At 36.0% G+C, this 288,358-nt stretch overlaps 2 protein-coding genes across 3 annotated transcripts; both read right to left on the bottom strand.

The window, feature by feature from the left end:
• Positions 1-74,736: 74,736 nt before the first annotated feature.
• Positions 74,737-264,460, bottom strand: LOC149560537 (LisH/CRA/RING-U-box domains-containing protein). Of its 2 annotated transcripts, XM_089824723.1 has the most exons (9): positions 264,196-264,308; positions 263,200-263,438; positions 205,847-206,253; positions 204,674-204,868; positions 189,444-189,566; positions 137,291-137,476; positions 75,777-75,910; positions 75,455-75,641; positions 74,737-75,192 (listed from the first exon to the last, which is right to left on the bottom strand). In XM_089824723.1, the coding sequence occupies exons 3-9, from the start codon at positions 206,135-206,137 to the stop codon at positions 75,091-75,093; spliced, it is 1,218 nt and encodes a 405-aa protein (XP_089680849.1). In that variant the 5' UTR covers positions 206,138-206,253; positions 263,200-263,438; positions 264,196-264,308; the 3' UTR covers positions 74,737-75,090. The 2 variants fall into 2 exon arrangements, with proteins under 2 accessions (XP_089680849.1, XP_089680848.1); XM_089824722.1 differs by lacking the exon at positions 263,200-263,438 and having other exon boundaries at positions 264,196-264,460.
• LOC149560538 (uncharacterized) lies at positions 242,595-242,951 on the bottom strand. Its single transcript, XM_089827632.1, has one exon. It carries the CDS (start codon positions 242,949-242,951, stop codon positions 242,595-242,597), a length of 357 nt encoding a protein of 118 aa, XP_089683758.1.
• Positions 264,461-288,358: the final 23,898 nt, after the last annotated feature.

Genomic DNA, 288,358 nt, shown 5'->3' with positions numbered 1-288,358 from the left:
ATGCAACACATAGATTAACAATGGAGTTAGAAGATGATTTCTTGGTCACAGGGAAATGGAGACGAGAAATGCAATAGCCTCAAAATTAGACATCCACTGCTGGTTCAAACAACCCTTTAGTTTAGAGATTGTTAAATGACATTTCAAAAATGAAGAGGAAAATTCTTGGATGACTTATCATGATATCCCCATAAACAATAATCATCCAGGGATGAAAGAAAGACAACCACATATGTTTCCCAGAAATTAGAGACTAGCAATTAAAGGAGCTTCCCCAAAGAAGGAAAGCATGTGTATATTTCATCTAATTGATGAACATGACAGATTTCCCTATCCAAAAATGCCACATTATAGAGAAATGGGAATGAAAAAAGAGGTCATTAAAGAAATACATGCTAGTGAGGAATCCTCTTGAGGACTTGACAACTCTAGAAATTATTACTTGGAATACAAATCTAACTTAGAATGAGGTGGTAATGTATGTACCCCTCTAGAAGACCCTTCCTACATAGTGCTCACTAGAAATAATCATAATGAAAATGCTCCTATCGCTTTTGTTGGAATTAAAGATAGAGTAACTAAGGGAGGGTGGGGGGTGAATCAGTTACTAACAAAATTAATTCACAATTCCCTTAGATGTCTTAAAGATTTAGTTACTACTTTTACTCAGTAAACAAATGTTGTAACTCAGTAAGATTAAACTATTACTTTTTCAAGCATTCATGCATGTAACTAAAAATAAAGTGAACACAAGAGACACCAGATTTAACGTGGAAACCCAATATGGGAAAAAACACCAAGTAACTAGTCACCAATTTTTCACTCTTCTGAAGTGAGCCCTATTAGGAGCCAACTCTATTAAAGGTTACAATACACATTATTAGGTGTGATCCTGTTAGAGGATTTAATCACCCTGTTAGGAGTGGCCTTGCTAGAGGTCTTTAGAACAATTCAAGTAAATTTTCACCTTGTTAGAGGATTTAAAAAATGGTTGTTAAACAAGCTCTATTAAGAGATTTGAAATCACTTCTACAATGGTTAGAAAGCAACAATGAATTGACCTGAACAAGATGCAACTAAATTTGTTGGTTATAGGTCTCTGTTCAGCATCATTAGATCCTCCTTGATCAAATATGGATCTGCTACTCCTCAATGATCTCTGATCATCTTTCAAATTTGCTTCCACAACAATCAGTCTTCATATCACATTAATTCCACATTCTTCCACTTCATACCATTTAAAATTCGCAACTTGAATTCTTACTTATACCATTCAAATTGTCAAGTTGGCCTATTTACATGTTGCATTTACCAATAAATTGTACATTAGTTAGCTATGAATATTACTCTAAACAAATAAACTTTATTTCATAAGACAATGAAATCCTTTACTAGCCGACCCTGCTCGATAAATACTACTTCTAGAAATTTCCGAAGTTAACCATCTTGACTTGGTTAACATTGTAATATCCTTAAAATCCTTTGGCTGCTAAGTTTTCTTAGTAAGAACTGAATCCTTCAGTAAGAATTGCTTCTTCCAAATTACCTTAAATGACTGAGTGAACTCAGTAAGAGCTACTTCTTCCAAATTACCTTTGATGACCGAGTGAACTCGATAAGAACTATTTCTTCCAAATTACCTTTGATGACCAAGTGAACTTGGTAAGAACTATTTCTATCACATTTTCTTCGATTACGAGTGAGCTCGGTAAGAACTAAATTTTTTTTATTACCTTGAAAGCTCGGTAAATATTATCCTTTGTCTATCTAACCTTCTAAGCTCGATAGACACTATCCTTTTCCTTGCTGACCTTCTGAGCTCGGTAGAAACTATCCTTTGCCTTGCTGACCTTCTGAGCTTGGTAGACACTATCCTTTGCCTTGCTGACCTTCTGAGCTTGATAGACACTATTTGATGACTGAGATGACATTTGTGTGACATCAAAGACAACACACAATTGAACAATTGTATCCAACAATCTCCCTCTTTGGCATTGATGGCAAAACAACATGTCATAGCAGAATGAAATTTAAAACCAAGTCTTTTAATGACATAAAGAAAACTCCCTCTTTCATAATAATCTCTCCCTTTTACACAAACTCTTATTATTTTGCAAATTTCAGAAAGATATGATAGTCTATTCTCCCTCTTTGACAAAATATGCCCAAAAAAACTCAAAACAACTGAATAACATTGTACCTGGTGTTCTGATTCATATGCAATATCTTTATTGGTTTGCTACATCAACTGATAGATTTCTAATTTTGTTCCTATTGATGTATCACTAAAACTATATTTTAGTGAGCTTCAGATAGGGGAGTGACCCCTAACTTACCTCTTAGATACAAGAAAGCATCCTTAGGTAAAGGCTTTGTGAATATGTCAGCAATTTGTTCCTTTGTATGCATATATTCCAATCTGATTTCCTTTTCTTACACCAGTTCTCTAATAAAGTAATATTTTATGGCAATATGCTTGGTTTTTGAATGCATCACTGGATTCTTGGAGATGTTAATTGCACTAGTATTATCACAAAACATAACAACTAGTTCTTTGATATCTTGCTTCATACCTTTCAATAGTTGTTTAAACCACACAATGTTTGAGCAATTTACTACTACTGTAACATATTCAGCTTCTGCTATGGATTGAGATTTACAATTCTACTTTTTGCTTGTCCAAGAAACCAACCTTTTTTTGAGAAAGAAAGCTCCTCCACTTGTGCTCTTTCTGTTATCAATATTTCTTGCCCAATCTGCATTAGTGAACACCTTTAAATCTAATTTTCCTCCAAGTTTATACCATAATCCATAATCTTCAATTTCTTTTAAGTATCTCATGATCCTTTTGATTGCCATCATCTGATTTTCTTTTGGTTTTGCTAAGAATCTTGCTACAATCCCTACTACAAGGGAAATGTTAGGTCTTGTGTGCACTACATATTGCAACTTTCCAATCATAGATCTATACAATGTCTGATCCACTTCCTTTGATTCATCATCCTTGGTGATTTTAAATCAAGTACACATAGGAGTCCCAACTGGTTTGCAATCTTCGATACCAAAAAAATTTAGTATCTCCTTGATGTATTTAGATTGAGTGATGTAGATGTCATTCTTATTCTATTGAATTTGAAGACCAACAAAGAATTTGATTTCACCAAACATTGACATTTCTAATTCCTTGTTCATTTGTTTTGAAAATTCTATGCGAAGATTATCATTTCCTATGAACAAAGTATCATCTACAAATATTTTTGCCAAAAAAATCTTATTATCTAGTCCTTCCTTTATGTACAAACTACTGTTGTCATTATTTCTTTGAAAACCAATCTGAATAAGATAGTTATGCAATCTTTCATACCATGCTCTAGGGGCTTGTTTCAGACCATATAATGCTTTATGCAATTTGCAGACCATGTTCTTCTTTTTTGGATCAGAAAAACCTTTAGGCTACTCAATGTAAACCTCTTCCTCCAATATGCCATTGAGAAATGCTGACTTGACATCCATCTGATAAAATTTGTATCATTTGAATATAGCATATGCAAGTAAGGTTCTGACACCTTCCAATCTTACAATAGGAGCAAAATTTTCTCCATAGTCTACACCTTCTTCTTGAGAGTATCCTTTGCATACTAGTCTAGCTTTTTTCCTTGATACCTTACCATCTTCATTTAGTTTGTTTATGAATACTCACTTTTTTCCAATCACATTCTTGTCTTTGGGTCTAGGTACAAGAGTCCATGTTTTGTTTTTCTCTATCTATTCTATTTCTTCATTCATAGCTTCAATCCAACTTTCATTGTCTAGTGCATCTTTGACATTTCTAGGTTCAAAATTAGCAAGTAAACAAGTGCCTTTCAACTTACTTATTTTCATTGTTTCTTCTAATTTATCACCAATGCTCTAATCTGGTGCATGATGCTTTCTAACATACTTGGCTAACACGAGCTCCTTTCCTTTTGTATGACTTGCATTGTTATCCTTCTATGTCTCAACTTCAGGTTCTAATTCTGGTTGCTTGGGCTCAGTAGATGCTAACTCGGTAGCTTATATTTGCAACTCGATTTCTTGCAGGTCAAGAGGCATTAGCTCAGTTTGAACTTCCTATGACTCGGTAACTGAAGACTCTGGAGTTGAGGATTCTTGAATAATAAGTATACTTGGCATTGTATCAAGTTCAATGTAAACAAATCTTCTGTAGTCTTCAGGTTCCCTTTTGCTTTCTTCTTCTATTCTTTTTGCAAACTCATCAACTTGCACATGTGCATTTTCTATAACTTTGCGAGTGGATAAGTTCAAACATCTATATGCTTTCCTTTTGCAAGAGTATCCCAAAAATATTCCTTCATCACTTTTTACATCAAATTTACCTTTTCTAGATTCTTTCACAATGTAACATTTGCTTCCAAATACTAATAGATAACTTGCATTGGGTTTGTAGCCATAGCACAACTCATAGGATGTTTTGAATGAGTCCTTTTTCAGCTGTACTTAGTTCAAGGTATGAACTACAGTGCTGATAGGTTCCTTTTAGTATTTGATAGCAATACCTTTCTCAATCATTAAGGTTCTTGCACAATCTATTATAGATCTATTCCTTCTTTCTGCTATTCCATTTTGTTCTAGAGTTCTAGGTGCTGAAACCTGTCTTTTGATTCTCCTTTCAATGCAAAAGTTATTGAAATCATGTGAAATGAATTCACCACCTCTGTCAGATCTTAAGCATTTCATTCTTTTGCTTGTTTCCTTTTCTACTCTGGCCAAATACCATTTGAACTTTTCAAATTCTTCTGATTTCTCTCTAAGATACATGACAGTCATCATTCTTGAATAATCATCAACAAAAATAATGAAGAGTTTTTCACAAGTATAACTTTCAATACTAATAGGTCCACACAAATAAGTATGCATAATTTCTAAAACTTCTTCAGTTTGATAGTTCTTGCTTTTAAAATTAGTCTTTCCCATTTTACCAATTTGACAATTCTTGCATAGACCAACCTCAGGTTTCTTTATGTTAGGAATACCTCTTACTTTCTTGAATTTAATGATTTTTATTAAATTGTCAAAGTTTACATGACACAACCTCCTATGCCATAACCAGCTTTCTTCAATTTGAACAATGAAACATGAACAATCACCAAGTTCAAGATAAAATAAGTTACCTTTTGTTTGAGTGCTTGATCCTCTTATACAACAAGGTTCATTGTTATCAAATCTTACACTGCCACCATCATAGTCTTCAAAATATTCAAACTTAGTTTTATCACCAGTCATGTGATGAAAACAACCACTATCTATGATCCATGTATCACTTCTGCTCATATGAGAGATTAGTGCCATTTCCTCATCATTATTAAATTCATCTTTTACAGAAATGTAGACAATTTCATCTTCTTCTTCATCATCAGAATCATTAGAATCTTTTTCCATAAAACATGTTTTCTTACCTTTATCCTTGAATGATTTGAAGTCTTTCTTTCCATTGTACTTGTGACCTTTCTTCTCATCTTTTTTTTGTTTATTTGGGCACCTAGCAGCAATATGTCCAATTTCTTCACAAGAGAAATAGATTAGAGTAACCTTACCTTTGTATTTCCTTTTGCCTCTTGAATATTTTCTTGCTAGTAGAGCTTCAACCACTTCAAGATCACTGTCTGAACTTTGTTCTGATTCTTGATCACTGTTTGATTGTGGATCCTTCATCTTTTTCCCTTTTTCTTTGAGTGAAAGCTTGGCTTCAAATGTTGTTTCAACGTTCTTGGAAGCTGGAACATAATTTTCATAGTTGTCTAGCTCAAATACAGTCAATATTCTAACTATGGCCTCTAAATTTATTTTATGATTTGCCTCACATCTCCTTTCTTGAATTGCAGAGACTCTAATTGCATAAATGGGAAGTAGAGTTGTAAGAACTTTGGTTATAACTGTCTCCTCACTGATATCTCCCCCAGATGCTTTGATTGCACTAACACATGCTTTAACTCTTTCAACATACTTTGCAATATTTTCATCCTCTCTCATCCTCATTTGATCAAATTTTCCTCTCAAAATTTTTGCTTTGGCTCTTCTCACATTATCATCTCGTCCATAGATTTCTTTCATCTTATTCCACATTTCAAAGGTAGTTTTGCAATCCTTGATGTCATCAAATTCTTCATAAGTCAGAGCAGATGCTATATCTATCATCATGTTATTGTGAGTCTTCTTTTCAGCAATATCATTAACAAATAATGTACCAAAAGGTTCTTCATATTTTTCATCAAGGTACTTTAACCCTGTATCACCAATAGAAGCCAGATGAAGCCTCGTCAATCCTTGCCATGCTGAGAAGTTGTCCCTGTTAAGTCTTGGAATTTCCCTTTTGTAAGACATCCTAATCTTTAGCTTAGATCCTTGAAATCTTTTCCTATAAGCACCAATAGCTCTGATACCAATTGTTGGAATTAAAGATAGAGTAACTAAGAGGGGAGGGTGTGGGGGGTGTGAGTCAGTTACTAAAAAAATTAATTCACAATTCCCTTAGATGTCTTAAAGATTTAGTTACTACTTTTACTCGGTAAATAAATGTTGTAACTTGGTTAGATTAAACTATTACTTTTTCAAGCATTCATGCATGTAACTAAAAATAAAGTGAACACAAGATACACCAGATTTAATGTGGAAACCCAATATGGGAAAAACCACCAAGTAACTAGTCACCAATTTTTCACTTTTCTAAAGTGAGCCCTATTAGGAGCCAACCTTGTTAAAGGTTACAATACACACTATTAGGTGTGACCCTATTAGAGGATTTAATCACCCTATTAAGAGTGGCCTTACTAGAGGTCTTTAGAACAATTCAACTGAATTGTCACCTTGTTAAAGGATTTACAAAATGGGTGCTAAACCAACTTTGTTAAGAGATTTGAAATCACTGCTACAATGGTTAGAAAGCAACAATGAATTGACCTGAACAAGATGCAACTGAATTTTCTAGTTACAGGTCTCTGCTCAACATCATTAGATCCTCCTTGATCAAATATGGCTTTGCTGCTCCTCAATGATCTCTAATCATCCTTCAAATCTACTTCCACAACAATCAGTCTTCATATCACATTAATTCTACATTCTTCCACTTCATACCATTTAAAATTTGCAACTTGTCTTCTTAGTTATATCATTCAGATTGTCAAGTTGGCCTATTTACAAGTTGCATTTACCAATAAATCATACATCAGTCGACTACAAATATTACTCTGAACAAATAAATGTTATTTCATAAGATAATGAAATCCTTTACTAGCTGACCCTACTCAGTAAATACTACTTTTGAAAATTTCCTGAGTTAACCATCTTGACTCTTTTAACATTGCAATATCCTTAAAATCCTTTGGCTTTCGAGTTTGCTCGGTAAGAACTGAATCCTTCGGTAAGAACTGCTTCTTCCAAATTACCTTAAATGACCGAGTGAGCTCGATAAGAACTACTTCTTCCAAATTACCTTTGATGACCAAGTGAACTCGGTAAGAACTATTTCTTCCAAATTACCTTTGATAACTAAGTGAACTCGGTAAGAACTATTTCTTCACATTTTCTTCAATTATCGAGTGAGCTCAGTAAGAACTAAATTTATTTGATGACCTTGAAAGCTCGGTAAACATTTTCCTTTGTCTAGTTGACCTTTTGAGCTTGGTAGACACTATCCTTTGCCTTGCTAACCTTCTGAGCTTGGTAGAGACTAACATTTGCCTTGCTGACCTTCTGAGCTTGGTAGACACTATTTGATGACTGAGATGAAATTTGTGTGACATCAAAGACAACACACAAGTGAACAATTGTATCCAACACACTTCATCTTCCTCCATATGTACGAATAAATGGCATGACTAGTCTAGATGATACAAAGGTGAATTCAAAATCCAAAAGAATCCAATGCATGAAGAAAATATGCTTAAGGAAATTGGTCCCAAGTTTGGTTTTGACATTGTGGAATTCTATAAGTCCTCTAAATTCAAGTTTTTCCTTTCAATTACTTGAGATCCAATCCTGATGAACTAACTAGATTAGTTGAATGTGTTAAAAGTCTAATTCAATCAAGCAAAGTGGGTAATAATTTCAAGGCCAATGTTAATGTTGATATTGAGCTTAATAAATTGGTAAAACATCTAATCATGCAAAAACCTCTAAAATTTATGTCAATGCTAAGAAACCCAACCCATTTTATGTATCTGTATTTGTTCATGGACATAAACTAAGCAACTGCATTTATTATTTGGGAGCATCTGATAATATTATGCATACTATAGTAGCTAAAGCACCAGGCATTCCCTTGACTAAAATCTTTGGTAAATAATATGCCATGGACTCTAAAAATATTCCCCTCATAGGAAAAATAAAAGATACCCAAGTATCTTTAGTCGAGTTTCCTAAAAAAAGGCTTAAGTTGACCATACTAGTTACAGATATCCCTACTAGCTATGGAATGCTCTTGAGAAAAGCATCTTGTAAGGACTTGGGTGGAGAGGTAAAATTAGATTGGTCTCAGGATACTATCTCAATTGGAAACAAGAAAGTTGTACTGAAGCCTAAATATAAATCCAAATACATGGTCTTAACTTCTAAGGACCCTAGATCTCATATCTTATACATAGAAGTTGATTTCACTAACTATTTCATTTCATCTAAAGATTTAGCAGGTTCTAGAGAAATGTCTGAAGATGGTCTATGGATTTTAGAGTTTGACAAAAGTTTTGATTCTATTAGCTCAGGTGTAAGGGTGGTTCTAATTTCACCCTCAGGTGAGATTATTCCTAAGGCATTCAAATTGGAGTTCAAGAATACCAACAATGCAGCAAAATATGAAGCTCTACTTCTAGCTTTGGAGGAAGCTAAGAGGAGAGTGATTAAGTTTTTAAGGGCTAAGGGTGATGCTAAAATTTTGGTCAAACAAGCACAAAATATCTTTGTTATAAAGAATCCTAGATTAAAACATTATAGAAATAGAGCCTAGGATGAGATCGAAGGTTTTGAGGCATTCTTCATAGAAGCCATGCCTAGCGTGTTGGAATGTTCAAATGGGAAGTGTACTTCTGGGGGGGGTGAATCAGAAGCACCTAATCTTTATCCTTTTTAAATCCTCTTTAACACATTAATGAAAGTAAAGTGCATGCATTTGAACATATAAGAAAACATTAAATAAAGACATGCATCAACACATAACACAAGGAATTTGGTAACCTAGAAATCCTCTAGGAATAAGAAGGTAAACCTGGGTGGGGATAACACCCACAAAATTACTGTAGCAATATTTATTCAACCACTTCTAATGGTCTGCCCTATTAAAGGCATTACACTGTGTCAATAGTGACCTAGTTAAAGAATTTACAAACACTTTACAAGAAGTTTCACCTTGTCAAAGGATTTACAATAGGATGTTAGACCAACCTAATTCAATAGGATTTTCATCACCTTCTCCAAAGGTTCTCCCACCTAGCTATTAAGTTATCCTATCAATATAGGATTCTCAACATCTAATACAATGGTAAGAAAGTATTAGAACAATTGACCTAATGAAATGCAATCTTCAATTGCTGGATTTAGGTACTAGATCTGCTCTTTCTATTCTAATCCTTGCTTGATCTAATCTTTGTATGTGACCCTTGTTTTGTTCTAATCAACTAGATATGTAATTGTTGCTCAATTCACTAAGTCCTTGACATCCTTTATGATTGCTCTATTATGCAACAATCTTTTTACAACTCAATAACTTCAACATCAAATTCAATAACTTTTTATTATGGTGTCCATGTCTCCTTATAAAGGCATTGTGGACTTAGGGTTTACAATAAAATGACGAACTTAAAATTCTTGCTCAAATCCTTAGATTTTGCCTATTGGTTGCATGCTATTTCCAATTTTTTGATTGGCTACATGTTGATATCATAGGTAAATGTAAATATTTGATCTTATCTTCTAATCCCTTCATGAATCATGCAAAAATAGTTGTGCATCTTAGTTTGTTAAGGCACAAACTACTATGTTGATTCTATGTTACTTGGCACATATTACACTATTGGTGCTCGATACATGTATATTCTCGGATTGCTCGACACCTATTACATTCTATGTTTCTCAGCACATGAATGTTGTTGGATCACTCGGCACATACTACATTCTATCTTGCTTGGCATGAACTATGACTCAGCACCTATATACTGCTCAACATCTATTAATTACTGAGCATTTGAAATCACTTGACACCTATTTAGATTTTGACTCGGCATACATAGTGTACTTGGCATATATGATAGAATTGGCTAAGCATGTTGACACTCGAATGTCAAAACCATTCTAAGACCAGCAATCTTCCCCTTTGACATGAGTGTCAAAAACACTTAACTATGCATTAATGAACTGACCTTATTGAGTACATTCTTTATTCTACTCAGCATGCATGCAAAATTTCAAAAAAAATTCAAAAGTTTGTAAGTAACAATATACCTTATGACTCCTCCTAAGCTGATTGTGCCTTGTCCACTCTTGAAACCAAAATCCTATCCTATTCTTGCATCCTATGCCTATATTTTGTGTCTGATCTATATAGGCTCCCTGTTTTAGATCTATTTTCCATATGATTTTCAAAATTCTGCATCTCTCCCTCACTTTGTCTTATTACTTGTCTTCCCCTTTTTGGCTATCTATAGGCTTTCCTTTTATTCTCAAAATGAATAAAAGAATGTAATCAAAATTATCAAAATTTGGTATTCTTCCCCAAACCATATATATCTCATATATTCATATTCTCCCCCTAATATATATATCTCCCCCTTTTTGACACTAATTTCAAAGGTTCCTCGGGAATAATACCATACTTGGCCAAAAATTTGTTGTTTACCTCCAAAAGTACCTTGATAGCTACATCCCGATTCTCCAATGCAATGTCAAGTGACTTGTGCTAGATGGCAGTCTCTACAACAAGGTGTACTAATCCATCAAGTGTAGAAAGATTTGAATCCTTCTTTAGGAGTTTCTCTGCATGTGCTTGCTCCTTGTGGAGGACCTCTAGGTGTGGGGTTATTAAGGATTGGATTTGCATCAATTTTTCCTTTATGTTGGCCTCCTCTACTGTTAGTACAACTAACTCTCTTTGTATGTGAAGAAACAATGCAAAATGCTTCTAACTTTGAGCTATATCTATAGGAGGTTGCATGCTAGAAATCTTAATATTTCTCTCCAAGTTCATTATCCATTAGCTAGTTTCTTGTGTGAAGTTGGAAAAATCACATAGTTTTTTGTATAGTGAGAAAATGTTTCGAAGTATAATTTTCATTCTTTTAAGTTTCTTAGCCAACTCTACTTGTGATAGTGCTATATTACTAGATATCTTTTCATTTGATTTGCCCTAAAACTTTCTTTTTGACCATTCCATTAGTTTGACATTAGTATCATGGTCTTGATTAGTCACTTGGTCAACTATGTCTGACAATTGCTCCATTATGGGCTTTCATTCATCTGGTGACTGCAAGCTGAAAGCATCCATGAAGATTTTTTTGATGTCATTTAGTGCCTTCTTGTGTTTAAACTCTTTTCTCAGTACCTCCTACCTCTTTCTTCTATCTAGTGCACCTTGTATTTCATTTATCTTTTCAATTGTGAGGGTGTTGGATTCATAGGAGGGAATAACAATCTCTTCATCAAGCTTAGGATCTCCATAGTGAAGTATCCTAGCTACTTTTGTGGAGCTCGAGCCTATTGTTTGCACTTGCAGTGATATCATGTCAGTGCTCGGCTTTTGAAGGGTCTATGTAGGAGTGCCTATTTTTGGTAATTCAATCAAGGTCTAAATTGCAGCTTGTTCCTCATCTTTGGTTTCCTCCTTTTCTTCTTCTAATTTCCCTTCATTAGTCACAATTTCTAGGGGTGGACTTGTTATCTATTTTGGTTTCCTTGTACCTTCCTCTATTTCTGCAGTCAGCATCTATAGTGCATCACTTACTATACTTGGTGGAGGTGGTGGTGGAAGTAGTAGGAGTTTAGTAACTTTAATGAATGAAGGTGGTTATTATGTTTTCACCTTGACTCTTCTTGGATCTACTACTACCTTATGTATCTCATCAACACTGACCAACATAGGGTTTGTGCATAACTAAGCTTGTTGTGTGGATTGGTCAAGGATCTTTGAGAGATCATTTATAGTCAAGGGATTGATGTTTTGACATGTTGTTTCAATGACATAATTCACTATTATGGTCTCTATAGGTGTGATGGTGGCATGAGGAGGGCTAGGAGGTGGCATTGGTGTGTCTTGCACACTTTTTTCTTCCTATTGTTCCTCCTGTTAGTTGGTGCCTTTTCCTCTCCTTTATCTAATTTCTCCTCTTCTTTCCTTTTATTCTCTTCCTCTACTTTTTCTTCCTCACCTTTCTTCTCCTCTTCACCTTTCTCTTCTTCCTCTTTCTCTTTATTTCTTTTACTTCTTTTCTCTACTTTTTCTTCCTCACCTTTCTTCTCCTCTTCACCTTTCTCTTCTTCCTCTTTCTCTTTGTTTCTTTTCTCTTGGTGCTAGCCTCTACCTTATATTCCTCTTCATATACATCATTAGTTGTTTTGTATATTGACTTCCACAATTGTGTGGATTTATTTACTACATCCTCAATATTATTTTGAAGGATGAAAAATTCTTTGTATTTAGATGAAAATTTTCTATTATGCCTTTTATTTGCCTTTTTTATTTGACCTTTAGCCAGGTCAGGTAGCACTCTAGCTAAGGTAGATTCTTTGATCTCCTTTTCCATTTCCAAATAAAAATGCCACTTATTCTCTACTATCTTATATAGTTCTTTAGGCATTGTATTGTCTAATTCTAGACGAGTGTTCTTGTATTCAGCCATCATAGCATACATCAATTCCTCTATTTTATTTTGCTCTTCTTTATTGAGCTTATTGAAATCTAGAGTCTTTAAATCATTTAAGTCTACTTTTCTAATACTCTTCACATAACTTATCAATGGCATACTTAGGAGGATGACTTACCACTCTAAACTAGCTATTTTCATTTGTCTCTATCCTTTCTTCATAAAAATCTAGTTGAGCAACGTATTTTCTTCTTTTCCTTTGCCCTTAACTAGTTTGTTTTGTGGCCTTCTTTTTCCTTTTAGCCTCTTCTTTTTCCCTTTTAGTTGTAGCCCTGGTGATAACCCTTTTAGTAGGTTTATTTGGTTTAACTTCAATGGGCATTGCCACCTTATTTTCCTTTGGCTGAGTTGTAGGTTGCTTCCTCGGCTTGAGTAGGTGCTTCCTCGGCTTCTTCTTCCTCAGCACCTTCCTCCTTGTCTTCTCCTAGGCCTTGTGTTAACTCTATTGGCCCTTGCTTTGGTTCTTCTTCTTCTTCACTCTCATCTTCTTCTTCTCCTGCTTCTTCTTCCTCTACTGCAATCCCTACTAATTCTATGCTAGCTCCAAAATTCTTCTTGATTTTCTTAATCAATTTGTCTTTCCTCTTTAATACAAAGGCTATCTTCAAATTTATCACTACCCTAGACTTGACCACATCATAAGTGCCAAAGAGTTTGGCAACCTTGTCTATCTCTTCTACAAGTAAGGAAGTGATTGCAATGAAAGCTTGATCAACATCTAACTCATATCCAAGTGGCCTAAGCCATCTTACTCTTGGTACAATAGCTTGAATGTATGTATAATCAATATATACCAAGAAGCAAATGCCATGAACATGTTGTTCAACTAGTGATACTAGTATCCTTATTCTTTGTTTCATTGACTTCTTAAAGTCCTCAAAGTAACTTGTCATCTAAGCCTCAAAATTTTCACCCATTTGCTCAATATATTCATTAATTTGTGTGACTATTGTCTTGTTAGAATCCCAATTCGCCTTTCCAAATGAAGGAAATTTTCTCATCACATAGAAAAATATACAGACCAACACTTATCCAAATTTTCATTGAGCTCCTTTTGATCTCCTTATAGCTCCCAATTTTTCATTAATTTGTTGAAGCATGAGCTCTACTAGATCATAGGTGTGATCCTTCTTTACTATCTTATAGGCAACATCAATAGCTATGCATGGCACATTGTTCAGTCTACTTGATTGGTAAAATTTGTGAGATATAACTCTGACAACAAAATTAAGTAGGGGTTCAGTGATGGTGTTAATAGTCATTCCCCTATTGTTCCATCTGGCACCTATGTTTCTTTCAATTTCCTCCCTTTTGTCACTTCTCAATGTTTTTGATTGATCTAGGATTGGGAATCTAGTAACCATATGAACTATCTTCATTGGCCTAGTTTCTAGCCACAAGGCTCTATCATGAATTCAACTTAAGACAATATGAATCCATTCTACCTTGAATACTATGGGGAAAACTAGGGCATTTGTTAAACCCTTCTTCTTCTCAACCACTGAGAACTTGTCCTTCAATACACCATTGTCAATAGCTTGTGAAAGGCTTGGAAAATTTCTAAGTCACCTATGGCTCCAATTTTATAGTTGTAACATTTTTTGACATCTTGGACCATAACTACTTTGGCTGGGATAACTGACAAAGCACCAGTTGGGTCATTCTTATATGAGACCTCAAGGATAGGTTTGAATTTAGGTTGCTTTACCTCATAACTGACCAGTTGAACTTTGTGACTCTCCTTTCCCTTGGTGCTTTTAGAGCTAGATGCCATCTTAACCAAACTAGGGTTTAATTTTCAAATGAACTTTCAAATACTATATAGCTTGGAACTTGACACAATACCTTTGAATTGAAGAGTTTTTTTTGAATTATTGTTGAGATCTATGAAAATCATTGTTAAATTTCTACTTTATTGCCTCTTCACTCTTCTCATCTTTTCTTTGTGTTTGATTGTCATGAAAATGAGTGAAATTTGACCTTATATGGTTCAAAACCTAGCATTTATTACATAATTCTTAAAGCTGTAAACTCGACATCTAAAGGTTTCACCACAACTCAGCATTCACTAATTTCTATTTACTTGGAAACCACATAGTATTTCCACTCAGCATCAACTAGACTTTCCAACTTCACATATACTAGAGTTTTACTCAGCATCCAAGGGTAACTCAACAACTTCTACAAAAATTTTAAGTTTAACTTGGCTTCTTTTCTCATCTAGATTTTTTTCTTTGCAGTACTTCTTTTTTCTTTAGGTGGATCTACGATACATCTTTATATATATCAGCCCCATATTCCTCTCTTGTGCTTTAATTGGACAAGAAGATCACTTGACCTCTTAGGTGAAGTGAACCCTCCATTGACTGTGCTTGATCCATCTGTTCTTTGCCATGTCCTTTTCATTTTTTCCCTAATGTGTTCCACATCAACCTTGTCTTTACCCTTATTGACTTCTAACTTGGGTGCCTTGGCCCTTGTTGGGAAATACCTACTAATAAGTCTAGTTTTCAAGCAACCGAAACATGTGGTTTGGCTTAACCATCTACTGTAGTTTCCTTTGAAGTGTGTTCTTATGCAATTCTCAAGAACATGACCATATTCCTGATAGTAATGAAAACTTTTCCTATTGTAGTCCCAATTGTAGTGGTGTGTATGGTTGTTTCTCCTTGCAGGCTGATTAGGTGTCCACATAAGCTTTGATCTAAACTCAAAGGTTCTATGTCCATAATTTTTTTAGTTGTAGTAGTGACCATCAAATCTTGGTGTCATCATGACTTTGGTTCTACAATCTTGTGTTAGGTGTCCTTGCTTGTTACACTTGTGACAATAACCTTTGTTTTTGGGTATGTCCTACTAATTGGTCTTCCTACTCTTGCATACATTAGCAATGTGCCCCTTTTTACCACAAAAATTACTAGTGGGTTTAGAGTTCTTACCTTTGTCACTCCTTTGCTCAGAACTCTTTGATGTTTCACCTTCTTTACTACTAGTGAATCCTAGTCCTGAAGTGTCATTGTTGGATCTTGGTGATTTTAGCAACTGCTCAAAGTGCTTGATGGCTTCACTTGATTTGTTGAAGTTCTATGCTATCTATTTTTCTCTCTTCAACTCATTCTATAATTGATCATTCTGCATTTTCAAAGTGTAGATCTTAATGTCCTTCATGTTTAGTTCATGGTGAGCATTCATCATTTGGCTAAGTGTATCCAATTTCATGTTGGAGATCTTTGTAAGTTCTATGGACTTCTCCTCAAGTATATTTTTAAGGTTTCTTTTTTCATCCTCAAGCATGGTTCTATCCTCAATTTTTCTTTTCTTTTGTTCAGTTATTTAACATAGCATCATGGCTTGTGACTCTTGTTCCATTTTAAGAGATATTATCTCTTCTACTTGGGCTCTATTTTTCTCCATCAATTTTGCTATTGCTATATCAAATTCCTTGGAATCTCCATTGGAAAACCCTTGTGTGGTGTCAATCTCCTTGTAGTGTATGTCATTCTTAGCCATGGCTATGTCCTTCCTTCTTTTCAAGGATTTTCTCAGTTCCTCTCTTGCTTCCTCCAACTTGTGTAGAGTGAAGTGCACATCAATTACCTGATTGTCAATAATCTTCCCAAGTTTGAAGACTTTCATCTTCTAATATTTTTCTCTAAGCTATTATGCTTCTCCTTTTGAGATCTAATGCTCTAATACTAATTGTTGGAATGTTCAAATGGGAAGTGTAATTCTAAGAGAGGGGTTGAATCAGAATTACCTAATCTTTATCCTTTTTAAATCCTCTTTAACACATAATTGAAAGTAAAGTGCATGCATTTAAACATATAAAAAAACATGAAATAAAGACATGAATCAATACATAACACAAGGAATTTGGTAACCCAAAAACCCTCTAGGAATAAGAAGGTAAAACTAGGGTGGAGATGATGCCCACAAAATCATTGCAGCAATATTTGTTCAACCACTTCTGATGGTCTACCCTGTTAAAGGCATTACACTATGTCATTAGTGACCTGGTTAAAAGATTTACAAACACTTTACAAGAAGTGTCACCCTATCAAAGGATTTACAATAGGTTGTTAGACCCACCTAATTCAATAGGATTTTCATCACCTTCTCCAAAGGCTCTCCCACTTAGCTATTAAGATAACCTATCAACATAGGATTTTTGACATCTAGTACAATAGTAAGAAAGTATTAAAAAAATTGACCTAATGAAATGCAATCTTCAATTTTTTGATTCAGGTACTAGATCTACTCTTTCTATTCTGATCCTTGCTTGATCTGATCTCTATATGTGACCCTTGTTCTATTATGATCAACTAGATATGTAATTGTTGTTCAATTCATTAAGTCCTTGACACCCCTACTAATTTCTCTATTATGCAACAATATTTTTGCAACTCAATAACTCAAAAAATTTGTATTATGGTGTCCAAGTCTCCTTATAAAGGTGTTGTGGACTTAAGGTTTACAACGAAATCAAGAACTTAAAATTCCCAATCAAATCCTTAGATTTCACCTATTGGTTGCATGTTTTTTCCAATTTTCTGATTGGTTGCATGCTGATATCATAAGTAAATGTAAAGTTTTGATCTTATCTTCTTATCCTTCATGAATCATGCAAAAATAGTTTTGCATCTTAGTTTGTTAAGGCACAAACTACTATGTTGATTCTGTGTTACTTAGCACATATTACATTACTGGTGGTCAGCACATGTATATTCCTAGATTGCTAAGCACCTATTACATTCTTTGTTGCTTAGAACATGAATGTTCCTGGATCACTTGGCACCTGTTACATTCTGTGTTGTTTGGCACATGAATGTTCCTAGATCACTCAGCACATACTACGTTCTATCTTTCTCGGCATGAACTATGGCTCAACACTTATGTATTGCTTGGCATCTATTACATACTTGGCACTTGAAGTCACTCGGCACCTATTGAGATTCTGACTCAGCACATACTATGACTTGACATACATAGTGTACTTGGCATATATGGTAGAATTGGTTAAGTGTGTTGACACTCAAATGTCAAAACCATTATAAGACCAGCATAGAGAATTCAATACCAAAGCTTATTCACTAGCTAGGTCCACATCTTTGGTGATTCCCCATCCAAATTTCATAAATGATGCATATATGATAGAATTGGTTCATCAACCGAGTGTGTTTGATAATGTAAACTCTTGGAGGATTTTTGATAATGATGCTCACATTAATACTTTTCTCCAAGGATCTGTGCCATTTCAATTTTGACAATCTAAAGGATCTGACTCTAAGGATCCTGAACTCCACATAAAGCTTGAAGTTGAATCTAAAGAAGGTATTATTCAATTGAAAGACAATCACATCCCTAAAGGCTTGGTTACATTGGAGTCACTTTTTAATCAAAAATATTGTTGCTTCAATAAAAATATGGATAGAATAAAAGAGGTTTTAGGGGAATGTGAGAAAGTGAACATTAGGTCGAAGGATAATCCTAAGTGGTTCAATTTGGGAAAAATTTGCAAAGAATCAAAGAAGGATAGATTCTTGAATTTGCTAAAGGAATTCAGAGATGTATTCGCCTGCTCCTATAAAGATTTGAAAAACTTTTGCCAAGGGAAATTTAAACATGAGATCCTCTTAAAACCAAACGCTTGTCCTTTCTAGCAAAAGCTCAAAACTTATAACCCAAGGGTAGCTAATGCAATCTTTAGAGAATTGGATAAGATGCTAAAGGCATGCATAATTTTCCCTACTTATCATTTAACATGGGTGGAAAATATAGTGTTGGTCAAAAAGAAGAGTGGGGAGATTAGAATTTGTGTTGACTTTAAGAATCTAAATCAAGTTAGCTTGAAGGATAATTCTACCCTCCCATAGATGGACCACATCCTATAGATGGTAGTAGGCTCAGAAATGATGTCTATGCTTAACAATTTTTTTGGATATAACTAGATTAGTGTGGCTCCTAAAGACCAACACAAAACCACTTTCACCACACCATGGGGAGCCTTCACATATAACCAGATGCCTTTTGGTCTCATCAATGAAGGCACTACCTTTCAAAGGATGATGAATTCATCATTCAGGCACCTATTGAACAAGATAATTTTCATCTACCTAGATGACATGACAGTTTTCTCTAGGAGAAGGAAGAAGCATTTGCTTGATCTAAAGTTGGTTCTCTAGAGGTGCAGAGAACACAATATCTCCTTGAACCCCACAAAGTTTTTGTTTTGTGTTACTAAAGGGAAACTATTGGGTCACTCACTATCAAGAGATGGGATTTGGATAGTCCTAGAGTGATTCAAATCTATTCAATAGTTGTCCCTCCCTTCTAATAGAAATAGAATTTGCTCTTTCTTTGGCTAGATTAACTTCTTGAGGAATTTTAGCCCAGAATTTGTTGTAACAACATGACCCTTCACCAATCTACTTAGTGAGAAATTGGTTTTTAAATGGAGTGAAGAGGCCATGAAATTGTTTGATGAGGTCAATATTGTACTAGCTAAAGTGCATGTCCTTGCTCACCTAGATTAAAAGAAGTATTTTCTCATCCACTAGTATGCCAGTGAACACACCATGTCTCTGGTCCTACTACAAGAAGATGTGATAGGCTCTGAAGTGTCCATATCCTTTATTAGTGTTCCCTTAAAGAACCATGAATTAAGGTATTCATTGGCAAAGAAACAAGCCTTCTTAGTCATAAAAATAAACCCCTTCTGCAACTCATGAACTTGGCTATTTATCTCTTCACTTTCTATTAGTGTCATTCTATGCACTACCTTGTTCGAAAAATAGGCTGTTAGAATCAAATCCATTTGGTGACTAATCCTCCTCATTGGGTTCAATCCATCAGGTACCTTATCTGATACAATATTAGAAAACTCTCCCAACATATCTACAACTTCTGCAAGTTCCTACTCTACTTCTTCTTTACTGTCTTTTGGAATTATATAAAAAAACATATGCTCATGCTTCATACCTTTGAGAAAATATTTTCCATCAACAAAACATATTTTGGCAACACTACATACCTTTTCTTCTTTCTTCTTCAATAGCTTCAACATATGCTTTACTCCATCCTTGGTCAGAGTGTAGGTATTTTCTTGCCCATCGTGTACAACATGCCTATCAAACTACCATGGCCTACCCAAAAACATATGACATATGTCCATAGGTATGATATCACACAATATCTCATCCTGGTAGCTTTCAGTCTTGAACTTCATTGAGCATTGACCTTATGGTCATCTTGCACCCAAGTAATATGGTATGGACATGGGTGTTTCTTCCTCTTTAGTTTCAACTTTATGACCATCTTTTTTGACACCATATTTTTAGTACTTCCACCATCAATGATCTCATCACAACACTTATCTTCACATTTGTACCTTGTGTAAAATAAGCTCCTCCTTTGATTAGGTTCATTCTCACCACTTAGTAGGACTCTTCTACCAACTAGGACTTCTCCTCTCTTAGAATCTTTAAAATGTAATGATTCGGCATGTTCATTGACATGTGCAACTCTGGTCTATCCTTTAGTCCTTTGATCCATCCTTCCTTGGTGTTGGGGATATTCAAATGCTCTATGCCCTTCTTCTCCATAGTGAAATCATTCCCCCAGAAGCCTCCTCTTCTAGATCCTTGTCCTCTGCCTCTTGCTCTTTGATCTCTATTATTCTAATCATGGAAATGATTGAAATTTTTTCCCCTCTAGTTCTGACTACTACTTCCAGCCTCATCCTTGTTCTTTTGATCATCATTTCGGCCTCCATAAGATCATTCACTAGATCTTCCACTATGACCTCATCCACTATTCTTGTTGTCATATTTCTTACTCAACTTATCCCCAACTCTTAGGGAAAACTAGTATGCCTCCTCAATACTACTCATTTGAACTAGACTTAGCTCATCTTGAATACTTATCCTTAAACCAATAAGATAATGTGACACATTATCCTTATCAACTTCATTATGACCAATTCTAATGAGAACTTGGTAGAACTCTTCGATATACTCTTGAACAAATTTTCTTGCTTGCTTCAACCCTTGCATCTTCTTCAAAAAATCAAGCTCATAATACATATAAATGAATTGTCACTTCATTTTAGCTATCATCTAATCCCATCTGGTGATTTTTTCCTCTCCCTTTCTATTTCTCTCCAACTGAACCTCTTGCCACTAGATCTTTGCATGTCCCTTTAATTTCACCTTTATAAAATTGACCCTATTAGGAACCTCAATATCTTCATACTCAAAGTATTCCTTTAGTTCATTGATCCAAATGATCAGCCCTTTTGGGTGAAGATTTCCCAAAAATGTAGGAACTTCAAACTTAAGTCTTTTTCCAATCTTGGAGATGGCCCTAAAAATCCTCTCTTCCTCTTGGTTTAGAACTGCCTCACTTCATAATTTTCTTCTACTTTGTCCTCATCCTCAATTTCATTTCTTAAGGGAAGATTTATTCCTCTATACATTTGTTCTTCCAATGCTTGCATTTTTCTTTGGAGGGCTCTAAAACCCTTAGGTGTAACACCTACAGCTCTTCCACTAGGCTCTCTTCGTGGAGGCATTTTCATGCTTTCACTGAAATCCTAGTGCAAACTACCTCACAACCAGTGATCTATCTACATGCTCATTCCAAACCACAATCCTAATGTGAACTATCCCATAGTCAGTGATCTTTCCACACACTCAAGAACTCTAGCTCTGATGCCACTTGATGAAGGGTGCTCCCCTTAATACTACAAACACATAACAAAAAGTAAAGAAACAACAATAATTTGTGAGAAAAAAATATAAGCTTTCTATTATCATCACAAATGAAAAATTACAAAATTCAACATTAAAATATGCCAACCTACATGGGCACCTTCATTATAGAACTCTGCAAGATAAAACTACAAACTAACACCCAAAGCTATCCAGAACTGTCCTAAACAATCCTACGGGCTTTTCTTAAATAGGAAATTTTATGCCACTTAGGAAGGTTATAGAAATTAACCATTAAGGCCAACAAACTCTAAATTAAATTTATTACATTAGAGTCAGCTTAAAAGAATTATAAACTTAATTTTTATGACCATGAGTAAGGTAACTAAACTTCTGGAGACCATAACTCACAAACCTATCTTTGATTTACTATTATGACCACTTTTCAAAAATGGTGGATCCTAAACTACAACACTTGAGATGTGAAGTGTTACTAATCTAACATCTGACCCCTTTTTAGGGCCTCTAAATCCTTCAAATATGAGCTCAAAGATATTTCTACAAAATTTTCCACCAAAGATCTGCAATAACTTATCTGATATTGAAGCTAGAGCCATGAGATTTTTATAGTAGGTTTATAATTCTAAAAAAACCTTCTTGAAAAAAATAAGAACATTCTGATCTCATATGAAAATTTTGCTAAAAATAACAAGTTCCCAAAAATAGTAATCCCCCTATCTACTAGACCAGATTAAAATAGAAAAGCCTGAAACTAAAAAGATACAAGCCAAAATTAAAATATTTTTTGGTGATGAAAGATTGCCTTCACACCTAGGATGCTCATGCATTACATTGTAAAAAGGAATTAATTTTATCTTGATCAAGATATGTAGTTGGAAGAGTAGCTAAAGATTTTTTTTCAAGGCTACATGATATGTAGGATATGTTTGAAGAAGTTCACAAAGATAAATCTTGGTAGGGGTATTACATAACTGTGATGCCACATCATAACCCAGCCCAATATTTTGAGAAAGTTGAGGTGGAGTAATAAAAGTATGAGAAGGTGTAAGAGTAGTAGGATTTTGAGGAGTAAGCCTTGTATGATAGGTGTGAGACACCACATGATTATTTTTAGAATCACTAGATTCCCCTTTAAAAGTTATGGAAGGAAAACCCTTAAGGGTGATGAGGGGTTTATTTGATGAAGAATAACCCTTGAGAGTGAGAATAGGTTGAGAAACATTAATTTGATTAAGATCTTTCTTCTCCATACACTCGTCACCGAAAGAGGGAGGATTAAGGAGATTACCATAAAATTATTTTTTGCAAGGAAGTTTTAGAATATGAATAATGGGTATCCATGAATGGTTCCTCTCTACTAGGAGAATCAAATGAATGCAAGGTCACATCAACAAAAGTATTTATTATTTCTTTCTCTTTATCTAAATTATCACTAAGAGAAGGATATATATTAGGAAAAGAAGAAACTACAAGCTTGTTCTAGTCAAAGGAGAAGGTATCAATTATGTTAACACTTTCGTGAGGAATAGAATAGTCAATATTAGAATCAAGAGGTTCATCCCAAATAATGGTATAACTATAAATAAAGCACATCATAGAGGAATGATCATGCATTGAACTGAGATCCATTAAGGAGGGAGGATTAAAAGAAGGTATAGGACTATCCTTAATCAATGCATTCCCATAGCCAATTTATATATTAGGAGAAGGGAAAATATCAATCCACCACTCATCTCTATATGGAAAATCTAAGTTAATAGAAGGGTGATGTTTAATGTCAAAGATAAGGGAATATTTTTTAGAAAATTCTTACAAATACTTGTACAATATGAGAAAAAAATAAGTGCATATAGAGTAGATCCTGCTAATCATTATTTCATTAAAATGTATAAAAGATTCCATAAAAAATTGAATAACAAAGCATGAAAAGTACATACTCGATGCTGAAAAATCCATGAAAAGGAATTCTAGATACAAAGAGGGAAATAAGGGAGATCCATGTTGCAAAAGAAGATTGTTGAAGCATAGAAACCTATCATAGAACTATCATTATTTTGTCACTGATATTAAACATGCTACTTGCTAGTAATATTATTTCTAACTTTGGTTAGAATGCTATCATTTGATTGATTGATGAAGAGGATTTGAAACGAAAGGATAACAAGAGTACCTAGAGAAATGTTGAGTTATATGGTGTATAAATGGAGCACTAAGACCAAGACTTTGATGATATAGTGTATTGTTTATCTACTTAAGGATACAATTAAAGGATACTTAAGCAAAGACAAGAAGAAGACTAAGAAAAAAGAATGTGTTTGCCAAGCCTAACCGAACAAAAAGCATAAGCCAATCATTTAGTTTAGGCTGAGAAAAAAGATGTTTATGACTAAGAAAATTTAGTATGTGTCGAGAAAAGAAAATTTTAGTGTATGTCAAGAAAATAAAATTTAGTATGTGTTGAGAAAAGAAAAGTTTAGTCTATGTTGAGTGCTAGCAAAATATAGTATGTGTCGAGCATTAGAAAAATGGAAGTATTGACCTAGTGTTAGAAGATTTAGTTTATGTCAAGAAACCTAGTGTTGACCGAGCATCAAAAGCATATTATTGCTAAGTGATAGCATATTATTCCCGAGTGAGACCAAAAAGAGTTTAAATGAAGATTTGATGAATCTAAGCTAACAAAGCTAATTTCTTCAATTATGTGAAGCATGTTGAAGATAGTATGATGAGCTAGTGGCACAAAATTCAAGATAAACCATTTTGAGACATATTTAATGAGGATTATAAGAGAAGTTTCTAGAGAGAACATAAAGGCAAGAAAGGAGGATTCAATGAATATAACCTAACCCTAAGATAGACAATCGTGATTAAGTAGCAGAAGATTAAAATTCTCTATATAAGGAGATACAAGGCCAAAAGAAAAATGCCAAAGTGTGAGCCATAGATAGACAAGAAGTCTAGAGGTTTTGCTTCATATGGTGGCTGAAGGAATGAATCTGCAGTTGGCATACTAAGCAAGAACACTTAAGGAGGTGAAAGCTTGAAAAGTGAACAAGAAATAAAAGATGAAGGGGAATGAATGCCAAGTAGTATGGAGAGATGAATGAGAGATCTAAAAAATTGAAGTGAGTTGTTTTGTTCCCCAATCAAGTCCTACTATTACTTTCTAACAACTATATTAGTGTGGCTAAATCCTTTGGATTAAGGTTGACCTAACAATCATGAGTAAATGCTTTAATCAGGTGAAATTCTAATGGAATATTCTAAAGTTCTCTAACAAAGCTCATTTTTAATAGGGTGACTGAAATAATTTAATCAAGGTTGCATTTAACAATGTGTATTGTAAACATTAACAAGGTTGGCTTTGCATAGAGCTCACTCGAGAAGAGTGAAAATTGGTAGCATGTTATTGGTGGTTTTTTACCAAAGTAGGTTTCCACATTAAATCCTTATATCAAAATTGTGTGGTTGAATTTTTCTTAACTCGTGTTTATATTTATGTAAATTTATTTTGACTTAGGGTAGCAATATATAGAGGTTTGAGATATTTGATGATCTAATAAATGTATGTGCATATATTTGTTGAATACTGAAAAGTTTTATTTGTAGATTTGGACCTTGGATAACTGATTCACCCCCACCCCCTCTTAGTTTTTCTAAATTATTCCAACAATTGGTATTAGAACATTTTCGTGCTTGTGAGGAAACAATTTGAAGGTATTTGAAGCTAAAGATCAAGATGTATAGAAAGGAGGTGCCTAAGCTAAACAAGGAAAATTTCCCTACATGGAAAAGTTTGATGAAGTTGTATCTACATGGACTTGGAGACTTTTCAAAATCAATAATAGCTGCTAAGTATGTAGAATTTATTGGAGCCCTTACTACTCAACAACTTAAAGAAAAGATGGAACACAATTAGGCAATGTTGGAAATTTCATTTTCCGTAATCTATTCAGATTTTGAAGACATCAATGCTTGCACTAATGCTAAAGAAATGTAGGATTCTCTACATAAAATCCATGGAAGAGACAAGAATGTGCCGAGAGCCAAGGAAGAAAGTCTAAGTGATTGGGTCAAGCCAAATAACAGAATGGACACAACAGGAAAGGGAAACTTTATTAACTATGAAAATATGCTATTACACTCAGTAAAGAGAAAAAAAATAGTCTTCAAAACATGTGCTATGGGCTTAGAATAATAAAATCTGGAGATAATTTCTCCTTCTAGTACCTCCTCTCAAACTCCTCTCTGAACTACCTTTTACAATGCTAGAAATGTTCTTAAATAGACCCCGAAGGGTTAAGGATTAGGAAAACATTCTAGAAAGTGCCAATTGGCATCCGCCGCCAAAATAGAAGGCTCCAAAAGTCACATTATAATTCAGTGCAAAATTAGAAGAATCTAGAAACAGTAGCCAAATTTCCAGAAGGCATAACTTTTGAACCGTAGCTCTGATTGATGAATTGTTTACATTTCTGAAAAGCTCTCAAAGTGCTCTATAGCCCTATGGACCAGCTTCACTTGTCCCCTATTTTTTGGTCATATTTGAGGTCATTTAATGCACCTAACCTAACCTTGAAGCATTCTAAGGAGGTCCCCCAGAAGCTGAAAAATTGCAATAACTTTCAAACCGTGGGGCCTTTTTACCTGATTCTTTTTTCTAGAATGTTCTAAATTACAATTATAATCACTCAACCAATTTGTACCTTCTAACTCACTAAAATTATGGCTCAATTACATACTCTTATTTTTTTGACATTTACACGTATCCCAAGGTGCTTTAAAACTCTAACCCAGAACACTAATAGTGGAGCTATGAGAGTTGGAACCTTTATTTGACCCAAGTGGGTATCCAAAAACAAAAACACATGAAACAAAAACTATATTTAGGTATTTTTTTTGGGTGACACAGGATCGCCCTTATACATCTGGATGCTCCTGCATCACTAAGAGGAAAATTCAATGATATGAAAATGCAAGAAGGTGAAAATATAGTTCAGTATTGTGGAAGAATGAAAGATGTAAATGAAATTAGAATATCAAATGGAAACATTGAAGATGAGACTATGATAAGAAAACTATTAAGAACCTTGTTACATATCTATGCTATTAGAGTCTATATTATACAAGAATTGAGGTGTACTCCTGGTAATAATCTTACCCTTGAAGGATCGGTTGGTAGACTTATAGCTTTTAAACTTTCAAATTTTAATAATTTTAAATATGAGAATATTGACTCTACTTTCAAATCTAAACTAACACTCAAAGAACCTAAAGATAAGAGAAAGAAAAAGGTCAAACGTATTGCTAGTGATAGTGAAATAGATGATAAGGATCTAGAAAAACTAGAAGCAATATTGGCTAGGAAATTTCACAAAGGAAAAGGAAAATACAAACGTAAGTTATGCATCATATATTTTAATTGTAATGAAGTTGATCATATTGCAGAAAGATGTCTTGAGAAGACAAACAATAGAAATGAAGGCAAATACAAAAGTAGAAAATATGAGAGTAACAAAGGCTATAAAGATAAGGGAAATAAATCTTGGTACATTTCTAAAGAAGAATATAATGATGAATCAGATGATCATGATGATGATGTTTTCTATGTTTCTATGAAAGTTGATTCTAATAAAGATGAGACAACTAAATTGATATCTTATATAACCAAAAGTGACAAATGGATCATTGACAATGGATGTTCTCATTACATGACTAGTGATAAAAACAAGTCAATAACCCTTGAGAATTATAATGGAAATAATGTTAGATTTGGTAATGATGCACCCTATCTAGTGAAAGGTAAAGGATCAATAAGATTGACAAACAAGATCATGTGTGACAATGCTTACTATGTGGAAGGACTTAACTATAATCTATTGAGTGTGTCATAATTGAATAGTTTAGGATACAAAGTTGAATTTGGAAATAGGAAGGCCAAGATCTATGACACTAATGGAAAAATCATTGGAAGTGGTGATCAAACAAGAGGCAATCTATTTTATCTTGACATGAATGAAGAAACATGTCTTTTTATACAATTTGATGATCTATAGCTATGGCAAAAAAGGTTATGTCATGTAAATCTTGACAACTTGGTTAGTATCACTAAGATCAAAAAGAGTCTGAGGTTTCTCAAAACTAAAGAAACTTGGTAATGTGATTTGCAAACAATGTTATTTAGGTAAGATGAAAAAATTTACTTGTAAGAGTAAGACTCATACCTCAAATGAAATTCTAGAATTAGTTCATACTAATCTATGTGGACAAATTAATATGCAAAGTTACTAAGGTGACAAGTATTTTATTCTATTTTTTGATGATTACTCTAGAATGATGACAATGATGTTTTTGAGAGAGAAGTCTGATGCTTTTCCAAAAAAATAGTTGTATCTACCAAGAGTTGAAAAAGAAACTGGTAAATTCTTAAAATGTCTAAGAATTGACAAAGGTGGAGAGTTTACATCAAATGAATTCAACAATTTCTACAATGACTAAGGAATCAAAAAATTAAAAATTGTACCAAGGACCCCTCCACAAAATTGGATAGTTGAAAGGACAAATAGATATGTGATAGATTGTGTTAGAACACTAATAATGGAAAAGAATATTGCTATGAAATACTAGAGAGAAGTTATCAATATAGCTATCTATACCTTGAACTGAGTACAAGTCAAGAAAAGTACAAATTTTACACCTTTTAAATTAGGGTATGTATAATCACCCAATTTCAAATACTTTAAAATATTTGGAAGAAAGTGTTACATTTTAATGTACAACAGAAATGGAAAACTTGATGCAAAAAGTGATGAAGGCATATTCCTAGGATACTCCACAACAAGTAAAGCTTATAGGTGTTTAAATACTAACACTAACAAAATTGTGGAAAGTGCAAATGTGAAAGTTGATGAATATACAAAAATACATGAAGATGAACAAAAGAAAGAACCCAAAAATTACAAAACCTTTATGTACTACTATGAAAGCATGTTTGTTAATACCGATGATTTTAAGAAACAAGTTGCTAATAAAAAAGAATTAGTGACTATCAAGTCACATAATGGATGTCAAGTTGCACTCAGGAGCAGAGTTACAATCAGAAGCTGAGGTACATTATGACATTGAGATCAATTTACAAGAAAAGAATACTTAGTTACCTGATAGAGAGGCACACAATGAACCTAAGATTGAACTTCATGAATGATTTATTGTTGAATAAATAATAATAGAGCCAATATTATTAAAATATGTCAGAAGATATCATCCTACTAAAGAAATCATTAGAGGAAAAGAGGATGGACCAATGAAAAGCAATAGGTTAAGAAATGAAATGTGTTTTTTAAGCATTCATGAACCTAAAAAAATGAAGGGTGCACTAGAGAGTGAAGATTGGATTCAAGCCAAGCCAATAGTGGCATGTTGTGATGGTTAAGTTGTTGTGTTGTTATCCTTGCCATCAAGGTTCAAATCTCATGGAGATGAGGTCCCCCGTTTGTGGCCTCACTGGTTCATAGCTCCAGGTCAAAGCGTTTACTCCTTTAAAAAAAAAAGATTTGATTCAAGCGATGAATGAAGAAATTGATCAAATTGAGAAGAACAAAACATAGACACTGGTATCTAGACTAGAAAATAAGAATGTTATTAGAAAAAAGTGGGTATATAAAAACAAACTAGATGAAAATGGTGAAGTAAGAAGGAATAAGGAAAGATTAGTTTGCAAAGGATATGCACAAAAAGAGGGAATTGATTATGGAGAGACATTTTCTCCAATTGCAAGATTGGAAGGAGTAAGAACTCTGCTTGCTTATTCTTCTTAATAAGGATTCAAAGTTTATCAAATGGATGTTGAGTGTAGTGCCTACCCCTAGTTTTCATTTTATTATTATTGCCAAAATATTTTAGGCCAGTTTATGCTTATTTATTAGTAGCACTATCTTGTAGATTATCAAATATTATTTCATATTTAGTTGATTTTATGATGAGATTACTTGGTACTCTATACTTTATGTATGCATGATGATTATTACAGTGATTTTAGTTATTAATTATTATTAGTTAGATGGATTATCATGTGTTTTCTTATGGATACTTGCCCCATACTGCATATGTATGGTGTGTGTGTGTATATTTTCTTTATGTATGGCATTTTTGATGTGGTTAAGGAAGGGAGTCATAGTTACCTGCTAGTCAGGATCTACACAATTCACCACTTTCTGACATTACATGTTTAGCTTAGTATATATGTGTTTGTACATGCATGGATTTTATGTAGATTGTAGCTACTGGGTATCGACTTCCCTAAATTTCCATGATGATCATACCCTATCGCATTATCTCAATGGTAATAGAGGGGAGATAAATTCTTAAGTCCAAATCCTAACCTTTAAAACATTTTCTCCTAGAAAATTAGGACAAGTGTCTGAGTTGATGACCTTCCAAATGTGTTGTATGATGTAAATTCATGATTATAGCCCTTCAGTTTGATCTTTTATGTGTTTTTCTATGATGGGTTTTTGTATTTCATCCTATAGGTATTTGGTAATTTTTCTATTAATTAAGTTAGATTAAAAAATTAAAGGGTAAAAGCACAAACCTGTGTCACCTTTTATAAAGGAGAAGTGATATCAGAATTTAAAGTCTTCAACTTTAACGAAATAAAAGTGGCATTTGTGCTTAGAATTTGAAGATGATGTAAACTAATGAAATGTGTAAAATTGGATGAAGTTTATGTCTATAATTTTTTTTAAAAAAATTGAGTGAAAATTTTATTTATTTTTGAATTTTTAAAGTGTATTTTTTAATTTTTTTAAAATACTAAAAATATAGAGTTTTTTTCCCGTCAAACAAATATATGCAAATGTTCATATTTTGGTTTGATTTTGGAATATGTTAGAGTTAACATGTATACCTGGTGCACCAAAAAAGAAAAATTGAAATTTGGCTAATATTTTTGAAGTTATAACTGGTCAAAGTCAAAGTTATCAGAAATAGATTTTTTTTTTCTCCCGTCAAACTTTTTCCATCAAATCTACATTTTTTTTTGTTTTAATTACATATTCTTGAAGAAGACTCTCTCCTCTAGTGTACCATAAAAAAAATTTTAAAAATTTAACATGATTTACTATTTTTTTCTTATTTTTGAATAGACATCTTCCTAAATCTTAAGATACCTACTTGTAATATTTTTAAATTATAACATATTATTCATAATCAAAACTTTAAAAAAATTATACAATCATAATCGTGACTCCGAGAACTACAAAAGTATATTTTTAGTTTTAAAAAATACTTCAATTTAGTAGGTCAAATTGGCCTTCAAAGTGAGATGTTTACAGAAGTTCTAATTTTTGCTTGTTTGGCTACCACATAGACCGTTACGGCCGAAACTGTTTCGGTCGTAACAGTCTCGACTGGAACAGTTCCAGCCAAAACCCCCAGTCGGCTTGAGAAACTGCTAGCGGTTAGTGTAACTTTTTGATATAAAAAAATATTGTTTTATCTTTTTTAAATAATTAAATATACAAGGACAGCAAAAATTGGAAGAAGATTTGCAAAAAACAATTAATTTTGAAGCAATTTTCAACAACTGTTTTGCGGATTTAATCAATATTGCAAAGGATCGAATATTTTAAAGGTGCTTTTTTTCTCTTCTAATTATTTTTATTTTTATGTATTATATATTGAACCATTAGCTGATATTTAGTGAAATCTAAATTTTTATTTTTATTTTTTCTATAGGTTGAATTATTCAATGGGTAGTAAAAGGAAAAGATCAAGGAAATATGATAGAAAAAGAGATGACAAAATGAAAGGCCATACAAAACATGCTCAAAACCAACCTACTGAAATTCTTGAACATGATGAGATTCATGAAGAAAATGAAAGTAATGAAGAGGAAGAAATTGGCAGTTCTATTGATAGAGACAAATTAGAAAGCATAAAAAATTTGATGGATTTGGATGAAGAACTACTTTTTAACCAAATTCCATCTAAAGATATGATAAATGATAACACTATCAAAAAGCATTGTCAGAACATGTGGGATGAATATTTCAAGGATAAAAGTATATTTGGACCGGCACAATCATTTGTCAAGTTATTTAGGAGAAGAGATATGAGACCTGTCTTAGAGTTGTTGGGTGTTGATAATAGGAAAAGCCATGCTCATAATATTAATAAAACAATAGTTAAAAATTTGCAAAATTCTTATAACAAAATTGACAACACAACTCGAGGAGATGATTTGAGTAATGCACATATAGCATTGATGACTACTATATCTAGTGGAAAATTGACACATAGAAAATAGGTACGTGCAATTTTTGATGTACTACATATATCTAGAAGAACTGTCCAGAGATACATCAAGAGGAGAAATATGCTAGATGATAACATTGAGAATAACTGGGTGAATATTTGTAGAGTTCCTCAAAAAGAAAGGATTTTTGAAGAATTAAAAAGACAAGTTATTGAATTTTGGACCACACATTCTCGTGTTTCTTCCAACAGGCATGATACTATACAAATTAAAGATCAAGAAACAGGGGCCAAAATTGAACATCCAAAACATTTCATAGATATAACTCAAAGTGAACTTTTTGAAGCATTCAAACAAGAATTTTCAAATGTCAAAATATGCCAGAGAATGTTTGAGAGTTTACGTCCTTCCTTTGTACACATAAATAAGATGCGAGAAACTTGTTGCTGTAGAAATCATGTTGAATTTGCTCTACACTTGTAATCATTTAAAAAAGTTATGGCAGTACTTGATCCTAATTTGGTCATCCCTAGTAGTACAACACAATTTGTGAGGTCCATATTATGTGATAAATTAGAAGATTTAGATGAATTCAAAGTGCAATGCATCAAAAATCAGTGTGAAGTTTGTGCAGATTTACACAAATTTTCTCAAATTATGCAAGTTGAGAATATTAATGAATCCACACCAGTTTCATGGATGAGATATGAATATGAGACATACCAAAATAGTAGAGGGGATGAATCCAAAAAAATTGTATTGAAGGAGAGTGAATTGCATTATGATGAGTTTATGGCCAATTTCCATCCATTGATATATCCACATATCCAACATTTTCATGGTGCACGATGGCAAGCTAAACAGTTTCGTGATTCCAAAAATTGTTTTCCACCTAGTTGTATACTTTCAATTGTAGATTTTTCTGAGAATTATACATTTGCACCTCATACAGAGCTCCAAAGCCAATATTATCATTCTAAACAAGTTGCAATATTTGTGCAAGTGACCTATAGACATGCACAATTTGAGGTGGATCAGATAGAAAGATTGGATGAAAATGAACGCATCATCATCAAAGAGGTTCATTTCTATATTAGTGATGATAAAGTTCATGACAGGAGTTATGTGACTCATTGTTTTGCAATGTTCTCTGAAGATCTCAAAAATCGTCGAATAAATGTTTCAGAGCACTGGATTTGGTCTGATGGATGTGTAGGTTAGTATACATGAAATAGTAACACATTTATTTAACTTTATTTTAACTTGTATTTATTTGGACATGTCTATTTCTATTTAATATATGTACTTGGATAATTGTAGATACTTATAATGTTTCACGTTCACAGGACAATTCAAATCTGCAAAAGCATTTAATTGGTTAGCAATGCAACATGCTAGAACCAATGTTAAGTTTTTATGGAATTTCTTTGAAAGTGGACATGGAAAAGGGGAGCATGATGGAGCAGGAGCATGTATAAAATGTGTGCTTTGACAACATGAACTTGCAGGTAAATATATGCATTTTTTAAATGTACATGTTTAATACTCTAATAGCATATATTTTAAATTTTATATATGCATGCATATTTTATGTACATACAGGGAATAGGATAGAGAGCACAAATCAAATTGTTGAATGGTGCAAAGTTCATTTTTCTACTCGAGATACTGAATACAATAAGCGTTACTTTTGGGAGGTGAAAGGTGAACTAAGTTATATTTATTTTTAATGTCTTTTTCAAATCAAGTTGATTTTTTAATTAAATATTTATTTTGAAATATGACAATTAGTTTTTGTATTTGTAATAGATATAGATCGATCTAATCCTTACAATTGTCAAACAATTCCTGAAATTAGAAGTTTACATCAAGTGATGACTACAGGAAACCATAAACCTCCAGTACTTAAAGTAAGAGAGAAAACATGTTTTTGTGATGATTGTATTAAGGACAATGTAGTGAGTGCATGTGAAAATATTGAGAATGGATATGTTTCACATTGGGATTTGAAGGAGATAGTTAGAAAGCCTCCTTTTGAAGATGTTGACATTGACATTGACATTCATGATCATGTATATTCAGTTGATTATGAGCGCATTTCTAATTTAGTTGTGGCAGGTTTGTGTGCATATATACATATATATAAATTAATATACATGTATATTTGTTTTAAAATTAATTTATATTTCTTTTTTTATATACATGCAGGAGATATTTTTGCAGTTCAAGCCTTACCAGATAATGTAGAAAATGTGGACTATTATCTTTTAAGATGCACAAAAGAAAAACACAAGTTGCTAGAAGGAACTATAGATGCTAATGAACAGTCATATCCAATTGGATCAATTGTTATTGAAGGAACATATTATCAACAAACAAGGGTAATTGGTAGTGGTATTGAATTTATTGAATACAAGCTTGGAGAAAAGCTTTTACACTATAGTAACCATGTTATAGCAACCAAATTACAATTTGAAGCAGTACAAAGAAAAGGACATCGTGGAAATCAAAAGTGAAAATTGCCTATTGAAGAACATGAAAAAATTCTAGAGATAATAAAAAGTAGAGAGGATCCTAACAATACATTGTTTGTGGAGCTCTAGTTTACCTATGTACTTATTGTGGAGCTCTAGTTGAGTTATGCCTGTATAGCTCTTATACTTTCATATTTAATATTGATAGGATATTTGTTTTATATAAATTTTTGTACATTGGATCATTTATCTTGCATATGCAAAATTAGACATGTATTGTTATTTTTATTTAAATTCGACATGGATATCTCATTTAAGACCGGGTCTCTTAGGACCTCCCCTTAAGACAACCTTTTTAGTATTTGTATGTATTTGTATGTACATATAATCTTTATATGTTCTTATATGATACATTCTTTATGTTTGTATATAATCGTTATGTTAAGATTACATGTATATATTATATGAACTATGTTACATATAATTACATGTACATTATATTTTATTAATTAAATGTTGTTAATTATAGTTAATTAAGAATGTATGTCTTTAAATACAGTTAATTAAGTCATTAAATATAGTTAATTATTAAGACATTAAATATAATTAGATTAAATATAGTTAATTAAGGCATGTCATTTTATAGAGTTAATTAAGTCATTAAATAGAGTTAATTAAGTCATTAAATAGAGTTAATTAGTAAAACATTAAATATAATTAGATTAAATATAGTTAGTTATAGTTAATTAGGTTAAATATAGTTAATTATAGTTAATTAAAGCATGTCATTAAATAGAGTTAATTAAGTCATTAAATAGACTTAATTATTAAGAAATTAAATATAATTAGATTTAATATAGTTAATTATAGTTAATTAAGGCATGTTATTAAATATAGTTAATACATGATCTACATTAAATATAATTAGACTAAATATAGTTAATTATACAGTTAATTAAGACATGTCATTAAATATATGTTATATTGTTATGTACATCGACCATTAAAATTATATAGTTAATTACACTTAGATTAAGGCATTAAGATGAATAACTATACATATACATGTAAACTTGAATATTGAAAATATGAATAACATATAGAAACATGTGCATAACACATACATAAGTTACATAAAAGATGAAGACATCAAAAGATCAATAAAATAGACGTCTACATTAAAAGATCAATAACATACATGTGCATATATCTAGAGAATATAATGTACCCATATTAAATGTATAAAAATAGATCATGTAGATCAAATGTCTGGAAATAACATATATAAAACATCAAAATCTCCATATAAGCATGTATCTCGAAATAACATATATAAAACATCAAAATCTCCGTATAAGCATGTATCTCAAAATAACATATAAAACATCATTTAGTGTCCATGATATAAACACGTATCTAGAATTAACATATAAAACATTAAAGTGTCCATATAAATCATGTATCTAAAAATAACATATAAGACATCAAAGTGTCTGGATATAAAATGTATGCATATGGAAATAACATATAAAACATCAAACTGTCCATATAAATATGTATCTAGACATAACATGTGTGTAATAAAATAAAAGGCCACATATGATCTAATTAGCTACATCCCCCCTCCTAATCCTGGGCCTTGTCCCCAAAAGGGTCTATCAACTACATCTGAACCCTGTGTCAAATGATAACAAGTGAGCCATTTAATTATGTGTACAGACAAATTATATCAAGATCGACATGTATATAAATCAAAAAGTATATATAAATTGTAACATACCTGGGACTCATGACGTGTAGAATCTGTCGGTGTCTGCAGATCAGCAAAACGTAACATACTATCACTCAAACCCTATAGCACATACACAAACACACACATATACATCAATTTAAACATATAGACATATTATTTACTATAATAAAAATAAATCTAAACATCTAGAGATATTTACCGTAGCATTATGTAATGCTCTACCGATCTAACTGATATCTGAATCATGTAATGAAAAAATAGTATCAGCATCCAAGTCAATAGTACAACCCTGATCTGAAAGCATGGAAGTAAATAGACTAGGTTGTATGGTGCCACTGAGATCCTGAGTAGGGGGGGGGGGTGTTGTAGGGTCCTGAGTAGCTGGGGCTAGTGCTGTAGCCTGGGCCTGTGTAGCAGTAGGGGTAGTAGAAGGTGTAGGAATGTCCTCCTACCTCTATGAATCCTCTGGGACTATTGTACGTGACAAAATATGTCTAATCTGAGAGCTCATGTCACGAAGTGGAATCCCTGAGAGTGTAGATAATGCTCGATATGCATCTAAAAGATCAGATGCTAAATATGATGCCAAATGATGCAATGTATCCACCTCTAAGACTGCAAAAATGTCTACAGGAGAAGGTATGTCTGCAACTCCATAATCATCATCAATAGGTGTGCTAGATGATGCAGCTATGGGATTGGTACCTCAAGACCGTAGCATATATCAACTGCATCGATCAGAAGAAATCTCATGTAACTGTGTGGTGATGGTGGCAATGCTCAAAAAAATCTGTGTCCTAATTGTGTCATTAGGAACACTCTCACCTGCAGTAGCCATCTGTGGACCTCTCGGCATAACCAAAAGGTTTGGACCCACCATTGCCCATTTGTTAACGGGCGTAGGAGTGTTCGCGGGTCTAAATCTATCAGAAAGTCTCCCCTAACCCTGCCCAACATGCCCTGGATAATCTATATATTCAACATCATAGTGTAAATGAAATTATGCAAACAATTATTTGCAGAAATATAGGGGGAACTCATCCTTCTGTGGCCATCTATGATGAGTAGCCAACCAACAAGGATACATCAATGGTGCGATGAGTGGATCAGTACACTTTGTCGCAGAGTAGCCTCTGACTCTGCGATGATCTGCATAAGATGGAAACATGGTTTTCACCATGCCGATGGAAACCTCAGTATCAATCTATGTGTACTTTACAGTGCTAGTGACACTATGAGATAAAGAAGAATAAAATGTCTCAATGCTCATATCATCAAAAGGGTTGTATGATTAAACTATTTGAATCATACAAAATAACTCCTCTCGCATTGCTATGACCTTCTCCCTATTAGGGAGGGTGGTAGAAGAGGAAAGCCAGCTATCCAAAACCTACATAGCACGAGATAATCTCGCCACTGTATCTCTAAATAACTACTGTCTATCATGGGTGGAGGTCGATCTACGTGTTGTACCAGACTCGGCACTTTGACCCCCACCATGAACACTGGCATCCCCTGAGGATGCGGGAGCACGATCCCTAGAACTAGATGCCATAATGTATATATGAAAATAAATATGACAATATGAATGTGAAGCTACAATTTGAGTGATAAATATCTAGAGATCTGCACATGCATATATATACAAATATAAACATACAAGTCTATTTAAATTAAAATAATTAAAAGTTAAATTTAATTTGAAACACATGTACATATAAATACACAACATTAAATGTATGGTGCTAAATGAATAATCATGTAACATACATATGTATTTTAAAACAAATTATCTTAGAGACCATATCTAATGTACATTGTAATGTGCTCATGCAAATGTGAAAAATAAATATTCGTACATGTACATGTATATGCAATAAAAATAAAATAAAATTTCTTGATTAAATGATAACTAAGTGCACACATGTACATACATGCAATAAAAAAATATAATTCTTGACTAAAATCTAAATTTTGATGTAAATGCTTTGATGACTATGGGGAGTGTAGATGAGAGTTAGGACATAGGGATAGAAAAATTTGTTACTAGATAAGTAAATGAGTTTAGTTAGCAAATGTTAATTTACAATTTAGAACTCATGACTTAATTTAGTAGTTTGAATTAGAGTTAAGAATGTTCATAAAGTAAATGGGATATAGTTTTATTAAGGTTGATAGTAAGGTTAGTCTATTATGTGCTAGTTTAAACATATGAATACCTATTACAACCTATAACAGGCGTAATGACCTAGTAGGAGTCCCTAGGTCCCCTTAACATATATATGGATAAAAATACCTAAAAATGTATCATAAGGTCGTTATGTGTCATTTGGTAATGTAAGAATCATCATTACCTAATAAGACCTATTATATCCTAATAATACATATTAAGATTTATTAGAACCTATAAAAAATAGTATGACCTATTACAACTCCTATGTCCCCTTAAGACACACATGTATGGATAATGTATTGAAAAATGCAATTGACATAAGTGATCAAGTAATGTGTTGTTTGGTAATGTAAGACTCATTATTACCTCACAATACCTATTATGTGCTAGTAAACATATGAATACCTATTACAACCTATAACAGATGTAATGATCTAGTAGGAGTCCCTAGGTCCCCTTAACATATATATGGATAAAAATACCTAAAAATGTATCATGAGGTCGTTATGTGTCATATGGTAATGTAAGAATCATCATTACCTAATAAGACCTATTATATCCTAATAATACATATTAAGATTTATTAGAACCTATAAAAAATAGTATGACCTATTAGAACTCCTATGTCCCCTTAAGACACACATGTATGGATAACGTATTGAAAAATGCAATTGACATAAGTGATCAAATAATGTGTTGCTTGGTAATGTAAGACTCATTATTACCTGACAATACCTATTATGTGCTAGTAAACATATGAATACCTATTACAAACTATAACAGACGTAATGACCTAGTAGGAGTCCCTAGGTCCCCTTAACATATATATGGATAAAAATACCTAAAAATGTATCATGAGGTCATTATGTGTCATATGGTAATGTAAGAATCATCATTAACTAATAAGACCTATTATATCCTAATAATACATATTAAGATTTATTAGAACCTATAAAAAATAGTATGACTTATTACGACTCCTATGTCCCCTTAAGACACACATATATGGATAATGTATTGAAAAATGCAGTTGACATAAGTGATCAAATAATGTGTTGTTTGGTAATGTAAGACTCATTATTACCTCACAATACCTATTATGTGCTAGTAAACATATGAATACTTATTACAACCTATAACAGACGTAATGACCTAGTAGGAGTCCCTAGGTCCCCTTAACATATATATGGATAAAAGTACCTAAAAATGTATCATGAGGTTGTTATGTGTCATTTGGTAATGTAAGAATCATCATTACCTAATAAGACCTATTATATCCTAATAATACATATTAAGATTTATTAGAACCTATAAAAAATAGTATGACCTATTACGACTCCTATGTCCCCTTAAGACACACATGTATGGATAACGTATTGAAAAACGCAGTTGACATAAGTTATCAAGTAATGTGTTGTTTGGTAATGTAAGACTCATTATTACTTGACAATACCTATTATGTGCTAGTAAACATATGAATACCTATTACAACCTATAACAGACGTAATGACCTAGTAGGAGTCCCTAGGTCCCCTTAACATATGTATGGATAAAAATACCTAAAAATGTATCATGAGGTCGTTATGTGTCATATGGTAATGTAAGAATCATCATTACCTAATAAGACCTATTATATCCTAATAATACATATTAAGATTTATTAGAACCTATAAAAAATAGTATGACCTATTATGACTCCTATGTCTCCTTAAGACACACATGTATGGATAACGTATTGAAAAATGAAGTTGACATAAGTGATCAAGTAATGTGTTGTTTGGTAATGTAAGACTCATTATTACCTGACAATACCTATTATGTGCTAGTAAACATATGAATACCTATTACAACCTATAACAGACGTAATGACCTAGTAGGAGTCCCTAGGTCCCCTTAACATATATATGGATAAAAATACCTAGAAATGTATCATGAGGTCATTATGTGTCATTTGGTAATGTAAGAATCATTATTACCTAACAATAACTAGTTGTTAAAATGAACATCATCAATATCTAAGTGTGGTTCATTCGGTTAGTAGAGGGCCTAGGTTATGGTTAGAATGTGGTATGGGTTATGGTTGTAATTAATATAAGGTTATGTTAGAAGGTGTATTTAATGTCAAAATTAATTCCACCATAAGATATTATTGTTTCAACTCTAGATCCATCAGGTTATGTTAGAAACTAAATAATGTTCCCTAAAAGTTTGCTACATTTTTTACTAATATTTTTTTACATGTTTACTTCATAACCTAGTATTTTTCTATATTTTAACCTAATGTTTTTCCTAATGTTTTTCTATATTTTAACCTAATTTTTTTCTATATTTTAACCTAATGTTTTTCTACACTTTTAATTAATGTTTTTCTATATTTAACCCTAATGTTTTTCCTAATATTTTTCTACACTTTTAATTAATGTTTTTCTACCTTTTTATCTCATGTTTAACTACATTTTTGCTAACAAATTAATTTAAATACCATTCTAAAATAATCTAAAATAATTAAAATAATTTAAACATATTAAAAAATAAACAATTTAAAGCATTTCACTCACAAAATATGTAAAAAACAACTATTTTAAGTACGATTAACATCTATTAATCAAAAAATACGTTTAAAAACTATTAAAAAATAGGGAGGAAAAAATCACCAACCAGTTACGGCCGAAACCCTTAACCCCCTCTCCAAACATTCAGGAACCGCAACAGTAACAATGATAGCCGCTAGAGGTTTGCACCAGGTTTTATTCCGCCTCGGGGTTTCGACCGGAACCCTTTCGGCCGAACCTGTTTCGGCCAAAATAGTACGTGCCACGTAGACCCACGAAACTGCCACATGTGTACGGTCGAATCTGTTACGGCCGAAAGGGTTCCGGCCGAAATGGTACAAGATATCACAAAAGGTGACACAAGTTTGTGCTTTTACCCTAAATTAATGATTTAATTTAATGGAAAATTATTTATGATATTTTAATATTTAATTATATTTAATTAATTTGGAGAATCAATTAAATTTAAAAATAAAATGATAAGTTTAATTTTTGAACGTGATAATATTTATTTAATTTAATAATAATATATTTAAGAGTCCATTTTAAATAAATGCTAAATATTATTATTTAAGTTGATAACTATTTTAATAAATTAATTAAAAAGAGAAGTCAAGTAAAATTAAATAAAGTTATTTTATATTTCAATAAATGTGCATGAAAAAAGATAAAGAAAAGATAATAAAGAGTTAAAGATTGGTAAGCAAGGAGTCCTCTTTGGTGATCACACAATTAGTGCCCTGATTTTAGGAGAGAATTTCATATCACAATTGAGGGTTCATTTTCAAAGGACCATGAATTTTGGAGAGGAATTTTTGGAAGAGAGAAGGTTTTGAGAGAAAAAATTTCTCTCACAAATCTTTTTGGACATTGCGATTTTAGCATCAGAATCTAGGTAGATTCTTGTGTTTTGAATTGCACATTAATTACGTCATTTATCAATCCTATCTTCTTTGTGCTTGTTTATTGTTTATCTAATTTTTCATTGTGATGAATCTTTTATATTTCATTTTGAGATTACTGGTATGCATGTTGATTTCATTTGTATATGGGAAGATTAATATCAGTTGAATCCTGTTTTTAGCAATTTTACAAATTGGAATTTAATTGAGAAGGGTTTTGAGTTTAAAAAGGAAACTTTCTTTTAGAAAAGCCAATTGGTTCACTATATTTTTCTTATCAGAGTTTTGGTCAAAATTTTGTTATAAATATAATGGGGGGATATTGTTTTGAACAAATTTTTATAAAATTTAAATTTAAAAAAAATATTTAAAAAAATAATAATAAGTGGGGAGGTGCGGGGAAACCCCACCCCCCCTGTTGTTTGCACCTTTAAAGGGTTGTAGTAGTAGGTACACTACTACTCATAGTAGTAGTAGTATTGTTGTCTACGGTAGTAGTATAACTTGTCATCGTAGGGTTTAAGGCTGGCAAGCCTTCAAAACTACGCCGATTTTTTTGTATTAAATTTTTTATTATTATTTTTTAAAAAGTTAAATTTAAATTATATTAAATTTAATAATTATTAATTATTAATTTAATTAATAAATTTTATTTAGTAATTTAATTTAAATTATTAATTATTAATTAAATTTTATTCATATATTTAATTAATAAATAATTAATGAATGTTAGTATAGTTAATGTATATAATTATTAAATAATATATTTAAATATAATTTAATTAAGTTTAATTAATAACAAAAGTTCATTAATGATGTTTTAAAATTTATTTAAATTATTAATTTTAATAATACTGATTTTAATAGAATTGTAAAATATTTTACTTGAAAATCAATAGTATTATTTTAATAAAAAAAAATTAAAAATCCCCTTAGATTATTTTAGAAAATTGACTTAAAATCGAATTAGGGTAATTGTACTTTTACTCGAATATGAGGATGGGTTGATTTGTAAGGGTAATCTATAAGCTATATCTACCTGAAACATACATTAAACAAAAATTGAAAACCTTACTGTTAACTCAACCAAGTGCTTCAAAATCAAACCAAACTATGAAAATGACATTGTTGCCTATATGTTGTCTATGTTTTGGGTTTGGGTTAACTAGGGTGTTGACTAGTTGTAGGACGTCTACCAGAGGATTGGGGGTTCTTTGATTGTGATGTTATGAGGAATTGATCTTGATCTTTTAAAATCGACCATGGTAATATGTCTGGTATGCTCTATGATGAGTTTGTATTTATTGTTTGTTATTACTTTCTAGTGTTCTTGTGTGAAGCTGAGGTGGATGTATCACATATTTGACTTAACTTTTTTGAGTCTTTAATTAGTTATATTTGGATTATTTTTTAGTTTCTTTTATAGGACTAAGGTGTTTGTATGATTTATTTTCATTGATGTCATATTATGCCATATTTGACTTAACCATTTTGAGTCTTTGATTAGTATTTGGGATGCTTTCTAGTTGCTCATAGAGAACTAATGTGTTATTGTGAATTATCTTTTGATGCTTTCCAATCACTTGTATAGGGCTGAGGTGAAATCTATGATTCTTTGATTTGTACTTTTATGAGCCTAGGGTAGGTGATATGTATGTTAAGTTGGGAAGTAGTTTGCAATGGAGGTCAGGGCCCAAAGTGGCTGTCAGAGTAACTCATTGTAAGTAGTTTAATAAGTGAACATTTTATTAAATGGGTTTAAAATGAATTAAGAAGATATTGGTACCACAAAATGTCACTAATGGGTTGGAAGATTAAAAGACTAGTCGAGTAACATTAGAGTTGACTCATTAGTATGCCTTGTGTTGGATATAATTGTTCAATTGTGTATTATCTTTGATGTCACACAAATGTCATATCAGTCATCAGACAATGTCTACCGAGCTCAGTTGGTCAACAAGGAAAAGAATAGTGTCTACTGAGCTCAGATGGTTAGTAAGGCAAAGAACAATGTCTATTGAGCATAGTTGGTTAGTAAGGCATAGAACAGTGTCAATCGAGCTTAGAAGGATAGTAAAATAAAACTTGCAGTATCTATCGAGTAAATAGTTGTTACCAAAATTTCAAGGTAATCAAAGAAATTTAGTTTTTACCGAGCTCACTCGGTCATCAAAGGAAATGTGGCAGAAGTAGTTCTTATCGAGTAAACTCGGCAATCAAAGGATTTTACAAATATTGCAATGTTAACCGAGTCAAGAAGGTTAACTCAAGAAATTTTTGGTAGTAGTGTTTACCGAGCAGGTTCGGCCAGTAAAGGATTTCATTATTTTATGAAATAACGTTTATTTGTTTAAAGTAATATTTGTAGCTGACTGATGTATGGTTTATTAGTAAATGTAACATGTGAATGAGCCGACTTGACAATCTAAATGGTATAATTAAGAGGTCAAGTTACGAATTCTAAGAGTGTGAGATGCAAGTGTGGAATTAATGTAAAATGATGATTGATTATTGTGGAAGAACATTTGAAGGATGATCAGAGATCATTGAGGAACAACAAAGCCATATTTGATCAAGGAGGATCTAATGATGCAGAATAGAGACCTATAGTTAGAAAATTCAATTGCATCTTGTTCAGGTTAATTCATTGTTGCTTTCTCACAATTGTAGCAATGATTTCAAATCTCTTAACAGAGTTGGTTTAACAACCATTTTGTAAATCCTCTAACAAAGTGATAAGTCAGTTGAATTGTTCTAAAGATCTCTAGCAAGGCCACTCCTAACAAGGTGATTAAATCCTCTAACAGGGTCACACCTAACAGTGTGTATTGTAATGTTTAATAGGGTTGGCTCCTAACAGGGCTCACTTCAGAAGAGTGAAAAATTGGTAGCTAGTTACTTGGTGGTTTTTCCCATATTGGGTTTCCACATTAAATCTAGTGTCTCTTGTGTTTATTTTATTTAACTTTTTTATGCATATTAATAACTATGAATGCTAGATGATCAGTAACTAGTTAATCTACCGAGTTATAGTATTCTTGCATTGTTTACTAAGTATTAGTAGTAAATAAGTATTAAAGACATCTAAGGGATCTATGGATTTTTTTTGTGGTAACTAATTCACCCACCCCCCTCTCAGTTACTCCATCTATAATTCTAACAATTGGTATCAAAGGTTTCGGTGCTTTTAGGAAAAGATTTCAAGGATCTAAGCCAAAGGTCAGGATGTCTTATAAGAGGGAAATTCCAAGACTTAACAGGAACAACTTCTCAGCATGGCAAGGATTGATGAGATTTCATCTAGCTTCTATTGGAGATACAGGACTAAAGTACCTTGATGAAAAATATGCAGAACCTGTTGGTACATTATCTGTCAATGATATTGCTGAAAAGAAGACCCACAACAACATGATGATAGATATAGCATTTGATATGAGTTATGAAGAATTTGATGACATCAAGGACAGAAAAACCACCTTTGAAATGTGGAACAAGCTAAAAGAAATCTATGGAGGAGATGATAATGTAAGAAGAGCCAAAGCAAAAAGTTTGAGAGGACAATTTGATCAAATGAGGATGAGAGAGGATGAAAACATTGCAAAATATATTGAAAGAGTTAAAGCATGTGTTAGTGCAATCAAAAAATCTAGAGGGGATATCAAGGAGGAGACAGTTATAAGTAAAGTTCTTAGAACTCTACTTCCCATTTATGCAATCAGAGTCTCTACAATTCAAGAAAGAAGATGTGAAGCAAATCATAAGATAAATCTAGAGGTCATAGTTGGAAGATTGACTGCATTTGAGCTAGACAACTACGATAATTATGTTGCAGCTGCCAAAAACATTGAATTAGCATTTGAAGCCAAGCTTTTACTCAAAGAAAAAGGCAAAAAGTTAAAGGATCCTCAATCAGATAGTGATGAAGAATCAGAATAGAGTTCAAACAGTGATCTAGAAGTGGTTGAAGCTCTGCTAGCAAGGAAATATTCAAGAGGCAAAGGAAAATACAAAGGTAAGTTTCCTCTAATTTTATTTTCTTGTGAAAAAATTGGACATATTGCTGCAAGGTGCCCAAATAAGCAAAACAAGGATGAGAAAAAGGGTCACAAGTGCAATGGCAAGAAAGACTTCAAATCATTCAATGACAAAGGTAAGAAAACATGTCTCATGGCTAAAGATTCTAATGATTCTAATGATGAAGAAGAAGATGGAATTATTTACATAGCTATAAAGGATGAATCTAATAATGATGAAAAAATGGTACTTATTTCTCATGTAAGCAAAAATGATACATGGATTACAGATAGTGCTTGTTCTCATCACATGACTAGTGATAAAACTAAGTTTGAAGGCTATGATGGTGGTAGTATAAGATTTGGTAACAATGAACCTTGTTGTATAAAAAGAAAAGGAAGAATCTCACTAACCAAGAAACTTGTATGTGATAATGCATATTGGGTAGAAGGACTAAAGCACAATCTACGGAGTGTGGCATAGCTACTTAATAATGGATTCAAAGTAGAATTTATGCATGGAAAAGCAAGATTTCTAGATGGAAAAGGAAAGCTGATTTGATTAGGCACTCAAACTAAAGGTAACTTGTTTTATCTTGAACTTGGTGAATGTTCATGTTTTATTGCTCAAGTTGAAGAAAGTTGGTTATGGCATGGAAGGTTGTGTCATGTAAAAATTGACAACTTGATAAAAATAAGTAAATTCAAGAAAGTACGAGGCATTCCTAACATAAAGAAACTTGAAGTTGGTCTATTCAAGAATTGTCAAATTGGTAAAATGGGAAAGACTAGCTTTAAAAGCAAGAACTATCAATTTGAAGAAGTTCTAGAAATTGTGCATACTAATTTGTGTGGACCTATTGGCATTGAAAGCTATATTGGTGAGAAATTTTTCATTTTTTTTGTTGATGATTATTCAAGAATGATGACTGTCATGTACCTAAGAGAGAAATTAGAAGCATTTGAAAAATTCAAATGGTATTTGGCCATAGTGGAAAAGGAAATAGGAAAAAGACTGAAATGTTTAAGGTCTGACAGGTTTCAGCACCAGGAACTCCTAAACAAAATGGAATAGCCGAAAGAAGGAATAGATCTATCATGGACTGTGCAAGAACCCTAATGATTGAAAAGAGCATTTCTATCAAATACTAGAAGGAAGCTATCAACACTATATTTCATACCTTGAACCGAGTACAACTATAAAAGGACTCATTCAAGACTCTCTATGAGTTATGGTATGGCTACAAACCCAATGTAAGTTACCTAAAAGTATTTGGAAGCAAATGTTACATTTTGAAAGAATATAGAAAAGGTAAATTTGATATAAAGGGTAATGAAGAAATATTTTTGGGATATTCTTGCAAAAGTAAAGCATATAGATGTTTGAATCTATCTACTCACAAAGTCATAGAAAGTGCACATGTGAAAGTTGATGAGTTTGCAGAAAGAATAGAAGAAGAAAGCAAAAGGGAACCTGAAGACTACAGTAGATTTTTTTATATTGAACCTAATACAATGCAAATTATACCTATTAATTAGGAATCCTCAACTCTAGAGGCTTCATTAATTGAGTCACAGGAAGTTCAAACCGAGCTAATACCTCCTGAGTTGCAAACAAAAGCTACCAAATCAACATCTACCAAGCCCGAGCAACCAGATCCAGAACTAGAAGTTAAGATACAGAAGGATAACAATGGAATTCATTCAAAAGGAAAGGAGCCTATGTTAGCCAAGTATGTTAGGAAACATCATACACCAGATCAAATCATTGGAGATAAATCAAAAGGAACAATGACAAGAAGTAAGTTCAAAAGCACTTGTTTACTTGCTGATTTTGAACCTAGAAATGTCAAAGATGCACTAGACAATCAAAGTTGGATTGAAGCTATGAATGAAGAGATAGAAAAAATAGAGAAAAACAAAACATGGACTCTTGTGCCTAGACCCAAAGACAAGAATGTGATTGGAACTAAGTAGGTATTCAAAAACAAGCTAAATGAAGATGGTAAGGTATCAAGAAACAAAGCTAGACTGGTATGCAAAGGATACTCTCAAGAAGAAGGTGTAGACTATGGACAACATTTTTCTCCTATTGCAAGATTGGAAGGTGTCAGAACCTTACTTGCATATGCTGCATACAAAGGATTCAAAGTTTATCAAATGGATGTTAAGTCAGCATTTCTCAATGGCATATTGGATGAAGAGTTTTACATTGAATAGCATGAAGGTTTTGTTGGTCCAAATATGAAGGACATGGTCTACAAATTGCATAAAGCATTATATGGTCTAAAACAAGCTCCTAGAGCATGGTATGAAAGATTGCATAACTATCTTATTTAGATTGGTTTTCAAAGAACTAATGATAACAGTAGTTTGTACATAAAGGAAGGACCAGATAATAAGATTATTTTAGCAGAGATACTTGTAGATGATACTTTTTTCATAGGAAATGATGATCGTTGTAATGAATTTTTAGAACAAATGAACAAGGAATCTGAAATGTCAATGTTTGGTGAAATCAAATTCTTTGTTGGTCTTCAAATTCAACAGAGTAAGAATGGCATCTACATCACTCAATCTAAATACATCAAGGAGATACTAAAAAATTTTGGTATGGAAGACTGCAAACTAGTTGGGACTCCTATGTGTACTGGATTGAAACTTACCAAAGATGATGAATCAAAGGAAGTGGGTTAGACATTATATAGATCTATGATTGGAAAGTTGCAGTATGTAGTGCATACAAGACCAAGCATTGCCCTTGCAATAGGAATTGTAACAAGATTCTCAGCAAAACCAAAAGAAAATCACATGATGGCAATCAAAAGGATCATGAGATACTTAAAAGGAACTGAAGATTATGGATTATGGTATAAACTCAGAGAAAATCTAGATTTAAAAGTGTTCACTGATGCAGATTGGGCAAGGAATGTTGATGACAGAAAGAGCACAAGTGGAGGAGCTTTCTTTTTTGGAAATAGATTGGTTTCTTGGACAAGTAAAAAGCATAATTGTACATCCCAATCCACAGTAGAAGCTGAATATGTTGCAATAGCAGTAAACTATTCAAACATTGTTTGGTTCAAACAATTATTGGAATGTATGAAGCAAAAAATCAAAGAACCTGTTGTTATGTTTTGTGATAACACAAGTGCAATTAATATCTCCAAGAATCCAGTGATGCATTCAAAAATCAAGCATATTGCCATAAAGTATCACTTTGTTAGAGAATTGGTACAAGAAAAGGAAATCAAATTGGAATATGTCCATAGAAAGGAACAAATTGATGACAAATTCACAAAGCCTTTACCTAAGGATCCATTCTTGTATCTTAGAAGTAAATTAGGGTTCATTCCCCTATCTAAAGACCACTAAAATATAGTTTTTTGTGATGCATCAATAGAAACAAAATTGAAGATCTATCAGTTGATGCAACAAAGTAATGAAGACATTGCATATGAATCAATACATTAGGTACAATGCTATACAATTGATTTATGTTGTCTTTGACATGTGTTGTCAAATAGGGAGAATATACTGTCATATCTTTCTAAAATTTTCAATATAATAAGAGTTTGTGTAAGAGGGAGAGATTATTATGAAAGAAGGAGTTTTCTATGTTTGAAGAAGAAAGTGAAGTATTTTGTCAATAAAGACTTATTTTCAAATTTTATTCTTCTATGACATGTGTTTCCATCAATGCCAAAGAGAGAGATTGTTGCATATAATTGTTCAATTGTGTATTGTCTTTGATGTCACACAAATATCATATCAGTCATCAGACAGTGTCTATTGAGCTTAGTTGGTCAGCAAGGCCAAAAATAGTGTCTACCAAGCTCAAATGGTTAGTAAGGCAAAGAATATTGTCTATTGAGCACAATTGGTCAGTAAGGCAAAGAACAGTGTCTACCGAGCTCAGAAAGATAGTAAAAAAAACTTGTAGTATCTATCAAGTAAACAGTTGTTACCAAGTTTTCAAGGTAATCAAAAAAATTAGTTTTTATCGAGCTCACTCGGTCATCAAAGGAAATGTGGTAGAAGCAGTTCTTACCGAGCTCTCATGAAGAAATTTAGTTCTTACCAAGTAAACTTGACAGTCAAAGGATTTTACAAATATTGCAATGTTAACCAAGTCAAGAAGGTTAACTCAAGAAATTTCTAGTAGCAGTATTTACCGAGCAAGGTCGGCCAATAAAGGATTTCATTATTTTATGAAATAATATTTATTTATTTAGAGTAATATTTGTAGCTGACTAATGTATGGTTTATTGGTAAATGTAACATGTGAATGAGCCGACTTGACAATTTGAATGGTATAATTAAGAGGTCAAGTTGTGAATTCTAAGAGTGTGAGATGCAAGTGTGGAATTAATGTGAAATCAGGACTAATTATTGTGGAAAAAAATTTGAAGGATGATCAAAGATCGTTGAGGAATAGCAAAGCCATATTTGATCAAGGAGGATCTAATGATGTAGAACAGAGACTTGTAGTCAGCAAATTCAGTTGCATCTTGTTCAGGTTAATTCAATGTTGCTTTCTAACAATTGTAGTAGTGATTTCAAATCTCTTAACAAAGTTGGTTTAACAACCATTTTGTAAATCCTCTAACAAATTGATAGTTCAGTTGAATTTTTCTAAAGACCTCTAGCAAGGCCACTCCTAACAGGGTGATTAAATCCTCTAACAAGGTCACACCTAGTAGTGTGTATTGCAACATTTAACAAGGTTGGCTCCTAACAAGGCTCAGTTCAGAAGAGTGAAAAATTGGTAGCTAGTTACTTGGTAGTTTTTTCCATATTGGGTTTTCACGTTAAATCAGGTGTCTCTTGTGTTCATTTTATTTAACTTTTGCATGCATATTAATAACTATGAATGCTAGATGATCAGTAACTAGTTAACCTACCAAGTTACAGTATTCCTACATTGTTTACCAAGTATCAACAGTAAACAAATATTAAATACATCTAAGGGATCTGTGGATTTGTTTTGTGGTAATTGATTCAACCCACCCCCCCCCCCCCCCCCCCCTCCCTCTTAGTTACTTCATCTATAATTCCAACACCTTGTTAGTATGAAAGGATACTAGTACCACATAGAGTCACTAGGGGGCCAAAGGATTAAAATACTAGCTGGGTAACCCTAGCGTTGATTCATGTGATGACACTTGCTCACTAATAGTATAGATTTCCTACATGTCTTTGTGTGCCTCTGGGTCTAGATGTCAATTTTTCTTGGAACCTTTGAGTTAGATTGTTTATAGGGTTTCTTGGATTTAGAGATTACTTTTGATATTTGGATTGATATCCTATTTGGGACTTAAGACTATCTCCTTAGCACCATGGGAGTGGGCCTTTCTAGGTTACCACGTGGCCAGGTGGTAGTGCTTTTTACTCTTACCATTGAGATTTGTTCATTGATACCATGGTTGGAGTTCTTTGTTTTCTTTTCCTTTCATTCTATCTTTGTGTATTATGATGGATGGTTATATCTTTATGATGGATAATTTTACTTATTGTACTATATTTTTTCATAGATCTGAAAAGGATGATGTAATCTACTTTTATAAATATATATTCTTTTAGCCTTTCATACCCTGTGACATGTACAGTGGATGATTGAGCATTCTGAATTATATTACCAAGTGGCATTTGGAAAAAATGTATATTATTTAAATGGACTTTGGACTTTTAATTATTCTTTCATGTGGATGTGTTATTTAAATTAGTATTAATTAAAATTAAAATGTGACTCAACATCTTGGGATCCTTGAGGAATGTAATCTATTATGTTTGCTTATGGATGATTGTATATTATTTCTTTTGCTACTTTATGTTTGATGTGTACGTTATTCTTTCTTTTCTTTTTTAAATGTTTGGAAAACTTGGTAAAACTTTAGGTTAATTCTTTTGGATCCCTTGGCAGGGTGTTACATTAAGTCAACATTTTTTAATGGTATACTGGAAGAGGAGGTTTGCATTGGACAACCCGAAGGATTTGTTGATCCAAACAATAAAAACATGGTGTGTAGATTTCATAAATCTTTATATGTTTTAAAGCAAGCTCCTAAAGAATGGTATGAAAGATAGCACAATTATCTTGTGAAGATTAGTTTTGAGAAGACTAATGACAACAACAATCTATAGTTGAAGATAGAAGGAGGTAAAGGAATTTGACTAGCTGAAATATTTGTTGATGATATCATATTTGGAGAACAAAATGCATTATGTAAGACATTTGAAAATGAAATGATGAAAGAATTTGAAATATCTATGTTCAATGAAATAAATTTCTTTGTTGGATTACAAGTATATTAGATGAAATATGGTATTTATATTACTTAGTGCAAGTATGTAAATGAAATTTTGAAGACTTTTGGTATGGAAAAATCAAGACCAGTTAGTACTCCCATGGTGACAAGACATAAACTATCCAAAACTAATGATTCTATTGAAATAAATCAAACATTGTATAGGTCTATGATTGGAAATTTGAAATATGTAGTTCAAAGCAGATTTGATATTGCACTAGCTATTGGGATTGTGGCAAGATTCTCTGCAAATCCCAAGGAGGATCACTTAATGGTTGTTAAAAGGATTATGTGATACTTAAAAGGAATAGAAGACTATGGTCTATACTACAAGAAGAATGATAAATTTGACTTGAGAGCCTATACAAATGTTGATTGGGATGGAAACATTGATGATAGGAAAAGCACAAGTGGTGGAGCATTTTTCTTAGGAAAAAGATTAGTTTTCTAGACTAGTAAGAAATAAAATTGTATTTCAAAATCTACTGCTAAAGTTAAATATGTGGTTGTAGTGAATTGTACAAATGTGTTATGGATTGAAAAATTACTCAAAGGAATGAAGGAAGAAATTATTGAATCTGTGATAATCTATTGTGACAATACATGTTCTATAAACATATCTAAGAATCCTATGATGCACACAAAGACAAAGTACATTGCAATCAAATATCATTATTTGAGAGAATGGAATATGAGAAAAGAAGTGAGAATGGAATATGTGAATAGAAGGGAATGGATAGATGATATATCCACAAAGGATTTACCTAGAGATGCACATGAATATCTTAGAGGTAAGTTTGGGGTGATAGCCCTATCTCAAGATACATAAAGAAGTAAGAGTAGTGCCCTACATCAACTAAGTTGAATGAAATAATTTACAACTTGATGTAGTGAATCTTACTTTAGGAACTACCTAAATTAGGGAAGGAGATGAAACAAAAGATTTACAATCACAAGCAAGGTGATAGAGGGAGAACCTTATCACAGAAACTTGAATTGTAAATATCTATATGAATAAATGATGAGTCTTTGGCATTATTGTCAAAGAGGGAGAGTATATGAAGATCATTGTCAAAGGAGAGTATTATTAGAAAAAGAGAGAGTTTAAGAGGAAAATTTTACACTAAATATCTTGAAGGAGGGAGTTTATTTGAAGAAGAAGAAAAGAGATTGCAAATAAAATAGTAAACTATACAAAGGAAGGATAGATATTGATAGAGGGAGAGATTTCAATATTAGGTATTAAGTTTCATTTTGGTATTATTGTTGGTATTGGTTTTTCATCAATTCCAAGGAGGGAGATTGTTGAAGTATAGAAACCTATCATGGAACAATCATTATTTTATCACTGATGTCAAACATACTACTTATTGGTAAGAAAATTACTAACTTTGGTCATAATTTTATCATTTGATTGATTGATAAAGAGGTTTGAAAAGAAAGGATAACAAGAGTACCTAGAGAAATGTTGATTTGTATAGTGTATTAAAGGAGCACTAAGACCAAGTAAGACTTTGATGATATAGTGTATTTTTTATCTACTTAAGGCTACAATGAAAGGATACTTAAGCAAAGACAAGAAGACTAAGAAAAAAGAATATATTTTCCAAGCTTGACTAAATAAATAGTGCAAATTGAGCATTTAGTTCAGGTCAAGCAAAAAGATGGTTATAACCAAAAACATTTAGTATGTGATGAGAAAAGAAAAATTTAGTATGTGTTGAGAAAAGAAAAGTTTAGTATGTGATGATCATCAGCAAAATACAGTATGTGTCAAGTGTCAAAAAATAGTAATATTGATCGAGCATCAAAAGAGTTAGTTTATACTGAGCAACGTAGTGTTGACTGAGCATCAAAAGCATCTTATTGCCAAGTGACAACATGTTATCATCGAGTGACAACAAAAAGAGTTTAAATGAGGATGTGATGAATATGAGATGACAAAGCTGATTTCTTGAATTATGTGAAGTTTTTTGAAGATAAGTATGACGAGTTTGTGGCACATAATTCAAGATAAACCATTTTGAGACTAATTTAATGAGGATTGTAACAGAATCTTCTAGAGGGAACATAATGAAAAGAATGGAGGATTCAATGAATCTAACCTGACAAGAATTCTAGAGGTGTTTCTTCATATGGTGACTAAAGAAATGAATTTGCAGTTGGCATACTAAGCAAGAAGGCTTAAGGAGGTGAAGGCTTGAAGGGTGAACAAGCAATCAAAGATGAAAGGGAATGAATGTCAAGCAGTATGGAGAGGTGAATGAGAGATCTGAAATTTTCAAGTGAGTTGTTTTGTTATCAGATCAAAAATTGTTGTTACATTCTAACAATTGTATCAGTGTGAATAAATCCTTTGGATTAAGGTGGACCTAATAGTCATGAGTAAATCCTTTAACCAGATGACATTCTAATGGAATCTTCTAAATTCCTCTAACATGTCTTACTTTTTTAATATGGTTACTAAAATAATTTAATCAAGGTCACATTTAATAGTGTCTATTATAACCTTTAGCAAGGTTGGCTCCTCACAAAGCTCACTTAGAAGAGTGAAAATTGGTAACATGTTATTGGTGGTTTTCCCAAATTGTGTTTCCACATTCAATCCTTGTGTCAAAATTATGTGATTTATTTATTTGTTAACTCATGTTTGCATTTATGCAAAGTTCTTTTGACTTAGGACAGTAATATACAAAGGTTTGAGATATTGGATGATCTAATCAATGCATGCACAAATATTTGTTGAGTACTAAAAAGTTTTATTTGTACATTTGGACCTTGAGTAACTGATTCACACCCCCCGCTCCCCGCCCTACCCACCACCATGTAGAATTTGATGAAAGATCAACCCCACATCTCTCAAGAATCACTTGCATGAAAAGACTTGTCATAGAAAGAGAGAAGCATAAGCTATGGAGGATTGGAATTGGCATATCCATAGATGAGACATTCTTGATGAGCAAAAAAAATTATTACTATCAAAAGTGAATTAATAAATAGATTTACAATGACCATCCTTACAAAAAGAGAAAGGTAAAACCTAAAAGGTAGAAACCCTAAGGACAAATATCCTAGGTTGCATGATAATAATTAATAAAGACTTAATTATTATATGCCTAAAGTTTAGCTTAACTAAACTAAAGATAATAAGTGACTTAATAATTAAATCAAAATTATTTAATTAATTAGACAATATCTTATTACTCTAACACCCCCCTTAAGATAAACTTAGGAAGTAACTAAAATCCTAAAAACTACTACTGAAAGTAAATTTGGGTCCCAGTAGTAAGGCTTGATGAGGTACCCAAGAACAACTAAATCTTTAAAAAAGAGGAGAAATGGAGAAAATCAAATGGGAAAAACCCTACTCCAAAAAGAGATAGAAAGAATGTTCCAAAAGATGAGAACAAAAGGATGATCATGAAGAACAACACTGAAGTATGAAGCTACAAACATTGTCAAACTATTGATCTAAAGTACCTCCACTATATAGAACATGACTAGGTAGACAAGACTAAGTCTTAAAAGTTGATCAATTAAAGATGGAAGGTATCTTCATGGCCTCCAAAAATAGGAATAAAAGAATATCTATATGATAAATAATCCATCTCACCGAAATGCATAGGTATCCAACCACTACAATCGCCTAGTACATAGGATAAAATATTGAATACATAGTTCACTCCATCGAACCAAGAAAGCAATAGAACCAACATAACCCTTCTATAATGTTAAGAGGTAAGATATGAACACTAAAATTGAATACAATATCTCCTATAGAAAGAAGAACTATGAACATCGAGAGTGCAAAAGAAGTACAAACCCCTATAATGGCATGTGTCATCAACACATCATGAGGCTAATATCATGGAAAGAACACTCACTTGACAAAGGAAGATGGTGAATATGGCCAACATGAAACCCCCAAGGACACTTTATAATATAGTGAAACTACAAAAAATTAACAAATTAGTTAGGAGATAAAGGGGAGTCGGGTGATGAGGACTCCAAGGAATAGGGGATTCATGAGGGTTGGAAGAATAGACATAAAGGTACCCCTAAGCCTATGATAGGGATGTATGGTAACCCAAGTGCTATACTAAAATAAATTGGGGTCATGAAGAGCCAAATTCAAGCACTTGGTAGTGACATGCAGGAACTTAAGAAGGTTGTCATGCATGTTAGTAAAACTGCACATGGTGAGCACACCCTCGACCAACATATTGATAGGCTCATGGAAGTGGTTGGCAGCACTGAGAATGTTAAAAATCTTATGCAGAAGATTCTGCAACTAGAGGCTAAGAATAGGGCTATTGACAGAGACTTCAATGCGAATCAGGATAAGGTAACTATGATGGAAGCCAAGATGTGCAACCTTGAGAAGTTACTTAAGCAAATGGCTAACAAAGTGTCTACCCTGTTGAAGAAACTGGACATGGATAAAGGCCAAGATTCTCCTCCAGTGGTTGATAGCCAAGGTCCCAACTAATGCACTAGGGCCCATTCTAAAAAGACTGATGATACAGCCAAGAAGGATGAGGTGAAAATTGTGGTGGAAAACATGCAGATGCTAGTTGATCAGGCTCTGGACTTGATTAAGGCCACATAGCTGGTTCTAGACTATCTTTTGTGCTATCATTTTGCTTTCCTAGTGTTGTCTCTTTGCTGGTTCTTTCAGCAGTTCTATCTGTGACCTCTTGTGTTTCTTTTTGGAGGTCTATTTTGTTTTTGTTCCTAAATGATCTATCTTTTTTGAGACTGCCCTTTTGTAATAAGGTTTTGGGTCCTTAAAACCTATTTTTACTTAATCAAAACAAAGATGTGCAAGCTCCCAAAATGCAATAGAGTGGCACTTTATCTCAATGTGTTTGCAAAAATACTACAATAGGATGTTAACAAAGATCAAAAAAGAGACATAAGGATGATACAAGAGATAGCACAACCCATGAGAAATCATCTGAAGAAGAAAAATCGATCCCAAACCTGAAATAAAAAAGATATCCACTAGAATGCAAAAAGGAAAAAAACTGAATAGGATGTGCTTGGAGCAAAATCTACAAAATAGAATGTCTCAAATATGTCTCCCAAAGTGAAAAATAGAACCTCTGATTTTGACTGCGTAAACCAGAAACCCAATAGCATGAAAAGTCCAGTGATGGGCTTAGAATTAGTTTTTAGACAATATCTTGTTTATGAAAAATGGAGTCTAGATGAGCAAGTTATGGCCAAAAAATGACATGTAGATCAAGAAAGTGCTAGAAGGGGAATTTTTTTTAAAATTGCTGCCTTGGGATCTATGCCAAAATGTCTCATAAAGTGTGCTCACTAGTACCATAGATTGCCTTGAGAAGCATGTCAATTTCATATAAAAAAGTCTCGATTTGCATGCCAAAATATCTTGATTTGTATGCCAAAAATCTTGATTTGCTTGCCAAAAAATCTTTATTTTTGTGCCAAAAATCAAAAAAATTCCAACTTAGAAAACATGCCAAAAATATCAATTTTCGAACCAAAAAATCTTGATTTGCATGCCAAAAAATTAGAAAATTGCCACCTCAGGAAACATGCCCAATTTGGAAGCAATATTATCTTGCCTCAAATTCCAACTGTCCAAATTGCACAAATTTTATATGAAAATAGGGGTTTTGGGGTGCTCTAAGCTCAACGATGATGTCCGTTTGCGCTCAAAGTAACCCAAAAATTAATAAACCCCCAAATTCAATACAAAACAACTCTAAAAAATGAAATGCTTTGAAAGAAAAAGAACATATATGAATGCCAAGCCAAACTTCTCATAAACAAAATAGGGGCATGGAGATCTAGAGCTCTAATACCATGTTGAAGTTAATGAAAGATCAACCCCACAACTCCCAAGAATCCCTTGCATACAAACACTTGTCACAGAAAGAGAGAAGCAAAAGCTATGGAGGATGGAATTGTCAGATCCATAGATGAGATATTCTTGATGAGCTAAAAAAGATTGCTATTATCAAAAGTGAACTAATGAATAGATTTACAATTACCATCCTTATAGAAGGAGAAAGGTAAAACCTAAGAGGTAGAAACCCTAAAGAGGAATATCCTAAGTTGCATGATGATAATTAATAAAAGAATTAGTTATTATATGCCTAAAGTTTATCTTAATTAAACTAGATATAATAAGTGGCTTAATAATTAAATCAAAATAATTTAATTAACATGCCAATATCTTATTACTCTAACACCACCCCCCCCCCCCCCCCCCCCCCCCCCTTTTATTATTCTAAATTATTCCAATAAACTGATGTTCTAACCTTAAAATCCATAAGAAGTCAATGCAAAAGAAAGGACAATTCTTTTGCATAAATAGACAAGTTCACCAAAAGAAGGTAAATACCAAATGAAATGAAAAATAAGAGAGATATTCTAGAGAGAAATGTCTAACACCAAGAAAGAGGGTAAGATGTTGAGTTCACCAAAATGTTCAGTTTGGTGAAGCTAGGGCCAAAAAAGAGAGATTGCAATAAAGAAGAATATCAAACTCCAAGAAAGAGGGTTTATATTAGGTTCACCAAAATGTTCAATTGTAAAATGGAAACACTTTAATAGGATTTAGGCCTCCATTTTACAAGGCACCAATCCATTCAAGTGTGTGTGTGTGTGTGTGTGTGTGTGTGTGTGTGTGTGTGTGTGTGTGTGTGTGTGTGTGAAAAAGAGAGAGATTTTCAAGTATAATTCCACTTATGATCCAAGTTACATTAGCTAGGACCCAAAGGAAGAAGGGTGCTAATACTAAATTCAAGCTATAAAGAGGAATGAAATACAAAGAAATGCACTCTCATAGGCCCTTAATAGGATAACATGAATGTAAAATTGAACTAATTTCTTAGAAAATGTAAATCTAGATGTTATGTGAATACAATTAGTCCAACTAAGATGTAAGTCTAGGGTAGAGATACAAAATGAAATGAAATGTATAAGACTCACCTTGAAATATGCAAAGGAATATGTATTTATGCTCAATAAATTTTAGATCTAGATCTAAAATTTTGTCCACGAATCTTGAAAGAAACAATGAAAGGAACAAAACCAAGAAATATACCTAGAATATGAGATTGAAGGACTAGGTCGACTAGGAAGGATGTCCTACAACTAGGTTGACATAGCCTGTGACTCCAAAATTGATGACTCAAGAATGTTTCCAAAATCTAGGTTCTAGATCTATAATCTTTTTCTCTCCCAACCTACAAATCACCATAGAAAGAAAGGTTTAGGGGTTGGAGTTTGATGAGGGTTTTCCTTGTTCAATTCCTAGGTTAAGGAATTAGTTGCTACTAAGAAATTTAATTGTAAATGATTGGAAAACAAGATAAATGTTAGAATTCACCTTTCTTGAATATATGTAATGTGTATGTATTGTGGATCTTGAATTTGATATGAAGGATTTATGACATCTCCACAATTGCAATGGATCTATCATAACCACATCATGGAGCCATGGTTGTAAATGTGCATCAATGAAGAAGATAATAAATACCTCAATGTAGATCTCCTCCCTTAATGGCCAGCAACATGCTAGATGTTAAGAGGAAATGCTAACATATGATCCTTGAGTTCTTGAAGAAACTTTCTTGCTTAAACACTTGAATGTTAGAACATCTTGAATGCAAAAGACAAAAATCTTCACTTGAGAGAAAGAGCTTGAATTACTTGAGAAATGATTGAGATGAAATGCTTGAGATATGAAAATTAATCCCCCAAGCCTCCTTTTACACTAGTATTTAGGAGAGAAAACTCAAGCCAACGAGGGAGTAAAATTAAATAATTGGAAAACTCGAGGACTTTTGGGGCCCAAACTCCAAAATCACTAGGAACTAGGTTGACCTGGGTCGACCTAGTCCAAACTAGGTGGACCTGGATCAACTTGGTCCTAGAGGACAGATTAAACAGGCCACATAAAGTGTAAAGAGAAGGTAGGAAGATAACATATTGATATGGTCAAAAGGGTAATGAGATAATACCTAGAAGACCACATCGAAAGGAGAGAGATGACAAATAGGAGTGAAATGGAAGGAGAAAGGAAAAAAAAATCATTGAGCATAGGTCCATCCATGGTCCAAGAGAGGAATTTTGGAAAGTGTGTCCATTTTAAGATGGTACAGATACTTCCCTCAATGCATCTTGGTTTTCCTACATGTGTTTGTTTCCTCTGGATTAATGTAGACTAGTTATCTTTATAGTTGAGTATTGACCTTGAGTTATATAGCTTTTCAAGATTCCTTCCTTAGATCTATTGTGCTTAGTTTTATCGTTTGATATATACACACACACACATATATGTATGTATGTATGTATGTATAGACACACACATAGAAATAAATATGTATGTATTTGTGTATATGTGTACATGTGTGTGTGTGTGTAAATATATTATATATGCAATATGTTGTTATATCCTTAGCATGAAGGGAGTGGGCCTTCTTTGGATTCCATTATTTTGGGTGGTAGTTTGAGTCATTTGAGCTTTATCATTGAGATGTGTTTTGTCTTCCTATGTTGGTGCTAGATAATCATTGCAGCAATTGCATTACCTTAATTTATCTTTAGATGCATTTTCTATCTTCTCATCTTATTCTTGCATATTGATTTTTATATTAGTCATGATACCTTTATGAGATATTTTATTTTATACTTTGATTTGCATCTCATGGCCTATGAATTGTGCATTGTATTTAGATTCTTATGTATTTGGGATATTGTGGGAGTTGATTTTGAGGTTCTCACATGTGATGATGTTCTTGATCATTCATCTACATTATATAGATGGTTGTGTTATGATCATACTTGGTAGATTTAAATATATATGTAATTCTATGTTATAGAACCCTTGAGACTTATAATCTATATTTGAGTTGCATTGTTTATGTGTGTTATATTATTTTTATTACACTCTTGTTTGCAAACTCTTAAGAACAAATTATTTTGTAAATTTAGTTGCATATTTTAAGTTAATCTATCTTTAGTTCCCTAGTAGGGGATTACATTTGGTATCCAAGCCCAAGTTTCTATATTAGGAAATCTAGAATATTGCATGCTTATTACATGTCAAGTAGTCAAAACTCTAAAAAAACTTTAAAAATAAAAATTAGAAAGAAAACTTGTACATATAACACTTGGTGTTTCAGACTGTAGTTTTTGTGACTATACATTATATCCTTGTTATATGTTAGCTTGTTTAGAGATTCCCTTATTTGATTTAGCATGAGATATGGAATGTCATTGTTTGAGATTTATATGATTTCCTTTTTTGTTGGTAATCCTATTTTGATGGCCCTTTGTTGATGGTCATTATCTTCCTGAGAGTCGAATGTTCTTTGTTTGACCCTATTTCTTATGTACCTAGTAATGTGACATGATTTCTATTTGACACGTGGCCTTTTTTTTATTGATTGGATTAAATACATTGCATTAGTTGTGCCATGTAGATTATTATATAGAAAAAAATTTATGTATTATAATAAATACTTAATGATTGCAATAAAGGTGGATTGTGATTGCATATGATTACATATAGGAAAGTTTTAACAACCATAAATTAATTAATCACATGCACGCACGCACATGTGCACGTACACACATGCACACGTGTGCACGCACCACGCATGTGCGCACATGTGTGTTGCACAGACACAAACACAAGAAAAAAATTAGGGTGCATTATCTACCACCTCTACTATAGTAGATTTCGGGATGTCATGAAGTAGTTATTCCCTTGAATATGGCTACCCCTAGGCACTTTGTAATGTGGAATCTGTTGTGATTGATAAATTCATTTTTGGTTATTGATATTTTTTTGTGTTGTGTATGGGCTAGCATTGAATTTTCAAACCTTCTTATGCATGCATTAGTCACCTAACTCTCTTTTCACTATCTCTTTTGTGGCATAGGTGTGTACACCAAGTTGATGTACAATTAGAGGACACTCCATAAAAAAAACTCTCAATAGTTTGATCAGGTTTTCCAAAATGTCAAATGTCAATCAGGCTTGGTATCAAAGCCTAACCATATTAATATTAAAATAACTTGATTGGGTTTTATAAAATCCAATAGGGTTATCTAAATTTATAATTCTTAAAAACCTAAACAGGTTTCATAAAACTTAATCAAGTTTTTAAAAATTACAAAATGTTGTTGCCTGTGTTTGAGGACATTGATGGAAATGAAGAGTGTAACTAAGAGTGGGAGGGGTGAACTAGTTACCAAAAAAATAATTACTTTTCCTTAGATATCAAATCAAAAAAATTATTGATAATGCAATATTGTCCAACTTAGTTATGACTAGGATTTTGTTGTCACTCAGTTAACAAAGCACTCTTATGAATATTAATCTTTTTTAACCTATTGTAACTTAATTACAGAAGCATAAACCATAAAGAAAATAACATGAACATAGATGACACCAAGATTTAACGTGGAAACTCAATTTGGGAAAACCACCATGCAACTAGTTACAATATTTTTCACTCTTCTGAAGTGAGCCATGTTAGGAGCCACACTTGTTAAAGGTTATAGAACATACTATTAAGTATTACCTTGTTAAAAAATTTAGATCACTTTGTTAGGATTCTCCTTGTTAGAGGTCTTTAAATGTCGCCTTGATAGAGAATTCACAATCTAACTATTAAGTCAATTGTTTTAAGAGATTTTCTTCAATGTTACAATGGTTAGAAAGTAACAATTATTTGACCTGATTAATGAAGCAACTATCCTTGCAAATTCAAATCTCTATTCTAGCCTGATCTCTAGATCCTTACTGATCAAAATATTCTTTGCATCTTATCTTCCACACTTTCCTTCTCTTCCTTTTCCTTCACTCACATATCCATCTTATTCTATGTATTTACTTCCACACTCTCCTCACTACTTGTCATTTATTATATATCATAAACTTTTATATGTCATCTTCAATACCCTTTCAAATAATAAATAAACATCAAATAGTTAGCCTCAATCAATTAATAATTAGACAAGTTTATTCTGCTATCATTCAGTCAATACTAAGATTGAATGCTTGGTTAACGCTAGAATTCCTTTGATGCTTGACCACTCAATTAACATTACAAGTTAAATATCCTTCATAGCCTGACTTCTCAGTTAACATTGAATGTTCTTCATTTCTCAACTTATCAGTCAATATTGAATATGATTGGTTAACACTTCAAGTTCTTCATTGCATGGTTAATGCTAACATTTGTGTAGAATCAATGGCAACATACAATTTAAAGAATTATTTCCAACAATCTCCCTCTTTGACATTCATGGAAACACATGTCGACATCAATATCCTTATTTTTATTCTGATTTGCATCCATACCAACTCCCTATGTGGTTTTTCTTAGATTTGTTTCACCTTGTTACAAATGAATTCTTCCTCTTACATCAATCATCACTTTGTTTTGTACTTTTGTCATTTTTGCCCTCTTTCCTATAAATTCCATCATCTAAATACTTTACTTATAAGATACAAAACTCTCTCTCTTTCTCTTTGATATAAACTCTTCTTCTCCTTGTTAACATTAAACTCTCCCTCTTTGACATCAAATGCCAAAGATTACAAACTGTGAAGTTATTATGCACCTTTTGTATTGGCTCATGTACATTATTCTTTGCATTTCACACCTAAAGTGTGACGATCTACATCAACTTGATAGATCTTTAATGAAACTTGGTCGATGCATCACTGTCTTGAGATTAGTGAGCACTGGATAGTGGAATAACCCCTAGTTTACCTCTTAGATACATAAATGCATCCTTAGGTAAAGCTTTAGTAAATATCTTTTCTATCTTCTCCTTGGTGTTCACATATTCCAATCTCACATCTTTTCCTTGAACCAATTCCCTCAAGTAATGATACTTGATTACAATGTGTTTTGTCTTTGTGTGCATCACAGGGTTCTTGGATATATTGATTGCACTTGTGTTATCATAATAGATAATCGTTGGTTCCTTGATTTCCTCCTTTATTCCTGACAATAATTTCTTGATCCATATTATGTTAGAACAATTAACTACTGCAGTAACATATTTTGCCTCAATTTTTTATTGAGAAATGTAATTTTGCTCCTTGCTTGTCCATGATACTGATCTCTTCCCGAGAAATAATGCTCTTCCACTGGTACTTACATTGTCATCAATGCTTTCCGCCCAATTAGTATCAGTTAAGGTTCTTAACTCAAATTTTCCTCATTTCTCATACCAAAAACCATATTCTTCAATGCCTTTTAAGAACCATAGAATCCTTTTTACTACCATCATTTGATTTTCTTTGGGATTAGCAAAAAACCTTGCAACTATATCAACTTCTAGTGCAATATTAGGTCTAGTGTTTATCACATATTGAAGTTTCCCAATCATTGATATGTAGGTAGTTTGTTTTGCCTCCTTTGAATCATCATTCTTTGATAGTTTATGTCCAATAGACATAGGTGTTTAACCTAGTTTGGAATCTTCCATTCCAAATGCTTTCAATGTTTCCCTGATGTACTTTGACTAAGTGATGTAGATTTCATTCTTCATTTGATGGACTTGTAAGCTGACAAAGAATTTTATCTCTCCAAACATGGACAATTCAAATTCTTTCTTCATTTCTTTAGTGAATGACTTGCATAACATCTAATGTCCTCCAAATATGGTATAATCCACAAATATTTTTTCTAGAAATATGTTGGCATGTGATCCTTCCTTTCTATACAGATTACTACTATCATTTGTTCTTTCAAAACCAATTCTTGCTAGATATCCATGTAGTCTTTCATGCCAAGATCTAGGATCTTGCTTAAGTCCATATAGAGCTTTGTGTAGTTTACATACCATGTCTCTTTTATTTGGATCAATGAAACCTTCAGGTTGTTCAATGTAGACTTCTTCTTTCAAGGTTCCTTTTAAGAAAAAAAAATTACATCTATTTGATATACTTTTAATCCTTTGTGTGCATCATATGCTAGTAGTGTTCTAACTCCTTCAAGTCTTGCAATAGGGGAAAATATCTCTCCATAGTCAATACCTTCTTCTTGTGCGCACCCTTTACATACTAGCCTTTCCTTGTTTATTGTTACTTCTCCCTTTTCATTATTATTTTTTTTTGAATACCCATTTTGTACCAATCGCATTCTTATCGTTAGGTCTAGGTACAAGAGTCCAAGTATTATTCTTTTCTATTTTCTCAATTTCTTCATTTGTTGCCTCTATCCAACTTTCATTTTTTAAAACATCTTTTACTGTTCTAGGTTCAAATTCACTAAGAAAGCATGTACCTTTTAGTTTGTCCCTTTTTAGTATGTCATCTATCTCTTCGCCAATTATTTGATCAGGTGTATGATGTCTTTAGACATATTTAGCAAGTTCAGGCTCGTTCCTTCTTAATTCTAAATTAGATTCACTTGGTTCTCCATGCTCATTGATTTTGTGATGCTTTGGCTCCTTTCTCTGTGACTCAAGTCCATTTCTCAGTGACTCAAATTCATTTTCCTATGACTTAGGTTGTGTTGTCAAATTAGGTGACTCGGTAGACTTACTTTGTTGTTGTCCAGCTTCTACTTTTCTTGACTCAGGTAAAGTCTTAGGTTCCTTCTCATAATAAATAAACCTTATGTAATCTTTAGGTTTCTTGCTTCTCTGTTCTTCACTTCTTTCTACAAATTCATCAATCTTCACATTTGCACTTTCTATGACTGTGAGTAGAAAGTTTCAAATAGTTGCATGCTTTACTCTTATTGGAGTAACCTAGGAATATGCATTCATCAAATTTTTGCATCAAGCTTTCCTTTCCTTTCATCTTTCAAGATATAACATTTGCTTCCAAATATTCTGAGATAACAAACATTAGGCCTATATCCATACCATAACTCATAAGGTGTTTTGTCTGTACCTTTCCTCAATTGAACTCAGTTTAGTGCATGAACTAATGAGTTGATTGCATCTCTCCACTATTGTGGTGTCACATTCTTCAAAGACATTATTGTTCTTGCACATTCCATGAGGGATCTATTCCTTATTTCTACTATGCCATTTTTTTTTGGAATTCTAGGAGTTGATACATGTCTTTTGATTCCTCTTTCATTACACAACTCATTGAATTCATTTGAGATGAATTCCCCTCCTCTGTCTGATCTAATGCATTTCAGATTCTTTTTTATTTCTTTCTCAATTGTAGCCATGTACCATTTGAACTTTTGAAAAGCATCAGATTTATCTCTTAGGAACATTACAGTCATCATCCTAGAATAGTCATCAACAAATAAAATAAAGTATTTGCCCCCACAATAGCTTTCTAGACCTATTGGTCCACAAAGATTTGTATGAATGCTCCAAAATGTCTTTAGATCCATATGACTTGTTTTTGAAACTTCTTTTACTCATCTTACCAATTTGACATTGTTTACACATGCCCATCTTAAGTTTCGTTAGATTTGGTATGCCTTTTACTCTTTTGTTCTTGACAATGGTAACCAAGTTATCAAAGTTAACATGACACATCATTTTATGCTATAGCCAACTTTCCTCTATTTGTGCCAATAAGCATGTACTTTCACTAAGGTCTAACTAAAACAAGTTTCCTTTTATTTGATTGTCAATCTCAACTAGGTTTCCTTTTCCATCCAATAGTTTAGCTTTGTCATTCGTGAATTCTACCTTATATCCTATATTATTCTAATATGCTACACTGATTAGATTATGTCTTAACCCTTCAACCCAGTAGGCATTTTCACATTTGGCTCATTTATCCAATGCTATGATTCATTTCCTTTTACATAACATAGCTCATTGTGTCCAAATCTAACACTTCCACCATCATAGCATTTTAAATGTTCAAACTTAGTTATTTCTCTGATCATGTTATGGGCACAACCACTATCTATGATCCATGTATCATTTTTGCTAATATGTGAGATAAGTGCCATCTTTTCATTTTCCTCGTTATTTTATTCATCCTTAACAGTAATGTAAACTACTACTTCTTCATAGTCATCACGATTAGAATCTTTAGCAATGTAACAAGATTTTTTACCTTTATCATTGCAGTCCTTGTAGCTCTTGAATTCTTTCATTTATCTGAACCTTTTATTTCTTTTCTCATCTTTATCTTCTTTGTTTGGACATCTTGCAGCAATATGACCAACTTCTTCACATGAGAAAAAGATCAATTGAATTTTACCTCTGAATTTTCCTTTTTGATAATCTTTTTGCTAGTAGGGTTTCAATGACTTCAAGGTCTTCATTTGATTCTTCTTTTTCTTCACTATCATCTTGTTTTCCTTTTGAGTTTCCTTCTTTTCTACCAAAAGTTAGTTTGGCTTTGAATGCAGATTCAAAGTTGTTAGGATTAGGAGCATAGTTATCAAAGGTATCCAATTCAAAAGTAGTCAATCTTGCCACAAGTGCATCCAAGGTTATATCATTTTTAGGATTGTATCTCATCTCATGAATTTCTAAAACTCTAATTGCATAAATAGGAAGAAGAGTTCTTAGTACCTTGTTGACCACTATTTCATCAGTTAAAGTTCCTCATGTAGCTCTGGTTGCACCCACACTTTTTTTTATTCTTTCACTGTATTGGACAATGTTCTTGCCTTCTTTCATTTTCATTTGATCAAAATTGCCTCTTAAACTTTCTACCTTGGCTCTTTGCACATTTTTATCACCTCCATAAACTTTCTGTTGTTTTTCTCACATTTCAAATACAATAGGACAATCTTTAACTTCATCAAATTCAGAATAGTTGAGAAAAGAGACTATATTCAATCATCATTGTATTGTGATCCTTTGCTTCTTTCATCTATTGCACAGTCATGGGTTTAGGTGGTGGCACACATTTGTTTTCCAAGTAGAATAGACCAGTATCATCATTGCTTGATAGTTGTAGCTTCATCAATTTCTGCTATGCTAAAAAAAATCTCTATTAAGCTTGGGAATCTCCCTTTTGTATGACGTCTTGATCTTTATATTAGGTCCTTGAAACCTTTCTTGCAAGAACAAAATGCTCTGATACCAATTGATGGAAATGACGACTGTAATTTAGAGGGGAGGGGTGAATTAGTTACCACAAAAATAATTCCCTTATCCTAGATGTCAAATCAAACTTTTCACTAATAATGCAATACTATCCAAATCAGTTACAACTAAGATGTTGTTGTCACTTGGTTAACAAAGAAATCTTATGATTATTAATTTTTTTAACATTTAGTAACTTAGTTGCAGAAGCATGAATCATAAAGAAAATAACATGAACACAGATGACACCAAGATTTAACGTGGAAACCCAATTTGGGAAAACCACCATGCGTTTAGTTACAATATTTTTCACTCTTCTAAATTGGTCCCTATTAGGAGCCAACCGTGTTAAAGGTTAAAAGTGTTAAGTATGACCTTGTTAGAAGATTTAGATCACCCTGTTAGGAGTGGCCTTGTTAGAGGTCTTCAAACCCTTCAATTTAGAAATGTCACCTTGTTAGAGGATTTACAATCCGACTGCTAAGTCAACTTGGTTAAGATATTTGCTTCACTGCTACAATGGTTAGAAAGTAACAATGATTTGATTTGATTAATGAAGCAACTATCTTTGCATCTTATCTTCCACACTTTCCTGCTCTATCTTTTCCTTCACTCACATATCCATCTTATTCCATGGATGTTACTTCCACACTCTCCTCGATACTTGTCATTTCTTATATATCATAAAATTTGATAAATTGGCTTGAATATCCTTTCAAATAATAATTAAACATCAAATAGTTGGTTTCAATCAATTAATAATCAATTAAGTGTATTATGTTGTGATTCAGTCATTACCAAGATTGAACATTCGTTTAACACTAGAAAGCATTTGATGCCTAACCACTCGGTTAACACTACAATCTAGATATCCTTCATAGTCTAACTACTCGGTCAACACTAAATGTTCTTCAATGTCGAGTTGCTCAGTCAATACTAAATATGCTTAGGTTAATCTTGCAAGTTTTTCATTGCTCAGTTAATACTGACATTTGTGTAGCATTAATGGCAACATACAATTTGAAGAATTGTTTCCAACAATTTTCACACCCTCAAACCATGGCAGTGGATAGCAAGCGACTGTGGAAACCATAAACCCAATCAAGTTTATAAAAAAGGCAATGTTTTTTTGTAAAAAACTTTTTCCTCCATGGCACCTCGCAAACAAGGTCTATATTCATTTTTATTTGTCACTTATATGTTTTTTTCATCATAGTTTGTAATTTTTTTTTATAATTTGTAAGATTTATAATTTGTTTTTGTAATTTGTAAGATTTATATATTTTTTTTAAATTAATATCAGATGCATCAACGAATCCAAGAATAAGGTAGAGCCAAAAGACCACCTCCAACACAAACACAATTAAACCCTCCACTAATTGTGAAGCAATCATAAAACACTCCACCTATTGTGACACAAACAAAAAACCCTCCATCCGCTGCAACACAAACACAAAATTCTCCACTCAATGTTCCTGTTCAACAACCACCACTTCTTATAAACCCTCTACGCGTACCATTAGATCATGTAAATGCTACACAAGAGTACCTCAACCTTACACAAAACACCTCTCACATTAGCCAAATGGTCAATAGGTTGAGGTCATCCACTCTTGCCCACCACTCAACCCTAGCGAATACACTTGAACAAATGGCCCAAAATGTGAATGAGTTGTCTAGGGAGGTTACAAAATGAGTTTCATGGAGGGATTGGTGTCGTGCATTTATGTCAATGAATTATCATATCAACAAGTGAAAGATAAGTACACAAAGAACATTATTATATGTGTTCTTTTCACTAATCCCAATTCTAATAACTCCTTATTAGACACAACCAAAACCTTTCCTATTCATTGGCGAACTCATGCTAGGATGAGATCATGGTTTTTGGATAGGTGGCATATGGTATTTGACCCAACACCATGTAATAATTATGAAGTGCCCCTATTGTACTTGAGAAAGCTATATTGTGAGTTCATCCTTGATGAGAAGCTAAATTACTTTGACATTCATGAGTTCCATGGTAGAGAGTGTCGCTGCGCAAGATAGACCTGAGGCCCATAGGGTGGTACCACAATAGGAGAGGAAACATACAACACAAAAAAACCATGTCTTATGTTGTGGTACCAACAATTGTAAAGGAGTTTGTTGATTTAGAAAATTTTCATGTAGTTGTATCGATGCCAGATGTCATCATTCAACATGGCTCAAAGTTAGGTGGTATTACTTTACCTACAACACCTCGATCATCATCATATGTGCCTTTAGGGTAATCACATCCTGTGGAAACTCCATCATCATCACCTACACCACTAGTGTCATCCCCACTTGTGTCACTTGCATCATAATCATTTACATCATTACAGTCTTCGAGGCCCGAACAACTTATGTGTTTTAGTTACCAATGCATATGCGATGGAGTGGATAGTGAGGCGACTCGAGATGGATTGTCATCTCATCCATGTGTACATTGTGGGAAGACTTGTTATGCATCTAGAGGTGGGGATTTCATGCTCATAGATTATTTGATGGCAATTGTGTTTGGTGGAGGGGGAACACAAGTTGGTTTGTTTGAGTATTGACATGTCATTAGCTAATCACCTAAATATCGTAAAAGTAAATTTTTTTAATTTATAGAACACTCTAGATTGATATCTGAACAATATGCAATACTTGGTACAACAAGTGATATGAGAACACCACAAGAGTACTCATTCTACTAGACGTGCAAGGCTAGCATCAAGAAAACTCAAGTTAACATTTTTTAAATATTCTTAAAAGTATAATAATATATTGGATTTAGAATATTGGTTCTTAATTGCTATGACATGAACTATACGAAGTTCTATAAATTTTGATTCTTAATTGTTTTATAAGCAACATTAGTCTCTAAGGAGTTTTACAAGGAAACTAATACAATATCCATGTCCAAGTTAAGTTGATGAGTCATGTCATCTAATTACATCATGTGAAGTTGCTAATGTTGAAGCATTTCCATCTCCCACACCCATTATTCATATTCCATTTCCAATAACTATCATCCCTCTTTCATCCAACCCACTTATAGATCCTCCTCCATTTACTACCATTATTGAAACCCCTCTTATAAATCCCCTTCCGTCTCCTACCATCATTCAAACCCTCTCATTCATCAAATCCATGGAACTCTCATCGACATCTCCTACTCCTAGAATTACCTAAACTCCATGTAATGAACCTCATGAATCTGTCCTCCATATACTCATCCCCATCAAAGAACCTATCAACATCCATATCACCTAAGGTGTCTTGCAGGAGTGTGGAGGTCATTAATCTACACTTATTTTTCTCAACGAGGTGCCAAAAGTTCATTTGCACCTCCATTTTCCTTCCCAATCTCTTTGTTTTCAATTTAGGCCTTGTAGCCTTTTTGAACCCCAATTTTTCATATCTTTCAACTATCCTTCCAATCTTGTCCTGCATGTCCTTGTGTCTTATTGCCCTCCTATGATCTTCTTCTTGTTCATGTGCCCTCTTTCTATTTACAACATTATCTCATCTTTATAACAATACTCTTTACTATTTTATAGGGTTTGTCAAGCACTGGAATTTCTCAAGTTGATTATACTACACTTTTTGCCATTAACTTTGACCTTGATAGCTATACAATATCATATCTTTCTCACCTATAAAGTTTACAATTTGAATTGAACACATGATGTATCTTATTGGTTCCTCTTATATTTTTTCTGCTTTAGGGTACTCCACGTGTCTCGTGGCCAAGAGAAAAGGGAAAGAAATCAGCAAGAACACCTATACACAAAAAGGTATTAAATACAAGTCAAGTTTATATTTTAAAATTTATTATGAATAAATGTATAACAAAGATCTAAGATACAATGTATCTGATACAACTGCGAAGAAGAGGAGAAATAAGTTATTTGACTAATGGGGTTACAATGTTTTCTCAACCCACTAACAGGGATCATCAATGTCCATATGAAGGAACAGATACTCAAGTTGTCATGCCACCAGCAAAGACAGAACATGTAGCCTACAAGCAACTAGCATATCTCAGGAGTGTAGTGCTAGCACTTAGACAAATGAAAGAATCATGGAAAAACTCTAATGAACTCGGCTTGAGAAAGATACAAAGGTATCTATGAGAAAATGTAGAGCAAAAGAAGGTGGAGACAAACATCCTATGGGGAAAATGTACCCAAAGACAAAACCTACAAGTACCCCAAAACTATGCATTGTCATTAATGATAAAAAGGGGGAAATGATACAAAATAGGATTGAAGAATAAAAAGGAGAAGATACTTAAAGAAAAAAGGGAGAGATGACACAAAGGGGGAGAATGGATTAAAAAAATTTATGGCGAATGAGGGGGAACAAAGGCAATGGCAAAGAGGAAGAAGAAGAAATAAGGAGTGAAAAGATGAGACCCAACAAGATAACATATGAGATGAAGAGAACATTAAAAGAAGCAATTAGTAAGGGGGAGTAGACTTGAAAAGTCGATTGCCACAAATACACTGGAGAAGACAGGTTAGCTTAAACTTGTGAAGCATTTCAAGGCTTATTGACCTAGCACACTTACATCTAAGTCTAAAATTTTTTTAATTAATGTTAAAATGGGAGATTGTTAGACTAAGCTATCTTGGTAAAGAAAATGGTGAGAAGAGAACTCAAGTATTGAATATGTATAAAGCGTTGTCATTGATTGGCAAATGGTCAACAAGAAGTAAGCATTACAAGCACAATCATTGATGCATTGGCATACCGATCACAATTGAAGAACAAAGGAAGACATGGATGGTTATGGTCGAAGTCCAATCAACAACAGAATGCAATTGAAGGACACAAGGTCCCAAGTCTAGATGTACACTTGCAAATGGACAAGTTGGTTTGCAAGTATACGCATCTCCAAATAGGCAGTCATGAGTGTGTTGCCACTATGTTCACACTTCTATTCAATTTTTAAATTTGAGTTTGAGTGGGATAACTGTTAGGGTTTTCATCCCTAAACAATGAACATGATTTAAAGATCACTTGGACTTCATTTTGAATTTGGTTGGTTGAGAGAGGTGTTGTTGATGAGGGAGAAGACAAGGTAGTTATCATTGTTGCATAATGAAGCAAAGGTATGTAGAGTCAAACCAAAACAACTATATGAAAGATATAACAACAGACCAATGCGAAAAGAATGAGAAAGATGAAGAGGAAGTTCACAAAGCCAAAACAGAGGAAGGATATCAGAACATATTCGAGGAGTTTTTACTAAAGATCTACAAGGCAAGGTGTGCCAAGCATTTAGATCTAAACTTTAGTTTGTTTTCTAACCATTACAAATGTTGTAAGCCTTTGCTAGAGCAGACTTGTAATAAATTTTAAAATCCTCTAACCAAGTATCTCTCAAAAAGAGATTGACATCCTCTGACAAGGTAGCCTTGACACACTTTTGTAATCCTAATAAGTCATAGGCATTCCTAACAGGATGCGCTCTTAGAAGGAACAATTGTAAGCATTTAACAAGGCACCTTTTTTCTTTCAAGGAAAGATTAGTGAATATATTACTCCCACCATGGTTTTCACCCTCACGCCGAGGGTTTTCACATAAAAATATCAGTGTCATTGATGTATGCCTCTGTGTAATTTTGTGTGTCTTTACTGCGTAGTCTTTATTATTTCCTTAACAGTTAAGGTGGTAGTAACTGTGTGTGTGTGTTAAAGCTAGCTGCATCAACCAACAGATTTTGTAGAAGTGGGAGTACTGATTCACCCGCCCCTCCTTCCCCACCCGCCACCCCCCGTACCGGTTGGGACCACATATCCTAGACATCGATCATAACTTTCCATGTAAAACCTTAAATATATTATCAAGTATTCAGAATTGTTCAGTTGTGTTGTTAGATTATGACCTCACACCAAGGCATTCACAACGCTCTTATATTGTGACATCTGCAAAGGCTCAAAGATACGCATATTATTTAATTTTGTATTGCCACTTTTCAAATTATATAAATTCTATTTTGTATTATGTTGTTTTAAAAAACAAATCATATTATGTTCCTCTCCAGATTCAGTTCCTAAGGAGGACCAAGCAACAAATCTCTGTAATATAACACAGTTGCAAAAACGCTAAGTACATTAGATGGGGTCATTTAATATCATGGTAAGATGACAACATTCTTCACAAATTTAAATAAGACTTATTTCAGAAGAATTCAAAACATGTAAACAAATAAATTAGTGTTATCCATTTATAAAATTCTAATCCAAAATTACAGGTGAAAACCTTACAAGATTATTATTGTCTCCATGCTTACAAATACAAAGATGGTTAGTGATTATGATTATTAGTAAACAAAAATTCAAAAAATATTTCCTGCAAAAAATATTTCCTGGCCCCTCTATACAATTACACTACATATGATATTTTAAGTCAGCTGAGGTACAAATCAAGCTGCAGTTTCTAAAACCATTTTTCTATTAACCATCCATCAGCATTAAAAATGCTACTTTTCACGTAATCATATGAGGTATTTTATCTGCCCTTCCCTTAAAAACCCAAAACACTATCTTGCACTGACAAGTAAACTATGTATACCCAAAATAAAAATTAGTTAAGGCTTTAATAATATAGATGTCTAGCCAAGCATTATAATCTCTCTCTTTCTTTAAATTATTTGTGCCATGTAAAAACATTTCCATCTTCTGCTGTATTTTTTGCATATTTTTGCCATCTAATGCTTTGATGACTTTGGGTTTCCATGTATAGGTTGGCTAAACCTCCTTTCCCACAAATACAGAGTTAAAAAAACAAATTAAGTTCTGCGGTATTCATTGAATGAATTGATATTTACAGTCATAAATTTGAAGGATCCATTTAAGATCTAATGGCTCGAACCAATTAGTCAATCAACAGTTTTGAGTCTGAAATGGAGCAAAATGGAATTCCTAATTAAATTGCATTCGTCAGAACATAAATACAAAGAATACAGTCATCATAAATCTATGAAATGAAGGCTTTGGCAAGGTCTGTAAAATTGCAAACTAAGCCAGTCCTTGGACAGGTAACTTTTCCATTGTTTCTCTTGGCCATTTCTTCCAGAGCCTGTTGGATTGCAAATAACAAGGTGTAAGGAGATAATGCATTCCCAGAACTACAATACAAACTCCTGAAATACATATAGGTCAGGCTGTGGAACAAAAAAGATTATTTAATTAACACATTACTTGCAGTGAAATTTTCATATCATTGCAGCTGGGCAGGCAAACAAATGTTGAATAGATAGACAACTCTTTCATGTTTTAGAATAAAGTTGAATTATAGTTTCATCATTTCTTCCAAATACTAAAATTAGTGAGAAGAATACCTTAGTGCTGTACACGTATCCATTTGGTAAAACTAGTGGTGGATTGTGTTCATCCATTAGTTCTTTTGAAATATAACAAACAAGCTTAGAATGGATGTGCTTTGAGAAAGGCAAAGCCAATGCAAGAGTGCGGAAGTTCTCCAGTGACAATGGATCTTCTTTCGTGCAGTTCTCCTCATAGCAAAACCTTCAGCAAGTTAAAGAATGATCCCAACAGTGCAGGAAGAGAATGTTAAAGTAGCCTAGCTGCATTTGGAACATATTTCTACCTGAAAAGTTAATTAAATAATTACAAATATTTAAAATATGGATCAAAGGATACGGAGTTTTAAGGGCAGTTAGTCCAGCTTGTAAGTAAATATTCAGCAGTGGTTGAAGAGTCATTCCATACAGTTTGCAGAACTCCTGCTTGAATAACTGAACTAAATCATCCCATTGCTTTGCATCAAACAATATCTGTGCAGTGAAAATGCAGGAGAATAAGCATCAATATTTTTGTGTAATTATTAATTAATAAATAAGATCTTAAATTAAAACAAACAAAGAAATATAATGCACAGCTAAGTAACAAGGTTCAAGCTCGACAACTATGAAAAGATTGAAAAATATTTGACATTATATTTGCCTTATGCTATTTTCAAAAAAAATAAGTATATGCTATTTATTATTTAAAAAATATATATATAATGTTTTAATATAAATATGGAATGATTTCAATATTATATAAAAATATAGAACTTGCTACAGTTAACAATTTTATAGTTTATAAAATTAAAAAAATATATAAGTCTTCTATCATAATAAATTAGTTCTAATAGTTTAATAGTATAATGTTTTAATATAAATATCAAAAGATTTCAATATAAAATAATAATAATAATAAATATAACTTATTACAATTAACAATTTTATAGTGTATAAAATCAAAAAGTATATAAGTTTTCTATCATAATAATTTTTTTTTTTTTTCTTTTTCTTTTTCTTTTTTATCGGTAAACGGCCAAAGCCTTGATTATATTAATTAAAATTAAATAACATACAACATAGTATCTTTGTTCAAATGGGCACTGGTAGGAAAGAACGAAGAAGAAAACCTGCAGTCTAGCTCGGGACCCTAGTCCTTTATTATTACAGCATAAAAGGGGCATTCTCCAATTGAATTATACAAACTGTTATTGTTACAATTAAACTGATCGATCCAGCAAGTGCGAACAATGTGTTGCCTCTAACACCAAACTGTAACTTGTTGTCGGAGTCAACTACTAGCATTGCTTTTATGCTCCCATCCATTGCTATGTGCTAGAAATGCCTTTGCTTTAGTATCTTGACAAACAGAATGTTAAGAGAAGGAAACACACATAAACTGGGATGAACACTGACTGTTCCTATACACCTAAACTTATTAGTTACTTCATCCATCCATGATTTAAGAAAACTATTACCCAAGTGAAGTATTGAATAGCATCCATTCTCTAATTAAAGCATCCATAAAGAGCATCAGCAAATCATTAATAAGAACCTTCTACTATAGAAAAATAACCACCCCTATCTAACTAAACCAACATTTTAAAGTTTTCATTGAGATCAATAGTCGCTTTAAAACCAATCTAATAAACAGAGATGAACCTATAATATCCTCTTAACATACTTAGGTTCCACTGCAATCAAACCCAGTCTACATCTCAATTCTACTCTTTAGCACATCACATTGATCTCATCCTTCAAATCTACCGAAAAACAAATAAGGGGTCGAGATGACCTAACAAGACTTGTAGAGATACAGATTAAACAGATGATAAAATCATAAAATAAATATCATACCCAGAATACTTATCCCTGAGATTTCAGACCTAAAATTATGTTCAAGAAAGATCCACATTCAATTAAAACATAGCAGGAAAATGTCATCTCAACCACCCAAATCAGCTTACATTGCAAAACTCTGCTTATTGCAGAAAATAATCTACCCGTTGTTACCAATGCTTTTCTAAGAACTCAGAAACCAATAATATAACTACTAAATTAAGGAACACGGTGCAATTTCCTATTAATCAATGCTATTCCATTCAGATAAAAATAACTAATAAGCAATGCTTGGAGATAAGCTCGGATCTAATGGTGATCCTGATAAGCATAAAGAGGGGCAATAAATGCCATGAGTCAATGCATCTATACCGAAAAAGTAACTACTATTCAATATTATTAACATATAGAGAGTACGTAGATACATATGAGTCCAAGCATTGTATTAACAAATGAGAACAGATCTAACCCTCCTTTGTAAACATCAGAAAGGGACTACGGGAACTTTAAACCAGAACCAAAATCCCGATTACGGGGTATCCAATACATTTCTTAAACTAATCGAAAATATGAACTATTGGATCATAACCTATAAGACGTACAGATCAAAAGATTAGAGCCAGGACAAACCATATCACCTGGCCCAATGATAAACTAGAAAACCACGACCCATATAGTATAGAGAAAAGCAAACGTTGTAACTCGTCAAAACTGGAAATGCTTGTCAAAACACCCAGCACACCTTACTTCTTCCAGAATACCATAATGACTTCCTCAATGTCATTAGGGTTCTCTGACTGAAAGTGGGGAGGGAATTCGAAGGATAACCTTTCCCTACAAGACTTCTCAATATTGGGTGTGCAGAAGTCCAATGCGTCCAAGTTACCAAAACAAACCCCCAGATGGATATAAGCATTAAATCGACCAAGATAATTAGAAGCCATTCATAACCATTATCCACCCTAATCTTTCTCCATCTAAGGAGGAATTGAAAACACGATTCCATTTTAGGCTATACTGTATTGAAGGCCACCATATCCCTGATACCAATGGAGGCCACCTCAAGATAATAGCACGTCTAAGTTTCCCGGGGGGTGTTCCATGCACATCTCTTGCAAGGGCACCCTAAAATGCTCGTCCAAGCTCATTATAGCTTCTACCACACCTTGACACCAGGTGGAATCGAAAATATTCAAATAGAGCCTTACCATGTCCCATTTACCAATCCCGGCTCTGGCCATACACCCAATAAAAATTCCTATGGTGTCCTGTTCGTTCTCCAAGTAAACTCATAATTGAAGTAGCCCTCACCAATGGCCCTGCTGACTGCAATACAAGTCATTCTGTCAATTGGCCTAAGCACCCAATTCCACCTTTCAGGCTTTATATTGCCACGAAAGACCATTGTTCGGACCTCCGAGGAATGGAAGACTTAGATAAATGTGTTCATGCATGTAAAATCCACATAGAGTGAAAAGGACAAATGGAAACATCCACTAAGGTGAGCATATAAATTCTTCAAAGCCTCTAGAAACATCTAGGCTCGATCCACTTGTCTTGATTAGTTGACGTCACCTAGACGCGCTCATACCATGGACAGAACCCCGATTAGGACTAAGCAACAATGATTGGAAGGGATGATTAAAAAGGCTAAACTAAAAAATAGAAAATAGATTAGAGCTAACTAAAGCCCTTCTCAAACTGACTAGAATTATAAATCAAACTACTAAAAGAAATCCACAAATTTGAGATAAAAGGTATCAACCATTGGCCTAATTAGTATATATCAAGAGACTTATAATAAAGAATATTCTAAGCTGGTCTTGCCCTTATATTATAACTATCTAAAGATATGAACTTATACAAAGTCCTAATCCTCTAGAAAATTAGCGACATATTTAAATGTTTTTCTCATGAAAAGGGGACCTTCACACAATGACAAACTATGCCTAGAGCCATTCACATGTCACCTCTAAATACCAACGAATTATCAGCATCTGCTCCCTTATTTGCTAGAAGATTTTCCTTCTGGTAACCTTCTCGAAATATGTGACATATTCGAATTTCTGCAAACCGGTCCAAAAGTCCAAGGACTTCTTCTAACTTTGAATTAACGACCCAATTGGGAGTTGCTCTCTTCCTAATCGCATTTAACACTATTTGAGAATCACCTTCAATGATTATATTTGATAAATCCTAACTTTTGACATAGCTGCAAACCTGCTTCCAAAGCTTCGAGCTCTGCCAAATTATTGGAGGTCGGGTTTAGTCTTTGCTTTTTTAGCAATCCATTTACCTAAATCATCGTTAATGATGCAACCAATACCCACTGTCCCTGGGTTGCCTCTTGCTGCCCCATCAAAGTTAATCTTTGCCCAGCCTTTTGAGAGGGGGTGACCATTTACACCTTTCCCTAGCCTCCTTGCTTTTCTTTAAATAGACCAGTGGAGCGTTAATCAGATTTAACCATTTCTTTTTAACAAACTCATCCCAGCTATTAAATGAGCCTTCTTCTTTGTTGGAGTTTCTAAGATGAGAGTTAACTGTTTCAACTATGCTAGCTTCTATTTTATTGATTAACTCTTCTGACCCCATCTCTTTTTCACAAAAAGATTCTTCTATTTCGTTCTTTCCAAATTTCCCACACAAGGATGGAAGGGCTGATATTCCACAATTTACTATAGATGCCATTGCATAGATTCAAAGGCCAACCTTTAAGAAGCTCAATAAATGATTTAGGTAGCAGGGAAGACCAACCTAACATATATTTGAGCCAATCCCAACAAATTTGGGAATAAGGGCAGCTGTACAAAATATGGTCAGCATCCTTGTTGTTTTGCTTGCATAACACACATCTCGACAAACCTTCGAAACCTAGTTTATGAAATTTGTCTGCCATCAGAATCCTATTTTAATATGCTAGCCATAAGAAGAAGCCTGCTTTCGGCAGGCAAGCAGTATCCCAACATAGTTTAAGTGGGATCTCCATTACGTCCCAACTTTGTGACTTTATCAAAGCTTTGTATCCATTCTTCACACTATACTTGCCATTGTTCGATGCTGCCCAAATGAGCTTGTCATTCCTCTCCAGCTGCTTAATTTTCCTATCTTGTATGAGCGCTTCATGTGCCTTTATTGTGGCTGAATCGAGTTCTATGTCCTTCAACGATTTCCAAATCCATTTAGAGATTCCTTCTGAAGAGATTTTTGTTTTATAGTCACTAACCTTATGACCCCAAAGACTGACTAATTTCCCTTTGAGATCCCTTGGGATCTTACTACTGTCTATCAGGGGATGCTGATGCAGAGATAAACTCAACCGAAGCAAACACAAAAGGAACCAGCACCAGCAAGAGATAGATAGTAAAAATTCTTCTAATTGATTTATCAAATGAACAGTACATACACTCGCTCTCTTACAGATTTCTTCTCATAATTTCGTATCCAAAAACTTTGTTCTCTAAACTTGACCTAAATCTAAACCTAAAAACTCTATTTGTACTTGCTAAGGCAATCTACGGAACCATCTAGATTATTACAAAATAGGAAAAACTGCTTATAGAATACTCTAGATCAATATAGAATATGGAAGAATGACCCCACAAGGTTTTGAACAAATCCCAAAAAAAGATCTTATCCTAATGATGAAATCGGGATAAATTTCTCAAGTTGGCTCGTGCATAAAACTTGACCTAAATACTTTATGTGGGTGCTCCTACACCATACTCCCAGGGAAAATATCCAAGTCCCTTGGATTGGCCTTTTTCTTTCGTGCCTTCCAATTCTTTGGTATTTGTTGTTTGTACTCTTGACCAGTATCCAAATCAACTATCATATGCGCGTAAACTTTTTCCATATTCAGATAGAACTCTTGCAAACCTACAATGAATGGATTAGATGGAACCTCATTAAATATGACTTCACCAATTTGGGTTACTGTAGGAACTGTTGCATCCTTTGTTGTGATGTCTTTATGCTGTAATATCTCCATACTTGGAGACGAATTCATCACTATTGGAGCCTCCTCTATCCTCTTAGCTTCATCACAAGCCTTCTTCCTTGCTACTAGTATCCTTTTGATAGGCCAAACCACCTTCTTTCTTAAACTTCAAATGCCATTTCTTTGTTGCATTAAGGACCATCACATCCAACTCTTTATGAACTGTTTCATCACAATGCTCATCAACCATTTCAACCTCTTTTCTATCTTCAAAAACTTCTATATCATAAGTTTCATCAAAAACATGTTGTTGCTCACCTTGTATATCTGCATCACTATGTTCATTTGGTATGTCAGCATCGATCTGTTCATCTGGTATATCAGCATCAATGTGATCAGGTTGTTCTTTCAACGGACAACCCTTCTCTTCCGATGTCTTCGTATTGACTTCTATAATCTGAATTGGTTGATGCTCCAGATCTATATTTTCTTTTTCCATATTTTTCTGCAATTCCTCTTTTAGTCACACTGAATTTTCTTCATGCTTTCTCAGTTCCTACATTAGGAATTCCATTCGTTCTTTTATCTCTTGATCTATTATGGTTTCCTCTACTCTTATCTTCCTTTTCTCTTCCGCTCTTTTCCTTGCTTCTTCCTCCTTGCTCTGAAAATCCCAATATGAAACCCATGCATCGAATAGTATCTTTTGATCATGAGATAAATCCCTTTGTGTGACCATTGTCTCCTATCTAGGTTCTCTCCACTCAACTTAGTATTTTGGCCACAGTCACAGGTTCTTTCCTCAACCTGTCACAAAATCCAATTCGCCTTACAGGCTGAAAGCTTTCCCCAAGCTTTTCCCAAGCACCTTAGGAGCTTTCCCTAAGCACTAATACCAAAAATGATGCAAAGATAAACTCAACGAAAGAAAACACAAAAAGAACCAGCACCAGCAAGAGATAGATAGTAAAAATTCTTCTAATTGATTTATCAAATGAACAATACATACACTTGTTCTCCTCCAGATTTCTTCTCCCTATAACTTCATATCCAAAAACTTTGTTCTCCAAACTTGACCTAAACCTAAACCTAATAACTCTATTTATACTTGCTAAGGCAATCTACGGAAGCTTCTAGATTATTACAAAATAGAAAAACAGCTTATAGAATACTCTAGATGAATATAGAATAGGGAAGACTGACCCACAAGGGTTTGAACAAATTCCAAAAAAAGATCTTATCCTAATGAAGAAATCAGGATAAATTTCTCAAGTTGGCTCGTGCATAAAACTTGACCTAAATACTTTATGTGGGTGCTCCTACACCAGATGCCCATCCCAAGAATCATTCCAAAAAAGGGCCTCATCTCCCTTACCAACATCCCACGTAAGATATTTGCTTATTTTAATATTATAAAAGAAATAACATAAAACATAAATTAAAATAAACTTTGAAACCTAAATAATCGAGCACCTAAGAAAAAGAAAAAATTATATGAAATAAAATGAAATCATTCTGAATGATGAAGAGGCAAGAACAACAGACGAACAGGCAGAAACAGTGAACAAACGGGCAGCAATGATGAACAAACGAGAAGCAACAAACTTCTCACCCACCATCACTGCACCTGCAACTTCCAGACTAAACTACAGACAAAAACAACTGCAAAGAGAATCATCAGAAATCTTCCAACCCTAGAGGCTGTCGTCAACTGATGCATTCCATTAGAAGACTGTTTATTTATAAAATATATAGTCGGAAATCCTTAGAAAACAGTAATAAAGAACAGCTTTTACTACACAACACTTTTTATCTGCTGTACGAATTTATGGCGAACTTTGATGACTTCTTTTTTTATGGGTTCGCCAAATTTCAAACCTAGAGTTGAAAATTCAGCGAACTTTGTGACTTAGGTTATTGCACAGCATAATAAATTATGCAGTATTTAAACATTAAATTAAAGAAAGGTAAATTATGCAGCATTTAAACATTAAATTAAAGAAAGGAGAAATTGCTAAATTGTAAGTACTGTCGATAATGGTCAATGAGAAATTCTAAGATGAGTTTCTTAAGCAAGTATTGTGGCAAGAAAAACAAATTCGTCTTTTAGAAGCATCCGGTAATAAAATTATTTTCATTTATTTAGAGTGGATTTTATGCATTTCATAATTTATCGATGCAAACCAAATGAAGTTATGATTAATGTGTAGGGAGAAGTAACTGCTCTTCCAAGGATTTCCTTGAAGTAAGGACAATCTTGCTTGTCCTAGCTCATTCAATCCTCTGAATTGACATCTGTTTGCATTAGCCCAAAAATTCTTGAGGTGCAATATGTGGGGTTGAAAAGAATCTTTTTCAGATGAATGAAAACTAAGATAAATTCAGGTATTTACTTTATTATTTTACTCTTACTCAACTTAAAGTTCTTTCTTTGTTTTCAATCCAGTCATAAAGAAGAAGAAGAAGTGCCTCACATTATATATTAAGGCTTGTAGAGAAAACTAAACCAATCACGAGCTACTTGTAGCTATTTAATGAAAATATATTCCTAAGACTGTTGGATCAGGAGCCTGAATCTCTCAGGAGCAATTTGAAAATGGAAAACAAAAAAAAAAAATTGCAGAGGAATCTCTAACATGTTAGGTGTGGGGGAGATCACGAGACCATAACTGGTCCCATTATTAATCTAATAAAATCATTTATTTCATTTTAATATATTGACGCCCAAGTGTATTTGAGTAATAATGGGGAATTGTTTAGTTGTTCAAGGTAGACTATAAAGTAGATATTTGATTTATTTTTAGTAAATAAATATGATGCAAATTACTTTTAATATCTCTCTATGAGTGTGCAAGCTACTAAAATGTAGCTAAATGAGTTATTAATTAATTCATGACAAGAAGAAGGTTTCAAAAGGACTTTCTACAAAGAGCTCCAGACAACCACAATAAAGAACTCCAGACACATTGAAGGCTTTGAAGATGTGATAAAAAGAGGAAGAATACTCTTTCAGACAAGCAACACATCCCAATAATCATGAACAATCAGTTATTTCCTAAATCAGTGGGCAAGCTATTTGTTTTGTGCAAGTTAGAGTTGCACATTAAATTGCGTTATCTTTCACCAACAAAGATAAGTTAGAAAAGTATTTGCATGTTGTAACATGATTTTATTCTGATATTTGTGATAAAGATCAATGATCTGGTCAAATTGATTGATGAAAATTTCCTTAATTCATGTTTGAAAACTTAGAGAGTTCCTAAAATCAATCCTCCAAAAATTGTTAAAAGATAGTCCCACCAATATAGCCATATCTCACTCATTTCGTAACTAAATTTTGAACAGAAAGATCAATTTTCTCTGAGTTTTGTAAATGATCCCATAAAAATAGGATCTTGAATTCAAATTTTTAGTAGATTGACCAGGAAGATATAGAATGTGTATTCTATAAATACGTTGTAATCGTTCGAGGAAAAAATGGGGAATAGGAAGGCTTTTTTAGCCTGAGGAAATAGTATAGTTTAGTTTCATTTCCAGCAACAATGTAATTTTCAGTTTTCTAGATTAAATTGAATTAAAGCAAGCTTTTCATTTTTTAGCAAGTGTTATTTAGCTTATCCTTTTCAATTCTTGCAATTTGAATTGGGTAGATTAAAAATTTCCTTTCCTGCAAGTGTAGACTGGATTGTCAAGAAAATTTTCTTAATACTCCTTTGCAAATAGCCTTAACAACCACCCTGGATTTCATATAAACTAAATGATGCAAGTTGACAATACAACAATCTTGCACATGACCTTTGGAGATGCTTGAGGAATATTTGTGATTTATATGAGTTTTCAAGCTCATCTTTGGGTAACTTGGGCATCTACGAGAAGCTGTGAAATTCCTCCAGATAGCATTCAATTCAGGCTTCATTTATTCATAATCCTAAATTTGAAAATGTTCCAAACTTATAATCCTAAAGGCAGGGAACTAAATTTTACCCAAGACTTCGAAGACGACAAAAAATTGAAGGGCCCTGAAGATGAAAAGGCAAGAGTCTTATTTGCAATGGGTGATGTGTGAGTAGGTCACAAGTAGGACAAATGAATAACTATCAAGGGATCAGAATAATAACGTTTCATTGTAAGCAATCTTAGCATAGAAATTATCTGTAAAGAATGTCTATGATGTTGACTTTGATCTACATCAGGGGATTAATTACTACATCACCTGCTCTACATTCACTTTAATTTCTATAAAAGGCCATTCAAGATAGATCTCTTATCTTGGGGTACTAGATAGATCTCTTAACTTGGTGCAATTACAAAGCCCAAAAGGAGTATTTGTTTATTACCCAAGTCTATAAATGAAGCCATCCATTACTACTAGTAGAAATTCTTCTTAATTAAAAATAGAGCAGTGATGACATGTAATATAAGGAAAAAATGGTACCTGAAGAAAAAGAAGTGGAGAATGTAAATGCAGACCAAACTGGAATAAGCCCTGTTAACTCACTTTGAACTATGTTAAAGAATGATTTTTTTGTGTGTTGAAAGTTTTATGATTTTGTTGTGCTTTTCAAATATATGACTTTTTGGCTTTTTCAGAATAAGAAATAATAACAATGCAAGGGAATTGAAAGGGCAAATTCTTCCATCTTTATTATGCAAATCATGGCAAAGATGACAACTATATACAATGCACACACTAAATTCTCAAAATGCAAAAACCTGGTAATGCCGGTATGCAACATTGGGTTCCAATGTTGAAGAATATTGATCACAAATCTGCCCAGCAATAATAGAATTCCCTTAGCAGATGTATGTGATGTTCCCAAAATTTTATTGTAATAATTTAACTTAATTAATTGGTCCCAGAATGTAAATCATATAATAATAAAAAAGGGGACCTTTAATTAATTACTTCAATTAATAATTGTGGGGCCCAAATTAATAAAATAAAAGTTGTATTTGAGGTTTGCAGTTGATTTATGTTTATCTCGGGACCATCTTTAGTTTGGTCATAGGTGTTTTTTGTCGTGTTTGCACTTGTTCTGCACCTCCAAACTTTTCCTCCAATGGGTATTTATGACTAGTGGGTAGCATATTTGTGGCATGTGATTTTGGATTATTTAAGTTGTACAAAAAATTTCAATTGGAGTTTTGCTCTTCTCGCCATTTCGGAAGTGAAAGACCTTCCCTATTTGACTCACATGGTTTCGGTGGGATTCAACCCTCACCCTATTGTATTATATATTCTTGGCTCAAATTTGGCCAATCAAAGGGTTATTTTTGTTATCATTGTTTCTTGGAATATATATATTGATTCAGATAATGTGCGTACACTCTATGTTTGTTGATATCTTTGTATTTGGTCAACTAGATTGTCACTCAAGGAAGCACAATTCCTCGAGTCCATTTCCATTCATTTCTCTATACTCGCATTATCACCTTTTGGCAATCATCATTCCACATAGTCTACACTTTTGTATGTCATCAGCCCTCAAGCCCATATGGCCAAAAGTCCCCACACCATCAAGCCTTCCATTTGTACGACCAATAGTCAATACGCCACCAGTTCCTCTAGCCTGTATGGCATCCTTGTTGCACTATATCCCTACCACTGTACAACATCCATTCCCTTTGGATCGATTTGTCCTTTGAGTCGAGATCCCCTTTGGACTGAGTTCCCCTTCAAATCGAGATCCCCTTTGGACTAAGTTCCCCTTCAAATCAAGATCCCCTTTGAACCAAGATTCCCCTTCAGATCGAATTCCCTTTCGGGTTGAGATTCCCTTTGAACCAAGATTCCCCTTTGGATCAAATTTCCTTCCGGGTCAAGATTCCCTTTGGACTGAGTTCCCCTTTGGATCGAGTTTCCCTTCGGATTGAGATTCCTTTTGGATCAAGTTCCCCTACAGATCGAGATCCCCTTTGAACTGAGATCCCCCTTGGACCGAGTTCCCCCTCAGAACAAGATCCCCTTTGAACCAAGTTCCCCTTCGGAATGAGATCCCCTTAGGATCAAAATGCCCTTTGCACTAAGATTGCCTTCGAGTAAAAATCACCTACAACAAAGATCATCTTGGGAACATTACATTAAAACAAAGGTCTGAAATAAAGATTGCTAGATTTTCTCGCACCCACTTGGTCACAGCTCCACTAATAATAAATGCAGCTTCCTTCCCTTGACGCCATTGCTTAGTATTGAAGCTAGACTCCACACTAAACCTCTGTGATTTCCCAAACCCACAATTGTCCAACTTTTAGCAATCAAGATACCTTTCAAACATGGATCAATTCAAAATTTTGATCCAAACAACAATAGAAAAAAAGTACATTTGATCGGCAATTAAAAACCACTTCAAAATTTCTTCAAAACCCGCAAAACCAACTTCTCAACAAAATGCAAGAAAAAAGATATCTAAGAATGATTTTATTTGTGACAAGTCATTGCTTTTATAATAATAATACAAATCTTCCTTATCACTCCAAAAATTAGCTTCATGAGGACCCTTTTCACTTAAATGCCCTTTGCTTTATACAAAGGCACATATTTGAATAATATAATTTATTAACTCCCTTTGGCTCCAAAACTGACTATTTCATCACGATCATGATATTTTGACACACATTTTTAGCAAACTCTTTGGTTATAATTTGATGCCCTTATGAGTGAAGTAAATTCTCATTTCAACAAAATCCTCTCATTGCTTAGACACCTACAATTATATTCCTAGCCACACATTTGTATTAGAAGAAGTATTAATAGGAATTGAATCATTGTTTCTTATGCACACACTAGGACATGTGGAGAACTTAGGCAATTTAACATAATTCCTTGTAACCTGTGATTTAGAAGCTACAAGCATGCAATTGATAAATGGTCAAATTTTAAGACTTTACATATCTTCCTTTCTTTTTGCTTTTCTCTCATGAAATTGGTGCTTACAAATTCTTAACCCCTTGGTTCTATACTAGGCTTTCGCGATCCCAAATTCTTCCACCCTTTGTCATAGTCATGAATCAAGCTTAATCTTTATGCCATTTCATATGCTCTCTCCTTTTAAATTCGTTTGGACGTGCTTAAAGGACATTTGTGAATTATGCAAACTTTTGTAACTCATCTTTGGGTAACTTGAGCATGTACAAAGAGGTTTTGAAATTCCTCCAGATAGCACGCAATCCAAGTTTCATTCATATTCATGACCCTAAATTCGGAGTTGTCCCAAACTTAAAATCCTAGAGGCAGGGAACTAAAATTTACCCTAGACTTCAAAGACAACAAAAGATTGAAGGGCCACAAGAGCAAAAAGGCAAGGGGTCCCATTTGCAATGGGTGATGTGTGAATAGATCACAACAAGTAGAACAGATGAATAACTATAAGGGATCATAATGATTAGGCTTCATTGTAAGAAATCTTACCATCGAAATTATTACTAAAGAATCTCTATGATGTTGACTTTGATCTACATGAGGCAATTAATTACTAAATCACCTGCTCTACATTTGCTTTAATTTCTACTAAAGGCCATTCAATGTAGATCTCTTATCTTGGTTGTTGATAAACAAATTTGTCCTTCAAAAACAAATGTTAAAAATGGCTCAGTTTTCCTGAATAAAGGCCCAAATTTCACCAACAATTGGATAAGTTATCAATGGTTGATAACTCTCCTCTAAATTGAGAGGTACAACTCCCTCTTAGAACATATTCAATGAATCAAATAACTGGATATGTCTTTAACCTGAAGACACAAGGTTTTAACATCCATCCATAAACATGAAATGAATGTGCTTATAAGATTTATGGAGTAATCACAAAGAGAAAGATCGACAAACAAGTATAAGATTTCTTATAAAATCTTTCACATAACAAAGGACATAAAAGGAATTTGAAGTACTTATTCTACGGATTATGGATTTGCGAACCAACTGATTCACAGTCACATGATCCTTTGGTGTAATGATGCATAACTATATTCAAAACTAGGAAGAAAAGACTGCATGATCTATTTCAACCAGAAAAATGGACATATGGACCTTAGGATCTAATATATGCATATACTTCTTCATTTCAAAAACACAACAAAATAACCATAAGGCTATTCTGTATTTGCTAGTATAATCAAGATTGCAGAAAATAAGTATGAAATAAAACTCTTTATCTTCCCCTTGTTACAATCAACACTCAAAAAATATTGTCTCCCTCCTTTCTGCAGCCTTAGGACTGTCGAGAGTAAAATGAACCCTTTTTTTCGAAAAATTCCTTGCACTAAATAGAATTTCTAATGGCTTCATTCAGTTGCCATAACTAAATCTCTGAAACTAACCTCCATATTTACCATTCAGAATTATCCTTATTTTAATTTTATGAGGCTCTTGGCTTCATAGTCATAGGAGTTAAGATTTATGGAAAGCATGTGTTTATTGATAGGTGGCATGTATCTGACAACTTGCCAAACTTTCCTTTCAATCTACCAACTCCTCAACCAACTTGCCATTTTATGAAGCAAACTGATTATATATATATACCATGTCTACTCTTTAAATCACTTGTATCATTTGATTTTAGAATATTTTGAAGTACTCTGCCACATGTCATATATTTTGTATTTTGATTTGGAGACTCAAACTGACTTTGTCATCACGGTGTTAAATATCAAATCTTGTCCATGTATATGAGTGTTTATATTCGAGGAAGACACGATCACTGAATCTTTGTTTATTGGCATTTTGCCAATATGATTGTTAGCTTTTTGTTTGTTATATCTGCACCTATCTTATAGATTGGTAAAAAAGCTTAATAACTTTCGGAATATATCTTCAATATCTAGGATGCCTTGACTAGTGATTTTTACACTTTCAAATTCATTCTCAGGCTTCATAATCGAGCTTCATACATTCTTTGATCATCATATATGGTTATTTCCCTATCGGCATTTTATTAAGCACTTCATATGAATTGTCTACATTGCTAGATAATAGTAAGAGATACTTTGATCATTATTATGTTAGCTTCTTGGATGACCCTACAAAAGAATCCAAGTGCTTACCTTCTCTGTCTTTATTGTGATGTCAACGAAGTTACAATACCCACAAGTGTCGAGGTGGGAAAGTCACGCCATGATGAATCAATTGGGTTTTTCCCTTCGCACAAAGGTCCCTATGACAGAGAATTTGATGCTGCTCGTATGCTTGCCACTACTATGTCTCTAAAATTCCTCAGTCCTTTATGATTGCTCCATAGTAGCTAGAATCCATGAATCACTTTCTGTACTTTCAAGGCATGAATCACTTTCTGTACTTTCAAGGCCGGCCATTGATCAATTGATCATAATTCCAATGATTTTAGCTTTTCCACTATCGGGTTCAATTAATAATCATATTGGCAACCCATAAGACTTCATTTTTGCACAACCATAAGGTTGTGAGATTTCCTCAATTCACAACATATACTAAAGATCATACCAAGGTCTTGATGCTTGACTTGACACCTTCAACCTTGGCATAGACATATCTTAAATGCAATTAGGAAACCTTGGGATCATGGAGACATTTTATCGAACAATTTGTGTGCATTGACTATGCATTCATATACAAAAAGATGGGAGGTAGACTGGATAGCTTCGGGTTTATCATCTTTGCTCGATTTGGTCGGACATCAACATGTGAAGATTCCTCTATGTAAAAACATTGGCAACATATGCACCCATCTCTGGAGGCATTTCAATATACCAAGCTCGCTGTTGGTTTATGAAAAATATCACTATATTTTTGGATTGTCATCATGGTGGAATATGTGTAACCCACAATCTCATTTGTAGTCTCCATCTTGTCAGTCTATGCACGTACGTGTGGTTTTCTCCACACAATATTTGGATTGGAAGCTCAATAACAGTTGGTCATTGAGAAAATGAGCAAAGGGAAACATGCTAGAAGTTCTAAGCTTTCGCTTTTCTCACATTCCAATTTATAACAAAGAGCTTTGGCCCACTATTTATCAATATTGTGATATGGGGTTTGAATAGAGAACTTCAGCCAATGAAATGAGTTCACATCTCTCTTCATCTTTTTAATGTTCAATCAAATTTCTCCTTTGTACTATCGGTCAATGAAATGAGTTCACATCTCTCTTCATCTTTTTAATGTTCAACCAAATTTCTCCTTTGTACTCTGAGTTGAAAGTTGAGTTTACTAATACACATTTACAATGATCTTAATGCCAACATGCTTGTCTCAAATTGTTATGATCATGACAAGAGCCTCGACATCATTGATGCTACAAAGGTGGGGGTCCCATGAGCCTTAGCAGAGAAGAGCACTCTTTGCACTTGAGAGACTTAATGTGCTCAAAACTTAAACTGACCTTCTTCTGTTATGCCGAGCATGGGAAACTTTGCCCAAATATCCTAAGACCAAAACCAGCAATTATTGATTCCACAAAACTTCCCTCAGGGCTGATTTTCCCTCTCATGGTACTACTATGATTGCAATAACTTGTGTTGCTCGTAGCTTTGGACCTCAAGTCTTCACTCCTGGACCAAGAGTTGGGTTCTTGAGTTTATTTTGTTGGCATTTGGACAATCAGGATCTAAACATAAATATGTCCTCCATGTATAGGTGTCACTCATATCAATATTTTTATGAAGATTCTCTTCTAAATTTGAATCTTGGACCTTGCAGTTTGAGCTTATTGAATTTGCAACATTAGAACAACTGAACTTGATGTTATTCCTGTACGCCTAAACCAACAAACTGGTGTTTTGAACTTGAATCCAGACTTTGGACTGAACCCTGAATATGAACTTCTTTCGTCCTTTCGAGCCATCTGAAACTCTGAATCTGCATACTTTTGAATCAATGAATCTGCATCTCGGGCTTGAATCACTACTTTTGCATTTGAAATATTTGATGTTTGAACTTTGGATTTTGAACCCTGACTCTTTGATTTTACGAGCCCCAATTTTGAACCTTGAACTTGAACTCTTGAAACCTTGAGGTTCAAGTTCAACATAACTTCAGAACACTATCTTCTTCACAAGTTATAGTCTACAAAACCATCATTAGCAATAAAAGCCAACCAAAATTCCAAGACTATCTAGGGATTCCTTCCATGGGGCGAATTTTCAAAGTTTGAAACATGGGTGACTAAAAACATGCCTACATTGGGGTACTAAAATTGCTGCAATTAAAAAGCTCAAAAGGAGTATTTGTGTAGTACCAAGTCTATAAAAGAAACCATCCATTATTGCCAGTAGAAATCCTTCTCAATAGAGCAGGAATGACATATAATATAAGGATAAATGGTACTTGAAGAAAAAGAAGCGGAGAAGGTAAATGCAGACCCAACTTTGATGAGCTCTGCTAACTCACTCTCACCTATGTTGAAGAATGTTCTTTTTTGTCTTGAAAGTTTTATGTTTTTCATGTAATTCACATACATGATTTTTTCACTTTTTCAGAATAACAAATATATAACAACGCATGGGAATTGATAGTGCAAATTATTTCTTCTATCTTTATTATGCAAGTCAAGGCAAATATGACAACAATACACAATGCACACACAGAATTTTCAAAATGCAAAAACCTGGTAATATTGGTATGTAATGTTGGGTTCCAATGTTAAAGAATATTGAGCACAAATCTGCCCAGCAATAATAGAATTCCCTTAGCAGTTGAAAGACAGGTATGAAATAAAAATTGCTAGATTTCCTTGCACCCATGATGCCTCTACAATTATGGTCGCTGCTCCCCTAATAATAAACGCAGCCTCCTTCCTTTGATGCCAATGCTCAATATTGATGCTAGACTATGAACTATGCCTCTGTAATTTCCCCAACTCACAGCCATCCAACTTTCAACGGTCAAGTTACCTTGCAGACATGGAACGATTCAAAAATTTCATCACAAATAACAGCAGAAAAAAGTACATTTTATTGGCAATTAAAAACCAATTCAAAGTGCAAGCAAAGACATGGCATCCAACCATGAAATTTCTTCAAAACAGCTGAAACCAACTTCTCCACAAAATGCAAACAAAAGAAATCCAAGACACTCTTCATTTGCAACAAGCCATTGCTTTTATAATAATAAAACAAATCTTCCTCATGACTCCAGCAGTTAGCCTCATGAAGACCCATTCCACTTAAATGCCCTTTGCTTTATACTTAGCCACATATTTGAATAATATAATTAATTAACTCAATTTTGCTCCAAAAATGACATTCTCGTCAATATCTTGATATTCTGACTCAGAGCGCCATTGTTCCTAAACCCAAGATTTGAAATTTCTCAACCCGGTTCGAACAAGCTATGACACTATGGTGACCAATATACAATACTAAAAAAATAACAACCTTGGTGTATTTAATTAAAGAATAGTCATAATTCACCCATCTTACAAAAATGACTAGAGAAGCATCAAAATCAAAATCTTATAGCTTGTGAGTGATCCTAATGAAGAAAGATAAGAAATGAACCTAACAGGGTGACTTTCTATAAATAGATGTTCCCTCCAAAATTCTTAGATCAAAAACCAAGAGTCCAAAATTAAAACTAAGACCATCATTCAACTCTTAACTCGTCTATGTTAGAGTAATTAGTAGTTTGCACTTATTACTTAAATCACTCTGATTTAATTAATTTTCCCATTACTCTTGTTTTCTTAAGCTTGCTTTTAGGTGCATATAATTAATATTTTATTAATTATATTATGCAACCCTAGCTTTTTTAGGCTTTAGTTTCCCTTTTCAGGTTTCCTGATTCCTTTATAAGGATTCACCTCTTTGTATTTTTAACAATGAAGATCCGTTGAATAATATTTTCTTCGTCTAAGTTTTTCTGATCAAACCCTTGCCTCTTCTTGTCTTTTTCTTCTCCGTGACAAGTTTTTTGCATGCAGGTTTTCTAGGGCTTCGTGGATTTGTTGTGCACTTTTGCTCAAATCCTACATGGTATCAGAGCCAGATCTGTTGTAGCTTGTTCAATGTTTCAAGAAAAAGGGAGAACAAGGGTTTGCCGGATCAGATCTGGTGTTTTTTCGGGTTTTTCTGAAAAAATAGGGGGGTCACCAATTTTCGGAGCAGTTCGAGGCCAAACGGACATCACGGATGGATTCAGAAGGCATCAAAACCCTTGTTTTGATATAAAATTTGTCCGATTCGGATAACGTTGATCTGGGAGGCAAATTTTTTCTTGCCCACAGGGTCGTACGGCCCCCTGCACGCAGTTCGAGGCAGACTTTTCAAAAAATTGCAAAAAAATTAAAAAGTGGCCTTTTTTTGCCACTGGCGGTTACTGCCGCGGTCACCGCTCCGCCGGCGGTTTCGGCCGTGGCCCCGCAACGGCCGTCAGCCCTCTCGCCACCCCGGCCACCGCTCCGACGGCGGTGCGGGGGTGGTGGTGGTTTTTTTATTTTTTTAATTATTTTTTTATTAAAAAATAATAATTTTTCTTGCATTCCGGAGGCCCTGTTGGATTTTTTTCCGTAACTCGAGCATACGGACGTATTTTTTCGATCCGAAAAATGCGTCGGAAAGCTAGTTCCGAGACGGAGATGCTAGTACAAGTGTTTTTTATTTTTGATGCAGTTTGGTTGCCTGTTTTGGCAGTCAAAGCCGGATGTTCTGTTTTGCACTCCGGGAGGCGTATCTTGAGCATCCGATCTCCGATTTTGGATTTCTTTATATCGTTGGAAAGATCTTTCTGTGCTCTTTTCAGTGATGCTGGTTGTTGTTCCAGATTCTGCTCCAAGAACATTTTATTCAGCCTTCTGCTTTTTTGCATGTTGGTGAATATCCTGGCTGTTTCAGGTCCGGGGATCGATTTTGTTGCTTCAGATACTTTGGTCTAGGCTCGCTAGATTTTGTTGGAAAGCTGATTTTGTGAGTTATTTAGTTGTAGAGGTCTTTTTTCCAAATTCTACTCCAGGTTCTTTCTCCTTCGAGTTTTGCACTTTCGCACTCTGGCGGATTACTTGGGTTCTACAGGTCTTGGGATCTCTTCTTCTGTTCTTCTGGCTCACTCTTCTTTTTGACTTCTGAGCATTGTATGCTTCTCTTCTGTTGCATTCTTTTTTTTGTAAACGCACCGAGATAAAGTGCCATACTGCATATGTATTTTCATTTCAGTTGTTTTCCTTTGTTTGCCTTCTGATTCGAGTAGTGTCATCTAAGGACACTCGTACAGATTACTTTTTTTTGGGATTCATCATATCTTGTGCCTTATTGTACATGCACTACTCTGATAAAGTGTCATGAGGGGTTGATGTTTTGCCTTAGTTTGCCATCTTCCTTTGTCCAAGTGAGTGTCCCTTCCGTGACATGAGCCTCATGCCGTGTCTGAGATTGATCACCTCAGTACTCACATATGTACTCTTTTGTGCATCATGATCGTGGTTCCTTGACTTGCAGTTCTTTTTGGCCCACTTTCTCAGTTGCCTGTCACCCCTCTCCCTATTCAGCATTATGGTGGGGGTTCACCTGTTGGTTCTATTGCTTCCTTGGTTCGGTTGAGTGATCTACGTATTCAGTTTTTGTTCCTACATACTAGGCAATTGCAGTGGCTGGGTACCTATGCATTTCGATGAGATGGATCATCTACTATATAGACACTCAATCATTCCTACTTTTGGAGGTCACCTCTTCGATTGATCAGCTCTTCAGACTTTGTCTTCTCTACTTGGTCATGCACTATTTCAGTGGGGGTTCCAGCAGTTTCTTCTGACAGTGTTTGCAGCTTCATGCTTCGGAGATGCTTCATGCTCTTTTTTGTTCCTTTCTTTGGGACATTTCCTAGATTGGAGGCTTTGTTTCCTTCATCTTTTTCATCTCTTTTTGGAGAGGGGTTTTTCCCACTGGGTTTTCTCCTTTGTCTCCAGTTTACAGAGATTTCCTTGTATTGGGTACCTGATCAGGCCTTGTTGTCGGGACCCATCTTTTCCTGCTTTCTTAGTTGTGCTAGGTTAGCTTACCTCCTGAGCTTCGCTTAAGGGGGGGTGTTAGAGTAATTAGTAGTTTGCACTTATTAATTAAATCACTCTGATTTAATTAATTAAGTTTCCCATTACTCTTGTTTTCTTAAGCTTGCTTTTAGGTGCATATAATTAATATTTTATTAATTATATTGTGCAACCCTAGCTTTTTTAGGCTTTAGTTTCCCTTTTCGGGTTTCATGATTCCTTTATAAGGATTCACCTCTTTGTATTTTTAACAATGAAGATCCGTTGAATAATATTTTCTTCGTCTGAGTTTTTCAAATCAAACCCTTGCCTTTTCTTGTCTTTTTCTTCTCCGTGACAAGTTTTCTGCATGCAAGTTTTCTTGGGGTTCATGGATTTGTTGTGCGCTTTTGCTCAAATCCTACAATCTGAGTTCATCAAAACCATCCATTAACTTACTAGAAATAGTAAGTCCCACCAATTGGAGTCATAACCCTCAACAGGGTTCTCTAATCACCAATATTAGCCTATAAGGACCCAATAATAGGCTAAATCTATCTATTATCATGATCATGCAAAAAAAGGGACACTACAATCCTCCCTCTCTAGGATTACTTGTCCTCAAGCAATCACATGAATCAAAGAATCACAATGATCCACTTGAATCCCAAAGATAAATATGTATATCCCTAGTGTCACCTGCAAACTCTTGTGATGACTTAGTTACCGGTTCAAGTTCGGTTCGAAATATGGGTTTGAAGAATTGGTTCTCTAGTGTGACAAAATTTTGGAAAGGGTTTTGGGTTCGTTCATACAAAAAATAATGTAAAAATTATAAATATATATATATATATATATATATGAAGCCTAGAAGCATAGAGTATCATAAAATCATATGATGTAAACTAAGTTAATCATTTAAACAACAAAAACACCATAGGCATAAACTTTAAACACGTTAGTTGTGATCATAGCATCATGAATAAAGATCATACCATCATATATTTCAATTTTCAAGTTCAACATAAGAGGTTCAAAGCATTAGAACTTAAAAGTAAATCATTATCCATGGATCCTAACAACAGGTTCAAGTATCATTGTTTCATTTTCAAGTCGAGTAATCATAATGTATAAAATTTTAATATTCATCTTCATGATCTTCTTCTTCTTCTTCTTCTTCTATAGCAACTTCTTGTTGTCCCACAATGACTGCCCCACGCGATTTTCCCCGAGCTCCTCTTTCCTGCGATGACTGCTTCCACGGCCGTCACTAGCTTGTCAATGCTATGATACTATGTTGTCTTGCAATGACTACCCCGCACGATTTTTCTCGAGCTCCTCTTTCTCGCAATGACTACTTCCATGACTGTCGCTAGCTTGTGTGTTGTGTTCATGTTGGTGTTCAAGTGCCTCTGCTACGTTTGTGCTGGTGTCTGTGTATCTCTTGCCGCCGACCATGTGCCCTCCTCTGCAGTTCTTTCCACTACCTGTGGCACAAGTTCTTTCTACTGGTGTCTACATTGTCAGGCACGTTTTCCGTCAAGATCTTCCTCCACTGTTGACTGCCTGCTCTCTACCTTTTCTCACATGTCTTTCTCTATGAGCTTCTTTTGTCTAGCCATCGCCCACACCTACTACCCACATTTTCTTTGTACACAATTCCCTAACCGTGCTTCTTTCTCCGCAACTGCCCTCTGCATACACGGCCTCTGCTCCATTTTCCCTGCGGCCATTAGCGTTGCTCATGTTCCCTCCTTCGTGTGTCAACCCTGCTCATCCGTTGGCTCTCCTTTTCACATCTTCTAGACTTCACACCTGTTTTCCCTTCTACACAACAAGCTCTTGATCCGGCTTGACAAACTCCAGCAACCCACAACTCCCAGCTTGATCATTGTTACCAAGTCCTACTGCTTTAGCTATTATCTGCACTCTTCCTGCATGGGTACCACAGGCTCCTAGCAGCTTCTTTGTGCTAGTTGATTCTGACAGTAAATCCAATGGGGTCTACAGAGCCTTCTTCAGATGTCAGACTGTGATCCCAACAATTAATAGCTCAACACCCCCGCTTACATACCAGAGGCTCTTAGAAAGGCTACTAAAGGTCGAGGCAAATAACTGGGGCTTGCGTGACACTGTTCTAGAACTCACCCAGACCATGGCAGTATTCAAACTTCAGGTCAAATCCAACTCATTCGCCATCTCCGCTTGCTCTGTTACTCTTCTTTCTGAAACTGCAAATATCAAGAAACACTTTGACATGGTCATTGATCAGCTAGGAGACCTGGACTCCTTCAGAAAATAGCAATGTGACATTATGAACAAACATACCACTCTTCTTTCAGAAACAGAAGAAAAGGCTAAATCATGGGCCTCCGTTTGTGCGCATCACATACCAAATCCTCTAGTGGGTGTTGAAAAGATTGTCCAGGGTTAGATTATTGAGGAATGTTGGAGGGCCCATGAGCTGAGTTCGAGGCCTCCCTAAGATTATTATAGACCCCTTCACAGCTGGACAGCACTTTCTCAGCGATCAGCTTGGTATCATTGATATTTCGCTGGACAGATGTTGTGTGGGACTAGATAATACACTCTTTCTAAGATTCACCTCACTTTTGGACAAAATGCAAGCCCTCCAATCGAAGAGAAATCTATTCCCTCTCTCGAAGAAGGTCTTGGATGAGGACCTTGTGAGAGCACATGTAGTTGACTTGCGACACTCGAGGACCTTGGTTGCGGAGGCAAGACGTGTCGGTAAATGGGCGGTGATCGGTAAACTTAGAGCTATTATTCGTGACTCCCCACCCATCAGGTGGGATCGGCGACCGACTCTTATGGCCAAATCACACTCCCACCAACAAGGTCATGGAGGTACTACTTCCTCAAGTACTCTCCATGTGACCTATTGGAATGGTAATGGCACCCTTTGGTCATTACCAAGTTTGTTTGCGGATGTTGTGGACTCAACAGATATTCTGGTTGTCACAAAGACTCATGAGAGTCTAGCTCGCCCTCTTTCGAGGTTTTATGGATTTAGGTGGCTCACTGTTTGTGGAGAGGAGGTTCGTGCTTCGGGAGGTTCAAGTGGTGTTGCTTGTTTGATCAAAGACGACCTCTTCAGTGCTACTTTGGTTATCCACTCGGATACCTCGGCTTGTTTCATGTGGATCTGGATCCAGGTTAGCCATCTGGGGAGGCATCCTAGAGATATCTTCATTGCAATATGTTACTTCCCATCGATCACATCACCTTACGCTATTCATCGCCCTTTCAATGGTGATCACTTCTCAGACCTTTCTCGGCGCATCCTAAAGTTCTCTAGCTTGGGCGACATCATCATCACAAGTGACCTTAATGCTCAAACCAAAGACCTCTACACCCCTCAATATGACCACATTACTGACTCGATTTGCACGAGGGAGATGGATCCGACCAACATGGGTTTTTAGCACCACTCTTCTGACAGCCAAGGGCCCCTCTCGAGTTATGGTCGCCATCTCCTTCAGTTTTGCAAGGCTTCAGACCTATTGATCGTGAATGGACTCTTGCTTTTCGAGCTCAAAGTCCTTGACCTGTTAGCCCCATTGTGGTAGTGCGAATGTGGTGGACTACATTCTTGCACCTAACTCTGTCATCTCTTCCATCACTAGCTTCACCATCACTCGCCCCCCCTGCAAATCACTCTATCCTTTGTCTTTGCATCAGCTTCACCCCCCCCCCTGCCCTTACCCTAGCCCCACCCCCCACCCTTATCCCAAGGCCCCTACACCACCTTCTGCTTCACCGATGGCAATGACTACCTCTTCACCCTCCACCTCAAACGACTGCTCCCCCTGGGCCACTTGACTAACCCCTCCCAAGTCTCACCACTTTTCGACCTAATAGCTAGTAGTATTTGAGAATCGACCCTCCTCTCCATCCCCCATCACACCTCTTCCCCCCTTGACCATGCTACTTGTAAATCCTGCCTGATGAATCTCTAGCTCGACGTGGAGTGTAATTCTTTCTACTATTCCTTGCGCACCTCCTTTGACACCCACTCCCCCGCTTACACGCAGTTGCGCTCCTCCTATCACTACCTTATCCACTACAAGAAGCGTATGCATGTAGCTTCTCAGTGTCGATCCCTTTGTGATACTCTTGCCAGTGATCCAAAGTCCTTTTGGCATACCCTATTCCCCCGCCCCCGTGTCATCCACCCTTGACTGGCACGCCTTGGTCTCATATGCATCTGTCCTCTATGATATCCCTGGCCAGCCTTCCACCCACCCCACCTCCCCTGCCCATTGCCACCTTTTCACCCCCTCCCTGGTTGGTGAGACCATTAGACTCATGAGATGCAATAGAGCGGCAGATGAAGATGGTTTTCAGGCTGAGTTTCTCAAGCTTGGTACTCCGATCCTATGCCCCATTCTACTAGTGCTCTTCAACATGGCGGTTTGTATTGGTTTCCTGGCTTCTTGGTTGAGACATGTGATTTACTTGATTCACAAATCCAGGTTGGCTTCCGACCCGGGTAACTACAGGACCATCATGATTGGGCATACCTTTGTCAAGCTTTATGCCACGATGTTGAACATTATCCTTACCAGACAAATTAACAGGTCTCATTGTCATGCTAGTGGACAGGCTGGATTTCGTGTGGACTACCAGACCATGGATCATATCCTAGCTTTACGGGCTCTCATTGAGGAGGCTCAGCACCGTTCTGCAAAAGTTTACTGTTGTTTCGTAGACTTTCATAAGGCTTTTGACTCAATACCTAGGGTAGCCCTCTTTTAGAGACTTAGAGATATTAACACTCCCGGTATTCTTGTGACGGCGATAATGAGACTTATGAGATGGTGATCGGCAGATTTAGGACTCTCGAGGGAATTTCGGACCCGATATACAGCATCATTGGGGTGAAGCAAGGTTGCCCACTTTCACCTACACTTTTCGGCATCTATACTAATGAGCTAGAGTCATTCCACCACAAGGTTTCACTCCCCGGGGATGGTTGTTACTTGCACCAATCTCCATTCTCTTCTTCACTCATGATGTGGTCCTCCTAGCCTCATCACCAGACGGGCTCCAAAGGATTATTGATAGACTTGCTTTGTTTTGTGTTCAGCGTTAGCTCAGGGTGAACTTGAGCAAGACTCGAATCATAGTCTTCAATTTTTAAAGACCTCACATCTCCATTTTAGCTTCCACGGTCAGCAAATTGAGATTGTCTCTTCTTACACCCACCTAGGGTAAGTTTTCTAGCCCTCAATTTAGCATGAGACCAGCCCACCTTCCTAGAGTAGCTAAGGGCATGGGCTCCCTTGCCCTCCTTGAGTGACAGTGCTTCAGATATCACTTTCAGGACACTAAGTCCAAGCTCTCTATCATGGACTCTCTGATCAGACCCACAGTTCTTTACGGTGTGGTGCCATGGGGTCAGTCTCTTATGGACTCTGATTGGGCCTCGATCGAGTAGATACAAACACTTCTCGTCCGTTGGATCATCCGTTGCCACTGTTTCACCCCACACAATATTGTTCTAGCTGAGTTTAGATCTCAGTGCCATTTTTTACTTGATTTGGTTCATCTACCGACTCAAAGGCTTCGCGTATTCATCAGAGGGTCCACACAGAGACTCATGCCTTGCTTACTGCTCTTCACGAGACTTAGCCAGCTCGATGGGGATGACTAGGGCTCGCACTTGGTATATCCAGGCCACTATCTTACTGTGCTCGATCGGGATTGACATTGACCATCTTCTGCCATACCAATTCTCATTGGATGCTCCCGCCCAACTCCTCCCCTCTCAGCAAGAGCTGAACGGCCACGTCAGACTCCACATTTATAGGCAGTACATCTTTATGACATGGATCAGCCCCCTTGGCAGGTTACGCCCTCGGATGGTATTCTACTTAGAGCACTTTCTTGAGATCCAAGATGGTATCATTGTTTGCCCCTCTTATCTGAGCCAACATTGGTGTCATGCCCTCCACATCGCCTTGGGATCTTTTAGAGTTAGAGCCCACCGACTTTGTTGCCAGACCGATCACCACCTGTCCAAAAAGGAACATGTGTGCCACCTTTGCACGTTATCATAAATGGAAATGGAGAGCCATTTTATCTTCAAATGTCCCATCTACTATGAGATCAGAGGTAGATTTGATTGCCTTTTCAGAGACTATAGATCCCTTTCAGCTTTTTTTAGTAATTCCGACCAGAGGTGCCTAGCGCTCTATCTCTGGGAGGCCTCCCAACTCAGAGATCACACCTTACAACTCTGGTTTCCTCAGCACCAGACCTTGGATCAGCTCATCATGAACTCCTTTCCTTCCATGACCACTTCCGAGGGTAGGAACCAACCTCATCTGACTATCTCCGAGCACACTAGATCGGTCAGATCTTGGCTTGGGTTCCTTAGACAGCAGCACCCTGCCCCCACAGTTATGCAACAACAAAGATAAAGACAATGCCAAACACAAACTTTTGCTCGTCCTAGCCCATATCCCTCTATACGGGATTTTTTTTGTATTGAGAAAGGACTGATAGTCCTTCTCCATTCTCTCTTCCTTTAGTTTGTCTTTTTCCCCTATTGTGTGCTCTTTTTCTGATCACCGTTTGGTGCTCCTGTTGGTTTCTTTACTTTACTGTACTATTGTTTCTTTCAATCCCTTAGACCCTTGTTGGTCTCTTGTTGGACATTAATATCATTATCTTATCTTCTTCTTCTCATTAGTCCTTCCGCATTAGTTGATTCAGCAATAGAGCTATGGCCAATGGGATCAGCACCAACAACAATAGTATGGGCATCAAAATCTTCAAAGTCTTCAATTGTAAGCCGAGAAGCAGAAATATCCAAGTCCGCCAACTCTGCATCTACATCCCACTTTTGTCTCCCCTTCTTTGTATTATTTAGTCTTGTGAGCCACATCCACCAAGTTTTCCACTCTTTTTGATTGCAACCTATTGCGCTTCACTAAATGGATGAAAGAATATGTGCTCCAATTTCTCTCTGAAGTAGATGAACTAGCAATCTATGAAGACATGACATGTAAACAATTAAAATAAAATTTAAATTATGTAACTTGAATCTTAGAAATTTCTAACAATTTTTTTAGACAAAGGAAACTAATACCAATTTTTTTAAAATTAAACTTGCTTGTGATATCACTTTGATTGCAAGGGGCTGCAACCTTTGAAATCTTTGGCCATGGAGGTACCACCAACTATAAGCGTCCTTCCTATAACAATGGCGAAGAGCATAATTACTTGAATTCTTTGCTTCCAGAAACTGTATGAACTCATCCGAAATCAAATCTCGCACTTCATCATCACAAAAGAGTCTTTCAAATGCTGTCATGTATCCATCAGACACTTCTATGTCTCTATAGGGTGGTAGCCTTCCCGGTAGATCAGTATATTGGGTGCTATAGTATTTGGGCATCAATGCATAGGCAAGCAAATGTAGAGGAGTGGTCATTTTGTTCCATCTTTCTATAAGCCCAATTGTTGCTGGTTACCAAATTGGTAAGCACTTCTTTCACTTGCATAAGTCGTCTGAAGATGATTACATTTGATGCAAAATGTGTCTCAACAACCTTTAATATAAAATAGAGCAAAAACAATGCAAATTGTTAGATACAAATTTGATAAAAGAATATACATCATTACATAATCAAAAACTTAGAAATTGTAAGATAATTTTTTTTTTTTAATTAACTAACTTGAGTCCAAGTTCACTTACCTTCAACAACTCCAAACGTGAGAACATTCTCAATATCCCTCGAGTCATGTGGTGGTTTGTGATGACCATCTGGATGTCCTCAGCTTCTGCATACATCCCCTTGATCCACTAAATACTCTTCCCAATCTTTTGTAGCACAAGACTGAATGAATCAATTGCATAAGGTGTTCAAAAAATATGGTGGTATCTCTCTTCAACCAACAAACCAGCAGCTCTACAATTCTTTGCGTTGTCCATTATGACTTGGACAATGTTTCTTGCACCCACTTGTTCAATGGCCTCAATTAGAATATTAGCAATGAATGGCCCATCTATTACATGCCCCTCACAATCCACTGCTTTCAAAAACATTGCCCCTTTAGGGGACACCGCCAAAAACATTGATCAATGGACGATTTCTAGCATCTTTCCACCCGTCCGAAACAATTGTTATCCCTATCTCAATCCATGAATCCTTGATAGGCTTCAATTGTTCATTAATCAACTTGACCTCGTCATCCAACAAGGTGGTTCATACTCTCTCAAAACTGGGGCCTAAATACCCTGCAGGTGCTTTATTAGCACTTCTCAACATCTGCTTGAAATATGGAGGGCGTACAAGATTAAAAGACAGCCCATTTCCATACAAGCAACTTGCCACATCAACATCGGCAATTTTTCCCTACTCTAATTTTGAAATGCACTTTCAAGTGGTCCCTTTCTTTTTTGTCGAATGGGTGCGTCATTTTGAGAATCATGGGCAAATGAGGTAGTATAGAAGGGGTGATTTTCTATCACAACATATTGGGTGGATTTCATTCCTTTTGTTCTTTTCTTATTCTTATTGCCATCAATGGCATTTTGTCTAAGTTCCTCCCTTTGGCTAGCTCATGCTCTTCAATATATTTTAATACTACTGAGTTTGGCATAGGGGCATTTTTTTTCTTGGGCACCTCTTCACTCCTCTACCAAGGTATCCACACAAATGACCCACCACAGGATAATATGAACTATTTCTTTCTACATCACAACCTCGACATTTCCAACAGAAGCCACCACCTCCTGTTAGAGGTTCTAAAATATCCACATACTTCCACAAAGGAGAATCAAATGGGGGTTTTTTTGTTTGTGGGATATTGGCATTGCCTTCTGAGGAAGATGTAAATCCCTTTGAAGCTCCTTTTCCTATGATAAAAAATTGTGTACATATTGACATATTGATATCATTATTGAGAATAAATTTTAAAACTCTAGCCTTTAATATTTAATATTTATGAAACATTGAAACAAAAGCAAAATATAACAAGAACTTACCTCTTCCTGACATTGTAAGCTTACAAAGATGTAGCAATGAGACACAAACACTTAATTATAGCTAACAATCTAGTCTTCCAACTCCAACTTGCACGAAATTATTTTTCTCAATCACCTATTTGCACACCAAAAATACCTACTTTAATTCACTTTTTAGGGCAACCGAACCTCAAAACATATTAAATTTGTTATAAAAAGTGACTTGAAAGCTAGCCAACAGCAGAAATTCGTCCCAAATTCAAGATGAGTTTGATCTAGGCAGCCCAAACTCGCCCGGGTTGGAATTTTGGGCTGTAGGTTCCAACCAACCTAGGGAAATTCGAACCCTGGTCGAACTAGACCCAAATTTCAAACCGGTTCGAACCTAAGCAAGGTTCTTGGGCCAATATGGCGAACCCAGATAACTAAGTGTAATGACAACACTATCCACAAAGCTATCCTAAACAATCACCATACCAACAATGGTGACTCACCCAATCTGCAGTACCAATCTTATCTTCGCCTCGATCCTAGTAGAGACGAAAATCACATCCATCCATAACAAGGAAAAATGGATACTCAATATCATCTACTAGATCACAACTCCTTGCACACCCTGCCAATTTGACATGAGTGTGAAGTCTATCTGTGAAACAAGAACTAGTACTCCCAAAAGCATTTCTACCATAACCCAAATATCCATCCTCTACAAAACCATCATGGACATGTTGACTCTGCATGTAGCATTAGGCTAACTTGCAACAAAAATTAACCCCATCAACTGCAAATGGTGCAAACTCATTCCATAAAAGATGGTATGAACCCAGAACCAACCCACATCTATGCAAAACCAATTCCTTGTGTATAGTTCAAAAGAGAAATGATGAGCACTCCTTAGTGTGTACTTGCGATAAAATGCACTGATGTTAGTCAAATGCACATCATCATTAAACCAAGAACCAAGAGATGACTCCAATCTGTCTCCAAATAACTGCATGAACAAGATCCTAGGTAACCCCCTCAACAAGCTCAACCAGAAAATCCATCTAGGAAAGCATCTAAGTGTTATATTCTACAAACTTTTCTAGCAAATGTTGAATACTGCGAGAACCCCAGATGAGAGTACCGTCAATGGCTTTGAATGGTCCCTTCCATAACATACTTTTAAACAGATACTCCATAAATTACTCTGTAGTGGAAATTATACAAAGAAGCATCAACCTACTCTCCTACAACCTACAGTCGATCCCTCTGAAATTGTAGCAAAGTTGTCTATCACTATTAGTTGAATGAGATGAAGTGATAGATTTGCTTCTAGCAGAAGGAAACAAATCCCCATGAGAGCTCATCTACAAATCATATGATACTCTGCTCAAGTCCTGTAAAGAAAAGACAGTAGTTTTACGAACTAGCATACAACTCTCTAAAGAATCTACTACAGTCACATTCAAACTCTCAATAGTCCATTCCACATCATTTGTCAGTATGCTAACTATTCAATGACTTGGTACAATAGAAAGTTCTCTACAATCCTCCATTGATGCACTCATCTCATCTGTAGAGATTGCACTCATATAAAGGATGGATGTAATTGCATCCTCGTCACATCCATCATCCTTATCCATGGAAGTCAACTCAACACCAACCACCACTATATGAAATTGAATTGAATTTGGGGTTGGCAAAGACTCTACACACTCCAACTCCATGGCTGCCTCTCTCAACTATAGCTACTACTCCTGGAGAGCCAATAGGGTTCTCTCCAACACCCCAAAAGTTACCATAAGCTCATGGGTGAGCTCAATCGCCTCCTCTTTCCCTAGCAATGCCTCATAAAGTGTGCGACCCCACTCAAGAAGGTAATCCCTATTAGCTACCAATTGTAAACAGTTATGCTTCAAGATCCTGATAACCTCTCAAGGTGAATGAATCTTTGCTAGATAAAGGAAACTACTACTATGCTCATTTGCAATAGGAGCACCGCAACCAAATATAGGTAACATTTGTCGGATAGCATCATAATGCTCTCGAACTAGAAAAATATCACTACCGCTTACCTTTTCTTGTCTTCTCACATGATGTCTTTGCATACCTTGGATCCTATGTAAGTTCCCTAACTCACTAACTGCACTATGATAGGAAACTATATGCTCACTACTCGCACATGATAACTAGCATCATGTGCGCTAACAATCTCGCACATGGTACTAGGTACCTCTGCAAACAACTCATCTAAAGTGGAAGTCGCTGCTATGTCCAACTCTTCGCATATCTCTACTTTCTACTCAATTATAAGTCCCTATAAAACATGATCTTGAGACCTATCATCATCCCATGAAAACTCTGAGTCATCACTCAATGTCTGACATGAAAATCCACACTTGCCGAAGAATGAACCATTCTCATACAAATGATCAAAAGTGCCCATTACACTGTTATCTCCAAAATCTGCAACTTGAAAATTTGCCTTAAGTTCTAAAACTCGCAACGAATTTGGAGAAACATGGGATCAGCCAAAAGTTGTGGGTAACTTATAACTTGGCTGAACCTCCGAATTCTAGGCCGGTTCCTGTATGATATATCTTATACCTTACTTGTACTAATGGAGAAATGAAAAATTTAGATGGAAAAGGGTAAAAAGATAACCTTAACACGGAAAACTTAAAGAAATAAGGTGATACACCAAGATTGATAACACTAAGCACTACTATACTTGAGACACAATGAAAGATTTGACAAGACAATCACAAGAAACCTTGTTTGAAGATCCACAAATTCATATCAATAATTTAAGAGAAGGTTTATGAACTTGAAAATATACGAAAGGAATTTGATCACAATCGAATATATCAATAATGAAAACACAACTCAAAACCTATGAACAGCTATTTAGATAAAGAAGGTACAAGATAAGACATCATTCAGAAAGGCCTATTATTAAAACACAATTTGAATAACATCAATCACCTTAACGCACACAACTAAATCTGTCAACTCCAAAATTGGTTCCAATGAAAACTTTATTTCAATCAAAGGCCCAAAAAAAACAGTACATCTGCATAATGGATCAAAATCATAGAGAAAAAGGCACTAAGGACAAAATCACACAAGCATCCTCTCCCAAAATCCGAACCCCTTCCTCAAAAATAAGAGGAGTATATATCAACAATACAACTATCCCAAAACAGGAGAGCTGGGTCGAAATAGAGAGTTAACTCATTATTAAGAACCTCTAAAAAGCCCAAAAACATGCTCAACATATCTCTAACTGAGGTTCCACCAACCATGCATAAGAAAAGTGTAAAAAAGTCCCCCAAACTGCCATAAATCACTCCATAATGCACTCTGAAGTCTTCAGTCTGAACTATGCCTCTAAATATATCAACTGAAGTTGCCCCCTTGAATTTTGGCATTTGCAAAATACCAACTCCTCCTTGAACTCGCTTTGACCTTTAGACTTTATTATTTATTTCCTTAATTGCATGAATGTTATTATTTTAATAATTGATTTATACATTATCAAATATAAAAATAATAATTACAATCTTTTTAATACTAATGCAATTAAAATATAAAAATAGAATAAAGGTAAGACTTGAATAAGATTCTATCCTTTTTTTACTTGCATTATTGTTATAAATTGCATTTTAAAATTTATTATCTTTGAGTTGATCATAAAATGAATCAACTAAAGTATAATAACATAAAATATATGCATGCAAAAATATAACAAATAATGCAATAGCATTATAACAAGCCCATGCAAAAATAAATATTTCTAATTCCTAAAACACATGCAATGGACCTGAACTTTTATCAAATGTGATTGAGGAACTGTTAAAAGGAAAAAAGGGTTTTCATTTTGTCATTTCGAATGCATCTGCCTTTTTCTCTGCTGGGGGTAAAGCACAACAATAGGGTTATCTAAAACCCTAGCCGCCAAGCTCAGGCTCCCATTGCGATTGTTTTTCCTTTCATCTGCTGAGTCTGTGACGTTTTTGAGGTTTTATCTACTGTTATATTCAGCCACGCATGGATTTTGAAATGAGTCGGCTATTATGTGCAGTCATCTCTCTTCTTTGCTGGGTTCTATCTTTGTGCTTGACCCAGACGATGTTTTTCTTGTTCTTGGCTGCGGGCTACAGCAGACTGAAGCGGCACTCCTTTCTTGCATTTGAAAATGAGAAAGACACGACTCTTCATTGTCCTCTTCTGTTGTAAGTAATCAGTAACAACACTGCTTCGATTCTTCTTTATGAACTTTTTCTCTTTGATCTGACTGTATATGTATTATTGATAAAGCTGAAAGTAACCCTCACATGAATTTTTTTTTTTTTTTTTAAAGATAATCACAAAACTTTTGTAGATGAGGATTGCTTTGCTGGAAGTGGTTATATAGATTTTGGGTTTCTTCTTGAACTTCCTTGATTCTGCTTCGTGGATATGCAAGAATAAGACTCCAGCTGTTAATCTTTCTTTCTTTTGCTATATGAATGAAAGTTTCAAAAGATGTTTGCAAGACCTTCCATGACTACTGTAGTAATTTTTCCATTTTATTTAAAGATGCCATGTCTAGCTTTATAATGGATTTACAGCGCTGCTACTGGTTCTTTGCTTGATGTCTCCATACGATTTTATTTTTTTTTTTAAATGGAAAAATGTTTTTTAGAAACCACCCCAGATCTGTGGTTTATAATGAAGCTTTCCTGGTTATTTGCCTTTCAAAACATCTTTTTCCACCTTTCCTTCTCCTGGAAATTATTATGCATATGGATACTTGTTTTTTTTTTTCTTTTCTAGATCTGAGCCATATTTGGTTTATGATGGACTTACTACTGTATGCTAACCCTTCTCAGATATTTGCAAGAACTGATATAAACAATTATTTTGCTGAAAGTTGCCATATTTCTAGACTTATCTGTTACTTGTTCCTTGATGGAAATTGTCATGCGTCATATTTTCTGTATAAAGGTTTCTCTGCTGAAAGTAATATCCATGAACTTTTCTTTTTTTTTTTTTGCTCCTTTTGCAGATACCCGTATATAATTGTGATATTGTAGAAATTGGGCACTATTCATGGTATTCTTTGTGATGATTTCCTGCTGCAAATTGTAATGACTGTGATACTCTATTTACGTTAAACTCCATGCTAGGTTGCTGTATGAACTGATATATCACAAAATTTATGAGGGTTTTCTTTCAGCTGTCAAACCAGATTTTCTTTATCAACTCCTACTTTCATTGCTGAAAGTTGTATATATCCACCATATTTTCTAATGTATCAGATATGATTTTCTCTCTGTCTCTTTGCTGTATACTTGATGTTTGCCAAAATCCTCCTGTAACTAGTATTATTGAACTGCAGTTGTACTTCCTCCATTCTAGATTCTATGTGTTCCTTTTGATTGTAGAGTGTGATCTTGTTGCTTTTACGCCCGTCAAAAAGCAAAAGGTTTCAAAACTAAGATAGTTTGTCCCTTTAATACTTTATTTTTCCACTATTCTTCTCTATCTGCTGATGTATGCCTGTATTTCACTGAGATGAATAGCGTATAGGATGGTAAATGCGAGATTAAGTGAGTCATCAACATTGCTTAGATCCATTGGATCTAACCCATTTCTCCTTTGTAAATGCAAGAATTGGAAGCACCACAAGGGCGAGATCTAGAACAACGAGAAGGCGGATGCAATTAGACGCCACATCACCAGTCATTACAGGCAATGACTGGTGCCCATGAACTTTTCTCCTTTTACTCTTCTATCTAGTTATTGATTTCAGTAGAGTATATGTGTATGTCAGTATGTAGGGACTACTCTCACAGTCAGATGTGTGGGAGAAATTTACTTTCAGCATTTTAATTTCTATCATGATTTGCTCCATCATGCAAACATTGTATATTATTTAAAAATGAATAAAATACTTTTCTTTGATGCATTCCTGAAAATTACTTGAAAGTAAGAAACATGTATCTTCCTTCATTTGAACATGTGTGATAAATGAACAACAGACACTAGTATTCACATCGTCTAACTAAGACTCCTCTAGTATGGCCTAATGTTGTATACATCACCATGGCGTGAATCTTCATTGCATAACTCCTTAACACTTGAGTGTTATCACCAAGTGACTCCATACCCTCATCATCTATAGATGACGAGATTGTTGTCCTTTGCACTGACCCATCACTATAACTGCTGCCATAAAAATCATGAATGTTAGTGCTCATATCCTCCTCCCAATCTTCAAAAGCAACACTTGCGTCAAGAAAGTCTAGATTGATAGTGGTATCAACTACATCTTCTCTCGTACTATCCGCAAAGTCATCAAGATACATAAGGGACGACTATTCTGAAAATCAAACCTTTTATTACATATATCCCCACTACTACCAACTATTGGAAGACTACCATGAAAGGTAGTTAGCATGTCCACGACATTTTCCAAATTATTAACTGTAGACTCCTCAAACTACTAGAACTCAATGTTGTTGTCCTCTAATAAAACAGACACATACATGTCCCTGTGTAGAGTCCCCAACACCATAATTGCAAATAGTACTAGTGGCTGCCCCACTAAGCATAGGATCATCTTCACCATAATCAGTAGCCACTTATTACTCATTGCGAAGTCTCCTGGATATCTTCTCTATGAAAGTTTCTAGTTTCTCTTCCCGCATTCTCCGCAAAGAGGACTTATAAAGAAAGAAAACCATAAACCCAGTTGTCTTGTCAATTGTCATCGGATTTGAAAGTCTCAAATTTAGACTTTCTTGTGTTTGCCTCAATTTCTCCATTTCACTTACCAGGGTACCTGTTTGTTTCCTGAAATGTGACACACTACTCAAGTGGCTTCCATAGTTATTGGATTTCCTAAATTTGTCGATGATTAAATAACTTGCAAGAGGGGTGATCACTCACCAATCAAGCACAAGAACTCAAAATTTCCAAACCCATGAGATGGCAAGAAACTGTTCTGATGCTAGTGTAATGAGCCCTGCTGACTTACTCTCAACTATTTTGAAGAATGAATATTGTGTCTTGAAAGTTTTATATTTGTTTTTTTTCTTTTTAAATAATGGGTTTTTTGTTTTTAACTTTTTTCAGAATAACAAATATATAGCAATGCATGGCAATTAAAAGTGCAAATTCTTCTATCGTTATTATGCAAATTAAGGGAAACATGACAACTATAGACAATGCATGCTGAATTCTCAAATTGCAAAAGCCTGGTAATGCTGGTATGCAATGTTGGGTTCTAATGTTGAAGAATATTTATCACAAATCTGCCCGGCAATAATAGAATTCCCTTAGTAAATATAACGCGAGTCTGAAATAAAGATTGCTGAATTTCCTTGCACCCACGATGCCTCTACAGTTCTAGTTGGAGCCTTAGAAACTTGGTCACTGCTCCACTAATAATAAATGCAGCCTCCTTCCCTTGACGCCAATGCTCGGTACTGATGCTAGACTCTACACTAAGCCTCTGTGATTTCCAAAACTCGCTACTGTCCAACTTTCAGCAGTCAAGTTACCTTCTAGATAAGGACAGATTCACAAATTTGATCTCAAACAACAGCAGAATGATATCCAAGAATGCAAAACCAGCTTCTCCACAAAATGCAAACAGAAGATATCCAAGAATGATTTCATTTGCAAAAAAGCATTACTTTTATGATAATAAAACAAATCTTCCTTATCACTCCAACAACTAGCTTCGTGAAGACCCTTTTCACTTAAATGCCCTTTGCTTTATACATAGGCACATATTTCAAAAATATAAGTTATTAACTCCCTTTGGCTCCAAAAACGACACTTTCATCAATTTCATGATATTTGACACACAAGGTCATCGTTTCATGTGCCCAAAATTTTAAAAATTTCAACGCAGTTCCAACAAACTATGACACTAAAGTGACCTATATACAATACCATCAAAATAGCAACCTCAATGTATTTAATTAAATAATCATCATAATTCACCTGTCTTGGGAAAATGACTAAAGAAGCATCAAAATCGAAATTTGACAAAACATGGGTGATCCTAATGAAGAGAGGCAATGAATGAACCCAACGGAGCGACTTGCTAAAAATAGACACTCCCTCCAAGATTCTTGGATCCCAAACCAAAAGCCAAAAATTAACACCTAGAGCATCATTTAACTCCTCTAACTAATTTAAGCTCATTGGAACCAATTTGTTGACTTACTACAAATAGTAAGTCCTACCACACAGAGTCATAACCCTCAACAGAGCCCTTTAATCACCAGTATTGGCCTACAACGATCCATTAATAGGTTAAATCTATCCACTATTATGATCATGCTAAAAAAGGGGACATTACACTAACAAAGGGGAAAGCTTTAGGCATTGGCAATCATGACACTATCATGTTGGATAAGGAAGAAAGATAAATGCAAGTAATAAAGCAACGATGTTATGACCTCAAAACCATTACATTCCTCCAAGATCATCTAATCAAGAGAAGTCGCATTAACATTACCTCCATGTTTGTTTACCGTACTGGGTAAGGAAATTAATGTGTACAGACAATAGAACGGAACAGCAGAACTTATTATTATTTGCATATGCCAAGATATTACATTATGCTCGATAAGAACTGATATGACAAGATGATTACAATGCTTCCCGAAGGGGGTATAAATACTTCACCGAAGGGCCTTTCGGTAGGTTCCCGAAGGAACCTGTCGGGCATAAGTCAACTACATAATAAATAATATATACTATCCTATCCGTCGACTCATTTACAATTATTTACCGACCACAATGTTCTTGTTAAGTTTATGTAATTGATGTTGATGGTTGATAGCTTGTGCCTGCTTGTTATTGATTGAATTCAAGTGTTGGCATGTGGAGCTCACTAGTTTACATTTGTCATTCCTTATAGAGAGGTTTCTTGTATGAGCACAATGATGCAAACAAGTTCAGAAATATATCACACATAGCCTTTTTCCTTCCAGCTGGATAGTGGACATGTGGCCGAGTGGCTTGATAGTCGTCTGCAGACTTGCTTCTACAAGCAAAATGTGTGTTGACAAAGTGTGGAGTATTTAAGTTTCCAAACACTCCTTCAATGTACGGTGCATATTGGAGTTGTGTTTCTGGTAACGCATAGTTGTAAATGATGTTCTCCTTTTAATAAAGACATGTGACAAGGAAGTGGAATGGTTTCCCTATCATGTCTTGTTGCTCATAATCATCCATTTGTAACTCACAGTATAAAATACTTTCTATCTTTGTAATTTCTTCAAGTTCCAACAGATGATAATGAAGTGTGGGTGGCGTGCGTTGATTGATCATTTTTTCCTAGCCCAATAGAAAGGAGTGTGCTTTGGCAGTTCGTTTTCATATCTGCAGTGAGGCTGAGCGTTGTATTTCATTCCTACAAAGACGTTAGCAGATATCTGTGTTTGTGCGAGGGAATCACTGTAAAAATGTCTTTGGACCATGACAGTATGAGCTGAGAGAGTATGAATTAACGAGACTGGACTCATGAGACAATGACATTGCCAAATACAGGAGTTTGAAAAAAGTCCATGGGTGATATAAGATAATTGCATTTTTCACCAATGAGTTAAAAAATCAGTGTGCATTTTTTGGTTTGGGTATGACAATAACTTTGGAGCCATAATAAAAAATTCAGGAATCTTGTAAAGTTTACTTACAGATTTCCTTTTCGCTCCTGAATTATGTATATTTCCTGGAGGTACAGTCAATGCCAATGAAGTATACAAGTGCTGTATAGTATATATAAAACTCAATGCAAAATGATGATAAATACTATTCAAGATCGGCGTCTGGGATGCCTTGTTGCAATATCGGGCGGCATATACATTATATATGATGTGGACAGGTACATGGGTGAATGGGCATGTCTCCATTTGGAGAAATGTCCATTCAACAATGTGTCTGATTGGTGGAATGGTCACACCCGATGATTAGTCATAACAAGAACTAATTTAATTTAAGACTTAACTAAGTCTATTTGCAATTGATAACAATCAGTATAAATACGATTGTTTCCAGATTTCAAATCTGAGCTATTACTTCAATAATAATATGCATCGGCAGTTTTGAATGCTGCGATCTTCATTAAGATATTCAGACAGTACTCATGTAAATATACATATCGATATTTTGAATATCGACATGTATATATACATGACTATGGTCTCATGAGATCAGTGCAATTTTCTGAACCAAAGCTATTTGCCTCAACAAATCTTAATAATGAGTTTGTCCAAAAATAGTAGGGTAAAAAGTCAAATGTAGTGACAAACGTTTTTTTGTCCCATGTGATTCTGTCTAAAAAAAAAGGGGGGAAAACTAGACAGTGAGTTCTGCCCGCCAAAATAAAAAACGATGACAGGTCATGATTGACAATCATCAAGTGTTGAGCCTACATTACAGTAGAATGATGCCGAGAATGTAAGTCATTTGAGCAACATGATCAACATACTAGGAAAGGCGTTTTGGTGTAAGCATCATGATTATCTATGTAGAAAAAAAGGACTTTTGAGATCCTCTTAAAAAAACTGAGATCGATGGTAGAATGATATATATGATGGGATTTAAAAATTAAGGGCTCAAATATTTTATTTTGTGTTGATGTATAAGCAATCTAAAAACAATAGCAAAGGAAGTTCCAGTTATTAAATGAAGGGGAGCAAGTGTATCTTTGTTCTGTGCAGACCTGAATGACACTGAATAAAAATTGAAACTAGAAACACAATCTTAAGGTTCACAGTGTGCAACATTTGAAGTGTCTTGTTACAATTAAAAATATCATGCTAGTTTTGAACAATCTGAAGCTTAAGGAAAAGTGGGGTACCTATCCAAGTTCAGGCTAGGTCCGAGTGATTAAATCAGTGCAAGTCTTGTGTTCTATTCTTCTGATTGTACAGGGTTGGAGCCCTTGAAAATGACAGCCCTTGGTTGAGTAGGTTGGAGCCTGTTGTTACTCTTGAAGGTTGAAGCCTTGATGTAGTGGGTTGCAGCCCATTTTCATTAAAGTGTGGTGTACCATGGTTTTAACCCAAAAGGGTTTCCAAGAGATATATTTTAATGTCTTCATATTCTTTGGTTCTCTTTATGTTTTAAATTTTTTATAAGTTTTAGATTACTGATTCACCCAACCCCCCCCCCCCCCCATAAATATTCTTGCGTTTTTCAGTTCTAACTCCCATATTCTAGTCATAGATCCACACCACTCTTTCATGGCACACATCTTGGACACAAGATTACATTACCAGTTTCCTTTCATATAAATAATAAATCTTGGGTAGGTTTCAAGAATTGTCCAATTGGTTAGCCATGGACTTCCATAACAAGCATTCTCAAATTCTACATTGGTACTCCCATAGTTTAGAAAACTTGGACTCAAGTATATGAGTCAGCCAGGCCAAAAATTTAAAGAACTTGGGACTTGCCTAAAAACTTGAAAAATAATTGGTAGTAACTCAGTAAATTAATCAAATGTTTTGAAATACTTTTAAATGTTCTTCAATAACACATAAATCGCTGAGCTTCTTGAACATATCTAAGGATGCATGGATGCAACGGGTTTACCTTCTCCTTGAACTTAGTTGGTTTTTGTTTTGGCTTTTTGGCATCTTTCCTACAATAACTACCAATTAAGAGAAATCTGGAATCAGGGAGTCCTTTCACATACATTTCCTTGTTTGTAAAGATATAAAATAGTTAGATCATAGACAACAATATGTTGGTATGCAAAGGAGTGTCACCTAGATTTAGCATCCCAATAAGGACCAACTTCTAAGATACCTCTATTATGATAATAGCTAAGCTTCTATAATTAGTTAATGGTTATCTATTTCTAATTTATTATAAATATTAGAATGTTTCTAATATTAGTTAGTTTGTAGTTATTTGTTAACTTTCCTTAGTTTTCTTTTACCTAGAATAGAATGTTTCTATTCTTTACAATCATTTCCTAAGTAAACATTGGTTTATTCTTTTGTATATATTGACCTCTCAATCTTTGTTAATTTTAAGCAGGAATTTTACCAATTACTTCGTACTATGGTATTAGAGCCAATTCTTTGAATATTTTTCGAAAAATATTATAATTTATTGTTCGAAATTACTAGAGCAATATTTTTCAAAATTATCTTCTGTGATATCTGCTTGTTACAGCCATTTTTCTACAACTGTGATTTTTTTTTTGCACATTTTCGACATTTTTTTGGTTTTTTTTGCAACAAGGCATTTTTTGTTCAAAACCGTAATTTTTATGTTCCAGATCAAACAAAAATTATGGCTTCTTAGTGCGTTTTTTGAGATCTCAACTAGGTTGTCAAATTTTTTTGAGTGCCTCAATTTTAAGCCAGTGGATCCGAAAACTGACAACATATTTTTTATTGGTTTTTTGAGTTCTCTTATGGCCCCTTCAATTTTTTTAGGTCTATCTTTTTTTACCTTGAAGTATGTGCCTCCACAGATTTTTACGCTTTTTCATTGAAAATTGTGCTATGGCATCTATGACTAATATTTTGCTTGAGAGAAATTCAAAATTCAATAGTCAGAATTATGGCACTTGGAAGCAACAGATAATAGCAATTTGTGCATATCGAAATACTGATCAAATTGTTCTAGGTGTTATACAGCCTCTGACTACCCTAGGTACTGATCATAATACATGGGATCTCTATAATAGGGCAGCGGTGATGCTTCTCAAATTATCCATAGTTGATGATCAACTCCCTCAAATTCCATCTAACAAGATAGCTGTCGAGATATAGGCACATCACAAAAATCTTCATGAGACCTCTGACAAAAGCAGAGCTTTCTTCTTGAACAACACTCTATTTTCTATTAGAGCCCAATTGGTTGTTAGAAGAGGATATGAATAGGAAGAAAAAATCAATCAGAATTGGGAATAGGAAGACATATTCCAATTTTTCCCCTAAAATGAGCATGTCTATGCCAAAAAATAGTTGTAATTGGAATAGGTCATTCCTATTCCCAATCTGATTTTTTTAATAATTTTTTTTTAGAATTTTTGCTTTTTAAAAAAAAAAAATTTGAATTTTTTTGAATTTTTTTTCAACATTTATTTTAATAACATTTTTTATTATATCTATTTGTTTTAAAAAATGGAAATAAATTAACCTTTTTAACATTATTAAAAAATTTAACCAAAAAATAATAAATTAAAAAACAAAAAAAAATTAAGGAAATTTTTTTTTAAAATACAAAACTTAACCTTATTCCTATTCCATTTTTGTACAACCAAACAACGGATTAACATATTCTCAATCAAATTCCAAGTGAACCAAACAAGATTGGAATTGCCCTTTTCTATTCTCATTCCCTATTTCCATTCCCATTCCATTTCTCTATTCTAATTTTCAATTCCTATGCCAGCAACCAAACAGACCCTTATCATAGATGAGCAAACATCGCTCTAGGATCACCTCAATAGGATTGATCAGTCGCTTGTCATTAGTTGCAAGATGGAGGAAGAGGACACTGTGGTTATCACTCTCTAGAGTTTACTCAAGTTATACAAGCATTTTATCGACTCTCAACATCACGTCTTTTGGGGTTGATCTGAAGTTCACCAATCTTTGCACACTTCTTCTTCAACAAGATTAGTGGAAACAACAGTTCGGTAGCAATTCTGGCTACACCTCCACAAAGCAAGACTTTGCTGCTAAATCCTTTCAGAAGGATAAAGCCAACTCTCAAAAGTTTTCTCAGTAGAGATCTTCTGCTCCATATTCAAAAGGCTCCCAAAAGAAGAACATTCAATGCAACTATTGCCACAAGTTTGGTCAAATGAAGGTTGAATGTCGAAAACACTTAGCTGCCCAATCTAAGTAATCAGATTCACAACCCAAAGAAAATAGTGCAAAGCATACTGAGTAGACGAAATCTTCCTTTTACACCTTCATGGCTAAAAGACCTGTTAATCATGTGAAGTCGTATGCCTAGTATATTGATTCAAACCGTCATTTCACCCATCGTAGAGACTAGTTCACTGACTACCAGCCTTATTCAGATTCTCTTATTTTTGGTGGCAGAGAAGAGTACACTATTGTTGGCAAAGGGAACATTCAAATTCAATCTGCTAGGACAAATCTCATTTACCTAGATGTGTACTACATTCCGAGAATGGAACTAAAGCTACTCTCAATAAGTCAGTTGTTGCAACATTCTCTATAGTTGGATGTCACCTTCAATTCACATCAATGTACCATCACTAATAGGGCAACTTAGTCTATTGTTGCATTCGGTCTTGAGGATCATGGTCTTTTCCAACTTATTGATTATGGTGATTCTCGAGACTTAGCTATGGCTTCTTGGCAGGCTTTTGTTAGCACACTTTGGCATCAGCGGAATGGGCACTTAAATGTGCATTATCTCTTAGTTTTCTAGGAAAGAGCTTATCCTCGGCTTGCTAGAGATTCAGACTTAGCAGCTTGGAGTTTCTAATGCATGCCAAGCTTGGAAGCCACATCGCACACCTTTCATCACTGGCAATTCATGGTGAGCTTCTCAAGTACTTCAGCTTGTTCATGCAGACATTTGCATCCCTATAGCCACTCTTGTCTTGGGTCTACATATTTTTTTGTTCTTCGTTGGTGATTTTAGTAGAAAAATGTGGGTATATTTTCTTAAAAAGAAATCACATGCATTTCATGTCTTTCAGAAGTTTAAACCTTTAGTTGAAAAAGAGTCTAAGAAATATATTATTACTCTTAGGTCAAACAATTGGGGGGGGGAGGGAATTTTGTTCTTATGACTTTTCTAGCTTCTATGATACTCATGGCATTAAGCGCTAGTTAACCACACCTCACACACCACAACAAAACAATGTAGTTAAACGTCAAAACAAAACAATCACCGAGATGGCTCGATCCATGCTCGAACACAAACATATTTCAAAAAAGTTGTGGGCAGAAGCAGTTAACACTACAGTTTATCTTTTGAATCAGCCACCCATAGTGGCAGTCAAAGGTAACACTCTGAGAGAGGCCAGATAAGGTTGCAAGCCCAGAATTAGTCGCATGAAATTTTTTGGCTCCCTTGCTTTTGTTTGGATCTCTGATGTGTCTCACACCAAGTTGGATGCCAAGAATTTAAAAATCACACTTGTTGGATACAATAGTCTTCACAAAGCCTACAGCTTGATTGACACTGAGACGTCTCATCTCCTCTACAGTCGTAATGTAGTCTATGATGAGCAGTGAGGACCATTTACACATGTTTCTCTTGTTCATGATCCAGCAGACCGGCCTATGAAGGCCCATGATTTGAGTGTTAGGATTCCATTAGATCCACTTGATGGGTGGGCTCCAATAGCTCCTATGGCTCCAATTATGCCAGTAATCCCTGTACAGACACCTCAAACTTTTCCTACAGGAAAAGATTTGTAGATGCTTCACCTAAGTTTGATCCAGATTCTTCAAATGAGGAACTTGATCATAGAGCATCTCGTGATACTAATGTTGGCCATCCTCCTCTCCGGCCTTAGTGGTGGGCCAAGACACTTATTGATCTTCATGATGATGAGCTCATTAATGGGAGAACTGCTCAAGAAAGAGAAAACCTATAGAGTCTGTTAACTTTGCTCTCATGGCCAACATTCACAGCGTGTTTGAATCTCAAACATATTCTAAGGCTAAAGGAATAACACTAAAGCTTGCTAATGAATAACACCTGGGTCCTTTCTAATCTTCCACTAGGGAAGAAACCCATTGGCTGCAAATGGGTTTACAACATCAAATAAAAACCTGATGGTACTTTGGATAAGTACAAAGCTCATTTAGTTGTAAAGGGTTTTTCTTAGTGTCAGGGCATTAATTATGAGGAGACCTTTACCCCTGCTCCAAAGATGAGTAGAATCGGATTAAACCTAGCTATGACAGCTCAATTTACTTGGACGGTCCATCAAATGGACATCAAGAGTGCTTTCTTGAATGGTGATCTCCACAAAGAGGTCTACATGACACAACCTCTTGGTTTCAAGGTTGTTGGTAAAGAACATCAGCTTCTCAGATTAGTGAAAGCTCTCTATGGCTTGAAGTAGGCCCCTAGGGCATGGTACATGAAAATTGATAATTACCTCAGTGATCAAAGCTTTCAAAGGAGTTCTTCAAACTCAAATTTGTACATCAACACTACTGATGGTGACATCATCCTTCTGGTTATTTATGTGGATGATTTGATCACTGCTGGTAGTTTGACATTTTTTAATTCAAGGAATCAAATAGAATTTATGCTAGTCTTTTGATATGACTGACCTTGAGCTCATGCACTATTGCCTATCTGTTGAGGTTTGGCAATAGTCTTCTAGTCTATTCATCTCTGAATCCAAATATGCCAAGGCTCTATTAGAAAAATTTTGTATGCAGGATTGCAAGCTTGCATCTACACCCATGGAAAAAGGTCTCAAGTTATCAGCCAGGTCTATTTCTCCTCCCGTTGATGATACTACATATAGGCAACTAGTAGGCAGCCTCATCTACCTCTTTCCTACTAGGCCTAATATCAGCTTCCTAGTCAGCTACATTTCACATTTTATGACAACTCCTAAGGCCTAATATAATATTATATCAATACTGAAGGATTTGTATTTGAAAAGGTTGGTCGACTGTTTGGAGGTGGGGTGCCATTTGTGCCTCCCATACCTCATTTTTCGTGCCCTATTTGCAAGTTGTGGGACATCTGGATGTACAGTTTCCCTACATGTCTTTGGGGTTGAATGTCTTGTGACTTATGTGTTTTCTCACCCTGCTTTTTTATTTCCCTTGGTTTTTTTATTCTTGGTTTCTTTTCCTTTCTCTGGCTTGTGTGTTTTTGCTAGAGTACTCATTATAGTGTGTTGTCTAGACTCAACTCGAGCGAGTCTCAAGCCAAATTGAGGATGGGAGTGTCGCCTCATAATGAAAATGAGAGGGATGCTAATGCCACTTCTAGCAATGATGAAGGGATCTATATTGTGGGGGAAAAGTAACCATCATATAAGGCAATGATGGTCAAGGATTTGCAGCCCAAATATTCTAAATCAGCTGGTTTCAAAGGTGTTTTCGAAAGGAAGAATGTGGCAAGTAGTGGAGGGTCCAAAGCCAGTAGAGATAGATGAGGAACCCCAAATAATGCAGAATGTAGTGGCCCAAAGACTGGTTTGCAAGGTAAGAGCCCATCGCCTAGTGGTAGTGTCCTCACCCTCTCTCCAGATGCCGACATGATTGAAGCCATTAAAATGGAACGAAATAGGCCTAAACGTTGTTATTTTCTCTGTTTGTATGCACATGAAATTCTTACTTGCAACAAAGTTCTAATGTCCTCGATGATTGGTTTAACAATGTTTGGGGTAAAAAGTTGGGACTAATAGTTAGTTTCAGTTGTATGATTCAAAAAGGGCCCTTTCTTCTTTTTTTCAAGAATCATTTCATGAAAGAAATTGTTTTATAGAAGTGTCTCTAGAATGGAGGGAAAACCCCTTTTAGGGATTTGTCGTTGTCGCCAAAAGGTAGTAGTAACCACAGTGTTTCTAATGTCTCACCCTTTTGGATCGAACTTAGAGGTGTCTAGCTAGAATTCTGGCCCTTTATCCCTCAGACGCGGAAACCATTAGGTTCGACTCTACAAGTCAAGGATTCAAGGATTACTCTTCCTCATCTCAATGATTGGGTTCTTCTTGCCCTTAAACCCAATGTGATTTTCCCTAATGAAATCTCCTTGAAAATTCATGAAGAGATCTTTGTTTGGGAAGTTGATAAATTGGGAGATTTGGTTCATGTTTTCATTTCAGATTTAATGGTCAAAATAGAAAAGATTGTTCGGCCTTGAAGAACATTCAGAAGGATTTTAAGGTTGGCAATAACAATATTGATAGTATTGGTAAGAAGAAAGATGTTAATGCTTCTAAAGACAATAATGCTTCTATTGAAAAAGATAGTAATATGATTGATAAACATAATGCTGAAAATGAAACCATTGATACTGAAACTGACAAATTTGCCTCTGTTATCAACTCCCTCTTTGAGGTGGAGTATGAAGTCAAAGAGGCTAGGTGTGTCCCTTCCAGGGAGAATGGAGAAATTGTTTGTTGTCAGCCACAATATATTGAAGTCCCAAGGAAAAAGTTACCGAGGATGATGCCCCTAGGCCTAATGCCTAGCCAATCGCCCTAGGAAATATCCAGAGTAGAGCATCTAAAGCCCGAACCAACTCCATGCAAGCCCTAGAGCCGATGAGGGATAACCTTGAGAATATGCCTCTTAATGAGACTCCCGAACTGAAAAACTCTCCTAATGCCCAGAATGTCTTAGTAAATATTCAAGGCGAGTTCATTAAAGTGGGCAATAAGAAAAAGAAAAGGAAAACTTATGAGAGAACTAACAGTGCAAATAATTGTGAAAGGGCTAACAAGATTATAAGCAATGAGATGCCACCATGTTTTAATAGACTCTGCAAGAGTCAAAACCCTCCATCCAGTTAATAATAAAGATACACATCTACAGCTTGAATCTTAGAGGCCTTGAAATGTCAAATAGAGAATGTGGTGAGAAATTGGTGTAATAAGCTTATTGGTAAAGATATTGTTTGTCCGCAAGAGATAAAGGTTACTGGGCATCAAGCCTTTAACATCCAGAAATTCTTGTGGGATAGAGTCACTTGTTTGTACACTAAGCATGTTAGAGGCAAAGGGGATCTTGCTACCCTGATCGGTCCTCAATGGGCTGATAAGATGATTAATCATGGGATGTCCCCATGCCATAGAGCTTTATAGACCAATTCCAATTTTGACAGTAAAGTAGTTGGGATTTGCAATATTTATGTTTCTAATAATTATAGGGAGATAGCCCTCTTTTGCGATTGGTTGTCCATGAATTAGCCTAATGCCACATGGTTTGTCACTAGTGATTTCAATATGATTGAGGGAAAACAAGACAAAATGGAATGATAGAAGATAGAATGGAAAGGTAATGAATTTTTCTTTTGGGCTAAGTTCAAGAGAAGATTTATTTTTTATAGATCCTTCAGAAAACATGAAAGGGGTCTTTTATAGCATATAGTGTAGGATCCCCCCTCTTGATTTGATAAAATAAATCAAAATCTCACTTGTGGAATTTTCACAAACAGTTTGTGTGCAACCTAGGTGCTGAAAATGTTGATACTATTATAGTTTCCCTTCAATGGTTATCGCCAAAATTTACGAAATAGTAATAGGAATAACTAAATTCAGTATGAAAGAATGCTAGAGAAGAATACTCAGGTAGTCGTATCCTTTTTACCAAATGCAAGAACACTAGTTATCCACTACCCAAATTAATGCAGCAATTAAAAAATTCATACATCCATACTACAGGCCTGTACGTAAGCATTGATTATAAGACAAGATAAAACAAAACAAGGGAACTTGAATGATGATGTGCAACTACTAATCTGTCTTTGGTTCGGACTTACCCTTTCTAATTATGGCTTCCGAAACACTCGCGCCCTACCACTGTATCCTTGCGCTATGTAGTGAGGTTTTCAAACCATCGCCCCAAAACTTTGGGGACCCCCCTCTTTTTGATCGCCTCGGAAAATTTTTGGATTGTCCAACAATTTTGAATTTTCAAGAATTTTGAGCCTTGGACACTTTCAGGGCAATGGGAGAGACTTAGCTTATTTTCATCCGATTTTTTTTAACTTGATTTTCTAGAGCCACCAATTCTATCCTTAGGCCGAACAAATTTCAAAGTTAATTACAACTTGGCAAGATAAAACTGTGGATTTTGTACTTAGACATTTTCTTTTGAAAATTTAGATATAATTGTATCAATTTGGATAGTTTTCAAAAAATGAAATATTTGTTAAATTTGGTCTTTTGGAAAATCTTAATTATTTTGTGGTGAAGAAAACTAATTTTTGTGATGGTGAAGTCAAATTGCAAAATCGACTTTTAGGCTCTAAAGAAATAATTTTATTTGTGATAAAATGCTAAAATTGCTTAGCTAAATCGATTGAGATTTAAATTGCAAAATTTGGCTTTAAATGGATTAAATTGCCTTGAAAACTTTTTAGTCTTTAATGAAATTAGTAATTTAATATTGAAAAATGACTTTTGGCTAGCCAAAATCCAAGTTTAATTACGTATTAATTACTAAATCTTCATTAAATGGAAATATTTAACACCTCTAAGACATTATTTATTTTCTTTTTGAAATTTTGGTCCAAATGGCAATTTAAAAAGTTAATTTCCATCATGGCAAAATTAATTTTAGCTAAGTATTTAATTGGGGGTCATAATTTTGCATTAATTATTTGTTTTTCTTTCTCTCAGGGTCCAAGTTGGCTAGCTTGGGGGGAGTAAGAAAGTTGGGTATAAGAGGAGGCCTCTCTCCCATTTCCTCCTCACTTCTCACTTCTCCTTCTTAGGGTGTTGGCGATTTTGCAAGAGCAAATCTGCACTCTTCTTGCTAGGCGAAATTTGTGGAAGGCGGATTTTGTAGAAGGCCGAAATTTGTGGGAGATAAAATTCTAATTTTTGCAAGAAGCTACAAATTTTGCCCTAGGTTGGGTAATTTTATTTGGAGGTGAATTACATGATAAATTTCTTATTTGCAAGTTGATTTGAAGTTCTTGAGGCCTAGTCCTAATTCCGAAAAGCCATATGATTATTGGTTAAGGTGAATTTTAATCATTTAGAGTTGAAAGGGGTCCTTAAGCTGACATCCTTCTTTCGTTCTAGTCTAAGGATTGCTTCCCTTGGTTCTACTTGCCTTCTGGTCCATCACTCTACCATCTCGTAATAGGGCAACGAGTATGGAGGATGTTAGTGCAAGTAAGAATCCCAAGCGGACAAACACTAAGAAAGACAAAGAGGATATGACGCCCAAAACACCCTTCTCGAAAATGAAGCGAATAACCGACACCAATATCGATGCTGTGGACATAATACGGATAAAGGACAGACTAAACGAAGGACAATCCCCCTTGGCTATTGGTTAAGGTGAATTTTCATCATTTAGAGTTGCAAGGCGTCCTTAAGCTGACATCCTTCTTTTGTTCCAGTCTAAGGATTGCTTCCCTTGGTTCTACTTGCCTTCTGGTCCACCACTCTACCATCCCGCAATAGGGTGATAAGTATGGAGGATGTTAGTGCAAGTACGAATCCCAAACGGACAAACACTAAGAAAGACAAAGAGGATATGATGCCCAAAACACCCTTCTTGAAAATGAGGCGAACAACCGATACCAATGGCGGTACAATAAAAGGATATACAAAAGGCAGTTGCACATCACAGCCCAAGCATCGACACTTCCATTACAACCATGATGAGTGACAACGGAGCAGCCCTTGATTTTGAAGACATCAGAGAAGAGGATATCAATGAGATAAGACTTGGATCGAGATTGGATGAGCCAGAAAAGGTTGCCATCAGGAAGAAGCATCTAGGCACCCTTTCCTCTCTCAATGCTCTTATTGGATTTGCAAAAGAATATGAGAAGGATCATGAAAAGATGCTACAAACAACAAGCAAAGTGGTGAAGTTAGTGGAATTCAGGGCAAAGCACACACCTTGTCCTCATATGGAAGAAGTTAACGAAAGGCTAGCTAAGTTCATTGCCTTAGCTAATAAAATGAAAGAAAAGGGAAGATTTATATTAGAAGATCATTTGATGTAAGCCCAAGTGGCAATTTCCCTTTCTTCTAAAATAAGACAAGTGTCTATTTTTGATTGGCCACCATTTTGGTGCCTTCTCATTGGTTGCCACTTTTTGCACTTTTTTCATTGATCCATTGATGAGGTGGCAGCTTCTTATTGGCTGATGGGGTGGCAACCCTAACTAGGGTTTTGAGGATCCAATCTGGATCGTTGATCTTGTTTTGATCTCCACCGTCTATTGTATTTTTGGCCCCTATATAAGGCCATTTGCTCTCATTTGTAAAGTGTTGGAGAAATTGTTGCGAAGATAACACCAAAATTGCTCTCTTTTTCATTGTTGTGACTTGCATGGTGATTAAGAACATTGGGTGTTATTGCATATTTTCTACTTCCACATAGTTAGATTTCTTTTAAAGTTGTTGAAGCAAATTTCATTTCAAGTTGTTTAAGTGAGAGTAAAGTAGATGGATAGTTGCATGCTAGCATTAGTAGGTGTTTGATAGGGATCATTACTAGACCACTAGCATCCTAGCGGCTTGTTGGGAAGCCTTGCATGGAAAACTAGTTTATTATTCCTTTGAATCATTGCACTTGTGGAAGTGAGGCCACTAGTCAGCTTTCATTAGGTTCGAGCCCAGTCCATTTGCTAGTCTTCCATCCATAAGAGTAAGAGTAGGATATCAAGTAATTTAGGACTTAGAATTTAGGAGAAAAAAGTTAGAAAAACACCAATTGAAAGAACCATTCACCCTCGACCACCACCACTTTCCATCAACATCATTTAGCTTTCACAAACCCATCACCATCACCATCATTCCACCAAAGTCCAAGTCATCCTTGAATGAATAGCGTAAGGCCGCCTACGTGATTACCAACAAATCACATCGATAAAAATGAGTGAGTATCCACAAGAGTAAGGAACATTGGAGTTATTCCCATATCCCATGAGCAATAACTTTTCAAGAGAGGAATTGTATGTTTGATACTCCGTATCAAATGTTCAATTGCTAATATGTTATGTAAGTGATGCAAAACTCGCATCAACATGTTACTATTGAAGCCGACCCTATTGATGAGAGCGCTTGGCCAGTGACCACCTAAACTCTGCGATAACCAATACTATGCACCCATTGATGTAACTTACAACCTACAATCAGTCTTCTAGACCCATACTCACTCTTACTACCTCTGTGTTCAGCCTTGTAATCTGAGCGTGATTGTTGGATGGTCTACGGAAGTCTCTCACGAGGGTAACATCACATGTGTCTCAGCTAATACTCCTCACATTTCCCATGGATTCCTATTGCAACTTCTCTTAGTCTCTTGTCATAACTACATTGTCCTACTTTAAGGAATGATTCAGTTAGTTCTGCAAATACGTAGCCTACACCCTTACTGTCATACGAATTCCTAGTTCTTCGAATTTTAAAGGACTTCTATCACACGTTTTCTCCATCTAATACATTTCAAGGAATTTGTACATACCTATCAAAGCATCTTACTTCCTACTCAAAATGTGGATCTGTAGCCTCATATATTCATCTGCAACCTCCATTCTTAAATCTAATACAATCACCTAAGAGAGACTGGGGCTACATCTAGTTTCCCAGCTTATCTCAAGGGATTTCGTCCTTAAGAAAGCACAGTCACATTTAAGCAACCAGAATTATCTTTAAACCTTGATATATTTCATAGTGTTAATCCCAATGCAGATACTTGCTTTTATAACCTCGATGTGAGGGAAGATGCAAACAACTAAGCAATGTGGGATAAAAGTCTATTTTATCTTTTAGTGTAATGTTCCCCATCTTTTAGACCCTCAATGGAGTTCTTAGCTTGACATTCTCCATAGGCTAGGTGGAGAAATAAGGAGAAATAAATTAAATTAAAGTCAATAAATAAATAAATCTAAAGGTGACTTTATATTTAATTAATTTAATTTTCTAGAAGCACAAATAATTATTGTCTTGGAAAGGGGGAGGCTTCTAGAGAGTGCAATTGAATAATATTTTATTTCCTTCTAGAAGGGTGAAGGGAAAGAATAAATAGAGGGGAGAGCTTCATTGTTAGGCATCCAATTATTGTCAATTGCATTTGATATGAACTTGGCAGAAGAAATTAAGGGTTTCTGATTTCAGTTAGCCATTAGAGAGCATCAATTCTTCAGTGTTACAACTATTTGAGGTGGTGAAATATCCACTAAATTTGGCATTAGGAGAGCTTCATTCTGGAGTTTTATTTGTGCTTAAAGTTAAGAAATAACCGAAGGGTTTGAAGAATACTGAAGGACTATTGAGTGCAGATCTGAAAATTCATCTTAGGCAGCCATTAGTAATTGTTTTTTCCTTGCTGCTACAGTACACGTGAATAGTGTCGCACTATAGTACCCACACTACAATATTTATGGTTGATTCCGATTGCAACTTTCATCTCCATCCGTGGGCATCATGACTATCAGGTACCTCTTGCAACTATTAGTAGTTAGCATTGTAATCTTAGGCATATAATTTTGCTGTTGTAAGTGATAATTCAGAATTAGATTTGGCATTGTTGTAGTCATTATTATAAACCCATTTGTTTTGGCAAATTCATAGCAACATTGTACATGGGAATGAATTCAATAAAGGAGGTATATGTTGCATACCATTTGTTTGACGAAATGTCCATCTAATAGCATATATGATCAGCATAATAGTTCTATGCCAATTTTTTGTCAAAATGTTAGCTGGCTGTAGGTATGCATTCCATATCTAGTTTTCATGTATATTCATTGAAAATACTAAAAAAAATTGAACTTGCATGTTAGTTCATTGTAAGAGGTATTGTAATATCATTTGCGAACATTCTAAAATTCTTAGCATCATTCAAACTATATCAAACAATCTGAAACACAAAAAATCAGAAAAGAGAAAGGCAACATACAAGTTTTTGACAATATTCTTTGAACTAAAATCAGTCAATTAGGGCAACGGACATTACAGTGGTATCAGAGCTTGCTTGCAAAGTATTTGACAAAATATCAAACGACTGAATTAGTAAAGAATTTGGTGTTTGTTGAAGTTATAAACGGTTGGGGTTATTACATTTAGTCACTTAAGTCATTTTTGTCATAAAGTGACTTTAAATGATAAAGTACTTTATAAATGCACTTAATAAAATAAAGTGACCTAACCTTAGGAGTTCCCACTTAAATATCTCCCCCCAATGAAACCAAATAGATTCCTATGCCTGGCTAGCATCCTCCAAATAAATGTCGTTAGACTATCTGGATGGAAGGATGGACCAACAAGGCACTATTAGGTCTAGCGCGGAGAAGGGGTCATTACATATGGTTTACATGGTGCAATAACCAAGCCAATAAAAATAGAATATACCGCAGGCTTGCCAGGATTTATTCAAATTTAGGGGAACTCTGTCTTGTTCAAAATCATGGTCATTCTCCAATCCAAGTTTTTCCAGCTAGTATATCTGATCATTCTTCTAATCCTGTCTCCCTGGCCTTGAAAGATCATATTGGTAATAACAATGATGCCAAAAAGAATAGATTGTTCAAACTGAATGTATCCCTTCTTCAAGATGAAGACACTATTGAAGCAGTAAAAATAGTTTCTTGTTTTTCCAAATTTTCCAATTCATACTGTAACAACCCCATTAAAAAATGGGATATGATGGCAGATGCGTGGAGGAAGATGTTCCAAACTATTGGGACTAAAGAAGTCAAAAATAGGAACTTCAAGGAAAAATGGTACCAAAGGAAATAGAATGAAGTGGAAGGTGATCTCCAAAGGAAAGGAAATAGAATAAAGTGGAAGGTGATCTCCAAAGGAAAGGAAATATAAGAATCAACTTAGAAAGATACAACAATATAAGATTCAACAACAGAAAATCAGAGCCAAAGCAAAATGGTTAAGTGATGGGGACAGAGGTTCTAGATACTTCTTTAATATTACAAGGGCCAAACATTAAGAGAGGAAATCAGTGGCATTCAAGTGGATGGGGAATTTTCTAGTGATAACTCCAAAATCTCAGAGGCTATTGTTAACTTCTATAAGGATCTTTTTTCTTCGGAGCACGGAGATGCAAATCGGGATGTGATACATGTGTGTTAAAGTTATTCCCAAAAAATTAATGGTAGGCAGGCTAAAAAACTATGTCATGGGATATCTAATTAAGAAATTGATAGTTCCATTGACTTTGTCACTGATGGTAAGACCCCAGGGATGGATGATATGCCTGCTGAATTCTATAAGAAGAACAAAGATTGGATCTCTAAGGAAATTTTACAGATCTATCAGTATGCCTTTGAAAGTGGCTCTCTTGAGAAAAACATTAACAAAGGGGTCATTAAACTCCTACCTAAAGATGGGGACAAGTCTCAGGCAAGGAATTGGAGGCCAAATACTCTCCTAAATCTTGCATGCAAGATCATTTCTATACTGCTGGCTAGAAGGCTGACTGACATCTTAAATAGTATCATTCAGTGACCCAAACAGCATTCATTAGAGGGAGATATATCCTTGAAAATCTCATAACCATTTGGGAAGCTATGCATTGGGCTAAATGGATGGGCTAAATGTTGGTATGATTTTGTTAGACTTTGAAAAGGCTTATGATAGAACTGAATGGCTTTTTGCAATCAAAATGCTTGAAATTTTGGATTCTCTGAGTATTTTTGCAAATGGGTGTATTGTTCAAAGGTTCCTCCACTATCATTGAGGTGAATGGTGAGTTATCAGACCCTATTCTATTGGGGAGATCTATTAGGCAGGGGTGCCATCTTGCCCCTGTCCTTTTTCTCATAGGTTCTAATACTCTTATCTTACATTTTGAAAGATTGTGAGTTTGGTCCTCCTCTTAAACGAATCACACTACCTAATAAGGAGAAGCTCGATCTAGAACAGTTTGTTGATGACACTACACTTTTTGTGGAGCTTGCTGAGAACAATTTTTAATAATGTGATAAATAGACTCCAAATTTTTGTGTGGCTTCAAGAGCAAAGATCACTCCTCATAAGTCTTCTATGTTAGGTTCGACAAATTCCCTACCTAAGTGGATGAAAGGCAGGAATTGGAAGTGGTATGGCCATAATTATGTGGTGAGGTATCTTGGTATAACTTTTTCTCTAGACCCCTCTTTGACTAGGATGTGGGAGTGGATTTTCAAGAATATTGAAAGAAAGCATATCAAATGGCAACCTCAAATGCTTTACTAAGCTGGAAGGTGTTGATGCGAGTTTTGTATCACTTACATAACGTATTAGCAATTGAATATTCGATATGGGATATCAAACATGCAACTCCTCTCTTGAAAAGTTAATGCTCATGAGACATGAGTATAACTCCAATGTTCCTTACACCATTGGATACTAGCTCAGTTTTATCGATGTGATTTGCTGGTAATCACGTAGGCGGCCTTACGCTATTCATTCAAGGATGACTTGGACTTTGGTGGAGTGACGATGATGGTGACTCGGTTTGTGAAATGTGTGGAGACAGATAATGTTGATGGTGATGGTGATGAAGGTTGTGTTTGCCAGTGATGATATTGATGGGAAAGCAATGGTTGTGGAAGGTGAATGGATGTGCTCTAATACTTAACTTACTCCTCTAACTTGCTTCTCTAAGCTTCGACTACCCAACTACTCACTATACTACTCCTACTCCTATGAATGGAAGGTTAGCAAATGGACGGGGATCGAACCTAATGAGAGCTGACCAACGGCCTCACTTCCACAGGTGCAATGATTCAAAGGAACAATAAACTAATTCACCACACAAGGCTTCCCAACCAGCTGCTAGGATGCTAGTGGTCTAGTATTGACCCCTATCAAACATTTACCAATGCTACCATACAACTATCTACCTACTTTACTTTCACTTAAACAACTTAAACAACTTGAAATGAAATCTAAGTGGAAGTAGAAAACATGCAATAATACCCAATGTTCTTAATCAAAATGCAAATCGCAACAATGAAAAAGAGAGCAATTTTGGTATTATCTTCACAACAATTTCTCCAACACTTTACAAATGAGAGCAAATGGCCTTTGATAGGGGCCAAAAATACAACGGACGGTGGAGATCAAAACAAGATCAACGATCCAGATTGGATCCTCAAAACCCTAATTAGGGTTGCCACCCCATCGGCCAATGAGAAGCTGCCACCTCATCAATAGACCAATGAAAAAAGTGCAAAAAGTGGCAACCAATGAGAAGGCACCAAAATGGTGGCCAATCAGAAGTAGACACTTTTCCTATTCTAGAAGAAAGGGAAATTGCCATTTGGGCTTACCTCAAATGATCTTCTAATATAAATCTTCCCTTTTCTTTCATTTTCTTAGCTAAGGCAATGAACTTAGCTAGCCTTTCATTAACTTCTTCCATAGGAGGACAAGGTGTGTGCTTTGTTCCGAGTTCCGCTGATTTCACCACGCTACTTGCTACTTGTAGTATCCTTTCATAATCCTTCTCCTATTCTTTCGCAAATCCAATAAAGGCATTCAGAGAGGAAAGGGTGCCCAAATGCTTCTTCTTGATAGCAACCTTTCCTAACTCACCCAACCTCAATCCAAAATCTATCTCGTTGACATCCTCTTCTCTGATGTCTTCAAAATCAATGGCTGCTCCGTTGTCGCTCATCATGGTTGAAATAGAAGGGTTGACGCTTGGGCTGTGATGTGCAACTACCTTTTGTATACCCTTTTATGGTACTGCCATTGGTATTGGTTTTTCGCCTCATTTTCGAGAGGAAGGGTGTTTTGGGCATCATATCCTCTTTGTCTTTCTTAGTGTTTGCCCGCTTGGGCTTCTTACTTGCACTAACATCCTCCATGCTCGTCGCCCTATTACAGGATGGTAGAGTGGTAGACCAGAAGGCAAGTAGAACCAAGGGAAGCAATCCTTAGACTAGAACGAAAGAAGGATGTCAGCTTAAGGACCCCTTGCAACTCTAAATGATTTGAAATTACCTCTACCTATAGCCAAGGGGGATTGTCCTTCCTTTAGTCTGTCGTTCATCCATATCATGTCCATTGTAGTGATATTGGTGTCAGTTATTCTCTTCATTTTCAAGAAGAAGGGAGTTTTGGGCATCATATCCTCTTTGTCTTTCTTAGTGTTTGCCCGCTTGGGATTCTTACTTGCACTACCATCCTCCATGCTCGCCACCCTATTACGGGATGGTAGAGTGGTGGACCAGAAGGCAAGAAGAACCAAGAGGAGCAATCCTTAGACTAGAGCGAAAGATAGATGTCAGCTTAAGGACCCCTTACAACTCTAGATGATGAAAATTCACCTTAACCAATAATCTTATAGCGACTTTTCGGAACCTAGGATATAACTTCAAAAATTTCAAATCCCTTGCAAATTAGAAATTTATCATGCAATTCACCTCCAAATAAAATTTCCCAACTAGGGCAAAAATCGCAGCCACTTGCGAAAATCAAAATTTTATCTCCCACAAATTTCGGCTCCCACAAATTTTGGCCTCCACAAAATTCGGCCTCCACAAATTTTGGCCCTCCACAAAATTTGCCAAGCAAGAAGAGTGCAGATTTGCTCTTGCAAAATCGCCAACGCCTTGAGAAGGAGAAGTGAGAAGTGAGGAGGAAATGAGAGAGAGGCCTCCTCTTATACTCAACTTTCTAATTTCCTCCAAGCTGGCCGACTTGGACCCTGGGAGAAAGAAAAACAAATAATTAATGCAAAATTATGGCCCACAATTAAATACATAGCTAAAATTAATTTTGCCATGATGAAAATTAACTTTTTAAATTGCCAATTAGTTTCAATTTGCAAAAAGAAATTAAACAATGCCTTGGAGATGTTCAATGCTTCCATTTAATGAAGATTTAGTAATTAATACGTCATTAAAATTAGATTTTGGCTAGCCAAAAGCCATTTTTCAATATTAAATTACTAATTTCATTAAAGGCAAAAAGTTTTCAAGGCAATTTTAATCTATTAAAACCATTTTTTTTGCAATTTTTACCCAAATCGATTTTGCTATGCCAATAAAAAAAAATTTTACAAAAATAAAATAAAATTTCTTCTAGAGCCAAAAATCGATTTTGCAATTTTATTTCACCATCAGAAAAATTAATTTTCTTCACCAAAAAAAACAATTAAGATTTTCCAAAAGACCAAATTTAACAAAAATTTCATTTTTTGAAAATTATCCAATTTTATACAATTATATCCAAATTTTCAAAAGAAAATGTCTAAGCACAAAATTTACAATTTTATCCTGCCAAGTGTTGTTCTTTTAAAATTTGTTCGACCTAAGGATCAAATTGGTGGCTCTGGAAAATCAAGTTGAAACCGGGTGAAAATAAATCTAACCCTCTCCCTACTGGCCCTAAAGGTGTCCAAGGCGTGAAATCTTCAAATTTGAAACCTCTGGACCGAAAAATTGCTAGAAAAAAAGGGGGTCCCCAAAATTTTGGGGTGATGGTGTGAAAACCTCACAACAGAAGGGTGAAGTTAGTTCAGAAAATTCTTGTATCTCATACTTTATACTATGCCTCTACTTGGCTTTTTGCTAAGTACCACACTAATAAACTTGATAAAATTTTGAGAGAGATGTTGTGCTCTGATGGACTGGGCAATAGGAAAATGCACTGTGTTAAATGGGATTGGCATTGCTCCTCTAAAAATAAGGGAGGCCTTGGATTGAAAGATTTAAACAATCAAGGGTTTTCTTTGGTTACCAAGTGGATTCTTAAATCATTGAGGGGGAATGAACCCTGGAAAATTTTTGTTAGAAATAATATCTGCAGATCTCATATTATAAAGGGTAAGTAGTGGAAGAATACCCCTTTCTATGACATGGTTTTTGGTGACTTTGATATTAAAGTCTTTGGATCCAAGGTATTTGCTTCAATCTAGAAGGCATAATGTTAGGTCAGAACCCTTATCTGCTCTAGACATGCGGTTGGTAGGAATCCTTCATTTGTTGCGAGGGATAGAACAATTTGGTAGGGTGTTTACCTTAGAGATAAGGCTTTGGCCCTTACTTGATACTGCTCTGCTAAAATCTGGAATACGCATTTCCCTTATTCTGGATATTGTGGCTGACAGCAGAATTCTCCCTTGGGAAGGATCTGAGATCCAAATTTGACATTCCTAGTGCTCAAAAGAAGACTCTCACTCTTATCTTGAAAGCAGTTGGCATGCGGTTTCCTGGTAAAATTATCTCTTCTTCTGATTCTTCTAACCACATTAAGTGGAATAACCGTAAGATGTTTAAGGCCTTTTCTTGCAAATATAACTATGACATATTGAAAGATGGTGATAGTATCATTAATAGCATCAATCTGGCTTGAGGTTTTAGCTGGCCCAGTATCAGATGGCACACTATATTTGAGCTTCTTTGGCATTCTACTGTTGAACCCAAGAAATGTTGCTTTCGTTGGATCTTGATGTTAAAAAAGCTTGATGTTGGGTAATTTCTTTCCCAAGGTGGCAAGCAATCTGCTTCTTGTTCTATTTGCCATTGTCCTGAAACTTTTGAACATCTTTTTTTTTTATTGCTCTTCGGCTTCAAATGTTCGGGCTTTGTTCTTTGGTAATGATCTTGTATGGAAAAATACCCCTGGTCTCTCCTTTTTAATGCTATTGCTGGTTTTGTGGAGGCTTTTGATATGCATCTTAATAAGTTATGGTTTGCTTTATCTGCTGAAATCTTGTGGTTCATTTAGAACCAATGGAATGAGGAGATTTTCCAATCCAGGCCTTGGGTTCTTACTGAGTTTAATCATAAATTTACATTTTTTCATATCATGCCACAGGTTTCCGCCATTATTAAAGTACCAGAGGAAAGATTCATTTCTTTGATCCAAGATGGTGCCATGATTATTTTTCAAAAGGATGTCCGAAATTTCACCCTCAATGAAGCAGAAAATGGGATGATCATCAATGAGAATGAAAAGTATGATGCAGATCACCTAAGGAGGTCCCCTCCCATGTTGATCCACCTGCTAATATAGAGAGCAGAGCTAACAGTGGGCCTACTCAAGAAGACTACTCATAGAGAGATTCAAACTTGTGAGACAGGACAAATGTTTGTAGCAGGGATGCTGATCTTGATGGATAGTCTTTAAATGAGTGCAATGACAGCAATGAAGGATGGTGGAGCTAACTGTTTCCACTGAGACTTTGGTTTTCAAATCTTTTTTTATTACTAAACTGTTGTAAAGGTTATCTTACCTATTATACATGATTTGGTATGACTATTATGCTTCAGTTGTTCACCCTTTAAGGGATGCTGTCTTATCTTGTTGTGCCCAGTTGGCTCTATATATTTAATAGGAAAAAAAAACACTATATCGATATTCTATTTATTGTAAATGATATTGTAAATTATAATTTATTTGTTTAATTGACTTATTATTAAGTAGGAGATTTTTTATTATTATTAAAATATCTTATTTTAGAAAGGGGACAGTATAGAATAGAAATTATATCTTACATCATTTCCTTTATTAGCAAACAATTTTCTTGAAAAGAACAAGGAAAATGTGTCACCTTGTAGGTTGCACAATCAGTATTACTTTTGAAAGCAAGTGTTGCCATTGCTTGTTGAAGATCTTTGAGATAGGTTTTACCCCATGGTGCAAGATGTTTTCGAGCATATGCAATTGCATCCATACTTTGGTCAACCCTTACGAGCTCAATAAACTCTTGCTTTCTAAGCTGAAACTCAAACTTGCTCTGTATAGAATGCAAACAAGCTGTAAAAGGTTAAAAGTTATCATGAAAACATTCATGCAATCAGTACAAAACAAGTAACTGAAAACGGTGAACAAACTGTGAATTGGGACATGTGAGGGATATTTTTTAGAATCAACAAATCAATCAGATATTTAAATTCTTGATTATCATAAGAATTGGTTTTGTTGAGGTACACATAACATGGTAAACTGATAATAAACAAAAGCTGGACAAATTATCCTTAAAGCTAAACAAATAATCATAAGCATAAATCAAATGAGAAGAATATAACATAAATATGGTAGAGCAGAATAACGAATAAATTTCATTAACATGTTTGTCCCTCTTTTTTAAAGATGGGAAATAAAAGGATATAACAGAACTCTCCTTTTCAAAATATGAATCCTAATGCTGACGACAGGAGTTCATGCATAATCATGTAACTAAAGATCACAATATATTTTATATGAAAAAAGTTTGATGTAATAAGAAGACCTCACTTGTCATATCCTTCCCTAGTGTTAAAAAAATCAAAACATCTTTCAAAAGTATGAAGGACACTGATGAGTAGTTTTTACAAAAATGAAGCAAGTGATATCATAAAACCTAACATGTCACATTCTTCCCCAAGAATAGAAGATCCACATGTCTGTCTTTAGAGCCTTGCTTGCTTATCCTTTTTACCCTCCTGTATTTGTGTTTGATTTACTTTTTCTCCCTGTTGGTCTGAGGTCTTATTGCTAGTCCCTACCTTATGGGCAGGAAACTAATGTTTTCACTCTTTTATATTTATTAATTTGAACAATCCGAAAAATTTAAAGTTTTGAGTGTTTTATTTTAAATTTGATTTCTGCTCAAAATTTCTATTATTTTATTGGTTGTTACTAATTTTACTAGGGGTAAAATTATTTTTTCAATTCAAAAAATAATGTAAAAATAACCCATGGATAAATATCAGTAAAACTGTATTTATTACCAGTAGTCATAGCTGTCAGAAGGTATGTCCTGTGCTTCTCCTCTCATGAAGTAGGTGATTGTAATAATTTTTTCACTTTGTCAGCTAGATTTTTCATTTTAATATGGTGTCAATCTGCAGTTGGAGGTCAGAGTTTCGAACCTGGGACATCACTGTCAGTAGGGTTTCTGTTGGGTTTTCCCTACCGCAAACAATTGAGCAGGTATACTGAACCAGGTATGTTTTTGCTCTAGATGTATATCTTAATTCCATTATTCTATTATGCTATCAGTCAGTTGCAGTAACATTCCAACCATTGGCCCTTAAAAATACTAGGCTAGGTTACAAATGTTGTTTCTACTATTGAACCTATAACAGTCCTATCATTTTCAATCTCAATCTTAGAAATTAAGAAAATCAAGTTGTAAAATAGCATCACAAAAAATTACTAGCTGAAGAAGCAAATCAGAAAAACAAATCTGGAAATTTTTGAATTGACAAAATAGACAATAATTCTATATGCAAGCTAGGAGGTGTGGTTGGTATAGTTGTTGCAATGCATAGTTGGTATAATCTGCTGCTGGTTTGTTATGAAGCATTGCCCCCAGGGTCCATACCATATATAGAGCCCCAACACGATGATAATCCGCCCACCCCACAAGGGTCTTCTGACTGGGAGCTGCTAAAAAGCACCATTGCTCCAAATGAGACAAGCACAGTTGTGCCTGACATTAGTGAGGTGCTTAACCAGATGAGCAGCAGTCCCAGTGGAAGTGACCTGCATGTTGTAGAGGCTAGCAGCATGGTCCTATCAATCCAAGACAGTCTGCTATTGCAGAGAAAAATTTGTGAAAATGCAGTTGGTAATTTCTCTAACCTCAATAATGTCAGACACAACTGCAATAATGAATGAATATAGAATGGATGACACTTAAGATGGGTGACTAGGTCCTCTACAGCTCTTTATGATCTTTTGCTGTTGTCTTCAGATCCCTTTTTGGCTTGCTGTTGTCCTATGTACTCCCATGACCTTATTTCTACTACCATAAGTCCACCTCTGATTTGAAATTGTTGAGTGGGGGTTGGCTACATGTTCCCAATTCTAGTCCTCCACTGCCAAAGTCCCACAAATCCTTCAGAATTCTCTAGACTGTCATGTCACTTTGAGTTGGGTTGTTTCAATCTATAATTGTTTCCACTTTACTGACAATGCTTTGTATACAGAGGGTTAAACAAAACTAGTTAATTTTTTTAATAATTATGTAATGAAATCAACATTAATCTTGAAAGAATGAGACTCGATATGGTCAGAAAAAAGGCTTTCTTGGCATATAATGCTTCTACCAATATCATATACTTTGGAATCGTGTTTATGCATGGGCATCATGTTTCCACATTGGATGAGGTTGTTTTATAGCCATTGTTTTGCTCTGTTCCATTGTTTATATGGAGCACATCAGTGTTAACAGTTTATCGAATACATATGATTTCTGAAACAGAAAATGGTAAGTCTTCTGATCTTATAGAAAATGAGGAATAACACAGAACAGAAAATGGAAGAACTAGAAAAATATTTATTATTTCTAATTATATGTTTGACTTGTATTCTTTAAGCTTTAAAAATAGTATTACACTTGAAGCCTAATCTCAGATCCATTTGTTTTTCTTTAGTTTTATTATTCATGCCTGCTCATCCCAGAATTGGGCATACCCACCATATAACTTTTATACCTACCATATAACTTTTAAATTTTAACTTGACAGCTATAAACTCCAAAAGTCTTTTCCTAGCCTTAATGACAATTATTAAGCTGTTCCAAACCATTCTTATTGATTTCTATATTTCAAAAGTGTCATTACTTAAAGGAAATGGTGACACCAAATTGACTACTCTACGTAAAATAAAGAATGCCTAGATAAGATAAGATAAGATAATTTTATTAATGTCCAACAAGAGACCACGAGGGTCTAAGAGATACAACAAAACAGATCAGCTAAACAGCAGGAGCACCAAACGGTGTCCGGGGAAAAGAAAAAGCAAAGAGAAAAGAACAACAAGAGGCAGGTACAACAACCAGCAACATACTAGTGTCCACCGCCATGAAGAAGAAACTAAGGACCGAAGGATATGACACAGGATGAGTGGAGGTCATATGTCATCTCTGTGAACTATTGAGAGTGGTCACCCACAGCTGCGTGTAACTCCTGCAAGGCATCACAGATTGGTCATGCCCAAATGGAGGGGACCCAAGCGACCACTTGGTGCCTTGGGTAGGAGAGATCGCTGAAAAAAAGGAGGTGATGAGTCAATCAGTGGGTTGTCTCAAGGGGGATTGAATCTGTAACATGCAGTATCGGTGTCTCATAGACTATTAAAAATAGAGAGTTAGGCATTGTTGGCTGGTGCATCCAAACAAAGCTAAGAGAGACCGACACTTCCTAAACAAGCAATAGAACCTTCCGCGGATCTTATAGTAGATGGGGCAGTAGAAACTGAAATGAGTCTCCGTTTGAGTCTCTCCCATGTCACAAAGCTAGTAGACATGGTCCCCTCTGTCAATGTCATGATCAATCAAAACAAAGTCAATGCAATCCCACCCTAAAAAAGATCCCAAGTAAATATGGCATGCATGAGACCAATGCCAAGAAAGGTACGACGGGCTCACAGTAACCTTGTCATGGATGTCCATAAGCTGCTCAAATTAGAAAGCCATCCTCCGCCAAAGCCCCCTTTGAGCGTTAACCCAAGTGATACGTGCATACTATCTATAAATATTGATCCTTTCATGCTTGTTCAACTCCTACTGAAAGGGAGAAAGGGCATCAAAGAGTACTGAAAGGGAGAGAGATAGGCAATGTCAATCCCTACAGTCCACAGAAGGGTAGCAACCTGAGCATACAAGCAGTGGACCCAAATAGTGGTCATCACTTGTGATCACCTTTGAAGAGCAATAAGCTAGGTAGAAGTATATTTGACAACCCTTTGTTGAATCTGCAAAGCATCAAAGACAGTGAAGGGATAAAACAAGACCGAAAATGGCACTGAGTTTGAGAGAATGATCCACAAACTCAGCCAAAATGATGTTGGGGGGGTAGACTAGTGGCACCTGATGATGCCTTTGAGGGGGAGAGCCTATACGTTCTCCACCAATGCCCAATCAAAACCTGCAAAGAGAGCCCCCATACCACCAAGCCATAAAAAATTGTCAATCTGATAAAGGTATCCAGGGGAGCCAACTTGGACATTGTGTCCTGAAAGTAGTGGCGATAACAATGTCTCTCCAGAAGATAAATAGACCCATACCCCTTATTGATTTGGAGCTGCACAGTAGGTCTCATACTAAAGCACCCTGTCTTGGATGTCCATAAGCTGCTCAAATTAGAAGGCACTCCTCGGCCAAAGCCCCCTTGGAGGGTTAACCCAAGTGATACACGCATACTATCTATAAATAATAATCCTGACATGCCTTTTCAACTCCTGCCTAGGAGGGACAAGATGAGAAAGGGCGTCCAAAGAGTACTGAAAGGGAGGAAGATAGTCAATGTCAATCCCTACAGTCCTCGGAAGGGTAGCAGCCTAAGAAGAAAAGCAATGGGCCCAAATAGTGGTCATCAGTCGTGATCACCTTTGAAGGGTGATAAGCCAAGTAGAGGTATATATGAAGACCCTCAGCCGAATCTGCAAAGCATTGAAGATGGTGGAGGGACTAAACAAGATCGAAAATGGCATTGAGCCTAAAAGAATGATCCCCAAACTTGGCCAAAATGATGTTGAGGGGGGCAGACTAGTGGCGCCTGATGATGCCTTTAAGGAGGGGAGCCTATACCTTCTCCACCAATGCCCAATCAGAACCAGCGAAGGGGGCCCCCATGCCACCGAGCCATAAAGAATTATCAATCTGATCAAGGTATCTAGGAGAGTCAACTTGGACATGGTGACCCAAAAGTGGTGGCAGTAACATTGTCTCTCCAGAAGAGAAAGAGACTCATACCCCTTATTGATTTCGGACTACATACTAGGCCTCGTACTAAAGGAGGGACCGGAAAATGTGACACTCAAATACATGAATGAAGAAGAGGTCTCGATCTAGGTATCCTGGAAGAAGAAGTGAAAGTGGGAGATCTTTAAGCAATTAAAGACCATCATTTGGGTCTTGCCCAAGTTGACCACAAGCTGCTGCATGTCTGAAAAATAGACCAGACCATCAGAAGTTGTTGTGGCCCCTCAAGGGATGAGGATAGCCGAACAAAATCATCTGCAAAAATAAGTATGAAAATCAGAACCTGATGTAAGGAACAACCATCACCAAGGAGTGAATGCTTGTTGAAAAAAGCCTCCAACTCGTCAATATATATGCCAAATAAAGTGGAGGAGAGAGGGCAATCCTGCTTCACCCCAATGGCACTCTAAATAGGATCCAAGAATCCCTGAGGAGTCCTGAATCTGCCCACAATACACTCATAAAGCCTCATGATGGTTGTCAGTAAAGTATCAGATATCCCAATATCATGAAGCCTCTAAAAAAGGGATGTTTGGGGCATCGGCTCAAAGGCTTTCCAAGTACACAAAACAGCAGTAAACCTCATCAGAACAGTGCCTAGCCTCCTCAATAATAACCTGGAGGGTCAGGATGTGATATATGGTCTGAAAGTCAACTTTGAACCCAGCTCGCCGCCTTGCACGAAGAGAACACCATTGTCATCTTCAACAAAATTTTGTATCAGTATAAGCCAACCACAAAATTAATGACAGCTGACCTCAAACACACTTTGTTCCTCTGTGTATGTTCAATTGCCAATGAATTCATTAGAAAAACTAAAACACATACTGAAATTTATGACTACATAAATCTGGTAATAGCTAATGGGCATAAAGACAAGTATTCTTGCACTGCAATCATCTTTTTCAGTATTTATTCCAAATTTAAACATTTTACAAGCATTTGAAGTTCTGAAGACATCTTTGGTTTCACAACTCTGTTGAATAATGTTTTCAAAGCTATTTTTTTTCTGTGACCCATGTAAATGTGCATGATCACACATTGTACCACTGTATATGTTCAATTGTCAATGAATTCACTGGAAAGACTAAAATGTATACTGAAAGTTTGGTTTATGTTTATTCACTCACCCTCTCAATATGATAAATCTGGTAACAGCTAATAGTCATGAAGAAAAGTATACCTGCACTGTAATCTTCTTTTTCAGAGTTTATTCCAAATTTAAACATTTTACAAGAACTAGAAGTTTTGAAGGCATATATAGTTTCACGACTGTGTTGAATAATATTTTTGAGGCTCAATTTTCATGTGATACCTTACAATGTGCATGATGTGTTGGAGATCGATACTTCCTTGGAGACTGTAGATTTATGTCTTTTGATTTTTATCTGACATAATAAAGATTGCATGTGAATTTAGTTAACGTGCTCATCTGTTTGTTCTAAAACAGCCCATGTATTTTTTTCCTTTGTACATTATTTTTATTTTTCTGCTCTAGCTTTCAGTTTTAAGTTTTTGGATATCCTTACCTGCTCATCTGTTTGTTCTAAAACAGCCTATGTATTTGTTTTCTCTGTACATTGTTTTTAGTTTTGTGCTCTGGCTTTTAGTTTTAAGTCTTTTGATATCCTTACCTGCTTGTATTGAGCAGAATGAGTGCGACTTCAAAAGATAGTTCGCTACTATACTATTGATATATCAGTTAATGAATACAATTAAGTTTTCCATATGAAAACATACTATTCATTCTTTTTGTTTGGTTGAATTCTAGTCAGTATATGTGAGCACTTTTAAACTATTCATCTTTCTGCAAGGCAAGGTAAAACTAATTTACCATGTCTTAATCATAACCATGCCATTTTTTCCATTGCACTTTGCTAAGTGCACACCTTTGATAACATTTCCGATGTAAACATTTACCTAGTGCTGCAAAAGGAATAAATATCATACCATTTTTTGTTTTATTTGGAAGTTGCAAGAACACTGCTACAATTTTCATTGCATCTACAAGTTTCGCAATCTTTAGATAGAAATTTGTGAGATGTAAATCATCATCCTATGTTGAGCCAAACTAACTTGTTTCAAGTATAATTGCTATTGCAGGTTTGGGATATGGAAAATAAGCACAAAGAAATGTCCATAATATAAGAAGTCTATGCTTTCCATTTTTGCTTATGCTATCAAAGCAATCATTCTATGGATTTTGTACATACAAAACACATGGGGCTCTTTCCGTAATGATTAATTCTGACTATAATATACAGAACCAAAAATCTTGTAGACATGCTTTTTATGACGATTGTTTCTATGTCTTGTCTTATGCCTTCTGTTTTAACTGTTAACTTAAAATTATATAACATCGTCTCTGCACTCTCTATTTCTGCACATGAAATATTGATAATCTGTTAGTGCTTGTGCAAATTAAATTCTTAACACCTCAAAAAATATGTTGCAAATTGACAACTACCATCCGCCTCACATACCTTACAACCAATGCACAAGGCACGGACTCAAGCTCTCACAGAGCTCTTGTTTGATTTATTTTTTCTTCCCTGATTTATTTTAGGATCAAACCAGGGCAGACCAAGTGCAAATTTTCATAACCCTATATATATATATAAGTAAAGAGCATGTTATAATATAATTGATAATCTTATGCAGTTTAAATACAATGGTAAGACTTAACATTTTATTACATAAAGATAATCAATGGATTGCATAGAGGATTATCAACGGATAACTATCTCCAAACAAGATATCTATACAATTGATAAAGTAACTTTCGAGTCACAAGTTTGGAAAGACAAAGTACATATAAGTGTTATTCTTTATATACCTTCCACTAAGAACAAGGAATGATACTAATTGTGGACAACATTTTTCCATATGAAAAGGAAAATTATATAAATATGTCAACCAGCTATAATTGGAATTTGAATTAAAATAATTATTTTGATAAGGCTAAAAAGTGGTGACCAAGTTAAGGATATAAGAAAATGAAAGCTCGCCAATTCAATGAGTGAAAATAGAGGCTTACAATAGTGATGTTCACAATGTTTGGGAAAGACTGCAATTGCATAATTGAATAGGACCACATAGGACATCGATCTTTAAGCAGTAATTATTAATAAGCCAACAATCATCAAGACGAAGCAAACTCTACATAGGAGAACAATAGCCATTGGGAATTCAATTGCCAAATGAGGAAGCACTAGACTCAACTTGCACAACGATGGTATGGTTACTTCATCATCGGCTATGTAGCAATCAGAGAAATGAACAAATCATTAGAGTATCCATTGGTGCGAACCACAAAATAGCACTACCGTGCATATGGAAGCAATATGAATATTACGTTCAGTACCAAAAAGTCAACAAGCATATCGATAGATCAAGTATCCATGGAGATTGTATTTAATTAATCAGATATCATTTTAAAAATGGCAATGATCGTAATATGATTATTGTCTTATGGGGATTGAAGTTTGCTAGCAGCGCAGAAAAATTGGTTATTATTAAAGACAACATTGTTAAATGACACAAAGTTCACAAGGAGAATAGTTAACCATATAGTCATATGGATAATACTAATTGGTTTTGAAACATGAAAATAAACAGAGGGTGGCAACCCTTATGTGGACTTACACGAGTGCATTTCCAAATTCTCGACCATGGGGGCATCATTTTTTGGGACACTAAATTCATACCAAAGATCTTCATACCCCCCTCACAGATCGCAAGTCTAACTTGATTTGTACTTCTAAGGTCACTCCAACCAGCTTGGGTCTTCAACGCTTCTCCAAGGGCAGCCAGGGGTCCCTTACAAGCTATGGAAGCCACTTTCTCCAATTTTGCGAGTCTTCTAACTTGGTGATTCTGAATGGGCTCCCCTATTTCCCTGCTTTTGGATTATTCACTTGCTAACACCACTATGGTGACACGAGTGCTTTGGACTATGCTCTCTCATTCACTTGCTTCGTTCCCTTCATTAGTCGCTTCAACGTCTCCTACCTCACCTTAGCCTGCCACGCCATCCTAAGCCTCTCCTTCATAGCCCCATTGCCCCATCTCCCTCCTCCCCCTTTTGTGGTGACCCTCATCAAGACCTTTTTTTCTCTAAGAGCAACTGCGACCTCTTTACCCTCCATCTTAGATAGCTCCTTCCTTAGGATTCCTTCACTGAGTCCACTAATGCTTCCCCCATGTCTAATTTACTAGTTGTTGCATTTTGGGAGTCCTCTCTCCTCTCCATCCTTCATCGCACCACCTCCTTTCATCTTAGCCCCAAGCACAGGAACACTTGTCCTTTGAACTAGCGGTTTGATGATGACCACAAGTCTTTCCACTATTCATTACATTTGGCCTTCACCGCTCACTCCTTCACACGGTTGAGACTCTTACCACCACTTTATTCAACACAAGAAGCAATTAGACTTCACATTGCAATGTCAATCCCTTTGGCCAAACTCCTACATTCCCACAAGCTCTCTTGGTGCACTATGTTCCCTTGCCATCCTCCTCCTTCCAATCTACACCACTGCTCTTTGGTCTCTCGCAACTCCACTCTTTACAACACCCCAAGCCATACCTCTCTCCACCTCACTCCCCCAACCCATTGCTATCTCTTCACTTTTTCCAACATTTGCGAGGTAGTTAGATCCATGAGTTGCAGCGAGACAATGGATGAGGATTCTAGGCGGAATTGTTCAAACTTGGTATCACGGATTTGGGTTCCTTCCTCTTTGTGCTATATAATGTAGTGGTTTGTACTAATATTCCTAATTCATGGTTAAGGCACATAGGTCAAGTTGGTTTCAAACTCTCACAACTACAAGACCATCATGGTTGGGCACATTTTTCCCAAACTCAAAGCTATTGTGTTAAACACTATTCTATCTAGAGAGTTTGATAGCTGACATTGCTATGTGATGAGTTAGGTTGGCTTCCACACCCATTTTCACACTATGGACCATACTCTTAACATTTTGAACTATCATTGAAGAGGCTTGACACCACTTGGCGAAAGTCTAGTGCTGCTTTGTGGACTTTTGCAAAGCATTTGACTCTATTCCTTGGGTGGCGCTTTTTTAGAAGTTTACACACATTGGGATTTTTGAGACTCTTTTGGAGGCTATTATGAAGTTATACAAGACTATGGTGGGTAGTTTCACGACTCCATAAGGAGTTCTCTGATCTGGTCCAGAGCACTATTTGGTTGAAGCAAGGCTTCTCTCCCACCTTGTTTGGCATATACATTGATATGCTCAAGGCATTCCTCCAATTATTCTTGCTTCTCGACGATGGCTTCTACTTGTACCAAGTTCTAATCTCAATTCTTCTATTTGTTAACATTGTGCTTGTCTTGCATTTTGTCACAACAAAATGTAGGAAACAATATGAAACTTTAAAGTTGGTTTCATGTATCTCTAAGTTTAATTTGATATTCAATTGCTTAATGTTGATCAATCAATCAACTCAAATTCGTATATCAAATCATTTTACTAACGGCCTTCGTCAAGTGTTTTTCGTTTTGCTTTCTTTCGAGCCTTTGCTTGATTTTTGAAGCCTTCATCATCCTTTTCTTTGCTTTTGATTTTACATTTGTTGGTTTTTAGTCCTTTGGTCTTGCTCATAACATGGCTTTTATTTTCCCCTTCGATTTGATCTAACTTAGAGCTCAGTTGGAGTTGTCAGTCAAGAGATATGCCCGTTTTAGTACCTCAAAAGTGAACCTTTTTGGTGCAATAGCACGAATTAAAAATATGATGTTATATTTTTAATTTGACTTTCACTTTTTGATAAATATAACTTAAGTTCACTTTTTGTTATATTTTTAAGTTACTTTAACTTTAAATTTTTAACTTAAAGTGACTATAGTGCATTTAATTTTACGTTGAGTTACTTTTTAAATTTTCAATAGTTCCAATTTAATTTTTGATTTTTAAATCAAATGCTTATTTAAATGTTACTTTTTCAATGATGTTTATATGTTATATTTTTATATATGATAGATAAATATTGCTTATGACTCTTTTAGTAACATTTTTATAAATTTAAGTGAAATAAATGACTAAGTTATCAAAAGTGGACATTTCACATGTCACTACATATAAAGTTCTACTTGGTGGACCTTTTTGATGTCATTACATCAAAAGGTTATCAAAAGTGGACATTTCTTATGTCATTGCATCAAAAGGTACATTTTTATGTCTTTGCATCCAAATGTGAGATGTAACTTAAAATGTGTATTCTCCTTCAAAAGGTGTGATTTTGATCACTTGCACATTTTAAAACATGCTATTGATCTCAAAAGGTCCGATTTTAAACTAAAGCATGTTTTAATATGTGTATTGGCCTCCAAAAGGTCCAATTTTAAACTAAAGCATGTTTTAATGTGTATTGGCCTCCAAAAAGCCTGATTTTGAAGAAATACATGTCTCTGCCCTCCAAGAACCTGATTTTGATCATAAAGGGAGATTTACTTGGTGGATTAGCATGAAATCTTTCCCAATGGGGTCATTTTTGCTTGGCAATCGATTTTCTAACATCAAAATGGGATTTATCTTGCTAAAAAATGTTTTCTCAAACTCCCTCCAAGGGCATATTTTTGGAAAAATCTTCAAATAAATCCATTTAGAGTGATTTAAATCACATTTTTGCAAAGAAAATAGGCATTTTGGTATCTTCAACCATTTGCAATACATCTTGGGTCACATTTTTGCATTTGGAAGCCAAAAATGAATTCATAGTGCCTTTATGAATCACGTTTTTGCTAAAAACGCCCAGAAAATTGGGGTTTTTATCCACTTTTTTGCATTTTGATCCATATATATGCATTTGGGGAAGTTGGTTTTGTATTCAATAGTCAAAAAAGACTCAAAAACATGCATTTTTGCCCACGTTTTTGCAAAAACGGCCTAGATTTTTGCATTAAAAAGTCATGTTTTGTTCAAAAAACTCAAAAAAGTGTATTTCTAACCCATGCTTTTGATCAAGAGGGATTGTTTTTGAGTTTTAAATGCATGATATTCTCTTTGGAGACCATGTATTTGACACTTTCATATTGAATTCGACCCTTAATTGCTCATTGATTTTTGTTAAATGCAAGTACAGAAAAAGTCAAAAAGTTGTTTGAAATTCCAGATTTGAGGAAGAATTGGTCTTCAAGTTTATAAAACTTGCTATTTTGGCTCTTTAACCTCCAAGTAAGTGCACATTTTCAAACTTTCTCATCAATTCATGCTTATCTTGCTATTTCTATGCATATTATGACTTGTTATTGCACACTTGTCCATATATATGTTATGAAAAGTGCATTTTGCCTTTAAAAATGATGAAAACTCTCATTTTCACAGTTTTGGAATTTCCCCAAATTCCAAATTCAAATTTGCATGTTGAAGTAGCTTGCTTGTTGACATATTTGAGTCACTTTCCAAATGTACATTTTTCTTTTGAGTTTTTGTGCTTTGTGCTTGCTTGCCAATTTTCTCCACTTTGGAGAAGTTACAAGTTCTTTCCCAAGAACTTGTTGTTCTTTCCCAAGAACTTGTTGCTTCACTTCATGTGAAAGCATTATCACATTCCACTTCTATTTTCAATGTCACAACACTTCGCAACTCATCCGACAAATGCGATTACATGTTTTCCATCTTATTCACCATCCACACATGCATGTAATCTCATTTTCCACTTTCATTTTCACTCATATCACTTTCCGCATCCATTCGCACGACACGATTACACGAAATGCCTTACATGTAATTGCATCTCAAAGATCCGATTTTGATTAAAAGTCACTTTTTGAAATGTAAAACAAATGTCATTTTCATCTTTCATGCACTTTGACTTCACCTTTTCACCTAAGACGACTATAAAGTTCAATTTCCTTCAAGCTTCATTTCATTTTCACCTTTCCATATGCAGTCATCCCTCCATATGCAAATACATGCCTTTCCATTTTCCGTGTCTTTCCATGCTTTGCATCTCATCTGTTACTCGCACTTACATGTAAAGTGCATCTTTCATCCACATTCGCATCTCATCTCACTTTCCATTCCCGTTGCCTATTGCACTTACATGTAATCATTTTTCATGCAATAATAACATCTTGTAAGCTTGTCACATTTTGGAAATCAACAATCTCTATTTGCACACATTCCCATGTGCTAACACTTTACTTCAGAAAAAAAATTAAAGGTATTGATGGAAAGTTATTTTGAATTTACATCCGAACATCATCAAGAAGGTTTTCAAAGTGTCTGAAAATTTAGATTGTGTCAATCTACAAAGGAGAATTCATGACAACTTGAGCAAGAAAAGCTTGATCACACCAAGTTTTCAAATGACAACCAACAATTCAGCAAAGAGAGTCAAGCTATCAAAAGATGCAACACCATGGTTATTAAAGGGAATGTAGTGGCACATAATACAAGAACTCTCGATCATGTTATCATTCGGGATAGCATCGCCAAGTACAAGGCCCTTCAGAACAATCCTTAGGATTGTTTCAATTTTCTTCTTTCTTTCTTCTTCTTCTTCCATTTCATGTTTATAATTGGAGAGGATGTATTACATGACAATGTGTAATTGCATGTCATACGACTTACACGTGTAATTACATGTAATGCAAGTTACATGTGCATAAAAGATGTAATGCGAGTTGCACATGCAGTTGCATGTAACCCTATATTTTCTCGTTAAGCTAGACTAAGCTAAAGTTGGTTGAGTTGCTCCCACTTTTTCCTCCACCTTTTTCTCATCTCCTGTGCCTATATAAAGGAGTGCCCCCTCATTGTAAAAATCATCTTTTATTGTATGCAAGAAAGTTCTACCACATTTGTGCATGCGTAACTATGATTGTGTAGTATGAATTTGGGAGAAAAGTGAATAAAAGAAGCAATTGAATTCGAAGCTTTATTTAGAAGTAATTGTGATAGAGCAAATTAGAAGCTTCGACTATAATTTGTGCCTATTGTCTTTGATTCATGTTATTATTCTGTGTTCAATAATAGAGCATAGTGATTTAAGAAGCAGTCCGAGCTAAAGCTTTGACTGGGAGCAGTTGTGGAAATGCATAGACTAGAAGCTTTAACTATAGCTTGTATTACCATCTCAAATTCACAAAAAATAGTTAGAATTCCTTACTTCTAGAAGTCTTTGTGCCCAAATGGTAGAGGTTATTCTTATAGAATAGGTTAAAACAGGACTTAGAGCCAAACTGGTATGCTTTCAGCTAGCCTTTGAGTTAGTGTTGGTTTATCGGTATCACCATTTACAACTTTAGATAGAAGTGTAGTTTGAGGTTTCATCTTGCCCATTACTCATTCCATGGAGAAGTTGATTCTTTCTTAAAAGCTAAGGGGAAAGAATATTGGTAACATCCCTTACAAAATCTCTCAACTTCTTGCTTACCTTGAGTTGATCCAAGACACAGTGAGAAAGGGGAGCCTTCCTTTTAATGTAGGAGCGACTCTGTCTCACACGTTGTGGCTGGTCATCCTATTTTGCAACTGGATTTTACCCAAAGCTGTCGGTTGCAAAATATCCACCCAACAATTTTTTGGCAACTCCGTTGGAGTTACGATGCACATTAAGAGCCTCATACTTTCATTTGAAGCATACCTATGTCCATTTTCATTGTAATTATTTCACGCATTTACCAAGGACATGTAAATGGACCAAGGTCCTTGGGGAAATGTGTTTGGATCGTCGAATCTAGCTCCACCTCTACACGATCTTCCTCATGGCTCATGAAAGAATTTTCCCAAGTTCTTTGGTGATGATGAACAACATCCTGATGGGCATATTGCTACTTTCTACATTGGATGCGGTGTTCATGTTATTGAATACGAGGACGTGTCTGTAAGGTTGTTCATGGAAACTCTACAAGGTGTGGCTGCTGATTGGTTTAACCATTAACAACCACATACTATCACAAACTAGGCTACCCTCATAGCCAAGTGTGAAGAAAGGTTCAAGCTTCCTGAAGATGCCAATTCATTGTTGGCCCAAATTGCTCAGCCGAAGAAGTCATCTTACATGCCTATGCGTGAATTTATTGCTCATTTCAACAAATTGACACGAAGAATTCCAATTGCTGCTCAACCTAGGACTGCCAATTTGAAGTATATCTTTGTCAATGCTCAAATTCCTGAAGTCAATTTTCTATTAAGGAGAGAAGCCCTGCCTACTCTTGCAGCTGCACAGACATTGACGATTGAAATTGAAGATGATCTTATTCTTGTTGGGAAAATAAGAATTGAAGCAAGTGGGTTTGAAGAAAGTTGTTATTCTTCTAATTCATTTTCTTCCAGTACAAGGACGGATCCTACGGTGCAGAGATTAGCAAATGAGATACTTGCTCTCAAAAAGCAAATGGCTCAAGGCATGTTCTTTGTTCCTCATGAAGATGTACCAAGGAGGCCTCTTCCAACTATTCCTCATAGTTCTCTTGTTGGAAATCAACAAAAGTTAGCTTCACCCTCTAAGAAGCTTGCAATTGAATCACCATTAGCGAAGGCAACAATGAAGCATCACGTATCTGAAGCTAGTGATCTTGCTATTCTCTTCCAGGAAAAGGAGGAAGACATAGCTAGCGACTCTCATATCTGATGTATGCAGTCTCAGAAGGCCTGTGATGAAAAGATGAGGAACGAAAAAATTTCTTCAAAGGTTCAAGATGGTTGTGTCATAAAAATTGGCATGCAAGTTCGAATCAAGCTGAAAATGATGTATTTGTGTCTCAAAGTCATGAACTTGGGAACACTTTGCATAAATGCTCTACCACAAAGCTTGAAAAAGAATTTCTCATAAACAGTAATGATGGTGAGAAGGGGGAGCCTTCCCTTTAATGTAGAAGAGTCTATGTCTCACACGTTGTGGCTGGTCATCCTATTTTGTGACTTGATTTTACCCAAAACTATCAGTTGCAAAATATCCACCCAACAGTGCTTATTTGGTCTCTAGAGGGTCTTCAACGACTTCTTGATGATTTGGCTTCCTATTATGACTTGCACTAGTTAATTGTGGACATGGGTAGGACCCAAGTGACGGTATTCAACTATGTAATGTCCCCATTTTTGTCGGCATCGGAGTTTCAAAAATTAGCCTATTATTGTGATCCTCGTAAGCTAATTATTATGAATAGAGGGTCTCTGTGGCAGTGGCTTGGCTTGGGAGGATCTTATTTTCTCCACAATTCAGTAAGCTACAGGTTAGTCTTTGTTTGGCTCAGATTGGACTTCGTTTGGGCTTAGTTTTCTGTACTTACTATTTGTGGTAAGTTGGTGATTGATCGAGATGGACCCTTTCTATTTTTTGAAAATGCATTTGATCACATGGAGAAATAATAAGTATGACTCCTATTTCAGACGGCATATTTAAATGATGAGTATTTGGGAAGTTATTATACTTTTAGTGGCCAAATTATTATTAAATAATTAAATGGCTTATTATAAAGCTATAATTTCACTTAAGTTGAAGGTTATCTTTGAAAAGAGCCATTTATTAATCAGTTAAGTCAAGTCAAGTGAAAGAATCTAATGGAAGCTTCTAATTAATGTTGTGTGGTGAAGCTTCTTGAGTGAAGTTACATTTTGGCAACAAAAGAGAATCTGGAGGTTATAAATACAAGCCCATTTGTTGAGCAAAGCATGCTTTGATATTTATTTTCTTTTGTTGCTTTTGTGGCCTTTTCTAAGTTCTGATTTTTTGTGCCCTTGCTGAAGTATAAGGGTCTAAATTTTGAGTTGTTCCATTGGGTCTACAACTTAAGTATTGAAGATTCAAATTTGAGATCTTATTCTGGATTGTGTTGCAAATAGTTGCTGGGGTAAAACTATTTTCTATCTTCTCCTACTGTTCTCACTGTATCTAAGGAGGAATTTGTTTTCATTGATTGTTGAACAAATTGAAAGTAATTCGTTGGCTGAAGATTGTCTTGAAGATCTGAGAACTGCATCTGAGTGTGATCATTATGCATTTGAAGGAGATCATTTCCCTTCCTAGCAGCAATTTGTTTTAATTCAGTGATATCTATCATTGGGCAATCATATTCTACAAATTTGGGCAACATTGAGCATCCTTGCAAGGTCTGTGATCAACTTTGGAGGGCCTATGTTGAATTTCTAAGGCTTGTGCTTTGTTGTTTTTGGAGGCCACGTGCCTTATTTGGAGTCCACGCAAACTTGGCTAGGAGCTGCAAATTGTTTGAGAGGCTGTTGTTGCTTATCCATAGCCTAATGTCATGTCCCCTTCTCAATTTTAGTTCCGGGCAATAGGATTAATCTATCTCCACATCCGGATAGATTAATAACGATTTATAACAAGATGCTTTCCAGACACAATGGCGATTTAATTTAATTTATTCCAAAACTTTATTAAAATGAGCAGAGCTAAGTCATTTTAATGTTTTAAAGTTATTTACTTTATAAATAGTTTTAAGTGACTACAGGACAAAAATGACATTCAATCCCACATTCCTTGCTCTTTGTATTTTCCCTCACTCCGAGGCTATATATATATGGGTTTGCATTCGAATTAACACACACAAGAAATGCATGAAACCAGATGCACTGAGTTCTAGTTGCTTAAATGTGACTGGGTGAGCCCTGAGGATGAAAACCCTCAGGTCTAAGATTTTCAAGAAGGTTGGACATCAACCTAATCTTCTTATCTAATTGGCAATTATACAAGTTGGGCAAGAAATCAGCAAATTTGAAAAGATTACAGTGGGACACGATTATGGAGGTAAGGAGGATCTTTGTTCTTTAAAATATTTCCAAGTTGTGTGTTATTTTGGCAAACTAGAATGCCTACTTATTGTTTATTGAAGAAGCAAAACTGGGAGAAATAAGAAGGGAAGGAATCCAAAGGGAGTCTTTGGAATTTGTGTTTTCTGCAGGATGACACACTGGACCCTCCATACTATATTATTGACAGGTCGGGGACTGATATAGCTTAACGTATTGAGCCCATGCTATAGCGTAACAGGTCGGGGTTAATATATCTTGGATGCAATGAGTTTACTCTATAGTCAAAATATCAGTTTGAGGCCGTTGGATTTACTGGCGTTGGAAATAACAAGTCGTGCTTGATATAACTGGGGTCGTGTTTGAATAAGATAGTTTCATTCGAAGGAAGAAGGCACGCAGAGTTCAGGATACAGGTGCAAACGGAGGTGGCTAACCTAGCCTAACCTTCCCACGTCTAGCAAGAAGCTTACGCGGGGGATTAAGCAAGTGTGACGGCAAACAGGAAATACATCTACGCCAAGATTAATGCAGTCAGTCATTTTGGATGGGTCACGGTTATGAAATGTGAAGGAAGAAAATACCAATACGTGGTCACAATTACTACGGTTCAGTTTTCCATTTCCAACCACAGCAGCATATAAAGTGTTGAGCTGGGTACATCCAATAACAGCAAACCATCACATCTCACAGGCTGGTTGCATTGGTCTAGTCGGCTCTTCAATTTCAAACTCATTTTGAGGTATTTAAGTATTTTAATATTTTGTAAAGGAAACCAAGTGTAGGAAGGAATTGAAGAAAACTTTATGCTGAAAAGTTCTGGTTTATATTATTCATTATATCGCAAGGATATAGATTCCATAGTTCATGAAATGAGTGTTTGTTTAATCATGCCAAGTGTTTGAAGAAATGACCCCATCAATTTATGGTGTAATTATTTAAGTTACCGAAGTTATTTACAGCATACATGTGAATTGTTTGATGAAATTAATGCCATCAGTTATTCATAGTTTTTGACGCCAAACTAGGGTCAGAATATTACAATGGTATCAGAGCCACAAGACCTGCCATCTTGTGGGAAAAAAATTAAAATTTTGCAGAACTCTTTCATTCTGAAAATGAGCCAGGAATGAGTAGAAGGCCGCACAAATTCAATCACCTACAACCGGAACAAGCAGATTCCTCAGTACAAGTTGACATTGAAGATAGTTTCTCGGTTGATGAAGAAATAATTTTGGAAACAAAGGAACCCCTGATATAACTCAACAAGCTGAACCAGAAAACAATAGTCAAATGGCACACAACGGAGATGAACAGGACAGGGAAGTATGGGAGACTTTACGAGCTATTAGAGATGGGCAAAATAACATTGCAAATGCTATTCAGCAGTTAGCAGGTACTATGCAACAATTGTTTCCAATCCAAATAAGGGCTCCTAATCATCATAGCAGTGGTGGAAGTATAGCTGGGTCTCCGCGAGCAGCTAGAGCTCACACACATAATTCAGACAGACCCTTGATCCCAGTTTTTAATGTTGAAGAAGAGGAAGTTGTACCCACCTGCAGCCCCGAATGTGTTACCGGATAATGTTATAGCAACCTTTGATGAGTGGGATTTGTTTCCGAATCAAGTTAAACAAAATTTGACCTTTGTGTAGTATTTAAATCAGAAAAGGAAGGCTGATAGGCAGCATCAAGACTGGAGACCGAGAGCACCTAACAGGGACTTAAAACATGTAATGAACAAGCTTACTCTTCCCACCTTTGATGGTAGTGGTAAGACCTCCGCTAGAGCTTGGATTCACAAGCTAGATACTTATTTGACACTTAAGCCCGTGGCTGAAGCGGAAGCTATTAGATTTGCAACTATGCATCTAGAGGGAGCCGCATACGATTGGTGGCATCATGGGTTAGTTACGCAAAATCATGGCCTCATAACTTCATACGAGATTTTCAGCTCTAAGCTGATCACACGCTTTGATAGGAAGGATGTTGAAGTCTCTGACAGGGACTTGGCTTAGTTACGTTAGAGTCGATCATTAGATACGTACATAGAGGAGTTTCAACATATATCACTTATGGTGTCAGACACGATAGAGCAACGAAAGGTAATGCTATTCACAGAGGGTTTAAAGGATAGATTTAAGTGTTTGGTTAAGGTTCTTAAACCAAACACTTTAGATGATGCAATCAAGATAACTCATGACTTGGATTCACCCTCATCTATATTATAGCCTCCAAAGAAACCATACAGGGGATCTACATCAAATCAAGGGAATAAAAACCAGCAGAAAGCCACTCCTCCCAAGTTGGATTTTGAAACACGGAATAAGCTCAGAAGGAAGAAATTGTGTTTTACCTACAGGGAGCCGTGGACCCCAAATCACAGATGCCTTGGGAAAGGCAAGATACATTATATAGAGCTTCTATCTGAGGACGAAGGGGAGCAGCAGGAAGGTAAAAGGGGTGAGAAAAGCAAAGTTGAAGAGCAGACCCTAGAAGATAAGAAGAAGAAGAACATTACAGACCAGCCTCCACTCATAGCCACTCTTTCCAGTAATCCGACATGTCATCCTTTCAGAGTGAAAGCCGTGGTTAAGGGGAAGTGCATAGTATGCCTTTTGGATACAGGATCTTCACATAACTTCATCAGCACATGGATGGTAGCTAGGAGGGGTTTACCGATAGTTGACATTCCTAAGTTTGAGGTGAAGGTAGCAGGTGGTGAAGTTTTGGGGTGTACTGGGAAGGTAGTTGGTCTTCAAATACAATTTGATGATTATGTTTTAGAGACTGATTTCTATGTTGTTGACTTGGATGGGTTGGATGCCATTTTGGGTAGATAGTGGTCAAGGACTCTCCGCAAATACACCTTTGACCATGAGACTATGCAATTGGAGTTCTTACAGGATGATTGATTGGTAGTCCTCAAAGCCATACCTGATAGTGGACCCAGATTGATTTCAGCTCACAAGATGGAGGCCATATTGAGACATGACAATATAGAGTGGGCGACACAGTGTTTCATCGCCTCCAAGGAGACACAGGATCCAAGACAGCGATACCAATTGTGACATTCAAATAGTTATAGATAAGCACAGCAGAGTGTTTGAGGATATACCTCCTTAGATTCCACTAGATAGAGGGTTTGAGCATATTATTGAGCTGGAGGAGGAAGCCAAACCCATTATTACTACCCCTTATCGTCATCCCAGGCATTACAAGGAGGAAATATAGAAGACGATAAAGGAGCTTTTGGATATGGGGCATATCAAACCCAGCGCTAGCCTGTTTGCCTCTTCAGTAGTGTTGGTTAAGAAGGATAGCACCCTTCGAATGTGTATAGATTACCGCACACTGAACAAAAGGACCATCAAGAATAGGTATCCAATTCCCCACATTGATGAGTTGTTGAATGAGCTTCACGGGGCAGTTTATTTCTTGAAAATAGACCTTTGATCAAGATACCACCAGATTTGAGTTCGTGAGGAGGACGTGCACAAAACAGCTTTCAAATGCCATTACAGACACTATGAGTTCTTAGTGATGCCATTTGGACTCACTAATGCACCTACCACTTTCCAATCATACATGAACCATATTTTCAAGAAACAACTCAGGAAAAGTGTTCTGGTCTTTTTTGATGACATTTTAAATTTTCAGCAAGACGTGGGAAGAACATTTACAACATTTGGATCAGGTCCTTAAACTTATGGAGGACCAGTCCCTATTTGCAAAAGAGTCCAAAGGCGAGTTTGGGCTAACAAAGATTCTTTACTTGGGGCATGTGATTAGTGCTGAGGGGGTTAAGGTGCATCAGGAGAAGATACAGGCAATTCTAGATTGGCCACCACCTAGGGATGTCTCCGAGTTACAAGGTTTCCTTGGTCTTTGTTCCTATTACAAGCAGTTCGCCAAGGGGTTTTCACAGGTAGCAGCCCCCCTTACCGATTTGACACGGAAAGGGGCATTTTCTTGGACAGAGGATGCTAAGGCAGCTTTTGATAGGCTGAAACAAGCGATGAGTTCGTGTCCAATGCTAGCACCCCCTGATTTTTCTAGGCCTTTTGTGTTAGAATGCGATGCTTCGGGTCACAGGATAGGGGCAATATTGATGCAGGACCGCCATCCCATTGCTTTCGAGAGCAGGAAACTTAAGGGCAGCGAGTTGTTATATTCCACCTATGATAAGGAGATGCTAGCTATCATGCACACCTTAACCAAATTTAGGCAGTATTTAGTGGGAAGTAAATTTAGAATTAAGACGGATCATAATAGTTTGCGTTACTTCCTGGAGCAGAAGGAGTTGAACGAAAGGCAGTAGAAATGGATCAGTAAGATACAAGCTTATGATTTTGACATCGAATATGTCAAAGGGAGAAATATTATAGTTGCTGATGCTCTTTCCCGATGACCCCCAATGCTTGCATGTTACTCTATTTCAGAGATTTCAGCAGATTGGAGATCCCAGTTATTAGTGGAGTATTCCAAAAATACTCATGCTTGTCAGATTCTGGATGGTATACTTCAGGATGAGCGGTACAAGGTAATGAATGATGTTATTTATTACAAAAATAGAATTTACCTAGTACCCAAATCTAAACTGAAGGAGGACATTATGTGCACCAGCAGCAGGGCAACCAAGGCTTTTCAAAACCTACAGGCAGATCAAAGAGAGATTCTCGTGGAAGGGGCTTAAGGATGATGTACTACAACATGTCAAAGAGTGCCAGACTTGTCAACAGAACAAGTCGGAATAGGGTTTTCCTGCAAGATTACTTCAGCCACTCCCTATTCCAGCCCAGAGATGGGAGAGCATTTCCATGGATTTTATCACTGGGTTGTGGAGGATCTAGGGCAGGGACTGCATCTTTGTAGTGGTGGACAGGTTGACCAAGTACGTGCATTTCTTCGCAATAGCTGCTGACTGATCAGCTTCCCAGGTAGCTCAATTGTTTTTCCGAAAGGTTTTCCGGCTCCATGGATTACCCAAAACTATTGTGAGCGACAAAGACAGTAGGTTTCTTAGTACCTTTTGGCAGGAGATTTTCAGATTGACTGGTACAGAATTGACTCCTAGCACAAGTTATCATCCACAGACTGATGGCCAGACCAAGATAGTGAATAAGTGGGTGGAAGGTTACTTGAGGAACTACATTTCAGGACAGCAGAGGGCGTGGGTCAAGTGGCTGTATTTGGGAGAGTATTGCTAAAACACCACCTATCATATGTCCATTCGGATGACACCCTTTTGTGCTCTTTCTGGTTATGAGGCCCTCTCTTTTATTGATTTGGCATTACCAGATAGTTGGGCTCCCCTAGCCGAAAATTGGATAATGAACCAACGAGATATCCTCAGAGCTCTCAGGGATAATATTCAGCAAGCACAGAATCAGCAGAAGCTATGCACCGATCGACATCGCACTGAACGAAGTTTCGAGGTGGGCGATAGAGTTTTTCTTCGTCTCCAGCCATACAGACAGAGTTCCTTGAAGAAATGTGGGTCTGCAAAACTCAAGCCCAAAATTTATGGACCTTATTGTATCACTAGGAGGATAGGGGAGGTCGCTTATGAGTTGGAGTTACCTAGTGACAGTCGGATCCACAACATCTTTCATGTCTCGTGCCTCAAATTTTTAATATATATATTTAACACAGCAATATCAATCATATATTTGGGCATAGATTACTACAGTGGTGTGATCAGAATTAAAATCTTAAGGTTACTTCAGGAGTCTATGATTTGTTTGACAAAATTAATATATACAAACATCTGAGTATTCATCAAACTATTCAAGGACAGAACTTCCTGTGTTTACCAGTAAATTGTTGTGGGATAGTTGATCAGAATAATATTACACAAGATGATACTTCCATTATGCCAGTCAATGCTTCCATTATGTCACTCAACACTGCAACCATACCCATACCAGTCATCATTGCCAACATGCCAATGGACTCTTCCACCATACTAGTTTGCACTGCCTTGATGCCAGGCAACACTACCATCATACATGTACCATTTGACACTATGTTAGTCAATACTTCCACCATACTAGTTTGCGCTGCCACCATACCAGTGAAGAGAAACTCTCCATCAAGATTTTGTTGCTTCACTTTGTCGTGTCCACAATCACCAAGATTCAAAGGATACCAAACTCGAAATTCATCGACGTAATCCTTCATGATCACCATCAAAGGGTAAACTTCATAGTTAAATAATGGTAGAAATTGATCCTACGAATGGTTGTCGATAATGCCTACACCTTCACCCCATGCTCTACTTTCATAATTCAATTTATGTGACTGTAGATCATTGTCCATGTTCTTTTGTAGATTCTTAGCCACTCGTAGCTTTTTGAGGGCCTACTTCAATATTGACTTGGCTGTAATCCTGTTTTAGATCTGCTATTATGTCTTGTTCAGTAATCTCAAGTATTTCTCAACCTTGTTTGAATCATCAGTGATTTCTTCATCAACCTTGTTTGGATCATCCATGATGTCTTGAGAACTTGGTTGTTCTCCACTTGAAGGGGCAATTAGAATCTTTTTCTTTTCCATATTCTCGAACGTCTATATGACTTAATCCTGTAGCGACATATCAATCCCCCGTTCAAGACCATTGTTGAAGAGTATATTATCCTTAGATGGTGGATACTTCACTTGGAATTCTATATAATCCTTGAGAGAGATATCACTATCTCATCCACTAGTCACACAATATTGTTTGATTTGCTTCAATGAATCAGCCAAAGTGAATGTTTCATAAATGTGAGTGTCTGCCAATAGGTTGAATATTTCCCATGTTCAGTCCTAGAGCTTTTGGTGACTTTTTAACTCTCTCAGCATTTCACTCAAACCATCACTTGACACCATGGTTCGGTCTTCAAACCCAATAGGGTGGCAAGTGTACTAAGTGAAGGATGACGTACCGAGGGAGGAGGGCCAACAACATAATAATGATGTGTGATGTCGAATCTCAGTGCCAAATCATGTAAATAGGATATTCATCAAACCCGGATAAATATGAGAACAAGAGAGACCAATCATATATTACAATAATAGTTAATCAGGCATTATTAGTAATCTATTTGTAATCTATTGTAAATATTACAATGTTTCTAATATTTAGTTAGCATTAGTTAATTGTAGCTTTTTTAGCTTTCTTTCGACTAGAATAGAATGTTTCTATTCTTTACGATCGTTTCCTAAAGAAACATCATTTCATTCTTTTGTATATATAGACCTCTCGGTCTCTGTTAATAATAAGAAAGTATTTTACGAATTATTTTGTAATATGGTATCAAAGCCAATACTTCAATTTTTTTTTTTAAATTATAATTTCTTTCGAAATTATCTGCTACAAAATTTTCAAAATTATTTCTAATGCCTTCTACGGTTTCCGTTTTTCTTCAAGAAATTCCTCTATTCTTCACTTGGTTCTTGGCAAGGGTTTGAGGATCTGAAAATCGTATTTTTCTCCAAGCACGAGAAAAATTGCATGTTGGAAATGTTTGCAAATCACAGCATCACAAAAATGGAGACGTTTTTTGCATTCTATTCTTCAAAAACAAGCCTGTTAAAAGCTTTTTTGGTGTCTATAACCAATGTCTCCAACAGCATTTTATCAAGGACATCCATCTTCATGGCAAAAATCGACAATTTTCTCCAAGAAAACTCAATTTTTCTACAACTTTGACCTTTCATGGCTGCCAACTAGGGTTTTCTTCAAAACCCTAAGTTTTGTGTTCGGAATTTTTTTTTGTTTACATATACTTGGTGGCTTTTTTGAAAGCTCAACTGGGTTGTCCGTTTTTTATGGGTGCCTTCTTTTCCATGCCTCGATTTTTGAGCCAATGGATCCAAAAATCGACAACATAATCTTTCTAGGTTTTTTTGAGCTCTCTTCTGGGTCATCCTTCAAATTTGTTGGGTCCTTCGATTTTTTTGCCTCTAAGAATGTGCCTTCACAAATTTTCACATTTTTCATTGAAAAACGTGTCATGGCATCTTTGCCAAACATTCTACTCGAGCACAACTCCAAATTCAAAAGGTCGAAATTATGGCACTTGGAAGCCGCAGATTATAGCAATTTTTAAATATCGAAATACCGATTGAATTGTTCTGGGAAATCTATTATTACTCGTAGATCGGGGGGGGGGGGCATTTTGTTCTAATGATTTCTCTAGCTTCTTGGATACTCATGGCATCAAATGCGAGTTAACCACGCCCCACACACCACAATAGAACAGTGTAGTTGAACAACGGAACAAAATAATCACAAAGATGGCTCGATCCATGCTTGAACATAGACATGTTCCAAAGAAGTTCTGGGCAAAAGTAGTCAACACTACAGTTTATCTTTTGAACCAGTCACCCACAGTGGTGGTCAAAGGTAAAACTACAAAAGAGGCCAAGAGTCAGAAACTCATGCTTGTTGGATATAGTAGTCTCCACAAAGCCTACCGTTTGATCAACACTGAAACATCTTGTCTAATCTACAGTCATGATGTAGTCTTTGATAAGCATCAAGGACCTTTCATGCATGTTTCTCTTGTTCTTGTTCTAGCAGACCAACCTATGAAGGCTCATGATTTGGGAGTTAGGATTCCATTAGGTCCACTTGATGGGAGGGCTCCAATAGCTCCTACAACTCCACTTATACCAGTCATCCCTATACAAACACCTCCAACTTCTCCTGCAAGATCACCTTGATTTGTAGATGCTTCACCTGAGTTTGATCCTGATTCTTCTAATGAGGAACCTGATCACCTAGCATTTCTTGATACTAATGTTGTTTGTTTTCTTCTCTGGCCCAAGTGGTGGGCTAAGACACTTGCTGATCTTCGTGATGATGTGCTCATTCATGGGAGAACTACTCAAAAAAAGCACGAACCTACAGAGTCTATTAACTTTTCTTTGATGGCCAACATTCATAGTGTGTTTGAACCTCAAAAATATTCTAAGGTTAAAGGAATTCCAGAGTAGGAACAGGCCATGACATTTGAACACCAGACTTTGCTGAAGAATAACACCTGGTTCCTTTCTAATCATCCACCATAGAAGAAACCCATTGGCTGCGAATGGGTTTACAAAATCAAATGAAAATCGGATAGTACTTTGTATAAGTACAAAGCTCGTTTAGTTGTGAAGGGCTTTTCTCAACGTTAGGGCATTGATTATGAGGAAACATTTGCTACTACTGTAAAGATACTGGTATAATTGGGGCTGTAGGAGCTACTTTGCTCGGATTTGGAAAATCAGTGCACTGTCTTTGTTTTCAAAAGAGATGTATTGGTTCATATAACCCTTCAAGATATATAATTTTTTGAGACTTCAGCCATGCGAGAGGAAAACATTGATAGCACTTCAGATTACAACCAATTGATCTCCAATGCTACAGGTTTCAAACAAAGGGTAGAATAGGGTGATAAGTTACTCTACCAAAATCGCAGACACCAAGTAGGGAGGATTGTAAAAGAACCTAACTGGCTCCCTCTACCCAACTTATGATATTACTAAATTTCAAACACAATTTCGGAAAATGCAAGTGAGCTGCTCACAACTGATTATATTCATTATCGCAAACTATATATAAACCCAACAATTGAACTCTACAAGTTGTTTCTTTCCTTATTCATTCAACTAAATTTTCATAATTCCAGTACATTAGCAAATCACAATGAGAAATCCTAGCTTCCAGCTATAGCTCTTATTCAATAAACCTCTGCTAAAATTCAATCCAGTTATTCAGTGAAACAAATGAATATAAGAACCTGTGAATAGTCATCGTTTTTTCCTTGCAACTACTATGTTTCAGGGGTCGCAAGAATACTTGACAATTATCCTTACAATAACAAGGTTTGTGGTCATTGTAGATAATTGGATTGCATAACTCCACACACCCACGTCAAAATTCCAACCGCAGCTAGATCAGGAAAAAACGTTGCTTTGTGACTACCATAAAACACCCCTCACGACCTGTACAGCATCGCTCACCAAACATAGTGATTTTCATCTGACCAGAAGTGATATCAAGGAAGGCGACACTCAAATTTGGCATCAAATATCCAGCTTCTAAAAGAACACTGACAATCAATATGCAGCATCATTTCTCAAAAAATTTAAATGTCCCCAAATATGTGAACAAGCTATGACAGAAAATGCAAGGATGTGTAACACTTCCAATCTTAGTATTTCTAACGCCAGATTCGGTACTAGGCACTTAACTCTAAAATTGTTATTCACCCTATGAACAAAGGTACCAGTCGCCAATAGCAGATTAAATTGGCCGCTTGAAGCAGAGATTAAGTAACGTCAGGTAGTAGATTTCTTAAGCATCCAATAACATATATCAATATCAATTTGCAGAGGAAAAACCCCTGTACTATAGCTGACACTTGATGCCAAATTGTGTAAATGAAATCCAATGATGGTTGACGGTAAATTGCAAAAACAATTTATAATGATTGCCAAAAAGTGCTGCGAGTTGCTGATATAATTCCCAGTCATATATCTGAGCTTAATCATCAAATTCTTCTAACTCCCAATATCCTCCAAGCCACAGAAAAAACAAGAATGGAGGATGCCAAGTAATTTCAAGAATTCAATTACCAAAACCTTCTTTACCTCAGTAAGGAAATAAGTTCTTTACCACAGTAGAAACAGTATGAGAAGATGTCAAAATCTCAATCCAAATCCATTATACTTCAGCAATGGATTGATTTCAACAACTCAGACAAAACCCTCACCAAGAAAATTGAAAAAGCAATAGATAATTGGATGCCTTTCTCTTACAAATGGGCTAATATTTATAATAGAAATTGGCACTTAGCTTCTTCTTCACACTTTTCACTTTAAAAGCTTCATCTTCACGATTCCACTTTATAACATTATATAACTTAAAGTGTCTTTATAATAATGAAGTTCATTAATTAATTAATAACTGTTCAAGTATCAGACTGAAGACTTATATTATACAGAATAACTGCTCTAGAAAAGGATATAAATTTGACTGAAGATGGTATGGAAAATCCGCTGCAGTGCAATATACTGGAGGATGATAAGAAGTATTCTTCTACTCTGTAATAACTTGAAGACTTATTTAATTATGTGTTCACCGTATTTACAAAGGCAAAGATCAATCTGCATCTTATACATGGGCGATAAGTTCAGGAGTCACGACCAATAGCCGTGACTCATAGTTGAGTCATGTCTATTGGCGTGACTGCTATTAACGACAGGTTTAATAAACAAATCACTGCCCGAATGTTTATGGATGTCCGACGCCCATAATATATATATGGATGCCCAATAATGATCAATTTATTTAAAGTCGATGAAGAGATATTAATATATATATCGATGCAAATGATTTATTCATAACTTATTTTATTCAGCTAGGGGAATTTGTTATAAAGCTACTCCTATATGCGGACGACCTCATTTTAATTGCCAAATCTGCTTGTGGTTTGCAAGACCATCTATCTTCTCTTGAGCGCTTTTGTAGAATGGTGGGGATGCAGGTCAATATAGGCAAAACCAAGGTTATGATTTTCTCTAATAATAAAAAACAGCATCAACATGAATTTTATTACAATGGAAGTGTTCTCGAAGAAGTTGCGGAATATAAATACCTTGCCATCGATTTCAACAAAAAACTAAACTGGTCTAGCTGCAGGTATAAAAGGACATTAGGTGGATGAAAGGCTTTCTACGCTCTTCAGAATAGGTGCCGTGAAGCGGAGTTGTGGGATTGGAAAACTATTCAAACCTTGTTCAGTCTTCTTGTGCTGCCAATTGTTCTTTATGGGTGTGAATTATGGGCCAGCAGCACTACTATAGCACAATGGAAACAAATCGAAGGAATCCAAAAGCGCTTGATTACAAGCAAGTTTAGAATTAAAAGCACTGTTCCATATGACATCATGCTAAGTGAAATGGGGGCTGCGCCTATCGAGGCACTTGCTATGGTTCGCCTTTTAAGCTATCTAAAAAGAATCGAAAAAATGGAAGAGGATAGATGGCCGAAAGTTGTCTTTGGGACAAACTATGTAAGAGAAAAAGGACATGGATGCAACAAAACATCAAGTGGATGAGTAAATGGAATATTCATTTCAATATGTGCCCCCCAAATAATAAAGAAATAAAGGTCTTTGTTATGGAGAAATTCTACAAGAGAAATTGGGCAAGCGAGATTGGGAGAAAGAAACTATATTATATAAATGAGTTCAACCCCACTTGTGATCAACTCGAAAAAGCGTACATAGGAGCCAACATTTCTTGGAGAGCTAAAATTCTTATTGCTCAGCTGAGAACCAACTCTCACCAACTTCGTTGTGAGACCGGGCGTTGGAAGAGGCCAAAGGAAGCTTGGGAAGAGAGAATTTGCAGATTTTGCAATTCTGGGAAAGTGGAAACTGAACAGCACTTTATTCTAGAATGTGAGGCCTACAAGGATAGCAGGGATAAGTTTGCGGATGCTATATGTAACAGTTCTTGGCATAACCTGTTCAACGAAGAGTACATTGACCAATTGGGGGGGCTCATCATTAGTCTACACAAGAGGCGAACAGCGCTACTTAAGTCTGCTTGAGTTGTCTTGCTGTCCCATAGGCTATTTTTAGCCTCGTGGACGTTAAAATTTTATCTATCTATCTATCTATCTATCTTCATATTTGTATACGAGAATATCTGCTCATAAATATCTCATGTAATAATACAAATATGAATATAAGAGTTATTAATGATATCTTAACTAATCTTTACATTAACACTCCCTCTTAGATTAGTAAGATAAACACGCATAAGAGGTCTTTGATCAGAAGACTTCTTCTACACAATGTCAAATATAAGTGTTGATTAATATAATCAACTTATATATGACATCATGTAAAATGAGAGTTGGCCTATCAGAATATCAATCACATGATATTCACCAACTCTCTAGAGCAATGGCCTATCAGAAACATCAAATTAATGATTATCACCGAGTACTCATTGTGGTAATGGCCTATCAGAATATCAGGGCAAGATATACACCATGTACTGAAAATATCTCTATACAAGCAACTTGTAGATAATCAGATTAATGATATCAACCGCCTAGTTGTTGATTTATAAGATAAAGCCTTTTACATGAAACACTTTCTCAAGAATGAATCATGCTACAAATTATTGTGAGCGCATCACTTTACAACAACTTCTCCTGATACGAGTGAAATCATCTTGAAGTCATCACCTCTTAATGATTATCATAGGTTTTATTTGTAATATATATAAAAATGTACAATAATCAATTTCTCTAAGACATGTCCTCAGATTTTACAACCATATCAAGTTATTTACAAAAATACTCCACTTTTGTCTTAGCAAGTGGTTTGGTAAGAGTGTCTGCAATTTGATCCTCTATACTAATATATTCCAACTTGATTACATCCTTCTCAAACATGTCTCGAACATAGTGGTAGGGTATCTCGATGTGTTTTGATCTCCTACGAAACACAGGATTAAGAGATAGTTTGATGCAGCTTTGGTTATCACAATAAATAGTAGTAGGTGGAAGTGGCTTCCCAAATAGTCCAAATAGAAGTTTCCTCAACCATATGGCTTCTCTTGCTCCCATAGATGCAGCTATGTACTCGACTTCTCTAGAACTTTGTGCTACTGAAGACTACTTCCGACTAGACCAAGATATCATTGCTCAACCCAACGTAAAACAACATCCTGAAGTGCTCTTGCAATTCTCTGAATTTCCTACACAATCAGAATCTGTATATCCTCTTAGATTTAGTTCAGTTTTAGTGTATTTGAGACCATATCCAATTGTACAATTGAGATACCTGAGAATGTGTTTTGTTGCTACTAAATGAGCTTGTTTAGGTTTGCACATGAACTGACTGAGAACATTTACAACATAACAAATGTCAGGTCTTGTATTTACCAAATACATTAATGAACCAATTATCTGTTGATATAGAGTAGGATCAACACTTTTAGAATCTTCAGTTGCTTCTTTTAGTTTCAAGAGATTTGTTTCCATAGGAGTTTTCATTGTCTTGCTATCCAACATACCAAATTTGTTGAGTAGATCCAGCGTATACTTTCTTTGATTTAAGAAGATTCCTTCTGAATGCTGCCATACTTCTAGTCCCAAGAACTAGTGTAGTATTCCTAGATCTTTCATTTCAAATTCAGATATGAGATCTTGTTTACATTATTCAATTAGATGATCTTCTCCTGTAATCAAAAGATCATCAACATATAAAACCATGATTAACATATCCCCCTGTATTACCTTGTAATATAAATTTGGATCTACAATATTTTTAGCGAAGTCAAGTTTAGTTAAATGCTGATCTATCCGTTCATACCAAGCTCGGGGAGATTGTTTCAATCCATATAAAGCCTTTTTTAATTTGCATACATGAGATTGTTTATTGTGTACTTCAAATCCTTCTGGTTGTTCAAGATAAACTTCCTCTTCTATAACACCATTCAAAAATGCAGTCTTGACATCCATTTGATGAATTTTTCATCCTTTGGATGCAGCAATGGCTAAAACAGTTCTGACTGAAGTATATCCGACTACTGAAGCAAAAGTTTCCTCATAGTCTATTCCTTCCTTTTGGGAAAAATCCTCTTGCTCCAAACCTTGCTTTGTACTTGTCAATACTTCCATCTGCAGCATGTTTAATTTTAAATAGCCATTTTGAGGAGACAACTGATTTATTTTTGGGTCTAGGAACAATATCCCAAACATCATTTTTAAGTATGGAGTTATATTTTTCTATCATGGCATCTTTCCAATGTTGATGTTTGATAGCTTCTTTGACATCAGATGGTTCAGATTTGGAGATTTCACTCATTAATGCAACATAACTAGAGTATATATTAGGATGTTTTCTTTCCCTAATGAAATCTGAGGGAATGGAATTGTTTTCTTCAATTACCTTTCTGGCCCATAGTGGTCGTTTCTTTTCCTCAGAGGTGTGAGTAGTGTCCATGGGTTCAATTGATTTATCTTCCTCCATTAGAGACTCCCTCTCATTATCAAAGTTTTGTTCTTCTAGAGTTTCTTCTGAATTTGATTCATTTTCATCTTTAGATCTTTTGTAAGCCAACTCTTCATCAAATATTACATCTTGACTTAGTTCAATATTTCTTTGTCCAGGGATATAGATGCGATAAGCTTTGGAAGTTTCACTATAACCTACAAAAATTCTTTTCTCTCCTGAGGGCTCTAGATTGGTTATTTTCTCCTTACGAACATGTACATAGACAGGGCAACCAAAAACTCTTAGGTATTTAAGATCAAGTTTCTTCCCAATAAATACCTCTTCAGGGGTCTTGAATTCAAGATAAGAGTGAGGACACCTATTTTGAAGGAAAACAACAGTATTTGAGGCTTCACCCCAAAGAAAGGTTTCAAGATTCTGATCATGAAGCATTGCTTTAGCAGAATGAACTATAGATCTATTCTTTCTCTCAACTGTTCCATTCTGTTGAGGATTATAAGGAACAGAACACCCCCTCTTGATCCCAACGGTTTTACAATAATTTATAAAGATGTTAGAAATGTACTCTTTACCATTGTTTGTTCTTAAGACTTTTATTTTCTTTCCAAAAAGGTTTTCTACAAGGGCTTTGAATTCTTTAAATTTTGTCAGGATTTCTTTAGATTCTTTACTTTTAAGAAAATAGATCCAAGTCTTCCTATAGAAATCATCCACAAATATGATATAGTATAGAGAACCTCCTAGAGAAGGAACTGACAAATGACCACATATGTCTGAGTGAATAAGTTCTAGAACTTCTTTGGATTTGTTTTGACCATTTTGGAATGTAGTTTTGATATTCTTCCCTAGAGCACAACCTTTACAAGCTCCTTCATGGTATGGATTAAGTTTAGGTATACCTGTTACCAATTTTCCTATAGAGGGTAATCCTTGAAAATGAAGATGACCTAGTCTCTTGTGCCAGATTTCATTTTCTTTGAAGGAATCATGAATTAGAGCTGAGAGAGAGAGAGAGAGAGAGAGAGAGAGAGAGAGAGAGTTAATTTGATAAAGACATCCATGCCTAGAGCCAATTTTGTATGCATTTTTTATGTTAGAATTCTTAGGCCAAGCTAAGACCTTTCCTTCCATAAACGTAATTCTAAGTCCTTCATCTTCAAGAGCAAAGATAGAAAGCAAGTTTCCTTTTATAATAGGTACATATAGTACCTTAGTAAGTTCAATTGTTTTCCTTGATTTTAAATGAATAGTACATGTTCCTATTCCCATTATAGGATAGCTTGTATCATCTCCAATGGTAACTTCATCAACATAGTCTTCTTTTAGAGAGTCTAACTAACCTTTAAAACCTGTAATATGTCACGAGGCTTCGCTATCAATTACCCAAGTACTTGATCTAGTTGATGCTTCACTGGAGAGTGCTGAATAGAAAGCATTGTGTTCAGAATTTCCATTAGAGTTTTGAGTGTTTGCAAATGAAGCTTGAGACTTAGTTCTATCAAGAAATCTAGATGTTGGATGTGCAATTTTATCACACCTATAACATTACATTTTGGAGAAGTTAGGTGGCTTCCTTTTTCCTTTGAATTTTCTTTTATTCTTATTTACTTGAGTTGAGAGAACTTGAAAATCTTCTTTTGAGGAGGAAACATTTTGACCTCGAGCAATTTGCATACATTCTTCTTGTATACAATCAGCTTTAAGTCTTTTAAATTTAGGTAGTTTTGATCAAGAGCATACTCTTTGTCTGAAGGTATCCCATGATGATGGAAGTCCTTTAAGAGCCATTATTGTTAACTCCTTTCCATCACAGATGTGTCCTATGGATGAGAGTTGATTTCGAAGATCAATTGTCCTCATGAAGTAAGAGGAAATTTTCTCTCATTTATTCATTTTAATATTTGACATTTTGTCCTTTAATGTAATAATCCGAACAGTATTGTTTATTGATAAGTAGGAGATGATTTCCACAGCATTGTTTATCTCAAACATATTTTCAAGAGCATCGTACATCTCATGTGTAGTGTCTAGTTCTGAGATTACAGGAAGTAGATGAGTTTTAACACCGTCCACAATAATTTTCATAGCTTTATTGTTGTCACTCTCCCATTTTTCTAGTTCATCATTTCCTTTAGGTGATGGGTTAGACTTTTCAATGAACTTATTTAAACCATGTTCTTTAAGTATAAGTTTCAGAGGTAGCTTCCAGCCTGCAAAATCTAAATCACCTTCTAGTCTGTCTTCAAGCCTCATACCATTCACCATTTTATTAATAATATCTATTACTTCTATAACCTAGATATTTGAAGTCTGATATTAGGATACTTCTTTTAAACCTGCTCTGATAACATGTTAAAGTATCAGACTGAAGACTTATATTATACAGAATAACTGCTCTAGACAAGGATATAAATTTGACTAAAGATGGTATGGAAAATCCATTGTACTGCAATATACTGGAGGATAATAAGAAGTATTCTTCTGCTCTATAATAACTTGAAGACTTATTTAATTATGTGTTCACCGTATTTAAAAAGGCAAAGATCGATCTGCATCTTATACATGGGCGATAAGTTCAAAAGTCACGACCAATACCCATGACTCATAGTTGAGTCACATCTATTGGTGTGACTGCTATTAACGACAGGGTTAATAAATAAATCACTGCCCGAATGTGTATGGATGTTTGACGCCCATAATATATATATGGATGCCCGATAATGATCAACTTATTTAAAGTTGATGAAGAGGTATTAATATATATATATATCGATGCAAATGTTTTATTCATAACTTATTTTATTCATATTTGTATATTAGAATATTTGCACATAAATATATATATATAAAATATCTCATGTAGTAATACAAATATGAATATAAGAGTTATTAATAATATCTTAACTAATCTATACATTAACAATAACTATGCTCCACAAAGTTTTCGGAACAAGGACGTTTTAGAAGATGGGGATGCGAACGTTTTCAGGGACGAGGACGTGTTACCGATATGGGTACGAGTCAAAGCCAAAATTTAGGGCATGGGACCTCAAGGGATGGCAATTAAAAGCATAGGGGATTCTTTTATGTAGAGAGACAAAATTCAAATATGCATACCATAACATTGATAAACCATTCACCATAGACATTTTAGAAGATCAATACGTGGAATATTATCAAATGGCAAATACTAAATACTTCCATTATAACAATATGTCAATATCACATACATATATAGCAAAAATCAAAATGCCTAAAGGCTCCAAGTATCATGCTGAAATCATAATGAAATAAAGAGAACTCCAACTAAAGTTAGTAAATACTAAACGCAATCTTTCCTCACTGCTGCAACTGCTTTTATGTTTTTTTTCTTGCACTAAGCAAGTATGTCAAATCTAAAAATGATTAGATGAGTTAGTGTTTTAATAGACCAAATATGGGTTGCATATTTTTATTATGTCTTTAAAACGACTAAGGGCCGCATGGATAGAAAAAATTAGAAAAAGAGTTATTTTTTGGGGGCGTTTTGCCTTTAAATTGGCCGGAAAAAAGGGGACGGCCAGCAATTTCAGATACGGATAGGGGACGGCAAAACCGTCCCCAGTACTCTAGTCATCCTCAAGTTTCCTGCCAAAAAAATTGGTTGTTTCAGGGACGTTTTAGAATTTGCCAAAAAGGGGACAACCAAAATCCATCCCCGCATCCCTGTTTCATCCCCGGTACAATATGGTCCCAAAACCATAGGGGACACGCCTCCGTGGAACACAGATTAATAAATATAGACCCATCAACTAAATAGCTCCATCCAATGCAAAAGATGACCAGTTTCCAGTGCCACCTAATGAATTGCTAAATATGGCAACGTCTCAAATTAGACTTACTAAAAATAGCAAGTCAACGACTGCGACCCTCAAATCTCATTATCGGCTCACAACGGTTGTGATGATGAACTGACCCAACCAACTGCAAAAACCTACTAAAAACATGGACATTAAAAGTATCTTTCACCTCCCAATTGGAAGAAAAATTGAAATCCTACAAGAGAGTGCACAAACAAAGAAAATACCAAATTCACATACCTACAATAATGAAAAACTCGACACTATATATGGCCCAAAGAAAATTCCAAAATGATTAAAAACCTATGGACACGGCTAAGATACTACCAACTAATAATTTAAAAAGGGGCCTAAGATAATAATATTAAGTTTCAAGTCCGTATGAAATTAACATTAAATGGAATTATTTAATTATATTGGCGACATTATTGTCCTCCCTCCCCAAAAATTGTTGGCCCTTAAACTATTGTGGACTCAATTGCTCCAGAACCTATTCACCTTCCTAAGTGGCATCTTTGATTGGCTGGTCCTTCCAAAGCACAAAGAATTCCTTGAAGGTGTGCAACCTCAACTTCTCTCTAACGTTGATGATCAACTCAAATTCCAGAATTAGTTTCCCTTCTTCGTCAAAGGGTGTAAGTTCCTTCAACACTATAATGCACTAACCAATGACCTTCTTGAGGCATGACACAAAAAAATTGTGAGTCTGGCTCCCTTCAAAAAGTTCCAACTCATAGGCAACTTCGCTAACTCTCAGAACCACTCTATGAGGTCCATAAAAGTGCGGCTTCAACTTCTCTATACCACATTTCTTGAGGGAAGATTGTTTCCATGGTTAAAGCCCTGCTCAACTCTATTTCGGTTGACATGCATCTTCTTTTGCTTTTGAGCCCTCTATAGATTGTCCTTCAGAGATGTCAAGATATCCTAACTTTCTTGCAATGGATCCTTGGCCCTTTGTGTGTGACTATCACCCAGTGCCCATGAAGCACTTTGAAGGGTGTCATGCCTATTGATATGTGATAGGTAGTGTTGTAACAATGCTCTCCTAGATGTAACCAGCAAACCCACGCCTAAAGTAACCCTCAACCACTTATTCACAACTTTGGTTTGACTATCCCTCTATGGGTTGCAACTTGTACTTAGTGACAACTTCATTCTTGCCAAACAAAATAACCCCATCCAAAAAGCTCTCAACAAACTAGTGTTCATGTCACTACATCCCATAGAAGCTTATGCAAGCATAACACCTTCCAGCAAAAAACTCAACCCCCAAGATCCTATGGAAATGGAAAAGAAGCGTGCATAAAATAGGAAATAACAAAATACTCTCTCTCCATTGCATTTTGGGAAGCCCCGTAATGAAGTCCATCGAGATGCTTTTGCACTTCTAGTCAATTATTGGCAATGATTGATTACTCTTGCACGTAAAGTAAGCTTGGATTTGTTCTGATGACACGTGGAGCATTCTTATACATACCGCTACATGTCATTCTTAAGGCACTTCCAAGAGAAATTATAATAGATTTGTCTGTAGATCTTTAGATATCCTAAGTGTCAGGCCAAAGGTGAGTCATCTATTTCTTTCAGAAATTATTCTTTCATCTTGTATTTTAGTACCAAATAGATTTTTCCCCTGCATACAGATGTATGTAAATAAAATATATATACTCCAGCAGCAACGAATGGGAATCCATTAAAAATTGTTAATGATGACGAACTGCAAGCACATCCAATAGTACAACAAATAGAACTCTAGAATGCGTGAACGCCAAAATTAGTTTTAGCCAAAGCCTACGACAAAAAATATATTATTTGGTCTTCCACCTCCAAAACTGTGCACAAACTTCCCCAGCCTTCAACCTACAACAAAACGAAGACTCAAGTCCAATCCATGACTACTTAAAATCCCCAACCATCTACTTATAAAGGCCTCCAAGAAGCGTATTAAAATTTGGGGACACAACACAAAAATCATGGTGTCCTTGGTCTTTGAGCCCCAAGGCGAGGTCAATTTTTTTACTTTGGTTGGGCTTCACGACCCAAAGATAATCATCAAAATTTTGTTGTGTTGTAAACCCCACTGGTAAGTATCATATTTCTCCTTGGTTTTCAGTTCTCATCATTATTCAAATCAAATCTATTATGATTACCAAAGTTTTCTCCCAAAAATGAGATAGAATTTTAGCTAAATGTTCAAAATTTTCATCATGTTCAAATCAAAATTAAGGGCTCACTTGATCAAAATGTTTCATCCAAGTAGGAAATCAGGTAGTCCTTAGGACCATAGTTGGCACACTCGCAGAGTAATCGGCAAGTCATAGGAAATCGCGAAGTTTTCTCAGCCGGCGAGTAAATGGCAAAAAAACTCGCCATTATTAAAACTTGGCTCCAACAAAAAAATCGCCGATTAATCGCTGGAAAACAGGCGAGTTTCTACCAAAAACTCGCGAGCTTTTAAGAAAAACTCGGCCACGAATTTGGAAAAGTGATATAGGTGAAAAATCTCATTATTTTCAACACCAATTTGTATTGTGCGATCAGAGGCTTGAGGAGGGGAGAGAACAAGAGTTCCAATGTACTTTTAATTAAACTTCAGCAAATTTTTTAGATTCTTGAGTTTTCTTGAGGTTTTTTTTTTAAACGGCGAGTTTTTCCCAATTAAACTTTTGGGGGCTTGGCGAGTTTTCCAACTATGCTTAGGACTCTTGCTTGGGCTCAAACCAAAGATTTCACTAAGTGAGGATCAAGACTTAAAACTTCTAATTCATTCCTCGATCCCGCCGTGCAACTAAAGATCAACTTGCATCTCAATCTTGCTTGAAATCTCTACCTTGCCAATCTTTACGACTTCAAAATGTTGCCAAACCAAGACTAAAACTAACAAACTACTAGTTGCCAAGAAAACCGAGGGGGTCCCCATTTGCAATGGAGTATGTTTTCAACACAACATTATGCTTCAAACTGGATTGAATGCAAGTGCAATCGTATTCAAGAGTCATTAAAATCAAATTACTAGGAAATATAGACCATAATCAAATAAAGTTTAATACTTCAAATGCTTTTGAATTTGAATAAAGTGCAAAACTCATTGATATGAAAATGTAAAATTATCTTGAATCGAAATAAAGTACAATGATCCTTAGTTGTAATCTTGATCATTGGAACACATCTTCCATTATGGAGAAGGAGAAATATTTCAATAAATATCAATGGTATACATACTCATTACAAAATTGATAGTGGAGAGAGTGAAGCCTTTTCTCACGTCCTTGAGTTCTAAAGAATGGGGTGAATTTGTTATTGGTCAATAGACCCTGATGGAGCCAAAAAAAAAAAATTGCAAATTAGGACCTCCATGTACACACTCCCTATTGCAACCATTTCATGCTAAGGATTCGGAGCATAGCTCTATGTGTTAATTGCACATATGTTATACACACCTCAAATATTTATTCACTTCAGCACATGGATGAGACTCCTCTCTTTAACTATTCATAGCTCCAGGTGCGGGTATTTGATAAGGTAGACCGCATTTTGGTATGGGGTTCTCAGAATCATTGAATGTAATCCTATCACAACTCCCAAGAAGAAATGTCGACTTTAATGTTCTTCACAACTCAAACATAATCAATATAGGTTAAAAGGTCCAGAGCATATAACTATCCATGGTAAAGTTTGTTTATGGAACTTTTACGAAGTTACATCTTGGTGCTCAAATAAGTTGCCTTCATTGCCACATGAAACAGAATCAACGATCATTGGTACTCTACAAATATACAAAGGAACAATATTTTTGCAACTGATATTGCTTCAAAAGGCTTAGACTTCTCAACTATTGATTGAATTATTTAGGAGGATTTCCCAGAAGATGTAGCATCTTATATACATTGTGTTGGGCTCACAGCCTATTTTATAATTGGAAGTTGTTCTATTGCATTCTTGATACCTTCAGAATTGAAAATACCAAACTTAACAGCAAAATGAAAAATACTCCAACCTAGGACATGTGTAGCAAATAATATTCATGTATCACACAGGAAGATGAAAGAAATGGGAGTCTACTATAAATGGTGAACCTGTTGTGGATAGATGAACACATGGAATAGAGAAAGATTAAAGCCACCACTGTTGTGGAGAATATGTTCAAATAATGGGGCATTCAAAGTTAGTACTTGCTCAATGAAGATATTGTGGTTTTTGAAGATCAATTAATTCATAATGGGCAAAATTACACTAAGCGTAATTGGAAATCACATGTAGTTGTAAGACTGGTAATCATAAGGAGATCCCATGTTTATTTTGGAGAAGCTCAACAACTTATTCTCTCCTTGCAACTACCTACGTGACACCTTTGTTTACCCAAAAGATCACAAGATCAAATGACTCTAAAGAACAGTGATTTTGGAACACAATAGCACTGCATGATTATGAAGACAAGCCTCTCGAGTAATTTGCTATGCCACCATGGAGGAAGTAAGATATCAAGGATTATAGAAGATGCCTAAAGAGAATCCTTGTGAGCACAATAATAAGTCCTACAGGTGACCCCCAGTCATGCATTTCGAACATAAAATATTGTTGCCTTCCAGTAGTATTAGATGTGTTCGATGTTGCTTATCAATCAGCATCAGTCTACATAGAAATACACAAAAGTGAAATACAAGAAATCCACAAAAATAATATGGTATCAAAGAAATCATGGAAATGAAAAAGGTATTAGTAATAATCAATTGCTCATGCTTGAAGTCGTGGCTATCTATAATGTGACTTTGGCATGGACCAGTAAGCGCAAATATGAGCGAGACTTGCAAAGGCCGAGGTTCCATGTCAAAATGAGAATCCACGTCACCATAGAAGACAATAACGTATATGCAATAAACACACAGGAGCAATCAAAATCAATTGAATTAAATATGGCTTCAAAATGTTATGGATACACTCGGCAATGGGAAACACCAACGGATATTGTATTTGATGCTAAAATTGGCTGAGCGATTCTGTAGTATAAATCGTGGTATCTCTACAATAGAGTATATGGCATCGAGAGCAACTTGACACACCGCTTCAAAGGGAAATACGATAAGTCTCTACCATATCATCTTACATCGTGGCACATTAATTCATATCTTTTTTCAAGGAATGGTTATCGCAATCCAAGGTGCAATTAACATTGTTAATGTTTCAATTCATTTGAAAAGGTGTCATTAATCAGATAATTGAGTATTCCTAACAAAAGGATGTATTAAAATATTTTTAAAAGTCACATCCTTTGGAAATAAAAAATATAAATAGGGAGATACTCAAATGAAAATAAAACAATTCAAAGATTCGGACATTCAGATTCATACACTCTGAAGGAAGCATTTTATATTTATATATTTTTCTGAGGAATAAGGGCTCAATATGACTTTGTAATATAAATTCCATTATTTTATTTTTTAAATAAAATAAAATGTCTTTTGTTTATTTTTTAAAAGACATGGAGATTTAAACTACAGGCGAATCATCCTTTGTAATTATTTTTTGGAAGTCTGTATACAATTTAAATATTGGATAAGTGGACATGGTCATTTAGCATTTAAATTCGATAATCACAGATATTGTGAAATAAATAATTGTTTCCGCATCTGTGTCCAGTTTGTCTCCCTGCCAGAGGAGTTAAAATTCAATCTGGGCTAATTTAAGATTGCATAAATATTTGATCTAGCGCATCTCGATTATTTAGTTGTTGGCAGCAAAGTGTGTAAAACATTATGAAGTTGTACGTCAAAGTTCACTGAAGTTGACTCTATATCCCGAATGAGCAAAGGCACTGGTCTTTTATTATTGAAGTAAAAAAATCTATATATTCTTCCTACAAGCATCAAACCAATTATTTATAAATATTTTACAATCCATTCAATTCAAAATACTCAACATCTAGTTTTCATTGAGTTCAAGGACTTTGCCAACCGAAGAACTCCAAAGTTTGAATTCGCTCTAAAAAAGCCTTGAACCAGACAGTCAGTGTTAAGGTGAAGGTTTACCCGCCTGGGTGTAGTGGAGCCCGAAGTGCAGGGGAATCAGAAAGAATTCTCGTTTGTTGGCTTGAACTGATTGAGAAGTCCTATTGGAGAAGTGGCAGGCTCTTGGATTTCCAATTTGCGGTTTTGGGAACCAATAGATCCTACCCAAGATTGTGATTGCAACTTTGGCCATTCATTCCATGCAAAGCTCCAAGGACAAGGCCTACAATAGGGTCATAGTGGTCCTTTTTGCGAAAAAATCTTATTGAGCTTTGGCTTTAATAGGGATTAGGTTGATTGGACCATGAGCTGTTTTTCTTCTACATCTTTTTCAGTTCTTATCAATGTCAAGCCTTCAAAGTTATTTGGGGAATCTCACAATCTTTACAAGCAAATCTGCTATGTAGCTATTTGTTTATTGTTATGGCCAAAGGGCTAGCTAGATTTATCAATTTTAGTGTCAGAAAAGGTTTGATCCAAGCATGGAACTGGAACAATAGGTTGCCTCCTCATTCTCACCTCTAGTGTGTTGATGATCTTTCCCAGATGGGTGGGGTCAAAATCAATGAAGCAGTAAATTTTAGAAGAGCTTTGGATATCTACTTTGTTGCTTCTAAGAAAAATGTTTATGCTTATGTTGTCTATTTTCTTCTCTAACACTCCCCACCTTATCTCGAGCAAATTGGCTCAAATTTTTAGATTTTAGTTCGGTCCCCTTCCTCTGGTCTACCTTGGGATTGCCCTCAAAGTTGGCAATCAGGCTAGGGAGTTTTGGTGGGAAGGTAAATCATTCATCTTGCAAATGGCTTTGCACAATTGAGCAACTAACTCTTTTGAAGTCAATTGTGTTTGCCAATCTACAAGTGCTTTGTTCAAATAGCTCCATCGAGCTTTGTGAAGGAATCAAATGCCCTAGCTCATCAATTTTTATGCATCTAATTTTATCTCCTTGAAATGGAGTCTTGTTAAGTGGGAGTCTATCTATAGACCCATAAGAAAGAATGGTCTTGGCTCAAGTGTACGAGGTCGATTGGTCAAGCTTTGGAATCGATATTGCAGATGGCTTACTGGTCAAGAACAAGAGTGGGATGGATTTCTTACTATTAAATACCTTTGAGGAGTGGACAACACTGAAAACACATATGTCCCACCATTGCAACCTTGTAAGGAAGGGATATATGATTTGGAAACCTCTTAGACAAGGGTTGAACTAATCAAAGATGATCTATTTTAGGTTTGTACTAAGGGATTTCATGCTCGTTTTTGATAATATCCATGGAATGATTTCCATTATCATATCCATGTTTCCCGTCTAAAACACCTTTGCAACTACTTGTAGGGTGTTGGTTGGACTAAAGTGGAAGATTTCAAAAATATTCAAAATGTGGAACCAGTGTTGGTGGTCTATTGGAAGTATCCAATGGACGGGCTACCAAGGGGTACTAAGGAGACTTGTCAAAAGCTTGCTAAGATTTTAACTAGAAGACTATGTAATTCCCTTAAAAGAAGTGATATTAGACATGGAGTCCTACTCAAATGCAAACTCTTTGTGGCCTCGGGTTTGTCAAAGTTGGAAAGATAGTTGTATAGGGGTGTTGATGTTCTTTGGAGAAAATAGAAGTGGAATAGTTTTGCATGGACCAAATGTAATTTCTTCCTTTGTTTGGTTTCACAAAGTAATGTCTCACCTAGGAGAATCTTTCCGTTGATGATTTATAGCTTCAATTGGATATGATAAAACATAGACAAGATATATATATATATATATATATATATATATATATATATATATATATATATATATATATATATATATATACATACATATAATGATTCTTCATTTTATATATGTGTGTGTGTGTGTGTGTGTGTGTCATATATATTTAATGAGAGATTTTAATATACATTGTATAGAGAATAATCTTTATATAATCACATGATATGTTATGAAACAACATACTTATGATAGGGCACGTCTCTTGAAGAGACATACCCATTCAATCATATATATTACTCTCGTCAAGCTGCTCTTAGAACATATTGGAAAAGACTGCAATACTATTATAAGTAGCAGCCCTCTCTATTATGCCACATTTGATCTACAATCCTCAACATGATATCAAAGACAAGTTAGGAGGAGATTTGTCATTTCTTACAAGTTGGTAGATAATAAAACATTGCTATAATGTTGAATTCAATGTCTCGCTCAGAATCATTGGGTTGTCTTGAATATGTTGCATGTCAAGTAAGGCAAGGCTCTTTATGAATAGACCTGTGATGTCCTTCTAATGTGTTGTCCTGCATTTTATCATCACAAAATGCGGGTAACAGTACGAAGCTTTTTCAAATTAGTTTCGCATTTCTCTGAGAATAGTTCATTATTTAATTGGCTAGTATTGATCAACCGATTGGAATCAATTCATATAATGAATCATTTTACTTAAGGCCTTCATCAAGTCTTTTTTGTTTTATTTTTTGTCGAGCCTTTGCTTGATTTTTTAAACCTTCATCATCCGTTCTTTACTTTTGAGTTCGCGTTTGTTGGTTTTTAGTGATTTGGTTTTGCTCATGTCATGCCTTTCAATTTCCCCTTCGATTCAGTCTAATCTAGAGATCAATCAAAGTTGTTAGTCAAGAGTTATGTCCATTTTAGTGCTTCAAAAGTGGACCTTTTAGGTGCAACAACACGAATTAAAAGTCTAATATATTTTCAATTTGACTTTCACTTTTTGAAAAATATAACTTATATTCACTTTTTGTTATGTTTTTAAGTTACTTTGACATTAAATTTTTAAATTAAAGTGACTATAGTGCACTTTATGTTATAATTTTAAGTCGAGTTACTTTTTAATTTTTCACTTTATATAACTATATAGTTTCAGTTTAATTTTTGGTTTTAAAAATCAAATGTTTATTTAAATGTTACTTTTTAAATGATGTTTATATGTTATATTTCTAAATATGATAAATAAATATTGTTTATGGCCCATTTGGTAACATTTTTATAATTTTAAGTGAATTAAATGACTTAAAGTCTTCATAAATGGACATTTTATATGCAAGAACATGTAAAATCCATCAAAAGTGGACATTTTACATGTCATTGCATATAAAGTTTACTTTGGTGGACCTTTTGATGTAATTGCATCAAAAGTGAAATTTTCATGTCTTTGCATCTAAAAAGTGAAATGTAACTTAAAATATGCAAGTGACCCAAAAAGGTCCGATTCTAATGACTTGCATATTTTAAAACATGCAATAGCACCCAAAAGGTACAATTTTGATGAGATACATATTTAAAACATGCAATTGACCCAAAGAGGTCCATTTTTTTTACCAAAAACATGTTTTAATATATGCAATAACACTCAAAAAGTTTGATTTTGAAGAACATGTCTTTGCCCTCCAAGAACCCATTTTTGGAGATTGTGAGAGATTTACTTGATGGTTTTGAATGAAATCTTTTCCATTAAGGTCCCTTTTTCTTGGCAATGGATTTTCCAACATTAAAAATGGATTTATTTTGCTAAAAACAATTTTTCAAACTTCCTCTAAGGGCACGTTTTTGGAAATATCTTCAAAAAACACGATTTTTGGCTCATGTTTTTGCTCCAATCCAAATCGATTTGGCATTTTAAGTGTTTGTCATTGCATTGTGATACACATTTTCAACTTTGGAAGCTAAAAACAAATTCATTTCATGTCTTTTATGAATCACGTTTTTGCTTAAAATGCCCGGAAAATTGGGGATTTTAATCCACTTTTTCACATTTTGATCCATGTATATGCATTTGGAGAAGTTGTTTTTGCATTCACAAGTCAAAAATAACTCAAAAAATGCATTTTTTGGCCACGTTTTTGCAAAAACGGCCCAGATTTTTGCATTAAAAAGTTGTGTTTTTGTTCAAAAAACTCAAAAAAATGAATTTCCAGCCCATACCTTTGATCAAGACGGATTGTTTTTTAGTTTTAAATGCATGATATTGTCTTTGGAGACCATGTATTTGGCACTTTCATGTCAAGTTCGACCATCGAATGTCGATTACATGCATGTACGAAAAAAGTCAAAAGGTTGTTTGAAAATCTGGATTCAAAGAAGAATTAGTCTTCAAGTCTATAAAACTTGCTATTTTGACTCTTTAAACTCCAAGTAAGTGGACATTTTCAAACTTGCTCATCAATTCATGCTTATCTTGCTATTTCCATGCATATTATTGCTTGATGATTGCCACTTGTTGATTTTGTTGCCACAGAAAGTGCATTTTTCCTTTAAAAATGAAGTTTTGTTCATTTTCGTGTTTTTGGTTCTTCCCCAAGTTCCAATTTCGAATTTTATGTTTGAGTACCCTCCAAAGTTACGTTTTTCTTTTGTCTTTCCTGCTTTGTGCTTACTTGTCGATTTTCTCCACTTGAAAAAGTTACAAGTTCTTTCCCAAAAACTTGTTTTTGCTTCACTTCATGTGAAAGCATCATCACATTCCACTTCCATTCTCCATGACACAACACTTCGCATCTCACCTGACAAATGCGATTACATGTTTTCCATCTCATTCACCATCCGCACATGCATGTAATCCCATTTTCCGCTTCCATTTTCACTCATCTCACTTCCCGCATCCACTCGCACGACACAATTACGCAAAATGCCTTATGTGTAATTGCATCCAAAAGGTTCAATATTTATTAAAAGTCACTTTCTAAAAAGTCAAAAAGATGTCATTTTCATCTTTCATGTACTTTGACTTCATCTTTTTACCAAAGCTGACTATAAAGTTCATTGTCTCTCTTCCATTTTCCATTTTCATCCCTCCATATGCATTCACGACTTCATGAGCAAATACATGTTTCCGCATCATTCTATGTTTTCCATCTCATCCTTCATCCCTTGTTACATGTTGCATTTACATGTAATCCATTTCTGTGCAATGGCATCTTGAAAGCCCAAGTCACTTTTTAAAAATCAGCAATTTACATTTGCACACATTCCCATGCATCAAGCACTTTACTTCAAAAAGAAGGAAAAAAAGAGTTAAAGGTGCTGATGGAAAGTTGTTCCGAGTTTACATCCGAACACCATCAAGAAGGCTTTCAAAGTGTCAGAGAATCCAGAATGAACCAATCTATGAAGGAGAATTCATGACAACTTGAGCGAGAAAAGATGGATCACATCAAGTTTCCACATGACAATGGACAATTCATAAAAGAGAGTTCGAGGTTATCAAAAGATGCAAGACCATGGTTATCAAGGTGAATGTAGCAGTACAAAGTATAGGAACTCCCAATCCTGTGATCATTGAGGATTGCATCGTTAAGTACAAGGTCCTTTAGAATTGTTTCCTTCTCTTCCATCTTCTTTCTTCTTTCATGTTTGTAGATGGAGAGGAAGTATTACATTAATGAGTAATTACATGTAATGCGAGTTGCATGTACATGTAAAAAACGTAATGCAAGTTGCATATGCAATTACATGTAACCCTATATTTTCTCTTTTAGTTAGACTAGGTCAAAGTTGGTTGAGCTCCTCCCACTTTTTTCTTCACCTTTTTTTCAACTCCTGTGCCTATATAAAAGAGTGCCCCCTCATTGTAAAAATCATCTTTTGTTGTATGCAAGAAAGCTCTGCTACATTTGTGCAAAAATAACTTTGATTGTGTAGTACAAAGTTGGGAGAAAAGTGAATAAAAGAAGCAGCTCGATTCGAAGCTTTGACTGGAAGCGATTGTAATAGAGCGAATTAGAAGCTTTGACTGTAATTTGTGTCTATTGTCTTGATTCATGTTATTATTGTGTGTTCAATAAAAGAGCATTGTTATTTAAGAAGCAATTGGAGCTGAAGCTTTGACTAGGAGCGGTTGTGGAAATATATAGCTAGAAGCTTTGTCTGTAGCTTATACTTCTTTCTTAATTCACAAAATAGTTCAGTTATTCTTACTTTTATGAGTCTTTGTGCCCTAATTGTAAAGCTTTTTCCATATAAAAGTACGATCGGACTTAGAGCCAAACCAGTACATTTTCAGCTAGCCTTTGAGTTAGTGAGGGTTTATCGGTATCACTGTTTCCAGCTCTTGATAGAAGTGTAATTAGAGATTCATCCTGCCCATTACTCACTCCATGAGTAAGTGGATTCTTTCTTGAAAGTTAAGAAGAAAGGATATTGGTAACGCTCTATTTATAAAATCTCTTGACTTCTTGCTTACCTTGAGTTGATCCAAAGAATGGTGAGAAAGGGGAGCCTTCCCTTTAAGGTAGGAGAGACTCTGTCTCACACGTTGTGGCTAGTCATCCTCTTTTGCGACTAGATTTTTACCCAAAACTGTCGGTTGCAAAATATCCACCCAACATAATGAATGTCCATGGTTGGATGATGTCACAGATGTGGCAATGCCTCATATCTGATGTGGCACACAATCGAAAGGACCTCTGTGACGGCTTGCATGGGCAAGATATGGTGAGGCCAATGGATAAGGGGCAACATATATGCACCCCTTCCAAGTGTTAAATAGTGGAAGTCTTTTATATTTCCATTGAATAATGGTGAATATATGTTGCCCCATAGACAATGCTTATGGTGAGGCCAATTTGGATCTTTCTATAGTGGATCTCGTGGGTATCAAGAAAGGTCATGCTTGTTGTCAATGATTTCATAGAGACCTCTTACAATATCGGGCCTGCAGACAAGAAAACGCTTGGTGTGGGATGTGTGTTGACTTTAGCATGGATAAAGCACTGGAGGCCCGATCTGATTGAGGTAAATGAGTCGATCAATACCAATCAATGTCGACAACTATGATCTTGGAATAATAGAACAATCAGTTCCCTGCAGCTTTATCCAATGTTGACAGTGGCTTTCGAGCACATCGACCATGCAAACAAATAAAATCAAAGATAATATATGGAGAGTTAGAACATAAAGCAACTGCTATCAAGGCCAGGAGCCCACGGAGGATTATGTGGAGGAAAACACAGCAGAAAAACATGTAGAAAGTTAAAGGGGCTTCAAAGGATATTCCCTTTTGACAGTCTGGGTAAAGACAGTTGTATAAAGGCAGCAAACATATAATACAAGCTTCAAGCTGCAATAACAATGAAATCACAGAGCAAGATCTATCTAAAAAAAGAAGAGTAAATTCCATTGAGTATAGCTCATTCCATATGCACGACGTGGATCATTCTTGCCATGGAAAGGCCAATGATAATAAAAATTATATTTTAAAATCGCAATACCTGACACAATATGGCCTAATGTAAATATCTGCAGCTGCCCTTTACTTGGGAAAAGAAAACAATAGAATATTACAAGAGACAAATTATATAAAAAAACCCATATTTAAAAGGGCGACCAATCAAGAGGTAACGTAGCAACATGTTGCCATGATGACAAGTAAAAGAAAAGAAAACATGGACATTGCCTTTATATCAAATGTAAGGGAAACAAAGCAGATTTGAATACATAGAACTTTCACAATCGATTGGTGGCCATGTTGAAAAGGTGGACCCACCATGATTCCTTAAATAAGGAGCTTTGAGAACACAATCGTGACACTAGAGAACACAAAGCTACAATTAGAAATTATGAGTCTAATGTCATATCACTGCGGCACTCATATTTGACTGGCACCAAATAGGCAACAATTATTGGCTGTAGATATATGACTCAGAAAATACACCAAGGAATTGTGCCAGATCGATTGGTGTACCAGAGTTAATCACAGATTATATTAATCACAGATTATATTAATCACAGATTATATATGCGACATCCAACTGCAGAGGAATTGTATATCTATCAGGATCAGCGGCAGTAAGTGACAACATTCACATTCGCTCACAGTCAATTTCGACACCTGATAACGTCCATTTGCAATTGCTTGTAGTAGTATTGCAGCTTGATTCAATAAGACAGAGACAACCAGTCTATTGGTTGACAGTCCATAAAAGTATGCATATTTGAATTTCTTGGAAGATGTCATCTCAGTGGTATCAACATCTAGAGATCCAAATTCATAACTACAACTCCCCAATACATATATGAATTGCACATTACAAATAAAACATAGAGAAGATTTTATTCCAGGCCAGAAGAAGTACAAGCAAAGGATATCATTCATATTTTGATTGTCGATTGAGCAGTTGAATTCCATTTGATTTAAAATTGCCAATCTCATAGACCAAACTGATAAGAGAAACTAGACTTCAGATGTTTATACAGCTCATCTCATCTTAATCGGATCAGAAGCACATCTCTAATGCATTTTTGCTCCTCTTTCATTTTGGATTTGTGAGTTTGGTAGGTCTCCAGCTAAGTCCATTTTTATTTAAGTTGCTTGGGTTATTGGCCCTTCTTTCATTATTTGGTATATTTGGTTAGAAAGGAATCAATGGATTTTCCAAGATATAAAAATGCTGGTGGATCAGATATGGAAAAAATTTGTCAATAGGCTTCAAGAGATTATTTCAGCTACATGTGATTTTTAAGTTAAAGTGGTTCCTGGAGTTTTTGCTATTATAAGGAACTTAAATTTTATGGGTAGGAGTGTTGGCTCCTCTATCAGTAAAAGACCCAGTCAGATCAAAAGGAGGATCCATCAAGGTGGAAGATAGCTCCCACATCCTGAAGGAGTCCTAAAGGTGAATACTGAAGGTGAATCTAGGGGGAATCCTCAGCATGAGAAGATTGGTGGCACTGGTACAAATAATGATGGGGATGTTAAATTTTTTTTGTCCATACATAAAGATAAGTATACTAATAACCTCATGGAGGCCCTTGCTATTTTGTATGCCATGGAAAGATGATGTCCTCTTGAATGGAAAAGGATTATATGAGAGTCCAATTCACAAATTCTGGTGGATATGTTCATAGAGCAACAGACAAATGCGGTTAATTGGTAACTAATTGGTGGTTAAGACGGATTTTGACCTCAAGTCACTCCCTCAAATCGATTTTCTTGTCTTTATTTGTAATGTAGAACAAAATAGCTGATTTTTCAGCTAAATGGGCCTCTGAATTGTTGGACAGGTGCAATGTTGCTTGTAGGGGAGCTTATTTTTAGAGGATTCTCAAATTCTGGAGAGGTTAATTACAGAGGATAGTAATGTGTCGCCACTCTATTCAATTGAGTTTCACTTGGAGTTCTGTTTGTCAGGTTTTGGTTGACCCTTTCTGGGCTTTTGGCCTTGTACTTCATTTCAATTATTGCTGATTAATAAATTTTTACCCGCCCCCCCCCCCCACCTTTTAACAAATGATATGCGCAGTCTGATCCCTTTTCCATATAAAAGATGTGACATTATAATATTTTTAAGGAAAATGAATGCCATGCTCAAAATTCACATCCACTGATTGTTACAAATGTTGGAAATAAACTCAGATAGAGTAGAATATACCAGAAAAAGATTTACCTTAGACTTCTTCAACTTATATTTGTTCTCAGTGCACCAAGCTAACGCAGGAGCACAATCCCTATTCTGCAAGAATTCAACCACCTTCTTCGCATCCATAAAAACATCAATATCAACAAGATCCTGAAAAAACAATATCCAGGATGTTCAACATCTATATAAAGTATGATATAATAGACAAAACCACAGAAATGTACAACTCTCAGTGCATATCATAATCTATCAACATTCTCATTTTTGCCAACCTAAAAATAGAAAATGAATTGAGAAAGGAACAAATAGTGGTTATCTCTGACTTCTCATGAATACCAAATTTTAGTTGTTGCAGCAGTTCTAAATAAAAGGATTGTTGATCATACTATGACCTATGTACTATCAAAATCTTTTCGTTGGCTGCAAAGAGATTTAGCAAGCTAGATGTTACTATCATATAAAAGAAAAAAATATAAAATTTTGGGGCAGATGAAGTTTAAAGGAATGATGTTTGATTGGAATAAGAAAATGGTTTAACTCAAAATCCTAGCTACAAAAAAATTGATGTGTATCATTAGGGTGTGCAAATTAGTTAAAATCAAATGTCAAAGTTAACTATTACATCCGATATATCCTGCATAAGGTACAATTGACACTTGATCTCAAATTATGCTAGTGCAGGCCTTAATACCAAAACTTGTGTATGTACAATATTCCTAACTGGCAAACTTTTTACTGTATCTAGAACAACAGTATTCTAAACTCTTTTCAAAAGATAGAAAGAGTTTTGACTTTGGAGGGTAGAAAGTAAATCATGAAAGGAAATTCATTCTTCTAGCAGTATAGGATTTTCTACTTTGACACATTAAAGAATTTACCTTGTTGCCAAGTTTACACCTAAAATTTTGTGCATATTTGTTCTTCTAACTTACTGGCGGGGTAATTGTATTACGACCAAAGACACTAAAGAAATGGTTAATAAACCCAAAACTATACAGATGAGGATGTATAGAGAGGATTGATTATGCTTTCTGTATTTCACTTTTGGTTATAAAGAAGCCATAGAATCATGCTGTTAATTATGATGTCGCCTTATTAGACACTAGCAAATCAAAAAAAAAATCAGACAGACAGAGCCTAACAAGCTTCATAATTAAAAAAAATTGTCAGTTTGCACCAGTGTCTATCACAATCAAACGTATGAAAGGAGAGGTGGAAGCTGTCAAAATATATAGAAAAAAATTAGGTAGGAAAAGGTGACAAAAGGTTGAACAATGAATAGAGGGACCAAAGGGAGCAAACATGCAAGATCCAAAAGAATCCCTACAGAATATCAAGAGCTTAAGGAGTCATTTCTTATTTTGGGTCTAGATGCGATCCTGCATCACCCAGAAATAGTGGTTGTTCAATGTTTAGTTTTTCCTCCAGTTTTGTGTGTTTTCAGGTTTTGTCTCGCTTGGAAGGTGCACAAAATCCTGCTGGCACTTCAAACCCAAAAACATCATGGCTTGTTTCAACTGAAATTCCCTTTAAATTATTGTTGACTATATGCTCTCAAGTACAACTCACTTCATAAAATGGAAAACCTGGGGCAGCAATTATTTACCCTCATGGGATAACAGAGACTAGTTGCATACATGAAGTAAAGTATTTAACACAAAATGTAAAGAGAACACAATAGTATTATATGCATTGCTTGGTTACCATACACAAATGTATTTCATACAACCATATCTCGAACAAAAGGAATAATGCATACATATAGTGTCCAAGGGGGTGTCAGGCAAACCGTCGCACACATGTAACTCATTTAGGTAAACCAACTATCTAACTACCCATATTTCCAACAACATCTGCCCCAAAAGAAAAGGTCGTCCCCTAACAACTTACAAAATTGGAGACAACAATTAAGCACACCAAAAACATAGGTTAAGAAGGACGGTGCATCCCTAAAGTGTCCAGTATCCTCTGTAGCTCATAGACTTAATTGGTGCAGATGTGTAAATCTTTTTGTGTCCTTGAATTGACCTCCACAACTTCCTTCAGCAAAAGTGCCACATCCATAGCATGTGCTTCCTTCCGTGCATAGGCTGCCCTACTCACTGTCACTTCTGTTTTGGCCTTTGCTAACTCCCTTTCGGCTCTTTCCTTATCCTACAAGAGCATTGCTCGCTCCACTGCCCAATCCGCCTGCTGCTTAGCTAATTGATTGGCTAACTCCCCTTGAGACTTTGCCTCTACCTCTCTAGACCTCTCAATCGCCGCTCTATTGACTCTAATGGAATAAGGAACAAGAAGAAAGACGCCTCCACTTAAGAGAACTTGTAAACCAATACAAGGAGCCAAATCAACTTGAAGATAATCTAATTCAAACTACAATTAAGGACATTGCCAAGTTGGCAATCTCAAAAGAAAATGTTAGGAAAGAAGGGTGGACGGATCCTAAGACTCCATCACATAGGAAACATCGTTATACATAGGTACAAAGCACTAGTCATATAGAGGAGGAACTTGGAGGAGAAGGAGAAGTCTCTGAAACAAGCACCCAAGAAAACCTACTAGAAGGAGGGAACACAGTCTCGGTAGGATGGAACAGTCAAAGGGTGATCGAGAAAAGGATAGCGACTGAAAAAACAAAACTTCTAAGGTTCACAAGAGACAGGACTGAAGACCCAACAAGGCATTGTAAAACTTGCATAACTATATGGCAAGCAAACAGTGAAAATGACACAGATGAATGGCTAAAAGAATTTCCTGCCACTCTACGGGGAATGTGTAATGTCCCCACTTCTGCTTTAAGAAATGAATGCTGAAACTTGCACAAAATGTTAGGGCAACATAGAAAACGTAGACTAAAATCTAAGACATGTTAGAAATATTAAACTAAGTATCAATATATATATACTAACCCATACTAACACTCCTAATCCTTTGGAAGGAACTCTCCTCAGATTACCCAACCCTCTAATGACAACTAATTCTCGATTAAGAAATCATTATGTGAAGAGTGTCTCCCTAAGGCCTCTAGGATCTCTATATTCATCACAACACTACTTGGTAGAGATTCCATCTCTACCCAAGTCTCTTATCTCTGGCATATGCATATGATTATAGATAGATAGATAGATAGATAGATAGATCCTCTAAGAGATTCCCTACAAATCTCTTTCTGGGTTCCAACTTGGGATCTCCACACTCTAACTAAGAATGCCCTCTAGTCTCTCAGTTCTCTTTAAGAGAAACTTGACATCCAAATGCCCTCTACCAAGATTAACTTGGTCTCTATAAGAATTATCTTTTCTCTATAAGAACCTTTAATCCTGCAACATAAATAAATAAAAATATACCCCTAGTTTTTAAATATGGAATCATATCCTTCCATCAACATATGATTCCTTTTACTGTCCCCACTATTAAAAGAGGTTCACACTATAACTCTGTGATGGATATAATCTCTTCGCTGTTATAATATTTGTATATTATTATCTTTTTGCCTGTAGGACTGAATCATCTCTTACAGATCACTGTTACTTTTTAAATACATTCTATGTGATATTTAGTCCCAATCACTCCTTGTCCTCTGCTTAATATTTATGTCTTTCATTCCTCCTCCATTGCTCTCTGTGATTTCAGTATATTCTATCACCTAGTTATAGTTCAGTTTTCATCCAATCTGCTATCCCGTGGATTATGATGTCACTGTCTTGTTTCCGCCTTCTTTCTACATGTACTATTATTCACCAGTTGACTCGCTTATTATTTTTTTGTTTTATTGTATCGATGCTTCTTGTTTATTTATCACCTATTCTCTTTTCTATAAATGTCTCCCTTCATTCTGTAATATAATCTTTTGGAATTAGAATATCTCTTCCTTCCGTTAGATATATATAATATATATATACCTCTGAATTTAATCCAACACTGCTTGTGTATCATGATATCATCTATCTTTTACTAGCTTTAACATCAATGTCTATCCCTTAGTAGCACTGCACCTCCTCTTATGTGTACTGCTGTCGTTCTATTCTCCACTCATTCTACTTCTTTACTTATCCCATCTTGCCTTATAATTTATACCCAGTGGCTCTTATAAAGACTTGGTTGAGCAACCAAGGATATTATATGTCATTTATTTATTTACCTTGTACTTGGTATATGAAGAGATTAAGTCATATATGGTTTCAGATTTGGATCAAACAATTCAACACCTCCGAGTCTATATTATGTTCTGCAATATAATTATAAAACCTTCTATACCCAATTCTCTTTTTTCACTCCATTGTAATGGAAAAGGTTACATCTTGCCCTCTCCTTATCCTCTCTTTTACATGTGAAGTCCTTGCTTTCGTAGCCCTCCTTATTTCTTGTTGCGATACAGGTATCTCGGTCTACAGGACCCTACACGGCATTGTTTATGAAGCTGCAAGCCATGTCTATTTTCTCACATCTTCCTTGTTCACTTATATTCTATTTGGTGCTCTATTTCTGGTCCATGGTGGTAGGTTCTATCCTCAAAAAGATATATTTTTCCTAATCCCTCCAAATCAAATGCTTTCGAATGCCTCGTTATATGTTGCATGAGGGACGTGTCTCCTCATGTATGCCTCTTGAATTTTCCTTCCTCCATTTATATAATCAACTTAGTTTTTATTTATTGTGATCAATCTCCATCTTTTGATCCTTGTCTCTTATGTTTGAAGGTTATTAATACGTAACAATGTTTAGCCTTTCTACCAATTAATTTTCCCAACTATTTAGCAAATTGATATTACTATTTTCATCATAAATTAATTGCTTAGTATGTGCATATATCCTTCATCACTTGGTATCAATAACTCTACTTAGATTTGTTGACTATATATGTTTTATCTGTTACATGCTAGAGTTGTCGTTGCACCAAAAGATCGACCTGTTAATGCCTAATACAACCACTAGATTTATAGAACACAAGAGGTGGTTAAACCATGTCACGAATCCCGAAGGGGAAGGCTCGTGATTAGTCCAACAATTCCCCCCTTAGCATTACCCAAGGAGATTTGAACCTGTGACCAAGCTCCGATACCACTTGTTAAAAGCTAAAGTTGTCGTTACACCAAAAGATCAACCTGTTAATGCCCAATACAACCACTAGACTTATAGAACACAGGAGGTGGTTAAACCATGTTACGAATCTCAAAGGGGAAGGCTGGCAGTTAGTCCAACATTATCTGTGTGCTAACTTCAATTTGATATGGTGATTATTGTTACAAATGAATATTGGTTATCATATTCTTTTTTTATTAAAAAGGGTAAACGCTTTGACCTGGAGCTATGAGCCAGTGAAGCCACAAACGGGGGACCTCATCCCCATGAGATTTGAACCTTGATGGCAAGGATAATAACGCAACAACTTAAACATCACAACATGTCACTATTGGCTTGGTTATCATATTCACTCATTTCATTATAATCTAATTACTTTAGTAATTGATTGAGAATTAAAGGATGCATTGAATTATTTTTTAACCGCTATTATATGGTTATTAATATTAGAATTTAGATATTAAAATATAACTAATCTTTCATTTATCTAGATCTTATTATTATTTGTAATTAAAAGCTATTTCTCAATAGAGATCTTTTTTATGAAATGATTCGAGGGGCATATATATTTGAATCCCAATACTTCTACGGGTTATAAACTATGGTTGCTACTATTTAGGATAATATATATTTTGAACAGCATATGCTCATATTGAGTTATGAAATATTATAATATAGGGTTATGACAGTCCACCCCTCCCAAATTTGTTTGTCCTCAAGCAATTATTCTCTTCAGGTTTTAAAAAAATCAATTGAATTTAGGACACATTTCTTCTTATTCTTAGGGGGGGCCAACACTTAATGATTCTCATTTGAGTTTTACCATAACCACGTTTTACAAATTACGGCTATGTATATAATTTATCCATTTATATAAATATGTGTGTGTGTGTCTGTATGTGTGTGTGTTCTTATTGAATTATATTTGTATTTATGTTGACATTCTTCGGAATAGCTGTTTTTTGTCATTTTACCCTACAGGATGGCAAGATCATGCTCTAATACCACTATAATGTCCCCACTTCTGCTATAAGGAATGAATGTTGGAACCTACACAAAATGTTAGTGCAACATAGAAAAAGTATACTAAAATCTAAAACATGTTAGAAATATTAAACTAAGTATCAATATATATATACTAACCCATACTAACACTCCTAATCCTTCGGAAGGAACCCTTCTCAAATTACCTAACCCTTTGATGTGAACTAGTTCTCGATTACAAAATCTTCATGTGAAGAGTGTCTCCCTAAGGCCTCTAGGATCTCTATATTCATCACAACACTACTTGGTAGAGATCCCACCTTTAACCAAGTCTCTTATCTCTGGCATATGCATATGATTGACCACTAAAATATATATATATATATATTCTCTGAGAGATTCTCTACAAACCTCTTTCTCGGTTCCAACTTGGGATCCCGACACTCGACTAAGAATGCCCTCTACTCTCTCAGTTCTCTTTATGAGAAACTTGACATCCACATAAATGCCCTCTACAAAGATTAACTTGGTCTCTGTAAGAACTATTTAGTTCTTATCTCATGTGTTTATCAAGGTTAGATTGATAATTTTCTATATTCCCTTATTTTTTGCAACATAAATAAATAAAAATATACCTTTAGTTCTTAAATGTGGAATTGTATCCTTTCATCAAGATATGATTCCTTGTACTATCCCCGCTATTAAAAGAGGTTCACAATATAATTCTATGATGGATATAATCTCTTCACTGAGATAATATTCCTATATTATTATCTTCTTATCTGTAGGACTAAATCATCTCTTACAGATCATTGTTATTCTTTATATACATTTCATGTCATTTTTAGTCATGATCACTCCTTGTCCTTTGCTTAATATTTATGTCTTTGTTTCCTCCTTTATTGCTCTCTATGATCATAGCATATTCTATCACTTAGTTATAGAACCAGAAGAGGAAGTCTTAGCTATCACTTCGATGCAAGCAGAAGACTCACATATCCAAATGTAACTATGGAAAGGGAGAGGTTGGATGAAGCGAGGAGGGAGATACAATAAATGATGGATAAGGAAGGGAAGGTAAGTACTCCTAAAATCTCCTCCACCAAGTCTATCCTAGAAACTAACATCATGAAGCAAATCCTTGAGACTACTGTACCAACAAAAATTGGGAATTTGTTGGAGATCCTACCGAAATTAAGGGTCGCAATAGCACACAAAAACAATACTAAAGCAAAACCCCTGAAGGAGGAAGAAAAAATGAGTAAAGACAATAACTCTGTATTTGCCATAAGCACGGGAAAAACACCGTTGGTGGTGGAAATGAAGATCATGTGGTGCAAATTGACCAAAACTAATATAGATCAAGCCTCGGGGTGTTAATGTCCTCCCTGAGGAAACTTGGAAGGCTCTCGGGAAACCAACCCTGTGACCACCCACTTTCCAATTAGTGAGAGCAGGTCAACATGGGATCAAGCCCATTGGAACACTAATGGGACAAAAAGTGGCGATTCGGACTCGAGCAATTTTTCCTTGATCTTGTAGTGATTTCCCTGGAGAAGAAGATTAATCTCATTATCGGGGAAAGGATTGTTAATCTCAACAAAGGCTAATCACAACAAGATTAATACCCTTTCTATTGAAGTTGATGGTCGGACATAGAGAATTGACCTAAGGAGCCAGATTATAATTCAAGAGCTCACCCCCGATTCAGAAGACAAGGTAGAGAATGGCAATGGAATTGAGCCAGAGGAAGAAGGCAGTCTACGACTCAGAGAATGTTCAGAAGATGAAACGAGTTTCCCTCACTAGAAAATGGGGGATTATTAAGTGTTTTAACTAAAGTGCAATATGATACAAATTCGGGTGATGGAAGCTAAGGACAATTATCCAAGGTGTTCCAACAAGCACATACAAGGTACGACTTCAATTGAATGATACCCCAAAACACACATTCCATATGAAGAACCAAATAAAATATGTGAAAGCTAGGTTGGAGAAGTTGAATTTAGGTGAAAAGGACAAGCCTAAGGAGATTTGTATAGCACACAAATGGGATCATGTTTTGAATGCGGCAGAATTCGGAATATTCCTGGAGTACAAAGATGTGTTTGCTTGGATGTACAAGGAGACCGTATCAAATGAATAAGTACCATGTGGCTAAGGTTTAGGAGGAGATTATTAAGATGCTTGATGTGGGCATAATATTCGAAGTGCAGACCAGTGAGTGGGTGTCGCCAATAGTTATACCCTTGAAAAAAGATGGAAATCAAATCTAAATTTGTCTAGATGTTAGGTACCTAAATGCAGTAACAATAAAAGACCCCTTTCCAATCTCCTTTACAGATAGTATGTTGGAAGACGAAGTCGGACAGGAGATGTACTCCTTCATGGACAAGTTTTCAAGGTACAACCAAATCAGCATTACCGAGGAGAACAAGCTGAAAACCACCTTTGTAGTGGAAGATGGAGTATATGCTTACAACAAGATGCCATTCAAATGTAATGCTCTAGCCACATTTCAAAGAATTATTCTTCACATATTTGATGGGATGTCAGTAGGCAATTTTAAGGACTTCCAGGATGACTAGTCTATCTACATCGGGAAGGAGCAACACCTGAAGATTATAGGAGAATCCATGGAGCAATGCAGAAGGGCTAGGTTGGCATTAAAAACAAAGAAATGTTGATTCATGGTCTCCAAAACTAAGCTCCTCGAACATATAATGTAGAAAGAAGCGTAGAAAACGGACCGTAACAAAATTAGAGTCATTGTTGACATGAAGGCCACCATAGTGTGACTAGTGTCAAGTCATTTTTTGGGCACATGAAATATTATAGGAGATTTATAAAGGGTTTTGCACAAGTATCCCTAACCTTGGAGAAATTAACCAGAAAGGGGGAGCAATTTGCTTTGAAAGAGGATCAAGAGGAGCCCTTTCAAGAATTGAAGAGGACGTTGGTGGGAGCTCTAATCCTCATATGACCTGACTGGAACAAGGAGTTTCACATCCATGTGGATGCATCTAACTATGCGATAGGCACCACTCTAGTACAAACAAGGAGAGACTGGACCAGCCGATGTACTTTGCTAGCAAGTTACTCTCAAAAGCGGAATGGAATTACTACCATGGAGAGAGAAGCACTAGGTATTGTCTATGCAGTTCAAAAGTTCAGATATTACTTTCTAGCTACTCCTTTTACATTTTTTGTAGATCATCAAGCTCTTATCTATCTAGTTAACAAATCTCTTAAAAGAGACTTCATGTCACTATTTTCCTCTCAACCACAAGAACTATTTGATGTTAGTTTTGAGAGGATCATTGCAAATATAATAGCACTGCCATAATGTCTAGTATGTACTTTCAAATGGCAGCATTCTCTTGTATTTGTGTGAGGAACAAACAAAGAGAATAATTAATATAATCAATATAATGGAAAATTTAATTAACGTTGTGTTTATATTGCATTTCCTCACATTTAGCAAAAAGGACGCGATATTTCAAATTAAGGCTTTTTATCTCATGAAAAGCCCATCTCATCAGCCTAAAGGAATGGATGGAATTGGCTTTAGCAGTCTAGAGAATCCCAAAGGCTACCTCTATTCTATCTTCAAAATTATCATACCACAGTTCTATGGAAGAAGCCCAAGCAATTCCCTTTTTGTAGGGTAAAGAGTCAGAAACCTTAGAACTAGACGACAGTATAGGCACATCATGATCAATGGAGCTCTCATAATCAGTAACAAAGGAGTACAGATTCTTTACCATCTTTACGTTTCACAAAAGGAGTAGCCACAATAGTGTCAATGTTCTTGCCTTTACTAACTTCCACAACAACCTTCTTATAATTAATCTTTTTCTTCTTATCCGACGGTGTAGTGGCAACATAATCTTCCTCGTCCTCAGTTTCATACCCTCTTCCTACACAAGTTTCATGTCTTTCAAAGTGTCAATTGCCTTCACAAGAGAAAATCTTGATTTTTTAACTTGGGGAGAGGGGGGGAGATACAATCTTCATCCTCAATTTCCCAAACATTCTCAAACCCATTTTTATCCTCCCCAACATCCTCAGCTTTAGCAATATACTTAATGGGGGGTGGAAGGGAGATTTGAGGAACCCTAGCTCAAAAATGCTCAAAATTAGCAAGATTAGACCTTGGTAAAGAATCGGAATTTTTGGGTTCGTCTTGTGGTTTTCAATGTTGGAATTTAGGGCAGAACGTAAATAGTAAGGAAAGGAAATCAAAGCCAGATGCCTAAAATGATTCAACATCGCAAAGTGATATCAATGAACCCTTGTGTATCTATCATCTAAGGTAAAATACTCCATTATTGGCTTCAAAACTTCACGCCAGAAAGACCTAATTTGCTCATTTTCGAAGTAAGTATTATTACGTTTCACCAGCAATTCCTTCTCTTCCTTTGTCTTGGGGAACCTCACCAAATCATCAAAAAACTTCCTATCCTCAAAGAAATCCATTCCCTTTGTAGAAAGGCTAGTGACTTCAAATATAAGATTCTCGTCAAACACAACCTCTATGACCAACAGGTTCATGGTGTCATTGTTCCACTCTTGAATGAAGATCATGGTGACCTCCCTATCATAGATGTCAAGCTTCTCAATTCAGGGGGTTACCCATCTTTCCTTAACCTGTACTAGATAGCTTCATCATTCTTCTAGTCATCATGGGTAGCAAGTTCCACTCTTTTGAGATCTCCACCCATATTCGTATTAGCAGAGTCATGCACAAGCTAATTCAAATTCTCAATAGCAATGATCAAAATGGAAATATAGAAAATGAATTTGCAAATTGCCCACAAAATGTGTGAAGCATGATTAGAAGTAATGCAACTTTGCCCCGTTGGACAAACTCTACTCCCCGCACTGATTCTGATGTTACCATGTATCATCTCCATCATTATATGGGATCCTCCAAGTTTTCCATTGATTTGATCGTATCTAAGGAGAGAAAAATGTCTTTATTCAAATTATATTCCCCTTCCCACGTATTAACTGATTGAAGTTGGACACCTAGGTTGGCAAAACCACCAACCACCTAATTATTCTCATGGTACGAATGAGCTATATAACACCTTTCAAAGGATTGAATAGTAGTTATTGAGTCATGAATTAGATGATGAATAGACCATGAGGCTTTATATTTCCGTTAAAAAACCTTATAATATTGTTGGAATCTCCTTCAATCCACACTTCGGTACAATTCAGATCACGAAGGCTCCCATGGCCTCTACGAAGTGGTTCGACTAGACTCCCAAGGGAAGTGCCACCATAGCGGTACAAATGTCACTCTTATCTCTTACCACTCCCCCACAACCAGCCAGCCCAACATTCCCACTCAAAGGAAAAAGCCAAACAAATCTATCTCTATTCATCTTGACTTTGCCCAAAGATTTAGATATATTATATTAAGATTTCAATCATTCAAAATTGTGAAGTCATCGCCCTTACAAAGGATATTTTTTTCATTAGAAGTCTTCTTTAAGAAGATTAATATTCTCACCAATAGCCCTAGAGATTTTTTCAGCAACAACTTCTGAGGGAAGCAATCTCTCTAAAAATCGTATTGCTGTGTTCTTTCCAAAGACCCCATATCAAGTGAGGAGTATTGATAGACCACGGTGCCTTTAGCACATGATTAGATAAGGGGTGGCACCATTGCAAAAAGTAATCATGAATAAACTCAAGGAAAACCCAACAAAAACTACACCTTTGGAGGATCCTAGAGAAAATATAGATCTGAAGATGGGTAGCCCATTCCTTGGCCTCCAAGCATAAGTAGCACTTGTTGGAAATTTAAAAGCCTCTTTTGCAAAGATTGACAGTAGTCAAAACACTATGAAGAAAGTGTCATTAACAGATATTGATTTAAGGAATAAGAAACTTCACCTAAGACTTACCAAAAGGGGGTGGGATCAAGAGATAGAGCATAGAGACAATCAAAGACAGTGAGAATCTGCCAATAGGAATACCAAACAAATGAGTCTTTAGCATCATCCTTTATTGCACAAGCATTGAGCAAAGATTGAATCGGAGACAAAGCAGTATTTATAGCTTGTAGATGAAACCAATTCTGACCCTACCAATACCCACTCACCATAGTGCCAAAGGATGCCTTAAATACATCTAAGAAGGGGGAGAAGGCAGGAAAATTGCACAAAAGTTGCTCAAAAAGCCAATTATGCACCCAAAATCCATTGCAAGTAATGAGAGCATTCATAAAACCATCCAACAAAGAACAATAGAATAACTATTTGCTTCTTCTGATATGGTTCAAGTCACTAGTTTCTCCTAATTTGTTTAGTTTAGTATGCCTTATTGAAAGATCTTAAACTCTTGATTTGAAGCCCACCTAATATTTTCGGTTTGCAAACATTGTTCCGCTCATGTAGAGGCAGAGGATTCTTCTCTTCTAGCCCCAACGAAAGGAATCATTTTTTGACATTCTTAATAACATCTACAAACTTCGAAGGGATCTTAAAATAGACTGAGGGCATACACAGGGAGATTTTGAAGAGAATCTTTTTTTCCCACATCTCGGTGAAATACCCATCTATCTAGCAAGTTTCTAATTCAATGTGTCTATTAGGCAATTCCAAAAAGAATAAGGAGGTTCTAGTCCAAGAGGGAGGCCAAGATAAGAAGGAAGACCAACAATCACACACCCCATGATATTAGATATTTTTTTGTCTCCACAAGAGTATTGATGAAGAAAAGAGAACTCTTGTCCCAATTTATAAGTTGTCTCATCATTGTATTGTAGATACCTACATACTACATATTTCTAGCCACTTTCACTGTGGAGAAGCACATCATTATAGTGTCATCACAAATTGTTGGTGAGAGCAAATCAATCTAGAAGAGAATTGCGCAAGCCCTGGAGACTACCTATTTGGACTTTTTTTTTTCACATATCTTCCAAGATTTTCAGCCAGAATAGTAAAAAAAATTGGATAAATAGGATCCCCTTGCCTTAGTCCTTTGGAAGGTCGGAAAAAGTGGGAAGGAGATCCATTAAAATAATGGCCAAAGAGGAAGCAAAGATGAGTTGTGTAATGAGTTGCGGGACACTTTTCCCAAACCAAAGGCCTGTAAGATTTTGAAGAAAAGATATCTCCAAAAACATCCTTATTCCACTGTCTAATGTTGTCCTTTATATATCTTAGTCTCTCAGCTACTTTAAACATTGCCATCCAGTCAACAACAAAATATTCCACCATTTCCAGATTTGGATGAGATAACCACATTTTGTCAAACCAAAATGGGAAATGTCTCTTACCACTAACCGCATCAGCAACAAAAGTGATAGGAAAATGATCGAAACCTATTTTAGACAGAGCAGTAAGAGAGCAAAAATACTTCACCATCCAATGGTTTGAGATGAGAACTCAATCAAGGAAAACGTAAATCAACTCCTTCCCAATCCTTCTATTAGTCCAAGGTATAACTGGCACCTTGAAGGTCCACATCCATCAAGGCATGTTGACTCATAAAATCCATTAGGTCAAATCTGTTTGAGACTAAAATCCTCCAAACTTTTCATTATCTTTTAGAGGGGTGATACCATCTCCCATTATCAGCCAACAATCCTCCAGGAAATTTTGCCTGCAAACAGCCAGCCTATTGCAATATTTGCCTCTAGCACTCCTAGTATTAGGGGCATAGATCTTAGAGAGAACCCAGGTGAATCCATCTCGGATATGGTGAAATTTGACAGTCGCAATATTTTCATCAACTATCAGCAGCTCGCCTTTTATATAGTTTAGGTTCCAAAAGACTGCAGTACCACAAGAGGCTCCATCCGAGCTACTACCAGCAACTCCACAGTTCTTGAAAACCTTGGTTTTCTCAACCTTTTCACTTTACATCTTAGTCTCCTGGATCAGCATAATATCAGGCTTGTGGTCTCTAACCATGCCCTGAAGAGCTTCCTGTTTATGGGAGCAATTTAGCCCCCTTATTTTCCAAGAAATTATCTTTGTTTCTTTGATGGGGAACATGCATCCTGGATGGTCCTCTGCTTGCCATCCGCAATATTTTGTTTGCACTTCTGCTTGCTAAGCAATATAAATTTTCAGATGTTGCACATGACAGAATCACATGTGAATAGAGTATGTAATGTCTGGTCTAAAATTGATAATCCAAACAATGTGCATACGGCAAATGTTTCAGTTCACAATAAACAGGAAAAATAGAATAATTCACACACAAGAAACACAGGGATATAAGCAAGAAAAATCAAGTCGTACACAAACAGGAAACACACAGTGATATAACAGTTGTAACAGCAGCCCTTTTACAAGAGCAGAATGAAAAAATAGAGTCAAGAAAGAAAAATGACCTGTGTATTGGACAAAATGATGCTTTAAAGGAAATTTTAGGATTTCATTTTTTGCATGCAAAACAAAGTCGAACATTTTTTTTTTGTTACTTTTGGCTTTCAGTATGCCTGGGTAAGCTCAGGTACGTACCTTGGTGTACCCAGGTATAAACCCGAGTGAACCCATACCTGGGCATACCCAGTACAGAGTGGGACCAGGGCATACCCAATAACTAAGTATATTTATAATAAGTTAAAAATTTGATAGATATATTTATAATATTATCTAGTCCTTGGCCTAATTAAATTTTAAATCTTTATCTAATATATACATATGGCGACATTATATCTTTGTGTAAGGGTAAAATTATGGAATATGTATATATTTATGATTTTGAGAAAAGAAATTTAACAGATTAGACCAGCTATAAAAATTATTTGCCATGCCCTACCCACATTAACTGAGCTTCTGAACAATCCCACAAATATTCAATCAAAGTTTTCTTTTGAATTTCATTTTCTAGGTTGGGTACCAGAAGCACTACGTCACAAGTCAATATTGAACTCAGTCACTGTAAAGTAATGTATAAACAATGGAAAGCATAGTTTTTTATCAGAGATGTGAAATCTCTGAGGCCGAAAATGTCTGCATAGTTTTCCATGTATTCTTCTAAGTGTACTTCTCCATTAATTTCTAGTTTCAGCTGTTACATTGTTTAACAAGATTGTATAATTCAATTTGACTGCATACAAATATTACCTAACATTACAATGCTTGTTGAAATCTTCAATACATTTTAAAGCTAACACTAAAAAATCACAAACTTCCAGTCAAGTCCAAAGCAGGGGGTACCTGTATGTTACAGCTTTCAGCAAGCTTCATGGCAGTGTCATAATAGGATAAGCGTAGCATGTAGTCAACAAGAATTCTATTCACACGTGTATTATTCCATTCATGTTGGTTTTCTGTCTGAAGCATACTCAAATGATCTAACCTTGCTCGACATTTCTGAACCTTCAGCTGCTCGCTCTTGTTGCTCTCATCTAGCTGAAAACCATGTTATGATAGTGAACAGCAAAACCAACTATATTAATTATAAAGTCAATAAGATGCTGATGCTACACAAAAATAAGAGATAGATGAAAGTTTTGGGGAGAAAAAACTAACTATTTTATAGGCCAATTTTACAAAGGCCTGCCAGTGAATATCTACATTATATCACAGGTGCATTCAACAAGTGGATGAATGAAGGGGCCGCTAGTCAAATCAAATATTTAGCATCTCCAAGAGTCTTATAATAATGAAAAAAACATAAATTTCTTTGACAACCATGATAGAAATCTAGTACATGCTAAATGCCCTCAAATCAAGTGTAAAATATCCTGAATCAAAACGTCAAGTAAAGTGCAGTAGCAAGTCCAATTTTTCACAATCTGATAGGTACACTTGTAATATTTCTTTTGGTGTTGTAAAGTTCAACCAAATAAGGAACAAAGGAGACTTCATATGGAAAGGTCCGATTTCCTCTCTAGCATGGTCATGAAATCAAAAACTGGGGCACAAAATATTTGAAAACGGAGAAGGTAAATGCAGAAATAAATCCACCTGCAGACTTCCAAATGATGAATTTCATATGCCAAATTGGAGTCTAGCATGGTCATGGCCTAAAACACAAGCATTATGCTTACAATTATTAACAAACAAGTCAAACACACCTTGCTTGTAATTGATTTTATATCTTGCAAAAGGTTGAAGTTTAAAATTTTCTAATTTTAAATTTTAACTACAACATACAACTCACAACCTCAAGATTACCTATCAATCTATTTCTTGTGTAAAATTAGGTCTTTATGTGTTGTCCCACTGTTGCCTGGAAGACCAGTTTGGGAACAAAATTGATATATAGGCGTGTATTAGAGTTTTAAGGAAAGTCAAACTAGAATGAAAGGTGCAAGTCGAAGAGAAGGAAAAATTGAACATACCAAGGTGTGAACAATTTACAAAGGAATGTAGAAAACCCTATACCTTTCTTTTCAGACCTTGAAGTCGAGACACAAGAGAAGTTAGGTGTTGCACAGCCTCTTCTTTGGACATATCCTTTTCCACAGCCTCTGCAACCCCGGTCACAACAGCATTCATCTCTTTCTCAACCATTCTACTGCTGCTCCTCATTGATTTTTTTAGATGTTCAAATGGTATTCTCATAAGTTGATCTTCGAGCTTCAATGACTCTGTCAGATGATCATTTTGACGTATTGAAGATGGAGGAGCAGCTGCTGGTGTTGTATTGCCATTCGTTAAAACATCAGGTTCCATCTTGATAGGACAGAATGTCTCGGCCTCTGAGAGGAGCTACTGTGCCAAAAAACTGAAAAAATCTTCAATCAAGCATAAAGTTCCCCATTTTTTTTAATGTCAAAAGCCAAAGATTCCTGCAAGAAAAAATAATCTGAGAATTTACACAATGATTTCCAAACCCAGTTGCATGGAACTTCATTATTTCAATATGACTGTGAATAAGTGAGTCAAACATATAAATAGAAAAAGAACACCATGTGACTATTAAGATGCAAGAACAGTTGCAAATTTGCAACCAGCTAAATGACAGTAAAGGAATAAGATAACGCTTAAAAGTTAGCAATGCCTTGACAAGAAAATTACTAGGACCAACATCAAAAAACAATCTTACAGGTGAAAGTCACTAGCCTTAGAGAAGCAAAATTCTATACATGCTTTCGAATGAATAGCATCAATTATTACTAGATGAATATTCTCATAAAATATTATATTTAAAATGGGCACCTTTGTTCAGACATATTCATATGTGAAACTATAAGGAATGTTTGGTCTAAAAATTTAAAATCAGCAGAGTGTATGAGACCATAGTTTTACATACAACATTATAAAGTACATAAGTTTATAATGCCAACTTTGCAGGCGGAAATGATTCAACTGTCAATCATATCTCATCTTGAAATCTTTTACCAATCTGAAGTTAATGGTATTCTTAAAGCCCCTTATACAAACAAGTACCTGTAATCATTTAGAAATTGGCAATTGGGCTGTCAGTTTCATCCAAAATCTTTGGGAAGGATCCAATTTGAACATGCATAAAGTTTTTTTATACTCAAAAGTACTGGGAGAGGAAACAAACAAGATACTCAAGAGCCTTTCACCCAAAAGAAAATCACAGTTGTTTTATGGAAAATGATGCAAAATAAAGCCCTTGGCCCTAATGTTTATTTGAAAAGCTTTGATTCAAAAAGCTAGCATATTGTGGGGAAGAAGATTTAGAAAGGCTGTCCAAGAAGAAAGCACAATGCTGTAGGACATCAATATCACCTTCATTACTCTTGTTCCCCAAATAAGGTTTTGTGGAATCATTGATGATGTCCTACCTATTTCACTATGTAAAACCCTATAAAAATAATCTCCAAAGCCATGAAAAATTAAATAAAATTTGTTATTACCAAAGATCATTTCAATATTAAAAAGTGGTCTGTACTGCACATTCAGCAATACACTCCATTGTCGGATCAAAATCCAACACAAGTCAAGCACAAGATCGTCTTAGATGAGAACGAATTGAGGAAGAGATAAGGCAAGACGCTTCAAGAGGCAGACTTGTAGTATTTTTGAGAGCACCTCGATATCATTCTCTTCAAGATAGAGGAGACTTACACAGTCGTAGGATGAGAGTTTTCTATTGTTAATAAGACAACCCGCAAATTCATTAATGAAGATTAGGTCACTAAGTTGGCCTTGAGGTTAGAAGATCTTGATGGATTTAATGCTATAGTGATTAATGTTTTCACCATCTCCTACAATCGAAGGGTCCAAAAGATAAAGTTGATTCTAGGAGGAAATAAGATTTGTGAAGACTTATATATGATTGCCTACTAAATCAAATTGTTGTCAGTGAATATGGTATCAAGATGTATGTCGTCAGTATCAGGATGTATGCCGTCAGTATCAGGATGTATGTTGTCGGTATCAGAATGTATGCTGTTGATATCGTGCGACAGGGTGTGTATCAGGATGTATGTCGTCGGTATCAGGAAAGTTCTACGTCGATATCGAGAAGGTTCTTGTTGTAGCCGACGAGCCCTTCAGTAATTGTCATGTAGCCAACGGACCCCTTCGGGAAGGTTCTTCGAAAAGTATTTATACACCCTCTTGGGTCAATGTAAATCATCTTGTGATCTGGATGTAATCTTTTGGCATATGCGAATAATATAAGGAGTTCTGCTATTCTTACTGCTATTCTGATCCATTATATGTATGCATTAATTTCTTTACCCAATATGGTAAACATTTGGTGTCGTTGCCCTATGAATCTGGAGGGAGGGAGGAATGATAATTAATGCCAAATCAACTTAACAAGGATCGAAATAAGGTCAAGGGAAAGGACAAAATACGCACAGCACAAGAAAATCTAATTTTGGCACAGCAAGCCAAACGCAGGAGGTTCCAGAAGATCACTGACAGACACAGAAGCACGGAGGACTTGTTGGAGGAGACTCGCCAGTAGGTGGAGTTGGTGGAAGAAGCATGGGAGGAGTTTTTGATTTTGTATTTGCCAAGTGAAGAGAATCCAGATGGAAGAGAATCAACTTGCACAGCTCGGAGTGCCGACGGAGCAAGAGTGTGGAGTGAACTCTTCGTCCGCGATACACTTCCAGAACAGATAGATTCACTTAACGGAGACCCTTCTTCACCGAACAGCATAGCTGCCGAGATACCAAGCGTCAATGTCAAGATACCAAGCGTCACCGTCGGGATAACAAGCGTCCCCGTCGGGATACCAAGCGTCAATGTCGGGATGGCAGGACCAAAGGAGAAGTTCCCTAAATATGTCGTTAGTATCAGGATGTATGCCGTCAATATCAGGATGTAATGACGACTAATGCCGAATCAACTGAACAAGAATAAGAACAAGCTGAAGGAAAAGGACGAAATACGCACAATACATGGAAATCTAATTTTGGCACAGCAAGCCGAACACAAAAGGAGGTTCCAGAAGATTGTCGACAGACACAAAAGCACGAAAGAATTGTTGGAGGAGACTCGACAGTGGGTGGAGTTGGTGGAAGAAGCAAGGGAGGAGTTTTTGAATTTGTACTCGCTAAGGGAAGAGAATCCCAACGGAAGAGAATTGACTTGGACGGCTCGAAGTGCCGAGGGAGCAAGAGCGTGGAGTGAACTTTTCGTCCGCAATACACTTCTAGAAGGGACAGATTCGCTTAACGAAGACCTTTCTTCACTAAACAGCACAACTGTCGATATACCAAGCGTTAGTGTCGCAATACCAAGCATCAGTGTCGGGATACCAAGCATCGATGTCAGGATGGCGAGACCAAAGGAGTTGCCTAAATTTGATGGTGATGGACCAGCTAATCCCATCTGACATTGTAAAACTTGCAAACTGATTTGGAGGGCCAATGGCGTAACGGATACAAACAAATGGGTGAGGCAATTTCCGGCAACCCTACGAGGTGTGGCAATTGATTGGTTTATTGATACCGATCCACAAAAATTGAACAGTTGGGATTACATTAAAAAGGAGTTTATCGCAAAATTTCAACTCTTGCGTGACAATAATGAAATTGTAGCAGAGATATTCAAAACTAAGCAGAGGAAGAATGAAACAGTCTGAGTCTTTGCCAGGAAGCTGAAAGGACTTGATCAATAAAATGGAGAATAAGCCAGCTAATGGGCTACAGAAAAGATGGTTCATTGAAGGCCTTCACCCAAAGCTGCGAAAGAAGATGAAGATCGTGTTGCCATCGACATACACTAAAGTGTACAACTGGGCAATGAACCTAGAAAGTGAATAGAAGACCAAAAAAAAAGGAAGAATAGTTCATCCGATTTAGATGACGACACGCCTTCAGGAGAAGATAGCAGTAATGATGAAGGCAGCAGCAAGAAGCTCCGTGCCCTTCAAAAGGACATGATTCGGGTGATGGAGTTCAAGAACATGCACAAGGAGACTAAGGGCAATGAGCTATGGTGCACGAAGTGGAAGAAAGAAGGCCATACAAAGGGATCTTGCTTGAAAGACCAATTTTGTGAGATTTGCCAAATCATGAGGCATTTGATAAAGGAATGCCCTTTCAACCTGTTGGTGTTTGAAAACGTTACCCGTTTCCAATTACCCTGATGAGAACAAAGCACATCTAGGGGCAGCTAACTCCCATTTTCAACATGCCCATTTAGACACCAGGCCAAATATAAGGCACGACCCTTCTTCTTCTTCAGGCTCTGCAAAACTTAGGCGGGTAGACCTATAGATTCTTTATATGGTACCAGTTGTCAAAGCATACACTGAATCTATTATGAAGCAGATAAAAACCCCTTATATCTCCTAGTGGCTTATGAAACAACACAGATTCTACAATAGCTAGGTGCAAACCTATATTATTCATAAACTGAGTCAGGGTTTAAACTTTTATGTCCACTTCAACATGAAGGGAAAATGATTGATTTATATTGAGAAAAGACAGCATGTCCAATATGCAGCAAAAACTTTATGATCCTACAAATGACCAGTGCCTTATCCATTAGGGCAATCCTATACTCCAGAATTATGCATCCTTGAACATCAATCAACATATGGCATATGTTGAGACATTCATGTTCAGTCTGTTCACCTTATGAATTAGACAACAATATCCAATATAACCCCATATTTTCACACATCCTTCTCAATGAATCTGCAACCTTGTCTGAAACCACAAGCAATTATATGACTCCTTGAGTCAAAGGCAAGCAAACTTCAAACATACAACCGGGCAATTGCAAATAGGTTCAAGATCTTTGTTCTTGAACATATAAAATTACAAATTCAACAAGGAGAGAGAATTATATTGAAATTCAAAACCTTCTGCACATCGTATTTATCTCCTTGAAATAAGTACATTAGGAATGCATAAAACAAGATACAAGATCACACTACTGTATCAGAACTATCTATGAAATCCATATGCTGTTCATACAAGATATGCTGGGTGTGTGGCTTTCACAGCCTGAGCAGAGCTCCAAGAACTGGAAAATTAGAAAACCAACCAACAACCTCAACAGAGAAAGAAAAGAAAGATATATCAAAGAAAGGATTCCCGGATTCATTATACAGCTGACATCTGTCCCTTCAGAAATTCCCTCTCTTTGAAGATGAAAAAGCTTCTCCCTACCTTCTCTCTTCCATCTGATCTGATATGATTTCATCATTGCCTTGTAACTGATTTGCAAAATATCCCCTCTGAAATGATGAAACCTTTTTGGGTCACCAAAATATCTGAAACCTTATGCAATTCTGGTGAAATTGTGATTCAATTGATTTGAAAATAGTTAAAATCGCCTCAAACCTCATTTTCATTGCCTTTTAACCGTATTCAGGTCATTTCCATGCTAGAAAACAATTTTGAATATTGACACCTGAATTCGGTTGCAATCTGGGAACCTGAAAGAAAACCTCCTGTAGCTTGAACCAACTACTACCTGTGCAAAAACCGACTCCAAGATCAGATAGTTTAGATCTTCCCGATTCCGGCGGTCTATAACATCGCCTATTTTGCTTATCAGAAACCCACTGAAAATCACTTTAAAAAATGACCCCTCTAGTATAAAAAATATGTCTGCACATTTGATTTTTTAAATTTATTTTTGAAAAGTTCAAAAAACTCTAAAGTTAAAACTTTAGAAATAATATCCCCTTTTGAAATTCAAAAAATCTGACGTGCATCCATTATAAAAATAATAATAAAACATTATTATTTTTTTTATTCTTTAACTGCCCTTGCCTTTGAATCCGGGGTCAACCTTCATTTGACCAGCCCTTCTGCCACGTGGCGGCCTCTGATTGGCTGACCACTGTTCTCAGATGCCACATCAATGCCACAGGGACCCAGTGCCACGTGTCGAGAATGCGCTTCCCCACATTACTTAAATTCCTACAACTCCATTTTGCGAGGATGCGCGGACCGTTGGATCTCGCCACATGGCGAAATCCTGTGCCTCCGTCTTGATATGCTCGTTCTCGCCACGTCATCATTTCTGGGACCCGCGCTGCCACATGTCGAAATTGCGCTTCCCCACATTACTTATCGACCTTGCAACTTTTTTTGTGGGGATGCGCATGCCGTCAGATGCAGCCACGTGTCGAAATCTCGTTCAATCTCCATTTTGTGCGCCATGTCATCATAGTTGTTTTTTCGTTTAAAATAATGCCTTCATCACCTTCGGCTAAGGACGGGATGGACCCACCTCCACATGCGTTGGCTTTCACAAGAGAGTTCGTGTCTTATAGACAACTTACTTTGCGTGGGCTATTGTATTTAAAGATTTGAAAGGCCTCCCGCATAACCAATATGGGATATTGGGAATCAATGCTTCCCTGTAGTCTGCGTTTTCTATGCATGGACTCATTTTTACCTGCGCAGACCTCCAATCTTGGTGTGGAGTCATCTTTAATGCCACAATTCTTGTTTATTTTACATGCCAAGGGTAGGGGCTCCTCCTTTGAAATGGCGTGGATTCTCTTTCCAGGCGGTGGCTTTCTCCTTCACGTGGGATGCTCTTCAAATGTAGCACTTTTTCTCTTCTGTGCAGGCTTTCAATTTTAGTGCAGGGTCTTTTTTATGCCCTGCTCCCTTTGAATTTCATGTTGTCTTTTCAAACGCTTCCCCTATTGTTACTGCGGTTTCTTTACTGCTCACGTGGGCCTCTTATTTCCATCCGCCATGGCTTCATTTTATTTGACTGGCATGATGATTTTCTACTGCATGGAGGTAAGAGTTTCTCAGAGGTTTTTCTTTGAATACTGCGGGCTTCTCCTTCACATGAGATGGCTCTGTTCTGAGAGAGTGGATTGTCTTCTACTGGGGTGAGGAATTTCCTTTGGAGGCGTGAGCTGCTTGCTTGGCGGCTTAGCTCTCTTATTCTCTCTATGCGGTTTTTATGACTTGCATGAGTTTGTTTTTTCTTCATCCTTGACTGCCCTTAGACACTGGTGGATTTTGGTGTCTTTTAGCACAAGTTTCTTTATATCTGCCGCCTGAGCTTCTCATGGCGTTGCTTTAAAAACAACACCTCTATTTTTTGCGCAGGTTGCCTTTTGAGTGGACAGTCTCCTTTGGTGGAGCTCCCCATATAGGTTGTGCACGTGGGCCCTTGTTGTTTCTCCATGGCTTGATGCTTCTGCCCTGCGGGTTGATTTGTGGTGAGTTGTTTTGAAAAAGAAACGTCTCTGCGAAACCTCTTCTTCACAGGTGGAATTCTTTGTGTCAAAATCAAGACTTGCATTTATGTTTGACCTTGATCTTCAATGTGTAACAATTTTAAATTTGGTCTTGCATCAAATGCGTATCCCATTAATATGGATGCCTTACCCACAGGGCATTTGGTGAAGATTCTCTTTCTCTTGTTCTTGTTCAATGGGGTGGGCAACTTTGCAACTCTCCTCGCCCTATGGTTGGCTATCTTCATTCTCTTAATAAAGATCAAATTGCAGAGGTCAGACTTTGACTCTCAGGAACAACAGTGATCTTGGCCCGTTGAGTGTCTTTCACTCAAGGAAATTAGACTCTTGGGTCTAAAACAATGGAGTCTTAAAAACAAAACCATTTATAGTTTAAACTAGCATATTTTAAAGATATTCTACATTGTCCTCCTAGTCAACTCCCTCTTCCTCAAATACACGGCTTTTCAATTTGAGGAAAACATCAATTTGGTACATGAACTTCGAACCCCCTTCACTTCTCACTTTCATAGGTTTTGTCCCTTTATCAATGAACTTAAATGGATCTATTAAATTACCAAAGCAATCTCTATCTTTATCTTGATCACCATTTCCCATAAAGCCCGATCATTTTGACAAGATTAGTCGGACCCTTAAGTGGGTCCGGCTAAAAAAATTTTTGCTTCCGGACAACTGAAACCTCCAAACTAATCCACTAACCTTTTAATATCAAATATAATTGATTTCAATCATCAATTGATCGTTAAAGTCTCATCTTATCGTTTTATGCAATTGGTCAAATTGGTGCCAACAGGTCCGTTGACTGCCCTTAAAAACTGACCTGAACAAATAACTGAGCTCTGAAAACTGACCCACTGAATCTCTGTTATGCACTCTTGCACCCTGTCGATTCTCGTCTCATGACGAATTCGAGGTCAAAAGATACTGACCGTCAAAGTTGCCTTCTCAGAATTACCTGCAAGTAAACACGTTAGAAAACAACAAACTAGGTTCAGATTTGGCCTTGAAAACTGGGCAAATGAGCACATGGGGAAATGAAACTTGGGGTGTTGGTTCTCTGTCATGAGGACAATAGGAATCTGCGATTTGGGCTCACGACGAATAACTGGGCGCAAATGGCGGACGTTCAAAGTAGGCTACTTGGATTTTGTAGATTTAAAACAATGTCAGAAAGTGATTTTTTAGAAATGGAATGACCCTGGTAAAGTGTGAAGACGGATTCGTCAAGTTCTAAAAACTGGCACACTTGTAGTATTTTCAGTGGGCAATACAGGGGAACAAACCATTTGATCTCACCTATCACGAATCAAGAGATATGACGTCACGAACAGGGGTTCCAATCAATCTGCAAATACTGACACCAGTAAAACTTTAGAAATTCCATTTGGAATCACGTTTGAAAACTGATCAAACGGATTCGTCATAAGTTGAAACTTTAAACATAACAAGTCTCTGACATCTACAATGTAGCGCAAAAGGAATTTTAGCATTCATGTCAACTGGTCAAAAGTTATAACACGTCAAACAGGACTTCCCAGAATTAGGTGCAAAGTGCAAATGCAAGAAAACAATAACTTACCAACTTTGCAGGGTTCAAAACCTAGTCAAACGGACTCGAAACAACTCGAAATTTGAAACATAGGTTCTCAGGTATGGATGCTAGACACTCTCAAAGCGGAAAGTCACAAAACCTTTCTGGGTGCGAGATATTCAAATGCAAACACAGCCTCCTGTCACTGTTTGACACTAGGGCAGAATTGCAAATTTGACAAATGTTTGAAACAGGACTTCGCCAAATAGCTCAGAATGATGATTTATCTTCATGGAATAGGTAGACAAGCTGAATGGAGGGTGTTAGAAACATTGAACACCATGTATGCATTAACTCAATGGTGAGGTACATAGGCTTCACAAAGCATTTATAGGCCTCAATTTTTCAATAGTGCTCAAAATTGACCATGCAATTTTGAACGCCAACACAACCTAAAAACAAGAGCACTGCAACAAGTGTTCTTGACACGAGGTGTCCGCGTCAGGAGGAAGCGGGAACACCAGTACGGAGGGTGCTACATTAGGAGGTTACAAAAATAATCGGCATGGTCAAAATAACAACAACAGTGGCAACAATAATAATGGCGAGAGGAGTCGAATCCAGTACGACGCGAACGGTCGGCCAATAGTTCAATGCTACGCATGCAACTTGTGGGGCCACTTTGCCCGAGAGTGCACAACAACAAACACACTAAAATTGTTATGTAGATGGTGCGGACCCGGTGATCATGAAGATGCTAAGTGCCCGAAGTCAAGAGTAAACTTGATCACCATCGAGATGGACGAAGAAGAGGTTTTGGCCATCACTCAAAAGCAAGTGAAAGTATAACCCAACCCAACGGAGGAAAAGACGAGACTAGAAGAAGTGCGAGCCGAGATCCAGAAAGCAACACAAGCAGAAACGGCACACCTAAAGGACACAACTGGTACCTCTGCACGGAACTGCGTAGAACAGAGCATCATTCGGCAACTATTACAAACTGAGGTACCCGTCAAGATAAATCATCTGTTGCTCACTATGCCTCAACTCCATACAGCACTCACGAATATAGCTCCAATTGCTAAGCAACCAGTAGAGCAAGGAAGGGAGAAAGAAGTTGGCGCAAGTATGGAAGATCCAATGTTGTTAGCCCTTTCATCTAGATGCCATCCGGCAGTTGTCAAAATGGGCATTCTTGGAACTGTCCTGACGGACATGATCGTGGACGTAGGGTCCAATGTCAATGTGCTACCAAAGGATACCTGGAAAAAATCGGGACAGCCAACATTGTGGCCACCTACCTTCCCGCTGCTAACAGCCAACCAACATGGAATCAAGCCATTGGGAGTCCTGACAACACAACCAGTGATGATTGGAACATAGTCGTTCCTGTTGGACTTTGTTGTGATCTCACTGAAGCGAAAAGGATACGATGCCATTTTGGGTTGGGGGTGGCTGATACAAGCCAAGGCGAAACACGATTGGAAGAAAAATACTTTATCACTTGAAAGCAAAAGGCAGAAATACATCATTAATCTACACACTCAAATGGTCGGGGAAGAAGCTCTGTCATCAGACTCCAAAGGTGAAGAGGATGAGGCGAGGCAGCATCTGGAACCAGATCAAGAGGGAGTCCTGCAGTTGGAAGGAGGATCAACAGACGACGACTTGGATTCGGTGAACGGTCTCTTCCATTGGCAGATGGAGGACTACGAGCTGTTCTAGAGCTGCAACATCTTGGCAATTGAGGAAGGACGAAACGTAGAAGAATTTCCAAGGGAATTCACCGAGATAAAGGAAAGAGATGTGACACCCACTCATAAGTTCACTGAAGGGGAATCCATCAAATATAATGAAGCCATGCTACAGACTATGAATTTGGGGGACGATGCCGAACCACAAAACATACTGGTGGGAGATAACTAGGACCCAATATTGAAGGCAGCGGCATTCAAAATATTTTTGGAATATAAAGATGTGTTTGCATGGACATACAAGGACCTAAAAGGAGTACCCCCAGAGTTGTGTGTGCACCGCATCCCATTGATCAAAGGAGCAGGACCTATACGGAAGCGACCCTACAGGATGAACAAGAACTATGTGGCACAGGTTACAGAGGAAATCAACTGGATGCTGGAGGTCGGTATTATATTCACGGTACAGACCAGTGAATGGGTGTCGCCCATAGTAAACTCATTGAAGGACACCACCCAGATCCAGATATGCGTCGATTTCAGATGCCTGAATGCAATCACCATCAAGGATCTGTTTCCGATTCCATTCACGGACAACATCTTGGAGGAGGTAGTCGGACACGAGATCTACTCATTCATGGATGGCTTTTCCAGATACAATCAGATTTCAATCACAGAGGAGGACAAACTGAAGACAACATTTGTCATAGAAGATGAAGTATACGCATATAACCGGATGTCATTCAGCCTGTGCAATGCGCCTGCTACATTCCAGCGGATCATACTACACATCTTCAACAAGATGTCCATCAGAAACTTCAAGGCATTTCTGGATGATTGGTTGGTATTCAATGCCGAGGACAAACATCTAGCAGCACTGGGCGAATGTATGGAGAGATGCCGACGTGCGCGCCTAGCCCTGAATCCGAAGAAGTACAGGTTTATGGTTCCACAGGGAAGGTTGCTCAAACACAGTCTATAAAGAGGGATTGAAGATAGATCTGGATAAGGTGAGATTCATATTGGAGATGCAGCTGTCCACCAATGTAAAGGAGGTAAAATCTTTCCTAGGGCATATAGGCTATTACAAACGCTTCATCAAAATTTTTGCCAAGATAGTATACCCGCTGGATAGGTTAACGTACAAAGGAGAATCGTTCTGTTGGGAAAAGGAACAGGATGAAGCATTTGAAGGGCTTAAAGTACGATTGGCTGCAGCACCCATCTTGACGTATCCGAATTGGAGCAAAGAGTTTCATGTACATGTCAATGCGTCCAACTATGCAATTCGAGCAACCTTGGCACAGACAGGTAACCAGGGGTTGGATCACCCGATCTACTTTGCCAATCGACTGTTATCAAAAGCCGAACAAAATTACAGTACAACCAAACGGGAAGCTTTGGGGATGGTCTACGTTGTACAAAAATTTCGTCATTACTCGCTGGTGACACTGTTTGTCTTCTATGTCAACCATCAGGCTCTATTGTATATGATCAATAAACCTATCATTCAAGGAAGGATTAGCCACTGGTAACTTCTATTGAAGGAGTTTACCTTCAAGATCATCGTACGGCCGAAGAAGAAACATGTAGGCGCAGATCATCTGTCACGCCTCAGAACAGGAGAGTCGGCAGATGATGTGAATGATGACTTTCCTAATGCACAGCTATTCCAGATTGTTGTACTACCAAAGTGGTACACAAGCATCGAAGAGTACTTGTCGATGGGACAGTTTCCAAGTACCATGCCACTGAATGAAAGACAGAAATTGGTGTTATAGAGCCAAATGTTTCAGCTGATTAATGGGTTGTTATATAAAATTGGACCCAATCAAATCCTAAGGCGATGCATCTTGGAGGAAGAGATCCCAAGGGTACTGAAAGAAGCACATGAAGGACCGACAGGAGGACACATGGGGCCAGACACAACCGCACGAAAGATACTCCTAGCAGGACTATGGTGGCCGACTGTACACAACAACACCAGAGAATGGGTCGTTGCATGCAATACATGTCAACGAGCTGGGAAACTTTTGAAGAGAGACTTCATGCCTCTAAATCCCTCTCATGCTCAGGAACTCTTTGAACGATGGGGATGGACTTCATTGGACCTCTGAAGGTGAGCAGAACCAGAGGGTGCCGATACATCGTCGTAGCAACGGAGTACTTAACCAAATGGGTTGAGGCACGCACACAACCAAATAACTCGGCGATAAGCACAGCAAAATTTATTTATGAGCAAATTATTACTAGGTACAGGATTCCATTGCAGCTAACTAGTGATAGGGGAGGACATTTTGTAAATCATGTTATCCGACTGTTCACCACTAAGTTCAAAATCTATCATTCATTATCAAGCCCGTACGACCCAAGAGCAAACGGACAAGCTGAGGCTACCAATAAAATCCTAGTATCAATTATCTACAAATCCTACGTGGTTGAAGGTGAGGATTGGGAGGAGAAATTACCCTCTGCCCTTTGGGCTTACCGCACGGCGTATAAGGTGACAAAGGGACACACACCATTTCAATTGATGTTTGGACAAGAGGCCGTAGTACTAGCGGAATTCATGATACCAAGCCTGAGGATAGCACTGGAAAACAAGTTGCGCGACATGAAAAGCTTAAAGGAGCAACTGTACAAATTAAACAGGCTAGAAGAGAACCGATTATTGGCACAGTGGGCGACTGAGGTAACATAGAACAAGCATAAGGCATGGCACGATAAGCACTTGAAACTGAACAAGTATCAACCCGAGCAATGGGTGTTCAAGTATGACAGCCGAGATTAGATCAAGCCAAGCAAGTTTAAAGTTAAGTGGGTCGGGCCATATCACATCCGAGAAGTAGGCGACAATGGAGCAATCAAGTTATGGACGTTGGATGGACAGGAAGTTCCGAACACAGTGAACGGGTGTGCAACTTAAAAATTTATCGTGTGCTCGATAAGTTGTCACCATCCATGAATATGGAGCAGTAGAAATTTGTTGGAAAAAAAAAAAAGCACCACACGGTCAAGGACCGTAAGGCATTTTGGAGAAGCAATAAGCATCATACAGTGTTTACTACAACACCGTACAGTAGGGAGTCCAACATAAAGCCTGTACGGCCCTTCAAATACATTAAGCCATTCGTCATTCTTAATTGTAGACATTGGTCACGTTCTTGGAGGCATATTTTTTACTATGTTTGCACAGAGAATAAATTAGTTTCCTGTATGGCATCATAAGTTGCCAGTGCAAGCATCACACATTTAACCATAAACTGCAAGATATTTGCTAGGCACCGTACGGTTGGAGCATTATCAATTTCAAGGCAAAACAAGCTTATAAAGGCATGCCAGTACAGTGAAGGTGAAGGTGAAGCAAAGATCGTATTCAGCAGGACACCGAGTACTGTCGTATGGGCATACTCAGGCACTTGGGTTTTGCAAACATTTTCTGGCGTAGCCATATAGTAGAAAGAAATGGAGAAAAGACGTTTTCTAAATTTTTTTTTAAAATGACAACAAATTGAAATAGTTCGGAATGAGTAATGCATGATGCCATAGGGAAGGGGAAACATAACCAATTGCTAGAAAGTGTGGGATCAACAGAAAATCACAAAAATAGTGTGTTCCATGCATTTTTGTGTGGGTTTCGGAGTGCTAATTTGGTCTTGGCAGTGAGAGGCGCTGCCCCTCAACCTCGCCCTGTATCGCAACAGGGAGCGCGCCCAGGACGCTGCCCCAAGACCCTGCGAGGGCGTTGCCCCTCGACCCCGCTGGGGGCATTGCCCCCTAGACCCCCAGTCATTGCAGATATCAGTCGTGGGAAGTCTGACTAGTTGATGAGACTTGGACCTGCTGCAGACATGCAATGTCTGTGTACTAGGGGTGGAGGATCAAAGTGCAGCAGCAACAGAGAAAGTAGATGGAGGGGTGCAAGTGACAAACCCTCTACCACTAATGGAGGAGAAGGCTAAGGATGTTCGTTCATGCCTTGCTGACATCACAGAGCAGAGCAAGTCCCTGGCAGAGTTGGTGCTTACAGAGAGAGGACGGGCAGAGGCTGGGCAGGAAGCTCGGGAGACGGTCGAGAAGGCTCAGGAGGAGATAGCCAACCGACTTGCCACCCAGCAGATTGCATGGGAAGCAGAGCGGGCAGCCCTATTAGCACAACTTAAGGAAAGTGCACAAGGGAGGTAGCAAGCAGAATTGCAACTAGCAGAAACGGAGCAGCGTTTGGTAGCAGCACTTAAGGAGGACTCAGCGAAGAGGGCTCATGATCAAAAAGAAGCTGAGTGCCAAGATGTTGCATTGATGCTAAAAGAAGTTGTTGAAGAGAACTCTCAGATTAGAGCTGATTTGAAGGTCCGGACAGAACAAGTGTATTAGCTTCAATGCAACCGGTCTTCACAGTCTGAGACGCAACCTTCTGGTTCATGATGTCTAAGTCTGTTGTTTTATGAATAAATATAGTTAGTTGTTGAGTTTTGTTGTGTGGTCGTCTGGAGATGACTTTTCTTTTTGGGGGGGGGATGATGTTGTCAGTGAATATGGTATCAAGATGTATGTCATCAGTATCAGGATGTATGCCGTCAATATCAGGATGTATGTCGTCAGTATCAGGATGTATGCTGTCAGTATCAACAGACAAGGTGTGTATCGGGGTGTATGTCATCGGTATCGGAAAGGTTCTACATCAATATCAGGAAGGTTCTTGTTGTAGTCGACAGGCCCTTCGATAATTGTCATGTAGCCGACGGACCCCTTCGGAAAGTATTTATACACCCTCTTGGGTCATTGTACATCATCTTGTGATCTGGATGTAATCTTTTGGCATATGCGAATTATAAGGAGTTTTGCTATTCTGATCCATTGTCTGTATGCATTAATTTCTTTACCCAATATGGTTAACATAGATTTCATTTTGGGAGAACAATCAAATTATGGAGTTGAAGTTTGAATTCGATGGGAAGAAGGTCATTTTTCCTAGCCTGCCCAATGATGTCTTGTGGTAGTCTCAGCCAAGAGGATGGAGAGGGCTTTCCATAGAGATCACATAGCTTGGGAAACAAAGTGCTTGATTATAGATACCATCCGAGGACAAGAGGCCTTATCATGTTGACATTCTATCCATTCTAGATAAACATTGCAAGGTATCACGCCTCTTTAGCATGTTTACCCTTTGCAATGGTCACAACCTCCCATTATTAGCACCCTCTTAAATAGTCGTAGCCCTTCATCATTGCAGCCATTTGAAAGACTGTAATGTCCCTTTCAAGATCACCTTATACTCAGCCCTAAATTCACAAATTCAAAATGGAACACAAAAAAAATGTAGTTGGAGATGTATTTGTAACATCCACATTTCCTGGGTCTTATTTAATAACTAAAATATCCAAGAATCAGGGAATATTACTTCGTTTCATAGGGAAAATAGTTAAATCAGTTTCGTTCATATGAATGAGATTAACGGTTAAAATCAATTAAACAAAATTTCTTAACTAAGAAGTGAAAACACCATCAATGAATTTTACTATGGAAATTAAAATCTACATACCATAGAATTCGAGACTGAAATCAATCTAGGGATACTTCTACAACCACCTAAGTTAGTCTACAAATACCACCATAACAATATCAAATGACGACTACCATCCAATACCGCTTTATCAAAATCAAATGACAATTACCATTAAATACCAGTATATCAATTAGGGCATTACATACCACTATACCAATTAGGGCATCGATTACCATTTGAGGGCATTAGATACCACTATATCACTTAGGGCTTCTGATAACACTGTATCATTTAGGGCATCAATTACCATTGGACCACTGTATCATTTAAGGCTTCAGATACCACTGTATCATTTAAGGCTTCAGATACCACTGTATCATTCATTTCCTTCCGATTTGCTAAACTATGGCATTAACATAAGATTAGAAGATATGCTCATAATCATTATTCTTATATATGAAAAACTGAATTAACAATCCTATAGATATATTCCATATTCAGTTAGAAGAAGATCAACCGATCTAACTGGTTGCCAATTATATTGATGATAAGAATTGCTTTTATTTTAAGAAATAACTATAACGATGATACAACTCAACTAATCTTACCTTGTACTTGAATATACATCATAAAAGTAAAAATACTTGTTTCCAACAAATGTTTGAATGCATAGCTTATCTTTGTCTGTTGCAACATCTGACAACTTGTGGAGGAGTGAAACATTGTTTAAGGGCTTAACCACCCAACCTCGGACCATAACTTATCCCCACACAATCTCTAATGAGAAAGGCCCTCCCTACCCAGAATAGACATAGTACATCTTATCATCCACTAAGCATCCTAGTATCTAATCACACCACTTGACTTGACAGTAGAAGAATACAATAAACATAAATCATGCATGAGCTATTAAATAATATTATTCCAGTTTTAATGTATCATATCTGACTTTTATTTCTATGTCATTGCAGACTCCATCTCATCTCTTCACCTTTTCAATGGCTATTCAACCGGTGAATCCTAGGTGCTCGGATCTCAGAGCAATCGGCTCTGTTTATTGATTCTCAACTAATTCATGATTGATATATACATATAATCGGCTCTGTTTATTGATTCTCAACTAATTCATGATTGATATATACATATATTCCAGCTTATCACAATCTTTGATTTGAGAAAAATATTCTTAAAGATTGTAGAAATTATTGTTTAACTCTATCTCCATTCGCATAGTGATTCATGGGTTACTTGGCTTTCACTTGCCATGATCAAATCTACTTTAAAGAGGATCAATTCTATAATATCAAACAAGATATTATCATGATAAATACTGTAACTTACTGTTATGTAATTCAATGTCATTGCACCATTTGATTCAAGAAAATCGAATTGAAATATTGGATTCGGGTATTCCACATAACCTGGATTAATTCGAAAATGATGTCTTACCGGACACTCAACTTCTTGCCACACCTTTACTTGCAAAACATCAAACACAGTCCCAACATAAGAGTGCTCATGATTTGTGGTTGATAACATGGAGAAGCCAAGAACTTGAATCATATGGAAGTCGGGTGCATGAAAATATATATCGGATGCTTGGAAAAATATAAAAGTCATGCGTCTGGATCTTGCTAAACAATCGTGTATTTTCTCTTCTTTCGTTTTTCCTTCAAGCGTACCCACAGTATATAAATATCACTTCAATCCTCAGCAAAGAAGAACACATATGGCAGACTTGTAATCAAGAAGGGCGCTGCTATAAACTGCAGAGGTTCCGAATGTAATTTGCAGGGATTCAGATGGTGAATGGAAGTCGGAAACTAAGTAAAAGAAAGTCGGAATTAATGGATAAGTCAGAATTGATAAAGGAAACCGATCTTGAGAAAGGTAGTCGGGTGCTTGGAAAAAGATATCTACCTCTCACCCACAACTCTTATTAAAAGGAAAGAAAACGTAACTCCTTGGCTTCCGTAACATAAAAATATTTGTAAATTTATTATGCCAAGTGTTTAATCGGTTATAAACTAGGAAAGAATAAAAAATGGAAAAAGAGTTGGAAGGTTATAATTTGAATATTATTATAATTTATATTTATATATGTACATGTAAATATATTGGTGAGGTGACATCATTTTATTATAATAAAATAATACGATGGTGTCACTTCATTTTTATATCTATGTATACATACATAGATATCTCTATTATAATAATAAGGTGAAAGATCATTTAACAACCTTTGAGGCGCGTAATATATTAGATTATTTTAATTACATTATTTTATATTTGAAATTATTTATTTAATAGCTCATCGATTGTATCCTAATGTTCAAGTTGCTAGGTCCTCAACCCATTTGCCCAATTATGGTGATGCTCCTGTGCGTAATTCTTTTCTAACAATGCTTCCAACTCTTCAACGTGCCTCCTACAAGAAAATTCTCCACAATAAAATCATATTACCATAATAAGTTATTTAATCATAAATAATCATAACAGCTAACCATTTTTTTCAATTCCATGAATTCATGATAAATAATTAACTAGCATGTTATCTTCATATGAAATCATAACAACTAACCATCTTACCATTTCACAAGATTATAACAAATTTAATTGTCAACTGATTTCATGTGAACCACAACGGCTATATTTTAAATTAGGTCAAAAATTGGGATGTAACAGTATTTCTTACTTGAATAAGATGAAATATGTTGTATAAATATCCCTAGTCTGATTTCTCATATCAGGTTGATCTCTTGTATCAATCTTCTCCATAAAATGGAATTATTCTACTCAATCTACTCTCAAAATTTGAATAATAGTAATTTACATTTACTCCTTTTTACTTGGAATGAAATATCCTTTATTTGTGAGAGGGTCACCACCTTTCAGAGTCGCCACCTTTTATTGTTTCCTTTGAGAATAATTTATTACTACCCAAATTGCTCTCCCTTTGATGTCCTCCTAAAATGAAGCATTCTACCCTTTATATCTTCCACTGTGAGTGAAAGTCGCACCTCTTCAACATAGCTTCCCTTTGTAATGGTCACAACCTTCCACATTTACGATCCTTCATCACAACCCTTTGATGTATGCCCTCTGAAAGAGTCACAACCCTTCATTATTGTCCCTCTTTGAAAGAGTCACAAACCTTCATAACTTTCCCCTAAGAAGGAATCACTTATTTTCTTCCCATCTATTTTTTCTCTTGTATTAATTCCTCCCTACTTCACCCCTTCCCTTTTTCTCTTCCTCTCCCACTTTCAAATGAAGTCTTCTTCTCCCTTTTTATATCTAAAAGTTGAGGGAGTAATGTTTGAGTGACTCAGAACTTTTCATTTCGTGCCATTTAACCATTCATTAACTTGACTAAATTTTGATTACATTCAATTTTAATTTTAATATTTCTTCTTTAATTTTTCCCTTTTATATTTTGATTTTATTATTATTTATTATTAAATCATATTCCATAAGGGGGAGACCACCAATTCCCTTCTCAAAATTGTTTTCCCTCACACAATGATTGAATTATCATAGAATCACATCCATAGTTCACCTTACGTTGGGCTACTCTGATATTATCATATAAGTTTTCTAAATTTTTTTGAATGTGAATTAGCCTAAGACAAGTTTTCTCTCATCGTCCAAAGAAAAGGATCAAGGTCGTCTCGTAATTGTGCCAATTAAATTTGCAAAAAACAATGTTTGCATGATAGCATGCCTCAAAATCATATCTTTTGGTGCACCCTTCATTACTCTCTTCTTCTAGATCAAATTAAAATATAGAGTAAAGCATAGAGCATACACTTGAAAGTGTGAAGTATACCCATGAATGCATGAAGACACTGAGCAAACACAAAGTAGACACATGAATATATCCAAACACAAAGCATACAAATGCATAGAGCAAACACATGAATATAAGAAAGCATAGTTTGAATGGCCCACAAGAGTCAAGAATGGCATATAATAACAATGTTAGAAATACTAAATTAATTAAGAATTGGTGTAAATACTACCTTGTCTAACCCTTCCTAATCCCTCAGAAGTAACTCTTCTCAAATTACCTAATCCTCTAATGAGAACTACTTCTCAATTAGGTAATCATCATATGAAGAGCGTCTTCTTTTGGTCTCTCTGGGATCTCTAATTTTATAACACTACTTATTAGAGATCCCGCCTCTAACCAAGCCTCTTATCTCTGACATATGCATATGATTAACCACTACTATATATATATATATATATATATATATATATATATATATATATATAGAGAGAGAGAGAGAGAGAGAGAGTCTCTAAGAGATTCTCTATAAATCTCTCTCAGGGACTCCAATCCCAACATTCATTTTGAATGTCCTCTAATAACTCGACATTCAAAAGTGAATGCCCTCTAGTCTTTGAGCTCTCTGTTAGAGTAACTTGGCACCCATACTTGGATGCCCTCTACTAAGATTGACTTCTTCTCTCTAAGAATTATAAAGTCTTCGTCCTTTTATAAGAATAAATAGGTATAATATACCTCTATGTTGTCCTTGTTTGATTGCACCTGTTCCTCAACAATCTTACTTTGCCTTTAGTCTGACTTTGTATTCTTAAACTATCTCTTACTTCTAGAATTTAAAATGGACTTAGTTATTGGATTTGCTATCACCAATCCTCCTTAATTTTATCCCTGTTCACTCAAGTTCCCTTATCGCAGTTTGGTTCTTATCTTTTCTAACTGAAGTGCCACTCACATGTCACTGCCACATGACTGTAATCCCTTTGGCACTGCTGGATCAACTTAATTTACCTGTTATTGCTTTGTTGTCCTTGGTATTCGTTGTTGTCCTTATTGCCTTCATTATTTCGTTGCCACTTGTTTTCTGCATATCTCTTCTTCTCTTATTGTTATGTCTTTCTTTATCTTTTCTACACTCACTTTGTTTGCCTTCCTCTGTTCACATTCAGTTCTCCTTATTACTCCTTCCTTCCTGGATACTGTTGATGCTTATTTATTTCTCCCTGAATGCTGACTGCGATGTGTTCTGCTGTGCTTATTATATTTGGTGTTTATCTGATGCTCGATGATAGGGAATCCCAATTGGTAGATTTTCTAATACTTTCCTACAGTATGTCTCTGCTATGAGATGTGTATATGGAGTCTTTGTTTGTTCTCTTCTGATATTCGATCGATGCTAATCACAGCTGCTTCTTTACGTGTGCTTTATTCTTATTCGTGATGTATTTGTTTGTGGTATCTGTCTTAGATATCTTCATATTGATATGGTTCAATCTGTATTCTCTATACAAAAAGATTCTATGATCAAGGCAATGAGATTTTTTGTTGTATTCAGAGTGCTATGATAGATTCTGCCACAAAGCTTTTATGTTATCTACACCAAATGTCCTATCCAAAATCCTTATCTATGATTCTCCTATCAATGTAACTACTGCTTGTAGGTGATTCGATTCCCTGCTCGATATGAATCCTTATTCATAAGTTATTGACATCACCTACGATATGTTTTGTCGTATTCACTACGGCTACATCTGTGTTTAATTCATTAGCATTTCTAAGTAATTCTATTTGTGTCTCCGTAGATTTTAATGGTGGTATATGTATGTCATCGATATCTCTATGCAGTGTTAGGTCTTCCGCATTTTTGTTGACTTAGACTTATAACTGTGTATATCTGTATCGATATCTTGATCTGCACCATACTAGCTCTTGATTTATTTAGAATATATATGTCTCTGTATGTATTGATCAATGTATTATATGTATGTCACTTGATATAAACCTCTGCTCGGTGTATTCATCTGAACCTTTGATCTGATTACAAATTGCATTCAATTGTGTATTATGTTCTTTCCCTTTTGTATGATTTTGCTATATATACTATTTCCTGTCTCTCTAAATAGTTGTCTTTTCATGATCTATCATTTATCTTAGTAACCAAATATTATATTATTTATTAAATCAATAAATTTGACTATTATTAGTATATTTATATATTATTGTTTTATTAGTACTAATTACTAGATAAGATTAAATTTGTAATTTAAACTTATCTAATGGTGAATATTAAAAATGAATTATATTATTATTTAATATTTAACGTATAGCTCAACATAATGATATATACACGAAATTCTCTTGGGCAAGAAGCACAAACACCTAACCTGGACTAGATCCATCCCTTGGGGAAATCAATTCATCATTTAGCCCACACAAGGTAAGAACATCCAACCAGCACTAGTCTATCTCTTAAATAATCAAACATCATTTGCTCTACAAGAGGTAGGAACATCCAAACAAGACTAGATACATCCCTTGGGCTAATTAATTTATCATTTGGCCCACAAGAGACAAGAATGTCCAATCAAGACAATATCCCTCTCTTGGGTGATTAATTCATCATTTGGAACACAAGAGTGTCATGTACCCCACCCCGGTGAATCAGCTTTTCCTTGATACTAAGCTTATTACTACATCCCAATGGACTATAGTGGTAACATAAGGGATGTCGTGGTGGACTCAAAAATCAAATATTTGACCAATCTTCTATATTTGTTTTGCCAAACATGGCACCACATATGATTTGTTGAAGGTCATATTTGATATTGGAACGTGTCAAACTTACTATTGAGTGGCCAATAAGCACCCAAGCGGACAGCATGTTGAATGGTAGCAACTATCCCTGCCAACTCAGTGGATTCCTCACAACACTCCTTCCAGTCACCATGTGCACACTCAAGGAAGTCAATAACAGCTTTGCAAGCTCTTGCAGGGTTGTTCTTTAAGTCTAGTTTTGGGTGTTGGAGAAACACACAAAGTTGGAAGAAGGAACCAAAACATCATTTCGTCTACCGATTGCAAACTTGCAGAACATTTCTACAGCTGACTTCTTGTGGAAATGTTGATTGAACATAGCCCCAATCAACGTCAAGTTCATTTGTTGAAAGTTATACTTGTGCACCGAGTGAGCAGTTCACTACAATTAGAGTCTAAAGGAAATCATTTTCAGTCACAAATATTTCTCTATTTATAGGGAGTAGGCACCAACCTCGTGATCGCCATAGAATATGTTCATGCACAGTGATTCCAACATTGGTGGGCGTCAATTTGGCATCACCTAAAGTTACAAGTTTGGGATGTTGGAGTTGTGGCAGGTGGTTGATCACCAATCTTCCACGCTAGTTGTCAAGCAAGTTCTATGGGCTAGAGGAGCCCAAATCTAATGAATACGGAGTGAAGAGGGGAAGTTTGAAGGAGTATTTGTTAAGAAAAATAGCATCTCGGAATTCAAAACAAGTTGCAAAGAGGAAAATATGAGAGTGGACTAGTGATACAGTTAGCTTGTGATTAGCTGGAAGAGCTTGTCATTCTACAAGAACATTGGAAAGCTAGTTATGAGTCCGACCCTGTCAACTAAGACTTCCTGTGCTTAGAGTAATCTTATCCTAGGTTCTCTTTTCTATTTGACCCTTCTCCCAAGGAGTTTGTTTGCACCAAACACAGTTGTGCAAGTTGTACTACATTGCAAAAGTGCTTGTTTATTTAAAAATAATAATAATCCTTGATATTTTGATACTCCAACTATCTCTTGTTTACTTTTAAGCTCTTAGTATTATTACTTCAATTGTTCTTATACAAGAAGATTGCATGAGAAGGTTACATCAGTGCCACAAGCAAGAAAATTAGCTTTAAAATTTTAAAAACAAGGATCTTATAATGGTATCAGAGCAGTGAACCTGCTACAAAGTGGGTGACCGTTTTGAACGCATCAGTATAACAAGGAACCATGAATAGTTTGGAGACCCCACCAATTTCAAAGGGTAAGACAATATCCAAGATTGTAGGAGTTCACTCAATGGTTGACTGAATTGTCAAGCTGAGGAAGCGGATAGAAAAGCTAGGGAAATATTGAGAGCCTCTAAGAAGGACAAAATCATGTTGTTGATGTATTGCAACAGCTTACAAAAGCAATATAGAAGATGAATACTAAGCCAAGAAGACCCCAAAGTCTTCACAGTAAGGGTGGTAATGCAAATGGAATACCACAAGGCGTGGGAGCGCCCACTTGTACCACAAATAGACCCTTAATGCCCGTGTTTGTTGGGCATAATGAGGAAGTTGCAGTTTCTAATGCAAGAGCAACATGTCATGTCCCCTATTCAAATAATTAAAAATAAATAAACTTTGCTAAGGCAGGCAGGCTCCAAAAAGGTGAAGTTTCGGAAAAAGGGGCTAATCTTTGGAAACCAATGGACTAATAAATAAAAATTATTTTTAAATTATATTTTATTAACCCCTCTTGGACGTGAGTTAGGGTTATGCCCTCTTTAAAAGGGGTTTGGAGGCATTTTGGACTCATTCCAGAACTTGATTTTTGCTAATTTTCTTGTTGTTCTTCAGAGGCTGCCAAACCTGTGGAGAAGGAGACCCAAGAACGGGAGTTTGCAGGTTTCCAGGAAGGCTAAGGACGGGAGTTTGAAGCCATTCCATGTGCATGCTCATACAGAGTTTGCCTTTGTGCTGAATAGTGCCGATTTGTGAGTTTTCGGGGCCATTTTTGGTTTGAGTTTGGTGTTTTCAGCTGAGTGTTTCATTTCAGTTTGGGTTGCTGTTGTATTTCAGACTTTAAGATGTTAAAATAAAGCTGAATATATGTATTGGGTCGTGATTAAACTTTTGAGATAGTTTATGAGTGTTTTTGTGGTGTTTCCGGGCATTGTGTGTTAATTTCGGGAGCCCGATTGAGCATAGTTTTGTCCTACATTTGTGAGCTGTTGTGTAAAGGATATACAAATCTGGAAATGTCATTTTGTAGGCTGTTATGCTACTGAAATATCTGTAAAAATGTCCACTTTCAGATTTATTAATAATAGGTGAAGCTGTGAAGCTTTTGGCACAATTTCTGGCATACCTGATTTGGGGTTTCTTGAGAAATTTGGTGGATCTTTGTGATATTAGTTGTTTGATCTTGAAAATATGATTAGAGGTTGGGAATATCATATAAAACCAGTAAAGGGACATTTCAGTGGTATCAGAGCCGTGATCTTGCCAGCCTGAGGGTTTGTAGAAGTTGCATGTCAGTTTTAATAACTACCCAAATCTTGCATGTCAGTTTTGACAACTACCCAGATCTTGCATGTCATATTTTATGGTTGCATGTTGCTTCTAATTAGTTGCATGTCAAAATTTATTATCGCATGCAACTAAGTGAAAGAGAAAAAAGATATTTGCAGCGAGAAAAGAATAAAGAAATTTTGATCAAACCCCCAGTTGAAAGCAAAAGTACAAAATCCAAGGAAGAAAAAAGTATGGCTGATCTAGATGAGATGGCAAAGAAATTCTTCCAAGACATCCAAAATACTCAGAAGCAAACAGTGGATGGGTTGGCGGAAACTAGAGAGGCTTTGCGAATATTGACAGAAAAATTACAAGGAGTTGCATCTATTAATGAGAAAGGGAGCACTTCAGAGGAGCCAAGAAATGGGAGATCCACACCATCTAAATCAACCAAAACTATTTTCTTGCCTGCAGATGAGCCACCAGTACCAAATCCAACCATTAATCCAGTGGAAGAGGTTACAGGTAACTTGATTACATTAAGAGCTACTTATAATGGCTTAGATGATGACTTTCGTAGTTCAGTTCCTTTTAGAAAATATGTGGATATAATGAACACTTTGATGCCCAAGAAAGAGAACAGGAGGGAGCATTACACAAGTGGAAGAGAGCTCAAAAATAAAATAAGCAAGTTTACAGCACCTACTTTTGATGGAACAAATAAAATTTCAGCTAGAGCATGGCTACAAAAATTACAAACTTTCTTCACACTTAACCCCATGAAAGAGAGTGATGCTGTTCAATTTGCAAGTCTACACTTGGAAGATGCAGCCTATGATTGGTGGTATCATGGAATGACTACTCAAGGTCACGATCAGGTAACTACATTTGTAGATTTCAGTCAAAGAGTGATAGATAGATTTGACCTCAAGGATGATGAAGAGTACTTTAAAGAATTGTCAAAGTTGAAGCAAACCAAATCAGTTAATGAGTATATAGAAGAATTTCAAAAAGTGGCTGTTATGGTACCTGATATGAGTGAAAAGAGGATCGTTTATCTTTTTCTTGATGGTTTAGAAGATTCTGTTAAGGGTTTGGTTAAGGCTTTCTCACCCTCAACCTTACAGGAAGCTATCAAAAGAAGCTTGCAACTTGAAACTTGCGTGCCTATGAAATCAATCACTAATCAAAAACCCCCAAATCTTTGGCAACATAAGGGAAATTTTCAGAAAAAGACTTTCCCAACACTACCACCAAAAGATGTGACAAATGTGGCAAAAAAGAAGGTAGATGAAGAGACTAGGAGTGAATTACGAAGGAAAAAGCTTTGTTTTACTTGTAGAGAACCATGGGTTCCAGGACACAGATGTTTGGGGAAAGGTCAAGTGCACTATATTGAAGTTGCTTCAGAATCTGATTCAGATGAGTATGAGGAATTTCATGATACTAAGGAGGAGGTAGAAGAAGAGAAAGTAAAAGAAATCAGCAAGGATGGCACTTTAGCAGCATTATCAGGAGTCCCAAGATACCATCCCTTCCGAATTCGAGGGGTACTAGCAGGGCAAAGGTTGACCGTTCTTCTTGATAGTGGGGCAACTCACAATTTTATTGATGAGGGATTTGTCATGAAAAGAGGGCTTAAAGCAGAAGATTTTGAGGGATTCAATGTTACTGTAGCTGATGGATTCACTATGCCTTGCACACGGGTGGTGAAACAACTCAAGATGACCTTAGGAGATTATGAGTTATGTGATGACTTCTATGTGGTTGGTATTGGGGAGACAGATCTTGTATTGGGTGTTCAATGGTTGCACTCTATCGGAGGCTATTACATGAACCATCAAACTATGGAGTTTAAATTTCATTCCAATGGGAAAGAAGTCATATTGAGAGGGTTATCGAATGGAGCACCTAAGGCGGTCTCTGCAAAGAGGATGGAGAGGACTTTTCGAAGAGGACAAGTAACATGGGCAGCAGGAGTCATAATCCAACCAACAAGCTCTCCAAAGAATCAAGGTAATTTCCATTTTGAAATTCAAAATATTCTTGATAAACATAGTATAGTTTTCAATGATTTGCCTCCAGGATTACCACCAGATAGAGGTTATAAGGAGCTCGATTGAGCATAGTTTTGTCCTACATTTGTGAGCTGTTGTGTAAAGGATATACAAATCTGGAAATGTCATTTTGTAGGCTGTTATGCTGCTGAAATTTCTGTAAAAATGTCCACTTTCAGATTTATTAATAATAGGTGAAGCTGTGAAGCTTTTGGCACAATTTCTGGCATACCCGATTTGGGGTTTCTTGAGAAATTTGGTGGATCTTTGTGATATTAGTTGTTTGATCTTGAAAATATGATTAGAGGTTGGGAATATCATATAAAACCAGTAAAGGGACATTTCACAGCAGTGCCTAAAATGGGATTTGCTTCTGGATAATGTTAAGGTGGATTTAAGCTTTGTTCAGTATATGGGCTAGTGAAGGTACATGGTAAAAGCAAGGTAGGATAAATGGTGAAGGGGTCCAAATAGGGATTTGAAGCATGCTATGAACAAGCTTACCTTATCAGCATTTGGCAGAAACAGAAAAACTACAGCCAGGGCATGGATACATTTCTTACACTAAAACCCATGACTGAGACTGAGGCAATCAAGTTAGCTACTGTGCACTTGGATGGGCCAGCTTATGATTGGTGGAATCATGGCCTTGTTACTCAAAAATATGGCATGATTAACTTGTATAAGGATTTTAGCAAAAAGATGATAACTAGATTTGATAGCAAGGACATAGTAGTTTACTTTAGAGAGTTAGCCCACCTTAAGAACAATGGTGCACTGGACACCTACATTGATGTGTTTCCATGGATATCTATTATGGTTCCCAACATGTTTGAAAATAGGAAAGTGATGTTGTCTGTATAGGGTTTGAGTGAGAGATTTAAAGGGTTTGTTACAGTGTTGAAACGTAATACTCTCCAAGATGCAATCAAGATGGCACTTGATTTAGATAGTTCATCATAAACAGTTCAGCCTCCAAAAAAGCCTTTTAAGGGGTCAAAGGCCAATCTGAAATCTTCAAATAAAAACAAGGCTGCTCCACCAAAGGCAGGTTTTGAGTTCAAGAGTGAGCTAAGAAGGATGAATGTGTACTTCACATGCAAACAGCCTTGGACACCAAATTACACATGCCATGGAAAGGATAAAATTCATTATATTGAGGTAGTTTCAAATGACAAAAATGAAGTCAACAAATATGATGACAGCAATGACGAAGGCAATATCGAGCAGCCCCTAGTGGAGAAGGTTTAGAGCCAATTTTCAGTATCAGCCTCCTACAATTTCTACTCTCTCAGGAGTACCTACAGAAAATTTTATCCATTTAAAGTAAGTAGTTAAAGGGCAGCAAACGATTTGGTAAGTGAACAAGGGGGCTTTGCATAATTTCATCAGTGCCAATATAGCAGCAAAATGGAATTCACAAGTGACTACAGTTCTACATTTTTATGTTAAATTTGTTGGTGAAGATTAACTTTATTATTCTAGGATGGTCTCTCAACTTGAGATTTGATTGGGCAGTTACACACAAACCGGAGATTTTTATGTGATTGAGTTAGGAGGGATGGATGTTATTTTGGGTCTTCAATGGCTCCAAACTCATGGTAGGTACACTATCGGTCATCGTCAGAAGCAGATTGAGTTTCTGGGAGATCAACAGATCATACTAGAGCTATGACTGATAGAGGTCCCAGGTTGTCTTGTGTCATCAGATGGAATCCATCTTGAGACATGATGACACAAAGTAGGCAGCACATTGCTTTATTTCCACTAAATCTGTTTCAGATTTAGGACAACATCATCACATTAACATCCAATCAGTGTTAGACAAGCACAAAGGAGTTTTTGGGTGTTATTCCCTTAGGCATACCTCTTGACTGTGGGTTTGAGCATATGATATATTTGAAAGAGGGTGCAAAGCCAATCATTACTACAGCTTATCAGCACCCTAGGCATTATAAGGAGGAGATTGAGAGGACTATTTGTGAGTTACTGTACATGGGGTACATCAGACCGATCTCGAGCCCACTTACTTCATTAGTAGTTCCAGTGAAAAAGAAGGATGGGACAATGGGACTTAACGAATGTATATCCATTATAGGGCACTAAATAAAAGGACTATCAAGAACAAGTATCCAAATCCCCGCATAGATGAACTGTTGCATGAGTTTGCAATGGGTTGTCTACTTTTCAAATATAACTCTCTATTTAGGAAACCACCAAATCTGGGTTCATAAGGAGGCCGTACATAAGACAATTTTCAAGTTCCCCTATCGACACTACATGTTATTGGTGACGCCTTTTGGATTCACCAACGCACCTACTACATTACAATCATGTATGAGACAAATATTTAATTAGCAATTGCATAAGTTTCTCCTGGTTTTCTTCGATGATATTCTAATTTTTAGCAGGACTTCAGAGGAGCACTTACAGCATCTAGATGAGGTCCTGAGTATCATGAAGCAACAATCATTGTTTGCTAAAGAATTCAAATGTGAATTTTGCTTGACAAAGATCATGTACCTTGGGCTTGTTACTAGAGCTACTAGGGTCAAGGGTCATCAAGAAAAGATACAAGTTATACTGAATTGGCTACTACCAAGGAATGTTTTGTATTTGAGAGTATTCCTTGGGTTGTGATCCTACTACTGGAGATTTCTCATAGGGTTTTCTCAACTTCCAGCACCACTTAATAATCTCATAAAAAAGGGTACTTTAAAATGGTCTGAGGATGAGGAGATGAAATTCAATAAGGTCAAGCAAGTGATGAGTTTGTACCCACTACTAGCATTGTCAAATTTCACTAGGCCGTTTGTTTTGGAATGTGTTGCCTCGAGTGATGGGATGGGAACAGTACATATGCAAGATAGGCATCCAAACACTTACGAAAGGAAGAAGTTGAAGGATTGTGAGAAGTTGTACTCCACTTAAGATAAAGACATGTTAGCTATCATGCACGCTCTAGCTAAATGCAGATAGTATTCAGTGGGTGGATGTTTTGTAGTAAGGACCGACCATAACAACTTATATTTCTTCTTGTCACATAAGGAACTAAATGAGAGGCAACAAAAGTGGATCAGCAAGGTTTAGGCCTATGACTTTGACATTGAATACGTCAAGTAGAAGAATAACCTAGTTGTTGATGCACTTTCCAGGACACCAGCTAGTGCTACTTGTTGTGGTATGTCAGAGGTTTCAGTTGATTAGAAATCTCAACTTTTAGATGAGTATTCCAAAAACAAGTTGGTATGTGAGATCATTTATGGACAAATTCAGAATGATAGAGATAGGGTTTTTAATGATGTCATCTATTACAAAAGCAATATTTTTGGTCCTAGAATCCAAACTTGCAGGTAGTACATGATAATTCGATAGCAAGGCACCCTAGGTACTTTAAGACTTACAGGTAGAGTAGGAGAGAGATTCCCTTAGAAGGGTCTCAAAGATGACATTCTTTATCAAGTTAGAGGATGTTTAAATTGTCAATAGAACAGATCAGGGCATGTATATCCAACTACTTTATTGTAGCCTTTAAAAATTCCTAAGCATAACTGGGAGGGTATATCAATAGACTTCATCACAAGCCTTCTGAAGATACAGGATAAGGACGACATATTTATAGTGGTGGACAGGTTGACAAAGTATGCTCATTTCTTTGCAATGGTCATTGATGGGACAACTTCGCAAATAGCAACATTGTTCTTCAAGGAGGTTTTTCAATTCCATGGCCTACCAAATACTATTGTCAGTGGCAAGGATAGCAAGTTTCTTATAGCATATTATGGCAAGGGTTATTTAGACTAGTTGGGACACATTTGACCCTTAGTACCAGTTACCATCGTCAAACTGATGGATAGACGAAGATAGTAAACACGTGCATGGAAGGGCATCTCCACAATTACGTTTTAAGGCAGCAGCAAGCTTGGGTTAAATGGTTATATTTGGGCAAGTATTGTTACAACTAGACCTATCATGTGTCTATCGACATGTCATCCTTCGGAGCATTATACAGACGCAATCCATTGTCCTCCATAGACCTTTTCCTTAGCCAACAGTACGACCTCCTTGGCAAAGGACTGGCTAAAGGAACAATAAGACATCCGCACAACTCTAAGAGAGAATATGCAACGAGCTCCAAACCAACAAAAGACTTATGCAAATCAGCACAAGACAAAAAGATCTTTTGAGATAGGAGACTTGGTGTTCCTACATTTTCATCCCTATTGGCAAAATTCATTGAAGAAGAGTAGTACAGAGAAGCTCAAGCCTAGGTTTTACAGGCCCTATAAAATGTTACGGAGGGTTGGTGAGGTTTCCTATGAGCTAGAGTTACCAAGTGACAAAAACGTTCATAATCTTTTTTACATTCCATGCCTTACGAATGCCCTTGGTCAGCATCTCATGAGTTCTCCCAGACTACCCCCACTGGAGGAAGGGCACTTAGAATTGGTTCTGACTAAAGTGATGGAAATGAGGGAAAGACAATTGAGGAACAGGTCTATCAAAGTGTATTTGGCGTGTCGGAAAGACCTGTCTATTGAGGATGCAATGGGAGAAAATGAGTGTATTCTGTTGCACCTAGCACTACAATTGCTTGATGGAAAGCAATCCAGGAAAGGGAGGATTGTCATGTCCCCAACCCAGTCTAATCAACGTTTCACCAACGCTAAGACTTACACATTCCAATAGGCTATAGTAATAACATAAGGATGTCGTAGTGGACCCAAAAATCAAATATTTGACCAATCTTTGATTAGTCTTCATTTTCCCAAACTTGGAACCGCACATGATTTGTTGAAGGTCATGCTCAATATTGGAACAGGTTAGACTTGTTGACATGGCCAATAAGAACCCATGTGGATGGCATGCTCAAAAGTAGCGACTATCCCTGCCAACTCGGTAGATTTTCCACAATGTTCCTTCCTATAGCCTCAAACATGCTCAAGAAAGTCAATAATGGCTCTGCAAGCTCTCATGAGGTTATTCTTTAAATTTGGTTTTGGGCACTGGAAAAACACGTGAAGCTAGAAGAAAAAACCAAAACATCATTTTGCTTACCAACTGAAAACTTGCAAAACATTTCTAAGGACGACTTCCTATGGAAATGTATGGTTGGACATAGCCCCAACCAACGTTCGAGTTTATTTGTTGAAAGTTATACTTCCACATTGAGTGAGGAGTTCACTACAGTTAGAGTCTAAAGGAAACCGTTTTCAATCACACAAATTTCTATATTGAAACGCAGTAAGCACCAAGCTCGCAATCATCATAGAATTTGTCCATGCATAATGATTCGAACAATGGTGGAGGTTGATTTGGAGTCACTCAACATGACATGTTCGAGGTGTTGGAACTACAAGGGGTTATTGATCACTAATCTTCAACATTAATTGTCATGCAAGTTCTACGAGCTGGAGGAACCCATAACTAATGAATACAGTGTGAAGAGGGATTGTTTAAAGGAGAGTGGTTGTTAAGAACTATCTTCTCCCAGGTGCTCTTTGTTTACCATACATGGTAAACAGATAGTTATTGCATTAAGAGACTAGAATATAAAACAGAACAAGATAGTATTTTATTCATATAAGCAGAGTATACAATCACGAGTACCATGATGATTCATAGTTCAATTCAAACGATGTACATATATCTCCTAAAGGGGTGGCTCAATCATCACACAATCTTTCGAACACTAACTAATCTTGTCGGTTGTGTTTAGACTTTGTCGACAACATCATCCCCCCCAAAAGAAAAGTTGTCTCTAGACAACAAAATAGAGACAACTAAACAACTAAGTACATCAAAACAAGACTAAGAAGAAGGGTGGATCCCTGGTGGAGCGGGTGTAGTATCCTTCATCTGTGTTCGTAACTTGTTCAACTATACCCGTAACTCATACACCTGTTGCATTCGGGTGTTCAAATCTGCCTTAGCTTGCTTCTGAATATCTAAGGCTCTCTTCATCATCTCAATTATGTTTCAGATTTCCACCTCTTTTGCATCTGACTCCGTCTATAGTCAACCGGTGGCTTGCTTCGCTTCCTCCATCTAAGATAAGGATGTGGCTTTCTCTAATTCCCTTTCCTATTTAACTACCTCCAGCTAGGCCATGAGTGTTACTCGCTCTAACTCCCAAGTTGACTGCTGCGTAGCCAAACTGGCTTCCACTACCACTAATCTAGTAGTTGTCTCCTCTTGAGCCCTCTTTGTTGCAATCTGATCTACCTAATTCCTTCGTAGAGCATAGTACGCATCTAAATACACCTATACCATCTCCCATGTCAGGTTCTCAACTCGGCTCTCTACTACCAACTTGTTAGCAATTCGCTCATGCCTCATCTCCAGAGTCTCCGTGTTCAGCCACCCTCGTGCCTCAAAGCATACTGAAAAGGCAATTGGGAAACCAACTCGCATGAAAGATAGAACTTGCTCCAACTCCGACACCACTGTCTCCAATGCGCATTCTGTACCATGTCAACCAAATATGCCTCTACATCCTCCCCCATGGCAGTCAAGGGGCTTGATGATGTGGGTTTGTGGCCATTGCTATCTCCACTGCCTCTAACATCCTCTCGGCCTCGCTGTCTAGCAAAGGTCAAGGTGGTAGCTCAACTGCACCAATTGGATGACTCTCCTCCTGTGGAGCTATAAGATCCATCTCCTGAGATACTTCTCTCATAGGTGAGAGAATACTAGATGCTAAAGCTACTAGTCTGATGCTAAACCTCAGATTTAGAGACGCGCTCAAATCCTGCTCACTCAAGTCTAGCACTGCACTCACCCTACTAGTACCCTCACTCGTAGCTAATAACGCAATATCTATAGTGACTACAACATCTGAACCAACTACCTCCTATCGAACTTGAGGTGCCCTCAAACTCTTAGGAACCTCCTGCGCTGGTATCTCCATCACCTTGTCCTACAAGGCTATAGGTGGTGATGGGTGAGACTGGTGGTGACAAGTGAGACTCTGTCTGTACTGTAGCCATGGCCTCCATAATGGTTAGGATCCCTGTGGGTACTGACTGAGCTGCTACTGTAATACGGGTCATCACTATGGGCTATCTCAACTGTCCAAAACCCGGAATGTGTGTACCTACAGGGGCCAAATGAGGAGTTGTTGAAAGTGTAGGCCATGGAAATAACAATAGTGGCGCGGTAATGACTTCAACCTCTTTGTCATCATCCATATCCTCTTCCTCTTTGTCCATCTTGCTAGTGTCATTAGATGATGTCTCCTACCGACCACTATTTGTATTCCCATGCTTTGAACCTAGGTCCAACTCTTGTCTATGTCACTTCTACCCGACCAAGGCCTTCTACCTGCCTAGTGTGTCTAAATGTCTCCACTGCATGATGGAGGGCTCATCTAGCGTGAGTGGGTCAGGCTTGACGTCCAGCCTGTCTAGGGGAATCATTTGTGTTGTTGCATCAAGGAAAAATTAAATAGCATAATGGGGCATGTAGAATGTCCTATGTTGCAGTGTCATGAACTACATGCATTCCACAAGTAATGGGGCCCAATCATACACCTTCCTGTTCATGATCCCATCCATCATAGCTACCTACAAGAAGGAGATATCAGACGCACGGATCGATCTTGTGAGCCTACTCTTAACCAAGTCCATGAGGCAACGCCATTGTCCTTCCTGGATATTAGACATTTTTAGTTCGTTGCCTTTAGATGTGCCCATCAATGCTTCTTTTTCTAGCTAAATAGTTCACCACACACAAGCTCTATTAAGCACGCTTTTGGCTCTCGACTCAGTTTCTTCGGTTTGTTATCAATTTTCTTGCCTCCTTGCACATGCTCAGGTATGTCAAATACACTAGTGAAGTCTAGTGCCCTAAAGGAGATGACCAAGTCTTGCCCTAGGTAGGAAAATGAGCTTGTTCTGGGGAACCAATCACAAGTGTCTACCATCGTGCACAAAAAGCCCTAATAATCCTAAATGCAAAAAACTAGCATTCGGATTGCCCACTCTACCAATGCCTTTTTGATGCCATTCTTCATCGGATGGTCCTCGAGAGTATCCTGCAACCATTTCCTACACTCGACTCCATTCAGGCCTTCAAAAGGAATGTTTTGTGGTGTGAGTTGCACTGGTGCAGGCTGTTTGCGCTTCTTTTTGCTCATGCTTGTGCATCCTACGATGCAGATGCCTGAAAATAATGTCTTCACATTTCGCTTCATCCTCTTACTGGTAGCTAAGTCTTCTTCCATTTTTTCCTTCCAAGCTCTCTTCCCGAATGACTCCACAACTGTCTTCTCTGTCTTTTTGTGTGCAAGAAACAGTTAGGTTTTTGCTACAACTTCAAAATAGCACCACACAACTCTTCCGTACAACTTATTGGAAAGCTTTGCTGCCATCTATACAACATTCATACAGCTCCTAAGAGCTAACCCCACTACGTTTTTTTCACTACTGTATGGTGCCTACTAGTCCTCCAAGTCTACATCTTCTCCCTCCAATGCTCTTGTACAACTACGGCTAGGCGTGTTCCTACTGTATCTAGCTATATGGTGTTTTGGTGCCTGTCCATGGGAAGCAAGTGAATTTTCTAATGGCGACTATTGTCTATGTTGTTTCAATCACTGGTAAATAGTGTTTAAAAACACTTCCTTCAACCCTTTCACCTGATAGTTGGGTAGCTCCTCAACTTCCAAAGCCTCTTTCAAAGCAACCACTTATAATTTAACATGCTTGGACGTACACTGCTTGCTTTTTAGTGTTCGTACGGTATTCATGTCCTTGCCCATGTAGAATCACTCCATCATGTTCAGTCCATTTCCGTACGATGGGTTTGCAAACTCATGATGACCATTTAGCAAGAATCTATACTTCTCTGGTTGTACGGTATGTCTTGGCAATCCATACGGTGTGCTTTGTCAATATTGCTAATTATCCATCGGTGTTTATTACCTGTTGTACGGTGTTTATTGTCTCTCATTGGGTGTGGCTTGATAGTTCGTACGGTAATTCTCAACTTGTGGTCGTATGCTACTTCTCTATGGTTGTACAATGCCTCTTTGTGGCTGTGTAGTACTATTTAGAATTGCTTGTAGTGGTTGTGCAGTTCTTTTGAATTATGAGGAAACATACTCCAACCACCTCCTACAAACAAGGTATTCATTGCATCAATAGCTAAGCTTTTAATCAAATCTCCTTATTCTATCATTCTTATGTTACATCATGGTATCGAATATGATATTTTTACCCATATTTTCTCATCAAATTTGTTGGTTGTGTATTCTCAAGTTGGAAGGAACCGTTTGATCGATAAAACCAGCAATTATATTGAGCAACTCCACCAACAAATTGGGGAGCCCAAACAAAAGAAAGAGCGGTTATTAGCCAAGCAATTAGACAACCTTGAAATTATTTCACCTTCCACAGATGTTTTTAAATTTCCCATCTAGCCTCCTCATTCCTTACAATTGTATGATGTCTTCTTCCCCATCCACCTTCGCCTTCCGATCATACGGTCATACATTGTCCTATATTTCGTCTACTTTTGGAAGACCGTACGGTATCTCTTTTGTATGTATTTTATCCCCTTATTCATTTTCATTATTACTATTTATTTATTTATCTATTATTATTATTTTCTCATTTGCTATTATTATTAAATATTTATATTCCATCTGAATCATTTGTCTAGGTCTCCTTATTTCCCTGGGCTTCATTCCTCTCATGGTAGATTTTTAACTTCAAACGATTTACTAGGTCAGTCACTTCCTTTCTGTCCAACCTCCATAGCTTGATTGCTCTGTTATCACCAACTTCGCAAATCTTGTATGGTCCAACCCACTTTACTTTGAATTTGTCAGGTTTGTTCTCATTTTGCTTGCTATATTTCAATACTAATTGGCCTGGTTGGAATTTGTTTAGCTTCAAGTGCTTGTCACGCCAAACCTTGCGCCTACGTTGTGAAAACTCAGTAGCCCATTGTGCTTGTAGTCTCTGTTCATCAAGCTTATTCAAGTTACATAACCTCTCTCTAAGATTCTCCATGTCTCCCAACCTTTTTTCAATGGCTGTTATTAAGCTCAGTACCATGAACTTTGTTGGTACTACGGTGTCCTAACCATACATTAGCTGAAATGGAGTGTGTCCAGTAGTGACTTTGTAGGAAGTACGTTAAGCCCATAACATTGATGGCAACTTCTCTTCCCAATCTTTAACTTCAATACCACACGATTTACAGATCACTAAAGCCAAATTTTAATTTAACAAAGGTCCCTCTACTCCTTTAGGTTGTAGTATTCCAAAGGGAGCATAGATAGGTAAAAAAGTAAGTTATTATTTTCTCAAAAGCTTCGGTTGTAAATCTTTTGCACATATAGGTTCTATAAGAGGACCAAGCTAGAATCTAAATTAAAGAAATGGATATGGCATTGATGAATTTGGATATAGACTTTGGGATTTTGAAAATCATAAAATTGCAAGAAGCAAGGATGTCATATTCAATGAGAAAGTAATGTACAAAGATCAGTTGCAACGGCATAAGAAGAAAGAAAATGATTATGCCATTGGATAATACTCCAAAACATGATGTCCTAGTGATCGCTCATGCTACACAACAACAGAAACAACAAATACCATGAACTCCAATAAATGTTAGATAGTCAACAAGGCTAAGTAGACTTGAAAGATTCTCTCCCTCTTTGTACTTTATTTTATCAATGGATGTTGGTAAACCAATAGGATACGATGAAGCTGTGCAAGTGGATACGAAATTCAATGGGAGTCTACAATGATAGAGGAAATGGACTCCTTGCTGAAAAATCAGACTTGGGCATTATGTAAGTTAGTTGCAGGTAAAAGAGATTTAAAAAATAAATGGGTTTATAGGCTAAAAGAGGAGGATGAAGGTAAGAAAAAATATTTAAAACTTGATAAGTTTACATTGATTTTCATGAGACATTTTCTCCTGTTGTTAAATGACTTCTATTCGAATTGTTTTAAGTATTGTGGCTACTAAATATTTGCATCAAGAACAACTTGATGTTGAAATAGTTTTTCTTCATGGTGATTCGGATGAGGAAATCTATATGAAATAGCCACAGGGACTTGAGGTCAAAGGTAAGGAATATTAAGTGTGTAGATTGAAGAAAAGTTTATATAGCTTGAAGCAAGCACCTCGACAACAGTATTTTAAATTTGATCGTTTTATGACTAAACATGGAGACAATCAGTGCCATTCAGAACATTGTATTTATTTCAAGAATTTGGATAATGATAGTTACATTATTTTATAATTAATATATTGATGATATGTTTGTCATGGTATCTAACATGGTTCACATTAAGGGGATGAAACAACAATTGGCAAAATCTTTTGAGATGAAGGATTTGGGGGTAGCAAAACAAATCCTTGGTATGAAAATTTGCAGAGATAGAAAGAATAGACGAGTGAATCCATCTCAAGCCAATTATGTTGAAAAGTGTTGCAGAGATTTTATATGGTGAATGCAAAAGCTCTCAGCTCACATTGGCCTCATCATTTGAAATTGACTAAGGAGATGTGTCCAAAGATACAAGAAGAGGAGGATAAAATGTCCAAGGTACATTATGCTTCAATAGTAACTAATTTAATGTAAGTCATGATATATGCTAGACTAGATATTCCACATGTTGTGGGAGTTGTCAGTAGGTATATGAGTCATCCTAGAATCGAACAATGGAATGCAGTCAAATAGATTCTCAGATACTTGAGAGGTACATCTAGCAACTGTTTACATTTTGGGGGCTTGTTAGTGAATAGATTATCCTCAAAAGAAAAATATACAAATTAAACCCAAAGCCAAGATAGGAAGACGAAATATGCACTTACAGTTGGGTCACTTCACTATTGAAAGAGTGTAAGCGCCCTCTGAATTTATCCGAGTACAACTCCCCGTGTATGATTTACAATAACTTCGCAAAGATACAGATACAAATGTTTTTAACCAGAAAGCACAAAAGGTTTACAAACATCTATCCGTAAACACAAAATAGATACGGAAAAACTAAGTAACCGAAAGGAAATGAACAGCAAATGACACAAAGTTCATTTGCCCAAATGTTGCATTACAAAGAGAATGAAAACAAGAAATAAATCCTCCATCCACCTGAGAAAGTGAAGAATCAAAGCTTCAAAGATATCTTCATATCAAAACGTATTTAGGAAACAGCAACACTAAATGCATTTAGAGAAAACTAAAAGTTACACAAAAATAACAATCAGTGGAAAGAAAACTACCCAAACTCGAAGTTTTTGTGTGCAATTATCTCCCAAATCTCCCTTCTCTAAAATGTAAAAGACTATACATATCTTATTACACACTGCATCAGAATTACCATCTAGCAAAAAATAGAATTTCCCTCCCTTACATTACATTTCAAAATCAAAAATTCCCCTTTTAACTAATACAAAGTCCAAAAAAATAAAGCTCTGCTCTTCTAGGACCCCACAGTCTGCTCTCTCTCTCTTTTGGAAGGACTGGAATAAATCTGAAAAAGAAAAACTGGAACCCTTGCTTTGTCTTTCACTGGCCTATTTAACAGCTAGTCACTCCCGTAACCGTTTAGTTGTACAATTGATTCTTGGCTATGTGTACCTTACCATCTTCTTTATATCTTTATCCCCTGACAATATAATGTTCATCTTCTTTGTGGTAATCAAACATTACAACTTATAACTTTATTAAAATTTCCAGTTGATCATCGGATTATGATGGATTTTATGAAATTCATTTTAATTCCATAGTGGACTTAGCATTTAGTGTATCTGTGCTAAACTACTAACTGTCGACCATATTTTGGGCAAGTATTCTTTGATTCTTTCACAGTAAAAGTCTTCATTATCAGTGGGAATATATCTTCACCATGTGTAACATTCAGCAACATCAAGCTCTGACACACCTGTGCCTTCTACTAAGAAAACCTAAGCTCATACTTTTTATTTTGGAGCACTATGCTTGGCATCTTCTAGCTATGGGATAGATGTATCTTAATTGCACTTGGGAAGAAGCCTTGGGATATCGCCGCTATCTCTATCCAATTCGAGTACCCCGCACATGGCCATTGGCATCTAATGTTCACGATCCTCTATAATAGAGGTGTTCAAGCCTATGCCTTGAGCATTATCAATATAATACAGCAGTCTCAACTACTATTTTGGTCCTTGGGGTGTATGATGTCATGAGCTCCATGTGTCCATAGGCAAAATGTTGAAAACTATGCACATGATGGTGCCTTTCCATGTCGCCTCTTCCCATTTGCACTTTGACTCAACACTTTGATTGTTTTTATTGATGCTCGGGTGATGAATCACAATTGTGTGAGTTTTACCATGTCAACCCGTGTCTCCTCTCAAGAAAACCCGAGCTTGTATACCAGTTTTGTTTTGTTCTTTCATCATGGCAACGGTTGGTGCAAAATCGCAGATGAACATAGAAGCATGAAGACTTCGGTTGTATAAGAATTGGAGGCCCACGGTCTTTTCCACATCACTTGTCTCAACCCATGGCTGTGTTGACTCTCTCTACCCTCTTTTCTAAAGCCAATGGAGCTTGTGAACATTCTATAGTGCTCGAGCATTTTGTTAAACACTTTATGTGTATCCCTTGCCTGCGGGTTCATGTCTTTCGGCATTTTGTTAAATAACTCATAGACCTATGTGGTTGGTTGGATGCTCATGTCTTTATTGTCAAGAACCTGAGTTCATACACACACACACACACACACCCTTTATGTTTAACACTATCACACAAGACCTCGCAATGTCGTTAACATTCTTGATCTTTAGATGAATGATGGGTCATATTGGTGTCAATGAATTTCGAATTTTGAATTTGGCCTTTTAGATCCGAATCCAACCATTATGTTTGCACAAATCCCACTGCCCACAGCTCACATATATTTCAAGAGCTTAAACCAATGGATTCCTTATATTTACAAAAGCTTTTCAAATTCATTGAGGATTTTTTATTTTGATACACTTGGCTTGCTTTGAATTTTCACATAATGCATTAAGAACTTTTGCACTGGTTAATCACGAAACAAATGGGATCTTGGAAGCGTGAAGACTTATAACTTAAATCATCAATTTGAAACTATGTCTTGCAACTAATTCCATCGGACCAGATCTCCACAATCTTGATCTGCACTTCTGCACTTTCTGAAAAATGTTGAACTAACTGAATTTGAACCTGAATTATGACCCGAGATTGAATTTGGGTATTAAATTGAACATGGATTATGAACTTTTCTGAATTGACAAACCTGCATTTTGAACCACTTCGAACTGCTTTGAATTTTGGTTCAAAGAGGTTCAAGACCTTGTACTGAGAATTTTTCAAATATCGGGTCTAAATTGGGTACCAATAGGGGCTCTAATTGTGGGACTATTTTTTACTCAAAAATAGAGAACTCCAGCAATCTCTGGCAAAAGACAAGTGCCTTATCCATTGGGCAATAGAGTTAGCAAGAAGAGAAAACCGGGAGTTGCTTGCAGAGAAAGCAAAGGGGAGCAGGGCAAAGCAAACCAGAAAAACACCTAAACTACCAGCAAGCACAAAGCTTGCACATTATTCAAACTAACACTACACACACTAAAAACATATTTACAAAAATATATACATAGGTAGGAAGCAAAACCTACCACAAAACCAGTAGAAGAAAAGAATCACATGAATCCATTTACCGGCTGGGAGAAGTAGGAGCCTTTCCACATCAGCAAAACATGCCTCAATAGAGCAGCTCCAAACCAGTGCCTTCTGGTGATCTCTTCAATGCTGAAACTCAAGCTCATAGTATGCAAAATTTTGGCAACCCAACATTCTGTACCGAACATCCAAAGCTCATCGTAACATTCTTCATCTTCAGGTGGGCTTTCTACATCATTTTTCAAATCAAGAAAGGTTTCAAATAGGGAAGAACAATATTCAGGAAATTCTTCATCAGCCTACCAAATATTGCTTACAACAACCCGCTTACTATAATCATGAGAATCATGTTTCACATTGTCAAACATAGAGAATTCATATAACATGGGATCAAAGTTATCAAAACAAACTTCTCCAACTCTATCAAGAATCGAGGCATCATCAAATATGTAAACATTTGATCTTTTTTTTCTCCCAATGCATCTTCAGATTTCACAATATTATCCTGAATACAATCACACCCCAAAGAATGAAATGAATCACCAAACAAACTCTCATAGCCTATTTGTTTTGTATTCATACCTTAACTATCTAAAGAGAAATCTTCTTGCCCAAGAGATGATAGAAAGCTGCATATGACGTTTTCTTCTTCCTCCTCGTATATGAGAGTATCACCCGATGTTTCAATGGAGTTGCCAACCAGCTGCGAACCAACTCCAACCTTTCCTCTTTCCATCAACATTTCAGCATTCTCTGAGGACAGATTTTCATCATTTAATGGTGAATCTTGAGGCTGAAATAGAGGATTTTCTCTAATAGCAGCATTCTCACAAAACCCCATTGGCAAGAAAAGTGGATTGAGTTCACTCCAGGTGACTTTATCTTCCAGATTTTCAGACTTCTTTCCACTCTTTTTTGCTGCTGCTGAATTTGGTTGAAGCCGGATTGCCTCCACTTGAAGTGCAACATAATCATCTTCTTGAAAACTGCCCAACTCAGAGGTGTGCAGATCTATCTTTGTTTCAGCATTCTTATCATTTTGAATGAAGTTCTCATGCTGAAACTTATCATCTTCATATTCAGCCGCTGATTCTTTCTTCTCAAAAACAGTGGGAGAATCATCTCTTTTCTCATCTTCTATGAATGATGAAAAAGATTTCACTTCTTTACTTTCAGCCAAGTATGGACCCACAACTGAATCATGTGTAGAAGGATTCTCTTTATGACGGCACCTTTCCTCTTCTTTTCTATCACTGCTGCTAGGATTCTCACTCTCAACCCGAGCGTTCTTGTTCTCCCATGTCTGGTTTTCTTGTCGGTGAGTTATGGCTGTTTGGATTCCTTTCTCACCCAGAACTAAATAATTGCATGAGATGAAATGTGAAGATATTACTAGAGTTTCATCACCATCCACCTCCAAATGTTTCTCCAATCGAGACACTTTCTCCTCAAATTCTTGCAAGTCCTTCAACTTGTGAAATCTTGCACAGAGGCTTTTCCATAGCAGCCAAGATGTGGCATCATCTTCTATGCTTATATTGTTCCTAACAGCCCGAGAAATGCTTTCTTTATAGCCGTCCACAAATTTGCGCAATACTTTATCATCCATGTGATAAAGTTCCAGGAGAGAAGGGTTTGGCCTTGACCTTCTCATGGTTTTAATATCGGGCATGGTCTTTATAGAGTCGCCAATCTCCTACACACGGAGATAATCAAAAAACTAAGGAAACAAATACTAATGCTGATCTTCGTTCCCAGATCCCCAACAAATTGACCAAAAATCTGTTAGTGAACAGATTGTCCTCCAAAGAAAAATATACAAATTAACCCCAAAGCCCAGATAGGAAGACGAAATATGCACTAACAGTTGGGTCACTTCACTATTGAAAGAGTGTAAGCGCCCTCTGAATTTATTCGAGTACAGCTCCCCGTGTATGATTTACAATGACTTCGCAAAGATACAAATACGAATGCTTTTAACCAGAAAGCACAAAAGGTTTACAAACATCTATCTGCAAACACGAAATAGATGCGGAAAAACTAACTGAAAGGAAATGAACAGCAAATGACACAAAGTTCATTTGCTCGAATGTTGCATTGCAAAGAGAACGAAAACAAGAAATAAATCTTCCATCCCCTTGAGAAAGTAAAGAATCAAAGCTTCAAAGATATCTTCATATCAAAACATATTCAGAAAACAGCAATACTAAATGCATTTAGAAAAAACTAAAAGTTACACAAAGATAACAATCAATGGAAAGAAAACTGCCCAAACTCGAAGTTTTGGTGTGCAATTATCTCCCAAATCTCCCTTCTCTAAAATGTAAAAGACTATACATATCTTATTACACACTACATCAAAATTACCATCTAGAAGAAAATGGAATTTCCCTCCCTTACATTACATTTCAAAATCAAAATTTCCCCTTTTAACTAACACAAAGTCCAAAAAAATAAAGCTCTACTCTTCTACAACCCCACAATCTGCTCTCTCTCTCTCTCTCTCTCTCTCTCTCTCTCTCTCTCTCTCTCGGAAGGACTAGAATAAATCTGAAAAAGAAAAACTAGAACCCTTGCTTTGTCTTTCACTGGCCTATTTAACAACTAGTCACTCTCGTAACCGTTCAGTTGTACAATTGATTCTTGGCAATGTGTACCTTACCATCTTCTTTATATCTTTGTCCCCCAACAATATAATGTCCATCTTCTTTGTGGTAATCAAACATTACAACTCACAACTTTATTAAAATTTCCAATTGATTATCGGATTATGATGGATTTTATGAAATTCATTTTAATTCCACGGTGGACTTAGCATTTAGTTTATCTGTGCTGAACTACTAATTGTCGACCATATTTTGGGCAAGCATTCTTTGATTCTTTCACAGCAGAAGTCTTCATTATCAATGGGAATATATCTTCACCATGTGTACCACTCTGCAACATCAAGCTCCGATACACCTATGCCTTCTACTAAGAAAACCCGAGCTCATACTTTTTCTTTTGGAGCACTATGCTTGGCATCTTCCAACTATGGGATAGATGTATCTTAATTGCACTTGGAAAGCTTTGGGATACTGCCAATATCTCTATCCAATTCGGGTACCCCGCACATGGCCATTGGCATCTCATATTCACGATCCTCTATAATAGAGGTGTTCGAGCCTATGCCTTGAGCATTATCAATATAATACAGCAGTCTCAACTACTATTTTGGTCCTTGGGGTGTATGATGTCGCGAGCTCCATGTGTCCATAGGAAAAATGTTGAAAACTATGCACATGGCGGTGCCTTTTCATGTTGCCTCTTCCCATTTGTGCTTTGACTCAACACTTTGATTGTTTTTATTGATGCTGGGGTGATGAATCACAATTGTGCGGGTTTTATCATGTCAACCCGTGTCTCCTCTCAAGAAAACCCGAGGTTGTATACCAATTCTGTATTGTTCTTTCATCATGGCAACGGTTGGTGCAGAACCGCAGATGAACATAGAAGCATGAAGACTTTGGTTGTATGAGAATTGGAGGTCCGCAGTCTTTTCCACATCACTTGTCTCAACCCGTGTCTGTGCTGACTCTCTCTACCCTCTTTTCTAAAGCCAATGGAGCTTGTGAACATTCTAAAGTGCACTGTATTGTTCTTTCATCATGGCAACGGTTGGTGCAGAACCGCAGATGAACATAGAAGCATGAAGACTTCGGTTGTATGAGAATTGGAGGTCCGCAGTCTTTTCCACATCACTTGTCTCAACCTGTGTCTGTGTTGACTCTCTATACCCTCTTTTCTAAAGTCAATGGAGCTTGTGAACATTCTAAAGTGCACAAGCATTTTGTTAAACACTTTGCATATCCCTTGCCCAGGGGTTCATGTCTTTTGGCATTTTGTTAAATAACTCATAGACCTATGTGATTGGTTGGATGCTCATGTCTTTATTGTCGAGAACCCAACTTTATATATACCCTTTCGATTTAACACCATCAAACAAGACATCACAATGTCATTTAACATTCTTGATCTTTAGATGAATGATAGGTCATATGGGTGTCAAGAAATTTCGAGTTTTGAATTTGATCTTTTAGATCCGAATCCAACCATTATGTTTGCTCAAATCCCATTGCACATAACTCACATATATTTCAAGAGCTTAAACCAATGGATTCCTTATATCTATTGAAGCTTTTCAAATTCGTTGAGGATTTGTTATTTTGATACACTTGGCTTGCTTTGAATTTTCACATAATGCATTAGGAACTTCTACACTGGTTAATCATGAAACAAATGGGATCTTGGGAACTTATAATTTAAATCATCAAACTATTCTTTGAATTTGAAACTATGTCTTGCAAGTAAATCCATGGGACCAGATCTCCACAATCTTGATCTGCACTTCTGCACTTTCTCAAAAATGTTGAACTAACTGAATCTAAACCTGAATTATGAACCGAGATTGAATTTGGGTATTAAATAGAACATGGATTCTAAACTTTCCTGAATTGATAAATCTGTATTTCGAACCACTTCGAACTGCTTTGAACTTTGGTTCAAAAAAGCTCAAGACCTTACACTGAGAATTTTTCAAATATCGAGTCTATATTGGGTACCAACAGGGCTCTACTACTAATTTACAAGGCTATGTTGACTCAAATTTGGCAGAGGATTTAGATACCAAGCAAAGTACTACAAGATATGTATTTATTGTTGGTGGGATAGAAATGACTTGGACTTCTCAATTATAGAAGATAAATGATTTATACACTACGAAGGCAGAGTATGTTACTACTATAGAGGTAGCCAAGGAGATGATATAGCTTCAATCATTCATGGAAGAGTTGGGAGACTCACAAAATATAAATTATTTGTATACAAATAGCTATAGTGTCATTCATCTTGCCAAGAATCTTGCTTTACATTCAATGGCAAAACACATAAGCGATACCATTTCATTTGGTCAACTTTGGATGATGGTCATTTAAAGTTGGAATAGATGACAAAACAATAGATATGCTAACAAAGACGATGTCAAGGGAGAAGCTAAACTCCTCTTCAGCTTCATTTGGTCTTCTAGACTAAACATAATAAAATAACAACAAAGTCCAAGGTGCGTCAATCCAATGGAGCTTTAGGGGTAGTGATGGCTATAGGATCAATCTCCAAGTGAGAGGTGGTTTAGTGTGGAGCCTAATAAGTGTCAAAGTGGGAGATTGTTGATTTGTGGTGACTAATCCGGCAAGTGTTGTACACTTTTTCATACGACCTAAAAAAATGGTTAACTCGTCAAGCATTTTCAAGATGACTTGTCAACCATTTCCCAAGGTTGTGTTATGGTAAATCAATGTTGTCGTAGTTGTATTAAACAAAGGAGATGAAAGCTGCTTATATAAATTTACAAAAATGATGTTTCTAAAAGAAACAATCGTGAACTAAAGACGAAAATAGAAACTACTTAATAAAATAAAGACCAACTTAGATGTTTGCAATGTCCCTAATTTTAATAAAATAATTTAAATAATTAACAATCCTAAAATTTAAATAATATTATTTGGTCCTTTAATTATTTAATAACGGGGCCCAAATTTTTATAATTATTCGTAGGTGTTTGTCGTGTTGGCATTTTTTTGTAAACCATTAGGAGTTTCCTCCAAAGGGATATTAATGTATGGCATGCAGGAAGTTGTTAATAGGTGATTTGAATTTTTTCTTTGTAATTGAGAATTCTTGTTAGAGTTTTGGATTTGTTCCCCATTTCAAAAGTGGAAGATCTTCCCTACTTGACTTTTCAGTTTTGGTGGGATTCAACCCTCACCCTATTCCATCACTCGCAATACTTTGCTTGGATCTGGCAAATCAGAGCACCATCTTTCTATGTGAGTACTAATTGGAGGTTATTCGTATTCAATATCTATTCATGCTTGGCATTTATTTGATGGATTCAATGTTCTAATATTATTTGCATATAAGTTTGTACTTTCTTTCCAATCTACGTGCAACACCTTCCATTTTGTGCGATGTACTACCTCTCTCTATACTCTTTCCATCCATCGCACTACATCCCTCTTTACTCCTCCCTCCATCTGCCGTACTACCTCCCTCTGTACTCTTCCCTCCATCTATCGTACTACCTCCCTCTGTATTCCTCCCCCCATTCATCGTACTGCCTCCCTTTGTATTCCTCCCCCTGTCTATCATGCTACCTAACTCTGTACTCCTCCCTCCATCTGTTGTACTACCTCCCTTCATACTCCTCCTGCATCCGTCATACTACCTCCCTTTGTACTCCTCCCCTCATCCACCGTACTACCTCCATGCATACTACTCCCTCCATCCACCATATTACCTCCCTTTGTACTCCCCCCATCCATCGTACACCAGCATTTTGGTATGTGTTGTGAGGTTTTCACACCATCATCCCAAAACTTTGGGGACCCCCCCTTTTTTAGGCAGGCCTTGGCATTTTTGCGGGTGTTGTAAGTCTTTGTTTGCCTTAGTGAATTTTCGGAGTTGTCCAAAGGTTTTGAATTTGTAATTTTACACCTTGGACATCTTGGTCTCTTAGAGGGATTCGGTTTATTTTTATCTGCTGATAAACATGATTTTTCGGAACATGTAATTTTGTCCTTAGGCCAAACAGAATTCAACAACATTTTTTCGATGGTTAAAATAATATCTGGCAGGATAAAATTGAAAATTTTGGACTTAGACGGATTTTGAAATTTTGATTTAATTGAACAAGCTTGAACATTTTCAAAATGAATTTTAAATTTAGTCGTTTTGGAAAATCTTGAAATTTTTCGGTAAAAAGAAATTTGATAGTGAAATTGAATTTTGAATGAAATTGAATTGCCAAATAAAGATATATTTTAATTGCAAATTGAAATTTAGAGCAAAAAAATTGAAATTGGATTGAAATGCAAAATTTGATTATGTTGATATTGAATTGCCTAGAGGGGGATTTCAAAATTTTAAAAAGAAGTGACATTGAAATTAAAATCATATTTTTGGGCTCAGTGTTTGTAATTTGGAAATTTAATTTGGCTCCCTTTGTATGTTAAATTCAATGTATTTTAAGGCCTAAGAGGTGTGAAATTCAAGGTAAATTATTGAGTCCACAATGGGGAAGATTTAAAACTATATTAGAGGCCTACATGACTTTTTTTTTTAATTTCAATTTTAAGGCTTTTGGTAATTTCGGATTTGGCTAATTTAAACCCCTTATTTAATTTGATTTCCCTCCAATACAGGTAGACCCTATTCAAGGAGACAAAAGTTTGGTATAAGAAGAGGCTCCTCCTCTTCAATTCTCATTTCAACTTCTTCCATTCTATGGAGCAGCGAATTTTTTTGGAAGGGGAGCATGGTTGATTAGGAGGTGTGATTTTCCAATTTTTTGCAGCAATTTTCTGCCCTAGCTGGGCAAATTTTGAAAGCAGCAATTCTGATTTTTTAGGGGCAATTTTCTGCCCTAGTTGGCCAAAATTTGCAATATGGAAGAGTTTTAAAATGCAGACCTAAATTTGCAATAGAGGTGCAATTTTGAGGGCAGAATTTTGGAGGTTGGCAATTTTTGCTTGGGGGGATTGTGATTTCTTCCTAGGGCAATGATTTTTTGCCCTAGTTGGGCAATTTTGTAGGTCTGAAATTGGTTAAAGGGCAGCAAGGTTGTCTTGGAAAGTTTGATTTTTGTAGAGCTGGGCGAATTTCGCAAGGGCGCAGAATTTGCATGAGATCTGATTTTGCATATTGGAGAATTTTTAAGAGAGACAAGGTTGGTTTTAAAGGCGGATTTTATTCCTTGTTCTTGCTTGGTTCGTTTCCATTATCTTCTTCTTGCACTATTCATCCACCCCTTCATCATCTTCATTGATAGGCTGAAGTTGGGAGATATAAGCGTAGATTTCATGATAGGACACCTGAAGAAGCAGAAATAAGCTAGACCACCCTAGGATTGAAGTTTGGAGATTGATAAGTGTAGTCCATCCTACGGTAATGAAAAAGCAGAAATAAGTGGTAGTCCCATCCCTAAGAAAGAAGTTTGAGATTGATAAGTGTAGAGATAGGATTTGGAGAGGCGGAAGTAAGCTAGATTCCATCGATAGAAAGAAGTTTGGAGATTGATAAGTGTAGTCCATATCATTTAGAGCGAAAAGGCAGAAATAAGTGTTTAGGATGGTGGATGTTAGTGCAAGGAAGAACCCAAAGGGAACAAATACCAAAAAAGACAAGGAAGACATGATGCCAAAGACTATCTTCTTCTCGAAAGTAACGCAAGTGACACCAACAATCGGCATAGTGAATATGGTAAAGTTGAAAGGCATGATAGTGGTAATGATGGATCAAGCGGCCAAGTTCTTTCAGGGAAATCAAGATGCTTACTTCATTCATCTAAGGCAGAATTGGTTACACAAAGGCAAGTAGGGAGTTGCCAAATCGTTAAAGCTCATCAAGTCAGATTTCAAATCAAAGTATGGCGCCCTTATTGTGCTTCTCAACGGAATCACGAGCGTGGCTCAAGGTATGCAATTCGAGAACTGGATGAACTATTTTCCTAATGAAATTGAAAATGGAAAGAGAAAATTTGATTGGGCTAGAATTATAAGTGAAAATTTAGAGTTGCAACTTAGAACAATGCAAAATCAAAAGCAATTCTATATGGGGTCCTACCTCTTTTATTTGATTTAGAGGTGGTGAAAATTGAAAATCGAATCTCAAGGAAGAGCAAATTTGGAGGAGGTGATTTGAAAATATTTGAGGCTAGGCAAGGCTTTGCTATTCATGCAAACCAAATTAGAATAGGAAGGTTAAGGAAGGCAAGAATAATGAAGGAGGAAGGCAAAACGAAAGTTTGAAAGAGGTCAAGTTTCATTTCAAGGTGGTGGCCAAGAACAAGACTCTAAAATTGCAAGGAGGTTCATGTCTAGGCAAGACACCAAAGCCAAGGCAAGATTACCCCAAGTGCATGGAGACCTCACCCTTTCAAAGTCAGGACATCAGGTTCAAGCAAGTTCAAGTGGTGATGAGAAAGTTTCTAAGGACAAGCTCAAGCATCCAAGGCTTCACCTCATCTCAAAGATTAAATAAATTTATAAGATAAGGCTTATGAGGTGGCAACTTCCTGTGCATGCAATCAAACCATGCCAAGTGTCCTATGTTCTCATTGGCTGACAATTATTGTAATTTTCTCATTGGCCCACAAAGTTGGTGCCCTCATGTAATTGGTGGAATGATGATAACCCTAATTAGGGTTTGTAAGGTTTAATCTTGGCCATTGATTTTGCCTCTTAATCTTGGCCACTTGTAATTTTGAGCCTCTATATAAGACCATTTTGTTCTCATTTGTAAAAGAGAGTTATGTTGGAGAATCGTTGCCAAAATACTATCAAAATTGTTCTTTATTCATTGATTGTGGCTTGCATGGTGGATATACATGATCATTTTGGTGTATTTGCATGTTTCTTCTCATCTCTCAAATTAAAGTAGGATTTCATTTCATGTTGTTAGAGTAGAAGTAGATGGCTAGTTGTATGATGATGTTAGTGAATGTTTGACAAGGATCTATATACTAGGCCACTAGCATCCTAGCGGCTTGTTAGGAAGCCTTGTGTGGTAATCTAGTTCGATTGCTCCCAAGTTCTACTTGCATTTAATCTTTCCACTTGTACTTCAAGTTGGGTTGGAAGATAGGTGTTAGTCTGAAAACCCTAAGAGATATCCCTTAGAATCATTGCACCAATGGAGGTAGCACCGCTGGCAAGCTTTCATTTGGTTCGATCCCCGTCCATTTGCTAATTTCTTTATTCATAAAAGTGGTAGTAGAGCACTAAGCAATTAGTGGTAGGAATAGTTGAAAGTGAAAGTGATCAAGGAGAAAAGAACAAGTCAAACAAAGAGAAGTACCACCAAGTTATCTTCGAATGAATAACATAAGCCCGCCTACGTAATTAACCAGCAAATCACATTAATATAACTTAATATCCACAAGTGTAAGGAACCTTGGAGTTTTCTCATGTTCTTCATGAGTATTTACTTTTCAAGAGAGGGTTGAGTGTTTGATATTCCATATCAAGTATTCAATTGCTATATGTTATGTAGTGGTACAAAACTGACATCAACAATATGCCAACCTCTGACCTAAATTGGAACATTAAAGTGGCATCAAAGCTGGTGATTTTGCCACCATGTTGGGATAATTGAGAGTTTAGTCTTGGATCACATTATGGCAACCATCCGATTGGAAGGTGTATTTGTTGGTCAAACACTCCAAAAGCACTTTTCGATGCAAACTGATGGATGGCGACATTCAAGATGATTGATACAAGGTAGTCGATGGCATCATCTACTACAAAGACAAAATCTATTTGAAACCCGAGTTGAAAATGAAGGAAAGGATTCTAGAGGAAGATACTTGCACATATATCATCAAACCAACACACAATGGAAATGTGGGTTCTATCAATAGCTCTCCTAATGAGCAAGCTCTACCAATGGTTATTCAACTTCATGGAGATGCTAGCGATTATTCCTTGCAGGAACAACCACATTTTGTTGAATACAGTTTTTCCTTCAGTTGTGCATAAGGCATGCATGATTGTAATTTTTCCATGTGTTGGGCTTCCTCATACAAACAATAGGATCTACATGAGCTACGAGGTTCCTAAGAAGATTGGTGTGTGTGATCCCATGAAGGTTTTCGATCAGAGTACCTATGTGTTTTATGATTGGCTTCCATGGGATCTTGTTGGTTTTGAATAAAGAAATGCTTATATCAGAGTGGCACAACGGAGGCCAAGTGGCAATCTATTTATCTCAATTGAATTTAATTATGCTCATGTGATCCTAAAGAAGGATGGAATTTTCAGCAGATACAGCAATTTGTGTCTACACATGGTTTGGGATCATGGAGTTTGCGGATTGTTTGAGAACAAGCAATCTTTGGGCGGCAAGGATTTGTAATGTCCCCAATTTTAATAAAATACTTTAAATAATTAACAGTCCCAAAATTTAAATAATATTATTTGAACCTTTGATTGTTTAATAACAGGGCCCAATTTTTATTAATTATTCATAAGTGTTTTCCACGTTGGCATCTTTTCGTAAACCCTTGGGAGTTTTCTCTGAAGCAATATTTATGTGCGGCATGTAGGAAGTTGTTAATTGGTAATTTGGGTTTTTTCTTTGTAATTGCGAATTCCTATTGGAGTTCTGGATTTGTTATCCATTTCGGAAGTAGAAGATCTTTCCTACTTGGCTTTTTGGTTTCAGTGGGATTCAACCCTTACCCTACTCCATCACCTACAATATTTTGCTTAGATCTGGCAAATCAAAGCACCATCTTTGTATGCGAGTATTAATTGGAGGTTATCTGTATTCAATATCTATTCATGCTTGGCATTTATTTGATGGATTTGGTGTTCTAATATTTTTTGCATATACGTTTGTACTCTCTTTCCAATCCCCATGCAACACCTTCCATTTTGCACATCATACTACCTCCCTCCATCCACCATACTATCTCCCTCCGTACTCCTCCCTCCATCCATCGTACTACCTTTGTACTCCTGCCTCCATACTCCTTCCCCCATCTGTGATACAATCTCCCTCCATCTGTCATACAATCTCCCTCCACACTCCTTCCATCCGTCATACTACCTCCCTCCGTACATCATACTCCTTCCATTCATCATACTCCTTCCATCCATACTTCTCCCTCCATCTGTCGTACTACCTCCCTCTGTACTCCTCCCCTCATCCATCTTACTACCTCCAACCGTATTCCTCCCTCCATCCACCATACTACCCCCCTCCGTACTCCCACCATCCACCGTACACCAACATTTTGGTATGCCAACCTCCCACCTGTTGGAAAATTACATGACCATTAAAGAAACATCACAATATTCTAATGCCCTCCCTTAATGGTCATTGTCTAACAATTGTTTTTTGGTCACAAATTCTAAAAAATATTTGGTTGTTGCTGAGACCCTCCCTGGATCTACAAAATGCTAATGACCAAGAAGCCAAAAGATGTCCATAAAAGAACAGAGAAGGGTGTCCCCTTCTTTAGAATGCTTTGCAACAAGAGACAAGAACCTACCAATGAATCTGCCACTGAGATGAGTCTGCCACTAACCCTCCAAAATCAGCCAAACATCTGACCAAAAATCATCAGCCAAACATCTGACCAAAAATCATCACAAAACATCCAACCTGATGTTGGATAAAGAAGTTGCTCTTCCTTGAAGATGGAGATAAACAATGAGAACAGCTTGCACAATGTTGATGAAAAATTGGCAAACCCTCAAAACTTTGCAGATGAGCATAATGCCCCAAAACAGAATGCTAAGGCCTGATTTTTTAGGAAAAAAATTGGGAAATTGAAAACGGTTTTTGAGGTGAAAATTGATCAAAACCTAGCATGATATTTGAGGTGAAAAATCAATCAAAACCATACAATACAAAGCTTTGTTTTTTAGGAAAAACCATAAAACCCACCAGATATTTTTTGAGAAAAAAATTGTAAACCCACAAAAGAATCCCATGCAACTTTACGAATTACAAAATGAGAATTTTTAAAGGAAAATTTATAGAAACCCATAAGAAATTATTGAAGGGAAAAAATTATGAAAACCCATCAGAAGGGCCACAAAACACGAGACTTTGCATGGCAAACCAGCACATGCAAGCAACATACAAGTACAAGCAACCCTAAAAAATCAAAGACTTCTGCTGCAACCAAGAAATTGCGGAAACAAAATCCTTAACCAGGGTTGTGATTTCCAGCAAAAATCCTCGAAGACAAACCACAAAAGTTTCATAAAAATACCTCTTAACAATTTCTAAAATCGAAAAGCAAATTTCTAGAAAAAATTCCAGATCAATAGAGGCTCAATCTTTTCTAAAAACATTGCCAAATTTTATGAAATCCCATCAACCTACTCTAATACCATGATATGGTAAATCAATGTTGTTGTAGTTGTATTAAACAAAGGAGATGAAAGCTACTTATATAGATTTACATAGACGATGTTTCTAAAAGAAATGATCGTGAACTAAAGACGAAAATAGAAACTATTTAATAAAATAAAGACTAACTAAATGACCATTTAAGAAACATCACAATATTCTAATAGGTTGACGTGTTAAGTATATTTCAAGTTAATTTGTTAAGCCAACATAAGTCATGTAATATTGACTTACAGTTAGAGTTTTCTAAAGAGAATATATAGCTTCGTGCAGCTGTATTGAGTTGTAAGGGAGTTGCACATTGTGACAAGTTAAACTTACTGGATATTAGTATTGGAGTCTCTGCTTGGTGGGCATAGCCCAAGATTGGGTCAACCACGTTATATCTTTGTGTCTTATGTTCCATTTATGTGTGCTTTATGCCTTTGTGATATTGGTTATATTTGCACGTAAATGTATTTTCTACCTAAATCATCCTAACAACCAGCAAAGAGGAAGACCAAAAATTTGTCAAAATATCACATTGGGGTAGCTTAAAACTCATATTTGGTGTATCAAGAGGTCCATAATTAGAAAGAAGTTGCATTTCATTTCAAGTTTGTTCTGAGAGGTAAGACTGATTTTTTGTGGTTGTTTATTTCATATTTTCTACGCAAATTACTTAATTTTTTTCAAACATTCAATTCTTTTCCTTCCAACTTCAAAGAAGAACAATCAACAAACCCTACGTATATTTTTAAGAAAGTTACAAACCCTATATTATTTTTTAGAACAAACTGTGCATTTTTTTTATTAGTTTATAAATGACAATGGACAACTGCTAAGTTTTTTTGTAATTATATCTTATTGCAGCAGCCTTTAACTAATAAAGATCATATTCTGTTCACAATGTCTACTCCTAGAACAACTGTAGGTAAAAAGGATGAGGCTTGGAAAATTGAAGATTTTCCTGAGTTAAAACAAAGAGGCAAAATGCAACGACACATTTCCCCTGGAGCCCCATATTTCTGTGAAACACGTGTTGGAGACTAGGGACGGCAACAAAGCATACCCTTCCATCCCGCCACCACCATTGGGACATCCAAAGATGGTGGAGACTTCCAAGCATCCCAAGGATATCTCAAGGATGCCCAAGTGTCCCTAAGCATCTTGGGGACATCTAGAGGTATCCCATCCCTCAATGTTTCAAAGGTGTTTTTTTTTTTAATTTATTTTAATGTTTGCAAGTGAATCATATATTTGGCTAATTGAAGGACATTTCCAGATCATTTGGCTGACTCAAGGACATTTTCAGATCATATGCAAACTAATATGGGTAATATATGCAGATATGCAGTTGCTATTGCATACAATATTGCTGATTATGCTAGTTACCATAAATAAAATCCAGAAAATTGGGGTTTCTATGTTGGTGTTTTCATGTGTATTGCTTACGTAATATTTATCAACAATGCATTGTCAAATTCTAGTTTCATATATGGTTAGTTCAATGTTTAAGGGTTTCATATAAAAACTGATGAATGTCAAATATCAGTTGTAATCAGCAGTCATATTAACACGTACAATTCATACCATAGGACTTAGTATTTGCAATTTGTCATTTTACTATTTTGTCAAAGTTTCACTTGAAATGTAATTCTTATACATATTTCTGTAATTAGTTTTTTAATACTATATGTAGTATGTACTATTATGTTGTTGCAGGTAGACTTTTGATGAAGAGACACCTTAGTATATGTGCCACCCATTGCCTTGACCTCATATTAGAGGGATACTGGCTAGCTTTCATGGGCTGATAATATGTGCAGAGAAGGCCAGAAATATTTGCAAATTTGTGTACAATTTGTCAATTACACATGGATCCTTAGCCTAATTAGGCAATATATGAGGCAGAAGGAGTTGGAGTTGGGCTCGTCTTGTAATCATTAGATTTGCCACCAACTTCATCACATTACAATCCTTGATTCAGTCAATGGCAGCTTTTAGGCGCATGTCTGTTGATGAGGAGTGAAGTTCCTCTTCCTATGCCATGACCACTGCAAGAATTGATGTAGCTAATTGTGATTATGCTAGGCTTTTGGAACCCTTGTGCAGTGATTGTGGATATAAATTTTTTATAAATTCTACTTTTAAATTGTATTCATATTTTTCTTTCATATGCAATTTTACTTATTCGCATTCACACTTAACTGTTAATGTTTCACAATATATTCAGTTCACTAAGCAGCTGGTAGTTCTAGAATATCTGCACACATTCATACTCCCTATCAAATGAAAGACAGATAACAAATCAGCCAAATCATTACGTAATGCATTTCATACCACAATATTTGACCAATATGTAAACTCTTGCTCGCTATGTTAATTCTGAGTTCTGTAATCTTTATCAGATCGAAAGCTGACTGTTACTTGTTTGATGCTCTGTGTTGGTTAATGTTTGAATGTTTTATATTAGACTGACTGAATTGGTGCAAGGATTGATTGCTGTTCTGTTTGTCGGATTCCCAATTGATGGCTGATGGATGAATGAACGATTAACTCTAATTTGTTAATTTGATTATTAGTGAATGGATCAGTCTTATGCTGCCAAAGGAACACAGAACATGCTATCATGGAGAACTAATAAAATGAAACCATAAATGGGTACAATCTACCTGAAAAAAGTGATGAAATAGAAATTCTGGAGTGGAATGTTCTTTTTTCAGTAGATAATGTCCTGACCCCGTCACCAATAAATGCTCTTGCACTCTTTGTTTAGCAGGGGAGTCAAAGGTCACAAACGAACGCCTGCAGTTGTTGAGCACCCAAGTTCAACCTCAGCAGCTAGAGTTCTCCGGCAGGGTGTACACATTACCCAAGATCTTCTTAAGGTAAAAGGTCAGCAGTCACATCTCTGCCGACACGGCAAGATGACTTGCATGAGCGAATCGGCCCTTGATGCAATAAGTATCTATTATCACACATGCATACCCAACAAAATGTATTTGACCTACTCATTCGTACGAAAGAAATTAACAACGCAGCTGGACTGTAAGCTTGCCAAATCCTGTCGGGCCATTTTAATCACTGTTTGTTCTACAAAGGCATCGAAATGCATTTATACGGAAGAAATACTGGAGGATGTTATAGTCCATCTTAGCAAAGCTAACGCCCCGCGATATATACAATGCCGGATTTTTGCTTATCAAGAGCATTAGTTAAAAAATATAGTCCTTGCATTCTATCAAAAAGGAAAAACATGTTCCACAATAAAACTTACCATGGCGCGCCTAATTCCTTTGTGAAGTTTAAAATTATGGCTTCAAACATATTTTCTGCAGGCTTAGGCCGGTGAATTTTCTTTGATATATTCCCTTCCTAATTCTTAAGGCCAACTAAAAGTAAGTATAACGCCCTGAAAAAAACATATACTTTACAACTGAGCCCATTTAATATATGTTCTGCCTATCATGAGCTCGATTCCCGTGGACTCGGATAATTATCGTCATATCCATTTGTCTCAGCTACAATTTCATCTATCTAATTAGCTGTGGAATTTGGAAATGGTAGCATTAAAAAAACAAAAAAATCTAGCAAGTTCGAACAATAAGGAACCAAAATTGGTGACCTTTAGCTAGAAATGAAGGGTTTCAAGCGAAAGAGGTGAATACCACTTCTAAATGTGACGCGTTTCGAACTACTATGACCTCCAGAAAAATGTTGCAGTACTGCTGTGGCATCAACAAACTTGCGTTTGAACTGAATCGATTGAAAGATGCGAAATGCGGATGAAGTATTTTACGGGGCTTTAATATACTTCACGGTCACGCGCAACGGGCTTAACTTTGTATTATTCGCACGCAACGTAACCAGCGTCCGCGGGGCAGGTGACTCTGGCTCCATGACTTCCAACATTTTGATTAACCTGTATATGTTGTTTCATCTAATTATAGAAATAGTTATTTTATGATGTAAGTAACCAACATTGTGGTGAAGGGTATATATGGTTATTTAAAAAAAGGTTAGAGGCTTGGGTTTTTTATCTTTTCAATTAAGAGTTAAGGATTTAAAAGGATCAATTAAGTTAAAATCAGATTTCTTCTAATGATGTAAGAATTTATGATTGAGCCTCATGGGATTTAAAAGGACCAATTAAGCTAAAATCAGTTCAAGATTGAGTCTCACCTTCTAGTAATAATGTAAAGATTAGAGGCTTGGCATCTTTATCTTTTCAATTAAGAGTTAAGGATTTAAAAAGATCAATTAAGCTAAAATCAGATTTCTTCTAATGATGTAAGAATTTATGATTCAACTTCATGGGATTTAAAATGACCAATTAAGCTAAAATCAGTTCAAGATTGAGCCTCGCCTTCTAGTAATGATGTCAAGAGTTTTTGCACTCATAAAGATTTCATTTGTGGTGAGCGTACTCAAAACTATTGAAAAATTTTAATAAAGATATCTTCAAAAAAATGGTGATTTATTTATCTTTTAGTTGTTGTGAAAAGATCATTTAGACTAGTTAAATTAAAATTAATAGAAGATAGATTATTATATACTATCTCAAAAGCATTAAAAAAATAAAAATATGGATTTTATTTAAAATATGAGCATGAATTGATAAATATAAAAGGTGTTACAATAAAGTATGATTTATTATAATGTTTTAAAAAAATGAAGACATTAAATTCTATGAAACGATATTTCATGCCTTGAATAGTATTTCTGGTAGAAACAAAAATATGAGATGTTGTCTTGCTCCTTAACATAACAATTAAGGAAAACATTATGCAATCACTAACTTTGGGGTGGTAAGAAAAAAAATGGAGAAGCAATGGCAGCGAGACAACCAGAGAGGATTTTGAAACAACAATCGGAGATGGTTTGAAAGGGCGGGTAATGGCTAGGAACTTTTCAGGCAGCATGAGGGAAGGTTTTACTGGGGTAACAAGAATAGAAGATGGCAGAGTAGGCACAAAAATTTCAGAAAAAGTTTTCAATGGAGGAAGATGGGCCAGAATAAGGAAGAAAAAGGGCAAAATGAGAGAGCCAAACTAAACAAATATGGAGGAAGAATGCACCTAGTGCAAAGATTTACACTGGTGAATTTGGGCGAGAAGGTGGATTTTGAAAATATAACAACAAAGCTAAGAAGACCACAAGTAGTGGTAAATCTAGAGTGACAAATAGCTAAGGATCAGAAGTGGACATGTTGCACAGTAGAGAAAGTAGTGATAGATAGGTGTATGGTATAGGAGAAATGTGATTTTTTGGAGAAAAATGCTTTATTTCTAAAATGGGGAGTGCCTGAGTTAGATATAGAGAAGGTGAAAGAATGGTGTGATAAGAAATGAGGGGAAGTGAAGGATTTCAAAACTTTGGAAAATGGTTTATGCATGGTGATCCAGGTGGATCTTCAGGACCTGAAATTGAAGTGTTCTAGTTTGTCTCAGAAGTAGTGTCATCGCGTAGAGCACAAAATTTTGAATCCAACACAATTTGAGTGGGTGAAAAATGAGTCCATTTGTGTAAGATATTGTCAATCAAAGGTTGGTCAACTCAGGGACCAGGGACTAGAAAAAAGGTGAAAAATTAATCGTCACCAAATTGGTCAAAATTGGCATCTTCGAAAAGGTCTCATCGTCACGATTCCAACAACATTTGTTTTGTCGAAAAAGGAGTTCATATGCAAAAGTTATGAGTGGTCAAAGTTCGCCCAAGAAAAGGGTTGATCAGTGATGTGGCAAGTACAGTTAGCATGCTCAGCCAGTCAAAAATTGACACATGGCATTATGTAGAAAAATGTGGTGCCACGTGTATGGCAAGGAAGCCCACGTGGCACCTTGGGTTGTACAGCAGGTGTACATGAGGCAATCCACGTGGTGAAAGAGCGAATGGTTTTGTGCCATGTGGCACCTATGTGGCAAATGGGATAATTGATCTCACCAAAATACCTGGACGGATTTGAACCTATGACCTCTGACCTCCAAACCCCCGAAATATGTATTTGGCACTAGTTTTATTTAAACCTTACCTACTGAAAATTGGAGATAAGGGAAGCCGCCGGTAAGGTTGGAACCCTCGATCGACGGCCCAATCAAAACGATAACCGTCGTTGCACCAAATGTGCGGTTTGTTATATTAAGTGGCAAGATTTTGTTTAACTTGTAACAGTCCGCCAAGCACCCCTTTTAAATATAGACAATTGTTAATTGGTGATAACTTATTATCCCCAAATTTGGTTAAGGCCAAATTTATAAAAGACCTAGAGGGGGATTTCGGATATGGGGTTAATTAATAAGCCCCATATTTAAAACAATTTGTTTAAGCCTAATTTTGGCTTATTTTTATGTATAAAAGGGGACTAGGAGGGTCTTCCTAAGGAGGCGATGAGTGGATCATCCAATGCTTTGGATCCAATTCTTCCAACTCTTCTCATAGCAATTCTTCTTGTAAGCCAAGCTTTCCTTGGAGGAATTTTGTAACTTGGAAAAGAATCTGCGTTTTGTAAAAGTTGTTGCAAAGCTTCTTCTTGTTCTTTTGTAAGGACATCTTGCTGACGGGGGAGCTGTTGTCATAGGTGGAGCTGCTTTCTTGAGGCTTCTTGTAAGATGAAAGCTTACTTCTTTTTGTAACCTGTGGCATTTCCAAGTCTTAAAGGCAATAGATCAATTCATTTTTATGGTGAATCTGGAGACGTAGCTAATTTTTGATGAACTCTGTTATCATATCGGTTCTACTCTTTTGTGATTAATCTTACAGTTGTTTCTTTGAGCTTAGTAGATTAGAGGTTTGAATTTACATATTGGATTCAAATTGATAATTAAAAGATCCTGATGTTAGATTTTACTAATGTAATCTTTGTAAGTCTAACTCGTGAACTATTCCGAGTAAGTGCTCGATTAGTTTTATGGATCACATGGTAACAGTGAATATAGCTCAAGATAGAGAATGGATTATGAATAGTGGCCATTACTTCATGGATAGATATGGGTTTTACTTGAAGAAATGGACCATAAACTTTGACCCAACAAAGGAGGTAATAAAGGAAATCCCTATATGGATAGGGATAAGAAATTTGCCTCAAGAATATTGGTAGGAGTAATGTTACAAAATGATAGGTAATAAACTTGGAACTTACATAAAAGTAGTAGAAATGGTGGATAAGGTAACTCTGCAAATGTTCCCTAGGGTATGCATAATGTGGAAGGACTACCACCCAATTTTGGAAATGATTGAATTTTATGTTGATGGGGAGGTATGGAGACAACCAATGTCAATAGAGGAAGGGCTAAAGGTAAGGTATGTGAGTTCTGTCTTTGTGAGAAACATAACTCTGAAGAATGCAAACAAGAAGGATGCAATAAAGAAAAGGAAGAGCAAAAGCTTCTTAGAAGGGCAAGAGAGATAGCAAAAAAAATGAAGATGCAAAGAGTGGGGAATGAAGTTAGATGGAAGAGGGATACAATAGATATAGAGAATGTAATAATGGAGAGAACATGAGCAAACAACTGTCAAGAAAATGGCAGGAAGGAAAATGAGATTTCAATAGGAGTTCAGGTGTTAGAGGAGGATGTGGAAAACATTTATGTAAACAAAAATGGGGAGCAAGAAAACCAAAATGGTATAATAGAGAAAAAAGCAGAGCAAGAGGAGATAATAGGTGAAAAAGGGTCGACTATAGGGATCTGGGATATGAGTGATGGAAGGATGACCAACAATTTTGTAGAAAGGAATGCTAATGGGATTAACTGGGAAGAGGAAGTTAATCTTGAAACTCAAGAGAGGGAGGGTCAATTAAAATTGATGTATGAGAAACTAGCAAAAGCAAATAGAGAATGGGAGGAAAATGAAGGGTATCTAACTGGGCAAGAAGGAGATATGGAAGGTGGGATAGAGGAAGGGTTTAAGGACATAGAAATTCCCCAATTAGAAACCTAAAGAGTAAATCAGGGGAATCAAGCTCTGAGGAAAGTATGAATGGAATGAAGGAAGAAGGGGAGGTAGAAGATGAAGATTTTTTGGACTGGAGGAAAATATGATTTTAAAAGAAAAAAAGAACCATTGAGAAGGCTGGAAGTAAAAAGCATAAAGCTTTGTTTAGGGAGAGTCAAAAGAGAGGAAGAAGACCAATAAATGCTTTGATCCAGATAGCAGGAAGTGCAAGAGGTTAGAGTAAATTGAAATTGGGAAGGGGCAAGAACCCCTCCCAGAAGGGATGAAGATCCTATCGTGGAATGTCAGGGGATGCAATGCCCTTGACAAAATTCACTTGGTCAGGAGAGGTCTAGACCAAGCAAAACCAGATATAATGTTTGTGCAGGAAACAAAAGTAAAGAAGGAGGATGTAGAAGGATTGAAAAAAAAAAAAATTGCAGATGGGAATGTATGGGAAGCTGCAGAGGGAGCTTTTGGGGGTCTTGGTGTTCTTTGGAACAAAGAAACAATAAAGGGAATTTAGGTGCAGCCTGAAAAGAATTGGCAGTGGTTAAAGGTTTCCTCAAAACAATTGAGATATGACTTAAATATTATCAATGTTTATGGCCCAACATAATGCAGAGATAAGAAGAACATATGGAAAACTCTTACAGATCTGCTGGAAATTTTACAAGGGGAAATTACTATAATAGGAGGAGATTTTAATGTGATTTTATACCCAGAGGGAAAAAAGGGGGTAAGGGATGGAGATTACTTCATAGGAGGACTTCTCATCCTTTGTCATGGATGATGGACTGATTAATATGCCTTTTAAATGGGGAGAATTCACCTAGAATAATAGGAGACATGGATATGCCAATATTGCAAAAAAAATGGATAGATTCCTCTTAGGAGGAGACTAGACTAAAGTTGAATGGTATATGGATGTTGAGATATTACCTATTCGTGGATATGACCACTTTCCCATTAGTTTGAGACTATAAGAGGAGATGTCCCCAGATTGATGTCCCTTCAAGTTTGAAGCAATGTGGATGAGGGCAGACAAGTTTAAGGAAATGGTTGAAAACTAGTAGAGAGAAACCCCAAAGAGGGAAGGAAACATGGATTTTAAGATTTTTAAGAAGCTTCAATTCATTAAAGGAAAATTGAAGGTGTGGAATAGGGAGTCCTTCTGAAATATGTTTAAGAGAAAAAAGGAATTGGAAGTTGAATTTAAAATCTTAAATGATAAGATAATTTAGGGAGGAATGGCTGAGGATGATTTTAAGTAGGAAAAAAGGCTAAAAAGAGAGTATGTTGAGAAAAAAATTAAGGGAAATGTGGCTAAAAGAAGGGGATAGGAACACTAGTTTTTTCACAACTCAGCCAAAATTAGGACTCACAACAAAATTTTCTCAATAAAGAATGGTGAAGGGGAAGCGATAAATGATCCAATCCTAATAAAAAAAGAAGCAGTTAAGTTCTTCAAGGATAGAGGCCAAATGGAGGATGGCAGAGAGGATTTAGATGAAGAGGTTCTAGAAAGTATTCCAAAGTGTATAACAGATGAGCAAAATGCAAGGCTATATGTTGTTGTCTCGAAAGAAGAAGTGAAAAATGCACTATGGGGGTTAGGGAAGGACAAGAACCCAGGCCTGATGGTTTCATAGGGAGTTTCTTCAAACTTATTTGGGAATGTATAGAAGATGCAATTTGGGAGATGGTTGAGGAATCAAGGAAAGGAGGGTTTGTTCTTAAAGATTTAAATAACATCTTTATTGCACTGGTTCCTAAAAAAGAAGAATGTAACTCTTTTGAGGATTTTAGACCAATATCTTTATGCAATATTGTGTATAAAATTATATCAAAGGTGGTGGCTAATAGGCTAAAAGAGGTGCTAAATAATGTAATTTTAGAAGAACAAAGTGGATTTGCTCTAGGGAGATCTATTTTTGAAGGGGTGATCATAGCTCATGAAATGATTCACTCGATTAGAACAAAAAACTGAGCAAAACAAAGGTTAAGTTGGATATCAAACAAGCCTATGATGAGGTAAATAGAGTTTTTTATGTAAAGTTCTGAAAAAAATTGGTTTTAAAGATGAATGGATTAGTTGGGTTAAAGATTTTCTAAATTCAGTAGGGTTCTTAATGTTGGTTAATGGAAGCCCCCAAGGTTTTTTTGAATTAGGGAAAGGGATAAGGCAAGGGGATCCTTTGTCCCCTTTTCTATTTATAATTATGGTTGAGGTTCTAGGTAGACTAATCACAGAAAGAAGAATCAAGGGCTAGTAGAAAGGGGTAAAAGTTACAAGAGGAATGGACCCAATCTCACATTTACAATTTGTGGATGACACTTTCCTTACAGGAGAAGCTTCAGAGAGAAAAGCGAGAGTTATGAAAAAAACTCTAGAAATTTATGGGATTGTAACTAGATAGAAGATCAATTGGGCAAAGTCTGGAATTTTTTTCTTTAATACTCCTCTCTCAAAGAGAAGAGATATTGGGCGTATTTTAGGAATAAGACAAGGTGCTCTCCCAGGCAAATATTTAGGAATCCCCTTATTCCATGGACAAAACAAGAGAGAATTTTGAAAGGGATTAGTGGAGAAATGCCTAAGAAGAATGGAAGGATGGAAAGGTAAATGGCTAACTTCAGCAGGTAGTATTCTGATGTTAAAATCAATGGTTTCAGTAGTGCCAATTTTTTCAATGATGTGTTTAAAGATTCCAAAGAAGATGATAAATTTAGTGGAGAGGCAAATGAAGAAATTCTTTTGGAGTGGGGTAGGGGAGGATAAAAAGTGGCTATTACTAAAATGGGAGAAAATATGCAAACCTAAGAAGTATGGAGGAGTTGGTATTAGAGATTGGAATACAATGAATGTGGCTTTAGGGGCTAAATTGGCATGGCAACTGGAAAATGATGATGAGCAGTTATGGATGAGGATTTTGAAGGTCAAATATTTGGATTCTACTAAAAATTTATGGATTTTAACTACCAAAAATCTGATAAAAGGTTCAGCAATATGAAATTTTATATTGTCATATCGACATGTCACTATTGACCATATCTCTTTGGTTATAGGAAATGGCAATAAGACAATATTTTGGGAGGATTAATGGAATGGAAAGAAATCTATAGAGGAGGAATATGGTGATGAAGAATTGAAAAAATTCTTATGTGAGAGATGGGGCAGTAATGTAAGAAACTATTTGATTGAAGCTTATGAGGTTTTAGGAAAAATCTGGCAATAGAAAGATTGGAGAGTGGAGGGGCTTTCAGATAGACATCAACTCACCCTTAAAGAGATCTTCAAGGGAAGAAAGGTGTGTATTTTAAATAAGGAAGCTAGGATAAGCTGGTGTCCAGTAGCCATAGGTAAATAGTCAGTTAAATTGGGATATGAAATTTTAGATTCTAGGATGGATGACTATTTTGAGGTAGGGGATTTGTATTGGAGTAAGGAAATTCTCCCAAAGGCTAGCACATTTGCATGGTTAGCAATTCAAGGAAGAATTTCAATAGGGGAGAGAAGGGGAAGATTTGGTTTTTAAGGCCCTAAAAAATGTTTTATGTGTGAAATGGTTGAGGAAAATGTGGATCACTTATTGCTAAATTGTGAGGTGGCAACAAAGTGTTGGAGTCACCTTCAGGAAAAACTAGGTTGGGAAGGACCATGGAGTCCCTCTCTTAAGGCCTTTTTCATTTCATGGCCAAGGAGAGGAAAAGGAATTGTTTAGAATGCATATGGAGAATATGCCTCTCAATTGTGATATGGGAGGTCTGGAAGGAAAGAAATAGGAGTATCTTTCAAGATAAAATAGAGATTTTAGAGTAGCTTTTAAACCGAATTGATCACTCCATTGAAGAAGTGGTGAATGAAGCATTCTTTAAAAAAATTATTATTAAATAGTGTATTCATGAAAGCGGATATGGCAATTCAAAATAAGTGGCTAGGGATAAAAATTGGCAAAGCTAAAGATTTAGGAAAGGTAAACTCCAAAGCTAGGAAAATGGTTGAGACAAAGTGGGAAGCTCCTAATGTAGGCTGGTCAAAAGTAAATTTCAATGGAGCTTCAAAAGGAAACCCGAGGAGCTCAGGTGCGAGATGCATTATAAGGGATAATTTTGGGAAAATAGTGGCTTATGGAGCATTAAAATTGAAAGATAGAACACACAATGAGGCAGAGTTTCAAGCTACTATGTTAGGTTTAAAATGTATTAAAAGTGTGGAGGGAGGAAGGTTATTTTAGAAGGAGACTCTATGGTAGTGGTACAAGTAGTATGTAAAAATTCAATCCACGCCTAGCATCTAAGAAGTTTTTTGGAATCTATCATGGAGGAGCTAAAGGAATTTGAGGAGTTTAAAGTTTGTCATGTGTTTAGGGAAGTAAATAGGGAGGCAAATGCTTTATCAAATTGGGCGACAAGTTTAATAGAGGATGGAAACCAAATTTATGAACTATGTTGCCATTGGGAGATTGTGGAGGCAATTGAAGGAAGAGGGTTTTAATAAAGGACTTATATAAGGCTGATAGAAGCATGTGAGAAAGAAAGGAAGGATGGCAGATGTCAGTAGATAAAAGGACTGTCAGAAAAGAGGTGGGAAAGATTGAGAAGATCACCAATAATGACCTTCACTATGAGAAGTGATGGCAATCTGTCAGGTCGAAGGGTGTGAAGAAATGATGGGTTAGTAGCCTAATGAACATGGCAGTAAAAACATTATAAATTAATGTGTTGTGGTAATCAAACTACCTAAAATATTAAACTTGAATTAGTGAAAGGGATGAATTTGTGAGAAAATGGAGGCAACATTTACCTTTTAGACAAAGCACCAAAAGAAGGCCCTTTTTGGACCGATGTAGGATAAATGGCTAAAATTGCTAGTGAAATGCCTAACGCTAGAGTCATAGCGGTAGTGAAAGTGACAGTTGGGGAACTTTTCCAAAACTCCAAGCATCATTAGAAAATTAAAGTTGACATTATGGTCATAGTAATGGTGTGGGGACTAGAAATTGCAAGGTCGATTGAGGAAGTAGAGTGGGTGATGAAAAATTTGTTCCATGATGATTTAATAGTAGGGATAGAGTCCCTTCTAGAATGGGCTTGGCTGGGCAAAGGATTTGATCATAATGAATGCTTTGAAGACTGTGAGGAAGGTTTGAAGAAAGGGAGATATGGTTTTCTATGCTGGCTAACTGACATTGAAAAGGAAATGTATAAGGAGAAAGCAAAACAAGCATGGGCCACATTGAAGATGGAAATTTGAACTTTTTCTGGAGGAGAATGGATAGAGAGTAAGGGGTTTCTTCATAAATTACCCTAAGAAGAGGAGAAGTGCTGGCGCAAGAAGAATTAGGGGGATTGTAAAGGAAAAATTCTGGGTAAGGGTGGAAGATATGTGAAAAAGAAGAAGTTGAAGGGAAATTTTACTGAATTTTTGGTGATGAAGTTCTAGACGTAGCAAAAGGCACAAGAAGGTTTTTCGTGTGATGGGGAAGAAGCTAAATAGGGAAGGTGATTAACAAGGAGGATTTGATAATTTGAGGGCAACTCAATGGTGACAATCAAATGGAGAAATGACATATCTGCAAAAGATGACCATGAAGACAAGATCTAATGACAAAGGAAAAGCAAATTTTGCATAGTCAATGATAAAGTTGATGTAACAGGTGTCTTTTAATGCCCTAGTTATATATTCGATAAAGTAAAATTATTAAAGGCTAGGATGTATCTAGATGGTTTTATTCTATTTTAGCGGAGGAGGGATAAAATAGGAATTGTAATTGTAATGGGATCAAGTAAGATAGAAAGTATGTGAAGGAGATAGCTTTTTATGAAACTTGTAAGTATTTATGTAATATTTTTATCTCAATAATAAATACAAGGAACTTATTATCGACCAAAAAAAAGGATGTTAAATTCTATAATTTAGTATCTTTAACTTATGTTGGTTTATAAGTGTCACGACTCACTTATTTCTATTTGTGACCACGTGAAAATGGTTACTTTCACTATTTCAAAACTTCTCAACTTGAATCTCTAACTATTATGTTAACATTGTGTTGGTACCCAATATAGACCTAGTCACTAAAAGTTTTAGTTTATGGTCTTGAACTCCTTTGAATAGTGTTTCGAAGTAGTTTGAAGTGGTTTGAAGCAGTTCAATTTTTTCATGTAGGTTCCATGGTTCTCTCTAAGAAGTTCAGAGGTATAATCCATTGGCTCAATTTTATTAATTCATTTTCTCATTTAGAAATGTAATTTGTCAACTTACATAGTTCAAGTTTCAGATTTCAAAAAATTAGAGCAAATTTGATTGGTAGTCCAAGTTCAAAGATCAAATGCTTTGAACATTCAATCCCAAATACAAGGTCAAGAGTACAAAGATAAATTCAATGGATTCAATTTCAAACACATGATAGATTTGATTGATGATATAAATGTAGAATTTGAAGGGCATGTATTGTGCACAGATTAAAGAAAGGGACCCAAATAGACCCTTAAATACTCACAACAACCCAAAAGTGATTAAAGTATCATGTATGTGGAATGGATATGAATTATTTGATAATACCCCCACGAAAGCTCAATTCATAATAGATGGTGCTACCAAGATAATAATAGGCCTGATTCAATGAGCAATTCCAAATGTCACCCATCATAACCTTTAAGGATGAAAATTGGTGGATGTTATATGTGGAGTTTGTGATCTTTCAAAAGCTCAATCTTCAAGATCAACTAAGTTCCTCAATGAATCATTGTCACTAGCGACAAGGAGATTGTTTACAATAATATAGAGCTCCAAAGACTCAATCCACACCAAGTATTTGATAGAATGTTCAAACATCCTTGTTGGACTTGGCACCCTAGCTCAATTCATGGTAAGTGACTATGTGCATCATTCTTTAATGGAAGTGGTGATCTTGCAAGAATTCAGTAACAAAATTATTATGGTAGGGAGTGATGTTGATAAAGTAGCAACAACATCATACGAGTTTTTGAGATTACTCCTTTACATATAAGTCCTATGAACACATGTACCTCTATGAAAGAAGAGGGAGTCAACTAACTATTCCTCTTTTTCTTACATTCGTGAATGCAAACCTGGGAGGGCCTGAGCCAAATGTGTGCAAACTACTTGATCTGAATGGATTATCATTCTAATCCACATGACCAATGGAGAATCTTGATATATGAAAAGGAAAAGAGGCTATGATTTTCATGTGCTAAGTACCCAATAAAAGAACCAAGATATTTTCTTCTAATCATTTGACAAAATACAATCATCATAATGATTGGTAGTGTTAAGAGGAAACACAGAAGCAAAAAAATAACACTCTGTGGTAATAACCAAGCATGTATTAGGATCTCTGTTGCATAATCATAAAGTGTAGATAAAGTGAAAGGTAGGATCTCATGGACAAGAGTTACATGTATATGAGTGTGTGTGGCCTAAAGTTATTAACACATATTGATGATGCATTCTCATCAAGCTCCTCCATGTAAATATATAGCAAGAGGATGTTGATGTACAATCCACACAAAGGCTCAGTAGAGAAGCATGTAAAAAAAGAACATTTTGTTGCATAATCATAAAGTGTAGATAAAGTGAAAGGTAGGATCTCGTGGACAAGAGTTACATGTATATGAGTGTGTGTGGCCTAAAGTTATTAACACATATTTATGATGCATTCTCATCAAGCTCCTCCATGTAAATATATAGCAAGAGGATGTCAATGTACAATCCACACAAAGGCTCAATAGAGAAGCATAATATCAGGTTACACACATATGAAGTGTATGCTACATTCTACACTCAAGCCAAGAAGGATATGTTTGTAGCATGATGGATTTACTAAGACCATCACATAGAGTTTTCTATGGATGCTTGAATTCATAGAACACTTGGGAGACACAAGTTATGCACAAGAAATGTTTGATGAAACGTCAAGTTCATTGATGGCCCACTCCCCACTTTGATACATCTATGTACATGACAATATAAAGGTTTACTCCCAACATGATGACTTAGCATGATAGCCACAGGTGACCACGGATGGAGACATAGAGAAAATCATACTCATGGGTGTGAGGAAGATCAACATATGTGCATCAGGAAGTAAACATCCTCAATCACATTATTAGATAAAGTTTCTATTATCAAATAATATGACATGTATCAATATATCCTATGTTATAAAGATATTGTTTTTGCATATTTATAAGACAAAGTTTATAGCATCATAAACATATGAGAAAATAGAGGAGCCATTTTCTTGTTCCTAAGAATTGGTTGACATAACCATTTTGTTGGAATTACAATAGAAAAGATAAACTCCAGGGGCGGGGGGTGGGGGCGGCACGAGTATGAATCAGTGCTTCAAAATTTGACCAATAAAATATTCACCACACATCCATCTCACATATTCAATAAATAAATTGAAATACCATGTAAAGCATGTAAACAAGTAAGCATTCACGCATATGACACAAGATATGATTACCTAGAAACCCTTCAATGAGAAGGTAAAACTAGGGTGGGGATGACACCCACAAATCTTCACTACTATAGTAATAAAGTGTATCCAATGAAGGTTACAATGTTTGATCATGAAACATGATCTATCCTATGAAATTTCTAGCCTATTAAAGTCTTACAAAGACTATTAGGTTTACCCTATTAAAGGATTTCAACACCTTGTTAAAAGTGTGCCTTGTTAAAGGACTTCAACTCACAATTAAGTACGTACCTTGTTAGAGGATTTCAATACAACCTGTTAGGACTATTCTGTTAAGAGATTTAACTAATTCACCTATTAAAATGTCTTAGCATTGATTCTATGGTTAGCACTTTTTTCCTTGATGATAGATCACCTCTAAATTGATGTACACTTGATCTGTCTTGATTAGATGTCTCTTTGTTGTTTACTATTTCCTTTCTTTGTTCTCCTTTAACTAATTGTACAATGCAATTTTAGATCATAATACCTTGGTTAGCATGAATGTCCTAGTTTATACATATAAAATTCTCCTTGATCATTCATACATTCCCTTTCTCAATTCTTTTAAATTTAGGGTTTGTCCTCCTTAAGAACACCTAGGTGACTTAGGGTTAGATATGAATCAATGACTATGATTCATCCATTTTTCTACTTAAACCTTCCCTTTACTTCATTGGATGCATGTAATGCATAGGATTCCAACTTAAGATTTGTCCTTATCACCAAAATATTGTAATTCAATCTGTAAGTTGGCTCAAAAATGTTTTACATAGTAGTTTGTGCCAATACAAACAATTATGACAAAACTATGTTACTCAACATCTATAGTCCCTAATGCTTGGCATATATTAATTTCAATACTATGGCTTGACATCTAAATAACTTGACATGCACTACTTGCTTGGTTCCTGAATCACTTGGCATACACTAGCTACTCAGAACTTGAGTGGCTTGGCACATGAGTGACTTGGTGCATGAGTGACTTGACACATGAATGACTTGGCACATGAGTGACTCAGTGCTCACTATTGACTCAGCATGCTCTAACTTATACATGTTATGCTTGGTGATACTACTTGTTTGCCATCAACTAAGTAAATGACTTAAGTGTATAGACACTCACTTATCAAAACCAATCTAAGATCAACAATCCCCCCCTTTGAAATGAGTGTCAAAGACACTTGGTCATGCATTAATACTTTTATTCTTACGAGAATAACATAACTATTGGGCTTCTATACAAAACTTCAAAATATCAAAATTTTGCACAAACTTAGATCTCAAAATCTTATAACTACCCTGAGTTGTTTGATCTATTCTGTACTCAAAATCTTACTCCTGCTAAGTAGATGTGCCTCAACGAATACTCTTTCACTTTCTTGATGTTCTTTTCTTGCTCTCCTAGGCTTGCTCCTCTATGCTCTTACTCTTGCTTAGCTCTTTATCCCCCCTTTTGAGACTAATGTTAATGGGTTAAATACACTAATAGTATGTTTTTCCAAAAAAGATTTATGGACCTCAAGAATAATGTTAAGAGTGGCATCCCAATTCTCACAAGCTACCTCCAAAGACTTAATTTGGACGGTTAGCTCAGTAGCAAGGTGAACTAGGTCATCTAATGTAGAAAGATTGGGGTCTTTCTTCATAATAGTTCCTTCATAGCCTAAATCTTTGTGCAAAATCTACATGTCAGGAATCAATGTAGTCTAGATCTTATCAGTTTGGCCCTTATGTTGGCTTTATCTATAGATAGTGTTGTTAACTGACTCTAGCTTTGCAATAGGGTCCTAAAGAGTTTCTCACTTTGAGTTACAGTCAGGGGCATTTTTGCTCTAGATGACTACATTTGACTCTCTAAGCTTAGGTTGTGATTCCTTATGTCTTGTTTGAAGAGTGTAAGATTAGATGATTTGGTGTATAGGGAGAAAATTTTCTCAAGTATGTTCTTCACACTATCTATCTTAGTTGCCAATGCAACTTGTGTAAGTGCTATCTCGCTGGATATCTTATCATTAAGTTTATGTTAAAATCTATTTTTGGACCATTCAAATAACTTTGTATTAGTATCAATGTTTTCATCACTTACCTTTTCCACTATGTTGGTCAATTGTTCAAGAATTGGCTTGGTTTCATCTAGAGTAGGCAAACTGAATGCATCTAAGAAGATGTCTTTGATATCAAGAAAAGCATGCTTCTACCTATGCTCCCTTCTAAGTAGTTCTTGATGTTTCTTTCTAGCCAAGGTGTCATGCCTATGGCAGGAATACTTATGCATTCGGTTCGGTGCATAAAACTTAATTACTTTAACCAATAACATTTTAGAATTAATTCCTTCCTAAAGTATGTTTAATAGTTTATTGTTTTGAAACATTTTTAAAACTGGAAAATCATTACTAATCTGATTTTTAATTGGCTGCCATCAAAAAAGACAAGGAGAAAAATCTTTTCCAGAATCAAAATTAGACAGAAAATTTAATAAAAAAGAATGTGACATTAATGGATGCCTTTACTTGATCAGATCATTCTCCTCATTTTTTAATATTTCTTTGCCCCCCGCCACATCCACTATCCTTATCTTTCCCCTATTGGTTTCTTCCTTCATACGCCATCTGAGATACGGATCCACTGAGACCCACAAATTCTATAGAGCGACTTGTCCTTCTGTAACTTAGAAGAAACAATCTCTTATTTTACACTAATATTTTCACTTTTTTGCTTGGAGGATCACATATTTAGACTAAAATAGCTGCGTTGAGTCTAGAATCGATGAGCATTTTTATTATTGATGATTTAGAACAAGTATTGTAAGATTTTTTTTTTTCCATAGATTTTTGGAACTAGGTAATGAGAATTTTATGAATGTATTGTTTGATAGCTAGATAGACACATATATTTAAGGGGACTGCAACCTAAGACTACATATAGAATTTTAAGAACATAAATCCATTTATGGCATAAATTTTTATCTCTGTAATAACTTGCTCTCCAGAATCAGAAGGCCTTGGCCAAGATGCATAGACTTATTCTGTAGTTGTATCTTTCCTTTTCCCTTCTATAATTTGTGAGTTTTACTTACATGTACATTATTTGTGTAGCAACTGCAATAAGACAAGACTAATTTGGGAAGTTAATGATTAATATGCGATTGGAGTTTTTATATAATATACACTTTTGTATAATACCCACATGAAAGTTATTCAATAAATTTTTGCATCTCTACTAACCTAGTATGAACATTAATATTAAATTCTTTCATATTACATGGAAAATTTGTTTATTGGAACTTTAAGATATCAAATTCTGAATGTTCTATGCTCTTTTCACTCATCAAATTTGTACATGTACGTATGACTTGAGCAGGAAGCTAATCATTATTTTGTGTTAAGAAATTTCAATTGTTTTTAGTTTTTACACATGCAATCACTTTTTTTTTTGTGTTCTAATCTACTCCAAGCTCCTTTGTAGCATATGGCAGGAACTGTGACGCATCGCGTCCCTTGTTGTTACATGTATTAATATTATATTTTTTTTATTTACTTTTTTCTTCCCCCCTTTTTAAAAAAAAATATATATTTAATATTAATTATGTCTAAAAGAATATTAATAGAATCTTTAGATGCTCTGTTGTAAGGCAAGACCATACAAAATGTAGAGAGCATTTTGGCTCTTGGGGATAAAAAAAAAATTTTGAAGTCCAAAATTTTCTGAGTGTTATTTTCTCAATGCAATTTATTTATTTATTTTTATTTTTTTACAAGGGGGGTGTATTATTATTTTTTAAGGCCTTTTTTTTTATAGTAATTTTTTTTTTCTAAGTTCATCTAGGACTAAAAGTAAAACGTAAATATTCAAGAAGAGCCCCTTTTTAAAAAAAAAATGATTAAACAATGAATATTTTATTTTTTCATATTAGATTATAGAATGCAAAACTATATATCTCTCTTTTTTTTTTCTAATTAATATAATTAACACAAATCAAATGAGTAAGATTTTGAAAACATAGAATTTCCATAGGAAGAGTAAAACATCAATTCATCTTATTTTTCGATACACATACATACATAACTGAAAATACGAAAATCTTACAAGCAAGGATTTTATTATTATTATTAAACCACCTTATTCAAGGCTCTGTTGGGAAAGAACTAGTAAGAAAACCCGACATCCTTGCCACTTCAACAATAACTTTAAAATATATTTTTACACAGGATTTCAATCATGTACATAACTGAAATACAGTAACAAATTGAATTTTCTTCTTGGCCCTTGAGAAGGGATCCATTTCAAATTATGCAAAGCATCATAGAGATCGTGGAGAAATGAAAACTGACCAAGAGACAAATATACATACCATGAAGACAGAATCAAACATTCACTCCCATCCCAGTTTGCACAACAGGTTTGATATTGAACCAGACTAAGGAGAAGGTGGATTTTTCCAACAAGATACATCGGTCACAACACCATAACATATGCCCAATCAGGGCTAAAATCTCAAGAACTTCCATTCTTTCACAAATGCCCTTTCGAGGCTAATATCACAAGAACTTTCATTATTTCACTTCTCAAATCTCAAAACTCAAAACATGGTTTGTGCTGATGAGTAGGGGCCCAAACACCCTACCCTCTCTCCCTTTTCTCTTCCTAAGAAGAGACTCTACACTGTTGGAGTCCAACTAAAGCCCTATCTGAGGGTGAGTAATGTTAATACACCCATACAATCCCTTCAAAATTTCAAGAAAAACACAAAAGAAGACATTCGAGAAAACCTATTTCAATCCCTCCCAAAACATACTTAACACACATACAAACATACAAATGCAAACACAATATCTTAAGCATGAACAAAACATAAACAACATGAGGTAAAGTATTCCTACCTTCAAATTTTGGTTATGGAAAATGAACAAGTTTGAGAAGAGCATTCCCTTCCTTCTCCTTCTCCTTCAATCTTGGATTCCACTCTAAAACTAGAGGTTGGGTGCACACTCAAAACCCTCTCAAAAATGCCTCTAAATAAGTTCAAAACTCAACTACCTCTAAAATGCAATAACTCCCCCCCCCCTCCCCACTTGCCTAAAGTTCTAGAGGTTTCTAACTCAACTAAACCTAAGGCTAACCTCAAGGTGGAGTTAAATTCATTCAACCCATCGTGAAATCATTCAATTTTCGCACTAAAGCAAAAATGGACTTTTTGAGTGGCCATAAAAGTCAACAAAAGGGGCTAAGCAGGTGAAAAATGTCCCCAACCCATCCCCATACCCCTTGGGTACTTAGATTTCATGTTTTTAGGCCTTTAGGATTAATTAGGGACCTATCAGAAGCTAGGAAAATTTTAGGACTTACTAATAACCTTCTAAAATGCAAATTAGTCACTAATCTTGATTAGGGTAATTAATCTCAATTACTCACTAATTAGCAAAAAGATAAATAACCTAATCTAACTTAGATCTTTAGGTTACTTGGTTAACCCTAACTATCATGTTGGAATGCATATACAATTCACTTGTGTCAAACGACACTATAAAAACACTATTATGAAACATTAACATTTAAAGATTATAGAATGATACATTCATTCAATCCATGACACAAATAAAATATGAATGATGAGGTTTGCATCTTTCATTAGATTTAACCTTGGTTTCCACAAATAGTACATAGGGTTCAATTTTGTTTTTTTGTTAGATTTTCCGACTAAAATACCTTGCACACTCATTGCACACATCAGTAGGTCAAGAAAATCACATGCATATATTCAAAAATTATTTGGATAGTCACATAAATCTTTCATTTAAATAATCCCTTTTCTAATTTTGGCACACACACATTTAGTCATCAGTAATTAAATATAGTCAATATAACATAACTTTGTTCATTAATTCAGATTTAAAATTTTAGTATAATCATAGTTAAGCATGCATATACCTAAACATCATAACATCACCAATAGGGCATACTGTACCATTTAAATTGCATATAAATTAATCATCATTGTATCAAAATCAACATCATCATTATCAGGTGAAAACACTTTGTACCATCATTAGTAAAAATTAATGTTTTAAACAGTCAAGGTGATGTAGTAGTTCTTGAATCACTAAGTATCTAAAACATGAATGAATCAGCTAATCTTAGTTTCTTTTAGGACATTCGCAAAATAAAACATTACTTCATTTTTTATACAATCTACTATAATAGTTTTAACAGAGGATTCATATTTGATAAGTACGTATGAGGAGGGTCCTTACACAAGGCTTCTTGAAGTATACCCATCTGCTCAATTGTTATTATTGCATAATCATATTTTGGCAAAACAATTTCTTCATCTAGGCTTACATCTCCATATGTTATTACCTCTTCTACCTTTGATGAACTTGGACTTGGCACTAAGAATTACAAAGGTTTTGCATCTGTGCTCATCCTTTGAAGACTGTGACTAGAAGGAGTTCCAAATACTGATAGTGTTACCTGATAGAGGGCCACACCACCCTTACTCACTCACAATCAAGAAAGCAACAATATGGAGACCAAAAAAATGCTTCACAAGAAATTTTATTATACTTGAAGATCCTTACAACACCCACAAGATGATATCAAGCTTCTCCTTCAACAACTTCTACTTCTCAAGTTTGTACTCCTCGAGCTTCCACTCCTCAAGCTACTCCTTTAGCTTTTTATTACAAATGATAATAAGCCTTGCTTAAATAGGCACTTCTAACCTAAGACATTACAAACACAACCAATGTGGGATAAAAGGTAAATACAACTACCTTTAAATAAATATTAAATTCCCACCCAAATACAACTAAGCACCCAACAAATACTAAATACATGATTTATCCAAAACTTTCTAGAATTTCCACCTACAACCTCGATTAATGGAATGACAACTATTTTTCTTTTATTTTTTTCTATTATGCCACCTATGCACCTTGAAAATAGAAATCCTCTTTTCCTTTCTTTTCTCCTTTTTCCCCTTTTTAATTTTTTTATTATTTCTCCTCTAATTTTCGTCACTTTCTCTCTCCTCCACAATTTTTTTATTTTAAATTTTACATTCAACACGTCTCCCCTTTATTTTGGATGCAAGATGCTCCTGCATCAGACTCCCTAGGTCCGAAAAGATGTTCTAATAGCTGGAAGAACATCTTTCGGGATTCAGTACATAAATCCCAAACTGGTTCTTCACATATATGTCCTCCAAATCTTCAACTTGCACACTCTTTCCCTTGTTTTTCTTCTTCTCCTTTACATCCACCACAGCTGTTCTATAGGTCTGCTTCCCATGCTGATTTTCAATCTTCTCAAAATCTGCCAACTTAACTCGACTGCCAACACTCAAGTTTCTCCTACCAAGCGCTTCATTCTGCAAAGGAATCAAGGAAAACTTCCTACCACCTTTCTCAATAGTAAACACATTCCTAACACAATCATGCATAGCCCTGCAATCATACTGCCAAGGTCTACCAAGTAACACATGACAACTGTTCATATCCACAATATCACACAATACTTGATCCTTATACTGCCCAATCTGAAAATCAACAAGGCATTGTTCCCTCACTTCCAAAGCATGCTCACCTTGCAACCAGCCAATTCTATAAGGACAAGGATGTCTCAATCTCTCCAAACCAAGTTTTTGAACCATCTCCTCAGCAACAAGGTTATCAGTACTACCACTATCTATAATCACCTTACAAACTTTCCCACCAGACTTACAACAAGTTTTGAACAAACTAGTCCTCTGACAAGAATCCAATGTCTTCTTACCCATTAGTACTCGCCGAGCCAACAAACTTTCTCCTTCCTCAGGCTGATTTTCCTAGACTTCAACCTCATTCACAATAGTAGCTGTCCTACCAATAGAACATTCAAAAGATCTATGCCCTTCTTGACCACACTTGAAACAATTACCTTTGAATACAACTCCACTTGTCCTTCTTCTTTGTTCCATAGGTTTTGGTTCACCTTCTGCTTTTGGTTTAGCTTGTACTAAACTATCCTGCTTCTCCTTCCCTCGAGAACTACCTTGATTCTTCCTCTTTAGCTTTTCCTCTGCTCTCAAAGCATACTGATAAGCATCCTCCACTGTGGAATTATTTAGCATACCAACCTCATCCTGAATATTGAATCTCAAACCATTAATATACCGTGCTACCTTCTCCTTTGACAATTCTCTATGCCCAGACCGAATAGTCAACTTGTAGAACTCCTCAGTGTAACCTTTCACAGTCATATCCTTCTGTTTCAGATTCTGCAACCTCTTAAACAATTCAAGTTCATAATCAGCTGGAATGAACTTTTCCTTTAACTTAGTCACCATCAATTTCCATCAATGATCTTCATTCCACCTTCCTCTTCTCTGTCTCTTTGCAGTTCCTTCCACCAAAGAGCAGCATGTCCCTTCAACTTAGTTTGTTCCAACCTTACTCTCAATGGATCTTCAATACCCTCAAGCTCAAAGTAGTCCTCTAATTCACCAATCCAATCAATCAGGTCTTCAGGATTCAAAGTACCTGAAAAATTAGAAACCTCCATCTTATGCTTCAGCTTCAACTGAGATCCAAGTCGAGCAAACTGAGTAGTCCTAATTCCAATAGGTCTCTCCTCATGATCATTTCTATCCTCACTAACAGCTTCAAAGTCTTTGGCAACTTTGTCATATCTGTCTTCAGTACCCACATGCCTAGGTACACCACCCAAAGCACTCACAATTTCAGCAATCATGTCACTCTTCATCAATGCAATCTCTGATTTGACCTTTGCTCTTATCTTCTCTAAGATTCTTTCTTCCATTGCTTCACTAAGGTCATCATTTTCCTTGGGGTCCAATCTTCTTGGAGGCATCTTCCAAAAATTTAGCAAACCCTAAGCAAGAAAAATTCACCAATCTAAAAGATCAACCTTCTTTGCAAATCTTGGTGTAAACTGCCTCACATTCGACGATCTGTCTACACACTCAGGAGCTCCCGCTCTGATACAACTTGATGAAGGGCCACACCACCCTTACTCACTCACAATCAAGAAAGAAACAATATGGAGACCAAAAAAATGCTTCACAAGAAATTTTATTATACTTGAAGATCCTTACAACACCCACAAGATGATATCAAGCTTCTCCTTGAGCTTCTCCTTCAACAACTTCTACTTCTCAAGTTTCTACTCCTCGAGCTTCCACTCCTCAAGCTACTCCTTGAGATTTTTATTACAAATGATAATAAGCCTTGCTTAAATAGGCACTTCTAACCTAAGACATTACAAACACAACCAATGTGGGATAAAAGGTAAATACAACTACCTTTAAATAAATATTAAATTCCCACCCAAATACAACTAAGCACCCAACAAATACTAAATACATGATTTATCCAAAACTTTCTAGAATTTCCACCTACAACCTCGATTAATGGAATGACAACTATTTTTCTTTTATTTTTTTCTATTATGCCACCTATGCACCTCGAAAATAGAAATCCTCTTTTCCTTTCTTTTCTCCTTTTTCCCCTTTTTAATTTTTTTATTATTTCTCCTCTAATTTTCGTCACTTTCTCTCTCCTCCACAAATTTTTTTTTTAAAAAAAATAAAAATTTTACATTCAACATGTCTCCCCTTTATTTTGGATGCAAGATGCTCCTCATCATTACCAATGCTTGAATTGTTGCTTACTCCTTTAGCTTGGGTGTCAACTCAGCCTCTTCAGGCTTATCCATTTTTGTCTCATTGCTTTGAATTGTAACTTGAACTTGTGCTAGAGGTGTAGATGAATCTATTTGACCTGTTTGACTTTGTTTCTCCACCTTATCTTCTCCAATTTTCTCAACCTTATTTTTTGCATCCTTGGTCTTTTCTGTGCTCCACCTTCTTGCTCTATAGACTTGGCTTTCTCTTTAACCTTTTGTGCAATGACACGTGTGCTAGTTCTTCTAGTAGGTGCTATAGGTTTTGTCTAGCTTGGTATAGCAGCCTTCTTGGGTCTTGTCATAGCTTGTACCTTAGCCTTTCTTTTCTTTTGATCAGTAGGAATAGATGCTTCCTCAGTTTCTTCTTCCTTTGCACCTTCTACAATATTTTTTTGTTTCTCTTGTTGATCCTCACCTTGACCTTGTGTCAATGCAAGTGGTGCTTTAATTTGAGTGTGTTCTTCCTCTTCACTGTCTTCCTCTTCATCTTCCTACTCAGCACCTTCACCAAATTTTTCTTATAATTTCTTTCCTAGTTTCTCCTTCTTTTTGATAATATAGGCAGTCTTCAATTCCATGGTAATCTTTGATTTGGCCATCTCATAGTTACCAAAAGCTTTGGCATCTTTGTCTACTTCTTCTACAAGTAATTTTTCTATTACTACTAAGGCCTCATCAACTTTAATTTCATCACCCAATCACCTTAGCCATATTATTGTTGAAATTGCTACTTAAATTAATGTGTGATTAACATCAACTAGGAAACAAGCATCATTATAATATCTTTCAACTAATGATACTAGAATCATTAATCTCTTCTTCATGGATTGTTTTAAATCCTCAAAATAACTAGTGATTACTGACTCAACATTTTTACCTAACTAGTCAATGAATTCTCCTATTTAAACTACAACAGACCTATTTGTCTTCCATGCAATAGCACCAAATGTAGGAAATGTGTTCTGAACATAAAAAAAGAAACATATCAAAATAGATTTGAATTTACACTAAAAACTCTTTGTTTTTGTTATTGCTCCTAAGTTTTTAATTAATTGTTGTAGTTATAGCTTGGTCATATCATATGTATGATCCTTCTTCATGATCTTGTAGCCCATATCTATTGTAATGCACGGTGCACTGTTCAATCTACTTGATTGATAAAATTTATGAGCAATTACCCTTACTGTAAAATCTATTAGAGGATATGTGATGGTGTTTATGGTCATTCCTCTCTTGTTCCACTCAGCTCCCATGTTATTTTCAATGACTTCTTTGGACTCACTTCTCATAGTCTTTGGCTGATCTAGGACTAGATATCCTATTACCCTATGTGTTATTTTCTTTTTGGTTTTGACTAGCCCATTATCTAACCACACACTGAACTATCATGAATTCTACTCAAAACATTCATGATCCATTTAATTTTGAAAACATAAAGGAAATCTAGGGCACCAATTAACCCTTTCTTTTCTACTATCTTCTATTCTTCCCTTAACACACCATTTTCACATAGTTTTCCATATGCTTCTCTGATTTCCATGTCACCAATACTACCAATCTAACAATTATAACATTTTCTAACATCTTGAACCATTAGAACTTTTGGTGGTATCATAGATAGCACACTAGAGGGATCTTGTTTTAATGCTATCTCTAGAATGGCCTTGAAAATAGGTTGATTTACCTTATTGCTAACCAATTGAACATCTAAAACTTCTTTTCT

The sequence above is a fragment of the Cupressus sempervirens genome, chromosome 4, assembly GCF_028749045.1.
Source record: "Cupressus sempervirens isolate cs-2001-9-10 chromosome 4, ASM2874904v1, whole genome shotgun sequence".
Lineage (NCBI taxonomy): Eukaryota > Viridiplantae > Streptophyta > Pinopsida > Cupressales > Cupressaceae > Cupressus > Cupressus sempervirens.
This window is presented reverse-complemented; position numbering and strand designations above follow the sequence as displayed.

Excerpts from the sequence above, each read along its gene's own strand:
- LOC149560537 (XM_089824722.1), bottom strand. The coding sequence starts at position 206,137 with ATGGAACCTGATGTTTTAACGAATGGCAATACAACACCAGCAGCTGCT. Across the intron at positions 189,567-204,673 it reads CTGAAAGCTGTAACATACAG|GATCTTGTTGATATTGATGT; the intron begins GTACCCCCTGCT and ends TTGTTTTTTCAG. Across the intron at positions 75,642-75,776 it reads CTAACTGCCCTTAAAACTCC|GTTTTGCTATGAGGAGAACT; the intron begins GTATCCTTTGAT and ends AACTTGCTGAAG.
- LOC149560538 (XM_089827632.1), bottom strand. The coding sequence starts at position 242,951 with ATGGAGAATCTTAGAGAGAGGTTATGTAACTTGAATAAGCTTGATGAA.